At 41.8% G+C, this 267,928-nt stretch overlaps 5 protein-coding genes and 3 long non-coding RNA genes across 34 annotated transcripts; 5 read left to right on the plus strand and 3 right to left on the minus strand.

Moving 5' to 3' along the window:
- Positions 1–889: 889 nt before the first annotated feature.
- Positions 890–11,865, plus strand: LOC309372378. Of its 2 annotated transcripts, XR_014169479.1 has the most exons (4): positions 890–1,175; positions 7,529–7,601; positions 7,765–7,908; positions 9,785–11,865. It is a non-coding gene; the product is annotated as an uncharacterized lncRNA (long non-coding RNA). The 2 variants fall into 2 exon arrangements; XR_014169480.1 differs by lacking the exons at positions 890–1,175; positions 9,785–11,865 and adding an exon at positions 4,185–4,304 and having other exon boundaries at positions 7,765–8,401.
- KANK4 (KN motif and ankyrin repeat domains 4) lies at positions 11,617–78,933 on the minus strand. Of its 7 annotated transcripts, XM_081915700.1 has the most exons (11): positions 78,529–78,933; positions 70,173–70,240; positions 36,347–36,433; positions 31,675–33,678; positions 29,153–29,264; positions 25,874–26,098; positions 24,191–24,278; positions 22,741–22,960; positions 19,164–19,306; positions 17,713–17,913; positions 11,617–14,159 (listed from the first exon to the last, which is right to left on the minus strand). In XM_081915700.1, exons 3-11 carry the CDS (start codon positions 36,360–36,362, stop codon positions 14,058–14,060), a joined length of 3,111 nt encoding a protein of 1,036 aa, XP_081771826.1. In that variant the 5' UTR covers positions 36,363–36,433; positions 70,173–70,240; positions 78,529–78,933; the 3' UTR covers positions 11,617–14,057. The 7 variants fall into 7 exon arrangements, with proteins under 7 accessions (XP_081771826.1, XP_081771828.1, XP_081771824.1 ...); XM_081915702.1 differs by lacking the exons at positions 70,173–70,240; positions 78,529–78,933 and adding an exon at positions 53,356–53,497 and having other exon boundaries at positions 31,675–33,675; XM_081915698.1 differs by lacking the exons at positions 70,173–70,240; positions 78,529–78,933 and adding an exon at positions 53,356–53,497.
- Positions 78,934–79,400: 467 nt separating this feature from the next.
- Positions 79,401–93,727, plus strand: USP1 (ubiquitin specific peptidase 1). The gene is made up of 9 exons (XM_081915771.1): positions 79,401–80,251; positions 81,187–81,419; positions 82,956–83,085; positions 85,045–85,140; positions 85,947–86,107; positions 86,651–87,348; positions 88,517–88,687; positions 90,339–90,540; positions 92,669–93,727. Exons 2-9 carry the CDS (start codon positions 81,250–81,252, stop codon positions 93,387–93,389), a joined length of 2,349 nt encoding a protein of 782 aa, XP_081771897.1. The 5' UTR covers positions 79,401–80,251; positions 81,187–81,249; the 3' UTR covers positions 93,390–93,727.
- Positions 93,728–94,925: 1,198 nt separating this feature from the next.
- On the minus strand, positions 94,926–208,287 carry DOCK7 (dedicator of cytokinesis 7). 15 transcript variants are annotated; one of them, XM_081915680.1, is made up of 51 exons: positions 207,415–208,279; positions 199,108–199,213; positions 184,328–184,503; positions 183,563–183,631; positions 180,622–180,751; positions 180,297–180,509; positions 179,505–179,590; positions 176,121–176,187; positions 174,169–174,318; positions 171,250–171,330; positions 170,854–171,019; positions 169,252–169,394; positions 166,367–166,460; positions 164,539–164,701; positions 147,879–147,996; positions 146,845–146,915; positions 144,900–145,038; positions 143,847–143,948; positions 143,545–143,631; positions 143,142–143,373; positions 141,929–142,093; positions 141,127–141,296; positions 138,958–139,050; positions 137,294–137,383; positions 129,675–129,770; positions 128,327–128,467; positions 128,045–128,158; positions 127,234–127,404; positions 125,764–125,903; positions 124,113–124,282; positions 122,724–122,878; positions 121,542–121,724; positions 120,449–120,584; positions 119,064–119,160; positions 118,344–118,361; positions 115,531–115,627; positions 115,181–115,315; positions 114,765–114,917; positions 113,912–114,070; positions 113,041–113,141; positions 112,758–112,950; positions 112,038–112,181; positions 110,747–110,878; positions 108,970–108,984; positions 100,984–101,109; positions 99,447–99,536; positions 98,649–98,885; positions 97,945–98,088; positions 96,924–97,030; positions 95,758–95,925; positions 94,926–95,426 (listed from the first exon to the last, which is right to left on the minus strand). In XM_081915680.1, the coding sequence occupies exons 1-51, from the start codon at positions 207,450–207,452 to the stop codon at positions 95,384–95,386; spliced, it is 6,414 nt and encodes a 2,137-aa protein (XP_081771806.1). In that variant the 5' UTR covers positions 207,453–208,279; the 3' UTR covers positions 94,926–95,383. The 15 variants fall into 15 exon arrangements, with proteins under 15 accessions (XP_081771806.1, XP_081771799.1, XP_081771813.1 ...); XM_081915673.1 differs by having other exon boundaries at positions 100,984–101,118; XM_081915687.1 differs by lacking the exon at positions 137,294–137,383 and having other exon boundaries at positions 100,984–101,118.
- ANGPTL3 (angiopoietin like 3) lies at positions 150,195–160,635 on the plus strand. The gene is made up of 7 exons (XM_081915882.1): positions 150,195–150,753; positions 153,462–153,572; positions 154,172–154,283; positions 154,939–155,052; positions 155,604–155,699; positions 158,616–158,888; positions 160,401–160,635. The coding sequence occupies exons 1-7, from the start codon at positions 150,265–150,267 to the stop codon at positions 160,583–160,585; spliced, it is 1,380 nt and encodes a 459-aa protein (XP_081772008.1). The 5' UTR covers positions 150,195–150,264; the 3' UTR covers positions 160,586–160,635.
- LOC309372380 lies at positions 189,576–192,511 on the plus strand. The gene is made up of 3 exons (XR_014169482.1): positions 189,576–189,600; positions 191,474–191,524; positions 192,403–192,511. It is a non-coding gene; the product is annotated as an uncharacterized lncRNA (long non-coding RNA).
- A 15-nt stretch (positions 208,288–208,302) lies between the features above and the next one.
- Positions 208,303–218,069, minus strand: LOC309372376. Of its 3 annotated transcripts, none has more exons than XR_014169474.1 (3): positions 217,904–218,069; positions 217,498–217,570; positions 208,303–208,678 (listed from the first exon to the last, which is right to left on the minus strand). It is a non-coding gene; the product is annotated as an uncharacterized lncRNA (long non-coding RNA). The 3 variants fall into 3 exon arrangements; XR_014169475.1 differs by having other exon boundaries at positions 208,303–208,683; XR_014169476.1 differs by lacking the exon at positions 208,303–208,678 and adding an exon at positions 210,641–211,002.
- A 94-nt stretch (positions 218,070–218,163) lies between these two features.
- On the plus strand, positions 218,164–242,335 carry ATG4C (autophagy related 4C cysteine peptidase). Of its 4 annotated transcripts, XM_081915854.1 has the most exons (12): positions 218,164–218,376; positions 219,001–219,065; positions 221,920–222,050; positions 224,164–224,247; positions 225,427–225,660; positions 226,706–227,036; positions 229,374–229,444; positions 231,688–231,824; positions 233,511–233,589; positions 234,303–234,379; positions 237,488–237,607; positions 241,123–242,335. In XM_081915854.1, the coding sequence occupies exons 3-12, from the start codon at positions 221,975–221,977 to the stop codon at positions 241,291–241,293; spliced, it is 1,380 nt and encodes a 459-aa protein (XP_081771980.1). In that variant the 5' UTR covers positions 218,164–218,376; positions 219,001–219,065; positions 221,920–221,974; the 3' UTR covers positions 241,294–242,335. The 4 variants fall into 4 exon arrangements, with proteins under 4 accessions (XP_081771980.1, XP_081771979.1, XP_081771981.1 ...); XM_081915853.1 differs by lacking the exon at positions 219,001–219,065; XM_081915855.1 differs by lacking the exons at positions 219,001–219,065; positions 237,488–237,607; positions 241,123–242,335 and adding an exon at positions 236,358–237,468.
- Positions 242,336–267,928: the final 25,593 nt, after the last annotated feature.

The following is a 267,928-nucleotide window of genomic DNA, read 5'->3' on the forward strand; positions in this document are numbered from 1 at the left end:
CTGCATATAACTGTATAGATAGAAATCCATATCCTTTTAAGACTGCAATCCTAGAATGATTTTGTGGGAGTAAGTCTTTTTTAATCGAATGGGGCTCCTTTTTAGTAGACCAGCATAGGCTTGCACTGTAATAACCTTTTAGCCCTGCGTCTCATTCTTCAGAAATTTCAGTAGGTGGAGCAATTGACAACATTTTACACAACACTCACCATTTAGTACAGGCAACCCACACAAAACAATTGCATACAAAAAGCATCCACTGCCTGGTGAATTAAACAGATAAACTGAAATAGTTTTTCTTCTTCTTGGACTAGTGTTTGCTAGTCAAATTGTATGAAGACTGCACATGCTTACCAAAATAAAACAATGCCACCCTGGGGTTTTCTTCACCCTCTAATTTGATGAAGGGTTTTGGTGGACTTGAAAGCTTGCACACTTCTTTTGTGTGCAATTTGTTAGGCCTAATGCAGATTTTAGACTTTTTATTATTGGCCGACACAACTACCTTTGCTTTTTACAAAAGCAAGTTCAATAAAAATAAGCATTCACCCCTTTTGCCTGGCTCATTCTGTTGACAAAGACCAAAGCACCAAGTTTTAGCTTATTAAAGTGTCAATAACACTTTAGTTTAGTAACCAAATTGCTCATCTACTGTACATGACACTATTTGTGGAGATTGGATGTTCTTTTTCAGGATTATGAACTATGAAGATTAAGAACCCCTGGCCTACCTGGCAGCAAGTCCAACGTCCAAAGGTCCGGAAACACAGTCCAGGGTCAATCCAAGTAGCCAAGTCTGAAGCACAGCAGTCAGGATACAGCCCAGAGTTAAACCCAAAGCACAGTCCCAAGCCAATGTCTATCAACAGGGGCAGCAGAGCAAACACAGCACCTCAGCTCTGCTTCCCTCTTTGTATGCTGATTGCAGCATCTGTGTTTGATGAGGCTTGTGACCTTCACCTGTTCTGAGTCTACTCAAGCTGAGGAATCACATAGCGAGCCACACCTGGCCAGCTAGGCTGCCCCAGCCTCCTAGACAGTCTTTTCTCCTGCTCCATATGCTTCAGAGTCTGCCTTGTTTTTGGAGACAGGGGCCCCTCTGACTCTGGTGATGGGTCTTGCTGCTCTGGTTCTTGTGCATTGACTTCCAGCCCCTCACCATCGTCTGTCACCCTGTGAGTACTTCCTTCCCAAACCATCTGGAATAGCTCAGTCAGTAGAGCATAAGACTCTTAATCTCAGGCTTGTGGGTTCAAGTCCCATGTAGGGCAAAAGATTCCTGCATTGTAGGGCGTTGGACTAGAGGATCCTCATGCTCCCTTTCAATTCTACAATTCTATGATTTTCCTATCCTCTGCTTGTCCCAGTCCTGGCTACACCCCTCCCCAAAAAACAGCTACAGGGGATGGGATTTTGTTGTGAAAATTCTGTGTCAGTATTCACAACAGCACAATTCAGAAATAGCTAAGTGAATAGGTCCAAATGGTTTCAATGGATCTCAGTCTCATCTGATTTTTTCTCAATTGTCCTCATAGAGTATATCAGCCAACCTTGGGTGGTGCAGTGTCTCTACATTATATACGTAATGCTTGGGAACAATCAACTCATAACTCCTCAATGTGGTTAGGCTACTTCCGCAATAGTTATTGTTTTGCTCCGAATCAGTTTGTTAATGAAAAGGGGGGACCCTTTGGTAATGTGTTTTAGCTGCATGATGTGTTGTCAAAGTACATGTTCAGTTTTCACTTTTGAGGACTCCCCCTTCCCTCTTGCACAGTGGACAGCTTTATTCTTCTTCAACAATTTAGATGATGATGTCAGCTGCAGACTTAGATTTTTTAAAAACAAAACCCTGCTGACTAAATATATTTCTGCACTGTAAGCCAATAAACATTGATTTCTGCAGATGGGAGAAGCCAAGAGATATTAAATGATAACATTTTGTTCGTGATTCTGTGATAGAACCTGGAGAGATTTATAATTATTACCTCTCTGTCTCACTATTATCTTATTTAAGACCCCAGTGCGTGGTGTGGTTGCCAGGCAGTATCCACCATCCTGAGATATTTTCATCATTGCTATTGACCTCTTTAGATCTTGAAAAACATCAATAACCTCCTTTTTCCTGGATGGCGTCATGATCTTGGCATGTACCCTGACTTTGGTATGCACCTTATATTATATACATTCAGGTGCCGATTAGAGGCAGTCGTTGCTCCACTTTTTATTATAAGACGAGGCTTGCTTCCACATGCATGAAAATTATTTGATGTGTAAGTTCAGGAAGAGAACCCATAGCACAGTGCCAGAGCAAAGTACTTGGTTTCTTGCCAAGGTTCAATCCTTGGTGAGGATGGCAGGATCTGTCAATTTCGGTTCTCTCAGTTTCTCAATCTTAAATTCAGTTTTCCACATTTCTACTTCAGTTTCCAAAGCGTTTTGATAAAAAAAAAATCCTCAGCATTTTAGTGCTAATTTCTCCTGATAAACACATTTTTGAATGCAGTTTTGACTAATGTGCACATTTTTGCAAGCATCGTCTCCTAATGTATTGCATTGTTGTATGTTATTATCACCAATGTAAAAAAAAATTATGCACATGCATCCCTAGTACAATATATGCATTCCTGTAAACACCGTTTGGCTGCAAAACTGCATCAGAAAATTTGGATAAGTACAAATTTCAAAGGTTGGCTGTGCAAGTTTGACAGTTTTGGCTTTAAATGCAAACTGAATGGAATTATTCCCCCTTCGCTAGTATGTAGCTGAGCCACAGGATGGAAGACCTTGACGACCTGCTTAAAGGAAGTGGAGGCCTGGGGTGGGCAATCATTTTTTTCTCTTCTGTCAAGAGCCATGCATCCTTGGTGGTAATCTATCAGAGACTGCCTGTTAGTGGTGGGTGGAGCCAGACTTGAAAGTGGGTGTGTCCTCTCTCCCCCCCCTCTGTACCCAGCAAAATGCCAAGGGAGGGTCACTCTTGCTGAGGGTCTGAACTGATTCTTTGTAGAGGATTTTTGAAATTAGCCCAAGTCATATGAAATTAGGCTGAGGGCCACAACATGCCTACCTCTAGTGTAAGCCTTGCTGTGATGGATGAACCTATGGTATGCCTCAAGATAAGGGAGCTTTGTATGTCCATGTGATGTCATGTCACCTGGTCACTAAGCGCTTGATGTATGAATTGACTCCAGTTGAAGACACCGTGTTTGTGGTGATGTGATGTGATGCACAGGACCTGCTTGCGGTAGTATAGCTTTAGGAGGTTCACACACAGACACATGCCATCTGCCACTTGATATGGAAAGTGGAAAGAAGTTCACTTTATAATCTAGAATATCTGTGTGTTTTCTGTCTTTTTGTGGATGCCAAGACTCTCATTTATGTGATATGTCCCTACAAAAAGAGCTGGTTAAATTGTGAACTGAAGTAGAAAAAAATCCACCAGATGCTGTATCGTCCTATTCTGTCAATGGGCCTTGACGCACAAAGCCACTGGCAAGGATTGCGGCTTGAGCATTGTAGTTGCTTAGGTGGTGCTAGAAAGTTGTTTCTCCTCCCCTGTCATTTTTGCTGTTATTTCCTGAGTGGAAAGAATGCTGTTATGCTTTAAAATACACTGGGAAGAGAAGGGGCCAGTTTCTGTTGTTTATTTTTAAGTCAGAGGCCCTGCCATTCTTGCCTTTTCCGTGGAGTCTAAGACTCAGGGAGACCGCACAGTAAGCCGTGGATTGGACGTTTGCATTCTTGGCATATCTTTGAGTTTATATCATGACAGCTTGCTGGAGGAGAGCTCTTCCATTTCAGTCTGCCCCCAACCACCCTGCTTGCTTTTAAGGAGGGCGTCTGGTGCTTCCACCCCTAACCCCTTTCAGCAAAGCAGATAGGAGGACCTTCTGGACAATGTGGCTGAAATGTGTTCTGTTGATCTCAGGGCTGTTTCACATGAGACATTTTGTGCTCAGTTTTAGGATATCCAAGAATGCATACATGTTGTGTCAGCTATGAAGTGTGCATGTATAAATGAAAGGTTTTCTTTTCAAAATATTGGCAAGTGATAAGCTGCTTGTGGTGATTTTGAAGCGAAGTAGAGCAGCCCATAGCTATGACCTTGGCTGCCTACACACCATACACCCCATCCTGCAAGAATACTGGCAAATGTAGTTTCCCCCCTCACTGAGTTACAGTTCCCATCACCCTTGACAAACTACTTTCCCCATTGCAGTGGTAACTTGGGTTACCTACACTTCAGGTTACATATGCTTCAGGTTACAGGCTCCACTAACCCAGAAGAAGTACCTCAGGTTAAGCAAATTTACCTCAGGATGAGAACAGAAATCGTGCAGCGTCAGCGGGAGGCCCCATTAGCTAAAGTGGTACCTCAGGTTAAGAACAGTTTCAGCTTAAGAACGGACCTCCAGAACGAATTAAGTTCTTAACCCGGGGTACCTCTGTATTCTTTTGTGGGAGGGGGCAGTAAATATTCTTTAAATTTATGGTGTACACATCCTTATCAAAATGGATACGTATAACTTTCCTTCCTAAATGGAAAAGAAACACGCAAGACAGTACACTATCTCTCTGTGTAGTGTGTGTGTGTGTACAAACAACACACACACCATACAATTTTAAAGTCTAAGAAAAATTAATTACCAGACCATTGCAGATGATGAGAGGTACATTTTATTACCTTCTTTCTGTGCTTTTTCCAATAAACACTCCCATCCACAAAAGGAGGTATTGACAGGCTTTGGGTGAAGGAGCAGGGCTTTTTTTCAGCCGGAACTCAGTCCCGGCACCTCTCAGGCAGGTGCCATTGCCATTATAAGAGAACAAGGGAGCCATTCTTGGTGAGTTCCAGCACCTCTTTTTTCTAGAAAAATAGCACTGTGCAGGAGTACAAAGAGTATTTAGAAAAGCACCTTGAGGGAGGCATACATCCCCTCTCATGAAAGCAGACCAAGGGGCCCAGTTGCCACAAAATGCTGATTGGCTGTTGGAGGTAGAGGGGTGTGTTGTGTGTGTGTGTGTGCTGGGGGAGAGATGCAAAATCACAATGGGGGGGCAGGGGCGCCGACTTATAAAAAATATTGAGGGGGCGGGGGCCCATACCGACTTATAAAAAATATTGGGGGGGCCCAAGACCTCCAAACCACTGCTGGGGGAACGAAAGGGGCGAGCCCCGGGCTGCCCCGACCTTAAGTGAACCTGTGAGGGCCCGCCCTTTGCGGCAGCTGATTGGCTGCCGCCGTGGGCAGTGAATATTAATGAGCTAGGGGGAATCCCCGCTTCTCGCGGGGCTGACGCCAGCCGCGCGAGATTGTTGATGGGTCGAGAGCCCGCAACCCCAACCCCTCTCTAGATCGGGAGTGGCTTTGTTTTAACTCATTACTGAATGTATTTTAAAAAGTAACTATCCTCAAACAAGGAAAATAAAAAATAATTTTCTTAAATTATTGGGGGGGGTGGAGCCCCCCCAAACGAATTTTTGAGGGGGCTCGGGCCCCCTCAGGCCCCATGGAGTCGGCGCCTATGTGGGGGGGGGGATGGGACAGAGTACTTGGGAAAAGGGCAAGTTCCAGTTAACAAGCCGTAACAGGAACACTTCACAGTGCAACATTTTGTTGCAAGTACTACTTGTTTTGCGACCAGTGCAGCGCCAGAGATCTGCACATAAACAGAACTGAATGTTCCTATTTCAGTACTTACTATACAGATGTGCATCTGGGTGGATATAATATATATCCATTGCTTTGAATGGAAGGCTCTGTCAGCATCCTGTTTAAATGTGCCTACCTACTATCTACATTCTTGTGCAACTAGTCACCTATTTGTCTCCGTACATGTTTCTGTTATTGGATCAAGGTATTTGCTCTCTGTCACAGTTACGATTCTGTAACATTTAGATTTCATAGAATGGTAGAATTCCGAGGGTCATCTGGTCCAATCTCAACTAAGAGCATCCATGACAGAGGGCCACCCAACCTTTGCTTGAAAACCTCTATGGAAGGAGAGTCCACCACCTCCCAAGGACTCTCTCCCACTATCAAACAGCTCTGTCAGAAAGTTATTCCTGACGTCTAGTTGAAACCTCCTTTCTTGTAACTTGAATCCATTGGTTCGAATCCTACTCTCCGGAACAGGAGAAGACAAGCTTGCTCCATCTTTCATGTGACAACCCTTTAGATATTTGTAGCATGGAACAGATGTATAAATTAATGTGCAATTGTGACAGTGTGACTATTATTAATCCATGGTACGTAATGTTGTTGCTGAGCCATTTGAACTGGTGAAAGCTATGTAGTGAGCAAGTCATCATAAAGATACATTTAAAACTGATAAATTACCTCTGCTCCTCACTGCACAGAGAAGTTAATCTACAGGACTGATGGGCCTATAAATAACCTTCAATGAGCTCCTTCCCATTCAGTGTCTAAATTGTTGTTGCCATACAGCACAGTATTAAACTATATTTCTTTAGCAATCAACAGCCTTCTTTCTGAACTTGCCAAACTTGAGTGTTTACACTGTCTTAAGACAATAACTGGGATTTTAAGACAGTTCTTTTCAAACATTAAATCAAACTAAGTAAATGATGTGTAGAAAAATACTTTAGGTTAGCACTTCTGTAGACAACAAAAGGCTAAATAGTATCTCTGAAGTGCAAATAAAATCTGCAAATGTAAGATCAATATAAAGAATTCTAGCATCTCCAATTGACATCCGCAGAGTTCCCTTGTTCTCTTGGAATGGCACTGGCGCCCACCTGAGAGGTGCCAGAACTGAGATCCTGTGAGTTGCCCCTGAAAAAGCCCTGGTTACAATATTAGGTTGGGCGACAATATTAGGCTTACATAATGCAAAATTGAAGGAGGTCATTCAGATGTTGTTAATCATCATATTATAGACTGTATAATTTTATATGGATGCAAATGCTATAATCCTATTTGCTGCCCACAGGCATTTCAGAGTATAATAAATAACCAGGATGGCAAGAAGTATATTTTAAATGCTTTTATTAATTGCTTCCTGAAAATATCTGAAAACAAGCAAATGTTACATTTTTCACATGGGCACAACACGGAATTCACTTGTAATTTCAGGTTTTAGAACACTAAAGTAAAATTTGAAAGCTTGCATTAGATGTCCCTTAGCTTGTGAAATGCAAACATTAAGATATGATTTTAAAATTCTAGCACTCGAACAAGTACAGGCACATTCACAGAGGGGCCAGTAATGGATAACTTTCTATTGCAACATGAAGCTTGTTGTTTTTTACATTAAACATGTGTATAACCACAGGGTCTCGATGAGAGACTAGGTTTTAATGCTTTTGTTTTCGGGAATCAGTCCTGTAGGTGTTTTAAAAATAGAATTGTGCCTGGTGGGTACATTTTAGGTGCGTAGGCCTTTGCAGAATTAATATTTATTTAGAGATGGCAATCACACTATATTTAGCTATCATATATAGGGATGCAATCAGATGGATCCCTTATATTTAAATCTGAATTTATTTTTTTCCCTTTAGTGACTCCAGAGAAATTGCATCAGGAGTTCGCTATCAGCGGGTTTTGACAGAGGAATTTGGCTACTATTCACAAGTAAAGCATTTGTGGTTGTTGGACTGTAAACAGATTACCGTATATTCATCTGCAAGCAAGGAATTTATTTATCTGAATAAAGTGAACGATAGTGTATTTTGAATTGTCAGTCACTTTTACCAACAGCAAATTTGGCTTTCCTTTTTTTTTTTTACCATTCTAGGGAAAATGGAAGACATTGCTAGAACTTGAACTTCCATTCCTTGAATGGAGCAAGGCTTTTCTGCTTCCTCCTCCTATCTGCAGTGACCTTGGGCTCCCTGAAAATCTGCACTTGAGGGCTGGCAGGTGCATCTGGAACAGAATGGTAGGTTGCATAGGAGGGATTCAAAGCAGAGGGTGCAGGGAGATTACAAAAAACCTGGGGACCCATCCTTGCACGAACAGAAGCAACTTCCACTCATACATCTACATCTTTAGAATCGAGCCATTGGCCGCATTCATCCATCATAACCAGAACAAATAGATGTTGTTTTTCTAATTTCATGTTTCCAGTAAATAAGGGTGAACCAAAATGGACCAATGAACTGAATTTCTACCAGGATTTAACAGTCAGATATGCTGTGCAAATTCATAGACTCCTGATCAACCTGGAACCAGGTTGATGTTTCACTTTTGTGAAGTAAAGCCGCCATTGGTCCATCCAGTTGACTGGTGGCATCTGTCCAGGGTTTCCAGCAGGAGTGTCTCCTGGCCTTAGCTGGAGAGGGGAGGGAATAAATCTGGCACCTTCTGCTTTCAAAGCATGTGAGCTACTATTGAGCCGTGGCCTTTCCAAAAGTGGCATTTTCAGCACTTTTGTTTTTACATAGTGTCAGGGACTGCCGCTAGGTCCCAGCTCACAGAGGACCAACGCCCAGTGGATCTTATATACAAAAGTCTTTATTGAAGTTTAGTTTCCATTTCCAAGCTCTGGGCGCGCAGACCCCACGTCTTGACGCTAGATCGGCTAAGTCCCCTCTGACTCGCTGCTAAAGCCACACCACTTTAAGATTCTCGCTTTGCTCCACCTCCTACGCTGCTCCTTCCTACGCTGGGTCCTTCTGCCCTCAGGGGTTATCTCTTTCCTCGATTCCTCTGACGCTGACCCCCCCTGAGCTCCACCCTTCCTTCCGGCGGGCTTTAGGACCTGGCTCCCTGTCCGGACTCCCTGCTGTGCCGCTCGCCTGTACATTTGAACTTGGCGCGCGCGCCCAGCCGGTAACCTTCCTTCTGACCGTTTCCCCGCTTCCGGATGTGGGCGTGGCCAACCCTGCCTCCTCTCCTCCCGCCGGTGGCAAGAACACTGGTCCCGACTCCTGGGACTCCCCCTCCCCACTGCGCTCAGGTGGGGAAGCTGGTCCCGATTTCCAGCTGCTGCTCAGGGACTCCCCGCTGGCCCCTCCCTCCTGAGGTTTCTCCCCTGGAACCTCCCTCGCTCTGGCCATCGGTGCTCCCTTCTGTGAGTCCTCCGATTCGCTAGAGAGGCTTGAGTCACGACTCTGGTAACTGTCACTGCCTGCACCCGCTTCGTCCTCTTCCTCCTCACTCTCCATTTGCTCCCCCTCCTGTGTCTCTCCTTCTGAACCCCTGACACATAGCATACTTTTTCATTTATATAGTTTTATGAATTGTAGGTTTTAACCAACAAAGTTATGCTCAGAATGGATCCCAGTTAGTCATGCCCACTAATTTCAGTGGGTCTACTCAGAGTACAACTGAAGCTCGATAAAACCCTATGCCTTTAATCAGACTCCGAGTAGACCCATTCACAAATTTGCCATTTGTGAATTTGAGAGGATCTTTGATTCTCTCTCTCTAGTTTATTAATTATGAAATGGAGTATCACTTTAGCTGCCTCTCTGTCTCATTTCTTTTGCTTGACTGTGTTGGATCCTCATATGGTGTTTGTAGGCTATATCCAGCTTTGTGGGTCCCAGGTTTTGTGTGTGCCTCCTACAAGAAGCCCAGGCCTTGCTATTGATAATGGAATGTGAGGTGGAATGACCTCCTGTTGCTTTAATGATTACAACAGACTTGTGTGTCTGTGTGTGTTTTTCCTGGAGGACAGTAATGAAAGGAATGCTCAATCCGAGCCCTTAAAAAAAGGGCAAGGCATGAAGTCCTGTTTTCTTGAGGGTATTTGGGAGTTGTGCAACTGATGTCTTATGTGAAGAGTCCAATTTTTTGCCCCTGAGCAACAGAATAAACTGCAACTATTAGCTCCATACATGGTGCTGAAGCAAGTATTTTTTGTGGGATCACTTCCGACTAAAGGTGTGGAGGAAAGTGAAGAAAGAAGAGGTAAATAAGGGGTAGGGTGGTGCAGATGGAAAAGTCCATTCAGTTGTCAAGAGCATTTTAATTTTCTTTCAAGTTCTTTGTAGAGATTGTGTGACTAATGGAAGCCCGTTTTATTTTTAATGAGGGCTGTTTAATAAGAGTCTTAATTTTTTTAAAGCATCTCTTCACTCTGCTTTGGTCACCATTATTTTACCTCAGAATGCACCGCATATAAGTTTATTTCGACAGCTCAGCTGGATTCTCAAATTGATTTTGTGCTTGTTTCAGCCCTACAGAGCTGGACCATTAATTGATTACCTCTCAAAGCCCGTGACTCCTTTTATCAAACCTGGCATTACTTAACCATTTTATAAAGTTTCGCATCAATGCAATCAGGACAGACTTACACAGATTTAAAAAGAGGCTCTGTCAACTTGTTATATGACTAATTTTAATAGTAATGTACAACAAAGTTCACACAAGTCTCATTCTATTTTCCCTGGAAGGTTACTATAAAGGATAATGTCAGTTCATTTAAAGCATTGAAAGCCGGACGCAAAACAGTTTTTAAAAACCCCAAATTACTTTCAAGTTTTATTGCAGATGGGAGCTCCTTTGTCATGTGTGTGTGTGTGTGTGATCCACACTCAAACTGCTCAAATGTGATGTGTCTCACTTTGCAACATCCCCTCTCCATCCCATTGGTGCTAAAAATAAATTTCTGCCTATGTTCTTACAGAACCTGTGCCTTAACAAGTGCATGCATGCAGAATCGAACAAGTGTAGCTTTGTTGCATTTATGACTACCATGCCATGAGAGTTTATGTCATGACAGAGAAAAATAGAGACCCTATTGTGAAAGTATTCATTTTTAAAGGATCGGATAGAATTGCTAGGTACAGGTCAAATCCCAACATATGTAATACTGGTTGAGTTTGCAAGTAATGTCCTGCAATGAGAGTGAATGGTGGTAAGCCTTGGGGTTGCAAGTTTTCCCATCTCCCCTTTCACATGGCAGAGGAGCCGCCACTTAGACTTTTATCCTAACCATTGTTCGTTGTGATGTTCAAACCTGGGAAACTATGATTTGTCAAATTTCAGATCTGTTAATAAGGCAACCTATACAGGTTATGGATTTGTCGAAAATATAGTTTGAAAACAAGCCACTCTCTGAAAGTATAGCTTGATTCCGAATTGCTTTCACTAAACATAGTATTAAAAGCCTTTGCAGTTCTCTGGGTCTGAATGTCACAGGGAACAATGTTTACTTTAAAATAAGAAGTAGCTCCTCTTCTGGTATGTGAGAGATGAGGGACAAGCACACAAAGCCGAGGTTGTGATTGCTAAAACACATGCACATAATGGGAAACCACAATTTCCCATTATATCTGGACCCAGCCACTGAGTACCATAAATGGCTTTGTTATAGGGCCAAATTACTCATGATGCAAGAGATCAATTATCAGGACCACTGCATTTTGTTTAATCATTCAAAACAGCTAATTTGATCAGGGAAATAGTGCTGAGGGAAGCTCCTCGGTGCTGCCTTTTTCTCTTCAGAGAAGCCCTAATGCTTCCTGCACTTGCTATGACCACAACATGAGATTTTCTTTAGCTTTGCCCTAAAGAAATGTGTGCATGCACTGAGAGCTCTGTGACTTTCTTCTTTGCAGAAAATAACCCTATGCTTCATCCCACAGTTAACGTAACACACCTGATTTTCAAACGTAGTTCATCATGCAGCAAAGAAGACTGCTATTTTACAGTTCCATTTATTTGCTTAAAATGATAGGTCATTGAAAACATTGCTCATAGCAGAGACAGCCCAAATAGTTAAGCAAGAGTGACCTGACATGCACACACCCCAGTTTAACTAGTTTTCAGCATTTGCAGGATAAATTTGAGGCAGAGAAGCTAAGCAGATGCATATTACAGCAGTTTAATGAGGATGAACTTTAAATTATCACTTTGACAAAGCTGCTGTTCAAAAGAGGCTGCTCCACTGGAAATGAGGAACTGGTTGCACCGTTTCTGGATTATGGAAGGTATTTTTGTTATTCATTGTGGTTGAGCAATGGGAATTTGAGCGAGATCTTCCTATGTGTGCATTGTAGTGAGTTCTGGAAGGCTGCCAGAGCCCACAGAAGAACTCTGCCTACCCTGTGGGTGGAAGGTTACTCAATAAATGAAACAATATGGCAGATAAATTAGTACAACAGATTTCAATCTACCAAGTTTGGGATTTCCAGCATTTTAGCCTGATGAAACAGATGAGAACAGATGTTTGCCCAAAAGGCACCTTCCATATGAAGCCATAATCAGAAATAGCTCTACAGAACCTAATTATGAAAATATCTTAAACAATAATAATTCTCATGAGGAAGTTTATGATCAAGTCATTTTGTTCTACATACTTAGCTTGGTAAAAAAATGAAAAAGCACACTGTATCTTAATTGTGCCCAAACTTCCAGTGAGAAATATACTTCAAAGCTTTCTCTTGGCTGGTTAATTCAAATTCAATTTAAAAAACGTAAGAAAGCCATATATATGATAATTCCAAAGGGATAAAAAACAAGATGGTTGTGCTTTGTGAATATACAGGAAGTAATGTGTGTGTGTTTGGATCCAATACATTCAACTATTTCTGTAAATAATTAGCTATGACTTCTTGCATCAGAGCCATAGAAACCAAACACAACCAAGATATATATTGTACATAATCTAGCCAATCTATATTTGTAGCTGTATGCTGAGTAAATGTTGATTGCCGGTACTTATAGAAATCAATAGTAATAAATAGCACAGTACAACTTACAAGTTAACTGAGACGTGCGTTAAGATAGCTGGTTACAAACAACACTCATTATCTAAAGTTACTCCAAAAAAGTATTGCTTTACTGCTGTGCTTGTAGACAAACTGGAAACATCATGTGCTTTAAGAGATATATGCTGGACTTTCATTTGAAAAGCAGTATCTGTTTTCACAGCCCAACCCAAAGATGTGGTACCAATGGCAAATCAATGACTATAAACTATACTTTAACTCTGTGTCTTAGTTTCCTTTCTTCTCATGTCTAGTTTTAACCTATATGTGATGCTGTCGTGCTGTGTATTCTTCTTCTTTGTCTCAGAACATCTGCTATCCACAGTGGTGGGCGACAAGGAGAAACAGATAGGACGGCGATGCAAGGTCAAATACTGCATAAAATGAGACACTCCTGGAAAAGCATGGCATTATGGCAACAGCACGGTTGGATCCAAAGTTCTGTCGATGAAGTTCTGCTCATGCAATGGGGATCTCTCGAGTCTCAACTCTCAAGTTCTGCTGCGGTTGGATCCAAGCCCCTTTGACGAACACATCCAAACTAATGTCTCTTGTAATGACTGCTGAGGTCCTAAGAATTGGTACTAATTTGTGTCCTTGTACTGGGATCAGGCCCAAACCATAGCCGTAGCCCAACAGCAACCATCAGTGCTGCTGCACTCTTGATTTGTCCCTGATGTGATGCTCTGATACAGCAGGGAGAAAGGCTGGTACTTTCCTACAGAGCAGTCAATGGGCTGTACAGTAACAACAGGCTTAGAACAAAAATAAGTGATTTACTGGGCAGGAAGGAAGACTTCCTAGTGTTACCTTATTCACAAGGTACAGAGAATATATTTGAAGTTAATACAAGCTGACACAGCATCAGGCTATCAATAAATTTAAAGTATCTCAGAATTGCTCCATATTACTTGTACCTTCACTGAACCTGGGCAGCTTTGGTGTGGTGGTGATGTCATACCTGAAAGCACATTATCCTTTATGCCCTTGGTCTTCAAAAATGTAGAACTATGCCCAGGGCCAACCTAGTTGCTTCCCTGTAGTTATTCAAGCTTTGAGAAACAAAAAAAGATAAGCTCAAAGCTGAAGAAGAGACAAGACAACTTGACTTGTGGAAGTAATTACTATTAAGAAAAGGCAATGAAATAATCTAACCATTATTTGTGCCACTGGTCAGAGGTTAAGGCTATAAAAGCAGGTTTAAGGGAGTGACTCATTCATTAGAAATGTATGCAAATAGCTGACATAGTTCTGCCTTTCCGTAAGTAGAGAAATCAGCAGTTATCAGCTATGATCATGGGCATATAAATTGGTTACAGAGCTGGGTAAAATAATGAGTCTTTTGTTATCTGTTTCCCATTCCATCACTTTATGTATTCAGAGGCCGGCTGTGCTGTATGTGGCTCCGAAGGAACTCTGCAATTTCCGTGTGGGCAGATTTCAAAGCTATGGACAAAGCAGAATTACCAGCCTACATGAAGGAGAGAAAAAAAGGAGATTATTATGCCAGCACTCTACGTTTACACTTAACATATTTTTCTGTGTATTAGACGAAGTTTTTTGACTCAAAAATCATGTCAAAAAACTGGAGTTGTCTTATACATGGATAGTGGCATGGGGGGGTAAGCTGCAGGCTGCCAGTCATCTGGTTGGTGGGCGTGGAACTCCCCCCCCCCCCATGCATCAGTGGGAAGTGCGTGTTTCCCGCAATGGCGTGGAGGGGAAGCTGCCAGCCATCTCCCCTCATTTTCTTTAAATTTAGTCCCCCAAAATAGGGGGCGTCTTATACATGGGGGTGTTTTATACACAGAAAAATATGGTAAGTCTAAAGCTGTACATACTGTTAAATAAAGAAGAAAAGAAACCACCACCCACATTTATAACAACAGAGCACCTTCTCCAAAGGAGCAAGCACATTATTTTTTCTAAGCTATGCCTACACACTGCACAGGCTTATGCCCAGAGAGGTCACTTTGGTGCTGCTAATGCAGCAAAAACAATGTGGAAAGCAGCAATTAAGATTTATTGCTCTCTGCAGCCACAGCAGGCGCTGTGATTCTCCAGTGGTTTGACTTCACCTCTAGAGGTGCACTCCATTGTCTCCTGAGACAGATGGATGCCAACAATGGCAGACTTTGACATAAAGACTCCCAGCCCATTGGGTGAGATTTCGTAGCAATTACGAATCATCATCTTTCAATGGCAGCCTTCCGGATTAGGTATTTGAAGTATTGCAAACAATCACTTTTCACTTTATTGACCCCACTTTTTGGCAGACAGAACACAAGACAAGTCTCAGTTTGCAGAAAACAAAAACCAAATACGAAAACCCCCAGGTCTTCTAACAGTACAGCAGAGTGAATTGCTCATTAACAGAGCAGGTCCTTTATAATAGCAAATTAGCACTAAATTTTATGTGGAATCAACACGATGTTGATGGTCTCCAGTTGCATCTGTGTACATGCAGTTAAAAGCTTATTGTAAGTCACAGCCCTTCCTCAAGAGTTGTTTGGCTTGGAAATTCTGCTTAAATACCAGGCCGTAACACTGTGAGGCAAAGCTTGATGGGACACATCTGGATCCAATTAATTATAGCATTTTCTCTAGTTTCTGCCAGCATAAGTAAACCTTTCTTCCTGTGATGTAAACTAAACAATGGAAAGAGATAAACTGCTGCAGTTTAGTCTACCTGGGGTACTTTTCATATGATTTGAATTCATGCCACATTAGATCAACTCAGGATAAATTACCTAGAGATCAGCTTGGTAGGTTTTGACTGACACTTTCCAAGAAACTATTGGTCGGGTGAAGAACCTATGGCCAACTGGGCATGCTTGCTCAGGTCGATGGAAACTGCAGTCAACATCTGCAGGGACATAGGTTCCCCACCCCTGATCTAAACATTAAAAAGCCTAAATTCCCAGTTGGATTTTATTAACATGGCAGGGCAGCCACTCCCTATAATACAGAAGGAAGTGAAAGCCAGACTTATTCACATTGACCTAGACTTTGATTCAAATTCTTGCTAAGCCATAGAATTTCAGAGACAATGGATGTTCTGAAAGCCCTGTAGAAATACAGGAATAGAGAGCCTATCTGTTGCTGTTAGTATTTATCAAAAACTTCCTCAAATGACCAAAGTGTTCTTTTTTTAAGCCTACACTAATTTAAAGAAGTGGCTGCTAAGTAGTAGTAAGAACAGGAGAACTGTGGCCATCTTGCGGAAGTAGAAGGGAGACCAGTACACACAAAATAAATCTTAAACAGGCCACTTCTTTTGTTGAAAGGGCATACAAACCAAATGGGTCAGGGAGGTCAACCAAACCAACTTGCTGTATAACCGCAAGTTGGCCTGTGTAAATCATCCATAGGGCAAGCTGAAAACTAATGCAAATTGACTCTTCTCAAAACTGAGACCTCAATGTTCAGTATTTATTGAATAGTGGGTAAAAGGAGAATAATTTGAAACTCCCCGCTTGAGTCTTGAAGAATCCAAATAACCCCTAGAGCCATTTTAAGCCCATCTCACACCGCTTAGGTTGAAAATAATATGTTTATGGCATATTGCTACTCGCCTTAAGATTGATCTAAAATTGCTCTATCCAGTTTGGATACAATTTGCTGTATCCTCAGCTCTGTGCTCAAGAGTTGTGGCAAACAGAATACAGTGGTACCTCGGGTTAAGAACTTAATTCGTTCTGGAGGTCCGTTCTTAACCTGAAACTGTTCTTAACCTGAGGTTACAGACGCTTCAGGTTACAGACTCCGCTAACCCAGAAACAGTACCTCCAGTTAAGAACTTTGCTTCAGGATGAGAACAGAAATTGTGCTCTGGCGGCAGCAAAAGGCCCCATTAGCTAAGGTGGTACCTCAGGTTAAGAACAGTTTCAGGTTAAGAACGGACCTCCAGAACAAATTAAGTTTTTAACCCGAGGTACCACTGTACACGTATCTTGGCTAAAAATAGGCCAATCGTTGACAGAGGCATTTTCTTTCACAGCCCTGCAAGGAAGCAGCAGCTAGCAACCGCTCATGAGGTTAGGTTTTAAGAGTGAGTGGCAAAAACTGGAATGCCATTGGCAAGGGTAAGAGAAAAGGTGGACACAAGCTTATAAATCCCAAGAGATCCAGTCCCAATAGCAACTTAATTGGTTGACCTGTAGACAAGTGCACAGCTCGGCCAATCATAATAAATGGTATCATTCAAAACTAGATCCTCCCTCAGTAAACCTCTGCCTGTGTGTGAGGCAGCAGCCTGTTAACCTTTGCTCAATTTATAAGGAAAATGAGACAGGAATCTCATTTGCCTTTTAAGGAGCAGTAGATTTCACCTCAAAATTTGTTTTCCCAGACTGCAGCATGCGTCCCTGTACATCAGTCTTGTTGTATCATGAGTTTTGTAGTCAACAGTCACTACATACATTGTTCTCAAGCACTTTTTGCTCACTGTTGTACTGCACCATGGGATCCGTATTCTTATAGAAACGCATACAGTTGGCCTGTGCATGCACGCTACAGCTAAAAAAACTCACAATGCTGTGTGACAGTGAGCAGAAGTTAGCTTAGGAATCATAGAATCATAGAGTTGGAAGAGACCACAAGGGCCATCGAGTCCAACCCCCTGCCAAGCAGGAAACACCATCAGAGCACTCCTGACATATGGTTGTCAAGCCTCTGCTTAAAGACCTCCAAAGAAGGAGACTCCACCACACTCCTTGGTAGCAAATTCCACTGTCGAACAGCTCTTACTGTCAGGAAGTTCTTCCTAATGTTTAGGTGGAATCTTCTTTCTACACTGTTTAACAAGGACCTTTGTACAGATCCAAAAGTCAAGTCAAGAGCAGCTCTGCCAGAAGAAACCTTAATTTCTATAAGATTGCTAGCAATTTCAGGAAAAAACCTCATTATTGGTTCCCAAATTTTATGTTAAAACCCATTTGAGATAGTATTTAACAGCATGTTTAGTTTTAACATGGTTTGAAATTGCGAGTCCTTATAATTTGGCAAGCATTCATTTCTCTCACCTTGTCAATCAACGCAGCATCACAACTTGGATGGGTCAAGAGAAGCTTCACAATTTCGATGTTACCATACTGAGAAGCAACCATCAGTGGTGACAAACCAGCATCATCCTGAAGGTTTACATCAGCGCCACATGACAACAAGGCTTTCACCATATCTTCTCTATCATGGCTCACCCCCAGAATTAAGGCAGTCTGGCCTCCCTAGAAAAAATCAGAAGCAGGAGAGAGAAAATTAGTTTTTGTATACTATTTCTTATTCTCTCAGTGAAGAAAATCACCAACATTTGTAGCCTGTTCTTTAAGGAGGAAAATGGTCCAAGATGGCGAAGGATATATGGAAGACATGAAAACATGGTGCACTCCGATTCTTCAGTGAATGTTGTACTCCCATTTCTTCATTCTCTCAAAGCTATTTTTTTGTGTTGCCCAATCTCCGATGAAGCTTCAGAGTTGTGGTTGCCATTTTGTTGAATTATGGGAAGGAAAAAGATTAGAAAAAAAACTCATAATCTCCCTGCTGATAAATATATGTAGCTATTCTAAGACAGCAATGTAAGATAAGCTGATAAAATTTAGTTGGTCTGTAGATATGAGCAAAATAATTTAGCCACGTCTGATACAGGAGACCCTGTTTACAGCACCAACCCTTCTGAAGCAGATTTTGAGGGTAAGCAGAGGTCTGGAAAAGAGGATTAGATGAATTCATGGAGGACAGGGATACCAATGGCTACTGAGATCTTATGATGAAGAACTGTGTGTAAATCAAGAAGAAGAAGAAGAGTTTGGATTTGATATCCCGCCTTTCACTCCCCTTCAGGAGTCTCAAAGCGGCTAACATTCTCCTTTCCCTTCCTCCCCCACAACAAACACTCTGTGAGGTGAGTGGAGCTGACAGACTTCAGAGAAGTGTGACTGGCCCAAGGTCACCCAGCAGCTGCATGTGGAGGAGCGGAGACGCGAACCCGGTTCCCCAGATTAGGAGACTACCGCTCTTAACCACTACACCTTACCACTACACACTACACCACTACACACTACACCACTGGCTCTTAATCAAATACATGCATACTAGCCATGATGACTATGCTCGCCTCCATAATTGGAGGCAGCAATGCTTCTGATCAGATGCTGGAAACCACGGGAGGGGAACGTGCTGTTGTGCTCAAATCCTGCTTGCTGGTTTCCCACAGGCAAATGTTCAACCACTGTGAGATGAGGCTGCTGGACTGCATCAGCCACTGGTCTGATCCAGCAGGCTCTTCTCATGTTCTTATGCACTATTACAAATATTGTGGCATCTTGATCGTGTAAGCAAAGACTGACATTTCAGCACAATAGCATTAAATTAACGTTTTATGAGTCCCGATACCCATGATCGCCCTTTTTATATATAAAAAAGCCTTTTGGTGTCTGTAACTCAAAACAAAATGTAGTGACACATTTCAGCATACCTGACTTGCCCGTATATTAACATTGCCTTCTTTCAAGAGCTTTGTGACCACGTCCATTTCTTCATCGGTTTCTGCTGATGCAAGTGGTGTGATCATTACTGCTGTATACCCAGCTTTGTTTTGATGGTCCACATCACAGACACCTAAACAAGAGGCAACATTTTTCATCTATCTATATCTACCAGGAGTCAAAGAAGCGCAAGACACGTGAAGCAATATTCTTATTTAATTTACTTGTATCTCAGAGATCAGCCTTCACCAATGCGTAATCCTCCAGATTACAATTAGCTCCACAATGAATGGAAATTAGCTGGCTAGGGCTGATGAGAGCTGTCCTCCAAAACATGCCTTACAGTGCAATCTTATATGTGTCTACTTAGAAGTATGCCACATTGTTTTCACTGGTATTTACTCCCATGTAAATGCGTACAGGATTGCAGCCTTAAACACATAAATATTTATCACGAATCTGTTTTTTAAAAAGACAATCAGCAACAGATTGTACAGATAACTGCGAAGACCAAGACTTTGATTCATGTTCCTTAGGCTTTAACACACTGAATTTTAAATTCAGAGGGATGTATTTTCCAGAGCTAAGCAAGCTTCCTGTTAGAGCAAAGACTCTGGAAACAAAACATGAAGAAGTTATGGCGACAGAAGGGAACACACTCCTTGCATTTTCTAGAGCTTCTCAGAATATAGTCTGCCTTCTGTAAGCATGACCCCGTTTGCACAATTTGTTATGCTGGAATAATAATCATTCCACTCACTTCAGCTTTTGACTTGTTTGGACAGTTTAAGGGAAAAGACTCAAAAGCTCAAATGGGATAAACGGCAAAATCAGGGGCTCAATTCAGCTCATTGTCACACCAGAACAAGGTCCATTCTACATTCACTGACAACACTGGCAGGGGGGGCGAGGTCATTGGGCCCCCTCATGAAGCAATTTCACCAATACTTTACTGATACTGCATCAGAAAAAATCACCCATGCCAGTCTTGGAAGGTGCAACACTTTCCTCTCATCCCTAGAGAAATTTGGTGGCCTGTATATGACCCAAGACAGTTTATAAGGGGATAGGCATGAAATACCTTGGTTATGTAGAGTGATATTTTATTTAATATGCCTTGTACTAAATATGTACACTATGTGTTGGATTTGCTAGAAAGGCATATGGGAACAGGAGCTGGCTAGCCCTAGCCACAGATTGCTCACGTGGAGGGCATTAGCATGATTACTTGGAGTGGGGTTGTGCCCTTTGCTCTGCCATTGATGTTGCTTCCTCTTCCTCAAATAGCCATGTGGGTCACCCACACTTGTCTGAAGAGAAACCACAGTCTTCAAGCTCTTGCTCCTGTGTGGGGCCTCTGCATTATCAGGACTCCAGAACAAGCAGGTGTCCTCTGTTCATGCAGAGGCCCTACACACACGTAGGGCAAGGATTGGTTGCTTCTGGAAGAATTCCTCAGGGCAGGGCTAAAAGCATTCACCGCCCCTGGTTCTGTGGGTGATGCCCAGCATGAATTGTGTCTGGCTTATTGTGAGAGTTTTCCTCATACACCTTGGCATCAGACCTTAGCTGTCTTAACTTCAAAGGAAGATGTAGGTGTGCAAAAGGAAATAGGTGACTAAAGGATGGGAAAGAAACTGGAAGAAAGAGGTTCAATGGTAGAGCACATACTTCGCATGTATAAAGTCCCAGGTTCAGTGTCTTCTCCAAACAAAAGATCTGAAGCAGCAGGGTTGGCAAAGACCTCTGTTTGGAGAGTTGCGCCCAGGCAGAGCAGACAGTACCAAGGTTTTTCTTAAGGTTTGCATCATTGCTAGAACTCCAGGGCATGCTATTATTTTCCTTCTTTCATAGACTTGAAATGAGTTAGTATTTAAAACTCAGTGTGTAGCTTTGAATATAATTGCCCGGGGGCATCTACCAAGAGAACAAAACAACCTTGTTTCAATATTCTGGGGTGGCTTGGAAGTCTTAGTGCAACAATTGATTTATAGACACATATGATAATATGCCATTCTTCTAACATTTTACAGGTTGTCATGCCAACCAGGAAATCAAAGAGCTTCTTTCTTCTTGCTGGAAAATACATGCATGTTTACTGGATAAAAATCTTGTAGGACATTTTACTCTTTCACATCTGACCTGACAGGCCAACCGTTTAGAATGCAGTTTTTATTGCTGAACTCTAGCTTCCCATTTCAGTTTATAAGTAGCAATCCTCGATTATGAAGTACAGTAGTCATGCCTACTGTGAATGTTACAGCATAGAATATTTCAGTTTCCCCCCGAAATTGGGGTGAGGGGATGTGTAGAGGAGCCTGTGTTGGAGGCCTAACTCTGGTATGCTCTCACGCCTTAGAGGTCTGTAATTTTCTACCACAATTTTTGGGTTTCAGGTGTCAACTGAAAACACTTTTGTAACTCTTTTGCAATCTAATGAATAGAAGATTACTTCCTTAGCAGAAATGCATGCATCTGTGTTTGAATTACTTGCTATAGTAGGTGTTGTTTTTAGTTTGTACACGTTTTTAGCTATGTTTGGATGCATTTTGCCTAGATATTTTTTTTAATGTACATCACCCCGAGTTCTTTTTGAGGAAGGCTGCATCTATAAGTATCCTAAATAAATAAACAGAAGTCAGCCATATCTATATTTGAGGGCTGATTCACCCTTTATATAGTAAATATACCTACCGCATACATAATTTAGATCCTACTGCATAAATGGAGGGACGAGGGTGACACTGTGGGTTAAATCACAGACTTGCCAATCAGAAGGTCGGCAGTTCGAATCCCTGCGACGGGGTGAGCTCCCGTTGCTCGGTCCCTGCTCCTGCCAACCTAGCAGTTCGAAAGCACGTCAAAGTGCAAGTAGATATATAGGTACTACTCCAGCAGGAAGGTAAACGGCGTTTCCGTGCACTGCTCTGGTTCGCCAGAAGCGGCTTAGTCATGCTGGCCACATGACCCGGAAGCTGTACGCCGGCTCCCTCGGCCAATAAAGCACGATGAGCGCTGCAATCCCAGAGTCAGCCACGACTGGACAGGGGTCCCTTTACCTTTACGTAAATGGAAATACAGCGCATCTCAGCATAGTGTGACCTGTGTGCCTGCTGAGTGTGCTATCTAGGGGCTAACTGTTGACGGGTAATTTCAATTCCCCTGTTATCCCTTCCTCTAACGCTGTTTATCTTTCAACTCCATTTGGGTTGAACAGGCCTTCAAACAGAGGACTCCTTCAAGAATGCTTCTAAGCTTATGCTGGCCATTAAGAAGCTATCCTTCTGTAATCACCAAATTCTGATTTTACATTTTTATATGGTTTTATATATGATCGTTGTCAATCACTATGATATTTTAAAAGGAATAATGGTATATAAATATTTTTATACACCAAAGGAAAATAAGCAGAGAGCAGTAAATCAGGACGCAATTAAGGGGAAAGAAAACAAGTACCCAATTGGGCCCTAAGAACTGAGATTGAAAAAGCAGTTTCAGGGAGAGTGTTGAAAGCAGAACAAATGGACATAATTTCCAGCTCCGAAAAAGCAATTAAGGGATTCTTACCTGTCTCTAAAAGAAGCTTCACAATCCGAAAGTTGGAATGAGAAACACTGTAATGAAGTGCTGTGTTGCCATTCCCGTCAGCCAAGTTCACAATTATATTCTCTAACTGTGGATGAATTGCCTCAACCTCTTGGAGGTAAGCTGCCACAATTTCAGGGCTGGAGGATTTCCTGCTTGAGATTCGGAACCACTCCTGGCAGATGGTGCTTAAAACGTGCCTCTAAAAAAGAGACCGACAGCTGATTTAGTCCAACTATGAGGGTATTCCAAACTCTTTGTGCTTGAGACTCACAGCCAAACCATTAGTGCCTCCCATTCACCTCTGGGGACCAAGAAAGTTCTCAGATTCCAGTCCATATAGTAACGTACTGCTCTATGTACAAACTTCCTCCATGGAGCAGCACTGTGAGATGCCAAGATGAGATGATAGCTCTTGCCAGAGCACCTCTGCTAGAGCTGATGGGAGAGTTCAACAACATCTGGATGGCTGCATGCTCCCCAGCCTTGTTGAATCTTAATTCTATTATAGTTTAATGTGCTGTTCCTCTGCTTGGGCGGGCTGCAAAAAGCAATCTATAACTGAGACATAATAAATAAATCTATGCATATTTAAACTTGCCTTGTTATGAAATCCTGCTATGGTAGCAGACCAGCACAACATCTTTTCAGTAGCTACTGGACTGATTTGTGTTTTGAGAGATGCAGTGTTGTGGCCAGCTAAGTGTAGACCCATTGAAATTCATGAACTGAAGCTAGTCATATCCATTAATATAAATGGGCTTACTCTGAGAATAGTAAATGTTGAATACAACCCAGTTAGTAACACTGGATACAATCTAGCAAAGAGTATTAATCCACAATGCTGTACACTCCGAATGATTGGGAGCCAACCATGTAGTACAGAGAGGACTAAAATCTAGAAGCCCACAGGTCTCAGTCTCCTCAGATGGCCACAGATGTAACCTCCCCCCCCCCAAGTTCTATCCTGACATCTGCTTTGTGATGATGAATGCAATGGGTTTAAGATGTGAAAAGGTTTTATTATGGTTGATTGCTGCAAATGAATAAACTATATAAAACAAACTTTATTTGGGGAAATGTGTCTTTTACTTCCCTACACCATTTATCAAAACTAGCATTTCATTAATTTAGATTCTGAAAATAGGGAATTCGAAGTTAACCATAACACATCAGTGAAAAGCTGGCGCTAGTATGCCAGGGACAGCTCAGTCAGTAGAGCATGAGACTCTTAATCTCAGGGTTGTGGGTCTCAGCCCCACATTAGGCAAAAGATTCCTGCCTTGCAGGGGAATGGACCAGATGACCCTTCCAACTTTACAATTCTATTATTCTCTGAGTCGACCATTAACCAAAAATTATCACTGAGAAGGTTCTTAAATTAAGCTGAAACAGAGAGGTGCTCAAAATACAACATGAAAAATATTAGTACCAGTAATTTGTCCTTTGTGGTTCTTATTTCTGGCAGGTGTTTGCTCAAGATCTGGCATCCTTTCAGAAAATCTGTAGAGGGTTTAAATCTGCAAATGAAAAACATATTTGTAGATTCACTGTAATGTGCAAAAAACACAGTTTCTTCTCTTTTTTAAGAATAAGATTAGGAAAAATAAATGAATACTGAGGGGGGAAGGACCTTATAGCAAAACTGCTCCTCTGCCCCTTACTACTATTCAATAACCCGTTTTTTATATATATGCAACTATATAATTGAAAGGTTCAATGCAGGACATAAAGCACAAATGTAACACTTTGTAGAGCGGGGATAATGGGCTTCCTTATAAACCATGTGTTGAAAAGGTACTGGCCACAAGGCAATACAGTGGTACCTCGGGTTACATACGCTTCAGGTTACAGACTCCGCTAACCCAGAAATAGTACCTCAGGTTAAGAACTTTGCTTCAGGATGAGAACAGAAATCGTGCACCGGCGGTGCGGCGGCAGCAAGAGGCCCCATTAGCTAAAGTAGTGCTTCAGGTTAAGAACAGTTTCAGGTTAAGAACGGACCTCTGGAACGAATTAAGTACTTAACCTGAGGTACCACTGTACATAGTTAACTTAAGACATTGGATTTAAGAATGGTTCATGTTGTGGTCATTATTTCTGGTATGTAGTGTGGGCAGTATTAGCTTAGAACATTGGTAATTTCCAGCTCATCAAGGCCCCCCCCCCCGACAAAGTCTTTCCCCACAGAACGGCAGTCCCACCAGTGGGTGAGAATAAAATGAGGAGGGGGAGAGTTCCTTGAAGGAAAGGTGGGATATAAATGTAATAAATACAGGTTGCTTGAGAAACTACCCTGTTTCTTATATACCCAAAAGGTTACTGTGTTTTGCATTAAAGTTTCTCTTTCAAGTCTCCAAACTTCCAGAAACCCACTCCACTGCAACTCAGAGCAGGGCCTCCCCTATGCCTGCTCATTGTGTTCAACTGTGTCCCTGCTGACATACATCAGGGGTCCATTATTTGTACTTTCTGGAAACAATTGATGGCATTTTTGTTTCAACAAGCTCTTGCAGCTCTCTTAGGTGTACACCTTGTGTTGCTTTTAAACCTATCCTTTGTAGTGGTTGTTTTGGATTTAAAATTTATTTTTAGCTGCGTGGTTTGTTTTTTTTATGTTTGTAAATCACTTTGAAAAACAAGCAGAAAATGATTCATAAATGAATAATAATACCTTGTCTTCAGTGTTAATTCAAATGCCTTATAGCTCATAATAACTTGAATTTTATTAATGTTTCACTCAAATATATTATTACACCTGCTGAAAGCAGAATGGAACAGAAACTACTACTGATTGTCTGCAGGAATTGTACATGTTCACATAACATTCCAACAGCTTTGCTGAAACACCAGCTGCATCAGGCACCTCTTACCCCTAAACTGTGCCAGCTGGTTATTACAAAAGGAACTGTTTAGGAATTGGTGCCTGAGTTTGATTTTCCCTCTTCTCTCCCTGTTTTTGTGTGTGTGTGTGTGTGAGAGAGATTTTTTTTATTATTTAGATTTTAAGCTTGCAGGCAAGGGCTGTTAATTGATTCCATGTAAGCCACTCTGGGAGCTTTTAAAGCTAAAAAATGGGGTACAAATGCTCTAAATAAATAACAAGAACCGTTACCTGTCTGCCTTGTGCTGTGTGCTTGGTCGTGTGGTTCCCTCTTGCTCTTCGGGGTCTTCTTTCCTTGCGTAATGGGCAGTTCCAGAAGCTCTTTGTTCACTTTCATTGCCATCTTCACCCCATCTATGCTCATCATTGCCACACTTTCTCTCAGTCTCACTATCTGAATTCCCTTCTGAGGAGCTTTCTTCACAACTGGAATCTTCACTGGATGTGGTTTCGTAACTGGGTGAGGACAGCAGGCATTATTCAGAGTTCCTTCTGTCCGAGAACCAGAGAGCTATAAGCAAAATTGCTGGGCCCTAGGCCCAAAACCCTCTTAAATTTGAAATCCCAGGCTGTGAAAGCCATGGATTTTTATTTTTATTCACTGGGACATAAGTAATCTCAGAAGCATGCAGGTTTTTGCTAATTCAAAAGGAATTGGCCTCTTAGGAGTGGTGGTTTCAATAACAGTATCATTGCTTGCTTTCTAACTACCATGACGTGGCTCATTCATAATAATACTTTTATGTCTCGGTGCCATAAATGTGAGATTGAGGTGAGGTGACATTGCATAATTTCCAGAATGGGGATTATAGGCCCTGATGCCAAGGGAAAAACCTGGCAAACAATTCTACATGACAACTATGCACATGTCATTGACATCTTCCTCACTGCAAGACTAATATTTAGAACCAATACCAAAGCAATATTGGTGTCTTAACAACTCTTAGCTTTCCGATTTATGTCCCCAGCTATGACACAAATGTTTAATGCTTCCATTATAATTAGGAGCATATATCTGAATTCTACTTTACATTGTTTTGGAAAGCATTGTCCCTAATTCAGGGAATGATCCACAAACGTGAGCTCTACTGAGAGCTCCCCAACCTTTTCACTCTCTGCTAAGCGCCAACACATTTGAAGTCCTGCTTCCATATCGCCCAGCAGCTGTGAAATAACAGTTAAAGCAACCACAACAGCTCCTGGACAGAACTGGAAGCAGATAGCCACTGTACCTAGGGATGAGGGATATATGCAGTGTTGTTCACATTTTAATGCAAAAATATGTCATTTTCACCTCTATAAACAATACAGTACACAAATCAAAATGCAGCTATCCACCAAATTTGTGCTTCTTTGAATTTTGCTGTTCAGTTCTCCAACTATATGTGTACAAAAATGCATATATTTGGGAAAGCACATGAAAGTACTTATATTACTGAAAATAGCACACCAAAAATGCCTTATATTAGGGGAAATTGTATACCAAAATGTGTATGTTGGGAGAAATACACAATAAAATGCTGGTTTACTGTTGTTTTTAATTGCACACTGATGCAGAAATGTGGAGAACTGTCCCTTAAGGCTGAAAAAATGAGAAACTGAAAGAAATCAAAATTAAAGATTCATTCATCTCTATCGGTAGCTGGCTGGTGAGATTGTTATAAGTGGCCAAAGGTTGTGTTGGAGATTGTTGCATGGCTATTATGTCAAAAAACAAGCCAGTGGGTTTGCTAAGGTTCAGCTAGGTATTCTGTTAGTACTACAGATTGGGGGCCATCCCCTTAATGATGAATTACATTGCTTTCTTATTTTATTCAAATACATTTTCTCCTATCTAGAACTTAAAACATTTTACTAGCATTAGTGCATTTTCAAAGTAAAATGATAAAGTAACCACCTACGGTATATATCAAAGCACTTAGGAGCCAATGGTGACTGTTTGCTAAATCACTTCTAAGGGTTCTCCCTTTAAAACTACTACTGTATCAGATGCTTAAGGAAGAAAAGGTGTTAGTCCTCACTCTCAAGATTTTGACTTGAGATGGGGAGGATAGACTGAAATATACAGGGCCCAGACACCAATCAAGTATTGTAATGTTTGTAGTGAAGTTTGGGCAGGTACAGATGCCCATGTGCATGTGGACTGATAGCAACATGTAGACATGCTAATAATCTGTTTTAAGGATTTGTGATATATTTTGCATTTATTTTATGAATGCTGTATCATTGATATTGAGCTGTTCACCTTTTTTAAAAAAAAGGTAGTACAGAAGTTTTTGCAAGTAAATGAATGTATTTAAACACATGGCCACAAGCTACCTTTGATTCCAATATTCCACCTTTCAAGAAAGTTGCAAGCAATTCCAGAATTAATCTACAGCTACAAATGTCCAGCTTCCTACATGGTTTCTGTCATGTCTCTGTGAGTTTACAAGCAACTACTACACAGCAAACAGCCAGTCCACTTGGATTTGGAACTGGTGAGGAGAGATGCGCTAGGCAGATGGCAGAGGATCTGGTTTACAGGGAAGGTGGGCGAAGTTGACAAATCTTTCTTAAAACCAACTTGCCTTTTGCATCAGAAGCCAAGAGCTGTGGGGTTGCCTAGGCATATGGAAGCTTAAATTAGCACAGTGCCTTTACACCACAGCCAACCATGGCAGTAGTTCTTTAAGATTGTGTGGTAAAGAACATTCTAGTAACGGGAAGGTGCAGTCTTTTGAATAAAAGGTTCACTGGCATCCCCCCCCTTAAGTCTATTTGAAAAAGAGAGTGAAAAAATATCTAAGTTCATATTGTTTCGTTCTTTCTACAGAAATCGAGAGAAGTCCAAATTGCAGGCTAGTTCCAACGATATCCTGGCTTTTGGTGTCATTGCTTATAGTATGTCTGTTTCCTAGCCTACTCACTCAGTGCTAAGGTTGCCATCCCTTTTGTGAAGTTTGCAGTGATTTTCAGCTTTCATTTATATTACCATAGTACTATTCAATACTTCTGCTAATGACCTATGTCATGGGTAGGCAAACTAAGGCCTGGGGGCCAGATGCGGCCCAATCGCCTTCTCAATCCAGCCTGTGGACGGTCTGGGAATCAGCATTTTTTTACATGAGTAGAATGCGTCCTTTTATTTAAAATGCATCTCTGGCTTATTGGTGGGGCCTGCCTGGTATTTTTACATGAGTATAATGTGTCTTTTTTATTTAAAATGTATTTCTGGGTTATTGGTGGGGCATAGGAAATTCGCTCATATATTTTTTTTCAAAATAAAGTCTGGGCCCCCACATGGTCTGAGGGACGGTGGACGGTGGACCAGCCCCCTGCTGAAAAAGTTTGCTCACCCCTGATACGTCCCAATGCCTCCTCCAGCCTTTTGCAGCAATCTCGCCAACATCAGAATGGAGAATGAATGAAGTGAGTCTGTGTTTAATACATCAATCTTTTCTTTTGGCATACATTAAAAAGTAGCATTATAAATGACAAGGCAGTTTTGCTTCTTCCATTGATGCTTACCCACCATTTACCCCAACAAACTGAAGGTTCTTTTTGGTGCCGTTACCTCCTGCATGGAAACCAGTGTCCTTCTTTTTCATTATAGATTTAAGGCTTGTGCTTGGAGAAATTTCTAATACAAATATTGAAAACACAGAACATCAGAAATGTTGTAACAGAGTTGTCTTACTTAACTATATCACATACCTTTAACAAACTGAATATGGTAAATAAGTCCCCCTATCTATTGAAAGGCTGATCCCAACACCTCTCAACTCCTACACACACACACACACACACACACACACTGCTTGATTGTAAAAAGAAAAACTCAAAAGCGGTTCACAATGTGACTGTTTTTAAGAGACCTATCTTGTCTGGTAGTTCTTCTGTTTGATAGCTTCATAGACTTACCTAGCCTACCCTGGTTGGGGAAGGGGGGCGGACACCAGTGGTTGGTATGATGCAGCAGCCAGAGAAGGCTCCCCCAATCTTGGGCCCCTAGATGTTGTTGGATGCCAGTTTCCATCAGTATGGTCAATAGTCAGGCATTATGGGAGTTGCAGGCACAGATCCCTCAACCCAGCTTTAAGGCCCAACACTGAGCAATGTCACATGCATAACTGCAATAACATTTATTTATTCATCATTACAAAGACCCTTCCCAAGCTACAGCCATTTTGTTGGTGTAGCTTCTATTTTGTTGAGTGTGAAGATGGAATTTGCTGAGTGTGAAGATGGAGTTAAGGGAACATGATAGAATAATGTGAAGGATGGAGCAAAAGAATAGGGGTATGTCAGTTCTCCTTCGCTGTGCAAGAGGGCAACAGGAATTTGTAAAAGTGGATAGGACTTTTTCTCAACCACCTTGTTGGTGTTTGCCGAGGACATTCCCATTAGGTTTCCAACATTGCCTGGGCCCATTTATATGTCTGTGATGTTCAACTCATTATGGAATGTAGTGTTCAGAGGAAAACAAGACAAAGGGAAGATGAAGACAGTGTGGAGAACAGCAGATGGCTGTTGCCTCAAGAGACTTAAAATGGAGGCCAATGATGACCCTGCTCTGTTGATACTGCTGCTGTTTAAATATAAAGCTTATATATGTCAATCACCAACTATCATTGATTTGACTCAAGATGAGGCATTGGTATCAGTGTTTGCCCAGACACTGTTGTCATCAGTTTGTGGCTGCAGTATACGGAATGGCAACCCTTAGACACTTTGCAATATAAGTGTATGGTTGGCATACCTTCCGACTCCACCCTCTAACTAGACTTCCAGTCTGAGCTAGCTGAACTGGTCCAGCTTAAATGTCATCAACTTGGGTAGCTTGGGATTCAGTGAACATAGGACTCCATTGCTTCCATGACATAAAAAGAGAGGATTGAGGGTGGATTTAATGTTTTCCAATTGAATGGAAACAAGTGCTGTGCATTTTGAAGAAGGCACAACTGTAGTGGGTCGTTTCAAAATATTGATAGCTTGGATTAGTCTGTTAGGTTGATTTGGCCCTAGAAACTGAATGGATCTAAAAACATTCTGGTGGGCATACTTTGTGCTACTCTTCTGATCACATGTTAGAATCATAGAGCTGGAAGAGATATCAAGGGTTATCTGGTCCAACTCCCTGCAATGCAGGAATCTCAACATGGGTTTCCCATCCAATATGAAACCATACTGGACCCTTCTTAGCTTTGAAAAGAGTGTTAGCAGTTTTATAAATTGTGAAATGGCTCGAAATAGTTGTGTCCAAGAGCTCCCTATAACTAATGTGGGAATAGACATCTTCACGGAATGAGGAACTGAGGTTGTTGAAAGAGGAGAGGTGACATTAATGGCACTTACCTTATGACAGAGCTGACCAGTTGCAGCTGTGTCACAGCAACGGCAACTTTTTCCTCCACCACAGCAGATATCATATAAATGGCTGATAAATTCTACAAAGAGGTTCATCCATGGTTTTTCCCACCCTCAGGAAGTGGTGTGAGTGGCAGAGAAATGAAAAAAGGGAACTATGTTGATACAGCAACGTAAATATTTGCTGTTATGGGTTTGGGCTGAAAAAACTGGTTGACTATTCATAGAAGCCCTATGCACCTTCTTATGAGCAACATGGAACTAGATTGTAGGAGCGCTTTTCACAAACCTATTCCAGCCATCCCTGTTCATCAGTTGAGAGGATGTCATTCATGCCTGTCCATGCCCATTATCTCTTACTATCACTATGAAATTGGTTGTATTAATATGATGCCATGCATTTAAGTGATGTTGGACAATATTTTTTAAGACATAAAGAATGAATTTGGTTTCTAAACTTTCATATTTCCTGCCACATTAAGTTCTGTTTACATTAAAATAGTGCTTTTCAACAACATGGAAATGTCACAAGAATATTTCTTTTAGTTTCCCTTGTTTGAACATTTTTATTATTATTTTGAAGCAGCAAACATGTTTATTTCATTCAAAATATCTCAGGTGATATTCCTGACTAGCTGCAATGTAAGTGGAAAGGAAAGACTGGCTTTGCCAATATTATTTACCCAACTGTTGATACTGTGTGTTGGAATTCTCCTTGTCTGTCGGCGTTTGTGTTGAGTAGGCAGAGAGCAGCAAGTTCAAGGAATTAACAAGCTGGTTCTGGATGGAGCTGAGCTTTGAGGCGGGCTGCTTAATGGCGCTGGCAAGTTCTGGGTACCCGTGTTCTAGGCATGTCCACTGCTCTTGCAACAAATCCTGGATTTTTTTAACGTATTGGCCTACGATGGGATCTGCAGGCGAATTCTTTGGTTCTGGTTGGGTTTCCTCCTCATTCAGCTCCTGCTTAAAATCTTCTTCGAAAAGGCCTTCATTTCCTCCTGCCTTTGAGCCAACCACATGAACACCTGAGCAGCTTTCTTCACTAGCAGCAGAGAACTGTGTGTCATAGTTGCACACTCCCTTCTGGTAGTTGTCATTATCAATGTGTTCATCAATCTTCAGTTCATTGTAACTTAGCTCGAAAGGGGAACTATCATTTTCCTGTTTCATTTCTTTCTGTCTCTGGAAAGATGGACGGTCCTTTCCCCCAACATCAACACTTGTCATCTCATGGTGGACATGGAACAGCTTCCTATGCCCTTCCTTTATCTGCAGATTCTTATTATCAATTTCACAGGCATCACACCCTATTGATTCCATAGGCACAGTGATGCTTACATTAACCCCTTTGTCAGATGCCTCCTTAGCTGCCCGTTCGGTATTCACAGCAGCATCATGGTACTGGAGGGCAATTTTGTCCTGCTTGTACGGTGCAATTTCTTTGGTACTCTCCCCACAGAGTTTCTCTTCCAGTTGAGCTTTGGAAGTTGCCAACATTTCAATGCTTCTCTCCTTGGCCTTGATTTCCTTATCCTGCTGCTTCAAGACTACTCGAATCTGCTCAAGTTCTTCTGTCTTGTTGTTCAGCTGTTCCTCCAGAATAGCAATATGCTGCTTTAAGGCCGTTATCTTGCTAGGTTCTTCAGAGAGCAAAGGCTTGAGGTTTACGTTTCCTTTCATCTCTCCAGTGCCAGGACTTGTAACTTCATCTCCCTCCTGTAGTCCTGCTGTAAGTGTCTCAGTTATGTTGAGTTCTATGTCTTCCTGGGTCTGGCTCTCAGGGTTGTATTCTAAGGCTCTGAAAGTGGTCAATTCACTTTGGGTGGGTGGCCGACAAACATCTGTCTCCGTTGCATCACATTCCTCTTCTCCACTCTCAGCAACTGCAAGCAGTTCCTGAGATACTAAATGCTGGCTTTGCCATGAAGCACTGGGTTGTATTCTCTCCTTTGTAAGCTCTGGTTGTCCCTGGTCTAGCACAAGCTTAGCTTCTTTCTGTTGCCTCGTAAGCTTCTCAGTATCCTGGACGGCCTGACTGATTTGCTCCTTTACATTTTTCAGATTTTCAGGAGATCCCTTGGACCAATCTGAATCCAGTGTTCCCTTTACGGGACTAAAATCAAATTCCAAGCCTTTCCCATCAGAAGACGGAAGGAATGCCAACGGTGGAAAAGCTTCTGTCTGCGTTTCTACTTCTGAATCCTGGCTTGGTGGCAGCGTGGCAGGCATACTGGATGCCCTCAAAAGCTGAGGCCTCCCTCTACAGTTGCCAGTCTCCTCTTCAAGGTGCGCGGCATCTGGCTTGACGGTCTCTATTAAAAGGGCCTTTTTTCTGTAGCTTGGCTCATTTGAACGGGTGGCTAAGGGCAATGAGTCAGCTGATGTGACAACAGGGCTGCTTTCCTCTGCCCCTAAGGAGGCCTTCCTCTGTGTAAGGAAGCTCTTGTTTGGGGCTGAGGAGTAGGCCCTTGATCCATTTTCTGGAAGGCTGAAATTGCGAGGCAGTGTGCTGAATTTTGGGTGCTTTGCCTTCCTGTGAATAGGAATCCTCTTGATAGTATTTCCTTTCTCGATGTCATCTACGTACTTCAGGAAGTCAAGATCTAAGTGGAAGCCATAGGGTGTTTCAAGAGAATAGGGGCTTTGGGGTGGATCTTTATCCTCTGGTTTGGATGCCCATTCATCTGCTGACATAAAATAAAAAAATTAAAACAGTGTGATAATCTACAAACAGATATAATATCAAGAAAGCCTGATGTCTGAAACCTCTTATAACTCAAGTTCCTACCTCAAGCCCCTGACAGCAGTCTTTAGCCACTTAATTCTCATGATGGAAAAAGACAATCTGCTAAGGTCACTCTAACCTAACTAACTAGAAATTATGAGGGCATCATGTGACCTGCAGTGACGCAGCCATGTGCTTGAAAAAAGGAATCAACACAGTCTCATTAGAAGACTGTAGCTCAGTGGCACAGCACCAGGTGGGACTGGGAAAAGTCCCTGCATGACACTGGCAGGCCTCTGCCAGTCAGAGTAGACCAAACAGAGTAGCTAGATGGAATAATGGTCTGATTCAGTATAATGCAGCTTCCTCCTTTTCTGGCTGGCCATCTGGTCATAACACAGAGTCCTACAGACTCAGCCATTTTCTGACCTAGTGCCCAAGGAGCTCCACTCACAAGCATCTAGTTCTGCATGACATAATGTACATACCAAGGGAAGGCCAGGAAAGGAGGGAAGAGGGCTTCGTTTAGCCCTGTGCCCATCTCTTCCAGAGCACATCACGGTGACTATATGGAAATGCATAGTGCCATTCGCTGTGTTTCATCAGCATAACCCTCTATCATTAGGATGAGGAGTTGTGAATAAAGGATATGAAAGAAGCAGATGAATGCCAAATAAGGAGGGCCCAATATTCTATGGTGAGGTCCCTATGGACTTCCCCAAACCCTCTCCCAGCTGTCTCTAAGGCTGCAACAGCATAGAGCCACTGCAGTATTGCTGAAAATCAGCCTATATCAGCATGCATACTCCCCCCCCCCTTTTTATTGAAATGCTGGCTGTAGCTCCAGGCACCACTGCAAGGCAGTTTCACTAAATCACTGTGCAGTTAGCCTCTATCCAAAAGGCAAAAAGAGCGGGGAAACATGGCTGGCAATTTGTCATCTGAGACATCTCTGTACAGTCAGCTTAGATATATAGTCCTGAAGAGGCATGGGCAAATGTATAATCTTGCTTTCAAGGGCTGAATCATGTAATTGTACCACCGAAAGTCATCAAGAATTTGCTAAATAATCACTCAACTTGGTAATTATGTAAATGACAGCTTTTGCAATCTACACAACATATTTGCTTTAAAGTCTGCATGATCCTAATGTATAATAAAGCTTTACCATTACACTCAGCATCACTAATATATTCAGCACTAGCTTTCAAACCATGTCAAATGCTTTAAGACATGCATACAAGGTTGATCTGGAAAAGAGCAAACTGAACAGATTGGTTCCTGGGAGTCAGCCTTGATCTCCCTTAAATATATAAAAAACCCTCTGTGTGCACACAAGTTCTCAGGCTAAGAGCTTGGTGCTTTTGCACAAAACCAGACAGAAGGGAATCAGGAAAAGCAGCTATTTTCTTGAGTGGAGCTCGAAGCGCAACTCCTGCTCAACAGGATCACTTTACTTTTCATGCTTAGGTATGTATAAGACCCATGAGCAAAAAGTGAGGAGTGGCCCAAATACGTCTTGTCTCAGGCAACCATATACTGATTCAGGGGCAAACAAGATGTGACATAATTGACATTGTTTGGGCTTCCATGGTAGTCAGCAACGAGTCAGGACTGTGGTGTGTAAGGATGGCTTTTTCTCCTTTGACCCCACCACTGTCTGGGTCTGAATTGGGACTCCTTAAATTGCTGCTCACAGTTCAAGGAAAGTTGACCCTTGGCACCAAATGATTTGAATAACATGGCATGTGTTTTGGCCTTAAGAGTACAGGACCATGTAGGCCAGTTCTGCCTGTTCTGAAGTGCAACAGCTCTCCGATATCTGTGGTAGAGGTCTTTTTCAGCCCTGCTACCTCAGTCTTCATAAGCAGAAATGTCTGGGATTGCAGTTGGGAACTTATGCTTGCAAAACATGCACTCTCCCACTGAGCAAAGGCCTCTCTCCAACGGGGGAAATTATCCCTCAGCCCCAAAGTACTGAAATACTCCTCTTGCTTCCTCTTATTTTTAAGGGGTGGTGCGGTGGTCTAAACCACTGAGCCTCTTGGGCTTGCTGATCAGAAGGTCAGTAGTTTGAATCCGCATGATGGGGTTAGCTCCCGTTGCTCTGTCCCAGCTTCTGCCAGCCTAGCAGTTCAAAAGCATACCAGTGCAAGTAGATAAATAGGTACTGCTACTGCAGGAAGGTAAACAGCATTTCTGTGCGCTCTGGCACTCGTCATTGTCCTCCGTGTGCCAGTAGCGTTTTAGTCATGCTGGCCACATGACCTGGAAATTGTCTGTGGACAAACACCGACTTCCTTGGCCTGAAAAGCGAGATGAGCACCCCACCCCATAGTCGCCTGTGAACGGACTTAACCATCCAGGGGTCCTTTACCTTTAGGGGGAAAGGCCATCAGCTTCTCTCTGCAGGCATAAGGTCCAGAAGCAGACCCCTCCTGCAAGAACTGTTTTCCCTTTGCACTTACAGATTTTGAACAGAGATTGAGTGAGTATTCAAAACTGGGGCCTGAACATTTTTAAAAGTCTAATTCAAAAAGCATGAGTTCTTTAACCGTTTAGCAATTAAAAGGAAAATGAACAGTATAAAGTTTTTGCCTTTCAATTAAGGTTAAATTCTGTATCCATACCATCTGTATTCTCCATAATGACGACTGCTGTCCAGACGACAGATGTCAAGCCATTAGTGAAACATCATCTGAAGACATGTAGTCCACCTTTAAAAAAAGAGGAGGGGGTGGAAACTGTTAAACAATACAATTATAGTTATTTCAAGACCTAAGCATCACACTTCCTTTCGATTACTTCTTTATGTACAAACTGCTCACTTCACCAGAATAATCTATTTTTAAACACAGAGCTATTAAGTCAGTTTCCGTCTGCATGGAGTGAAATTATTATCCTTTGAGTCCTTATCCAGTAAGCACTTCCAGGCATCTTTTAAATCAATGTTTTCTCTTCTAACTGTAACAGTTCCTGCTCTGAAGACACGGGCGTATCAGTATCAGATCATTTTTCACTGCTAAGCAACAACACACAATACCAAAGGAAATTCAGAAAGAAATTGGGGAGGTAAAGGGAGGGGAAGATGGAGGAGAGGAAGAAACGCTGAGGAGATGCATGTTGAGTAGAAGTTGAGGTGATAAGTAATCACTCATCTTATTACTGTTGGAAGCATTGATTACTCTGGGACATGGCCTATAATTAATGTGCTGTGTCCTACAGCTTTCCTAGTTTAAAAAGCAAGTTGGGGGGGGGGGCTGGAAGAGAAACTAATTACTGTATAGACATGACAAGATATTGCCAGGGTCCTTCCCTAGGGTTCTACCTCAAGTAGCTGATTATAGACACCCCTAAAGGGCAGCAAACTGACAGATATTTCCAATTCCCATTTATAGATGAACACCCATGGATATGTATTAGCTAATATGAAAGCTGATGTAGGTAGTTTTGGAGAATAACTAGCCCCTTTTTTGTACATGTTAATAGATAGGTCTGGATTAAAAAAAACAGTTCACACATCACAGTAAATCATAATTCAGCCTTTGCTAACTTGATGCCTGCCCAATGTTTTGGATTACAATTCCCATCAGTCGTGCTGGCTGGCACTGATGGGAACTGTAGTCCAGAAGATCTGAAGGTTGGAGAAGGCTACAAGGTTAGGGGGAAATAAGCAAGCAAGCAAGCAACAACAACAACATATGAATCAGTCCTTAGACATGACCATTACTGCTTACATTATTGTTTTTCTGCTAACAAAGCACACATACCCATGTCAGTACAACACTGTGGCTACCTGACTTTTGCCATAAAACTACCCCCATGCTTGTCAACGATTATTCAAAAGATTTAGAAAAGCTTCTGTGGTGTTGTCTCTGCTTAGTAGCCATGTTTTCAGCAGTACTGCTAGGTTCCATAAATCATGTACATCTGAACAGTGTGTCAGTAGAACAGTATCAGGAAACCTTCAGTTTAAACTCTAGACAATCATTGTGTAAGCACAAGTTACATCTTTAATTTTAGTGGACGTATCCATTTGAAAATATGTTCTATAAAATAATTATATATACAGAAAATGATATAACAAAGATGTAGAATATGTGTATCAATTAGATGTGGAAATTGTCAACATCAAGCAAGCTTTCTTTATTTGCCTTTGTTTCTCATTCACAAGGACATGGTTTACAGAGACAGCTGTAGTTTGCTTTATATTTGCGTCAACTGAAGAACAACAGGTAAACTGAATCTAAAGATCCAAAACATTCAACACCATGTCAAACTACAGTGGAATCCTGTGCATGTTTACTCAGAAGTAAGCACTGTATTATTCATTGTTACTAACTCTCACCTATGCACATGTAGGATTAAGTTCCACTGAGCTGGCAGCAATGGTTTGCCACTTCCGAACTGACAAGGCACAGAGTCACTAAGATCAATGCCTGTGGCATTCACTGCAAGGAAGGACCCTTTGATCATTTAGAAGCATTTAAAAACAGTATTTTGAAACCAAGATCATTTCTCCCCAGTGGGATGACAAGTTAATGCATTCTTATTAAGAGCTATTGCAACAGCTTTCTGATACTGCCTATCATTTGCAACTGCATTGCAGCAATTTAACTCGGCATTTCATTATTGGAGTTCAAACTGGCAGTTAACAGAAGTATTTGGCCAGGTTACCTTCATATCCTCCCAGCTGCCAAATCAAAAGGAAGAAAAGAAACCCAGACGAGCCTTCTCTTTCTAGGAAGCGCTCCAAACACTCCTGAAAAGTCCAGAGTTACACTGGCAAAACATGTAGTCACTCCAGCTGCTAAAGAGTTGGTCAGCTGACTAATGACCTTGCTTGAAAAGCAAATACAACCTTTACTGTGATAACAAAGAAGGATGCAAATAGAAGTCGTGTTCAGGCATGGTAAAAACATGGCATTTGCAAGAATCTTCATATACTCTCCAAAGAAGGATTGTCTTATTTTTGAAGCTCCAAGAGAAACAAAACATCTGATTAACTCCCAAGAGGAAATGCCTGAACCAAGTTGTGAAAGAATTATCTTATTTTTTTGGAAAGGATTATTTAAAAGGCTGCCAATAATTAACAGTGGCAGAAACATAAAAATTATTTTGGGTAAGACAAGCAAAGCCTGGTTCTACCTCATATCACAAACCTTCCCAAACAGAAACATGATTATATTGTGCATTAATATTCCCTCAGAATTCAGACACTGTGGATTTCAGTAAGTTTTATATTCTAATAAAAAGTTATGGATTGCAGCCTTAATTAAATGTTCAACTTAATGTCTGATTTACTTGTAGTCTGCAAATACTGCTAAAAGGGCAAGTTTTATTTTCTGAATTAAGAACAATGATAGATGCCACATTGATCTGCCTTGTAGCTGTAGGTCTTAGGTAGGTAGAAAGGTTTGTTTTAACAGCTGCATGGCAGGCATTCAACAGGAGCTTTTCCCAGCATGGAACTGTTTCACCTGCTAGGCTTCTGCCTAATATTCTGCTGTCAAAAGGTACACGAGAGCAGGCAGGGAAAAATGCTAAGTAATGACATAGGAAAGTAAAAGCAGCCCTGCTGGAAAAGGCTATAGCTCAGTGGAAGAAGGACAATACAGTGGTACCTTGGTTGTCAAAATGATCCGTTCCGGGAGTCCGTTTGACTTCTGGAACTGTTCGAAAACCAAGGCGTGGCTTCCGATTGGCTGCAGGAGCTTCCTGCACTCAATTGGAAGCCGCATTGGATGTTTGGCTTCCAAAAAAGGTTTGCAAACTGGAACACTCACTTCCGGGTTTGCAGTGTTTGGGAGCCAAAATGTCTGAGTACCAAGGCACGACTGTAGATTATTGTTGCAAGATAGGTTGTGCACTCAGAAGGCCCCAGGTCCTATCCCCAGCATCTCCTGGTAAGGCAGGGAATGTCCCTTACTTGAAGCCTGGAAAGCTGCTGCCAGTTGGTGTAGACAGTACTGAGCTAGATGGGCCAATGGACTCACTACGTATAAGGCAGTTTCCTTCGTTCCTACGGATCAAGTCAAAGGTCCATCTAGTCCAGCATTCTGTTCTCACAGCAGTGAAGCAGATGGCTATGAGCTCTCTCTTGCTTGTGATCCCCAGAAACTAGTATTTAGAGGTAGTATATAGCCATCGTGGCTAGTAGCCATTGATGCCTTGGGAAAGCAATACAGTGTGTTCGCCACTGCTGGGACTGGGACCCTTCTCCTCTCACAGATGTTATTAGAAGACCTCGTGTGAGAGAAAGAAAACGCAACTTGTGAGGCAAATGATCATCACTGCCTTCTCCACCTGGTCCTGCTATACAGCTCCTCTCTTTGAAGGAACTAAATGCACCTTTCAAAAAAACAAACAAAACAAAACAAAACAAAAAACTGGGAGGGAAAGGGGTTCCAGTACAGTTTTCAGTCATGGCTGGTTGCTTTTAACCTTTTCAAAGGCACAGATAAATTGGTTTTCGTTTTTGTTTCTATCTGTTTCTCTCCCCCGCCCTCCAACCTTCAGTTTGGTTCTCCCCGTTTCCACCTTAGTTTGCAATCTTCTTTAAAATACTGTATGAAAATTCACGTGCATTTTCCTATGCATTTCACCTAGCATTACTCTGCAATTTTGCCTAAAATATACATTTTGTTTCCAATCAGCTTCCCCCCAATTTTGGGACATTATTTTCACTAAAATAAGCATTTTTGTGCGCCCTTTTCTTTAACATATGCCTTTTGGGGGGGATGCATGTTGGGTTGGACAACTGGACTGCAAAAAATCAGAAAACTAGAAATTTTGAAGGATAGGTGTGTTTCACTGTGTACAGTAAGCCCACCACTTACATGGGGGTTACGTTCTGGGGATCTTGCCTAAAGCCAAGACACATTGGGTTCAATGGTGGGTGGGATTGCCAAAGACCCCCCCCCCAGAGGCCACCCCCTTTCCACGCCCTTTTTATTTTTTACTTTTTACCAAGAGCATAAATTGAATGTGCACACGTTAAATGTGCATAAGTTGCGGACTTACTGTATTTTATTTGGGAATTGCAAACTGGGTAGGTTACCTGAACAAATTTCCCTGCTATCTCTACTAGCCAATGCTACAGACAAGACAGTTCTCTGGATTAGATGGGGACAAGTGATCTCAGCCTTTGTACAACGCAGAGGTTGGCTTTCAGCCCCAAATATCAAACCATGCATCTTAAGTGACAGCTTTCTGCTCCAACAAAAAACCAACCCATAGGAGGCAAATTGGAGATAAGACAGGCTCCAGAACCTGAGCACAAGGCAATGGGCGTGAGGGTGGGGCACTGATCCCCAATACACAAAGCCGCTTTCTGAAGCCACAAGTATCTGCTTGTTCAGAAAACCATTTCACAGGAAGCAAACTTGTGATGGCAAAAGACAACTTGCCCCAGAACCTGAGCACAAGGCAGAAAGGAACACGCAAAACTATCCCTTCAAAGCAACAGAAACCCATTTCACAGGAGGTAAAGTGGTGAAGCTAAAATAACTTGTCCCAGAACCCAAGTTCACTGGCAGAGATGGGCTCTGATCTCCAACACATGAATACAATCACAGTATCTATCTCTCTCATGATCACCCCCAAACTCTGTTTCTCACATACCCAACTGCCAAACTCCCTGATGCCAAACAAACAAAATCAAGTTTGTTCATGCTACTAAATAAAAGTAACAAGCACATTTGCATTTTAAAGTCACACTGACTACACTTTTGGGGGTTGTTTTTTTAAATAGGGTGAATGGAAAGCAAAGTGAAACAGCTTTGATTGTCTTATGCTACAACATCCTGGGCGATTCTGAGTGTTAACGGATGCCACAACAAAGATGGTTGTTTGTGTAGAAGTGAATTGGGAGCCCAAGAGTTTATTCAATGCACTGACCACCATACGTTGCTAGTTTCAGCTTTCAACAGCCCCAGCCAGCATGGCCAAGCACAGGGCTGGGGGAAGCTGTAGTCTATAACAGTACCTGGAAGGCACCATACCTAGTAGAGATGCTAAATAATAACAGCATTCGGAAGAGGTTATTTTGGCTGAGGCTTCATATCTTCCTTGTTATACCATCAGTCTACAGAGAACCAGTGAAGACATTGGATCTGTGCAGAAGGACCAGAAAAATCAGCAATGCATCTGTTGTCATTACTGAGCATTCAGCACAATTGATTTTATACCTCAGCTGCAGTTCAATGAGTAGCATCTGTAAGAGCAGGCAGAAGTGGGAGGAAAGCCCTTTCCAGAGTGATCCTGGGGTTTAAGGAGACCCACTTAAAACCCTGCTGACTAGTTGTTCATTAGCCACCCCTTGACTAGTTGTAAGCAATGAGGCAGGCAGGCAGGCAGGCAGGCAGGCAGGCAGGAGAGTTGGCTGAGGTTGGTGGGGCAGTGTCCCCATTCACTCTGCTGGACCATCCTCCAGTGATGGCAGCTGTAGCTTACAGCAGTGAGAGGTAGTAGGGAGAAAGAGGTACTGTACTGTGCCACACTGCTGCCCCTGAGCAAGAGTGGGCTCTGCCAAACCACAAAACAGGCTAGATTAACAAAATCAAGGAAAACATGAACATGTCTTATCTGAGACCCAAGTTGGACGAAAGACCTGACTATTGGCAATGGTGCTTTGTGTGAGGAAACTGAACAAACAACGTCAAAGTGTCACCACACTGCTTCCAAGCTGCAAAGCACACTCAAGTCAGTTTTTGAGGCTTATTGTTGGGGTCGGTGGGGGAGATCTCATTAAAAGGGGAAAGATTTCATAATAGCTAATAAAACTCGCCAAGGTCTAGATAATGCTTCGATTGTGACCTGAGAGAATATTGCAACAGGAGGCGTGCCAGAGTTCTGTCAAAAGGCTTTCGAGGTGAAACTGAACCCACAACGTTCCGATTTGGTTATCCAGTCATGTCCTACTTATTTTAAAAGTACACCTCTTTTGGATCACGAAAAGGTCGTGGGGGCAGGAAGAGGAGAAATAAGCACCTCCTCCTTTGGTGCCGCTGCTCCGATTAAAATTTGAGCCCTCAAAGTTGCTTTGTAGTAGTACAAACGAAAGCAACAAGGGGAATGGCTCCCTCTAGGCATATTGTCATTTTGGATTGAAATTCTAGATGTATTGAAATGTATTGTTGATTTAATGTAGTCCATCTGGCTACAGGAGCGGAGGTTCAGGGATCCTACAAGAGGAATGTTATAGCTGGACAGGCTCTAGAAAGAAATCTGAGGCGCCTGGAAACACAGCTACCTCAGCCCTTACCCACTTTAATCTGACCTCTCGCCTAGTCCATCCATGATTCCTTGATCTTCTTTCCCTACTGTGAATTCTGCAAGGAGATACACACACAGTACCAAGTGTGAGTGCACATTTGCCGATTGATCATTGTCTATTTTGCGAGATGAATTACTTAAGTAAAAAAACCCAAACCCACACAAACAAATAGAAAGCCAGCTGCCAAAACACTTGACGTTTAAAACTAAATTTAGCAATCCTAATCTGACCTAAATGGCCGACTAAGCTTTAGGCTGGGTCAGGTACACCCATCCCATGCAGGATTAAGATGCTGAATCAACAAATTCCCTTCAGGAACAGGATTGTGGCATCTCAACAGGAGCTAATTAAGAACTCCTTCCTTGTGGGCATCAACTAGTAAGCTGGCAGTGGAAGGACCCCATGGTCTCCTTTATGCTAACCATGCCTTCTGTCATGAAATAGCATTTACGCCCTCATCCTCCTTTGCCAGCTACCCATGTGTGATCTAGCATCTCCTGTTTAAAGGCTCTCCAAAGAGCTCGTCTGGGTAGGTGGTCCAGATGAGCACAGAGCAGTGAAGCAGAATCGTCAGCAAAAGCCACCAATCAAATGTAAATGCAGACTCTGGGGGAATATATGCGGTACATACTTTTGAAATCTGTTTGGATATACAGATGCGTACATAATGAGTTTTCAATCTGTCAAGTGAAGAACAGGGAGAAGAATTAGTTATGCAGGAAAGGACTCAAATGATACACGATGCATGAAAAATGCACACACTAAAGATGGGATTTCAGGCAAAGAAGCAAAGTGTTGAGAGCTAGTTTAGGCTTTACAGAAATCTAAAATTGCTGGCCCTGACATTCAGAAGACATCTTAAGGCAGCCCTGTTCAGGGAAGTTTTTAACGTGTGATATTTTAGTGTATTTTTGGTTTCTATGGAAGCCGCCCAGAGTGGCTGGGGAGGCCCAGCCAGATGGGTGGGGTATAAATAATAAATTATTATTATTATTATTATTATTATTATTATTATTATTATTAATTGACCTTAACATTTGGGGGGAATTAATGATTCCCTCCCTTACTCTCATCATGCTATATTTTGCTCAACTAAACTACTTATTATACAGCAAAGGGTTGAATATTAGAATATACCATTTTATGATTTACATATGGGCCTGGATAGAAAACTGAATGCTTTTTGGTTCCAGTACCTTAAAGGAATAGGTTCAACTGACTGCACTGGCCAACAATAACTAGTTTACTTGATAAACCTCTACAGATGCTGCATATTCACAGCTATAGAAAATTCACAGAATACCAGACTATTCACTGTAATGTGTACATGCACCTAGAATTTCGAGGGGGGGCAATGACAGCACAGCATTCAGATAGTAATTTCCCATGCCCTGTGGAAATAGCAAGTACTTTTTCCCAGGGACGCTGCTGTACACTACATGGGGAGACAGCTGTGTGAGATGCTTTCGTGTTTCCATTGGCTGAATGATGGAGGAGCAGCCCAGGCTGAAATTCTGCATTGGCATTTGATTAATCACCCTTTTGTGTGCTATCCAATAATATGTGCAGAAACACAACAAAATAAAAGATTTAAAACATTTAAATGAAAATATTTTCTCTCTGTATAATAAAAATGTAAGAATGTCATCATGAAGTCTCCATTGGATGATCTGTAGTGCCGCATCACAATCCTGGGTTTACATGAAGTCTGGGAACAAAAGTCTGGGAAATTACAGTAAAGCCACTCACACTCACCCATCAGGGTTGAGAACCTAGGCCAACATTCTCAGTAAATAACACAATGCAAGACCTAGATATCCCACTGCATCCAGAAACCATATGTTGTCAGTTAGCCCAACCACCCTCTCTCGTTTGAGCAGCTGTTGTTCAAACCAAGACCTGCAGTGAAGCATCATTTCCTCCCAAGCATGTGGGAGAGAGCTGGGCCACTCTGCACCATCTGCCATTTTAGAATCCTACATTTCAAGTCCTGCCCACCCCCTTCCATACAGCAGCATTTTACTGGTCAAATACTGTTCTGGTGCCAGGCAGAGAAAGGTTCTCCAAAGCCTTTAGGATACAGAACTGGAGGCTGGGGCTTTTTATTTATATACTGCTTCATTGCCATGGTGGTTTGTAAGCAGCTTACAAGACCAATGACAAAACACACATAACAGTCTCTCATCTCTGCTGTGCAAAACTGCTTGCCTGACTGATAGCTGTTGCAATCCTTTCAAAGAGGAAGGCTGTCAGCATTGGAGTGAGGGGATATCTCATCTTCTTAACAGTTGGAAGCCTTTACACACACACACACACACACACACACACACACACACACACACACACACCAATCCTATGCCTGCCAGGATCTGACTGTAAAAAGGAATATATCTACCAGCTGTAATGATAAACTCAAACCTCTCAGGTGTTTTGACAGAACTTTGCACATACTTTGCTTTTAAAATCAGATCTGTTTCAGTCAAATGGAACCGTGACACTGCTGGGAGGATCACTAATAATGTAAGAGCTGTTTTCTAAAGGCAGTATCAGGTATTCAGGAATATGAAGCAAATCCTTTGGTGCAGAACAACCTCCTCTGGGGCATTTGGATTCAACTTCACAGTGCTGGTCCTTTTTCTTAAACTTGTTATCCATGTAGGAAAGTTTTAATTAAATCCTGAGAGGTGAAGAAGTGTACAAACAATGTAGAGGTCAGTCAGCCCGCAACTGAAATTTGCAAAGAGATCATATTTTCCTTTTTCTGTTTAAATGACTTCTGATTTTGAATGCTGTGATAGCTACTATCTTGTCTCCCATCAAAAGAAAGTATTTACTAAGAGATATGAGCTGTTGCTTGGCATTTTCTCCACAGGAATTAATCTGTCTCTCTCGAGTTGAAAATTTGCAATCAGCGTTATGAAAGCTTTATTTGTCCATTTAAGCTAGGGATAGGGAACTTTTCCAGCTCGAGGTCTGCATTCCCTGATGGACAATCTTCTAGTGGTAGGTGTGGTCAAAAGCAGGGAAAGCAGTGCCTGTGGCATTATTACAGGTAAGATATATTCAAGCCTGGGGAAAAACAACAACCCCACAATTAAGGGCATGTATCAGGAGCAGTGAGGGATATGGCCTGGGGCAGAGGGACGGCTTGGGCAGAGTCAGGAGGGCTGGATTTTGCCCCCAGGCCTAGAGTTCCCCACCCCTACAATAAGCTAACATGAGAGATGGATTTGGTTTTTAAAAACTTATTTATAGATTTACTGAGTAATCTTATGTATACTTATCCAAAATTAAAACTCACCTGTTCAATGGGACATTGGGGGGTTGGGGGTTGGGAGGGGGTTATTTATCTATCTATTAGATGTATATACTGCACTTTAATTTTATGTATATACTGCACTTTAAACTAATCAAACTAACTAGTTTCATAAATATGAAAACACATAGGGTGTTATTCAGCTAGGGTTTACTCGCAGCAGACCCACTGAAATTAAATGAGCATGACTAAGCCAGGGGCATTAATTTTAACAGGTCTACTCTGTATAAAAGTTAGTTTGAATACCACTCAAATGATATTGTAAAACAAACACAGCATTTCAGAGACTTTAGGCACATTAGTTAAAGCTTCTGCCCATCATAATTTCACCAGTGTTTCAACTTGAGAGTATTTTTATACAGAGCATACACCACAAATTATTCCTTTCTTTTGCCACGTAAGGTTAAATACACCACCTCTAATGTTCCAGTTAAACTCTAGACTAACAAAACTCTTGGAGGCATGGAAGCGTTCCTGAATTTGAGACTCCTCCAGGAGACTCCATGCACTGCATGGACTTCGTGCTTTATTAACCCATGAAATAAATTTCCTTGGGCAAAGATGCCCTTTAGTTTCTGCCATTATAAGGAGATTAGACAAAATTAAATAAATCAGATAATCTGTGAGCAATTATTCCATACAAAGTTCTGTGTTAGAAGGCTCACTCTCCTTGACTAATACTGTTCTTAAGTTCCTTGGACTCAGCGCAACAGCTGAGCTGGACCCTAGAGCAAAGGTGACTTGAGAAATCTCCCTCCTATGGCCCCTACTGATATACCAGAGAAGTAAAGGTTTAGAAATAAACCTCCTTACAGTTACTAGACAGCTCCTGCAAGATGCTTTCACACGGCTATGAGAAGGCAAATCCTTTGCTGCGGGTACCGTTTTGAGTACTGAACTGTTTGGAAATTAGTCATGAAACATCTGTCACAGCCATGTGCAAGATGGGACACTGATAGTGAGAAGCACTGGGAAGCAAACAATGGAAGAGATTTCCAAGGAATGGAACTGGTGTTGCTGTGATTGGCTACTGCCTGTGTGCTTACTTCCATACTCCTATTCAACCCACACATTTGCAACATGTGCAACTTGCACCATGAGACTCCTCAGTTGCAACTAGCGACTACACTATTAAACATGACGAGCCAGTGATTTTAAAAAATCAGCCCCTGGTGGTAAGCTATATTTATCACAGGGCACTCCTTAAATTTCTAAATCATTGTTGTTGTTTGTCTATGGACCTTATGAGACTTGGATAAACAAAGCCGGCTGCTGTGTAATTAACTTGGAATACCTTAATGCGAACTCAATTACTTTCAAAATAATTGGCAAAACCTCTACTGAGTCCATAGGCAGTTAAATAGCCATTTAACAAGATGGCAGTAATGACTATACACAGCCATCCATTTTTGACTTAAAATGCCATTTTCTCCTTATATGTAGGGCTGCTTTGATTGAATGTCTTCTGAGCAGATTCTCAGGCATATAATGCCCCTCTCCAAAATTCTGAGGGGGAAGTGTGGCTAAATGTTTTGTACAAACAAACAAACAAACCCCTGACTTATCTCCCATTAGGATATAGTTTGCAGAATCATTTCTATATTTCATTATGTTGCATCCTTTAACAGGTTCTGGCAAAGAGAAAAAGCAAGGCATTTTCTAAAGAGTAAATCATTAACCCACTGAAGTCAACGACAAAGCTCCCATTGACTTCTCTGGGATAAGAACTTGGACGTCAGACAAAGGCAACCTTGCCTCTCCCCAACTAGCTTATTCTTTAGTCATATGTAGCCTTGAGTACAGGTCAACACTTCCCAACACACCAAATGCTGGGAGAAATATGTTTTTACAAAGCTAGACAAAAATGCTGTTTTGTTCACACCGTGAATTGATGGCACAATAGAAGTTATGTTATGCAGACAACTGGAGAACAATGTCTATACAGTGGTACCTCAGGTTACATACGTTTCAGGTTACATACGCTTCAGGTTACAGACTCTGCTAACCCAGAAATATTACCTCGGGTTAAGAACTTTGCTTCAGGATGAGAACAGAAATCATGCGGTGGCGGCATGGCGGCAGTGGGAGGCCCCATTAGCTAAAGTGGTGCTTCAGGTTAAGAACAGTTTCAGGTTAAGAACAGACCTCCAGAACAAATTAAGTACTTAACCTGAGGTTCCACTGTAATAAATATGCAATGTTGAGTGGTTTCCAATGAGCTTGTTTTGTGTGGTTGATACTTAAGATTCTGCTGTCCATCATGCACATTGTTCTATGTCCTACATATGACAATTCAGCAAAGTTAAGACCAACAGGTAGCACAGCCTTCTGTGACCTTGGGCTCCCCACCCCCTAATGTTTCTAGCTACAGCTTCCATAATCCTGGCTGCTGACTTGGGGTGAGGGGGACTGGAGTCCCAAATATCTGGTGGGCACCAAGTTGGGGAACACTTGTCTGGAATGACCCTCTGTCTGTGAGACAGTTTTCTGCCCCCATCAACCTCAGGTACAGTATGTGAACACCTTTTCAGAAGTGGGCTCCTGCTTTCTATGAAAATTAGTGGTTTGGTGGGTATGACTTCTCTTCATAATTTCCATATTGTGATCATGGAACAAGACAAAAGCAGAAAGGCATGTTCATCATGTGGAATAGTGGAGTTTGAGGGGGTGGGGAAACAGGCCTGCAAACCTTAACCGTGTTTGTTCATTTTTTAAGGAGTCGCGTGACCCAAAAAAGTCTCCACAGACAGTTCAGCCTGGACCTGCGAAGTTATTAAAAACTGAAATGAGTGTCTGATTTAACATGGGCATTTTTTATAACCTCTGCAAAGAGGTTTTGAGAATCTAACACCTGTTTCTGCTATCAGCATTTAAATGCTAAGGTGCCTCCATTTGAGCCGGTGCTATCACAGGTTTTAGACTACAGTAATTTGTGACCAGAATTAAGTGCCTAGTCTTTAGCTCGCCCTACATGTTTCATGATGATTAATGGCCCAATTGGTTTGGGATGGGAGCCACATATATCCTGCTCTGCCAAGTGGAGACTGCCACTTAAGGAGGCTGCGCTTTGCTTATTCTTTATCGGTATTCGACTCACCAGCCGACATTTCCTTGTCTTCTAACCAAAATGGTGTCGAACAGACATCACCAAGAGATAAAGGTTAAAAGACAAAACCCAGCCTGCACCAAGTATCAGCAAAGGTCACTTCCTAATGACAATCCTCACTGAACATTCGTTCTGATGTGTTTATAGTAATGTTATATGACACATGACAGAGCCTGTGTGGTGTAGTGGTTAAAGTGTCAGACAAGGCCTGGAAGACCAGGGTTCAAATCCCCACTCAGCCATGAAGCTCATTTGATGACCTTGGGCCATCATTGCCTCTCAACTGACCTCCCTCACAGGGTTGTTGTGGGGAGTTAATTGCAGAGGGGGAGAACCAGGTACGCCACCTTGAGTGCCTAGAATTGTATCAGGGGGAACACTGTACCAGGGAGAATATGAAAACAAGGCAGTGAAGAAGATGAAAATATTGATTTGCTAGCATACTCTTAATCTCTTAATTCTGAGAAATTTCTTAATTCCCCAGAATTACGTTGGTCCTACACAATGCTTTGAAGTAAATTGTTTATTTCCTCATTTGGCAGATAACCGCACCTAAATATTTTGGCTGAGCAGGCTCTCATAGGCCCAAGAGTGAGGGAGGTAAACCTTTCGTAGGAATCTGAATTTCTCAACTCTGAACTCTACAGAATGTAGTGACCCAATTCGGACTTCGTGTGCTTCAGTTCTGCTCTCCTCAGTTTGTTCACACCCACCCAGGCTCACTTGTACAAACAAGTCTCTATGCAATCTAACCAAACTACTTCTCTCACAAACAAGAGAAAGGAGGGGGGAATGGTACAGTCATTCCACTTCTAAACGCTGCAATATAGCAATGAACGGCAGCGAGACAAGTACTCTCTATTCATAAGCATGGATTTAGGTTTCAGACTACAGATTATTTGCCAACTATATTTTTATGAAGCCGTTTTGAGTCCTGTGCAGACTTCTTGACTTCAGAGAAGGAATGGGAAGAGTGGAACCTTATTCTGGGGAGGGACCCAGTAGTCTGGGAGGTGCTGACCCATATTGCGGAGAGGTATTTGTTCAGAGAAAGCACCCCCCCCCCCAAGCATTGAGGGAGAGCCGCCTAACTAGGCCTCAGCTCCACTTGCAGCCAGTGAAGCACTTCCCACCCCCAGGGGAGCACCTGAGCCTAGAGTGGATAGGCTGTCAACTGAGCTGTCAACTGCTCCCATCTCCAAGAATGCACCACTGGTTGCGCCAGCGCAAGTGGACCCAGCCTCCTGACAGAAGTGCCCACTTGCTGGCCCGATCCCATGCCTCAGTATGTAAAACACATAAATGGCTGTGCCTACCCCACTCTCCAAAAGCAGAGCTCAGGGGGCATGCCAAGTGCTGGGGTGGTGTCTTCGTAATTTATACCAATCTTTGTAACTTAGAACTCTGATTTTAGTGCCTGATTTGCACACCTTGTAATCAGTTTAAGAAACTGAGCTATGAAAGCTAAATGGCACCTTAAATCTAGGTTATGGGCGCAACAACAGAATATCTAGGCGCACTTTTTTTATATAACAAGAATACAAAGCTGAAAATCAATGGACTGCAACTAAAATACTATGTTCATTTTTCACATGGTCTAGTCCTTTCCCTGCCCACCCCCCTAATATTCTTAGGAGGGTCTCTTCTCCAGTCTTTGGAGAGTAGCTGGAAGCGGGGAGGCAGAAAAAGGCCCTCCTTTCCTTCCACTCTGCAGTTTTATTCTGAAATCTTAAGCACAGTACTGCGCCCAGAGCTCAGAAACTGCTCGCGTTAATGAAATTCCCTGTCGCAAAATGCTCCTAGAACAATGGGAGTTTCAAAACACTGCTGGTAACCTGATCTATGTTCGGACTGTGCAGCGCGGCCATCTTTGGAATAACACCCTTAGTAGTAACCAAGCCAAGAATCCCAAGTCCTGCGCCGACTAGTGGGTGCCTGGACAGTTTGGAACAACAGCACTCAATCAAGGGTGGGGAACCTCATGCCCAGAGGCCAATGTGGCCCACCAGACCTATCGCTGTAGCCCTCAGGAATCTTCCCAGGCCGTGTCTCCTGTCAGGCCTCATACAGTCTCCACAGGCCAGGTGCTTACCAGCCCTACAATAAACACTCTTCGAGTGCTTTTGCCTGGCTGGGATGCGTCCCTGAACTGCGCATATGCCTATTGCTTGGGAGAGATGTGTACGGGTGCGAGTATAGAAATACCTGAATTTCACATAGCTGGAATGCAGCCTATGGCAGAAAGATAAGAGTCACATCCAGTGTTCCATCTACTTTTATCTCGAAACAGGCCCTCAAGCTGGACAGAGCGGCTTGCAGGACCATATTCAGCCCTCAGGCCTGAGTTTAGCCACCCTTGCTTTAAAAGGTAAAAAATCTGGAAACTCAAGGAAGTTTTTCCTTCTCCTGCAGCAATAGCTAGCTATTTAAGAACATCTTTTTTTGTTTTCCTTCCGTATGTCATTCTTTAAAAGGAAACGTGTGCTTCCCTTGCCTCACCAGTGCAGGAGCGCACATCTCTTGTTTCAACAATAAATAAATTAGTAAAAGAGGAATCAGGCTTCCGCGAAACAGCCGTAATACTAAGAGGAAACTTGCCATCCCTCTGCACATCTGCAGAATACATTAGGCTGGGAAAAGAAACCCCTTGGTTTTGGACAAAGGAGTTAAAAAGAGAACCGGAAGGGAATTGTGAATCCCTTGGCACCTGTCTGTTCTTTGTATGAAGTATCAGGTATGTAAGTCGCTCTCTGCCCCTGGAACAGGTAATCTATACGTTCACATAAATAAATGCCAGGATGCTATCAGGAGGGATGAACTGAGGAGGCGTGTCTGACCATCAATAGTTGTAAGAGTTTGCTATCCACAAACGAGTCCAATCACACAATACCTGTGCTTTCAATTCAAATAAAACAACAATTACATCAAGGGAAGGGGATTGTGAGGTTGTTTCTGACATGTCTATGATTCTATGTCAAAAATTAGGACATGTGATGTAGCCCCGACTCTAGAAATTATTTAAATCAGATACTCTTCTGGAGCCTTCCCAGCACAAAATCACTGGTATTCTAAATACAACAGAACCTGCGCCTCTCCCCACAACCAGACACTTTAAAGATGCAGAAGTTAAATGGGTGGGGTGACTTGCTGTGGAGAAAGCACTCTGTGCTTGCTCAGGAGCACTCTTTCTATCTTTCTCCTTTCATGCATCTGAGGTCTGAGTCCCCACCCTGTTTAAACAGATCGGGAGGAGAACCCGAATCGCACCAGCAGACAAACGAGCTGAGCAAGGTAAAAAAGAAAGGCACCGAGAACGGGAGATCTGCTGAACTCAGCAAGTGACAAGGAGGACCCATCAGTGGCGCTGAGCTGCGCTTCTCTTAGAGCGCCGGGCTTTTCCTGTCCTTGGTATTCAACACGGCAGGGACAGATTACATTTCTTCCCTTTGAGCATGATCCTGTAGGGGGCAGCCGCTTCATGCCAGGAAGCGAGCACTTTGGGAAGCAGCAAACTGCCCAAGGAAAAAGAGTCCTTATCATCACCATTCATGATGATGATGATAATTATTATTATAATAATAATAATATAATATAATAGAGCCTCAGTTCGCATTTCCTCCGGCTAAACCGACTCGAAGCTGCGTTCTCGCGCTGCGCAGCTTCAGTCCCGCCACCATCGACTCTCCCCCAAATTTCTTCGCCGCACCCACACCCACTTTGAGCCTCTTGCTCTCTCTCCTCCATCCTTATTTCTGGCCAGCCTGTTCTAAGATCGGAAGATCCCGATCTCTTGGCGATCGAGCCCTGGGAGCAATTTTTTTTTTTTAAGTCCCATTGGTCCTTTGCAATGGGGAGGCAGCAGCGGCAGCGGCAGCCCAGACCTTGAGCTCTGCCGGCGCGGAAGCGAAGGCGCACAAAGAAGGAGGCAAGTTTCCTTTACCTGGGCCCCGTGGCTGGGACTGCAGCTGGCCGGAGTGAGCCCCCCGGCCGCGCCGAGGAGGTGTCCGCCCGGGGCTCCTTTGCCCTCCTGCGCCGGCCGGGGTTGGGGCGGCTGCTGCTCCTGCAGCTCCCCTCCCTGGGCCGGCTGCACAGCGCTCTCTGGAGTCCGGCGAGGTGCTGGAGAAGCAAGCGGGGCTTCTTTGCAGAGTTTATGAGCCTCCTTGCTCGCTGCAGGGGAAAATCTGCCCACAATGCTCTGGCGTTGCAAAAGAGAGAGAGAGAGAGACGCTGCCCCCTCCCCTGCGCTGCTTGGGCTGGCGCGCACAGAGAGCCACCTCTCGTGATCGCGTTAAAAGGAAGCATTCGAGTGTCCTATATGTGTGCACGCATCTCCTTCGCGGCCGTTGGGCTTACGTGTGCTTATTTCGAAGTGAGCCCCGCGAAAAGCCGAGAGAGCAAAGGTAGTTAGGGCAGAGTTATTGGGGCGGGGCGGGCTTCGCAGATCGTTCCCTCTGACCTTTCCTTTTCTCTCTAGCATTTCTAGCCCGCCCTTCTTCACCCCAAGGACTTCAGGGTCGCCTCTTCATTCCTCGCATTTTTAACCCTGTTCCAACAACAACCTTGTGATGTAGGGCAGGCTGAGAGACGGTGACCGAGCCAAGGTCATCCAGTGGTTTCTGCGCCTAAGGGGGTTTGAACCGCATTGCTGCCCTTTCTTCCTGCTCGTTTTCAAAGTGCATTCTGGAGATAATTTCTATCTAGAGGCTGTAATTTGCATGCAAAGGTTCGGAATACTTCAAACAGTGACCGTGACTGCAGACTTTAATTGCAGCAAACAGAGCTCTATTGTGATCCAGAAGTCAATTGTCTGGAATACAGTACAGTACTGGGGTTCATTCTTGGAAGGTGTAATAAATATGACAATGCTTTTGAGCATGAACAGTGCCCATATCTAGGTCCACCTCCTTTGGGATTTTCACACACCTTTTCATATAGTATGTGAACTGGCTTCTTGCCAGCAACAGTGGAAATTAAACCAGTTAATATCTTTTATGGGACAAACATCTTTTGATCTTTTGGCATCTAAGTATGCAAGTTTTGAAGTTACAGAAGACTTCAGCAAACAAGATTTTTCTCATGTTGTATATATATTCCATCTGAAACAATAGGCTCACGGATAAGCGCTTCTTAGAACAATAGTGCCTTAACCGTGTCACTACCAGCTTCAAAGCTCATAATCCGGCCAGAGCAGGGAAACTTGATATCTGTGTATGTAAATATTTGGAGAGGATAAAATATGTCTGAGAAAATTTCAAATCTCACCTTTATACATGTCCTATTGAATGTAGTAGGATTGGCTTCTGAGTAGACATGCACAGGACAGTGCTCTAAGTACATTGTTGTCAAGCTGAGGGTTTGCACATGCTAAAAGCGCATTCAAAGCACATTATTTCCCTCAAATAATTTTGGGCACTGTTGTTTGTTATGAGTTTCTGCTAATTGTAACCCTGACTGCGTTCAGTCCACACTTACTTCATTATCCTGAAATTATCCTTACCTGATAATTTCCAGGTTTAATGTAATCTTTCCAGGATCTAAATGCCACTTCTGGGAATCTAGTAGAAGTTTGACATTTTTTCTGTGTTATTTGTTTGATCTATTTGCAACCTTGTTAACTTGGAAAATCCTTGAAGTTTTGCAGTGCATGATGAAAGTTGGGGAGGTATTCTAACGTTGCATTCTTTCCTGCCATTTAAAACTTAGACTGACATGGTAAATCAGAAAACCACAGTTCCATAACTCAACAGGTACTGCAGTGTAAAAAGAACATGAGAAATCAAGACAGAAGCTCTAGCGCAGTGTTTCCCAACCTTGGATCTCCAGCTGTTTTTGGACTACAACTCCCATGATCCCTAGCTAGCAAGATCAATGGTCAGGGATGATGGGAATTGTAGTCTGAAAACAGCTGGAGACCAAAGGTTGGGAAACACTGCTCTAGCGTTATAGCCAATCTGAATGCAGCATTCCAGCAACCCTTAACAAACTACAATGCCCAGAATTCTTTGAGGGAGGAAGTGGGTTTTGAATGTGCTTTAAAGGTATAGTTTGCACACAGCCATTCACTGATGAATGCTGCAGAATAAAACTACAATGGATGCTGACCCTACACTAGGAATATGCTTCTACTGTGGTTATGACCAATTAAGTATATGACTATTCTTATTATATATATAATATATAAGCCTGTGAAACAACAAGCTTTGTTAATACATGGTAGGTGAAGTAGCACCATCCATTTCAAGGAAGCTTTCATAGAATTGCATGACCCATGTAAGGTCACAATGTTGTCATTTCATAAGTATTGTGCCACGTACCAGAAAAGTGGTTGGTGCAAAAGCTTAATGTCATGGTGTATTAGCCCAGCACATCTTTGGGCCCCAATACATGCATGCTATGACTAGGAAGCTTAGAGCCAGCACATGCAGCTGCCATTGTGGTGAGCAATGGGCCATCTGAACTCCCTTTCCATGTGCTGAACTAGAATTCCAGAAGTGGCAGGATTTAAGCTGAACAAGCTAAAAACTAAGGTTCTTGAGAAAAATTTAACACCGATTGAGAAAGAGAGGTTTCAGAAGGAGACAGGTTTAACATTGGTTAAGAAAGTTAAATACCTGGGGGTGAACATGACCGCAAAGAACTTAAACTTATTTAAAGATAACTATGAGAAATGTTGGTCAGAAGTGAAAAAGGATCTAGAAATATGGTCAAACCTGAAGCTTTCCTTGCTTGGTCGAATTGCTGTTATAAAGATGAATGTATTGCCAAGAATGTTATTTTTGTTTCAATCGTTGCAAATTCTGGACAAAATGGATTGTTTCAAGAAGTGGCAGGGAGATATTTCTAGATTTATCTGGCAGGGCAAGAAGCCCAGAATAAAATTTAAAATATTAACTGATGTAAAGGAAAGAGGTGGATTTGCCCTGCCAGATCTTAAACTCTATTATGAATCAGCAGCATTTTGCTGGCTGAAAGAATGGCTGCTTCTTGAGAACACAGACATTTTGGATTTAGAAGGTTTTAATAACGTCTTTGGGTATTTTTTGTACTCTAACGTATTTTTGTATTTTTTGTACTCTTCTTTTTTCTTCGTTTTTATTTTGTAACTTTCTTCTCTTTGTAAAACTTTAATAAATATCTTTTAAAAAAATATAATTCCAGAAGTCATTGCAAGACAATGACAATCCTCTCAATGTTGAGGAAATATCCAGATATTTGCCTAGCTATGTCCTTTCTCCATGAACAGAGGGGAGAAGAGAGCTACCACAGATCTTTTCAGTGGCCAGTACCAAACTGTGAGGGGGTGGGGTGGGGTCCTATAAAATGGCCCACGCATTTTCCAAGCATCTTTGGATGCCCTCTAGTCTGTCTACCCTTTCAAGTAGCCTCTAGGCTTTAACAGACTGGAACATGGACCCAAGCTATCATTGCCAAACATATGACAAGTGGGAAACATCTTGAGATAGTTGCCTCTTGCCATTTCTAAATTAGTGATTATTTCAGCTGCTGCTGCTTTTGGGTTGTCTTGTGATACGGCTCAAACACACAGAAAACACTTTTAAAAAATCTGTCCTATTATTAGGCAATAGTACACACTTAAATAAATTACAATATGAAAACAAGCACTGTTTGCACCCAACACAACACACGGTTCACACACTTACACTGAGAATCTGACAAGACATGGCCTTGCTTGGGCTTGTGTTGTTCCAGCAATGTAAATGAGACTGTTAGGTATGCACTCTGTTTTGCTCTTTGGCCTTCTGTCTGCTCCTGGACAGGAGACACTTGGCAGTCGTATAGCAGTGCTCTCATTAATGCAAGATCAGGTTCCCAGACACACCAAGTCCCACTCATCAATCTTTCTCCTTGTACTGAAACCAGCAATGCAATGCTACTCCGGTGCTAAGAGCAAGATGCCCTAGAAGGGGGAAATTCATCCTTCCCAACTTGTTTCTCAGCAATAAACTATTTATGGCTAAAAATACGTTTTCTTTTCTCTTCTGGAAATGTGCTCCTGAGTCAATCCACCCAATATAGTTTCACAAGATATACAGCATTAGTTGGCCCAGTTATGCAACAAAGGTACTATTTCCTAGACTTCGGTGTTGCTGGTGTTCTTGCAAATTGAACATGTGAGGTTAGATTGCTATGCAAGCTGCAGGAATCAAAGAGCAAAGCTTAATAAAACAGAAACCAAAGATAGTAGAACCTGAGGCTCTTGAACCTACAACCCTCAGATTGTCATGAACTGGCAGGACGATGGTGAGGAGGAGGAGGAGGAAGAATATCCTGGCGAGGGGTGAGGCTGGGACTGGGACAAACCAGAGCAAGCAGGGGATAGGGAAGGAAGGAGTGTACTCACAAGGTGATGTAGGACGGCAAGGGGATGGCTGTCAGTGCACAGGAAAGGGAGCAGCAGGACCCATCATGAACACAGTGGGCTCCAAGGCGTAGGGAGCAGCAGGAGTGGCGCTGTAAGAGGCTGAGGTAGGCAATAGCCCACAGCCCAGCTCCCTAGTTGGCCAGGTGGGGCTCGCTAACTCTGGGAGGAAGTGTGTAATAGGCTCAGAACAGGTGAGGGTCACCTGCCTCATCAAGCCCAGATGCTGCGATGCTGCAATCAGCATGCAAAGAGGGAAGCAGAGCTGAGGTGCTGTGTCTGCTCAGCTGCCCATCTTGAGGCACTTTGGCTTGGATGCTCCTGGATTTCTCTGGGATTCTGCTTTGGGTTTGACTCTGAATTGTATGCTGATTGTGGAACTTCACACATGGCTACTTGGACCTGGACTGTGTTTCCTGGACTTTGGACTTGGCTTGTGTGGCTGCATGACCCCCGGATTTCGGATGCAACATTTTGACTTGCTGCCAGGTAGGCCAGGGGTTCAAGACACAGATTAAGAGTCTGATGCTTTACCGACTGAGCTATCGTTACACTTTTTTTAAAATGCAAGAAAGTTAGAGTTTAGGATTGAGAATAAAGTAGCCATTTGCACTAGTTTGCAGAGGACAGGGTTGTTACTGAAGGATTGTCTGACCAAAGTCTGGTTTAAATATAATTCATCAGAAAAAAGGAGAGCAGGGTCATTGAAGTTGCCCATCAACAGCCGGCACCTAGACAACAAACTGAACAGGCAGGCAAGCAGTCTCTCTCTCTCTCTCTCTCTCTCTCTCTCTCTCTCTCTCTCTCTCTCTCTCTCTCTCGTGGTAGATGCTAATTGTATTCAAATCTGTGTCTTTTTTTCCTTAGACATAAATGACCACCCTAAGTATTATATTCAGAGAGAGAAGGAATATTGTCAGTTTGGGGGTAAATCATACAGGGGTTTACTTACAACAGAGAGTAACTTGGGATATTCATGTATTGTTGTTTTTTAAAAATAAAATTAAAAAGCTGTTTCCTTCATTTTTCAAGCTATGAGCAATACACTTGCAATGACCAATGGACATTTTTCAATTTTTTAAATATACAGCCAATTCCATATGCTTCAGAGGTAGTATGCCATATAATTTGTGTGGTTTATCTCCAGCTTTTGGCTATCTGAGATTTATATTTATTCAAGGATAAAAACAGAGGATTTGAGCCACAACCTCTGCTGCTTGGTGAATGTGCAAAAAAGGAAAAAGATTATAATCTGAAATGTTAATGGAGAAAACAAAAAGTGAACATTGCTTGAGAAGATATAGTGGATGTTTCATACATCTCAAGCTGGCTGGATTTAACGCTGATTTTCACTTCTAGTCTGGAGAAATAACAGCAACAGAGGTGTAAATTTGAACTGAAGCACTGACAAATATTTGACATCAATAACATTTTCTGACTACACCTACAGTTATTCAGGTTTAGCTGCTGTAAGGCTGTGCATGCAATACTGGCTAAAAATGCAGCTAGCCCTTTATTTCACAATTTGGTTGGGGGTAGAGAATGCATCCATACTCCCAACATTAGATTGTGAAGCTCTGTATACACAGTTAGCTGCAATCTACATCTGTCTTGTAGTTTCTTGGAAAATACTGTGTTCTGATGAATTTTGCCCAAACCAGCTTTGATCTGATGTGAAAACTTCAGCCATATACTGTAAGGACATCCATGCCCCCTCTCCACCCACTGGTGTGGGCAGTATTAAGTAGTGGGTGGACATAGCAGACAACACAGATATTTCTCCAAGTAGTTCTTTACAAGTAAACTGGGACTGAACTGAAAAGCAAACAGCTCAGCCGGCCTACTTTTATAGGCAGCCGCTGTCAACATTGTACCAACAGCAGCCCAGAGTTTCCTGCCTAAATTAACTTACCTGGACCTGAGTGAAAACTATATACACAATACCCCCTGGTGGCTAGGGTGAGAACTTCAATACATAACAGGCAAACATCAGGTGACTTAGAAATACAACCATACTGACTTCATTGTGTGTTTTAGCCAGTAATGTGTGCACACTCAGCATTTCAAAATAAACTATAGGGTAGATACAGGATAGCTATGGGTTGTGGTTAACATTGATTTTTAATTTTTTAAAAATATTTATTTATTTATTAAACTTCTATACCACCCCTCATCCAAAGATCACAAGAACACAAAAATGCACACCATAGTAACCAACAAAAACAAGATTCCCTCTCTCCCCGCTCCCAATTTAAAAGGCCCTAGATTGTTTAATTAACCAAAGGCCTGAGAGAAGAAGAATGTTTTTGCCTGGCGCTTAAAATTAGGGTTGCCATATGTCCTCTTTTTCATGGGTATGTAAAATGAGAGTCACCATAGCGATCCAGATTTAAAAGTAGAAGTCAGCAAAGGTGTCCCTCTTTTTTTACTCTTCAAAATATGGCAACCCTACCTAAATATACGTAACGAAGCTGCCAGGTGAGCCTCCCTTGGGAGAGTGTTCTACAAGTGGGGAGCCACCACAGCAAAGGCCCGTTCTTGTGTTTCCACCCTCCAGACTTCTTGTGGAAGAGGCACACAAAGAAGGGCTTCAGATGATGGCCACAGTTTCTGAGTCAATTCATATGAGGAGAGGCTACAAAGTAAATGGGTGTGTGTAGCACAGCCCAATTGTCCTTATTTTTCAACTTCCACATACGTCTTCAAGGGCAGATTCTCAGGCATCCGTTTCCAATATAGAATAAAGGTGGGAAGAATAACGCAAGTGATTATTTTCCTTCTGAAACATGCATTGAGAACTTGTCATGTTGAGCAGATGGGACAGAGAGCGGGAAGGGTGGTGGCAGTACAGTACACCTCACGAGGCCATCCTTACCTTATATTTTATGATAGTTCTGAGATGAGTATTAATCCATCAGTCAGATAAAGCAGTATTTAATCAAACAATGCTAGCAGGCAATGCAATGTGAATTGAAGGTTAAGGCCGAGTCCCATGCCTGCACTTAGGCAGTATTTCACCTTAATGAGATTAAGGTCTTCCAAGACCCCTGGGGCCTAAATAAATTAGTAGTATTTAGTGATCTTCTTCAGCAATAGCTCTGTCTTTTGAAAATTAAAATTGATTCTTATTGTCTTGACATGTGAAGATCCAGAATGTGCCCTTTGACCTTGTATGTCTAGGGGAGCTGTCAGCAGATGTGGAAGCAAAAGCCCTTATATCACCATGAGCAGATTGTGTGTCTCAGGGCCCCAAACGCAGAGGAGGGTGATAGAAAATGGGTGCGCTCTACCAAGTTCTAGGGGAGCACAGCTTAGGCTGCAAGCCCATTACTGTGAAGAGAAAAATCGAGGCTCAATGGTAAACCTTGCTTGAGAATATGTATGCAAATTCCCCCACCCCCCGTATTTCCAGCATCTTAGCTGGTGGAGAGGGGAGAAGGAAGTTTAAAAAAGAAAGGAAAGGAAGTGGGACGAGGCTGGATGTTTTGAATGTGGGAGGGAAAAGGGAAGGAAGTGGGTTGGTTAGGATAGATTGTGCATAAAAAGAAGTAGGGTCCATCTGTAAAAATGTGGGATGGCTTGCTGTTGTGCTTCAAGCATTGCCTGTGGGTGGCGCTGTGGGTTAAACCACAGAGCCTAGGACTAGGCGATCAGAAGGTCGGCGGTTCCCTTTACCTTTACCTTTTATATGGGGTGTCTAGCTCTTGTGAGATTGTCTGGAGCCAATTTGCTTGTACGATATGCAACCAATGCAGACATGGCCAGCTACGAATATAATATCAGGCAGTCAGAAATGCAAAGAGCACAAGTAATGGGAACTAAAATAGACTAATCAATCCTTCCGTTTTTCAAGTAGACAAGGATTGGAAGGGTGCCTTTGTCTGTTTAACTGCTGTTTTTGTTCCACACAATCATCTTCCTCTATGATGCATTGACATGAAGAATGTACTTTTCCCATCACAAATGCAGTTAGGAGCAAACCTGATATATTTTTGCTTTAAAAGTTGTGTTTGAGGGCCATTCAAATCAAAGTCGGGTAGGTTAAAAAAAGAAAGCAAGCCAAAATTGACGAGGGCCTGCTCGCCATAGGAAATAAATCAGTCTCACACCAATGATATATTGAATAGGCCTAGCCAGCAACAACTGAGCTGAACCGAGCTGATCAGGCCCTGAGCATGCTCAAACTGCTGCGGCCTAGCATTTTATTATTTCACAGAACATTGTATCAACTCAACAGTAACAGACAATACCATATATGGAAAATCACCCCACTATCAGGGTATGCTGTATAAACCAATCACAGGCTAGCATGAGGTGTCCACACGCTGATCATGCCTAACACAGCCTGCCCTGCCAAAAGGTCAGGCTGCAGTAAATTTCCACCCATGTGCCCATTTTCCCTATAGGTAAAACCAACCATATTCCCACATGCCCTCTTTTCTTACTTATTTTATGAAAAATAATTTTTTTCTTAACCAAACCTAAGCAAAGTCATTTGTCTCACAATGTCCACAGAGGGGTGATTAGCAGTCACGATGGTTTCCCAGGGGGGAGTAGAGCCAATGCGGTAGGGACGAAGATGGTCTTTCATCGTGCCAGGAAACACTGGAACAGCTGTGGAAGGTGACTCCATCCAGGGCACATCAATGTGGCGATGTCTCCATCTGTAGTGTGGGTTGAGATCAGGTGGAAGGTCATCACTGGCAGACAGCGTAGAATACAATTTCAGGGCGCTGGGGTTCCCTTGGATGAAGGCGAGGCAACAGAAGAGCGCCAAGGTCGAACACATCGAGCTGGAACCCATCGTATTTCTCCGTCCACCTCGATGGCAGCGAATCCGCGACGCCAGGAAACCAAGGAAGTTGGACCTTTCCACTGTGGATCTGGAAGCAACCTATAAGACACTAGAGGGCGCTGCAGTACTTCTTCCTTCCTGAAATGAAGTTCAGCAGGCGTAAAATTCTTATTGTGAGGGTACAACAGATGATTTAAGGTAAACAAAACTTGATGCACAATAATAGGTATTTCAGAAACAGTAGCCGAGCGGCCTCCCAATTGCTTATTGAGAAGAGTCTTAAAAGTCAGGTGGGCGCGCTCGACGATTGCCTGCCCTGTAGAGTTGAAGGGAATGCCATGAATCAACCTAACATCCCATAAAGAACAAAAAGCAGAAAAAGCCTGAGAAATATATGCAGGGCCATTATCTGTTTTTAAAGTGTGGGGTTTTCCCATAACAGCAAAACAACGCATCAAATGTTGAATAACATGACGAGTGGTCTCTCCTTTAAGCGGAGAGGCCCAAATAAAACCAGAGGCAGTGTCCACAGTGAGATGCAGCTTAGAAAATGGAGCCAAAGATGGCGTGTGGGTGACATCCATTTGCCAAATTGCCAGGGGATGCAAACCTCTAGGGTTGACTGCATCATAAGGGATGACTGTGGGAGATTTGGAACACACAGCACACTGTGACACAATGTCCCGAGCTTGAGAAATAGGTAGTGAAAAGGATTTAGCTAACACCTTAGCATTTTGATGAAATACAGAATGACTTTCAAATGGATCAGAAAACAATGAAAAAATACCATTCTTCAAAGCATGGTCTGCCCGGGCATTACCTTCAGTCAAATAGCCAGGGTGGCCAGTGTGAGATCTAAGATGGGCTACATAAAACTGACAAACTCTAGCTTGTACTAAGCTCTGCAAAGTGGAAAACAATGTAAACAAATTATCATCAATGGCAGGAGTAATATATGACAACGGTAGCACATTCAACAGATTATATACATACTGAGTATCCACAATGAGATTGAAAGGGATATCAGCAAACTGTTGGAATGCTAAAATTACAGCTGCCAATTCAGCACGTTGTGCTGAGGACTGCTCAGAGGTATACAAACTTCTCCATTCCCCCTCCTCTTCCCACACCACCACCCCCCTGGATTTGGTACCATCAGTGAAGACAGTGAGGGCGGAGGGTAAGGGTAGGGGGGACAAGGCAGTTCGCAAGACATAACGTAGTCCTGTAAGGAAAGACAAACGAGGGTCTCTAGGGGGATTGTGAATAATTTTTCCTAAGAAGTCAGCAAAGGCAATTTGAGTAGGAACGGCTGTCATCATTAAATGCATAAATTCTTCCTGGGAGAAGGGCAGGTACACTGACTGCAAGTCCATTCCAGAGAGCGCGAGGGCCCGATGTCGGCCTTTGACAACAAGGTCCATGACACTGTTGGGTGTAGCATACACATTACGCGGAGGAGTATGAGGCAGGTGAAGCCATTCCACAATAGATACAGTCCCAGGCTTCTGGCCTGTGGTGTACAATATAGCTGTTGGAAGAAGCGGGGTGGCAAATACTGCAAGGGACAACTGGGACATGGATAGGGATGGTATTCTATCCACCATACATCTGTGTAGGTGATCGTTCACAGTTTTTAAAGCCTCTTCCATCGCAGGGGTAATAGTGATCCTGTCTGCTGCGTCCTTGTGTCCTTTCAGGGCAGTAAACAAAGGAGACAGGGTAGAAGTGGGTAGGTCCAGATAATTCTTGATCCAATTCAACTGTCCCAAGAGCTGTTGCAAATCCACTAATTTAAGATGCTCCGGGAATTGCAATTGAGGCGTGACTGGAATAGCTGCAGATGCTGTCAACTTGTGTCCCAGATACACAATAGGTAAAGTCCGCTGAATTTTTTCTCTAGCCACAGTCAATCCTGCTTGCATCATAGTATGAGTTAAGTCCTCGAGAAGAGCATCAGAAATGTGCGATGAGGAAATCAAAATATCATCCATGTAATGGTAACAGAGGACCGCTAGGTGGCGCTCACGAAATGGTTGAAGTGCTTTATCTACAAAATACTGGCATAAAGTTGGAGAATTTCGCATTCCCTGTGGAAGAACCACCCATTGAAAGCGCTGGGTAGGTTGGGAGTTGTTCAGGACAGGCAGGGTAAAGGCAAAACGCTGTCTGTCTTGTGGTGCCAGAGGAATAGAGAAAAAGCAGTCCTTGAGATCGATGACTGCAAGTTGATGGTCTTGTGGCAGCATGTTGGGATTAGGAATGCCGGGTTGCAAGGTCCCCATTGGTTGCAATTGTTCATTAACCCTTCGAAGGTCTTGAAGAAGACGGAATTTCCCAGATGCCTTTTCCTGATGACAAAGATGGGTGTATTCCATGGGCTGGTGGAAGGTTCAATGTGCCCCAGTTCGAGTTGCTCCGAAATTAACTGGGCTGCCACTGCAAGCTTTCCTTTAGGCAAGGGCCATTGATCTACCCACACAGGGGTGTCTGTGGTCCAGCAGAGAGAAAGCGCAGTCCGGGGCATGGCAGGGGCAGCCCTCAGCATAAATTTGTAGAAATGGTGGTATCCGCTGCAGCAAGCAGATCTCGCCCCCAAAGGGAGACAGGGATGTCCAAGATCAAAGGTAGAATGGTCATCTCAAAACCTTGCGAACCCTGGATCAAAATAGGGTTCCTGCTGCGGCGGGCCGAGGCAGCGCCTCCAACGCCGACAACAGAAGAAGCTGGTTCAGTGGGCCAGGCAGGGGGCCAGTCCTTGGCGGCAATCACGGAGCAGTCAGCCCCTGTGTCGAAAATACCGTCAATCGTGCGGCCTCCAAGGGTCATCTGGATCTTTGGGCGCTCCTCCGTGACCGAAAAGGTGGCGGCAATGAGAGGGTCGTGATCCTGGGCTGACCCTGGGATGCATATGATTTTCGCTACAGGAGAGCCAGATTGCAGATGCGCCGGACGATCAGAGAAAACAGTCACATAGGGGTCATTTTGTTGCATCCCATGTAAAACATCTGGAACAAGGTGGACCCCATGTCGCAAGATTTCTGACAATGGAAAGACAAGGCATTGTGCTGAAGAAGAAAAACCAGCCCCTACTGACACTCGAACTTGTTGTGGCACATAGGGAACTGGCAGGCATAAGTCCTGAGTTAAGAAAAGACGAGGCAAGGCCGGGGGCGGGATGACCGGAGGAAGCGCTGGATCCCCTATTGTTGTGCCTGGGCCCGGGGTGGGCCCGACTGCCGGTTTCCCGTCGGCTGGTTTCGGTGGTCTAGCTGGTTTTGCTGAGTCAGCTGACCTTGCTGAGGCGTGGCGGAACGGCATTGGTTGGCCCAATGGAAACCCTTCTTGCAAATGGGGCACTTTGAGTTAGGGCGACGCTGCTGTGTGGTAGATCTGCACTGTGCACGAAAATGCCCTACTTTGCCGCATCCAAAGCAAGTTTTGTCTTTGGCAGAAATTTGGGGCGCGGCGGAGGACAGAGCCGCGGCTAAAAGGCGAGCTTTGTGCGTCTCTGTGCCCACTGACTGGCAGGCTTTGAGCATATCAGCAATGGCAATATTGGGCGTTGTCATCAAAGGGCGCAGCGCTTGCTTACAGTCCTCATTTGCATTATCAAACGCAAGCTGGCGAACAATCACTTCTTGGGCTGCTATGTCCTGAACTTGCCGCTTGAGGGTGTTATACAAGCGATCTACAAATTGTCCATAGGGCTCTGCAGGGCCTTGACGGACGCTTCCCCACCGACCCCCATGTTCTGTCTTATCATCAGGCACAGCAGACAGGGCCTCCTGAGCAGCAGCGGTAGTGGCTTCCCAATACATAGGATTAAGGGCTAACTGCTGGGCGATGGTAAAAAAGTTGCCCCCACCCGTCAACCCGTCAAAAACATCCGTATGGGTCAACATAACAGGGGCTGGGGGTGCAGCGCCAGCACCTGCGGCAGCAACCGCGGCTTGGTGAGCTGCCTGGGCAGCGTTGTTAAGATTGTCACGAATACCATCAACGCGACGTTGGCAAGCCCAGTGCCAAGCTTGCATAAACAAAATCATTTGATGAGGCTGCATTACAGTACGGGCCAACAATTTAATGTCCTCTGGTACCATATTCTGTTGGAAAAGGGTCCCAAAAAGTCCCAAGGTATAAGGGGAATGCAGGCCATTGTCCCTGACAGAGGAATATAGTTCTTTTATGATTCTCAAGTCAAACTGTCCGTGCCGGGCTGGGCCTCCCCCCGGGGCGGCAGGAACAATCACAGGAAAAAGATTAGGGGTGGCAGAATCAAAAGCCAACAAAGGAGCAGCGGCACGAAGAGACTCTTGGAAAACAGTGGTAGAGGGCTGGACAGAAGGCGAAAAAGGTGGTGGAGGCAGCGGTGGGATAGAAGGAGCCGAAGGGGAGAAATCCGGTGGTTTAGGAGGTACATAAACTGGAGGATTCGAAGAAGGCAACGTGGGGTGCAGAGGCGAAGGAGGAGCCAAAAGTATAGGTGAGACAGGCGTTGAGGTAGCCAGGAGGATATTTGCAGGAGTTAGGCTTGACATAGCCTTGTAAACTTTACACCAGGCATGTAAAACTTTAACATTAATCTGAGGATGATTCTGGAAAAATTGTCCTATTTTATCCCAGTCTTTTAAATCAAAAGTGCCATCCTGAGGAAACCAGGGGCAGTGGGTGTCCAAAGCTTGAATAAGGGCCTTGAGATCAGCATCAAGCACAACAAGGTTGTTACTGGCCAGAAGGAATTTAAGGTCATCAAAAAATTTCTTCTGTGGTGCAGAGAGAGATTGCCCCATGATAGTGAGAACAGCAGAAAAAAGAGAGTAGTCGCTGGGATCCACAAAGGATGAAAAGGAGCGACAAAAGGAAGGGAGCTCTAACCGGGATCCAAAGAGGATGAGTGGTACCTGGAACCCTGGCCGGGTGTGGTCAGTGCTGAGAGGGCCGCAGCGCACGAAGTCCGAGAGAGGCTGTCTCACAAAGGCAGAAGGAAAGGGAGCACACACCGGGATCCGAAGTGGATGAAAGACACGTGGTGAATGCTGGACAATGAGGAACGACGTGGAGTCCGAAGTTACTCACACGGGGCACCAAATGACGAGGGCCTGCTCGCCATAGGAAATAAATCAGTCTCACACCAATGATATATTGAATAGGCCTAGCCAGCAACAACTGAGCTGAACCGAGCTGATCAGGCCCTGAGCATGCTCAAACTGCTGCGGCCTAGCATTTTATTATTTCACAGAACATTGTATCAACTCAACAGTAACAGACAATACCATATATGGAAAATCACCCCACTATCAGGGTATGCTGTATAAACCAATCACAGGCTAGCATGAGGTGTCCACACGCTGATCATGCCTAACACAGCCTGCCCTGCCAAAAGGTCAGGCTGCAGTAAATTTCCACCCATGTGCCCATTTTCCCTATAGGTAAAACCAACCATATTCCCACACAAAATAATATACACTGAAATGAGAGCTTCTGACTATCATATTTAGAGCTAATACTTTTTCTTACTCCACGTCAAATTGGCAGGTAACCCTGAAGGATTTTCGGTTTGACTTGCTTATTTAAATATCTGGTAATATTTAATTTGTAGGATAATGCTTTCTTGGCACATGCGTGTTTTCTCTCTGACTCTGGAAGACTGTGGTCTGTATGTGTAAGTGGATTTAGGACGAACTAGTGCCCCAGTCTTGTTAGACAGATACTTCCAACAATCCAGTCTTGTGTGAAAACATTCACAAGCCAACTCTCAAAAGACCAGAAACTGTCTAACTTTATTTATTCTAGGTAAGCCTTGCAATCAATAATTTTATTTTTCCTTCCACTTGTGGACTTGGATAGCTTTTAAAGCATTGGGAAGTTCTTCATGTAAACTTACTGCCAAACCAATTTACCTGGAGTTGCCAAGCTTTAAAAACCATGCGAGCTGTTGTGTGTATGCACCAAATGTGTATACATCACACATTATATGTGCATACACCATATTTTTAAACATGTTACCCTGAAAAAGAATGCCAAGAACTGTAGTTTACCCCTCACAGAGTCATCAGCACCCTTAAACTACAGTTCCCAAGATTCTTGAGGTGCTTGCTTTAAATGTGTGTAATGTATGCAGCCATCAGCCATGTAAACAACATACAAATAGTGCTATGCACTTAGAAGAATGCAGTGTAACTCTGGAATGTGAGGGTTCTTTCCTATACAGTCGTACCTTGGATCCCAAACGCCTTCCGAGTCAAATGTTTTGGCTCCTGAACGTGGCAAACCCGGAAGTGAGTGTTCCAGTTTGCAAACGTTCTTTGGAACCCAAACGTCTGACACAGCTTCCGATTGGCTGCAGGACTTCCGAGGTACAACTGTATTTGCAACCCTCAGCCTCCAAACTTTTGCATTTACTTCAGTGGGATTAATTCAGAGCAAGTGTTTGAATGCTATGTTTTAAAATCCTTCTTTTAGGAAAAATGAGTTTATTTTTCTCCCAAAGTCATTTTCAATTGCCTTTGTTTTAGTTCCATTTTCCGGCTCGCAATTTATTTTCATCTGGTGCTCAGCGTGCAAAGGTTTAAGATTAAGGCTGTGCATATTTCCGTCTAAAAACAGAATGAAAAATTAAGCAATATTTTGCAGGCAGACGTAGCTATTGATAGATGTCTCACAGAAATTAGAAACCAGCATGCTGTACCTCAGCCAGACAGAGTGATATTTATAATTGTTATAAAAAGCTATTTCATGAGGAGCATGTATTAAACTGAGCACATGGCTGTACCGTTCAGAATTGGCTGAAGAATCTGAAGTGCATTTATTAATTTCAGTAGAACTTTCACCAGTTAAAATGCATTTAAGATGACACATTGTGAGCTGCAACCTTAAATGTACTTGTTAGAGAATAAAGCATGGCCGATAATTGGGGATAATGGCCACAGCTTTCCCATTCCTCCCCTAGTCTAAAAGTCATGGCTAGCTACCAATACTTTGGTCAATGCTTTCCTATCTTTGTGCTTTAGTTTATAAATACAAAGCCAACAGCTTATAAAATATATGGAGAATAACAGTAGCAAATGCAAAAAGATGTGTGACAAAAATAGCAGAAGGAAAAACTAGTGTTACTGTCTTCTCATGCTTCCTTGAGTGGTGAGAAGTTCCAGGGGCAGCACTATGGGATTCATTTTTCTTTTGACACGAGACCACTGCAGACAAATGGTGCCTTTGTAGTATTCCTTCCAATTATAAATATACAAGCAGAACACAGTGGAGGCAGACAGGTGCTCCTTTAGCGGGCAACACAGCTGCTAATTCTGCATGATTCCCAGAGAGCAGCTGCTGCTGCTGCTGTCCTCTCCTAGGCTGCAACACCTCTGTTTAGCTAACTCCAGCTGCCTCTTCTCAAAATATTAACTGCAAAATGCTTTATTTTACCTAGCACAGTCCTTGCACTGCACTGTCTCCGATTCCAGCCCTATTGGGGAATTTCCCATTCAGGGAACCATCCACTTGTACTGAGAACTGTTAAGGTTCTTAAGTCTCTGACAACTACTATGTGACAGTTCAGACAACTCATCGTGGCAAAACTCACCTAACGTCATTGCCCCTTCTAAACGAGCTTGGCTGTCATTACTGAAATGGATCACACTTGCAAGTTTCCTGAGGAAAAGAAAATTAGACAAGTTAACAAGAATCAAGAGCACACAGGATAATACATAGTTGACCAATTATATATTTAGAAATGCGTTTCTTTTCCTTCAGGTCAGATTCCCTTTAGTGAATGAAAGACAGCATGTACCCCTTACACAAAGCCGTTGCCCCAAACTCAGGTACATGCTTGCACAAGATCGATTTTTCTTCAGATAGCAAGCTTCTGTTCTGTCACTCACCAACATAAATTAGAATTTCTCTGACAATGGGCTCTCTTCATTATGTCATCAAATTTCTAAAATGGAGTTTCACTAATAAGTAAGGTTCTGAAAGTCCGTTCTTAACCTGAAACTGTTCTTAACCTGAGGTACCACTTTAGCTAATGGGGCCTTCCGCTGCGTCACCACACAATTTCTGTTCTCATCCTGAAGCAAAGTTCTTAACCCAGGGTACTATTTCTGGGTTAGCGGAGTCTGTAACCTGAAGCATCTGTAACCTGAAGCGTCTGTAACCCGAGGTACCACTGTACAGGCATTCAGCAATCAACTTGTTTTTCTTCCTCTCTGCTGATCTTGACTATACAAATGCTTGGCATTTAAAACCTGCAGGACATTTATTCCTAAGTACTGTAATGTAGCCTCAAGCCCAACCCTTCTGCAGTAGGGAGGTTATAAAAAATAATAACCCTTCTAAAAAAAACCACCACTGCAAAAATACATTTCCCCCTATTGGCCACAATAAGTTTTATTTGCCTGTGAATTCTGCTTAGACCTCCTTTCAAAATGCCAGTGTAGTTCCAGGTGTGTTTTTTTAGATGTCACTTTCCCAACAGCATCTTTTGTCATTGTTGACAGGTACGTTTATTTTTGTTCTAATAGAGGAATTCTCACCAGTCTCAAATATGAGGACTCAGAAAGATGATGATGATAACAATAATAATAATAATTTATTATTTACACCCCTCCCATCTGGCTGGGTTTCCCCAGCCACTCTGGGTGGCTTCCAACAAAGTATTAAAATACAGTAATCCAGTAATAAAATACAGTAATGATAGCGTATATTATTCAAATTATTAAAAATGTGTTTATGGTCAGCCAACACTATTTACTTGATGATTTGTTCTTCTGTCTGCAGAACAAATTTGTGTTAGTAGAGACTCCTGCTTAGGGTTGCCATATTTCCAAAAGTGAAATGGGGGGAATACTCCTGCTATTATTGTTTCCCATTAATTGTTTCCCATTAAGATGATTATTTGCTGGGGTCTTTCTATCCTAGGCCCAGAAATGGGAGAGAGAGAAATGTTCCTTATTACTGGCAATAAAGAGTCAAGGTGCACCAGGATTTCTTCACGTTGTGAACGCTCAGCTGTCGTGTGTAGGGAATCTCAGAAGCATCTCTATCACTCAGAAAGCAGAACCCTGACTGGCAGTGGGCCAAGATCCAAAACTAATTCCTTAAGCCAGAAATTGCCTTTTCAATTGCTTCTTTTGAAACAGCAGTCCCTAATACCACATGACAAACTACATTTAAAATTGAAGGGTCTTGCTGAAGCAGTTTCTGCTACTACATGAGGATAAGACTGAATCTCGGAACCAAACCATTGAATGCAGTTGCATTATCTGAAACATGGTGGTGCTCTATTTTATTTTATTTTATGTTATCTTTTCTGTTTAGTTCAAGCTATTCGATTGGGTTAGTTTGCTTGTATTATTTTATACTATGTTTAGTGTAAATTGTTAAATTACGTTAGTGTTGTGTTGTTTTTATACAAATCCAGGTTGGGTTTTTTGTATTTATTGATACTATGTTTACGTACTTCTGTTTCTAATACATTCTTGGAATCAATTTTATTGTTTATATGTTGTGAGCTGCTTTGGGCAGTTTTGTAGAAAAGTGGAATATAAACAAAGAGATGGTGATGATGATGATGATAAGTTGTTTAAGGGAAGAGGTGTCCACTGGCTTAGAATAATGCGCTAGCCCTTTAGATCCTGCTCACGGCTGCATACCCCCCAACATTTCTCCAATGAAAATGGGACGTCCCATTCCACAATGATAATTTTGCTATTTGTACCAGCACATCTTACTGTGTTGCCCCAGCCACTTTGGACAGCTTCCAGCTTATATAAAAACATAATAAAACACTTTAAAAACTTCCCTATACAGGATTGCCTTCAGATGGCTCAGGGCTCAGAAAACTCCATACCCTCCAACATTTATCCAATGAAAATAGGGACATCCCAAAGAAAAGTGGTCTGATTCTGGGATCAAATCAGAAACCGGGACAGCTTCTCTAAATCAGGGATGTCCCTGGAAAATAGGGAAACTTGAAGTGTTGGCGGCTGTTAGAGCAATCCTATACATGACTATTCAGAAGTTGAGTTCAATGGGACTTAGTATAATGCAGATCATTGGTCCATCTAGCTCAATATTGTAAACACAGACCAGCAGCAGCTCTTCAGGGTTTCAGATGGGGGACATTCCCAGTCCTCCCTAGAGATGTCAGGGATTGATTTTTTGCATGCTGGGCATGTGCTCTACCATTGACCTATGCTCTTTATTCCCAGGTTTGTAGTCTTAAGTGACATGTCATGGGGGGGGTGGGGAGAGAAATTCAGGTTGCTTCTAAGGGTGAACCTACCTGATCTGCACTTTCTGAAACAATATGCAAACTGAAACACAGTTATCTCTCAAAATTTGCATCACTCTGAATTTTGCAATACTGTACAGTCCTCCAGCAAAGTAATGCGTACAAAAATGAATATAACAGAGTAAGGGCTGAAACAATACAACATACAAGAGGAACATACAAAAATGCATTAAAAAAACTAGGGGAAACTGTATACTAAAATGTGCTAATAATAAAAAACAATATATTTATATTTAATATATTTATATATTTATATGCTGACCATCTGCCCCAGCCACTCTGGGCAGCTTTCAACAGATTATTTTTTAAAAAACCCCAACCATTGAAAACTTCCCTATATGGGGCTTCTAAGAGTCAGGTGTTTATTTTCTGGACATCTGGCAGGAGAAATTCAACACTATAATGCTGGTGGATTTTCACAAGGACTTTTTATCAAAACACTTTTCAAACTGATGTAGAAATGTGAAGAACTAAACTTTGCAAAGTGGGTAAAATGAAAAACTCAGAGAAACCAAACCTACATAACTATTTGCCCATTCCTGGCTATCATGCACTTGATTCGTTTGAGAGATTACTAAGAAAATGTGTGTATCTTTTATCGATGTAAGACTGAAGTGTGCCTCTAATTTACTTTAATGCGAGGACTATGCTGCAGTTAGGGACGCGGGTTGCACTGTGGGTTAAACCACAGAGCCTAAGACTTGGCGATTAGAAGGTCGGCGGTTCGAATCCCCGCGACGGGGTGAGCTCCCGTTGCTCAGTCCCTGCTCCTGCCAATCTAGCAGTTCGAAAGCACATCAAAGTGCAAGTAGATAAATAGGGACTGCTCCGGCGGGAAGGAAACGGCGTTTCCGTGCGCTGCTCTGGTTCGCCAGAAGCGGCTTAGTCATGCTGGCCACATGACCCGGAAGCGAGATGAGAGCCACAACCCCAGAGTCGGCCACGACTGGACCTACTGGTCAGGGGTCCCTTTACCTTTTTATTTTGCAGTTATCCAGTTTGAAAAATGCTGTTCTGTAGTATTAGTACAGTACTGCAAATTAGGCAAGTGCCCTTACTATTTTGTTTTACCACCATGCATACTATTTAACAGCTGGTTCTTTTCTTATAAATTGTAGACCATTACATGAAACAAAACTTCCCTCATTAGCAGAACTCTAGGAGCAAAACAATCTGAAGGCATTTGATCAGAAATTAGGCTACTCTGCCAAAGACAAATGGATTTTGTCACTCTGGCACTTCAGGAAAATCAGAGCATTTTGCAGTCTTTCCAGCTGTGCGGTCTCTACCTAGTGTTGAGGCCTCAGAAGGGAGGTTAATAAAGGAACATATGGTATGTGTACAATTTGCACAGTGTCCACAAAACTCGCACCATAATTTTGACAATGCAGGAAGCCTATTAGATTTATAGGTTTAATGTTGAAATACCCTGGGGCCAAAGTAGGATTTAAAATAGCCTGGAGTTTCCATGGTTTATGTGAAGCACAGAAACAACTAAAGGTTGCAGGAGACTCTCTTGCAGGGGTAATGCTTTGTAATGGAGACTCCTTTCAGCTCCTTAAAGATTCTGCCTCCCGGAAAGCTGTGCTTTTCAAGCGCTGTGTGTGGTTATTTTTGGCAAAGTATATGGGGAGCTTTTGGTTTTCCAAGTGCAGTTATTTTTGCAGACTGCAGTTATAAAGTTTATAGAATTAGAGCTGGTTTAATCTTATCCATCCAAACACTTTTCATTGCACATACCATAAGCAGGTTTGCTCCCTCCACCACCTGCTTTCTGATGCTGGGCAACATTTTCTGCTTGTGCAATGGGACTCCCCACACATGCATCACACCCTCCTCAGAGTGTTAGGGGAACTCCTAGAACAGATTGAGGGGATACACAAGCAAAAATCCTTGCACTGTTAGAATGAGTTACTTAGCACTACATGGGATTCCACCTTATATGTATATTTTATCAGGAATAATTTCATATCTGAAAATGCTGACATTTTCTTATATTTTAACTGAAACCTCCGTCCTGCAGCTTCTAGTGTGCTAGGCTTAGGAAAGCCAAATGATCTTTTTTACATAGGACAAGCCCTCTATTTGAAAGACTGCCTGGGGATAGTTTTCTATTTGAAAGGTTCTCTAGCCCAAATGTGGTTTAAAGATAGTTATAAAAAGGGAAGCCTTAGTGGTTAGCACCTGGGCAGCCAACAGAGCAGGTCTCCTTGTCAGTCATGGTGAGATGGACTCTGTTTCTATTACAGAAATTATTTCTGCATTTGCATCTCTCAATAAGTAAACTGGTATATGCAAATTGTATTCAAAACTACATCTTTTGGGGTGATGTGTAGTTGGCCACATATAAGTACTCTGTCTCCATTGATTCTGGAATAAGATATATGCATGCAATGAACACATGTGAAACTAACATAGACCAGAAATAGATTGATATGTCTACCTCTATTGCACACAATTGTATATATTACCATTGGAACTACCTTCTTAAGTATATCACCTTGAAGCAAGTTTTAGGGTTTACTTTGAACCTTTTTTCCTAACTAAACTGCAAATACAAGGTCAAGAAATCCCTGATATACATTTACATTTTTTTTGAGTATTTACCTTTTCTACAAACCGCACCCAAGGTAAGTGTTATGTACTGAGTTGACATTTTAGTTCTTGGCTTCTATATTTAAAAAATGAAATTGACATTCAGGATCAGTCTTACATTGTGTAGCATGATGGTATGTGAATCTGATGTATCTGTTTCATATTGAATATGAAATATTTACAAAGCTACATCCTCATCTTATGGGGGATTTCATTTTCCTTATATAAATCCTGTCAGTGAAAAGGAGTTGCAAAAAACAGAAGCCCTTATAAGAAACAATGTCTGCGTAATATGAAAGCCATCTTATGAGTAAAGTGGGGGGAGACATAACTCAGGGCTTCTGAAGATGTGTGTGTGTGTGTGTGTGTGTGTGTGTGTGTGTGTGTGTGTGTGGTCCATCTTAAATGCAACAAGGCTGTGTTCCCCAGATGTTCACTTTGTCTTGCCTTTGACAGGTTTACAATACTGTATTTAGTTCTTTTTTCTATTGTAAAATAAAGGTGCCATTTCATCACTCTGTTGTGCTGTGTAGAACTCTTTAAAAGCAGAAAATGTCAGAGAAGTCACTGAAGACCTTCAGCAAGCCATGTTCTGAAAGGAATAACTTATCTCTTCCAGAACTCCAGAGGGCCAATTCACTATTTACAGAGTGTTTTTCCCAGTTAACATTCTAGGGGTATCTAATGCACAGCCTGTGACTATCCAGTCCCAAAAGTTTTTTTTGTGACTCCTCAATTTGTCATTTTAAAAATGCAATAATAATAATAATAATAATAATAATAATAATAATAATAATAATAAATAAATAAATAAATAAATAATGCAACTGCTTCAGTGGGTTATATGCTGTGATGCCAAAGGCACTCCAAAAAAAGTCTGTGTTTTTGTTAATGTGCTGAATGCTCCTATATGTCCCATGCTGTGATGTCAAGTTTTTTTTGTGGCCCTCCAAGGCCCCCACTCTAACTTGTCTATTAAATTGATTCTTTCTGATTGCTCTCATGTGATTGTCCCATTGTGATGCCAAAATTACATTTACTGACCACTCCTGTGTCCCCTGCAATGATTCTGATACTATAACTTTTTAATGACTACCCTTTCTTCCTCCTCCTTCTTTGGTGATCGCTCATACCCGAGTAAGATTGTTCTCCAAGAACATGGTCTTAACAGTGAGTCCATAAGTGACTCTGGAGGCCAATTCTAGATCCACACGTCCTTCCAAAGTGGGGGCATAGGTTTCCAGGCAGGAGTTGAGGGTTTGCCAAACGTGCCTTCCTCTTAGCTCGTTTCTCATTTTTGCCCTGAGTTCATGCTTCTTCGAAGTCCATGACACCTCTGGTAAAAGCTGTTCTCCAATTGGAGGACTTGCAGGCCAGTGTTTCCCAGTTATCAGTGCTTATGTTACATTTTTTTAGATGTGCCTTGAGAGCGTCTTTAAACCTCTTTTGTTGTCCACCAGTATTTCACTTTCCATTCTTGAGTTGGGAATAGAGTAGATGCTTTGGAAGACAATAGCTTTGTTTGACTACCCCAATCCCCTCACAAGTGTATCATTTAAAAACAATGAATTCCTATGTTTCAACCATACAAGTGTTTATATGCCACTCCCAATCTATGCCGAATGGTAGCAAAATTCCAGAGGGTTTCAGGTGCTCATCCAGGGCTGTGATCTATGCTGTCAGTGTATGTTAGGTATGAATGAGAAAAAAGAAAATAAGTCCTGGGACGCAGGGTAGATACCCCCTTTCAACTTTCTCTGTTCCCCAACGTTTAGTTCCAGTAAAAAAATAATGCAGTCATACCTCGGGTTGAAGTAGCTTTGGGATGAATATTTTCGGGTTGCGCTCCGCGGCGACCCAGAAGTAATGGAGCACATTACTTCTGGGTTTCACCGCTCGCGCATGTGCAGACGCTCATAATTATGTCCCGCACATGCGCGGAAGTGGCGAAATGCAACCCGTGCAGATGCGTCTTATATTTACTTCAGGATGCGAACGGGGCTCCGGAACGGATCCTGTTTGTATCCAGAGGTACCACTGTAATAGTAAGCTGAGGAACATAGTGTGATAATTCTGGCTGCTGTGTTTTAAATACAGTACACACACAATATGAGCACCATCTAGTGGAGACAGGGAAGATCTGTTTAAACACACTCCCATATCTAGTTTCTACCTTTTTGTCTTTCATATACTGTACCATTCTTCCTATTCAAGGAACCCGCCACAAAGGATATACTATTTTCTTAATGCATGATATTGGAGTTTACACTTGTCAGAAATGACTGGGGCATAAAATACGCCCCCCCCCAAAGAAAACAACAACCCAAAGTAGGGGCCCATTAGATTCATGTATTGCTTAAAATGGAACAAAACAGGTTATGACTACACATCATGTGTTCTAACACTGAGCAGCTTTCCTCACCCTGGTGCCCTCCAGTTTGCTGAGGTTGATGCAACTTGTAGTCCAAGACATGTGGAGGGCACCAGGTTGGGGAAGGCTGCCCTAGACCAAAGGCTCCATTTATCAGATTCACCTCCCATCCCTTGATATGGCAAAATTCAAGCCCAAGTCAAAATTTTGAAAATACAGTGGTACCTCAGGTTACATACGCTTCAGGTTACAGACTCCGCTAACCCAGAAATAATACCTCGGGTTAAGAACTTTGTTTCAAGATGAGAACAGAAATCGTGTGGTGGCAGTGGGAGGCCCCATTAGCTAAAGTGGTGCTTCAGGTTAAGAACAGTTTCAGGTTAAGAACGGACCTCCGGAACAAATTAAGTACTTAACCTGAGGTACCACTGTAGTATAAGGCAGTGTTATCTGATAAGTTTCTATTTGCCTTTTGAAAAGGCTTTCCTATTGAATTCTGACATCAGTCCCCACCCGAACCTATATTGACCAAACTATTCTGTTGATCTTCCCCTATTATATCAACTGTTTGCCCCAGCAACGTTCCTCACTAAAGTTTCTATGGCACAGTCTACACGGCACAGAAATGACCAACTGGACATTCCCCACAAAAGGCTGTGAAAGGGAAATATTGGGACTTACTGTACATTCATTTTCTTTAGGGGATGAAGGGTATCCTTGGATAATATGGGATCCAATGCCATCCACCTGAGAGTTCTCAAATAACTCAAATGTGAAATTGCTGATCTTCTAAAAGGTGAGAAGGTTGTGGGTCTTCGATTCTAAACACTTATAATACATCCTGCCAATCCAACTGCAAATACAGGTCAGGACACTGTTATCTCCCTATTGCTGGGGCCTGAATGTGGAGATCTGTGAGGGAATGGCTAGTCACGAACAAAATCCGATTAATACTGCAGATTAATTGCTGAGACCGAAAGAGGAATTTACAACAATCCTGCAAAGTAGTACAGTGTTGAAGTCCCTCCGACTCCCTGGTGGTAGAATGGCAACGCTGGGTGAAGGGCTTGCAAAGCTGATCATAGCAGAAGCTGTCTGCATTGGAGGCAAGTTGTATAATCAAAGCAATCACCCTAATCCTGTTTTCCTCTTTCTTCCCTGACCCCAAAGCAGTTTTATGAGAGGGCATATTCCAGCCCACAGGGATCTTTCAGTCTTACTACTACCAATGTGTCGGCCTCCTTTCACAAGTTTTCGTTAAGGAAAGAGTGGTTTGATCTCTTTTTTTAATTGTTGCAAAGGAGCAATTTTAGCCTTAGGCCAGGTATTTGATCTCTTTTTTTAACTGTTGCGAAGGAGTAATTTTAGCCTTAGGCCAGGTATTTGGCGATGTTGACTGGGGCTGATAGGAGTTGCAACATTTGTAGGGCAGCAGATTGGCCAAGTTGGCTCCTCCTCCTCACTGCTGCTTATTTTCTGATCATTACTGGCTCGCCTGTAATTGCTGTAGTCAATTGCATTGCAATTGCTATAGTCAATTGCATTGCAATTGCTGTAGTCAATTGCATTGCAGATGTTCTTGTGTCAACATGATGCAGATACTTCTCGCCTTCACTTCCGAGAAGCCCAAAACGAGCATTAAATGTCAAAACGGAAATCGCCAGCGCGTGTGAGTCTACACTTTTTTAATAGATCTACGACACCACTAGTTTCCCCTTTCGCGCCTTTTTTTCTCCCCGACGTTTCTTCAGGCCTCTGCGTCCCAGCAACCGTTACACTGTCACTTTTAAAACAGCACTCTGCTTTTCTTCTGGCCTTGCGGGTAAAGCGATTGGCTAGTCAAAGCAGGCCGCGATTGGTCAAGCGACGGAGCGGGGGGGGGGGGCCGATTCGTATTTCCTTTTCTTCCATCCGTCTCCTGTTGGCGGCGGGCTTTAAGCTTTCTAGCCGGGCCTCTACCGTTGCACGCGCGCGTTTCCGCGAGGACCCTTCCGAGCTGTCCAAGCCACCCGCCTGAGCCCAAAAGAACGAGGGAGGCAGGGAGGCAGCGATTTCGCTTTCACCAGAAGCGGGGTCGAGCCTCAAACCATCTAGGGAGGCAGTTCGCCGAACTTTTCACCACCTCAGCGGGCGGTGACCGCGGGTATTATCAAACCGGCATCCGTTCAGGACAACCCCCGAGTCGCCCGGCGCGAGAAACGCGGTGGGGGAACGAGGGGTCCTGGCTGTGTGCAAAACGCGCCAAGTTTCCCGTCGTGGGCGGGTGGGTGTGTGACTGAGCTTGGAGGGACCCCAGATCCCCTCAGTCTATAGAGCAGCTGGGGAAGGGGCTATTCCGGGGCAGCGCCCTCCCGCGCCTCGCCCACGGGGACCTGGCCAGGACAGGAGGATGTAGCGGCGGCGGGTGAGGAGATGCGGCGGCCGCGCCACCATGAGCGGGCGGGCGGGGGCGCGCGTTTCTTTCCAGGCGACGGGTGGCCACCTCTGCCTGCCTTTACCGCCGCCTCGTTCCCCGGGGGGGGGGGTCCGAGGGAAGGACTGCGGGCCGCCGCTGGTTCTCTGGCACTTTGAGCCGCAGCCCTGCCTGCCTGCTTGAGGGGAGCTTCAGGGAATATTTCGCTCCCCCTCCTTTTCACCCTTGATGCGAAAATTAGTTGGAAGGCGCGCTACGGAACTCTCCGCTGCGGGTTTTTTTATTTGGTCTGTTACGGGCGGAGCCAGGCTTCGTGTTGAAACGGGGGGATGCGGAACCTCAGTTAAGTATTTTTTATTGATTTGGGGGGGCAGCTGCCCTCCCCCCTTCCCCTTGGCTCCGCCCGTGGTGTCTGTGCAGGGGGAGCGTGTCTGCTTCCCTCCTATGAAAGGTTTTCATCTTTGTCGCAGCAAGGAAAGTAACGGGCCGAGAGTATTTTTTTTGGGGGGGGGTCGTTTCTCGAGCTGCCCTCAAATCTTAGGGCGGGGCGGAGGGGGAGATGCCGCGGGTTTGTGTACCGGAAAAGTAACGACATCCCGACGTTCTTAAGTCTTAACCTGGGGCTTCAGTCTCCAGTAAATAGGATTTCCGCCCTGGCCGGTAGCGTCAGATTCCTGCACTGTTTCGCTTCTCCTTAACAACAACAAAAAAAGTTCAGAAGCCGCCGGCTTTTAATGTCTAGGTCAAAGGGAACTTTGTATTAAGCGGTCGCAGCTTTGAGTTACATCGCGCGCTAATCAAAGCGCAGTTGTGTTTCCCGGCCCACTTCGGCGTGTGCTCCGGTTGCTCTTGTGAAGCTGTGTCGTCACAATACACGCTGCCGCTTACAAAACATACAAACGTGGTGTTTTATATGCTTTTGACAGGCATGACTACAGGTTGCAGTTTTGTCGCGTTCGTCCCTCGGCGTTCTCTGGTGAGGGGGGAAAATGCCAGGCGTGCTGCCCAGTGACAGTAGCGGGCTTTCAAGAGGCACCCCCACGAAAAGAAGCAGACTTTCACTGAAGTTCTTTCAGAAAAGGGAAACAAAAAGAGCTCTGGATTTTGCAGAATCGGCAGAAAATGAGCAAAAGACTTCAGAATATGAATGTTCTGAAATGTATGTAAGCGTTTATTTTTCAGTAACTCATAACAATGTGCAGAGAACTTTTAAAGGCATTTTGGTGGATCTCCATTTCTATATTTGTGTTAGTGTATGCTTAAAGTTCTGTATCTTACTATATCAGTTATGCAAAATCTTACTGGCTGTGCTTAATTACTGTAACTACACATATTTGCATTGGCTTTTGTATACCCCAGCCTTCAGTTGGCATTCAATGTTTTCTAACAGAAGACTAATGGTAGGCTGTTAACATAATGGATTATGACTGAAATCAGTTTGATTACTGGTATTCTATCTTGGTGACAATTTGTTTTGTATATAGGTAGCATTACATACATTCTATGCTAATTGAGGGTAGAACAGGCATAATACAACCCAAGTTTAAGTTTTCAAAACTCCATTGAGCCCAGTGGAAGAGATTTAGGAATGTACTAGACCTTGAACTTCTTTCTGTCAAAGGTCTTAGCAGAGTTGGATAGAGAGTACCCTACAGAGCCTGCTTTGGGTGGAATAACAAAAAGTGAACTGTTTGTTTAAAACATTAAATTTGGTAGAAAGGTTTTAAAGGATACAGGCCTAAGAATATGTAATGGGAAGAACTACTGTATTCTGTGTGATTAACTTCTACACACAAGATTGTGCTGCACACCTTCATTCTTGATTGCAGGTTTCTTACACTTTAGCAGTTTGTTTCCATACGAGAAAATACTTTATTTTTTTAAAAAAAAATAGATTAAGGTGTCAAAATGAAAAACTAATTCAATAGGCTCCACTGGGAATAAACTTTAAATCCTGGTCTAATTATGGCCATACAGTATATTGTTGGCCTAATACTCCTGTGAAAACGGGAGCTTCCGTGGGATGATAATACTTTAGCCGCTGAAGAATTCTTGGCCAGAAAGAAATCTGTTATGTTGTCAAGGAAAACACAAGAGTTATCAATACAATATTTTTGTACTTATAATTGTTGTACTTTAATTATCTTATTGTACAGTTAGAGATGGCTAATTCATTATTTTTGGAGTGTGATTTTTATGTGGTACCTCAATAGTGGTACTACATAGAGCTCACCCCGTCGTGGGCATTCAAACTGCCAACCTACAGATCAGCAAGCCCAAGAGGCTCAGTGGTATAGACCTTGCTCTGTCCCAGCTCCTGCCAACTTAGCAGTTCGAAAGCATACCAGTGCGAGTAGATTAATAGGTACCTCTGCGGCAGGAAGGTAAACGGTGTTTCCGTGCGCTCTGGTTTCCATGTTCTGTTGTGCCAGAAGTGTTTTAGTCATGCTGGCCACATGACCCAGAAAGCTGTCTGTGGACAAACGCCGGCTCCCTCGGCCTGAAAGCGAGATAAGCACTGCAACCCCATAGTTGCCTTTAACTGGACTTAACTGTCATGGGGTCCTTTACCGTTTACCTTACTACATACAGCAGGGATTAAGAAACAGTATTTTAGTAATAGGTAAATTTCTAAATTTAGAAGACATCTTGCACATGTGTATTTTGGAATAAAATATCTTTTTTTGTATGACAGTGACCAGGTAGTTCCTGCAACACAGCCACTTTCACCGTCGCCTATCTGCTGTGAGAAGAAAGACAACATGCTACCTTTCGTGGGCTTGAACAATCTTGGTAACACGTGTTATCTTAACAGTATACTTCAGGTAAGTTCATAACAGGTTAAAAATATAGTGTTGTCTAAAGTAATTTTGTGTGAATTAAGGGAATTAAAAGCTTACTTGGTAGGTATTTATGTGTGCTGCATGAAGGAGGCAACAGAGGAAAGAGGCTGTAGAGAGCAAGATTTTTACCTTTCTCTTATTGGAGACCCATTGCACAATATTAAAATTTATTTCATTCCATATATATTCCATCTTTTGTCATGGAACCCACGGCAGCATACTGGTGGTTCCCAGGAGGTCTCCCGTGCAGGCACTGACCAGGTTTCAGCACATACTCATAAGTTGCGCAATTTGCTTTTTGTTATAATCATCCTTTTCCATCTTATGTCCTGATGGACATAAGTTGTGTAACAAATACATTGTACAAACATTGAAGGTATGTGGCAGGCTCTAGGATATTGTTTTCTTAGTATGGTTTGCAAAATATTAAAACGAGGCGTATTTGAAGAGGCTGTACTATGAGTATAATCCATCAAAAGTCACGCCATTCTCTTTTAACTTCACATTTTCAGACGAAGTGCTTTAAAAATACTTGCTTTACCTAGCTCAAAGGGAAAACAAGGAAAACTAAACATGAAAACAACAGTAAAACCATAGCACTGATAAAACCTGCAGTAGCTTGACCCACTATTCCTCCTTTGTCCAAACGTCTGCTAGATCAAAACAGTTTCACCTGCCTATTGATAACCAGGCCTTGTCAGGAGATTGGAGTTCCAAAATCAAAGCAGATTGAGAAAACTTGGATACACAAGCTATGTAGCATAGCTTTATTTCTGTTTGAGTTTGTTTTTTTGTAACGGATGAAACCTTAAAAAAATAATAATATGAGAACTTTGAAGTCAGTATATGGCATTTAGAAATAATACTCAAACAACATGAATGAAACAGTGGGGCAGAGGGAAAGTTCTTAAGAACCAATGTACTGTAAAACACTTTTTAAAAATAACAGTATACAGTGGTACCTCTAGATAAAAACGGGATCTGTTCTGAAGCCCCGTTCGCATCCTGAAGTAAACGTAAGGCGCGAGTGCGCAGGTCGCATTTCGCTGCTTCCGCGCATGCACGTGACGTCATTTTGAGCATTTGCGTGAGTGGCTAAACCCGGAAGTAATGCACTCCATTACTTCTGGGTCGCCGCAGAGTGCAACCCGAAAATATTCATCCCAAAGCTACTTCAGCCCGAGGTGTGACTAATCAGATTTCAGAATAATCGGATGTAGTTATGACCACCTGTCTTTTACTATTAACACCTTATATACTCAGCAATTTATTAAGGCCTGACACTTGTTCATCATAGAGACATAGGTTTAAGATTTATCTTGACAGTTTGGTCCTGTTTTATTTTGTAACAGATATATATTTAGACTTATTTATTCACTTCTGTTTATCTACAATTACATCTGTTGATGCCAACTTCTAAATTTGTATCCCATCCCTCCAAGGAACTCAAAAGTGGCATATGCACTGGGTCATCCTACAATTATCATCTTGCTACACAATCAAATAAATGGCTTAATAAGCTAGTTAATAATGAGTGGCATAACCCTTCCATGCCCTTTTGTTCTACCCACTCAGCAAATGGCTAAGCAGTTCAATATTCTGTTTATAAAAATAGATTTCTGTTATACATGAGCCTGGAAACCTATGGTTAATGACTTGTGAGATATTAAGCTATGGTTTGAAGTTAGCTTATTATCTTGGCTTGGTTGCAAAGGTGTTATATACACCCATAAGCCAGGATATGATTTTTGTGAATCAGGCCATCTAGCAGTTCGTCCAAGGTCAAATAGTGTCCTTCATGACTTAGCAGGGATTTGAAAGCAGGCCTCCCTGATCTAAGTGAAATACTCATTCTGCTACATCACACAAATATATAGCTAAATATGTGTTTCACAAATTCTGTTTTCCTTCATTGTACTGCATGTCTTGTTCCTATTTTAGGTGCTTTATTTTTGCCCTGGCTTTAAGACTGGAGTGAAACAACTATTTAATATAATTACAAACAAGAAGGAAAGCTTAAAAGGTGACACTGATAAGGTGAGACCATATTGTCTATTATTGGGCATATTGTACATAACAAAAGTTAGTATATCATGGGTTCAATATAAACAAATTACTTTTGCTCCTTCCTTTGGAAGAAAGTTTATTATGAAAGATGTCACTTCTGCAGCAGGGTAATTTAGACTCAGCATGCCTTTAGAGGTGCTTGCCCCATTAGCACAAACCAGTTTGCATTGAAACCACTTGCTATAAGGCTGGAAGGTGGGTGGGAAGTCACCTCCATCAGCATATTGATGCTAACAGGCAGCCCTGCTTGCAAAGGCGTTTTGGGGAACTCACTTTAAGATTCTGATTGTTCAATAGTAGCTGTCTATACCTGGTGTCTTATGTGATGTCAGATGTGCGGCAGGCGGACATGGTTTGCAGGAAATGACCTTGTGGGTCAAAGTAGGACATCTGCATGCTGGTTGTTCCTCACCCTTGTTTTAGAACTAGTCAAATGTCTTCCAGGATAGACAGATGATGCCTTATATGGTATCTTTTTATATGGTATGGCATAGAATTAGGACTGAAGCACAATAAAGATACGTTTGTTAGGGTAGTTCTATAGTCACTTTCAGACAGTAAAAGGGTCATTTAATTGACTTTAGTCTTTGGCATTAAGTAAATAACAACCTAATACCAGTACAATGATGATAACATTTATACATTTGAAAGTTTGTATCATCGAAAGTAAACACATTAATATTATGATAAAGGATTATAAAATTAAGTAACTAGCTAAAAAGAAGGCAAGAAAATTAACTTCCAAATCCAAACACTTATTTTCTCTGTCTTTACAGGGGGGAATTAAAGAAGATTCTCTTGCAAGCTATGAATTGGTCTGCAGTTTACACTCCTTGATTGTTTCAGTTGAACAGCTTCAGGCCAGCTTTCTCTTAAATTCTGATAAATACACAGATGAACTTGCAACTCAGCCAAGAAGACTACTAAATACGCTTAGGTACAAAAGATGTGTTTCTAACTATTTCTGAAGCAAATTATATGGAATCTTGTAATTTGCTACAGGAAGACAGCCTTTTAAGTTTATTGAATTATTCCTATTCACAAATATGTTATTCCAGCTCCTTCTTACAGTAGATGTGTTCATTTCTAGTCACTTGATAATGTGAGGTAGCTCAGCAACAATGCAGATTAGAGTTTGAACCTGTTCTGTGATCTCTCATATCAGTCAAATTTAAATGACTGATAGGCAAAAATATTAAATTATCTGTAATATACCAGTTTTTACAAAAGTATATCTCCATAATTCTAAATACATAATAGCCTGCAAAACTGAGCAACTTCATGAAGCTGAACATCTACCTCCTCATTTTAATTTTGGATCCCCCAAACATAGCGTAGTAACTTGAATTGTACTTAAAATGTGTTACCAAGAAGGGCACCTGCCAAATTTGGTTATGCTCATGAATCCCTGTCTAAATTGTGTCATTAAGCTATTTTTTGACTGTGTATATTAGGTAATGTGTTGCATTTTTATTTTAAGGGAACTGAACCCCATGTATGAGGGATACTTGCAACATGATGCCCAAGAAGTATTGCAGTGTATATTGGGACATATCCAAGAAACATGTCAGCTGTTGAAGGAACAACTGAAACCCAGATCACTAGAAGAGCCCACAGCTGAACTAAAGAAAACTACTAATGAGGATATTGGCAGTACTGGTATTGTTGAGGAAGATGTCAGTTTGATCTCTGACCAAGCTATTGAGGATGGTGAAGATAAAACTAACGGAAATGCAAAAAGAAAAAATGATACAGAGGATGGGAATGAAAAGAAAAAATCCAAAGTTTCCAAAGAAAAAAATGGAATAGAAGAGAATCAGAGACGGACCAGGTCAAAGAGAAAAGCCCTGGAGGAAAAACTAGAAAATCAATCTGAAGCAACCATTAAGCATTGCATTGAAAATGAAAATACAAAACCAACCCATAAAAAATCCAGACTTCGATTAAATTGGTTAAAATCTTCAAGCAAGCAACCTAGCATTCTGTCCAAATTTTGTAGTTTGGGCAAGCTGACAACAAACTTGGGGTTCAAAGAGCCTGTTAAAGAAATAGAAAACTCTGGATTCACAGACAGTTTCCGCAAGTGTGAAAATGGCAGCCAAGGAACGGAAGACTATTGTGATCCATCATCTATTGAAGGCACTGCCGAAAAAGAAATTGAAAAACAATGCCAGAGAGGTTAGCCTTATGAGTAACTTGTGTGTGTGCCCAGTTTGCTGAGATCACCTGGCCACATTTTTGTGTTTTCATAGTGGTAGAAGAGATGGAACAAGTCACATGAATTGCCTCCTTGGCTTGGCTCTTTTTCTTTTTTTCCCACAGTCAAAGCTATGAGGGCTGTACATGTTTTGTGGCTACAGTTGTGGCTACAGTTGTATGTTATATACTAGGAAATAAACATCATTTAACTCAATAGGCTTCTGAGTAAACATTTTAGGATAGCGCTGTAAGCCTAGGAGCAAGACTACTAACCCAATCATGTTTCGTGGCTGGGTTTTGTGTCTCACTTTCTCCTGACATTAACTATGCATGGTGGGACACAGGGTGGAAAGAGATTGAGATAGATGTTTAGTTCTAGCAGTGTAGCTTTCTTGTAGGGCAAAGCAAAGATGGCTGATACTTGCCCTAAGCAAGCAGAACAGTGGCATATTGCAGGGCTGGGTTAAGTAGATCTGAGTTGGCAAATATAACAAGCCAAAATGTAATACAAAGAAGGCCAGTGTTTTAACATTTCTAATACTTCTGGATTTAACTTAATGAAAATTAAATCAATAGTTTTAGTATTTTTTAAAACAAAAACTGAAAATACTGGGATTTCTTTGTAGGGGTAGATTGGTAAAGTTCTTCTTTAGATGTAAGAAGCGGCCTGGAATGGTTAAGCCTGTATGCTAAGGGATCTTTTATCTTGCCCTATGGAAAACTGTTTCCTACATAATGAATGTTTCTTCTTCTCATACTCCTTTTTGAGTAAACATGCTTAGGGGTGTGCTGGTTGCATCTAAAAGATAGGGCTGCAATGACATTAGCGGGTTCAATATCAAGAATGTACCCCCAGTGTAGTGCCTAATAATTGAAGTTCCTAATAAGAACTACATAGCTCATGTGGAGTGGGATCTAAAGAGATCCAAAGAGCTGTGGATGGAACTTCCTGCCTTGGCATACAGTTTTTGAACTATACTTTGGAACATTTCCTCTTGCTGTTTCAGCTGCTCAAAGATATGGGATTTGGGGGAGTAGTGTCATATGCAGTACGAGGAGCTGCAGTAAGATGATGAAATTCAGAGAACTCTGATAATATCTATTCAGGAAAAGAGTTTAACCTAATCTGGTATGTGCTTTACCTTAGGTTCAGAGATAGCTGTCTTCGATTTAGTGGAGAGACTCTTCCAGGGTCAGTTGGTGTTACGAACACGATGTTTAGAGTGTGAGAGTTTCACTGAGAGAAGAGAAGACTTTCAAGATATTAGTGTGCCAGTGCAAAAAGAAGAGCTGTCAAAAACGGAAGAGAATTCTGAAAGTAAGTATAAACCACAGTAAATTTTAAGTATGCCTGTGATTCACATGCCTGTGTTTTGTAGGAGTATGCATACTTTCCTTGCCAACTATAGTTAAATTCTGGGTGTACATTTCTATATATAGTTTTATTATTATTTTTTAAGTTGTATCTTGACAACTTGTCACCTGATGGGTGCTGACAGACATTACCTTTTAAAGTACATATGCAACCATTTTCTTGGAAACCGCTTTTTCCCAGCTTACACTTGATGCCAAGGGTGGGGCAGGTGGGCATGGTTTGGGGAAAACAGTACTGTGAGTGAAGTTAGGATCCCTGCTGGGCCTAATTGGGCCCATGTGCTGGAGTTCCCCTTCTGTGCTGTAGATCTGCTAGTGAACCCTCTGCTTGATGAAGGAAATTCAGAGTTACAGCTTTCCCCCAGCAGAGATTGCTATTCAGCTCCCAAGAGCAAGGGCCCCTTCCCAGTAATTTTGTTCCACTGTCAAACTTAATGTACAGTAACTCTTGTAACTTAAGGTCACTACTTTAGGAATCAAGTCTTTGCTCTCTTCTGTATGACAGCCCTACAAGTATCTGGTTGGTTTGTTACATTTTTCTTAGAATGTTTTCATCTGCTGATTTGGTTGCATTTCTGTGCTTTTTAATTTTTTTCATGGCATTAATAAAATATAAGCTACCTTGGAAGATGCAGATGCATTGGAAGGGTATGGCATAAGTTTTCTAAATAAATATGTCTTTTTTCCAGGTGAAACATACCAAGTTTCTCCAACTTTTTCTCATAGGCCTTGTTTTCCATATTTCATTATCCTCCACTGAACCAATTCCAATTTGTTTATATGCCCTTTAAAAGCACAACACCCAAAACTGGACATAGTACCTTGGATGTACAGAATAAGGTGACACTGTTATTTAGAAACTAAGATTCTTTGAATACAGCCCCAAAATTGCATTAGCCTTTTTGCAGTTGCACCACACTGATCAAACCTTCTGAGAGAAGAAATAGGTGTGTGCCAGAGGGGTGGTTGATGTGAATGTGCTCAGTATAGTATTTCAGTTGGTGAATATTGTTATCCTATAAAACAGGCATAGGCAAACTGCCCTCCAGATGTTTTGAGACTACATTTCCCATCATCCCTGACCACTGGTCCTGTTAGCTAGGGATGGTAGTTGTAGTCCCAAAACATCTGGAGGGCTGAGTTTGCCTATGCCTGCTATAAAATGTCCCCATTCTGGTTGCTTAGAAATGTGTGGTCATACCAGTCTGTAACGTGCTGAAATGAAGCATGGCAATCTACGCAAGACAGATACTTCCTATAATACAGGTCTTAGTTATATGGAAGGGTGCATGGCTCTAGGATTCTGCAGGTTTCTAGGATGGTGTTAAACCCATTCCCCACCTTAAAGAAACTGCCTTCTGTTTGGTTGTGCTGAAGTATGGAGATTAGGAATTGGCTTTGGAGAGTCATGAGATCACAGCAGAGCATAAGCTTTGGAACCCTGATGTGTAATTCGGTGTGTAATTCTCTAGGATTCTGGCACTTTTTAAAACATTTACTCACATGTCCTGCACTCATTATCGTGGTCAACAACCTGATTTGTATTTAACTGCTTACAGTATTGGGCAAACTAAATATAAGCAACTTTTTTGTAGTTTCTCCAGATCCCAAAACAGAAGTGAAGACTCTGAAGTGGGCAATTTCCCAGTTTGCTTCAATGGAGAGGATTGTGGGAGAAGATAAATATTTCTGTGAAAACTGTCGTCATTACACAGAAGCTGAACGCAGTCTTCTATTTGACAAAATGCCTGAAGTTATAACCATCCACTTGAAGTGCTTCGCGGCTAGAGGATTAGAGTGAGTATAGTGAATAAACCACATTGAACAACCTGACTACTGGAAGTAAAACTTTGCACAAATATAAAATAATAAAATGGAACCCACATCAAGTGAATTTAACTTCTGGAAAGAAGAGCATGAACTATATTGTTAGGTATCCCAAAATATACTGTTGAGATTGTGCTTCCCATGGAATTTGCACAGTAGCTCAGTTCCTCTAAGCATGAAGGGAGAGAGAGCAGTGGGACATATCCTGCAGCTTCTTACATCCTCAACAACAAAGATATACACTCATGGGGATCTTGTGTGATCAGTGTTTCTGAATGCAGGGAGGGCAGATACATATAGGTACACAAAGACTTCCAGAAATGGTGTGCCTAAAATTATTTGTTCTTGCTACTACTTTTGAAATAAAAAAATAATTAGACCATATGGAGTGTTAAAAGTTTACAGCTCATTCCAAATTGTATGCATGCAAATATCCCTCCTATGGCAAGATCTGCCAGGACAAGCAGCTCAGGATGCAGTGGATCTCCCAATCCTAGTTTAGCCAAATATATGAAGGTGTAAATTGCTTAACCCGCCTAAGCTGAAGCTGGTGTTAGTCCTCAAAACGGGGTGTAGTGGGGCAGGACTAAGGAAGGCTGGATTCTAAGCTCATCCAGCTCAGTCACATGACCTGGCAACCTAGTGTAGAACACTTATTTTTAAAAGGCTTGTTTTCCCTCAACCAGGTTTGGCAGTAGCAGCACTGCTGCTTAATGGAGTTTGCATCTGCTGTAATTTTACAGTGGCTTAATTTACATCAGCGTGCTTCCAGAGGATTGCTCCCTTAGTGTGCATGTACCTTTAAGCAAAATCCTCCTTCTAAAATAAAAGTCATGTGCTTCATTGTCATTACTTTGGTCACAGTCAAGTACTTTCTTGTAACTCGCGCTTTGTTGGGAAAGCAGCCAATATTAAATTCTACTCACCTGGTGATGAATATTTTCTTCAACAGGTAGACTGTGCTAAAGCAGACCTAAATACTACAAAGTGGACAGTTGTCTAGAGAAATAAAAATAAATTAGGCAATAGTACAATAATAGTATTTTATGCGAGTGTGCCTAAACTAGCAAGCACCCCATTAGCCAGGAAAGACTGCTGGGTAACTTCCTTGATTGCTTCTAGGCACGGTGAGAATCAATTGTCTTGGCTTATTTGCCATTATTTTTTTCACCAGTTGCAAACTCTCAAAAGACTTATATGATTAAGATCTATCTACTAATAAATGTGTGTTAGAATATGTATCCTATTCTTCCCACTGTTTCTTGTATCTTATGGAAGGTCTTAACAAATATTTTAAAACAAGTATCTCTTCCACTGTAGTCCCACATTATAATTATTTAGGTTATGTTCATAATGCATAAAATATATTGCCAAATAAACCCTGTTCTTAATTTTCCACTATTGTATGGCTTTTCTTGCTATTTAAACACCAATCAGCATATAATTATAGACTATCTTTTGTAAGCTTTCAAACATTAGATACCTCAGGCAAAAACCAGTGGATTGTAATAAAAACATTTCCTGCTGTTATTTTACTGGAAGTTTAAGTGTAAATTAAAGGCATATCTGAAATTGAATTATCTATTGAGTGGATTCTCTCAACTGTCCCCAATATGAATTTCACTGTTGCGAAACATGAAATTATTTTACAGTTTGTAAGTGCAAAGACATGGGGAGAAATTAGCTGGTGTCTTGTTGTAGTGCTTATTCAGAAATAGCTATGCAAATTGCTTACCTATTGGGCTGTCTTTTGAAATACCTAATTGTCAAAAAAAATTAATTTTTCTTTGTAATAGTTTAAAAAAATGAAAAAAGTTGCTGATGTTCAGTCACTTGATTTGTTACAGCAAGAAATTAAGTACAGTATCTTAATATGTTGGAGATCTAAAAGCTAAGCACTAGAGTACCTCATTTTGGCTCAATGTTTGCAGTATTACTTGGTGATAATGCAATTTTAAGAGAATCCAAGTTTAAGAGTGACTGATATCCTAGAGCAACAGGAAAGCAAACTAGCTGAATTTTAAAATTTAAAAGTTTTATTTTTTAAAGGAGCGGTGCAAAGTGACAACATAATCTATTTATTACATTTCTCCCCAAGGTTTGATTGTTACGGTGGGCTGTCCAAGATAAATACTCCTTTACAGACACCTCTCAAGCTGTCTTTGGATGACTGGAGCATAAACCCAGGCAACGAAATATATGGACTGTTTGCTGTAGTGATGCACAGTGGTATTACAATCAGCAGTGGGCACTACACAGCCTCTGTTAAAATTACAAATTTGGATAGCTTGGAATTGGACAAGGACAATTTAATAAGTGATCCATTTTGTAAAATTCACCCAGAGCCACTGAATGAACAAGAAGCAAGAGCTGTCACTGAGGACTATGACGACGGTGAGGTCTCCTTTAGAGTCAGTGGAAGTGCTCAGCCTAACAAAGGACTGAACAAAAAGAATATAGAAGCTGTGGGGCTTCTTGGAGGACAAAAAAGCAAGCTGAACTGTGATTTGCCAAGCAACAAAGCAACCCATTCTGAGATGATGGCTAACATAGTCACTGAAACTAAAAATGCAGAGCATAGCCATGCTAAAGGAGTTGCAGAGTTTGAACGCTGTGAGCAAACTGATCCTGCTATTGGACTAGAAAATAAAGCAATGCATATAATGCAGAGCTTGAAAGAGTATGAGGGGAAATGGCTACTTTTTGATGATTCCGAAGTGAAAGTTACAGAGGAAAAAGACTTTCTCAATCTTCTGTCCCCCATTTCCTCATCTACATCTACTCCTTACCTGCTGTTTTATAAGAAAATTGTAGAGTGAGGTTGTATTTTAACTATGTAAATATGTTTAGCATCTGATCAGCACTGAAGAGCACCTATGAAGCTACAGAATGATTCACCAGACTTAAGATTCTGTAAAAATGAGATGATTTTTTTAAAGTGGGTAATTATCTTTATAGATTATATACAGATCATAGCAATACAAACCTGTATATATAGTCCGTTGAATAAAATGCTTTAAGAGCACAGTAGCATTTAAAGGTGGTTCTAATTTTGTCACACTACTCATATTCGCTCTCTTTAAAAATAAAGTTATTTGTACTCATATTCTAGAGTGTATAGTTGATATAAATAAATCCAGTTGCTTTTGCAAACAAATTTTTTTTCTTTATTTATAAAGCCATAGGACCTGAAAAAGTAATTGCTTCTTTTGTGCCCTTACCCTTCTCCATTGTTCCTCATATAGTCAAAATATGTGGTGGGATGCTCATCTCAGTTTCAAGGTAGGAATGTATACATGACTTGGTGTTTCAGTTTTATTTCTGAGTTCAGGTTACGCTATTTTAGTATAAATATTTAAACTACTGCAATTTTTCTTTAAAAGATAAGCATAGCTAGGTACCAATACAGAGGGTTCCAGTTTCTAAGGACCACTTCACATTTTAGGCATGCAGTACTTTTGAAGGCAACTGTATCCATGGGTTGCATAAGGGAGGTTTGATTGGTTGGTACTTTCTTTTGAATGTACAAGTGATGCTAAAACTAGGTTTGGTTTTGGGTAATCTGTGAACTGAATTTGCAATGTACTCACTCCACTTACCTTAACACTATTCTAACAGTAGTGGCTTTTACAGATTTCATCCCTTTCAAATATGATTTCTAATTGAACACAAGGTGGACTAAAGGTATTTTTGGTTAAAGGCGGTTACCACATTTTCCAGTATGCTGGTATAGTTTTCGAAGAGAATCATAAAATTTTGCACTAGGCATATCTACTGAGAAGTTAATACTGAGAAAAAACTCTAAAGGAGTGACTAAGTGGTTTACAAATGTTTGTCAATCAACTGAATTGAAATGGGGCTTACTCTCAAATAAGGGGTTAGGATTGCAGCCTTGATGCTGAACTAGCAGTTTGCAAAAAACAGGCATCACTGAAGCGGCAATAGTGTTATGTAATGAATACATCATGTGAACACCCAGTCTACTTTATACAAGTCCTTCCTTCCTGTGCAGCATCCTTTGCTGAAGCCAGCTTAGCCTTGCAACAGGAATGAAAGAGACAAGCTACTTATCACCTCATGTCTGCTTGAAAGCCAAAAGTCCCTGCTTCACTTTCAGTGACCCAAAACAGTATTTGAAACTGGAAATTAGCGCTTTAGAAACAGGTTGGCTTTTGTGGACCCCCATATCCCCAAGGTCATCCCAGCATTTTGAGCCACAAGCCCAATGTAACACTAGCCACGTGACACAAAAGTTTAAAAATGAAAGCATCCTTAAAAAGCATTTTGTATACTTACCTTTCTCTAGGATCTTTTTTCACACAAAGATGAATTTTTAAAGCTGGCACACCAAGAAATAAAGTGTAAACATTCAAATATTTAATGGTACCATTAAAATAAACACTGCATTAAAAATGGTTTAAATGCATTTGCAAATGCTCCTAATATAAAATAAATATATGAACTAAAACAAAAACAAATTTAACATTAAAGAATGCTATAAATAATGGTTGATGCATTTGGAGTACCTCTGAATATTAAAAAATGCCTTAAAAAACAGTTGTGTTTACAGTCTCACCAGTAGTTTGTATACTGTTGCCATGGGGTTAAAAAAGGTTTGAAGTCTATATAATAATTCAGAAGGGAAATTTGGCCACTTAACACTTCCATGTAAATTGGTAAAATGTGTGCATGGTGTCCTGAACAAAGTCCAAAGTTTTATTTCCAAATAAAACTTATAAAAAATTCCCGGTGTTGATGACACTGCACTCGTTTGTTCAGTACCTTAAAATTCTTAAAGTGTATTTTAAGGTGCTCAGATGTCCATTTTGCGAAGGCTCATTCTGCTGAAGGAATCTCTGGGGAGGAAAAAACAATGAGATAAGTTTCTACTTCCCAAGCTGAACGCCAGAGTCTGGTGGTAATATTCTGCTACACAAAATGTTTGCGTGTGCAGCTATAAAATTAACTAGTTCTCCTATCTCAGGGGTGACTAGAAGCCTAAGGCTCTGGTCTTCTTAAGTGTGAGAAAGAGGGCTTGGGGCCACACATATAGGGGTGTTAGTAAAGTAATTGTAAGGATTTTATATCACTACAGATAGGAATTTTCAATTTGCCTTCCCATGTACTTTTCTATCCAGGAGACCTTTTAAAGAAACATTAACAGATGTTAACATATATAAGAATTACCTGTGGCAAGCAGCAGGAAGAACCGTCTTGTATAATTGGGGAATTTTTCTATTGATCAGAGGCTGAAGGGCTTCTTTGAGACGGTGGTAATTTCTTTCAAGCTCCCGCTGATACTCTTTTTGATCTGGACCAATCAGGCTCTTGTTCTTGCGCAGTGCATCTTCACACCTAGAAAAGAAAAAAAATCAGACAATAGGAAAGTGACCATAGTTACCCTCTTGGAGCCAGCCAGCAGCACTGTATCTGTTTCCGTTGCGTACATTCCTTGGGTCACAAAACTAATTGCACTTATTTGGAAACATCCGAAACTTCCAACGCAGTGTGACTGCAATGCCAAAATTGGCTTTCACACAATAAAACATCAGTCTTTCTGTTCTTTGGAGTAGATGTCTCCAAGTCATCCTAGAAATCTGATTTCTCTAAAGCTGTCTAACAGCATTTAAAAAGAAATGAAGCTACTGTTTCTGTACCAAAGCACCTGGCTACACATGATTCTCCAACATGTATATAAAAGGAAAATACAAAGCACTGTGAGGTTTTCTGTGTTTCCTTGTTTAACAGAAGGAAAATGCTCACCGTACATGTCCAGAATGCCCCTTGCTTAGACAAGAAAAAAGGGGACTGCTCCTGAAAGGATGCAGAAGTGCGTCAGCATTCATGGATCAAGGCCAACGTGCTGGAAGAGCATCAGTGCCACCTAATAATGCCAAATCTGTTGTACGCCTCAGTACTGCTTTTTTGAGGAATGTAGGATAAAGTTTCAGGGAATTTTCTAAATTACGCAGAAATGAATTAAGAAGCAATATACAGTATCTCGGAAGTTGAACGCCTTGCGACTCGGAATGTTTTGGCTCCTGAACGTCGCAAACCCGGAAGTGAGCGTTCCGGTTTGCGAACATTCATTTGGAACTGGAACATCCGACGCAGCTTTCGATTGGCTGCAGGAGCTTCCTGCAGCCAATCGAAAGCCACACCTTGGTCTCCGAAGTCGAACGGACTTCCGGAATGGATTCCGTTCGACTTCCGATGTACATCAGGGCTGGAAGGTGAGAAGGGACTAAAGTAAGTAATCAGACCCACCACAAGACAATTGATCAACATATCTATCATGATCTTTTTAAAGACAATTAAAATGAGGGAAAAAGATGTTCATTGAAACACAATACCTTTTTGTGAAGTCTTTGAAACAAAGCCGTAGTTTATTATGGTGACGGAAGAGCTTAGGATCGTTGGGTATCTCTGATAAGAAAACCTGTGCAACCTCTAGTGGTCCCTTTAAAGAAGAGGCAGGTAGTGAGATACTTCTGCAGGGCTGGCTACTGGAATCATTTCACATACATGGAAGACTCCACAGAATCTCTTTAGGCTGTCTCCCCACTAGGACCACACTCCACAACCTCCCTTCTCTTCCTCTCTACGTGGACACTTATGCAACTGTCAAGGAGAAGGCAGAGCCGCACAAGGATTGCTTTCAAATGTTGCCTATAGCAGCTCTAAGGGTGCATACAAACAGATCTCAAAATAGGACCCACCACACACTCTCATATGAAATATGTGTGGCTCCCTCCACACAATGCAGTTGACACTTGAACTTAGCAAAGATTCAAATACTGATTCGGTCTGACACCTACCCCTACTTGTTGGTGGGCACTGACCTCTAGTTTTTAGGTATCACATATACATGTTTACCTAGGAATAAGTCCCATTGAACTCAATAGGGCTTTCTTCAGAGCAAACATGTATTATGTACTGCTTTTCAGTGAAATGTCTGCCTTTAAAAAAAAGGTGAATCGTTTTTAGAGATATTCTGTCCTGGGAAGGGGAGATTATTACATCACATGTTCCATTCAATCAAAAGTGTCCACCTCTTGCTTCTGCTGTTAACTCACAGAGCCACTTTGCTTCAGAGAGTAAAACTCGGCAAATGTGCTTCTACACACTCAAATTACTTGCATTTGCACATACTCTGTTAGCCATTACTTCAATAATACCGTCCTCTTCAATACAAAATAAGTTATATACACACACACACACACACACACACACACTATTATTACTGTTTATATGCAATATATAGTCAGAACCCATTTTTGACAACATTTTTTAAAATAAGCAAGTCTTGATGGTTGTACTCATGGACCTTTCTGATCAAGACACTGAAAGGGCCTACAAGTTCTGTATCCTTACCTGATTTACCGTTGTGCCTACTGAACCTTGAAGCACCATCTGGAGCATTTTGGGATCTGCTGGATCTTGATGTGTTGCAAAAGCCAACTCTTGGGTTTTCTTTTGCATATCCTCAATGGCGACTTCAATTGGTGTCAAAATGATCTAAGGAAACGAACACAGGAAAATTTAAGAAGAACATCAGGGACTTCTCTTTTCACTGTGATTATAAGAAAATTTAATTTAGACTCATAAATAAGGAAAGGGAGAATCATAGAATTGTAGAGTTGGAAGGGACACTGAGGATCATCTAGAGTTCTAGACCAACCTCCTGCAATGCAGGAATGTGCAACTGTCCCATATCATGCAGGGATCAAACCTGCAACCTTTGTGTTATCAGCACCATAATGTAACCAACTGTGCTATACAGGTGTGTTGATTTTTCTTTTTCCCAGTTGCTAGATGCAAAGTACTACTGAAAAAATTAGAGCAGCTTTCCAGCAATAGTAATCATCAGTATCAAAACCTGGCACCTGAAATAAAAGCTCCTCCTCTCAGGCTTTTGCAGTAAAAGCAGCTTTGTAAATGCATCTAAAACATGCCAATCAATAATCAGCAAGCTGAAACTTTGCTGAGCGCATTATTTTTTATGTTAATCATTCCCCCTCTATTTCTGGCATTTCTCCCTCTTAAATTTACAGTTACCATCACTGTTCATGGCTCACCTCCTCCTTGTGAATGACATTAATCCGGGTTTTAATGTAAGGGAATGCATGTGATGTCGTGAGGATGGTCTTCCTCTTGAACTGTTCATGCAGCTCACCATGAGCTCTGCCATCCAACGTGAAGGGCGTACAGTACATGAATCGCCGCAAGTTGTAGTTTTTGTCAAAATAGGTTATCCGGTCCTTCATTTCGTATGTGTCAAAGTAAGGCTCCACGTAAGTGATCTGTATATAGGCCTGGGGCAGAAAAACAGACTAGTTGGAATACACTGCAGAATAGTCACCAGCCAACTAGCAACCGCGCATGGCCCTCATTCACTCGTGACACTGCTCCTGCTACAGAATTTTTATGTTTGTGAGTGAGCAGCAAGGGGCATTAACCAAGAGACAGAACGAGGCCCACACCAGTGGAAAGCACAAGCTTGCTGCCATTTTGTCCTCCGCACTGTGAACTTAACTCTCAGAGCCAGTTGCAAAGATACAAAAGTCGGCGAAAGCAGACAACTCTTGCCTCAGTCTCCCTGGTGAAAATATAGTATGAAGTGATACAATACATCAATTATATTCTAAACCAGAATTGTCTAAAAACTGCTACCTGATACCTGTATCTAGATTGAGAGAGGTGTGTGGATAAGGTCAGGGAGATCCTGAGATAAATGGCCCTGGTGCAGCATCATGTTATCCACTCAATTTATTTTCTGGAACCATAGTGTGTAGCCATGCACAAGCCAGGAACAAGGGCACTTCTCACACCAAATACAGGAATGTCCAACTTGATACTTATTTTTAGCTTCTTACCTTGTTGGCATCTAATTTACATTTGTCAACAGGGTTAGAGTCCTTAATTACTTCGACAACATCTTCACCAAACCTTTCTCCGTAAAAACCCTGAAAATTATCAACAAGATATTATAAAGTACAATCTGGAGCAAAGTTTTAAAGGAAGGGTTGGCACACAATGTTAGCAGAATCACATGAAAACTGTGGCTGTGGTGTGGGCTATGCCTGCATAACTTTGGGGAACAATTTTTTTTTGGGGGGGACAGGAAAAATAATAACGTGGGGGGGGGGAGTCTGCCTCAAAGTATTTTGTCAATGTGGAAAAATCCCATCATTTTATCATACATGCTGGACAGTGTGTGCAGCAAAACAAGTTTAAAAGACCACACATTACACACCAAAGCACACACTGCGCCAAGATATGAATGAGCTTTGTTCCCCGACTGCAGCTGTTTTGTTCTTTCATTCATGATTGTAACGATTTAGTCTTAATTAACTGCAGTTAATAAACTATATATATAACTCTCAGTTCAAGCTGGGAAACTATAGTCAATGACTCCTAAACATGCCAGGGTCCTAAGCCAATGTTAAACCAAGGCTTTCTATTCTGGCTTGTTTGGAAGCTCGAAACCATCAGTTCCCAGTTGGAATGTAAGGGGAAACTATAGCTAACTGAAACTTCCTGACTTGCACGAAGCAAAAGGTGAAGCAGCCGTCTGTGGGTGCATGAGGCTCATTCACATCTCAGCTTATTAAGCCAAGGTATGGTTGTCTGAATGCAACCCCATGGCTCAGAACTGGGCTAATCTTGGTACAAGATAAACCTGAGCCTACGTTTACCTTGTGGAGGTTTAAAAAGTAAAGTAAACAGGGCTCCTATCTTTGATTGCTCTTTGTGAACGATTGGAAATTACTTGGCCTGAAGGATCCTTTTCACTCATGCACTGAGCCACAATCCTATTCATGGCTGTCTTGCATATGTGAATGCTACAGCTTATGTGGACAGGACCACAGGTCAGGTGAACACAGGTTGTTGTTTTTTGTGTTTGTTTGTTTTTTTTGCAGTGGGAGGGAATAAAGTAATCCCTGAACTTGACTCTTTTTATAATTACAAATACAATTATTTATTACTTATACCCCACCAATCCAACTGGGTTGCCCCAGCCACTTTGGCCAGCCCTCCAACACATTAAGACATCAAACATAAAAAGCTTCCTGATACAGGGCTGCCTTCATAAAGTTGTGTAATTATTTGCTTATTTGACATCTGACGGGAAGGCATTCCACAGGGAATGGGCCACTACCAAGAAGGCCCTCTGCCTGGTTCCCTGTAACCTCAATTCTCACGATGAGGGAACCGCCAGAAGACCCTCGGAGCTAGACTTCAGGGTCTGGGCTGAACAATGGGGGTGGAGATGCTCCTTCAGGAATACAGGGCTGAGAGCTTTAAAGGTCAGCACCAACACTTTGAATTGCATTTGGAAACATACTGGGAGCTCCCTGAAAGCCCATGTAATGACAGGATTGTATTTTAGACTTGCTGAGACCACCTCACCTCTAACCGATGAGAAATTTCAGCCAATTTTGTTATGGCCGGTTCCTTGTAAACGAACTCTTGTTCATCGAGGTCTCCAAATTTAGTCCCATAAAAACCAACACGGAAGTATGTACCAAACATCCGCTTACCATCCTAGGTGCAGAAAGACGAATAGCATTTCAATACAAAAGCCCCTTCACATCTTTCCATTGCTTTTAACACTCCCTTTGAACACAATGCCATGCAGGAACAAACCAACCAACAAGTAGGACTAAAGAGAACTGTAAACCAGTTACAGCAAAAAAAGGAGGGGCACACTAAAATTTAAACCATACACTTACGAGATTTATGGGAAAGCTAGCCTCAATCATGCAATGGGATAAAAATCAGTAGCTTGGCAAAAGAATGGGACCACTTTAGCCAGCCTAACAGGTTTAGAAAGCAATGCTGGCAATAGTCAAGAAAGCAACCTTACAGAAGGGAACACTGTCGTGGCTATTTGCTTTCTTGACACTGGTGGAGCAGCACAGATTTACCACTGGTTAGGTTGGTGTCACTCTGAGTTTGGACTAAGCCAAATTTCCAACACCTTGCGGGTCTGGATCACTCAAGAATCATTAGGGATTCTTGCTGGACTTCACAGTTTACTTGCATGCTTCCGTTCTCTGGGACTGTGGCCTAAAATATGTCATCATCAGAGCAGAATGCTGCAATAATAAATGTGGGGAATAATTGGTGTTATCTAATTTGTTCTTTGCAGCTCATCATTTAAGAAAATTAGAATAAAATGGGTTTAAGGGGCGGAGATGGTGCCTTGGTTGGAATAACTTTCCCCCGCATTTGGTGTGTGGGCTGTGAGAGACTGCACAGTGGTATAGCATTATATTGTCACCACATCATGCCCTCTTGTGGTTTCTTCTATATGTGACGGCATCAGTGTGATTAGTGCTATGGAAACTAGACTGCCGTATGTTGTATTCTGTTCTCTAATAGAGATGAAAGCAGGATCAGGCGGCAACCACTAAACTTTCCTGTAGCCACAGTCCATGAGAACATATTGCGCATGCTGCCGTAAAATGTTAGTGCCACTGGGATCTCTTGTTTTTCCAGTGGTACAATTTGCAGAACAAACACTGGAAAGGAGACCTGGTATCGCATCTCCATGCAATTGTATGGATCACACTGACAATTCACAAATTTTCGAATGCCAATCCATCCTTTCTGCTAGGAAAGCCTCCCAGGTTCCTCTCCCACTTTTGTTTTGGGAGTCTTTGAGATGCAGAGTCGTGTGTCAACTCTTCACCTATTCACACCCCCTCTATAGTAGGGGAAGTGACTTCGCAGCAATTCAAAACAGACAAGTTGTTTTGAGCACATAATTTCTGGGGTGAACCATAGTGCTAAACTGCATTCTTCTGGCATATACAGATACTCCTGTATTAAGATTCCAAGCAGCTGCTTCCATTTGGCTCAGTGGTAAACTGAGCCGTCTTAACACACCCAACACTTGTAGCAATAAAACTGGGAGGTGGTGCACACTTATGTGGAAGGCAAAAATGTAAACTGAAAGATAAGAGAGCAGCAAATTGTTTGAAATGGAAGCCACCAAATCTGCAGTTTCTTTCCACCAAGTCACAACTGAAAGAATTCACACTGCATGCACATAGTCACAAATATAAGCTGAGAAAAGTACTCCAAATGTTCACCTTTACTCTCATGGCACAGTTATGCTGCAGCACTCAGAATTATATAAAAAAAGGAGCAATGTGATGCACTAGCTGTTGAACTTTGCATCCCACCCTATCCTTGGTGTCTCTGGGCCAGTAACACGTTTCAAAAGATGCTTAACAGGAAAAAAGAAGAGGATTAAAATAGATAAACAAAGCCTCCCTCACTAGCTTCCAATTCTAGCTTGAACAGAAAGGATGGACAGCGATTTGGGATAATACTCTGGGGCCTGGGGGAAACGTCATCCAGGGAGACCATGCAAGAAGAAATTGTCCACCTATGTTAAAGGTCAGGATGGGCACACAAAAGAGAAACGAAAGCTCTAAGAACATACAAGGATAAAACTCTTTAGGGCCTCGTAAGTCATAAGCTGCATCTCTAATTGTTACTGAAATATCAAAATGTTGGTGTAGGTCTGGGAGCAACAGCAGCCCATTCCTTTCAAGTGGTAGTAATCCTCAACTTCATCATTCCCAGGTGACGATGAATCCTCAGGTAGCGTGCATTATTACTACAGTCAAACTTGGAGAGCACAAAGACATTTCTTGTGGTTGTTAGTTTGTAACCTGGGAAAAAAGTGCACCTTCTCTAAATGGAGTTATCAAGCACAGTGGAAGCTTGGTTCCCGAACGGTTTAGTTGCCAAACAAATTGGCCTCCGAACACCGCAAACCAGGAAGTGTTCCAGTTTGTGAATGTTTTTCGGAAGCCAAACATCCGACGTGGCTTCTGCTTGAGTGCAGGAAGCTCCTGCAGCCAACTGGAACCTGCACCTTGGTTTTCAAATGGTTTCAGGAGTCAAACAGGCTCCTGGAACAGATTAAGTTCAAGAACCAAGGTACCACCGTACTCTTTGGGTCCACCAGTCCAGCAAAAGTCTGCAGACTTTATGTATTGCATTTATATGCCACTTTTCCCTCCAAGGAGCTCCAGGCTAAAAGGCAGAGAATGGCCCAGAGTCACCCAGTGAGCTTCATGGCTAAGCGGGGATTTAAACCTGGTCTTCCAGGTCCTAGTCTGACACTCTAACCACTACAGCTTACTGGCTTTAGGAAGCCAAAATGATTAATAAAAGATATTTTTGACCCTCCCAGATCATAGGGCCTACCAATCAACTCAGTCTTTTCTAGATTCAGCTTCAAACACCTTCTCCACATCCCTCCCTATATCCTGGACAGACACTGCCAAACCAGAATTTTAGGACCCAGGTTGATTAGAGAGAGAAATAAATAATGCCATCAGGACACTCCATTTTCATGATGTTGCCCCATACATCCAGCAGAATAGGATGACAGAGTAAAATGCTACTGGACCTTATAGAAAAGGTCCTGAGAAGATGAGAAGTCACCACCCCTTACCATTCTCTGACTGCCTAGCCTGGACTACTGAAGAGCAGTCCTGCGAACACCTGCCTACTTTTGCAATAACGCCAACCTCTCATGTGACATTGCTCTTCAATGACAGGTAATCCGCTGTGGCCATAAACAAAGATTCTGATAGTTAACTAGATTGGTCAATACCCAGGACAGAAACTGGAGCCGGCCCATGAACTGCCCAAGGGAGGTGGAAACAGCTAACGGACTACTTACACAACCCTAAGGAAAAAGTAGAAGTTGCAGAATGTGCAGGAAGTCAGTGTTGGGAAGACTACAGATTAATTTCCCCCGTCTTGGAATAGTAGCACAGACAACTTCAGTCTGTGATAATCCCAACTGGCCTATATAAAAACAAGGTTGACTCAAGTAAGCTACCAGAGTTGACATCCCTCAGCATATCCTCTGTACCAGTGGACGGTATCAAGTGTTCCATGAAAATTGAGAAAGACCCTCAAATACATTTCAGCCACTCTGATGTCATCTCTAAGTTAAGCGCCTGGGTTGCATTTAAGCTAATATTCATAATTATATGTGTATCCTACAACTGTGGAACACTCTTCTCTCTCTCTGAACACTTGTACCTTATGGCTTTCATCCACATAAATCCACTTACTGTTATTCCCAATGACAATCCAAAGCATTAGAAGTCACTCAGGGCCACTGTGTACATGATGTTTCTCGGACAGTGATATTGCTTCCATTTGCGGGGGAAAGGCATGTACACTGACCGCCATTGGCAGAAAACACACATACTTAGCTTGGCACATGCAGTGGGAATCACAGCTGCTTCTGAACACACACAAGATGTGGCAAAATAGACAACATGTGCATAATTCACTTATGAATTATGTGTATCATAAGAACCTTGTAGGAAAGTGTAAAGTATGCAATGTTCCATAAAAGCGACAATGAACTTGATAAAAAGGACTGAAGGACAACAGGTAATTTTATGGCTGACAGTGCTTGTCCACACATGAGCAGGCACCTTCTAAATCTCTGCAACTCTCTCTAGGCTTTTAGAGAACCCAACTTGCTCTCCTGGAGGCTCCCCCTCCACATACGCCACAAACTTTAGGGTTCTCCTTGATTTTTGTAGTAGGGAAGGTAAGCTGTTTGGCTTGGGCAGCATTGTCTGCTAATTGCTCTAACTTCCATTAATAATCTTGGCAACATCATGAGACACTTAAGGAAACTTATGTAATGAATCAATAGTACTATTATGACTGGAGTTTCAAATAAACAAGCATCATTCTAAGCTTTAACAATGGTCACCTAAGACAAATTAGGAGGTGGTGTTTATAACGAAGGTTCTTTCCATTTAGCTTCCATTAATTTGTGGGGAGGGGAATGGGGGGGTGTTGATGGATCAATGCCTAGGAAGATTTTGGGGAAATGTCAACCCAGAGCATGCTGGAATGTGTGCAACACAAGAACCAAAGCACAAAGTTCCATAAACAACAGGCAAAAGATGGGGACATCAATAACATCATATGTCATCATGTTATTGTTCCAAGTGTGTTCTGAATACATGAAGGCTCTATAATTTTGCCCAAAGGTTTTCACAGAAATCAAAACCCTTGCTTTCAAGCAAACAAAACAAATTAAAACTCCATGGTCTTTGTTTCTGAGAGGTGCTAAAATGCAGTTATGAGAAAGGAAGTTATTATAAAGCATTTAAATCTATTATTTTGAGAAAAAATAATAGCTCCTTGGTAGGCAAAGAGAATGAAGGTGAACACTGTAGAGTCATTACAGAACTGGCAGAGCAGGTATAACAGCCGTCATGACTTATGAAGGGTTCATAATATGTTGTTATGCATGGTAAATATCTGTTGGGTACAAAGTTTTAAGAGGCTCCTTCTGCACATGAACCAAAACCTTTGCCAACTGGATTTACTTAGCCAAAAACAACAAAAATTGTTGCCGAATTTGGCCCTGCTGTTATCCACAGGGAAGTGCAAATATGCCCAAGGCCGTCTGATCAGAGTCAATAATGCCACATTTTTCATTGCAGTGAAATGGCTAACCTGGCATTTGAATTTGTAACATCATAGTTGAAGAAGCCAAAAGGCCTACTTAAGTTCAACCCCCTTTCCATGAGGAAAAACCACTCCTCCACGAACATTTAACTTTAGGAGTTAGCTGGGAAGTTTTTTCCATATAAACCTAATTGGGATTGATTTCTGTGGCGTTTCATAAACCCCTGAGCTGGCATAAGTCATTGGTAAAATGAAATTATTGGGGGATGCCATGGGAGTTTAAAAAAAAAAATCACCAACAACTTAGTAGGAACTTACCACAACAGACAATAGTAAAAGTGGGGAGGAGGATCAGCAACCAGGGCAATAGAGGAGAAAACAGAAAGTATTTTCATTAGGGAAAATCCAAAACAAATAAGCAGCATTTGGCAGCAAATAAACAAAACAAAAAAAGTATTTTAAAAACTGGTACTGGGTAAATAACATGCAATGGGTATTAAAAGGCCACACAGAAGGAAAATGTCCAGCAAGAGGAAAGTTCAAGTGCAAAGCAGTGGACAAGAACATAAACCATGGGTGTGTTTTACCATGCAATAGAACATTACTGAATAATGTTAAAATTGTAACTGATGACAGGATATACTTCAGGGGTCGATTTAGCATCACACACATTGATGAGAAAAGATGCTCGCAGGCTGTCATCCCATTAATGGAACAGCCACAAACTGCCTTTTGCTGTGGTTTTGTGCCAATTTTAACACCACCAGGGAAACCCTTCGGGGGGAGGTGAATCATGGTGCAGTTGACGGAAGCAACCAAACTGTATGGTTGCCACTTCAAGCAAGCGCTTGAGCTAAATGGAGAGTCTCTGTGACATGAACTTTGCCTTTCAGTTAAAGTGGGCATTGTAAAAGGCTGCACGTGCTTGGGCCAGCTCCCAGGTGGTACAAAAAAGCACACCAGCTCCAAAACTGATTTTGGGTCCCCAAGCCTCTCGTTGCAGATGGCGGGTCATGGAATTAGCACTCTTGATATTACATGCCTTGATGATGCTTTGACTTGTCTGTAATTGCTCTTCTGAACCAAAGCTCTAAACAAGAGAGCCGGACTCTTATCTGATAGAGCAACATAGTCAGAGAAAATCAGAAGCAGAAATCAGAACTTGTACAGCTTTTGGGGCGGTGGAATCCAAAAACCATTCACATATTTACTAACAACAACAAGAGAATGCAAAACACACATATTTCAGCTACGTACCAAATTCTTAAAATTCCTTACAAAATTGGTCTGCGTTGGTGTATATAAAAGATATGTATTTGGAGACACTTCTATTGTTTTTAAATGAGGATGGAGGTTTGATTGGTACATTTTAGACACAACTGTAAGGAAATTAGAGGTACTCAAGTCCCACTGAAATCAGAAGGGCTTACATACTTAAGTGCCCTGTACCACCAATTATTTCAACAGGAATCTGATTTTGGATGAGTTCACACTGAGCTTTATGCCATGGTTAACATAAGCCGGGGTTTCTAAACAAAAATCACACCATGGCTTATTAGCATAATTTGCTTGTGGTTAATAAACCATGATTAAGCTGCTGGGCGGGGTTCAGGCGAGAAAATTAAACCATGATTTATTAAACCATGTCTTAGTGTTATGTGCAAAATATGCCACTCTCAAGAATGTGCCTGTCCTGCGACAAAAAATGAAGGTGTCCGCGTTCAAACTTATCTATTTATAGTCTTGGATATTTGTTGCAGTATTTTCCATTATAACTATTTCCCGACAGATAGCCATCTTAGGCCATTGCAGCAAAAAGAACCAAGAATCTTGAGATGTCTGAAAAATAAATGTGCAAGTCTTTAAGGGGCATGATCATCTAAAAGGCAGTTGGGCTGGAAATTTTCTCAGTATGATGGGCCATATTAGAACCATATCAGTAACTTCCAAACAGCTAATCAAATAACACAAAAGGGGTCTTTCTGCTTTTTGTCAAAGTCTGGGCACTAACCACAAATCTCAAAGGCAGAATTCTAAGGTTTCGGGAGGTAGGGCACTGTCCAGGAAGCAAGGGAACTGTACAACCTCTAAGCTTGCTTCATGAAGCTTAGGAAATCTTTTCAGCAAAACAAAAGCTGAGGCAGAGTCCCTATTTCATATAATTCTCTGTAAACCCTCCCCCAGTCCATGGGATGATGAAACTGGCATTCTTATACAAGCCAGGGCAAGGTTGATGGATTGTATCTCCCATAAGATCTTCAAGGATTATTTTCATGGTTTGGGTCCAGACATACATCAGAATCAGCTGTATTAGGTCACTGAACTGCTGCAGAGGAATTTGAATTTTGTACATCTCAGAATCAAAGCAAAGGACTCTATCTTGGCACCCAGTTGAAGCCCATGACCTAATTCTTAAGAGATTTGAGAGCTAGGACTAAACTCAAGTTCATTTCACTCTTGCTCAGAGCTTAATGTAGCAGAAGAGTATTAATACTACAGTTATACGTTAGGATACGAGTGAACGTCTTTCTAACGGGAAACAGTTTTTTGCATTCAAGGTCTTTGAGCATTAGAATTTAAATCGACCCCTGTGTTGGGGGGTGAAAATATGGTAGGAAGAAATGGTATTCTGTGTCAATATTGATGAGAAATGGAATACAAAAATAACAAACTAGTGATGGTAAAAAGTGGCTCATTCACCAAAGAACCTCATTAGTGTCATAATACAAATGCATTCATGCACTACCTAAATTGTCTAAAATGACCACAACAGTTTTACTGATGTTTCTTTGGTTAATTAATTCAGGTCAATAGCAGACAGCAACAGAAATACCCACAGCTAGCACATGTGGGCAAAGCATGGGCAGGAGTCATCATCAGACCAATCTATTAGTGTTCTTTACTAACTAAAACATTACCTACCTCCCAGCCAGTACTCTGTGTAATAAAAAGTAAAACAAAAAAAAAACAAAACAAAAAGGTATGTCACAGGAACAAGACCAGCTCCTTTTCAAAGGCCAAAACACAACCATCAACAATAAGGTGCTATGCACTTGAAATGGCCTAGCTGCCACACATTTAAGTTAGCCTTTCGTTTCATAGCCCAGAATATTAAGTATGAAGAAGCTCCATTATCGGGCGCTGGAAATCGAATGTAAATGCAAATCCTCTGGCAATCGGAAATTATTACATTGCATTCACCATTCCAGCCTGAAGTTCAGCTACTGAAACACAGGTTAGTCCTGCTGGAGGAATTCAGTTTTTGCGCGCTGAACGGCATGCTGTGGAATACAATTGCAGTTCCCAAGTAATGAATGGCAGTACTCATTTTGTGTCATTGTTGTTTATATCCGTAAAGCAAAATGCAAACCATTCTTCATTTGTGCTTGAGCTCCAGTTAAAAATAATCATATGGCACAACCAGCTGTCCAAACAGTATCTCCCTGCTAAATTCAGGAAGTAAAAATGTAACCAAAATGGAAAATAATAGCCTCAATCTAGCAGAGCCTCTGGAGGCCCTGCACAGATGCAAATGCCCTCATTTATCAGTATATGGACAACAGCTGGCTGCAATTTTGTGCCCAGGCACCCACTGTTCAGCTTCAAATTCTGGTTTCAAATGCTTAAGGGGGCATGCTTAACCTTAGCTTTCATGTTAATTAACCATGGTTAAATTCAGCTGCCGTTAGCCTGAAGTGCCTGGGAATGTGCCTTAAGTTTTGCTTAGAGTCTAATCTGATCCCAGCTGCTGTGGTGCCAACTTGCCCTTGTTTTGGCCCCCACATACCATAGAAAATTTAGCTGTTGCATTCATCAACATAGAAGAAGCAGGACCACATTGAGTCACATGCTCTTCTCTTGGTATCCACGTGTGCTGCATGAATGTCTGCAGAGAGGGGTCCTTCGTCTCTACAACTATACATGCGAGAACTCCATCCCACCCCAACATTCGTGCTGTAGATGCCGACAACATGGCAGGGCACAGACTGGAGTGTGTGAGATGGGAGAGGGCTGCTTGCAGCAGCCTCACTTCTTCTTCCCTTGCTGATGAACATGGGAGCTTTAATGCCTCCACTGGGCTCTTCCCTTGGGCCATGGAGCCATCTGTCAGTGACACTTCCAGCCCACTTCTCCACACCCAAAAGTAGAGTCATTCGTTACTACGCAGCCTCTACAATGCAGGTCACAGTTTGCCCAAGCAGAGAGATGTTGCAGCACCAAAAAAGAGATACCTGCCAAAAAGGTAGCTCAAAATGCAAAAGAGTAAAATTAAATCCCCGGGCTGTCCAGCTATGTATAGCTTTGGGCTGCAATATTATACCTGCTTACTTACAGCTAAGTAACTAATGGGAGTAAACAGGATTGCAGTATGAAAACACCTTAACTACACTTTCACATGTTGTGAAGTCAGTCTCTAGCCTGGAAAACACAAGCAGGGAATGAATTTGCAGTACACTACATTATAGTAACCTGACTTAGGTGAAAGGCTCTGGAAAAATTAGGACTGATCTGACTGATCTATTTGCCTAGTTTTGCTGATGTTTTACACTTTGCAATATTGTCCACAAGGTCTCCATATTTTGAATGCTTTGATGACCTGGAAAATAACTGCCATTGAGGTTTTAATGTAACTTGAAGGGGAAATGACACAAATACTTTTAAGGATCTCCGCACTGCAAGCAAGAGCCCAAGTCATTACCTGATGAACTATTTTGGTGAATGCTTCCTGGAGTTTACCGTGAATTGTGGCAAGCTTCTTGGCATCTCTGTTAGCTTCATGAATTGGAATGAGGATTTTGTAAACCTCGTTGACTGCTTCGTACATGCCAGCCTACAAAACAGTGTCAATGTCAGGTGGTTCTATCGATTCATCAAAAAACCAGACATGCAGCAGCCTGAATACAACATGTTATTAAAATGCTTATATTACGATAATGAAACTAAAACACTTGCTTTGGATTATTTGGTTACTGAGATGGAACAAGTAATGCATGGTATAAGTATCAGTCGTGTGTTAGACCTGTGCAAATGTACATTTTGCCAAAAGTTTGCAAGACTCCATGCATCAAAGGCCAATTTAAACTTGATGAACACTGATAAAAGACTCACAGCTCGTGTGCTGGTCCATGTATGAAGGAAGCAGCTAACAGCCTATGTAGCAGCTGTGTGGGATGCCAGCATGTTTGCTTCAGCCCATGGAATGAGAGCCTTTTTAAAGATTATATAAAACTGTGTTCCAATCCACAGACAGAAGCTTCCTAACACTACACGGTCAAGGCCAACCTTGATGACACAGAATTTTGAGGAAATGCAGTGCTGAACAAGGTTTCATAGCAACTTCTGAATGCACATTACAGTTGCATCCTGATTTAGCACAGCATGTTGGAGAACCAGCTTAGCCATGATCCCAACGGCACAAAGTATGTGGGCTGGTTCACAAGCAACTTGAGTCAGTGCTGCTGCCACTTAAATGACTGAATTCAGTGCAGCTAAGCAGCTGAAATGCAAATACTAAAGCTTCTATACTTTGCATTGTGCATTTGAGTTGCGCCCAGTGTTTACTTGCATGCAGAACAGGGGTGGGGAACTATTTTCTGGCCTGCATTAACACCTGGAAATTCCCCATTCCAGCTGTGAGTGTGGCCAGAGGCAAAAGTGGGTGAAACAACTGATGTGATTCTCACCTGTGTATGCTAGGCTGTATTCAAGCCAGAGGTTTCTATGTCCACATCCCTCCCTCTTTCTCCATTCAAAAAAACAAGAGGCTTTATCGCAGCTCAAGAACACTTGAGAAGAATGCAGAGCAGGTGAGAGGTGGGGTCCAGGGGGAGGGGCCATGTTATGAGAAGGGGTGTGGCCTGGGAATAATCCAGAGGCCTACATTTGGCCCTCAGGCCTGTGGTTCCCCACCCCAATGCAGGACACTGATTGTATATACTATGCAACCATAAGGGAGTACTGTACTAAATACATGTATTAAACTCTTCTACCATGGAGAAAGAGGCTGCAGCTTGCTCCAGCAATCCAACCAGACCTGCTTCAGTAAAATACTTTCCAGAGCATATTCCTTCTTCATCTGGCGATACGACATCATCAGAAACTGCAGATTCTTCCAGGACGTTCGAGGAGATGTTCTGAGGAAATATATAACATTTACTTTCAGCAGTTACAGTTCCAGAGAAACTGAAAAAACAACTATTTAAAATTCATTCATCACCAGGTTCAGGCAATGCTCTGCTGCAAAGTCTGAAACCAAAGTAGCTTCCATTCTGCCAAAGTCCTACTCTAATGGAACATAGTAACATGTAATTAAACTTTAGTTTTTTGTTTTTGCTCTGCAGAATGTTAATTTGAAATATAGGTTTACCCACAAGGTGTTCTTTTTCGGGGGGAAAGCCACTCTACCAAAGACCTATCCTCTTTGAGAAGAAACATGAAACCAAGCTACTTTAGGAATTATTGGGCAAGTAAATAAGTATGGTAAATTCCTTTGTGCATGGCCGAAATTAATAACAGAAAGAGCTTTTAGCTAATGTGCCTCCAATGTATTGTACCAGCAGCCAAAGTGGAGCAATGCAATTCTATCATATGAATTTTTGGAAAATGTTCTTTTAATATAAACAACACTATGTTTTCTGGGGGGCTTACATCATTGCTTTGTGGAAAGGCAAGAAGCCCAGCTGTGCAGTTTTGTAAACAAAGAGCATTACCTGAAATGTAACGCATCCTACGGGGAGATATTTCCGATCCTCAAGCATGCTCAAGTATTCAGCAACGAGTCCTGCAGAGTGGACCAAACATTGTGCAGATTCTGCGTGATTGCTTCTCTCTGAGTGTTTCCCAGCCATGTTCTGTAGCCAGGTGAGTCGTAGGTCTGGGGAATTCTGGTATCCCTTGGCAATTCTAGTTTTCAAAAACCCAGGAGAGTCACATCAGTGTACGTTTACTTACTCAAATTTTCTTAAGACAGCAGAATATCCAGTAAAACTGTACCTGTACATCAAGTCCACCAGCATCTCTGGGTCTTCTTGGTGCTCCTTCATCTTAACTGTATCAGACAGGATCATATGGAGGTTGAACACAAGATCTTGGACCTGAAATGGGAGGGAAAGTATCTGAAACAAATAGTCTGTGCGAAACAAGGATTTGTTGGTTACTTCGAATTTGTCTGACAGGAATTCAATTGCGAAAATCGCTTGCCATTGTTTATTTTTAAAAAACGAATCCTGCCAGGGAGACATCATGTTCCCCTCCAGTATTTCTAATTTTGCATTCATCGCCAGTCAATATTTGTTAATTCTATGTTCATTCATTCATTCATCCAGCAAAGTTGGACTGAATTATTTGAGTGGATGAGCAGTTTCTTAGAAATGTCAAGTCAGACTTCATTTTTTGTTGTTGTTCATTTCACCATTTAATCTGTCTGGTTTAGAACCTTAACACAATTTATCTATTGTTATTTTATTTTATGTGAGACATTTTTAGACCAACTTCCACCAGATTGGATTTCAGAGTGATGCAGAGCACAACACAAATACAAAAGAAACCCTCACCACACACACACAAAAACCATACTAGGGTTATCCAATCTGATGCCCCACAGATGTTGCTGGACTTCAACTCCCATCAGCCCCAGTCAGCAAATCCATTGGTCAAGGATTATGGGACCTGAAGCTCCCCCCCCCCCAAAAAAAATCTGATTACATTTTCATGTATCACTCCATGTTCACATTCAGGTTTTGCATCCTCAGAAATTCCAATATGGATCAACATCCTATTGAGTCTAAAAGCAAGGAAGCTGAAAATTGTGGGTCTTAAGGAAATAAAACAACCCATATCTACGTCAAGTACTATTCCTCCTAACCTGATCAGGGAACGTTGTTTCCCTTAGTTCCAGGTCCTCTTCAGCATAGGTCAAAATGGTTTTCAGAGAACGTCTCAGAAACTCCTCATTAAAATTCTGAGATGTTCCTACTAAAGATGAGAGTGACATGGTCACCTGCATTTTCACTCTGGCAAAGTTCTGAAACAAACAAACAAACAAACAAACTGTTACTGCGCCAATAACGTCAGGTGACAACACCAGCTTGATAGGCATCGCAGTCCCAAACCAAAAAGTACAGCAAACATGTTTGATTCTCCTGAAGGGGTCTGGTCAGAACTCCATGCACCCATATGATTAATTTATAGCTGAGCTGTTTAACTCCAGATTAAAGTGTTCTCCTTTAAAGATGACACAAGCCTTTTGGTCCATGTGTGACTATTCCCATTTAAAATATATGACCCTCAAAAAATCAGTGCTCCTCACTTGTCCTCTCTTGCACCAGTTTGGATAGGCATTGCACCTCATGCTTGCAGAAACACTATACCAGGGGTGGGTATCTTCAGGCCTGAGGCCTCAGTGCGGCCCTCCAGCCCTCTTTATTTGGTCCTCTATACTCCCCCCCCCACACACACACACACTGGCCCTGCATCACCCTCATTGTATTTAGGCTTGGATGGAATGTGTCCTTGTGTCTGGATGGAGGACACAAAGGGATGAGCAAGTGTGTGCAAAAGCTAGCCTACTGTACAAATCTAAAATTTAGATTTGTTGCTCCACCCACTTTTCCCTCTTGCCCTGCCCACCACTGGCATACGGCCCTCAAAACACTGCCCAGAAGAAAATGTGGCCCTTTGGCTGCAAAAGGGCTTTCCCACCCCAGTGCTATACTTACATTCCCAATCTCAAAGTTCTGCCTCATGAGGAGGTACAGGGAGGCGCTGGCATGCGAGCGTATGGTGCCGATGCTACTGCTACAGTGGCGCAGGAGTCGGAGGCATAAGTCTGCACACTGCTCCGTCTCCTCTTCAAAGAGCAGTTCTGGGAACTAGAAGGACAGCGCGAGAGACAAGCATTCAGCAGTCGTGGCTGCACCCCAAACACCAACACAATGTTAAATTAATCGCACCGCAATCATCGTGGGCTCAACATGACCCAGTTGCACGCCTGCTCCCAGTAAAGGAGGCCATCATCAGCCGCAGTTTGCCGGAAACCACTGTGGAGGTCCAACACTTTCCAAATCAGAAAACAAGTTGGATACTGAAGTGAAATTGTAACTCCCTGCTGCCTATCCATCCTCAGAACACTCACCTTTGACACCAAGGCCCTCTGCGTAGCAAAGCAATGCTGCAGGTAAAGAGCGCTCTGGTTGCAAGCCATGCTGTGTAAAAGAACCTTCAGCACTCCGCCAAGAATGCTTTCCTTGGACTCGGTCATGGAGACCGTCTGTAACCAAAGACAATGGAAAAAAGAGAGGCGGGGAAGTCAACTTTAGGGCTGTTGTAGACAGAGGTCACAGCAAAGGGAACATGTGCAATGGAGAGAGAATGGCCATTTCAGAATACACTTTCTACAGGAGGCATTGCTAGTCTTGCCTACTATCCGTTCTTCAGGCATTCAGAGCACCGGGAAGGTTGTAAAATGGCCTTTATCATCCTCACCTGGACTACTATCTCCAAAGTATCCAAAATGATCAGATTTGCTTCCGTTGCCAAGTTGCCATCGATAAGAGCCTCATGTTCTATCTCAGCCCGTGATCTAAAAAAGCATTAAAAATAAATTTTCTTTGGAGAAATGAGGAAAAGAATTTTTTTGTTGTAGCTGGAGAAATAAGATTGCTTATCAGATAATCACCATGCTCTAGCAGAACACTTTAGCAGCGGGAACCACCAAAAACAGGCTCAGTACAAAAGCAGGGATGGGGAACCTCTGGCCCTCCAGATGTTATCAGACCAGCTCCTATCAGGGCCCAGGTAGTATGGCCAATGGTCAAGGGCCTCTGCCTGTGATCCTAGAGATCCACAGCCAATCAAAGCAGATATTACTGGGCTGGATGGACCAATGGCTTACATGATATAAGAACTTTAAGATGAAATAAAGCTAATAATGCTTGCAACAAAATGAGGAGCAGAGTAATAAAAGATAAAGAGAAAAAGGAAATCACATTAGCATGTTAGTGATAGGCTTGGGAGTACAGTGAGAGAAAAACAGCAGTGGGGGACCCATGGCACTCCCAATGTTGTTGGACTACAACTCCCATCATCCCGAACTGTTGGCCATAGTGGCTGGATCCTATGGGAGTTGGGATCCACTGACATACAAAGGACCACAGGTTCCCCATCACTTGCTTAAGGAGATGTTACTTAACAGCTGAGATTGTGTGTGTGTTTGTATTTTATAGGAATCTGATGAGAAGCTTGAAGATAAATTGAAACCATGGCACTGTTAAAAATTTTCAGTGGGATTGTTGCACTTGCGAAGTTTGTAGGAAATTGTGGTCTCCCAAATCTTATCAAACCACTTCTATTCAGAAGGTTGCTTGGGTCCCTGCTGTGCTACCAGGCAAAAACCTACTAAAACAGAGGAGACTTTCAGCAGCATTTTGTGATGTGGAATGGGGCAGCTCTTCAAAGAAAAATAGCCTACTGGATGGACAAACTGAGACAAGGTCTCAGGAAGCCCTCTTCTCTCGAAAAACGAAGAGATTTTTCTTCCATGAAAAATATGTGCACTATCACTGATCTATGGCTCTTCCTGAAGTAGTTACTTGAATCCTAACTAACACGATTTGTATATATCTTCCCTTTCATAAAGTTATGGGGTCTTTCCCTGCTAATGGTGCCCACCGTTTCCTCATGAAAGCCAAAGGATTAAAATTACAAAGTGTGCTGCAGAAACACAGTTTGGTAAGGGAAACTAGGGCTACACTGAAGAAAATGAGTATCTTTTTATTCATCTTTACATCAGTGAAGACAGCATGGCACTTTATGATGTGAACACATGGTGGCGCTAAGAGAATAAATTTCGGGCGAACATTACTAGGTAGTAGGTACCAGTGGAAATGTCTATGTGATGTATGAAACGTCCTGCTGATGTCCTGCTTCCCACCATACATGCTTCCCAAAAGCCGGCAATGATCTGTCATAAATGGTAGCAGAACATGCTACTGTATGCACCAATCTGGAGCAGACAATATGCACTGCTAGCAACAGACCAACCAACATCATTTTTACTGGCACGGTGGGCAGGGGCACATTGTTGGAAAAGTGGAATTTAGTCCTAATTATTCCACTTGACTTCCATTGAAGTATGTGTTGGAAGCTGGCCAGAGTGGCTGGGGCAACCCAGCTAAATGGGCAGGGAATGATAATAAACTAATAATAATAATAATAATAATAATAATTCAATTGGTCAATACTAGCTGCCTGCTAAAAATCCTAGTAGGAGCATCAAGATCCTCCTTCCCTCTAGGGGTGTGTGCGTGCGCGCAAGGGCAACTTCTATTGCAGTCCTTACATGAAGAGAAAGCTTCTGTAGAGCCTGGAGATGGCAGGGCTTGTACCTGGGACCTTACTACATGCAAAGCATATGCACTACCACTGAGTCACGCCTTTCCCACATTTTGCCACATTTATTTCTGAGCCAGACAGAGCCTTCGGCAGAAAAGGAAAAAGCTGTCCAGGAGCCCAAAACACGATGATGCACCAGCAGGCTGGACTGAGATCTTGCACAAGGATGAGCATCTCCAGGGCTAAATCTGTTTTAAGAGCACTGTCCATACACTCACATTGTGCTAGGCAAAACTGAATTGTACAGAAGGCAGTGAATGCCCTGGTCTTGCAGGTGCTGCAAAGGCTTTGAAAAGGAGAGTGCTCTAGAATTCTTAAAAGGAGATCTACAGATCTCTAGTTTATTCCTGCCTCCAGATTATACGCCATGTGACCTTTTTGCATTTTGGCTGGTGGACCCTTTAACCAAACATCTCCAGAACTTTTACCGGGATCAAATTAAGACTACATCAAAAAGATGTAATGTTAATTGGACTGTCAGGGAACTGCAATTTTCACACCAAAGTTCAGACGTGCCCAGCGCTATGCGGGGGGAAAGGGACATCCTGTAGCAGCATACACACAAACACCCTCACACTTCACAGCCAGGTCATGTTGCAAAAAACAAACAAACCCACAGACCTTCTGCAAAGCACCTCAGTCAAACAAAACCTGCACTCAGAGCCTTATTAGAAGACAAAAAGCATGCCAAGCAAAGCTGCAACCGTAAGTCCTACACCTAACCAACACCCCACCCCAACCATTTCAAACCCCAGCAGGCACTCGTACAACAAAAGGAACCACTGAAGTCACAGGCAGGCATACAAAGCTGCTGCCAAGCGCCAAAAGCCAGAATTGCAATAGCAAAAGTACAAACGCACAACAGGGGAAAAATTAAACACAGCAGTACACCAGAGCTACAGTACCTGGCTGGTTTGTGGCTTCTAAAAACACAGCACATGTGGGAAAAATAATCAAAGTGATGGATTAGGGTAGGAGAGGAGTCAGCTTGGAGAACTCCAGAATGCTCTAATGGAGTAAGTGACCGATGGCACACATGCAATTACACCTAGTTACTCTTGGCTGCAACTTAAAGCATCCTATAGCCGTCTTATCAGTGCATTGGTCATCTTCCCTTACAGCACAATCCGATACAAGTCTAGTCAGGAGCAAGTCCCATTGAGTTTAATGACACTTACTACCAGGGAAGTGGGTGTAGGATTGCACCCTCCTTTTCTTTGAAATAAACAACGCACGTGTGTGATAGCACTATTCTTATGAGGTTAGTCCTATCTCAGTTCAGGTCCAGACCTGCTCATACTGTGAGGAGCAAGGCAGTCCCTATCTTGGCCAACTGGCCATTTCAGCGTTAAAATGTTTGGGTACCAGGCAGAGGGCCTTCTTGGTTGTGGCGCCAGCCCTGTAGAACGCCCTCCCACCAGATGTCAAAGAGAAAAATAACTACCAAACTTTTAGAAGACATCTGAAGGCAGCCCTGTTTAGGGAAGCTTTTAATGTTTAATAGGTTATTGTATTTTAGTGTTCTGTTGGAAGCCGCCCAGAGTGGCTGGGGAAACCCAGCCAGATGGGTGGGGTATAAATAATAAATTATTATTATATTATTATTTTGGGTAAGGTAGCATTACTTGTCAAGTTTTTCCGTGTTCTGTCGCCAGTGAGTCATATCCTTTCTCCATCTCAGGTTCTCTTGACTTCCAAAGGCACTCCCGGAAGGACTTCTTTCTGCCAAGCAAAGGTTTTAAAAAATTGCTTTTAACTTTTTTATCTTTGACTGCTGCGTTTGACGAATTAAATGAGGTATCATGACTACACCCTTCGCACACAATGAATGGTTAACCTCACATTAAATGATTATTGCACTTTAAAATTAATTATCATCAGTGTTAACTAATCCTTTCAATACAAAATGAACCAGCTTCCAAGCAAACGTGTGAGTAAATCAACACTATCTACCAAAACAAGAGAAGGAAACCTTTTTCAACTGAAGGGCCACATTCCTTCATAAACACCCTTCCAGGGGCCACACACCAGGGGTGGACCAGGGGCCTGAGAAAAAAGGGAGCTGGACAACAGATGTAACATTTCCCTTTGTACAGTAGGCTACATTTCAGTCACACGCACACAAAATGTGGAGGAGAGACACTGGTTTTACACATACACAATTCCATCCAAATACAGTGGTGCCTTAGGTTACATATGCTTCAGGTTACAGACTCCGCTAACCCAGAAATATTACCTCAGGTTAAGAACTTTGCTTTAGGATGAGAACAGAAATAGTGCTCCGGCAGCACGGCGGCAGCAGGAGGCCCTATTAGCTAAAGTGGTGCTTCAGGTTTCAGGTTAAGAACGGACCTCTGGAACGAATTAAGTACTTAACCCGAGGTACCACTGTAGTAAAAGGAACCATCAAAATGCAAGGACACGCAAAGAAGTGCGGAGTACGGTCAGTGAGAGCCAGGGTCCTGAATGGGGCATCACCTGGAGGGAGCCTTTAGGACCAAATGTACAGGTTTGAAGAGCTATATTTGGCCCTCGAGTCTGAGGTTCCCCACCTTTGTACTATAATATCTCATTAACACTATCAGGATAGTTTACTATTCATAAATTCAAGGCTAGCTCGGTATCAAGGAATGCCACATCGCTGACTCCAGAGGGCTCCACTGCAGAGGGCCCAGTACAACCAATGTTTCCCCTGCCCTGTCAGAGTAAAGGACTGCTGGCATGGGGCAGCTTTCATGAAAAGCGGACTGAATCACTGCTCCTATACAGGACTCAGTTGGAGGCCGACCGCTGCTGAAGCAACATCCAAGCTCTGCCTCTTTCTGGCATTCAGCCTGAGCCTGCACAAGGCAGATTTGCTTTGCTTGGCCTGCCTTCTCACTGCAGAGGTCAATGCTTGCAGGAGGACTGCGGCCGCTCTCCCTGTCCATCACACAGAGCTGCCTTAGCACAGTGCATGAAGGGGGCCTCCCATTTCAGCCCCTTCTGTCAGGGGAAAGCGTCAACTTACCCAGCTGTCCCCTGCTTCGCCGTACCATTTCTTGCCTCGCCCCGATGCTGCCAAGTATAGCTTCTTCAAGTTTGGCTCTCATGTCTTTTGATTTCTTAAATGTCAGGCTGTTCATTCTTTCAAACACTTTCTTACCCTGAACAGTTCACAAGAAAGAGAATAGAACATAAAACAAGTCAGCCCTTTTTAAAAACAAAGAAAGCCCATTATAATTTAATACAGAAATAAAGCAAATTATTTAGGCAGCTTCCTATATCTAACACAGAATTTGCAGTATCCACAAATTCTACTTCTAATCTTTCTTTTGGGGGAAGCTAAGACAGTTAAACTTGCTACAAAGTGGTATATATTTCTAGCATTCAGGGCTTCTTTTTCAGTTGGAACTTGCCGGAACTCAGTTCCGGCACTTCTCAGGTGGGACGCCACTGTCATTCTAAAAGAATGAGGGAAGCATTCATGGTAAGTTCCGGTACCTTGTTTTCCCAGGAAAAATAGCACTGGTAGTGTTGAATCATCCTACGTTTGCTTTCTTGTCTATCCTTGGCTAACTAGAGAATTGTGAATCATGGAGAAATGGGAATCAATCAGTTGTTCCTTCAGCAAAGCGGAGAAAGACCCTTCCCAGCAAACAGGGAGGAGATGGTACTAACTCAATGGCTCTCAAGAATGTTCAGTGGGTACAATCCCAACCAAGGACTGTATGCTGAGCAAAGCAGGGCAAAGACTCTAGAAGCTCAAAAACTGGAATTCAGTTTCCCTTTCTGATGGGAATTTGGTTTGGTGGAGACTTAAAGGGTGAGAAACACGAAGGAAACATTATTAGAAGATCCACTTTTAACTGAGTAATGGTTGTGTGGTTCTGAATTCAGCGGCAACCATTTTGTGTGAGGGTGCTGTTCCTGACCCCTGCGTATGTTGACAGAGCATGAATAAGCCAAACTTGCCCTGCCCCATGTTTCGGCCGCTTCTAGGCTGGCAGCGATGAGCATGTGCATGATCACGCATCAATCGGACACATGTAAACTGCTTTATGCCTGTACTGCTTCACTTCTCTGAAAAGCGTGTGAGCATAATTGTCTCGCTGCTACTATACCTTGTATTCGAAGCAAGAAACACAGAGGTAGAGCAAATCCAGTAAACGATTAAGCTGCAGCACAGAAAGGTCCGTGAACCATTTTTGTAGGACACTTTCATCAGCGTTCTTCAGGACCCACAAAAGGCAGATGAGAAGGTTCCGACTTGACTCGGCTGAAAATGTTGAATGTTGCCTATTTGTCTGAATACACAGGAATAACCAGTTAGAATCAGGACCACTTCTTCTGTTTGGAATATTACTCAACCAGCTACTCTTCTGTTCTTCTGGAAGGAGTTTGGTTGAATTTATTTTAATTATTAATTATTATTATTTGTATGTTTTATTGTGCTTTAAATATTCTATGGGACAGCCATGTTATAGAAATAATAACATTATTGTAATTATTACACTGGTTTTAAGTACATGGATCACTGTGAACTATATATCACTTCAATTCTATCTATCTACATCTATCTATCTATCATCTATCTATCTATCTATCTATCTATCTATCTATCTATCTATCTATCTATCTATCTATCTATCCATCCATCTATCATCTATCTATCATCTATCTATCATCTATCTATCTATCTATCTATCTATCTATCTATCTATCTATCTATCTATCTATCATTTGCTTTCTTGAGAAATATATTTAAAAATGGAATAGAAATCCATTTAAAATTAATTAATTAAATAGTTTAGGTAGTTTGCTACATTTTAACCATTGCTTCACACTGCTATCCTGAAGTGATTTGAAATAATGAAGTATAAAACACACATTTTTTAAAAAATAAAATGCTAAGCCATCTAAAGGAGCACACAATATCCACACAGGATAGACATCAGTAGGCACCAAAATACTCAAACTGATTGAACAGACCTAATGCAAGTCCTCTGAATTTTAACTAAAAATACATCCCCCCCAATGTGTTTCACAATGGAGAAGCAAGGTTTTAAATCTTGATGTGCAGCCAAAGAGTTTATTATTACACCACTATCTCCCAGGAACAGAGATAATTTTGCTGCAGCGCAATCTATCTGTCACCTCCTCCCACCCACCCTCTATGTTCCAAGAGAGAGTAGTGCCATCTGTTCTGTGATCAGGACTGCCACCCACTCTTGCTGCCTTACAAACACAGGACATGCACATTTGTCTGTTCACAGGCGTTCTAGAGGAAAAACACTTCTCTATACCGATGATGTTAGGAGAAAACTGCTGGGACGGGTGAGTTGCGGGACGGAGGTTCCTGCAATAGCCATGGCAACTGTCTGGCTTATCATGCTTCCACCCTCGCTCTCATAGTCCTCCACTGCTGTGCAGCTTGGCCGCCCACGCTGGTTGTGGTTTTCTGTAGAGAAACAAGCAATTCCCAATGAATCACCACTGCAACAAGGTTATCCCACTCAGCTACCACCCTCCCAAATGTTTCCCTTAAGTATTGTTGAACTTGGAGGCTAAGCAGTAATAACGCCTTTCACACTGGACTGCAAGTGAGCAAGTAAAGCTATGTTCAAGGTACACTCATAAGTTATCTGGATGAAAGTGTAGCATTGCCTCTTTCCCTGGGTTTAGAATACCAATCATGCAAACAGTTTGTCAATAGAAACATATGAACCTGCCTCCTTCTATGCAGTCCAGCACTGTAGGTTTGTTGTCAGGAGTTGGCATCGTAGGGCAGCTGCCATTCTAGCTGGTGCCCCACTGTGACCCCTAGAGATCCCTAGTTCTCCTCCTCTTCCTCGTTGTTGTTGCCTGTTCCCTGGCCTCCTCAGGCATGCCAACAGTAACAAGAACAAGGAGAAGGAAAACTATACTCCTGGACTATGGTACAAACTGGGCCCAGAGATCTAAGGTAAATGGACAGGGAATGGACACACTGGCAGGAAAGTGGACTTCTTGCTCAAGGGCCTTTCAAAATCTGGGACCAACACCAATTCCATACAGAAAATTTGTAAAGTTAGATGTGCTTAGCTTAAACAGCAGAACTGTATCTTGCATTTCAAGGCTGTTAAAATACTGGTGTACAGACAAACCCAACATTTCAGTCAGTGAGCCCACTCAATTATCATCTTGTATGAGGCCCACTATCCACTAAATTTCTTTTTCAGCAAGGCTTGGAGGGGATCTGATTAATTGGCCCAGATCTGACTGCATCTGCCATTAAAGCTCAATTGCTGTGGGTTTTATTTTTGTTGTGCTTTATTATTGATGTGACTGTATTCCAACTTGACATTACATTTAGATGAAAAGGGGTGTGTGTGTGTGTGTGTGTGTGTGTGTGTGTGTGTGTTAGAAATAAAATAAGTAAGAACTCAACATGAGATAGCAACAGGTCAGTGGAGAAGACATTGGCACACATTCTGCTCTGTGTAGCTTTGGGACTATGTGCAAAATTTAATCGCTGATGCAAATTTCCTGAAGATTTAAGCACTCATTTCCTGGATGTCACTGAGGAATCCCTTGGTTTGTTTTTAAGTTATTTGTTCAAGTGAAAGACAGAACTCAGGGAGCAGCACAACATGTCTGGCAGTTAATCTGCCATTTTTCTTAATGCAAAAGGGGGGAAAAAGCATATGAAATACCTGTGAAATCATACAGCTGGGGCACACTCTCCATGATCACACCAATCAGAGGCAGGTACAGTGTAGCCACCCGGGCCTTTACCTGTGGGTCAGAGTACCGTGGGTCGGAGTCATGGCTGGACAGCAAGTTGTGTACCATGTTGATGACTTTCTTATGCAATCCAAACAAACTGTTAAGATATGAGTAGGGTTGGAAGGATTAGTTAATAGTTTTAGAGCAGATAAGACTTGGTAAACACACACCTACACCAATACACTTACACCAACACGCTTACGCTTACTGATACTGCTTTTGTCTGTGTGTGCAGTGTGTCTTACAGTTGCACCCCTGTATTAAAAGATGCCAGTGTTTTGTCACCTGCAGTGAAGTGGTAAATGAATCATGGTCATGGAGCTGGCAATTTCATGGCCCCTGGTTTAACCACTGAAACAGGATTTGTTGATATGCAAACCCTTTAACATTAGCCAAGTGGCCCTCAAACATGGATTTAGCTCCCACCACCTTTGCAGGAGCTAAAGGTGTGAACCAGTTTTACAGATGCTTCTCTCCTGTCTCCACACAGATCAATGGAGCAAATGCTTTTCAGTCAACCAGCATAGTGAAAGTAATGGGTCAATAAGCAGAAGGACGACCAATGGTGGTTCTCCCAAAGCCCAGTCAATGGGAGCAGGGGTTGCTTATAGATGCCTCTACTTTTCCTTTTTCTCCTGCCGGCTATATACTTGGTTGCTATGGCTCCCTTACCACTTCCTGCCTCTTTGCTCCATTTTGTAAATTTCTTATCAGACTTCTGCATCTTTGCCTTAGTTGCTGCATCCAGAGTCCCTGGTGGCCACCATAACTTGTGATGATCCGGAAGTGTGGCTTGCAACCTAAATATCCACGTGCTGAAGACTACACACATGCAAAGAGGTGCTTTTATTTACAAGGCACTACAACAGGCTGCTTGGGGAATCAGAAACCACATTAAAAACACAGACCTTCTATTTGCCAGATGGGGTTATCTATAACATAAATGTAAGCCAATTACAGAGTTGCAAATCTGCCTGCAGATTTGAGGGCAGGGACCACACACCCCTTTGTAGCTGGGGTTAACGGAAACGGTCAGATTTTTAATAACCCGCATGAACACAATTAGTTTCAAAGAGGAAATTAGTGTCCAGGTCTATGGCAATCAAATCTTAATACTACTACGCTTTGGCTGTGATCCAGAGCTCCATGCACCAATAGGGTTCTCATTGACTCTATGGGTTGTAACCTGCTGAAATTAATAAACCTAAATTAGCCATGTCCATCAGCTTCAGTGGGTCTATGCTCAGTAGAACTAGCACTGAATTCAATCTTGTGGTAGATGGAACACCATGAAAGTGACTATGTTTATGGAGAAGCCTACACTCTCACCCTGTATATACATGGCTGCCCATAATACTGATATAAAAAGGCTGCTCTGGTAGGAAAGATCTTTGGATAGCAATCAAAGCAGAGGTGCTGAGCTGGAGAGCGGCTGGGACTTGAGGAAGAACCTGTTTCCTTTCTTTTCCCTCTAATATCACATTTGAACACAGCCCTGCCTAAGGCAGAATTCTGCTTGTGAAACATTAGATCTTCTTTGAATTATTCCATCCCGCCCAGAATAATTGTAAAACTCACCCTTCTGCATCAGGATCCAAAATGACAGTCAGCTCAGTAAGCACCAGGCCTGACAAGTAGTGCTGCTGGCGGAAAGGCACGGACAGTTCAAACATATTTGCAATCTTCTGGTCTTGGACATTCGTTGAGAAACCAGAACTCTGTTATGGAAACAAACACCAACCTTTGTTAAGTTTTATTGTATGTATTTCAGACTGCAACATATAGACTGCACTGTCCTCCGGACAGGTTACATTTTACTAACAGACCATTTGGGTAATCCTATAAATGTGGCTGGAGCAACTGTAAACAAGAGTCTTGTATAACAAACTTAAGACTTTTATTTACAGAACTCCGAAAGACTCCACATACACTCTGCTAAGCTCTCACAAACACTGCTCTCTATTTTTCTGTATTTCCAGTAAGTGAAGCCAGAATTTTCCCAATTCATGAGCTACACCTCTGAATATAGAATCACATCCCTATGATAAAGTTTTTTCCATCCTCCTCCTCCTCCTCCTCAAAACTTAAATACAAAGTCAAGGAGCATGAAATATACAAGCAGTACACACAGTTATGCACAACTTAAATTATCTTCATATACATATAGTATACCTGCTGTGAGTTATGTTTTACTGCTCCAATAATGTGCAATATTAAAATGTGCAATATAGATTTGCTTTCCATTCACCTTATTTAATTTGTATGCAACAGGTATGCTTGGTCATGAATTGCATGCGGTTCACATTCTTTCAAAAATTGGAATTATCTAAGCTCTACAGCATTTTGCATAGAGCATTTATGCTGTAACAACCACATGAGACAAATTCCCTCCATTTTGTGTAAAAAACAAACAAACAATAATTGTTTTTAAGTGCAAGCCTTATAATAAGAGTAAATCAGTCTTCTTATTCTTACCCAATAGTTGATCTCAACAGGACACAACAACCACAAGTGGAAAAAGGTTGAAAAAGGTTTTCTGAAAAGGCTCTTAATTATTGTGGTGGACAGTGACCTTAGGATGCTTGGTGAGTGCTATACCATCTAGTCCTCTGCCATTCAACTTGGCTGGCTTTATCCAGTAAAGCTAGAGGTGCTATGCTCAAAATGGTGCTTGCCTTTCCCTAGGAGATTCTCTGTTCTCCTGGTTGTCCAGCACCCATATAATTCAAAGCAGGCTTCCTCAAACTCGGCCCTCCAGATGTTTTTGGCCTACAACTCCCATGATCCCTAGCTAGCAGGACCAGTGGTCAGGGATGATGGGAATCGTTGTCTCAAAACATCTAGAGGGCCGAGTTTGAGGAAGCCTGATTTAAAGCACTTTCCTCAGCGAGTCTGCATGCTGATTATACAAATGAGCACCAAAGGACAACCTACATTCAAAGCAGAACAGTACTTGGAAAAGGTACCCCATTCTACAAGTGCTGCCACCACACACTGGGTTGTTCTTCCCACAAGGCAAGCAATGTCTTTTCTAGGCACCCTGCTCACCTGAGATGTTGCGGAAGACACGGAAGGTGACGGGGATGCTGGGGGTGTCAACAGGCTGCATGGTAAATTCAGAGTAACGTAGTGTTCATGGCTGCAGATGATGCGGAGGAAATCCAACCTCAAGGACACAAGGGTGCTCGGGTTGGGCAAGGAATAAAGCTTGGATGCCACCTTGTAAACACGGGGAAAGCACAGTTGAAGAGTTACAGGCCACAAGAAGCCACTGCCGCACAGAAATTAAAGCTACAATTAATCCTGCATGTGGCTGCTACACTGACTGACAGCAGCCGCCAGGACCACATAACATGTCCTAAAAGACCTACATTGGCTCCCAGTATGTTTCTGAGCACAATTCAAAGTGTTGGTGCTGACTTTTAAAGCCCTAAACGGCCTTGGCCCAGTATACCTGAAGGAGCATCTCCACCCGCATCGTTCAGCCCAGACACTGAGGTCCAGCTCCAAGGGCCTTTTGGTGGTTCCTTCACTGAGAGAAGTGAAACTACAGGGAACCAGACAGAAGGTATTTTGGTAGTTGCACCACCCACTCTGTGGAATGCCCTCCCATCAGATGTCAAACTGGCTCAGTGCCCTGGCTTCCCCTGAAACTGCCATGGAACCAGCCTCAAATTGACAACTGAAAGTGAAGCTCCTGTCACTCCACCAGTCATGCACTTACGAATTCTGCTTCACAGATGAACCTTCCTTCTGCTCCTATTCTCCTCCTTTCCCCTTCCCTGCTGCAGTTTCCAAAGATTCTCTGCTTTCACCTCACGCCAACCCATCCCCACCTGTTTTTATCCGGAGACTTTACCTGTTTGTAGTACACCTTAGTAAGGCTGAAGACAAATCCTCTGTCCATAACAGTGAGCAGATCGTTTAGGAAGAAGGCTAAGCTAGTGTTGAGCCTTTCAATCATTTCAGCATCCTACATTGGGGTGGGGCAGAAGGGAATGAAAGGAAAGGAACAGAGATAAACACTGAGGCTTCATGCTAAGACCCTCATCCAAGAATCTGTCTTGCATCATCTGGAAGTTATCGTTCAGTATCAGCGGTTAAAATTTTGACAAGAGCACTGCTGAACTTCTTCCATTACCTTCTGAAACCGGGAGACTATATCACTGGCAATTGTGCTGACCAGAGCAGCTATGTCATCCATGAAGCGCTCCGGAAAACGATTCTTCCTTGGAGCATCGAGTTTGTCAGCAAAATACAAATGATGCACCATACTTTTTACCTGGAGGGAACATATATTATAAGTTGCAGTCAGTTGCAAGGGGAGAGAGTGGAGAGAAAAAAAAAATCAGCCATGGATAGATAGCACTGTGATTTGATGCCTTTCTTTAACACAAACCAGTCACAACAATAGCTACAGATCCATCCTGTTTAGTGAGGGGCAGAATTTTCACCTCTAAACATTTCCTGGTGTTTCAAGTGGGGCAAAATACATCCGGTCCTCTCCTTTCAAATTTATTTTTTTTGTGTGTGCCTGCTCCCAGCCTAAGCTGCTGCTTCTTCTGAGCTATGCTTTCCCTTTTTATTTCTTCTTAAAATTACACAGTAAGTAGGGCCAAAGCTCAATGGTACAGCATCTGATTTGCATGCAGAAGGTCCCAGGTTCAATCCCCAGTATCCCCAGGTAGGGTTTGGTATGTACCAAGTCTGGAATCCTGGAGAACTGCTGCCAGTCAGTGTTTGCAGTACTGAGCTAGGTAGACCAAAGGTCTGACTAAGTATAAGATGAGCTTCCTACATGGTAAGGTCAAAGCCCCACAGAGCCAACCAGAAGATCTGTTCCCTGCCTTGCCACAATGCAAGAGTGAGCAATGAAACTGGTGCTGGATCCAAATTTTGCAGGGCCCTTGAATAAGAGGTTTTCAGTGGTATCTCCTTCCTGAGTGGTCTTTCTTCTCACCACCACCATCACTGCTCCCCATTCACCCCTTCTCTCACTCTGGGCCCACTGAACCACTGGCCAGAAGGAAGATGAAGGCTCATGGCACTGCCCACTCAGGGGGAAACAAGTGAACATAAGCAGATAGTAAATAACAGGGCTGGGCAATAGGCCCCCTCCTGAAATGGAGTCCTTGGCGGCACCCAACCATGCTGACCACCAGCACCTTGAACGAAATGACTGCAGCACAGAAGGCCAAGTAATGGAGCATTCTCACAGCTGCCTTCGCAATGGGGATGCCCCCACAAACATTTCTCTCCACTCTTCTGAGCCCCTTCTCATCACTGAGGAGACTCTGCAAAACTGTTTTTGAGAAGCCGTCTGCCACCCTCCCTCCTCCAAGCTCCTGTCTCATCTCTAATTCACACTACCTAGTGGAATTATTCAAGGGCATTTCAAGCGTTACACTAGCACAAGCACCTGGGAAATCAGTGGAATTAAGGTGAAACAGAAGAGAGAGAAAATGAAGCAGATTTCCTTGTTCTCTTACCATAAGCTCGAAGAAGAACCACGCTTGCTGGAGAGCTGCCTCCCGTACACTCCCACTGCAGACAACCCACTGTAAGGCCAGTTCTTCATGAAAAAGCTAGCCAGATTCAAATTCACATTCGGTATCAGTTGCATGATAATTTTCAAACACACAATCCATTAAAAAAAACCCCACAACAGTAACAATGGACACACAGGGTTGGTGTGGACATAATACTAAAACATTATTAGACTTAAGAGAATAAGTCCAGCTTCCCTTAGCTCATATGATCCCTCTCTTCTTCCCCAATGCAGATATCTAGAGGAATCTGGAAGCTTTTGATTCTGTTTTTTTATTATTATAATTAAGCAAAGCTTGTTGAGTCATTCAAACATGGATGAACTGTTGTGATGGGACGATGAGCTGCTTGTGCGTAAAATGCAAGTCCCTCAGAGTTTGATCAGGTTTTCAAACCTCTGCCTGTGACGGAGCCCCTCCAGCATGGCTGCGTCAATCACTAGTAGAGTCCGAAAGTGGCTGCTTTCGGAATCGTTTCCAACATAAAAGCTCTTTAACGGAAACACGTCGTCTGGCCTCTCGGCGTGACAGTTTCCGGCGAGGTGTGGGTGTCCCTATAGGAGGTCCTGAGACCTCCCCACTGTTTTCGCTGGAAGCGTCTCTGAGCCATCCCTCCGACTCACTTTCCCTTGGAGTTCTTGCTCGCCCTCTACTGGTTCCCTCTTCCGCTGCTACTCCTCTCTCAACCTCAGTGAGCCTTTGCGCCCCCGGCGCTTTAGATGGCAGTTCCCTGACATCCACCTCCCCTCCAGGGCCCCCTTCACCCCCTCCCGTCTCCTCCCCTACTGGCGGTGAGGAGGTAAAACCCCTGAAAGAACCTCCTTCGTCTTCCAACGTCGCGAACACTTCCCTCCACTTGTTGCTGTTCCTACTCTCTCGGTAATCTTCGTCATCGGAGTCCACTCCCTCTTCCAACTCCGACTCCGCGAACCCTTCCATTTCCTCTTCCTCATCGGTGGTGCCGAAATACTCCCTCCTAAACCTTGCTATCGGCTGAGGTTTCCTCGGGAACCTTTGGTGGAACGTTTCTGTTAAAACCTCGTCATTGACTTCCTCTGCATTCACCCAGGTGTTTTCTGACTCCGGTTCCCCTTCCCACGCCACCAAATACTCCACCTGATTTCCCTTCCACCTGGAATCGAGGATTTCCGCTACATGGTTGCGGCGTTCCCTCTCTTCCAAGGCTGGTCCCCTGACGTACTCCCCTTCACGTCCCCCCCTGTATGGTGACAGTAACAACCTGTGGAACACTGGGTGCAATTTCATGTGGTTGGGTAATCGGAGTTTGAAAGCTACCGGGTTGACCTGCTGAATGACCTCAAAGGGTCCCAATCTTCTGGGCCTCAATTTCTTACAACCCCCTTTGAACGGCAACCCTTGGGTTGACAACCACACTTGATCCCCCACCCTTATGGTTTCACCTTCCCTTCTGTTCTTGTCTGCCTGCTTCTTATATTGTGCCTTAGCCCTTTCTAAGTTGAGCTGGAGCTGATGATGGATCGCTTCCATCTCTTCTACAAAATGTTCAGCCGCTGGGACGCTCCATCTCTCCCCTCCTTCCCCTGGAAATGCCCTGGGGTGACACCCGTAATTAGCCAAAAAGGGACTCATCCCTGTGGACACATTCTCCGCATTATTGTAGGCAAATTCTGCCAACGCCAACTTTTCGACCCAATCGTTCTCTCTGTCATTGACATAACACCTCAGATATTGTTGAAGAATGCCATTTGCTCTTTCCGCCTGCCCGTTGGTTTCAGGGTGCCAGGCAGTTGAAAAATTGACTTCCACGTGCAGCAAGCTCATGAGCTTCCTCCAGAACCTGGAAGTAAATTGTTTGCCGCGATCTGAGATCACCCTCAAGGGAGCCCCGTGCAACCTAAAGATGTGTTCTACAAACAACTTCGCTGTTTCTTCCGCTGTGACTGCATGTGAGCATGCTACAAAGTGGCACATCTTAGTTAACAGGTCTACTACTACCATGATGGCTGTTTTCCCCTTGGACTTTGGCAGATCCGTCATAAAATCTATTGATATCGCTTCCCAAGGCCGTTCTGGTGTGGGTAATGGTTCTAATAACCCTGCCGGCGCCCTTCTTTCCCCTTTGGCTCGCTGACATTGGTCACACCCTCTTACATACTCCCTTACATCTTCCCTCACCTTAGGCCACCAAAATTCCCTGGTAACCAACCACATGGTCTTGTGTTGTCCAAAATGTCCCGCCGTGGGGCTATCATGCAACTGCTTGAGTACTCTCCCCCTCAATTCACCTTCGGGTATATACAGTGCCCCTTTGTAATACAATGCCCCATTTCTTTCCTCAAAACCTCCGGGGCTCTCGCCCTCCCCCCTGAGACCTCTGAGCTTATCCTGGGCGTATTCATCATTTTCCGTTTCCTCTACCAGTTCTCGTTGCCCCACCAGCGCCGCCCCACACACCCAGCGGTCCTCAGGGATGACATGTCTCTCTTCGATCACCCCTCCCCTTCCCAATACTCTGGTTTGCGTGAGAGCGCGTCCGCCCTGACGTTTTCTGGGCCTGGCACATAACAAATTTCAAAGTTGAATTTGGAGAATTCCTGTGCCCATCTCACTTGTCGTTGGTTGAGCACTCGAGCTGTTCTCCAATACTCTAAATTCTTGTGGTCGATGCACACTTGCACCTTGTGTTGTGCCCCAATTAATAAATGTCTCCACCTCCGGAATGCTTCGTGAATGGCAAGTAGTTCCCTGTCATACACCGTGTAATTCCTCTCGGATTTATTCAGCTTCCGCGAGAAGAAGGCACACGGTCTCCACTCCGACGCACTCCTCCCCGGTTGAAGAAGGACCGCCCCTACCGCCCGGTCGGATGCATCGGTTTCCACTCTCATGGGTCTTCGTAAATCCACATGCAGAAGTTGTTCTTCCGAGGTGAAAGCCCTTTTCAGTTCTTCAAAGGCTCGATCCGCCTCTACCGTCCAAACAAATTTCTTCTTGCTGCTGAGGCAGTCGGTGATGGGCGCCGTCAAGTGGGCAAAGTTCTTGATGAACTTCCGATAAAAGTTCCCAAACCCCAAGAATCTTTGCACGTCCTTCTTGGTCTTCGGTGTCTTCCATTCCAGTACCGCTTGGACCTTGCCTGGATCCATGGCCAATCCCTTGTCTGACAAGCGGTACCCCAGGAATTCCACCTCCTTGGTATGAAACTGGCACTTCTCCAGTTTCACCCACAGCTGGTTGGCTTGCAGCCTGCCCAACACTTCTCGAACGTCCCTCACATGCTGTTCCTCATCTTCCGAATACACCAACACGTCGTCTAAAAAGGCCACACAATTCTTGTAGAGCAAAGGTCCCAGAACGTGGTTTATAAAAGCTTGAAAACACGCGGAGCCCCCTTGTAGACCGAAGGGCATAACGAGGTATTCAAAGGCTCCCAAAGGGGTAAACATGGTGGTCTTCCATTCATCTCCCTTCCTTATGCGTATCAGATTGTACGCCCCCCGCAGGTCCAGCTTTGTAAAAATCTTTCCCTTCCTTACTCTGGTCAAAATGTCATCAATTCGGGGCATAGGGAAAGCCAGGGGCTCCGACACTGCATTGAGGGCCCTAAAGTCACACACCAGTCTCGGTTTGTCTGTGTTCTTTTTGTCCACAAAAAACACTGGGCTGCCCCCCACCGCTCGGGACTCTCTGATGAAACCTCGCTTCAGGTTTTTGTCAATGAACTCCCTCAGCTCCTGCATCTCCCTGTCTGACATGGCGTACAGCTTGCCTACTGGGAGTTGGGCCCCAGGGAGTAGGTTGATTTGACAGTCAAAGGGTCTATGCGGTGGCAGTTTGTCTGCTTCCCTTTCGCTGAATACGTTGCTCAGATCTGCGTATTGCGGGGGCACCTTCCCTTTGTCCATTACTTCCATCCCGGCTAGGGTGACTCTGTCTCCTCCCGAAACCTTCCCCTCCTTGCAGTGTTCTAGGCAATGCGCTGACCCAAAGGAGACCACCCTCTGATGCCAGCCCACTAGCGGATCGTGTAGCGCCAGCCAGCTCATCCCCAAAATGATGGGCGCTCCTCCCAGGATGGCCACATTAAACGCTATCTGTTCGGTGTGCCTTGCCACCCTCATTATCATCGGGACAGTCTGTTGGCTAACTTCTCCCCCCAACAGCTCTCTGCCGTCAATCGTAGTCACCTGCAAGGGGTTACTTAAAGGGATGGTCTGTATCTGGTGCTCAGCTGCAAACTCCTTACTCATGAAATTACAGGAGCTGCCTGAATCCAAAAGCGCCTTGATCTTTAGTGGGTGTCCGTTTGGCAGTTCTAGTAACACCTCTATCACTAAAGCGGGTCTGGGAGGTTCCGGCATGGGCACTTTCACTGCTCTTTGGCCTGGCTGCTGTGCCCCGACGGTGGCAGCCAGGCGTTGGCTTTTACTTGCTCCTTGCCTTCCTCTTCCTTTCCCCCAACAGCTCCTGCCATCCCTTGCCATTCCTTTCTTTGTCGGCAGACTCTGGCAAAGTGCCCTGGCTGTTGGCAGAGATAACATCTCTTGGCGCTCCTTCCCTCCTTCTTCCGCCCTTCACTGGGATTTGAAACTGCGCGCGCCCGCGCTGTTCCAACTTCCATCGGCTCTGCCGGCGGGAAAGGTGGCTCTGGAATGTCTGGAATGCGGAACTCCCTCCAACGGTCTCCTTTCCCTTCCCGCTTTTCCAAAGCCCTCGCCTCCTGGCGCGCTCCTATGCACAGCGCAGATTTGGTTAACTGATCCATAGACTCCGCCCTGGGCCCCCGGGAAAGCTCATCTTTGACGGTTGAAGAAAGCCCCTCTTCGAAAAGCATTTGGATGGGCTCCGCCGATAGGTCCCACCCCAATTTATGAATCAGCATAGTAAACTCAGTCCAGTACTCACGGACAGATCTGCTTCCTTGCTGGCAAGCCATTAACTGCCTTCGCACCACCCCCTGCTCAATATCGCTGGAAAACATCAGGTCCATGGCACGAAAAAACTTCCTCGTGTCCTTTAGGATCTCATTATTCGCTGCCATCAGGGGTCTAACCCAATCCTTCGCCCCGGATTCGAGATGGCCAATCACAAAAGCCACTCGCGATTCCTCGTCGGGGAAGTCATCAAACTGCAAGTTTAGAGCGTATTGCATCTCTGTTCTAAAGGCATGATAGTTCCTGGGATCCCCCCCGAATTTCTGCACCAATCCTGGCACCTTTCTGGCGAGCGGGGTGGTTTTCTCCTTTCCCTTTTCTGCATCCTGAGCCCTCCTCTCCTCAAGCCTCGCCGTTTGCAGCGCCAACTGGATCTCCAACGCCCTGTACCTTTCTTCCAGGCTTGGACCCCCTCCAGCTGCTCCTGCTCCTCCGGTTCCGGCTGGGTTGCTCATGATGCTTCTCCCTGCACAAGCTGGCTTTCGGTGACTTTCGGATTGCTGTGATGGGACGATGAGCTGCTTGTGCGTAAAATGCAAGTCCCTCAGAGTTTGATCAGGTTTTCAAACCTCTGCCTGTGACGGAGCCCCTCCAGCATGGCTGCGTCAATCACTAGTAGAATCCGAAAGTGGCCGCTTTCGGAATCGTTTCCAACATAAAAGCTCTTTAACGGAAACACGTCGTCTGGCCTCTCGGCGTGACAGTTTCCGGCGAGGTGTGGGTGTCCCTATAGGAGGTCCTGAGACCTCCCCACTGTTTTCGCTGGAAGCGTCTCTGAGCCATCCCTCCGACTCACTTTCCCTTGGAGTTCTTGCTCGCCCTCTACTGGTTCCCTCTTCCGCTGCTACTCCTCTCTCAACCTCAGTGAGCCTTTGCGCCCCCGGCGCTTTAGATGGCAGTTCCCTGACAACTGTGGTTAAGTCTTAACTATGGTGGATAGAAACAAATATGAAGTTGGCTTCTTTTCCCTAACCATAGTCAAGATTAACCAGTTTAAGGTTTGAATGATGTATTAAACTGTACTTAATCTAAAAAGTGGAAGCTTCTAGTCTCCTCTTCACAGGCATAGTGGAGAAGTGGCGAGTCCAGGGGGAGGCCAAGCTCATTCTCATAAAGCTAAATCATGGTTAAGCATTTATGTCCGAACACAGTCACAGTGAAGGATGAGAGTAAGCAAAACAACGAGTGTGAAGGGAACAGCAATGGTAAATGTGCTTTGATGAAATACTTGGGGAACAACATCAGACCACAGTGTGTACTGTGTGAGAGAAATATTTCACATCACCTTGGTCCAGAATTTTATTATCAGTGGGGTTTTTTAAAAAAAAAAATCACTCTCTTTCCCTCAAAATGCTTGCTTTAGTTTTAAACATTTTGCCTAGCCTTTTCGTAACAGAATCAAGAAAAGGAGAACCTCTAAGGTACACAGGATGATACTTTATCAAAGCAAATTATAATTTGCTCTGTGATTCTGGCAAAGATTATAAACATAAGGCATTAGGCTGAATAAATCATCATGAGCTTCTCTATTCTGGTTCGTGAATTGTTGCCTTCCCTCTTGTTTTTCTTATATTGGCACCACAAAGGGGCATAACTGACAGCTAATTATGTAGGGATGTTTTGTTGTTTTGTTTCATTTTTAAAAATCAGGCTTTCATAAGGAAGTAGTTCATTCCTAAGCCTGGGGGAGGTGAGAGGGACACTGCTAGAGTGAACATAATCATGCTATCACAGTTGCTTCTGACAACATGCTCCTCTCTCTCATTTTGATCTTACCGGAGGGGCATAAGACAGAACAGCAGAGGTTGACTGGCCACTTGACATGTATGATTTAGTTGAGATTCCTGCATTGCAGGGAGTTGGACTAGATGACCCTCAGGGTCCCCTTCCAATTCTACAATTCTGTTATTCTATGGAACCATGAGGCCCCTGCAATATTAGAACAAACACTTCCCTCAGCGGTGTTAAAAAATGCAATTTATGCTTTGGCATGTGGGTAGAGTGCTGCTGAAACTAAATGTAAGATACAGTTCTGAAGCACAAACAGCCTCCCGGAGGAAGATAGGAGGCAGAGGGAAACAGTTCATCCCTGGAAGGTACTTGACAGGAAGGAGCTCCTGTTTGTTCCTCCCCTACCTTCCGTTGCAGTAGGTGGAAAAGACCTGCTTGGGGAGGTTCCTAGCAGGATAAAAGTTTAGCAGTGCTATTATCTCTTCCCCCCACTTGGAAGAAGTAAAGAATGAATGGGAAGGATGATGGAAAAGATGGCAGGAGTTTTTTCTGGCTCTTATTTATTCGCTCCAAAACTTGTGAAAAACCAAGACAGAAAATGGCCAGTGGGAGCCACTGCAGAGACCACATTTCTTGTGCATCTGCTTAAATCTTTGTACAATTATTGATAAAATTGTTTAAAATTGGAGAGGGGAACTCTTTTGAAACCATAAGTAAAACTTCTGAAACATTTTATGACAGCCTGAAGCCCTGGTTTTTAACTGAGCAACCTTGGCTCTAAGCTGACTCAGCGCTCTCAAAATCAAGACACAAAGGCAGGGAACCCACTAAAGTGTGATGGCTTTAATGGTTTATAATGACTTAACACTTCCCTGCCTTCCATACAATGTTTAAATTGTCTTCACTAAAATCTACCTTTTTAGTTGGCAACCGTCCTGTTAATGTTTGTAAGAAACTTGACGTCTCTGTGTGCGAAGACATACGATTACAACTTCGGTCTGTAGCCTACAGAGTGGGAAATGAATGAATGAATGACAGCACATTAAAGTTGGTTGCGGGTGACATTTGCAGTTCGGGGGCTACGCACATCAACAAAGTAAACAGAAACATCCAGGTATCAAATTCTTTTGTGCATCTCGTCAAATAAAGGCCCAGTCCGGACAATCATTTGAGGAATCATAAGACAAGATTTATGAAGCTGGGAATGAGTGCAGGGGCCAAGCACCCTTCCCTTCCACCTCCATCCAATTTGGGCATGGAAACCATTCCACACTGTGGAATTCTGGCTTAATGTTCATTAACAAATCAGGAACTAAGTCAGGATGTGATCTAATCCCAGCTTATTTTCCTTGTTTGTTAACCGACATTAAGACACTGTTCCTCGGTTTTGATACAAAAACCAGGATCTTTACACCAAAGCTGTCATGCAGCATGAGAAGGAGAGGGGAGAGTAGAGGAGCTTGACCCTGACTTCATAAGCCATAGCTTACAAAGTCTCAAATGCAATTCGTTTAGCGAAACATCTGCAGGGTTTAGGGCTCAGGCTTCTTTAAAAGCAAGTGCAAAGTTTTTGCATAAAGATATGTATTGTTGCAAAGCATGAAACTGGTGTGTAGCAGCATTATATTCTGTTGACATGTATATTAAGAAAACAGTATACTTTAAGATATCAGCGCCATTCCTTCCAGCTTAAACAAATGTGGGGTTCTTACCTCTAAAGTATAATCCAATACCAATGGTTATTGCACTAAACGTGACTTTTTGATTCTTAAATCTGGTTTTAATTTTGATGGCTTTTTGACTAGAACAATGTTCATTTCTATCAGATTTGTTTGGGTTTGGAAAAAATGTTGTTTTGCTTTTGTAGATAAAGCTGAGAGGTATGTTCAACTGACTTCAACCCATTCATATGTTGCTACAAATAGCCAATAAATCAATAATCATGCAGTGTTAAGAAGCAAGCAGCTAAGGTTATAGTGTCAAGACCTATAAGGTTATAGTGTCAAGACTCCAAATATTTCATACTTTGCAACAAAGGTATCTCACCCCACAGTATCCAAATGTTATTAGCTGAGATTAAGATCTAACATATACAACAATGTGGTTTTAATTGCAGTCACCTATTCACATGACAAAAGGAGGAGGGATGGATGAGGAAGAAAAATGCATTATGAAAATGGTAAAAAGGAAAAGTGGCATGTTACCAAAACAACAACAACAACTTATATTTGGGCGAGGGGATACTTTGTACATGTTTCCATTAGGAATATGTGTCACCTAACATTGAGAACTTTTGTAGAGGTAGATTATAAAGAAAGGGGGAAGGAAATTAAATTATATAGCATCATCATTTCACAAACCCAGAAACAACTGAAACACAAAGCGAGGACAAACAGTGGTGGCAAGTGGGTGGTTTTTCATGCAGTGTGGCGGTGGTGGGGGTGAGGAATGAGGACATGGAACTCTTCAAAATAGATAAAAGGCAAGTCAAGGAGACCACAGTGTAAACTTGGGAGGATAAGATGTTCTATAAGGTAATATTAGCCAAGGCAAGAAGAAAGCTCTAATGTAGACACCACCTGTGTAGTCTCTGCACTTGGACTGGGGTTGGATCCCCATGGGGCAGCTTTTGGAGCACCAGTGTTTACCCAGGAATTGGAGCGGTCTAAGCCCTGGGCATATAACAGAAAGCAGCAGGGAAAGGAAAGAAATGTTACATGTCGCATGCCACACAGTACAGGAAAACACAGAGAAAATCAATTCCTTCAAAGAAACCCAGAGTGTATTCCATACAATTAGTACTGTTAAAACTAACTACGTTTTAGTCCAACGGGTTATTTCTCTCATTTCCTCATCACACACGCGCTCACATGCTTAAAAGATGGATGTCTTCAATAAAGGGCATCTTATCAAATTTCCCTATTTTTTATTAATTTTTAAAAATATATAAGAAAAACACTCTCATAAATATGTGTATGATGCTGTAACGATAGGCCCAGATCCAAATAAAGTCAGTCACACTGAAATTAGTGGAACTTATAAATGAGTTGCAGTTAAACTTGTCTTATAAATTTCAATGAGATTTAAGAGCAGCTAATTTTGCCTGAATTTGGGTCATTGATTACATCTTAAAGAAACCATTTTTGTGGGTTTTTAAACAAATACAAGAACCATTAAACATTTATCCAGCAGTACATCTAATGGTGTTTGTTCTAGCCATTGACTTTAGACATAAACTTACATATTCAATGTTCAAACATATTACTTTAACATAACCTCTCCACTGAGACTATTGAGCGGTTGGTGTAACAAGGATTTTATCTTATTACTTCAAAGAAAGTAGCCTCATCAGGCCTCTCTTCACCAGCTCAGACTAATGAAACCTGTCCACATACATTTCTGGGCACACAAAAATTGATATCTGCACACAGATGCACCCAAATTGCTGTTTCAAAAGTTTCCTAGTCTCCAGTAAATTGCTACAGCCATCCTGTTGGCATTTTATACTTGGAGCAAAGGTCCCTGAACCAAACATTGGCAGATAAATAATGAATAAACAATCCAGGTCTCAGAGTCAAAATTTATAAACCATGGAGCAATATGAAAGCACTCTTAGGAGTTTAGAAACTCGCAGTAAATAAAGTTCAACAAGCTGGGGCAAGAACAGTCCTGCAATCAAAATTTCTGTAAGAAGCAGTTTGTGGTTGGTTGGTGTTCCACCTGCCTTTTAAAAATCCATTGGCCAGTCTGAGTGCCAATCATGTCCTTGTATTGTATTCCTCCTTCCGCTCCCCCAGCTCCCACCTCACACTCCCTCACCCCCTGGGTGTAGGGCAGGAACTGGAATAATCCAATCCATAATTTGGACCCAATCTATATTTTTTTTCTAAAGCAAAACAGGATTTCAGAAGCATAGCAAAAAGCCCCAAATCAGGTTTTGGTCGGGGAAAGAAATCATGACACTTCCAAAGCAAAATTGAGGGTTTCCACTGATTTTGATGTGCCCAGAGTTTTACAATATCTCTGCCAGGCTGTCGCATTACTCCTTCCAGCTTATTAAAAAGCAGAATATGTTTCTGTAAGAAAGCTTCTATCCATTTTTATTGCCAAATTACTCAAGGCCAGGCAGCTCACATAAAACTTATCATATCCAAGGTAAATTCCATGTGCACATCACTCCCTCAGGCATTTCACAAAAAGGTCAAGGTGGTTTAATTAGCAAGACCATCAAATGGATACTTAAATATTCTGAGCTCTCCCAGTCAAAGCCTTTAATGTTTAATAAGAACAACACGTGTCACTTTTTGGGGTGAAATGGTTTTTTTTTAATCATTCAAAAATTATTAAATTCCTTGGTGCTTCCATTTCCATCTTGCCCTTTTATACAAACGGGGCGATGACTTAAAAAAATAAAGTGCCTTCGATTGATTTTTCATGTAACTGGGTGTAAAACGCTTTTAAAGTGGCTCATAAAATAATTTGGACCGAAAGGAAAAAGTAAAGGTCAGAACTTCACAATAAAAGAGTCTGCTCTTTCGTTGCCTTTGTCCTTGTACAGGTAGAGCACCTTGAAAAGTAACCTGCTAACGACTGCAAACACCCTTTGAGCGCTGCCTTCCTGAACAAGCAAGGACATTGGGGCACATTTTAAAGTACAAGCTGCATCCAATTTAGGGCGGATAACTACCTGAATAGGGTTTAGGAATTAAAAATATTGGGCTATCATCATCAGCTAAGTGCAATCCTACCTTACTCCCGATGATTGATCGGACTTCATCATCAGGCGAGGTTGGAGTGCCAGAGATATCTGGGTTGCTGTTGCTAAGGCTCCTGGAGCGATTCAAGTTTAGGCTTGCTGGTCTGACAGCAGAACGAGCCATGGTGGCGTAATGGACTGATCCTCCCAAGCCACCTGAACCTAAAACAATGAAGCACAATATAACTCAACAAGGTGGCATGAGGTGGAATATCGTATACCAAACCAACACTAGTTCCACTTCAAGTACCAGTCACTTCCACAGCTTCCTCAATGGCACTGTTGGCAGATCCTTTGGGTTCAAGTCATCCTTTGTGTTGCCTTCACTTCCCATCGGTCTCTGAAAATGATTGCCTTTGAAGCTTTCAAAGGAGGCACTGGAAGCCCCAGCTGGTCTGGAATTCATGCAGTGCCTTCATCAAGATGCCTGCACTTACTCAGTGGTGAGGAAAAGAGCCTGAACAGATGAGCCTTGATTCAACAAACCACAAGGGAAGGGAGATCTTTTGACACCCCCCATTCCAGCTGAAGCTGCTTGTATCCCATAGAAATATGTTCCTTGAGGTTGTGGGACCACTCAGCATGGGTGGACAGGAGATGGGGAGCAACCATGTGGAGGTAGAAACTGGGAAGCATTAGGGACTCTGGTGCATCGAAGCGATGGTTGTGTGTTAACTAACTCACATGTTCTCTTGCAAAAACTAGGCTCAGTCTCTGACAAACCCCAAGACAACTAACACCTGGAAAAGCATGTCCAGCAGTTCCAACCTTTACCTCCCAAAAAGAGAACCTACCTGAAGATGGGGAATTGGGAGAGGTGTTTGGCAAGCGAAAAACGTAATAAATATATGAGGTGAGGAGGTTGTTTCTGCCATGCTGGTCTTGGTTTCCTTCAAGGTTTTTGTGGAGTCTGTTTACAATAGAGGCCATGGCTTCAAAAGACGCTTGACCCAGATTTACTAAAAATAAATAAATCAAGCAGTTCAACATTTATCAATATAGGTAACCTCACTATCACAACAGCTTTTTTTTTTTTAAGCTAAGCCCACATTCATTTCTCATGAAAAACATTTCCAGAGGAGCTTAAGTATTTTGAAATTTAACCCTTAGTGGGGTTGAGCAAGCACTTGAATTATTAAGTCTTTCTAGGATGCTGAATAGTTTATACTGTATAGCATAAATTATAAGTTCCATCAAGGAATTGGGTAAGAAATGGTTCAGGCAGCATGCCAATCAGAAAGATTGGAATCCAAATTGGTGCACTGTGGTCACAAAAAGGTTTTAGATGCAGCAGAGGTGTTTGCTAACGGAATAGAAAGAGAGATTTTTTTTGCCATTTCTTCCTTCCCCCTACACTTCCCCCCATTCCACCTTCCACCCTGTTCTGGAAGATCTCTCAACTGCCTGAAGCTGAATTATTTTAAGGTGCTAGGAGTGGCAAAAGGAAAGAAATCGCCTCTCCTCCTCGTCCATTAATGGACACCCCCACTGATCAAAGGACACCAACTGGAAATCACTAACTGTCGCAGTCAAAATGTTTAGCTCCCTTCCATTTCAATCCTCTACCACAGCTAACAAGCATACATATGTGATACATATGAAAAGGTATTGAGATGGATGGGGAAGTGTTACATGTATCATAACTGGCCAAATATAATACACTGTTGTCCCTGGGATGACTTCATAGTAATTTCAATTATCCGCACTACAGTACAAAGGAAAAGGCACTGAACGTCAAGCCAGCTCTGGCGTACTCTATTGAGAGTAACACAGAAACACACACATGGTGAACTCCAAACATCTCCTAATTCCATTCATCGAGACTTCCAATCAATGATGGCCCCAAATGTTACAGGTGAACAATGAAAACATCCTTGAACATGTCCATGAAGAACAAAACGTCAACATGTAATTATGGCAGTTTAAAGTGTGGATGAATTAATACAGTAGGGTGGGTTCGCTCAAAGGTCTATCATGTCTTCAAAAACCCAAGCATAAATAAAATACCTATTTGGCCAGCAATGATAGGAGGTCGTACAACCAAGAGGATCAGTTTGTCAAGCAAGAGATGGAGAAATCGCACCACAGGCTCCAGCTGAGAGGAATTCAGTGCCGAAATGCTGCTCTTCAGTTCATTCTCCAAGTTGTTTTCCATAATTCTCATGTCGCCTATCCGCACAGGGAACATGTGTTCATCCAGGGCATGAACAAGGGCAAAGAACTTGTCAAGGTAAGGGTCCTGTATAGACAAAAGTCCCAACAAAATATACTAAGTCATGTTACTTCAAAAGCGAATTATATCCTTTGTCTAAACAAAAAATACATTTCTCTGTAAGTGAGAGAGATAGGAGAAATTATATCTAGATTGGATTCAAGCCTTTCTCAGGTAGGGACTGCTATGAATACATACCTGTGTATGAATAGATGACACAGCAACTATTTCTACATTAAAAACTCCCTTATGGTTATCTACCCACTTCATTCCAGGCAGCGGCACCTGAGGGTGGGGAGGAAGCAAATAATAAAAGCATTCAGGAGTCTGATTACAAAGCAGAAATATCAATTACAGATAGGTCTAGCAAAAGCAGGCACTCCATTCAATATTAGACATGGAAGATATGAACATCTTTTAAAGCTTGCTGTCTAAGTAAGGAGTCAGAATATTTCAGATGCCTACTGCTTAAATTGTCATTAGCGCAAGGAACTACTGACCTCTGGAGAGAGCACAGAGTATGCCTGAGGTGGTTTCTCTAGCGAAACAGGGAGAAGGAACTGACCGGTTTTCAAACGTCCATTCTGAAGCATTGGTATCCACTGTTAAGGGGGGGAAGAAGGCAAAATATCTCATTTGTACACAGGGTATGTCCAACTCACCCAACGTAATAATAATAAAACTTATCTGAAGGTACAGGACAAGAACAACAAACTATCAGAATCACAAGGATTTGGGTTCAAGAGTGCATGGACTTTGTGTTGAGTGGTATATGCTCCAATTCTTACTCCAAAACAGGGTTGCAGGCCACAATCCCAGAGGCCTCCAGGTTCTCCCCAGGCCACGCCCCCTTTCCCCAGGCAGTGCCCCTCACTGGCCCTGCCCTGCATCCTTCTTAAGTGCCTTTGCCTTGCTCATATTAGTCTCTGAATGGTGATAATGCCTGTGTGGTGCTCTGATTTTTGCTGGGCTGGAATGGAGTCTACTGGACAAAGGCAAGAAACATCTGTTGCTCCAGAAACATTTGGCCCTGGCCCCACCTGCCCCATGCATGCACCCCCCCAGAAGGCTGGCCATGAGGTAACGTGGCCCTTGGTTCGAAACAGGTTCCCTACCGCTGCTCTAAAAGGAAGAGGCAGAGGGAAATATAAGACTAAAAAATGGAAAGCATGAAAGGAACGCTTCAAACTAAAGTGGGAACACAAAGGTTCATTTTTATAGAACAAAACTCAGAATAAACCCAAATTGTATTATTTGCAGTCCACAAGAATATATCTTTCTGTCCACTGCCAGCTTGTCTCTGTTCTTGTTCCCAATTCTGAGTACCACAGTGGGTGGTCACTTTCAACCTAGCCACACAACACTGAGCTCTCAGTGACATCAAAGAGTCAGAAATTACTAGAATACAGAAATAACCTGAACCAAACAAAATAAAAAAAAATTATGTGGCTCTCCTCCTTCCTTCCTGCTCCCAGATGAAAAATGAAAGGAGTGGGGAGTAAAAGGGAGAGAGATTTGTGGGATAAATGGTTTGTTTCTCTGTGTGCTTTTACCGTGTATCCAACAGGCGTCTCCAGAGGAGTATTTTGTTTTTGTTGGCAACTGACATGATAAAAAGTGAAAAGCAGGTGGTGGTGGTCAGTTAAAGTAGCAGGGAGTTTAATCTTGATTTCTTCGTGAAAATCAGGAGATCTGTTTTGAGATAAAAAAATTCATCTGTAAGTATAAAGCTTTTGAAGCCTAGAATACATCCATGCTTAACTGCCTGCTGCTCTTCTGCATTTAAATAGAATCTTCTGATGTGAGAAGCATAAAGAAAAAAAGAAGAATTTATAATTTCCGCTTAGTTCCCTAATTCCAGAAAACCAAATTCTATAAGACCTTCAGGTGAATTTAGCATTTCTAAGGTAAGGGGCAAATTTGCATGATCAAATCTTGGTTTAATGATACAAGAATGCTATTCTTTTAATATTTAATGGCCTGTTTGTTCTCTCTTAGCAAGTTACAGACAGGGAGACAAGCCTGAGAAACGGTAAACCACTACGGTACTTTACAGGAAGATAAATGTACTCATGACTCAGCGAAGATCAGAAGTGCTTTGAGCACCTTCAAAACATATCACAGCACTCTGGAAAATTCCTTGCCCTGCTCCCCAACAGCATCAGCTACGAGCTCAAGGAAGAGAGCTGACCTTGTATGTGATGAACACCACTTTGGAGACAGTGTAAATGTTCAGAAATGCAGTGCAAAATAGATGAACCCAAACTCTTATTGGAGCCGAGCCAGTCTCACATTGTGCAGATGAGCACCTTTGAAGCCCTCCCCTCCTCCCAGTGGGGAGGGACAGGGTCCTGGGAGCCTCCAATTTTTGCTGGCTGCTCAAACCCTGGCTACCTAAACCAGCCAAAATTTATTGACCCTTTTTCTAAGTGTTTTGCTAGAATACTTGGCATGCCACCAGGATCAAGCTGCATGTGATTTAAAAGTCAAAAGAATGACAAATCCCTGAAAAAGCCAAATAACATATAAATGAGATTTGGACACTTTAACCTTAATAGGATTTGGGCACTTTGGCCTCAGTCCTAAACCACTTTTACCCTTCATTGGGCTCCATCCAATATATTCCACTATTAATAGCTTGAAGAGGAAGACAAAAATTCCAGACGTAATTACAAGAAAAAAATATTCCTCACAAACTAAATAAACTTTAAACCCAAATAAACTGAGTATTGGGTCAAGTTCCATTTATGAATGGAATGTCTACCAATTGCAGGATTTTATTTTTAGATGTACTGAATATCTGATTCAATAAATAAACAAACAAGCAAGCTCAGTGCCTTTTGAAAGACAGACCATATTGCAAGGTTATCTGTTGCCAGGACTTTTTGAATTTGGCATTCAAAAGCGTAAATTTCAATGAAACAAAAATGTCACATTCTTCATCCAAAATATATTGTGCATGATAGTACAGTACTAATATTTTTAAAGTTTATATATATACACCATCCTAATGGGTAGTGTTTCTGTATTTAGTCATAGCGTATGCTTACAAACAACACAGCGAAAGCATTAGTGCCATGGTGGTGGTTGGTTTCATGAAACGGAGAGCACCTGAGAAAAAAATCCTACATAAAGGCTGCTGCAGTGTTCATGTACTTGACATGCCATGCTCCCCATAGGATTCTTAAAGAAGTCTAAATGCCATGTTTTGCACCAGCTGCCGATCATAGGATCAATACACATAGTGATAAAACCATTATCAAAAAATGGCATCTCCATATGGCACGGGTCAAATATATGTACGTATCACACATTACATTGTCCAGAGACAAAGAGGACTGGAGAATCAACAAGGCCTTCGTCACTGTTTTGCTTTATACTTATAATCAAAAGCACCATACACCTAGCTATTGGTACACTGTTGTAACCACTACTGTCTTGCTTCCAATTTTAATTGCATTATGCACATAGTGCCATGTGACGTCTTTTGCATTTTACCTGTTATGATACACAACAGCTGTATATGCTTCTTTTGAAAATTCAGCACAGCTGGATTTTCCAAATATTACCTGCAAAAGGAAATAAAACAAGACAATTTAACATTGCTTTTGAGTTCTAGAAGTTAGGCTAAGAGCCAAGAGCCTTTACCAACATCAGTGAAATGTCGGTCAATTTTGCCAAGGCAAAATGAACACCAGAACCTCTACTGGTAAAATTACATTTTATATAATTATGATGCACATCAGTTTAAACAATGATTACAAATGGAAATCGGGCAGGAGGTGATTCGGCTGGAATGCTGGTTGCTACAATTTCATGAGAGAGGTGATTCCATTTCTCCGCTGCACATTAAGCAATGTTGGTTGTATGAGCATCGTAGAAAAGAAATGGCAAGAACTACATAAGCACAAGCCCAAATGCACCATGAAGTTTGAAAGGTTAGATTAGGCTTGCTTAGGGGCTCATGATTGTGGCTATCCATAAAGGAGTTTTCTCAGCAATGGCCACTCAATTGTGAGACTGTCCAGTTGAGGGTCCTTTACAATGTATAAAAGACCTTTGAAGACAGCTCTTTCCTCACCAGCTGTTAGTGGGTAACATTGTCTTGAGGATTTTGTGCTGTGGGTCCTTGGATTTTAATGCTGCTTTTCTCATTTGAAATGCATGGAGCACATGTTTCTCCAATTCTTATATTTTATTTGTATATTCTAATGTGTGTAAAACAATCTTAGATGCTGTGGAAGCCAGTTTGTAGAGAAGACTTCTAAAAAAGTGGGGTATAAATTTATTCAATTAGTAAATAAATTAGAGGAAACAACATGTCATAAAATAACATGTCATAAATATTTAAATTTAATATAAACTATGCTATATTTCTGTTGGGCTTGCAGAAAGGATAGGAAGCAACACTGAGTCCAAAGCAGACTACTCAGGCTAGATCCACAGAACACCACATGTAGCACACATCCAACACATGAAAAACAATTGAGGCACCAAAGTCAAAAGCAAACACACACACAGACACCGCATACCGGCATTGCGTTACTTGGATCCTCTCCAAACATAAATTGGACTTTTACAGTGATGTTCCGAGCAGATCCTTGACGGTTGGCAAAGTTAAGGCTTTGAGGATAGACATACAGAAGGTTTCTGTAAAAAAATAAATGAATATTACATAATGAATACTGCATCATACAATAATGAAGATATACCAAAGTGTCTTGGGCATCAGTTATAAACTATTGGAGCAATGTAGCAGTGTGTTGTGTGAGGCCAACGATGCACATTATTGCATCTTTTCTGCCTGCTTTCTTACACTTCTGAAACATAAAAAATGCAGAGAGAAATCATGTAAGAGAAGTAGCCTGCAAACAGCAAAGGAAAACAAGAGTCAGAATGCATTATTTCTCAATATATCTTTGCCCATTTTGACATGACGCATCTACGTTTTACCATTTGGCTTTTCACAAACTCCCAAACACAAAACATCACTGGGTCACTTGCTACAGATCCTCCACCAATGGTTTGGCATATACTATATTCAAGGCATAGGCAAACTTTGCCTTCCAGATGTTTTGGGACTACAACTTCCATCATCCCTAGCTAACAGGACCAGTGGTCAGGGATGTTGGGAGTTGTAGTCCCAAAACATCTGGAGGGCCAAGTTTGCCAACGCTTGCCATATTCCATATTCCACTGAGCCACGACTTCCCTGACTCACCACGACACTCCATTCTCAATGGGTTGCTTCCAATGGCTCATATTCTCCAGACAGAATCTCCCTCTGTCAGAGGAAGGAACCTTCTGTTGTCAGTAGCAGACATACCTTCAAATCAAACCCAATAGATTTCGCATTTTTCTTGTGCTACACAGAATGGTGGACTACAGAGCCACATTATCTTTCTGCATTCCATACACTGCAGCAAGCTGAAGTGAGCAGATAGGGCATTCTTTCTGTTTCAAAGGAAGACCTTCATGCTGAATTAAGCGCCGGAATTTCATCCCCATTGGTCATCTGGCTTAATCAATGTTCTCTTTATTATTTCTGCAGGCGGCTGCTGAAATACTTCTTTTTCCTCCTTTTTTGTGGCTCTCCTAAATTACCTCATTCTGGCATGAATACATTTGCTCCTCAACGTGCTTTTTCAAATAAAAATGGATATGAAAATTTACTTTAAAATGTACTTTTCTCATAAAACTTTCATTAAGTGTTATTAGTAGCTTAAGAGGGGGATTTAAATGTATTTGCGAAGCCAAGCTGTGTGATCCCTATATTAAGAACAGTGTTCTTCTGGGGACTCATATTGGTACTGGCCATTAAAAAAAAAAAGGACTTATGCCCTTTGCACTCTTCTTTGGTGGTATTTTCTCTTAAGTACGGGTGAGGAACATTTCAATCCAAAGCGAAACTGTTTTGGTTAGAAGGTTAAAAGTTTCTCCTTCTGTTCAACATGCATCTATTTGCTTTAAAAAGCTCAGCAAATAGAATCCTGCCCTAGAGTTGACAGTGTTGCAAGAGGGAGAGAAACAAAGAGTTAAAACCACACAACTTGCATCCAATAGGACAAATGTCATCATACTTTCTTGTGACGATCCTGGAAGTGATCCTCTTTCTTCCTTGTCTTTGCAATGAATTATCTCTTTAAAACCCTACACTCCTCATATAGCATTTTGCCAGTGCATGGTATATTTTGTCATAGGTATGACCTTCTTATAGTGTACTCCTACACATGAACTTTTCAGAGTCTTATAAATCCCTTACAGCTTTATATCCCCTTTGGGGTTCAATGGTGTCCTAAAGTATGGAGGAAATCACTTCTGCTTGAACAACATGGTGCCCCCCCCTTCCTAATATATCCTCCCTTTTCAACTTTTACTATGATCCACATGGATGCCAACCACCAAGAAGGAATGATGGGCCAAGCAAGGAAAGATCAGTAGTCCCAGGCTCCCCCGGCAGCCAGTGCAAAAGAAGGCTATGCACCGTTGAAGGAGATCAAGGTGGAGGTTCAGCACCATGCACAGTACTCCTGTAGCTGACGCCAAAACATACAAGTCGTCTCAGCAAGGTCCTTGAGCAACTGGTCAAATTTAATAGGAGGGCTAGGTAGTCATTGACTAGAAGCCTCACCACTTAAGTACTGCCTCCAGCTGATCTCTCCTCACAGCTGATCAAAAAAAAGTCCCTGTCATAAATGGCTAGTCAGGTTGCTCTGTCTGTTTCGATGTCCAAGAAGCCTAACGAGGACACAGGTTACACTCATTTAAGTTTAATGATCAACTACCTCAACTTGACTTTTCAGGTCTGAGCAGCACATATTTATAGGCAAACTAAGTTGCAAGGACTATCACATAGAAAGGCTAACAGCAGCTTGGAAAAGCTTTTCTTCTCCAAAGGCTATCATAAGCAGAAAGAAAATGAAAATAATACTAGTATTACTCTTCGTAATTTCTCTAGTTGCTGCAACTAGAATAGATGGAGATGAGTTTTCCTTTGTACCAGAATCTCCTGAGCCAAGGTTTGCTATGCTACATGATGTGCAATTACTAGCCAACGGGCTGCTCCAGCTTGGGCGTGGCCTTAAAGACTTTGCCATCAAGACCAAAGGCCAGATGGATGACATCTTTCAGAAACTTCACCTTTTTGACCAATCTTTTAATGAGATCTCGAAACAAGCCAATGAGATAAAAGAAGACGAGGAACAGCTAAAAAACACTACTTCCATGTTGCAAGTCAATAACGAAGAGATAAGGAACATCTCTGTGGAGCTGAATTCCAAGATAGAAATACTTTCACGGGAGAAGATTCAACTTCAGGATAAAGTAGGGAAGCTGGAAGAAAAAATAACCAAGTTGTTTCAGACCCAGATTGAAAATCAGGAGCCTGACGAAATTGCATCACTTAAAGTAAGTAGCAGGTATGGAATAGATTTAATATTGCCAAAGTTACCTGAAATGGTTTCCAGGCTACTGATGGAATCCAAAGCTCCAAAGTCAATTATGACCTTGTTGCACTAATATCAGTGATGTAAAATATACTTTATCTAGCAGCTGTTTCATACAGTTTCACTTTGTTTCTAGTGATAAGTAAAATTAAGATGCTAAAACGTTTTTAAAAATTAAGATGCTAAATTAGATCACTCTTTGGGGAAGGAATAGCCAAAACTTCCTTTGCAAATCAGGTCAATTTGTGTTCAGGTACAAATTGTACAGTACAGTATAGGAAAATGTTCTGATGCCTTAGAGCAGTACTCTCCAGATGTTGCTAGACATCACCTTGACTACTGGCTATGCTTGCTGGGGCTGATGGCAGTTAGGAGACCAACAATATCTGCAGACACCATGTTGGATACCCCTGCTATGATGATAACCATTTTATTATTTATACCCCGCCCATCTGGCTGGGTTTTACAGTGCAAACATTTTCCAGTGCAAACTGCCCTTGTTTATGCACAGGAATGTTTTCCACTTCAAACATTTCCAGGAAAGCCACATCACTGCATTTTGAGGAATGAAATGAACGTGGTTATCAAGAAAGTAACAACTGGTTCTTTACTGTAAATTTGTTCCTAATTTAATCCACGGAATATTTAGAGAACTAAACAATGGCTCACGTATGCTCTATGCTTTACCAAAAAGCAACCACAACGAGATGAATTATTTTAACAAAAGCCAGGGATGGTCAGTGTTCTAAACATGTAAGCCATATGCTTTTGCACCTAGAATTTTTTTTCTGGACAGTCCATAAAGGAGGATAATCAGAGTACCCTGGGTGGCTGGAACCGATTCCCTTTCATAACGTAAGACTATGACATAGGAAAGGCTCATTTATTTTAAAATATTTGTACTTTTCACAGCCTGTCCTTACAAAATTTAAAACAGACTGCTGCTTTAAAAATAATAATTCCACAATCAACACGAGTAACTTAGCTGCAATTGATAATGTATCAACCCAGTGCCAAAAGCAACATCAGCAAAGCGGCAAAAGATCATGAAATAATCTAATCAAAAAGCCTAGAAAAATGAAATGGTGTTCAGCTGCTGCCCAAACAACAAAAGCACAAGCACAAAGCATACATTTTTGGGGCAGGATGTCTCCAAGATATGGCAAAACTACTAAGAGCAGATGGAGCAGGGCCTCTCTGATGACAGTTCACTGAGTAACTTTGTACAAGATGGTCAGTTTGTATGAGTTGTTGCTGAAGTAGAAGGAAGTGGCTTATGAATTCAGCCAGCCAGCCAGGGGAAAGGAAATAGAAGACAATCAGGACTCAAAGGGTAGGAATGAATTAAGAGTTTCTCCATGATGGCCAGCAGTGGTGTACACACCAGTACGAGAAGGGTGCATCAGGTGTATTTGTACTGGGATTCTCAAAGACTGAAATCCTTAAACTTCCCTTTGGATATCAAAGGTCCTTTCCAGCTAAATGACTGCTTTTTTAGGGGGTGAGATGGGGTGGGATGCCAAAACAGATAATAAAAGCAAGTCCAGGGGGTGAGATGGGGTGGGATGCCAAAACAGATAATAAAAGCAAGTCCCAGTCACCAGACAGCAGCTTTGCTTCAGTTCCAAGAAACCAGCTCTTAATCCATTGCTTTTTTAGGGCAGAGTACAGGATCCATAGATTATGAAGCAAAACAGGATTGTTGCATGATTTGACTATACAAAACCATCCCTCCAAATAAGATTGAGGATATACCTTCTACTTCTGTTTAGCATGGTAAGACAACAGCCTTTGGTGAAATTGGCTTGCCCTGAGAGGTGCCCTTCTCCTAGCAGAAAGCCTCCTGCAAGGACCCTAAATCCAAAGAAGCTCTTCTATCAGTAATATTTTACACAAAATCTCTTCTTGTAGCCTACTAGAGCACATATGGGATGTGGGTGATACTGTGGTCTAAACCACAGAGCCTAGGACTTGCCGAGCAAAAGGTGAGCGGTTCGAATCCCCGCAACAGGGTGAGCTCCCATTGCTCGGTCCCAGCTCCTGCCCCCTAGCACTTCGAAAGCATGTCAAGTGCAAGTAGATAAATAGGTACTGCTCCAGCGGGAAGGTAAACGGCGTTTCCATGTGCTGCTCTGGTTCGCCAGAAGCGGCTTAGTCATGCTGTCCACATGACCCGGAAGCTGTCTGCGAACAAACGCCAGCTCCCTAGGCCTACAGAGCGAGATGAGAGCGCAACCCCAGAGTCGTCTGCGATGGACCTAACGGTCAGGGGTACCTTTACCTTTAGAGCACATATACTACAAATCCAAATCAGGGGTGGAAAACCTGCGACCCTTCAGATGTTGGTGAACTTACTCACCAACCGCTTTGAGGGGTTTTTCTACAATAAAGCAGTATATACATTTTATGAAATAAACTCCAACATCCCCCAGCCACAGCCAGCATGGCTGATGCAAGTTGTAGTCCACCAAAATCTGGAAGGCCACAAATTCCCTATCCCTGGCCTGGATCCTCTGTTCTCTGCATATTTCTCATGCTGTAAACACTGACTCCACATTGAAATACATCAGCCAGAGCTTGATCAAGAGTTCATGGACCTGCACTATTAAATTTTCTCCTTCTGCTTCATGGTCCTTTGAAACCAAGCCACTGTTTATGCTCTCCATGCAGAACTTCGTCGAGCAGCAGGACAACCACCTCAGATCCCTTCTCAAAAGAGTTCAAGCGCAGCATGTTCAAATTGGCAAACAACAAGAACAAATAGAAGACCTGGAAGAGAAGGTAACATTGTTGCTTTACCAATGTCCTCCTTCAAATCAGGGCAGTCTTTTCAGGGGCATTAGGTGATTTTTGAGACAGCTGGGAACTGAGAAAGAGGTAAAGAGTGCAGAAATTGGGAGAAATAAAGAAGTACAAACTAATGACTAAATAGCAAAGTGGACAGGGAATAACTCATCTTACACGATGATTTAATAATTTCAATACATTTCCATCATGCTCTAAGATAATTTGTGGACACTATGTGTCTTCGCTGTGTATTCCCAATGTAGCTCCAGGATTAGAATGGAAAAATAACATTTCCTTGTTGTATTTCAACTTGAAAAATTCCAAAAACACCTCCTTCAGCTAACGATCTTTACCACTCTTGTGGTAAAAGAAATTGGGCACGCCCCAGACATGACTGTAGAAAGGTACTGGGGAGGGGGAATGCTTCATTCTCAGGAATTCTCTTGTAAAGATAAGAGGTCTCTACCATCAGTAAACCACTTCTCCCCATTTCGTTATCTCAATATACCTGAGCTCCAAAATATCAGTAGATGAATGATGAACTTTATTAACAAAAAACAGACTAATAATAATAATAATTCTCTGCCCCCCAGCTAAGCAGCCCTGGTTTTCAAGACAACACAGAGACTTTATTCCCCTCGAGAGAAGAAAATGAAACAAGGCAAACTAAACTTAATACAACAGCTAAAGTTCAAGATTACAAAGGTAACTGCCCCTGTGGAAGAAGAAGGAAACAAGTAATCCTTGTGTACACTGGCATCTGTGAACACTGTTCTAGTATACATTTTTCTATGGGTATACATCTTTGAATGCCACACTGTTAAATTCTCTTTATTACTGCTGTTGGAAAAACAAGTGTGGCCTTCCACAACATGTTGCAGTGTATCCTCCCTCCGAAAAAGGAAAGCTCCTATTCAAGCTTCCAGTCATCCATTTCCTACAAGTAGGACATTCTACACTTTCTCCTCCCCACTCAATTATTTTTTCAACTGTCGCTGTTCATTCTGTTGTTAACGAACATGCTCATTTGGCTGCTTTGATGGCATTTGTCCATTTAGGTTTGTTTTATTTTTAAAAGCTTATTTCTGCAAGCAACAAGTTTTCCCCAAGCATGCCAATGCTTCCTTCTTGTTTCTCAGCAGCCAGTTTGTTTACCATTTTGTCAGCGCTCACCAACTGGATGGGATAATGTGTCATATTAAAAATAATAACAATCAAAGGAATGATTCACAGCATTCTTTAATACAATATCATCACCCAAGTCCCTGCCACAATACTGAGTGCATTTCAGTGTGCCTTAAACTCACCCCGAACAACTTTAGTCATGCATTTGTAACTTTTAAAATCTTGTTGTTCTTAGGAAATGCTACTGATTGCATGTGGATATACAGCAGAGGTGAAAGATCTAGTGGCATTTATTCTATTAAGCCCAGAGGATCTGAGGCTTTTAATGTCTACTGTGAAATCAAAGCAGGTAAGTCCAGCTACACCAGGGACCATCTAATTCTCCTGCTAAAAATCATTATGGACTTCATTTTCTGCCCTGAATGATGTTAAGTGTTCCATTAGTGAAACATAGGAAGTTACCTTATACTGAGTCAGACTATTGGCCCATCTAGCTCAGTATCAGTTTAACTATAGTTGGTCAATAGTTAACTAGGATTACCAAATTAAAAAATGGTGCAGTCAGTAGGATCAATTATTTATGTTCCAACTGGGTCAGATGAGGATGCCACGACTAAACAATCATCACAACTAAACCTCTTCCAGCAGTGGACAAATGGCTTGGACAATTTTCACACCCATGCATGAAAATTCCCATGGGAGTAAATTCAATGAATACTTTACAAATATTGTGTGTGCGCGCATGCACACACCTGTTTTTTTCCTATATTTAACTGCATTAAGAAGCATTCATGGGAGGCACAATATGAACTGGGCCTATGTTTGCTGCAGTCCAAAACTGGGGGGGGGGGCAATAAAACAGGTAGTATTTATAGTTTATTTATCTTTTTTCATACACAGAAAGTGCATGGACAGTTATTCAAAACAGATCGGATGGATCACTAGATTTCAACCAAACCTGGGAGAACTATATGAATGGATTCGGCAACCTGGATGGTAAATACATTCTCTTACATTTCCCTAAATAAGTATTTTTATGTGCTAAAATAGTAGTTGTGGTTTATGCAAACATCAACACATTAAAGTAAGTGAAAAATACCTATTGGGAGAATAAGGGATGATTCACATTTGCTATTTTGGGTGTGTTTTAAACAGGTTAGCTTTCTTCACCCCCATTGTTTTGGTATGAATTGGTGCACAGTGAAGGAGAAGGAGGCACTTTTTAGGTGTCTAAAATACTGTAATTAAAGTACTAAAGATCTGTAAACATAGCAATGCAGACAAAAAGATATTTCTATATCTCAATTTTTTTGCGGAAAATATTGGACCAAATGAGGCCAGAAAATACTCAAGAACCCTTACAGCATATTAGAATTAAACTTCATAATATACAGTAAAAAAGTTGCCATGTAGTGACTGATACAACAGGCAGTTTTCATGCATATCACACAATGAATAGCACTGGGTCAACATAAAGCTCAATGAGTTTCCGCTGAAACAAAATCCTGGTTTCTAAACTTAACCAGCCAATCATCCCATCAGAGGACCAGGCAGAAAGAAACCACCCTTATTTGCACTGGTTAATCATCCACTTGGGACACCAAGGTGCAGGCTAACAGACACATCATCCAGCACACTTTGCTAAAGGTATGTTCCAAGCTGCTTCTACAGAGGTGCTAAAGGAGGGCAAGAATTGAAGTGGCAACCCTGTTTGGCCACCAGAACAGGGAGCAACATATATTAGCAATTATCCTGAAATCACATAGTGAAGTCCTGAAATATTTTGGACCATAAGTAGTTTAATTGGCTTCATTATCATTACTTGCAAAACCATAATTTCAAGACTGCAAAGTCAATTTTATACACCTGGAGCCTAATCTGGTGCACTAGTGGAAGCCAGTGAAAGAACTCATGGTGCAATGGGCCTCCTCCTCCTCAATCTCCGGGGGGGGGGGCAGGAGAAGTCCCAGAACAGTGTCCAAGCAGAGGAGAGGGGAGATTCTGCCTGGAATGCAGATACGTTTGTGCTTACAGAACAGTTGTAATAGCATGGTCTTCAATTCCACCCCTAGCATCTAGGGATGTCTCAAAACGTCTATTCTTCTATTACTTACATGAAGCTGAATAATACAGAGTCAAATCACTGGCCCATCCAGCAATGGCTCTCCAAGATCTCAGGCAAAGAGCCATTTCCTACTATTGCCATCCAAGATCCTTGTAACTAAAATCTCCTGAGGACTGAACTCAGGATGTTAGAGATGCTAAGGAAATGCTGTTATCAGTAAATTATGGGGTTTTCTAGCTGTTATTTGATATGTAAAGCAGACATGTCTAACATCAAAGACTCTCTTCTTAAACCAGAGTGCTATTGGATTCCGACCAAATGTTACTGGATTCCAACTCCCATCAGTCCCACACATCATCCAGCAACATCTGGAGGATCAGGGGTTTCCCACCCCTGCCCTAAAATTCATTACATAGAAAATATTTCCACAAAATGTGGCCCACCATGAGTTTGATGGTTTGCAGTTCACTTGAACTCATGGACAGTTTGTTCCAAAGAGAGGTAGGGGAAATCCAAATAAATTTAGCATGTGCGACTCTGCAAAAATGTCTGAACGATCACAAGGTCTTCTTAAGGAAAAACTGCACATGTAGATTAGCTCAAAAAGTTGTTAAGTGCCATCTCCCCATTTCCTCCCAGCTGGGACCTGTGTTATATAATTTGCATTGAAGAGACAAACAATCTCTGTGCAATTTCATTTCCTCCTAATAGCTACAAATTGTTTTGGCATTCCCATAGCTTGTTACGGGTATTTTCAGTCCTTATATTAATTGGAAACTATGGTAGCTCCATTTATGACATGAGATTGGATTGTCTATGGTGTATGAAAGTCCCCACAAGAATATTGTTCTCAATATATTTTGCGTTTTTTGTTTTTACAATAATGGTCTTCATTAAAAAAATACTGCCCCCTACATAAAGCTCAAGCAACTGGTTCACATGACACAGGAAGCCAAGCTGTGGTTCAAGAGTGAATCTTCCTTAAAAAAAAAAGAGTTCATAAGGTGAAGTTTTCAATACTTTTGAAATCAGAGCTTTAAGAAACGCTGACTTGGGGAGAAAGTTGATAATACTTTCCCACAGCAGCAAAGTCAAAGTTGAAACTGAAATTTCATCATTACATTGTATAAAGTTTGCCTGGTGGTGAAATCTGAAACATAAATGCAAAATCACATGTTTGTTTTAAAAGGGTACATTTTATCTTTTCCACTATTTCTTGCTCAAATGTCCTCTCATTTACCTTTGCCAATTTGGAATGACTCCATTGGCCCAACTTTAGAGAAAAAATGCCTTAATGTAGTTATTCTGGAAAAAAGGTAGAAGAAAATAAAACTATTTTTTTAAAGTAGAATCCAACGTGCACTTACTTCTAAGAAAACATGCTTAGTTTTGCACTCCATGTAATTCACTTAGAATGTTCAATTTAAATGTGCTGTGGTAAATGACACTACCTGAATGCCTATTAAGAGTGCATTCCTTTCTCATGGCTGACACTCCATTTCCACTGCAATTAAATTTTATATATGCCACTCGCTTCACTTATCAGAGAGATTCATTCACACACTTTTGTTAAGTATGCCTTGCATTATCCCTGGCCGACTCTGGCAAGCTGCAAAGTTCCATTCCGTTCATATTTAGTTTTAGTTTCCTGTTTTAATTGATCATTAGTGCATAATCTAAAAGTTGTAAACAAAAAAGAGATATCTCCAAGAGAGATTATCTGAAAAGTTCAAGGGTTCCCAAGACTCAGGTTGTCTGCTTAATTAACCGAATTAGTAACTCAAACTTGCTTATGTCTTGCCATCAGCCTACCCTAATAGTTCGGTCTGTGCAACTTGTATTTTCAGGAGAGTTTTGGCTGGGCCTACAAAAGATCTATTCCATTGTAAACCAAGGTGACCACATCCTGCGTATTGAGCTGGAAGACTCAAGAGCTAACCAACGTTATATTGAATACACATTCACAATGGGAGGTTCAGAAACAGACTACACTGCTCTTCTCTCCAGGATTACTGGGAATATCCCTAATGTTCTCCCTGAACAGAAAGAAGTGAAGTTCTCTACAAAAGATCACAACAGCAACACTGAAAGAAAAGTCAACTGTCCAGAAAACAATTCAGGTAGTCTTTTTTGTACAAGCTGCTGCTTTAGTTTTTCTCATAAATCGGGGGGGGGGGGGGATACATTGTGGAAGATATAGCTGAAACTTTGTCTACAAAACTTATATATTCCCTGTTCTGAAAAATGAAACATTAGGAACCAGAACCAAATTCTGAAGAACAACTGGGTATGTTGGGTGAGGGACTGCACATCTGAGTAATCAATCATGTTTAGAAACAAACTTATCTGCACTCAGAAAGCTAGCATGTCATAGACACTATAACTTTTTTGCCCCAATATGGTATTTTATAAATGTCTATTTAATTTGGAGGAGTATCAAGTTGTGTAATTTTCCACATGCATTCTGTACTATCTTGGAAGGCTACATCTCATCAATCTCTGAACATGTGAATCACCCTCTAGAACAAGGATGGATAAGCTGTGGCCCTCCAGATGTTGGTGTAACTCCCATCCTCTCTAATGGTCATGCTGGCTGGGGCTGCTGGGTGTTGGAGACCAACAACATCTGCAGTGGCACAGGTTGCCCCATCCTTGCTCTAGAGTTTCTCTCCCATATATTTCTAGTCCCTAACTGAACATCAGGCAGAACTTTAGGAAACAGAAATAGAACTAAAAAGTGAAGTGATCTGGCAAAGATCTAAAAAGAGAGCGCGTAGCACACAGGAATAATAAACTGGTGACATGATTTCCTGTAGAGCACCTTTAAGTAAATCCCCAAGAAGTGCTGGTATTCTATGCACTTTCTCCATAAACTGGGCAAAAATGTTATTCTGAAATACCCTTTTCTGCCCCCTCCAATGTGGAAAATTCAAATTTGCAGCATGAATCAGTAAATTATTTTAATTCATTTGCAGTTCAATCCTATTTATTTTACTTCCTCTAATAAATGTAGCTAACTATGAAACTGTATAAAGTTCACTTCTGAGTGTCAGTTTTACAGAGAATATAAGTGTTTGAGATAGATAGGAGTGCTGTGGGGGGTTTTAAATCTGACACTGGGTAATTAAGTTAAAATAGAATGACTTCTTTTTTTAAAAAGGGAGGTGGGGGCAGAGGCCATTGTATGCAGAAGATACCAGGTTCAATCCCTGGCATCTCCAGGTAGAGCTGAGAATATCTCCTACTGAAACGCTGGAGAGGCAATGCCAATGTAGACAACTCAGCATAGGGCAGCTTCCTATGTTTCTAGAGAGAGGGGTGGTGGACATTGAGGATTTGTGACCCAATCTGAAGGATGGTACGACAAGCTTCATAGAGGTACAGTTCTTCCAAGTTCCCTTCCTCCCGATAAGCAACTCCTCATACCAGGCAGCTAGCTACTGTTGATGCTACCAAGGATTTTGAGAAGTGACATCAAACACGGCATGAGAAGAAATGTGAGAAATCCTCCTCCACACATGGAAGCCCCTTCTGGTGCCTAAAGGGGGTCTATGAACCACACCCTTAGTCCATATGATTGTACTACAGTGTTGTTGCTATCAATTAAATGGTGCTTATAATTTCATCTTCAGGTGGCTGGTGGCATACGGCATGTGAAGAAACAAACTTGAATGGAAAATATATCAAATCAAGTTCAAGAGGAAAACTGGAAAGGAAAAAGAGAGTGCTCTATTGGAAGCCTCAGAAAGGAAGGCCCTATTTTATCAAATCAACCAAACTGATGATACATTCTACAGATTTTGAAAATTTTGACTGAGCATCACCATTTGGAGTCTATCTAATAAAGCACATTATACCTTTGTCAGAGCCAAGTGAAGGCACTTTTCAGTACTCAGGCGAAAGAATTCTATTGTACCTTAATGATATATTTTGTTTCTGTGGCCACCATATACAAAAACACAGTATGGTCAAACGATGGGCTGAGTAATGGAAACGGACAAATGCAGCCAGTTTTTTTGGATTGTTGCTGGTTCTAGAAACCCACGGCTAGCAAGCTTTCCTTAGCTTTCCTAAGGATAGCTATTTCTGAAGACGTTTACCATACCAACGGGAAGGAAGAAGGGAAGGGAAAAGCTTGCCCCAGGTAGGGCTTGAGCTTCCCTACCTTCGCTCCTTTCTCTCAGCAGCAGAACTTGTACTACAAGGGAGTCAGGAGAAGCCAACATTGCAGGGAAGAAGCATGGCAAGGAGAAATCTTGGGGCAGAAAGGAAATATGATGCACAGGACAGCAGCTCACCAGCCCACCTGGTTTTCATAGCCTGGCCCAGCCTGTATCACCATAGAAGAGAATTCAGCCATTTCATTTTGATGGCAGAAAATAAGCTACTGCTTTCAGGAAACATTTAGGGGATCATAACCTACTACCATGGATCTCAATGTCACCATAGGCATGGGGGAAGGCTTTGCCCTTTAGAAGAAAATGTCACTGTTCTCTGTTCAAATCAACAGCTTTCATGGATCTCTATGGAATGAAATAAACAGGGTGCAATGCAGTTCACAGCTTAGGGGGAGCAAGGCCTGTCTCTTTGAATGAAGGCTGAAGTCGTTTGTATGAGCGAGAACAGACATGCTTTTTACTACACAACACCTGTGACCTACTATAGCTGGTACACACCTCTACCTATATAAGAGATTCCACTGAACTGGATGGCACAAAATAAATCTGCTCCATTCTGTGGAGTGTAAAATTTGATTCCTGCCTAGTAGCTGCTTCTACCCTAGTGACATAGAAAAGTGCACCCCCTTAGCTTCTTCTCTATAGAATAATGTCTGCCATTCACCCCTCCAGAATTTAGGACACCACTGTGGTGATTGTAGCCTCCCACAATTCCTTGCACTAGCCTCTGCTGAGAGAAGGGAAAGGAAATGACACCACTTGCACATCAAGCTAAGCCATGTGGACAAGAATAAATGAGCTCGAGCGAAGTATTAGGGTAGTGTTCTCCCCTTTCCTCCTACCATGTAGTTGGGAGGACTTCTGTCAAGTTTGGTTTCTCTTTTACATGTTACACTTAATGCATGGCATGTAGCTGTGTCTGTTTCTTCTTCTTCTTTTGAAATCTAGTATTTAACCCTTTGAATTTCATTGCTGAAGACACAGTAAAGTATCTCTCACAGCTGCTGTGGAGTACCTTAAATGAAGTGTCATATTGCAAATTCATATTAGATCTGCTGCAGGCCTCAAAGCTTTGAAAATCTTTACACTGATCCTCTGCTTGGCTCAATGACATTTGCTGAATAAACAAATCTGATATCATTTACATTAGCAAACTCATGACCCATTTCTAATAATAAGGATTTTTTCACTTTTTAGTAATATAATGTAAATAAGGATCCAGATCCATCACTTTTAGAAATAGATTTCCCTCTTCAGTGGCCCGCCACCTCTCCAAGAAAAAGCAAAGTATATTTCATCCCAGTTATATAACAAGGCCCTCTGTAAAGATTACATGACTGTATTATACATATATTATTTGGTAGCACTGTGTCCTTGGGAAGACTTTTACCTGCCTTGATTTATTACACACTCCCTGATGGTTGGCTGACCACAATTATTATCCCTCTGCCCTAATCCCTAAAAATATACTTAGTTGAAAAGAGACATGGAATTGCCTTCCAAATTCTCTTCCTGATTTGGCATTGAAGTTAATTAAATTTCTCCTTGAGAAACAAGAAATTTGGCCTGTTCCCAGAAGAACAGTCAGGTTTTAGAGAAAGCTGTTTCTGCAATAAAAGAATTTTCAGTTATTCATACGTGATGGCTAAATACAGTTTTCAGAACTCTTTCCAGCCTTCATCTATTAAAAAAAATTAAGACTCTCCACATAAAACCAAATTTGGGAGAAATCACTTTTCAGCTCAGTTAAGCTGTTGAGGGTTGTTGCTTGTTTGTTTTTTGGCCTAGAGTATTGTGCTGCAGTAAATCAGATTTGGAGAACCTCTTCAATTCCAACTTCCAATATTGTTAGACTCCCAATTTCCATTGGGCCAGTCAGCATGACCAACGGTCAGGAATAATGTTATGTATTTATATTGGTTCTTATATTGTAAACCACCCTGTGATCTTTGGATGAAGGGTGGTATAGAATTATTTATTTTTATTTTTATTATCAATGGAAGCTGAAATTCAACCACATCTAGAGGGCTTCCCCATCCCTGCTGTAAATTATGCAGCAAAGCTTTTGGAAGCACGTCAGCTCTGGAGTGGCTTAATAACCTTGGTTACAAAAGGACATCATCCCAATGTAATGAGACAATTTAGATCGTGTAACTTCACAGTGCCTAACAAACTGAAGTTCAGTCTTGATTTTTTATAGCATTAATAACCAAAATGGATGATGGCATGCCATGAAACCATGTGTTTTACCCTGCTCTTATGATATACCTCCATCCAGGTATTCCATCCAGGTATTCTTGCAAATGGCAAGACAAGACCATGGAGACATCTCCTATGTGCAAGTGACTAAATGTGCAAGTGGTTAAATGTGAATCAGGCCTCAGTTTTCTTATTACAAGCAGTTCCCCAAATGAAAAAAGTTGCTTCAGACTACCCTAGCACTAGATTAGCTAAACAGAAGACAGAAGGACTTCCAAGGAAGGAGTCAGATAATTGCGGAGTGTATCGATTCTGAAAGTTTGGTGGGGAGCAACTGTGAAAGGAAAGAAGCGCTATCCAAGATGGAATCAGATACTTGTCTAGAGAGCTAATATATTGGGAAGGAAATGTCCATATTACACAGCATTATAGCTACTACTTGAAGGAAAGAGTTTGATGTCCATATTTTCATATAAACTATCAAGTGGAATACAGTAGTCTTATGCCAAACAATCCAACATCTATTCCACCACTGCAAGGGCGGACCCCTGAAAGGGACTCTCAGGATCTATTTATGGACTCTTCTATAATGCAATCCTATGCACATATATATGGCCGCTAAGGTATGTATTCAATGCAACATTAAGTAACCTCCCATGAGTGTAAGTAATTCCACTTGTGTAATGGGACTGTCCTCCCCTTTCTTTCCCCCCTGCATGGCCCCTCAAACTGTTTTGGGGATTTCTCCAACCTTCTGGGGCAGATTTAGGGAGAGTGGTGGCAGCACACATGGGGGAGAAGGAGAGACAAGTGTAAATCCTTATGCTGATGAGACAATTACTTAGCTGTGCACTAGGTACAAACCTGTGTCCTTATAGATTCAACAGGGCTTATTTCCAGATAAGAGCATAAGATTGTAGCCACCATCAGATAAATTAGGAATCTGGATGAATTGTTAAAATATAAAATTCTAAACAGCAATTATGAGAACATGACAGATAAAATTTAGAATTAAACAAAGCAAAGATGAATACAACACTAGGAGAACATTCCTAGCAATAGGAATTGAAAGACTTAGGGCATCTACATTTATTTCATTTTTTACCGGATCCTCTGAATATGCACTAAACTAAGAACTGGTGACTCTAATCAGCTTCCAGAAATATGAAAACAAAATCCAGAGGATACAGGCTATTGTGGATTTACTAAATGAGAAATTAAAAAGCTTCCCCTGAAGACTCTTTGTTCTCTGAGCAATTACCTGATTACTGAAAGTGTGATTATCCTGAACAGACTCATCAATCTCTGTGTGATCTGCCTCAATCACTACATCTGGATGAAAGAGAGTACCATGCAGTGTGTGAACTAATTAAAATCTAAATTGCACTCTTACCTGTATGTTGTATTTGGAATATAAACATCCCTTGCAGGAAACTCCAGGATCTCTCTTGTTGGCCGTACTCTGCTATCAGGGTAAAGTTTGACTTGCAGCAACTCCGGCGTTAGACAGTAATGTGGGTTTTCTGGGGCTGGAGAAATGTCTATCTTCAATTGAGCTATGAAGAAAAAATAGCAGTATAACCAATCTGGTAAGCAACCATTTGCCTGGCTGCCCATGATGAGTAACAATCATCACCAGGTGGTGAATCAGGAAAACTTTACAAAATATGGTCGTTTTTTCCTTTTAGCCACCAAGTTCTAATGTTGCTTTGCATAGGTAGGCAGGCATCATGATATAGTGACAGTGTTGGGATAATATAGTGCTATTGTTTGTGTGTGTAGTGTTAACATAACAATGTTGCTGCTTAATCACATTAAAAATATGCAACTTCTAGTTACAAAGTAGAGCTACTGCTTTGGAAAACAAGAAAATAATGTTAACACTCTTCTATTTATTTATTTATTTTAAAAGCGTGCCTTTAAATATTTTCTTGTTCTGCATTAAAAAAGTAAGTTTCGCTCTTTCTGAAAGACCACTTGCTCGTGTATGTTTTAATAGGAAAATAGGTAGCTGCCTTATGACGAGTCTGATCACCGGTCCATTAGCAGCCTGTCTGATCACTGGTCTATCTAGCAGACTGCCACAGCCAGGTGCCAAGTCAGGAAGAAGAGCAGAAATAACTTTCCAAGATCAACACCCAGCCTTGTGTCAAAAGGTTAGTAAAATTGTTTTAAGATCTGATCAGTTTGGGGGCTTTACTTGTAATACCTATTTGAGTTTAATAGTCAAAAGGCAAGAAAGTAAATATTCACAATTCTTTTCCAAAAGAAGGAATTTGAGGCGTGATAGCAAACAATATACTGGAAGGTTAGGATTGTCAATCCCCAGAAGGGGTTTTACTAGCTAAAGGCACTGTTGGAAAAATAACTGCTGCTATCAAGAATGACTCATAAGGCCTCTCAGACTTTGTTCCTCCTGGGGGCCGAAATCTGAGTCGTTCAGATAAAACAAAAAAACAAGGGAGCCAGCCACATAAACAACAGTTTCAGAGGAATAGTGGGGAAAAACGAGATTAATTTGTAATATTACTTTTCTAGTTCAGCACTGATTAGCTATTGTCAGGGAACTGCCATCAGTTCAGGAGGGAGAGAGCAAAAGCCAAATGGATTATAGAGAGCCTCCAGGGATCATGGGAAGTAGCTCCTCTTCAACAGAGGAGAGTAAACATGCCTCCAGTGGAGAGGAGGTGCAGGGGTCGGAAGTGGCGAGGCGGTCCCAGGACTCCTTGCCTGGGAGAAGCGGGGAGGAAAGGGGTCCTCCGCTGCCCACGCCCTCTTTGCGCAGAAAGCATTCGCGCAGAGAGGGGAGGCGCAGACTGGGCGCCAAGAAGCTGCTTTGCTGGGGAAAGTTTAGGAACCGCGCACTCACAGATTCTGCCAGCAATTGAGTTAGCCACGGGAGAGTGGCACTCCGAACAGATAAAGTTTATTTTGGCAGGAAAGCCAAGGCTTCATGGCCAAGTAGGGAGATATTTGCCTGCTTGCTCTTGAGCAACCCCTTGGAAACATAACAGCTATGGAAAAATAAGGAATTAGCTCTCTGTCCAATGTTTGAATCTCATGGAAGCTACTCATGTGTTATAAAATGGTTTACTGGACCCACATACAGTACTGTTACCTAAAAACAAAATACTTAAGCAGATACAGAAACAAAATTGAAGGTGTCAGTCGCTACTAAACTAAAAAAGGCCTCAGCCTTCTCAGAAAGATCACCAAAATACCTGTGATAGGCCTCAACCTCCGTAGAACAGAAGATGGCCTTCTCATATCCGCAAGAAACTTATACAGGTCTTCATCACTCAGGCGGTCACCTTCCTATTGTTAATTAAAAATAAAAGCATACAATAACTTTCAACTGTGTTCTTAGGTAGAAAAAACCTTTCCTTTTGCATTCTTTATTGCCTTTCATTATATTCCAAGGTTTCAAAGAACTGTCTTTATAATCAAATAACCACTAAAGTGTTATGTTTGTGATGAATTGTTTAAATAGCTCTTCTCTATTATAACATATTCATAGCTAGATGAGATTCTCTTTTTAATTGCGATCAGGAGTAATTACAGTAAGCCTCCAATATATAAAAAAAGGCCATAATGATTTCAGGATGGAGGGAACCACTAATGCTCATTTATTCTCATTTTATAAGTTAAGCAAGGCATATAGCTCTGACTTCTCTGTTCAACTGATCAGAGCAACTTCCTTTGACTTAGTAGTTATACTCCAGTCTGACCAGGAAGAGAATCAGAACCAGAGCCTACAAATGCACTGCAGAGACTCTAGCAGCAAAACTAAATTACAGTATTTCTTCCTTTACAGTGCAATAATCAGACCACAATACAGAAAGATTTCACTGGGTGTTCACTGAGACTGCACTGGAGTAAGTGGCCTTAAAAGCTGCAGTATGATATCCATCTTGATTGAAGGTAAGAACATAAACAGTTTTGCTACAGGCGTTTCGTACCCCCTTTGCACGTGAATCATAGGGGAAGGGCCACAGCTCTCTGCTTTGCATGCAGTAGGTCCCAGTTTCAAGCCCCAGTATCTCCAGGTAAGCCTGGTAATGCCCTTTGGAGAACAGCTGCCAGCCAGTGTAGACCATATGGAGGTAGATGGACCACTAGTATGAAGGCAGCTTCCTATGTGTTCTACACGTAGAAAGGATTTATGCTACTAAAGTCCACCTCAAGGTTGTGCAGCTTCCCCTGGTCCCATCCTATGTTAATTGTTGATGTCTGTAGGCAACAGCTTACATGGGTAGACCTCTACGCAAGCTGTGGCCATGCGCAACTGGGCTTCCGTTGCAGACATCCACACCTAACACATGAATGTTATGGTAGGGCCAAGGACCAAGACGAACTCATGGCTGGGCCGTGGAGCCCTTTCTATGCATGAAATCTGTTTTCTAGAGACCAGTGCATCCAATCTGTTTTATAGAGACCGGCGCAAAGTGGCAAACTTAAGTGATAATAATGAAAGGCTGCGGTTCCTAGGTTGCTGGGCAGAAATATCTACTCTACCCTTCTCATCAGAAATGAGCTTGTATCACACTGCCCTGAACCACTGCAGCTTATGCTAGTCAAGTTGCTAATTAGTTTGCTATTGCTAGTAACGGGAAAATTGCCCACAGTGTGAACAATTTCATTCCCTGCAACCTATTAGACAGTGCACATTATTAAAGCGGATTTCCAGTATAATGCACTCTTTAGGGATGGTGGGAATTAGAATATAATGCTGAGAATATAGAATTTAGGTCAAATGTAGTTACTTCAGCAGCTAGTGAGAGTGCTAGTTAAGTAAAAGAATAAAAATAAAAACCTTGGTTGATATATGCTTTATTTAACAGTTGCCAACATAACCTTGCTTTTAAAATACGGTATTCTCAGTTAATATAGAAACAGTCTTGAAAACTGCACCTGAACTTTCAACTAGAAACACACACAAATATTCTAGATTTATCTTTCTTAATCCTAGCATGCTGCTTATGGGAATCCTGACCTGACCCAGAATCTCCAAGTCCTTGTTTTATAAATCTCTTAATCTGTCTCCTTGCAAAACCCAAGGTGTAGTGGGAGTATTAATCTGGGTTTTTTCAGATCAGTAGACCAAGGTGCTGACCACTTTTGCTGGTATTGTGGTGTTGACATAAAGAAGCACCAATTTTGCATAATCTATGCAGAGCCTACCTAAAATGTCCTGAATTTTTGAGAAGTGAGCTGGGATATCATCTTCCGATACCCTTTACTTGTTGCCCATAACACGTGGTTCGAATTTACCTGTAAATGTAATTTACCTGTAACATGTAATGTAATTTACCTGTAACATGTGGTTCGAATTTATCTGTAACACTGGTTGCACCAGTGTTAGAAACTGAGTTATGAAAGGTAGGAGCTAAAGGGCACCTTAAACCTAGGTTCTGGGTGCAACAACAGAATGTCTAGGTGATTTTTTATAACCAAAATACAAAGCTGAAAATGAATGAACTGCAGCTAAAATATTATGTTCATTTTTCACATGGTCTAGTCCTTCCCCTGCTCACTCCCCTAATATTCTTAAGAGGGTTTCTTCTTCAGTCTTCAGAGAGTAGTTAGAAGTGGGGAGGCAGAAAAATGTCCTTCTTTCCTTCCACTCTGCAGTTTAAATCTGAAATCTTAGGCACAGTACTGCACCCAGAGATCAGAAACTGCTCGCACTAATGAAATTCCCTGTCGCAAAACGCACCTAGAACAATGGGAGTTTCAAACACTGCTTTGCACCAACCCAAGAACCCGACTAAGTGATTCACTGGTCATAAACTACTTATTTATTTTGGATTTTTAGCTTGCCCATTCTGAAAGCTCAGTGTTACTAAACGTGTTGCTTTTAAATAGCTGAATTGTAATACAATGTGAGATGCAATAAAATTGCAATTTAAAAGCATACTGCATCTAGCACAGAGCATTACAACTTCTACAACCAAGAGAAAAACAACCACAACCATCAGCAATTTTCAAGTGGTTCACAAAGGGAAAAGTTTGGGAACCACTGGTCTAGGGCTAAAAACTCCCGTGCCAATTCCTAAAGTGTGAAGACAGTGGTGTAACGTTACCGTGAAAATGAATCATGTAATACCTGTTTAAAGAAGTTTGTCACCGTGAGGGTGGCTGGTCTAAAGTTAGTCAGGTTGCAGGCCTCATCCCCACTCGTTGTCCTTTCCAAGGAACGCCTGCCGACAATACTAGAATTCCTCCTCTCTGACCACGACCCTTTGCGTTCTTTAAGAAAGAAAGCAGGGAAAAACCAGAGCCAAAATAAAGTCAAATAACTACATTTGTTTTAGGAGCCAGCATGTGAAGAGAATGGCAGTTGCTTGAAATCATGAGAAAAGAAAGACGGAATGGGTGGTTAATGCTAAGACAATCGCACTCCTGAGGCATTAGGAAACAATGAAGCACAGCTGAATACCTCTGCTCCTCTCACATCAACCATACCCCAGTGCCTTGTGCCTATTATGAAAGTCTTTATCTTGTGGAGAATTATGTTTTTCTCCTACTGCAAAAAATGATGAAGTTGGCAGTTTTGGGAGGGTGGAGGGGATGAGGAAGATGCTGAACAGTGGTTTCAGATGAGCTGAGCGGCTCACAACGATTAATCCACTCCTTTGGAAAATGCTCATCAGCCTGAAACACTCTCTCAGACTTAGTTCTAGAGAGCATAACAGATGGTTTACGAGGAAAATCCTTGAAAGATAAACCTATTTGTTATTACAGGCTTGTCCTTTTTCCTTTCACCCCATTACCGAGGCTTGGGCAAGGGAAAAAATAGGCAAAGCAAGCTGATAAACACATATTGTGCACCAGGCCCAAATACAAACCCTGAGGCGTTAAAAAAACACAAAACCAAAGTACTGTATTTTTCGCTCTATAAGACGCAACAGACCACAAGACGCACCTAGTTTTTGGAGGAGGAAAACAAGAAAAAAACATTCTGAATCTCAGAAGCCAGAACAGCAAGAGGGATGGCTGCGCAGTGAAAGCAGCGATCTCTCTTGCTGTTCTGGCTTCTGGGATAGCTGTGCAGCCTGCATTTTCTCCATAAGACGCACACACATTTCCCCTTACTTTTTAGGAGGGAAAAGGTGAGTCTTATAGAGCAAAAAATACGGTAACTATTTTGTTGGATCAGAGTAGTGATCCATCGAAAATGTGGCATCCTTTCTCCAAGGCCTGAGTGAAATTCAAGGTGCCACAAAGATGGGGCAAAATAGGGGAGGCGAATGGCAATCCAGGGAAAGCTTTTACTGAAGCAGCAGCTTTAAACAAAACTTTAAAAGAGAAAGCAAGAAAGCATGATGGATAAATAAGAGAAGGCTGTAGAAGATACTTAGAGCAGCATGGCAGAAGAATGGGACAAGGAAGGAGAGGCGCTGAAAGCAGCAGAGAACATTAGCCCCTGACATTCAATTAGAGAAGACTAAAAAGTTAGGAATGGCACAATTACTACCATCTTCTATAGAACTGTACCACCCCCTGGAACGGGCCACTTTTATTTCAAAGGAAAAGCTGCTAGAAAGCCCCAGCCCAAAACAGAAAGATGTTCTGGATAAAGGCCCTGCAGCTGGTTTTTCTTCAAAATAGAAGTAGCCATTTTAAGCACGCTGTTTCAAATGCATAAATGACATGATACAGTTTGTGTTAAGATTAAGAATCACTTTGTAATTATCCAGATACCTACCTCCTGCAGCAATTTCCACTTCTGTAGAGTCCCTCTCCAAACTTCCAGCACTGCTGACTATGTTCATTAAATGAATGGCCGTCCATGCAAAAGGCATGCGATATCTGCCAAGCCTTTGGCAAAATTGTTCTGATTGACTTTTCAGTTTTTCTAGCTTTTCCTTGTTCTGCAGAGGTAAAATCCCAAAACTTACAAACTTGAAACATTTCTGAATTTTTTCATACTGCCTCTGCTATAAATAAATGCTGGGTTTACAATTGAAGGAAGTACTGTTTCAATAATGTATGATTTTTTAAAAATATGAGAAACTTGCAAATGTTTTAAGGGCTAGCTACAGAACTATTTTAAAAAAGACACCACCTGCATTTAGGTCCAAACCCATTGAAAACTGCTTACCTTTGCCGCATCTGCTTCTTTTAAAATCATATATGGCTCTGCACACTCCCCAATATCTCCCTGTTGTAGTACCTTTTCCAGCTGTGGGGATGGGAAGTGGGATGGGATTGAAGAAGGAAAGGAAGAGGCAAGCATGATGTTGGAGATACGTACACCACACATATACACAATGAACTGACTAGCCAGCACAGTTTAAGCTACCCACCCACCCACCCACCCACCCAATCAGGTAGACTGTCCTTTCTCTTTTGAACCAGCAATATAAACTGCAACTATAAAAGGTAAAGAGAGGCTTCAGCTATGTATGTGCAAGCAATTTCAATTGCATAGTCAATGCCCCTGCAAAAGTCACAGAGGAGCCTCTACCTAAAGTTTTGGCTTTGGGACTTGAGAGCCAAACCAAGGCATTGTTGTTGGATGTGTCATGCTCTGGATCATCTAATTACAAGTGAGACCAGACAAGGGAAGAAGAAGAAGAAAAATGCAGTGTGGTGTCTTCCTGTTCGGGTTTCCTGCCACTCCATTCCATTCTCCCCACCGAGCTGTTGGCCAGCACTCCGCATCCACTGAGCATGCTCAATTCTCATTGGTCCACCCCCCCCCCCGTTTTTGTACTTCTGCAAACCTTGATATTTCCCCAAAGCCTGCTGATACCTCCACCTACATCTTCTGTGTGGATGCTGCCACTGTGGCTACATATAGCTCTAACTAATTTACTGTTAAATATATGTGGGAATTTAAAAAGGAGACACAGCTAAGCAAGACTTTCTGAAAGCATTATTACTTTCTTCAAGGAGAATTTTGGGAAAAACGTGTAGGGGAGCTGTACATTCTCCATAAATGTTTTATTTAGCTGTCTCTCTCTTAGAGAAAGAATCAAGCCTTGAAGCAAGGCAGAGAGTTTATGATGGACAGTTTTACCCAGATTGTTTCTTATCTTTTGGCATTTATATTTCTAAAGATCCTTTTGCACAGCTCAATTCAAATGTCACCGAGAGAGGTTAATAACATGGCATTCATTTAGAGAGGTTTTCTTATCGCATTGCTGGTGGGGAAACCCAGGCTCTGCTATAAACAAGAAAAGTTCACTCCCTCATAGATATCCTATGTGGACGAAGCAGGCAAACAAGCTGAAGGAGGAGGCAGAAAGGCGGGGGACAACATTTAGGAAACACGCTTGTTCCCAGCAACTAACCATATCCATATATTCATTCACCCTAATCTGATACAATGATATGGCCACGGAAACAGGTTTTTGCATGTGCTCCTCTTGCTGGATCTGGAAATACTTATGCAAAAGGCTGCTGCATGAGCAATTTATAATACTGGATGTCTCCACTTAGCACACAGGCACGTTTCTGTGACTCCAAAAAGCATCAAAACAGATGGTCAGCACCATCAGTTTGGACAATACTGATAATCTGTGAGGAGGTGGAAGGTGCTAAATTCAGCCCAAGTTCTACATCTTCTCAATTGGGATGGGTGGGGGTTAAGGTTGGCTTGGAACCAAAGTCCCTCCTCCCACTCTTTCAAAAGCACAAATGGCACTGCCAAGGCTGACAGTTCCAAACATTTGCTGGGCAGCTAAGTACAGTGGTGCCTTGTGTTACAAATGCTTCGGGTTACAAACACTTCGGGTTACAAACTCTGCTAACCCAGAAGTAGTACCTCAGGTTGAGAACTTTGCCCCAGGATGAGAACAGAAATTGCAGGCCGGCGGCAGTGGGAAGCCCCATTAGTGAAAGCACGCCTCAGGTTAAGAACGGTTTCAGGTTAAGAACGGACCTCCGGAACGAATTAAGTTCATAACCTGAGGTACCACTGTATGCAGATCAACTAACCTCAACCTGGTATCCTTCAGATGTTCTGGACTGCAATTCCCATTATCCCTAGGAACCAGGGAAATGGGTTGAGGAAGGTTGCATAGGATGTCATAGCTAGTGTGGTTAGGTTTTGGAAGCAGGAAATTTTCTATAAAATAATTCTTCTCACACTGTCCAAATCTCATTTGGGCCCAGATTACATTGCAAACAGCCATTTCACAAACTAACTGGCAGGGGAATGATCTAAAAAGGAGCACAATATATGACGGCACCTGGCCTGTGACATATAAGCTATTTTTCTGGCTTATTTATCTTGCTCATGTCCTTTTCCTTCTCACAGACCAAAACTTAGCACTATTTTCAACAAATGACTGCTAGCTAGGCTCATCTCATTGAGTTTACAAGCATTAATGTGCAAGTGCAAGCTCTTTGAGGTAGATTGCATGGTGTTAATCTTTTTCTCTTTTCTTGTAAAAATCAACTACTGTGAATATATGCAGATTCTGGCTTCAGAAGGTATGCAATGAGACGTGTGCAAAATTTGAGAACAGAATCTCCTCTTAACGCTGCTGCTGTCAATGAGGCTTCCCTCTTGCTTCGGCAATTTGGGAAAACGCAACGTGAATCTCAATCTTAACATATTTCCCATGGCATTAGGAAGCTTTTTTCTTCTTCAAAAATTCTATTGCATAGTGACTATCTTAAGTGCCTCCCCCAGGCTAAGGCATTGTTCGATATTGCCCTATCTGCTTTCAGAGTTCAGTAATGTTACAAGTCTAAGGCAAGAAAGGTCAAAGCAAGAATTGTCTTTGAACAGACTCTATATCTTAGTATCAAAAACCAAACTTCTGGAGATTGAACTCTTCAATTTGAGAATGACTGAATTCAGTCAGCAAAAGGAAATGGCAACACTAAGCAGGGTTATTCTGTAATCTGATTTTCACAAGATTTGTAGTTTTCCTTTCAGTTTTCCCTATTGAGGAAGGCTAAAATAAACACACACAGTACCAGCAAAATGCAACCAGGTTACTCGTGCCAGGAGATAATACACTTTTCCGAGATAAAGATTCATAAAGGGGGGGAAAATATTTCTTACCTTTATTACCAGAAAGACATCCTGAGAGGGATATGTAATAGAAAAAATGGCTGACCGGGCCAGAGTGGTTATGGCAGCAGGTGGAACATGAGGACGCAGCATCCCTTTCATTTGTTCAGAGTTTAAATCAAAGTAGAAGTTCTCTGAAATCTAAAAGAAAAATAATAGCTAATTACACTGAAATATATCCAAAGGCTTCACCAAATTAAAAAATGGAAAAAAAAATGTTAACGGACATATGTTAATTTCACTTTCATGCCAACTGTGGTTAGCTTTTAACAGCAAACAAAAAAACCTGTTAGCTAGCTGAATTGTTCATTTCTTAACAGGCAATATAGCTATTTGACCCAATATGATTTGGGCTTATTTAAAAATAAACCACCACCAAAAAAACAACAACTCTGCAGCCCTCCAATGATACCGTAGAGAAGTATAACCTTTCAAACAAATAAGCAAAGCAATGGCTTTGAAACCAATATACTCAAAACAGCATGCACAGCCAGGGATCCACTTCTCCACTCATCACCCTCTCCTTGGTACATGCTTCATTGCCCTCCACCAAGAATGACAAGAGAGCCCCAGCCTTCCTCCCTAAGTTGGACCTGGATACAGAGTGGAAAGCATTCCAGTATAGCTTTGCTAATTTGTGATAGCTCAATGCATGGGGAACATCACCATCCCCCTCTAGAGGCAACCTAGAGAGGAAGATAGGGATAAAGTTTGGTAACGGGCAGCTGAAGTGTTTTGATAGCAGAGGTTTTAGTTATCATGGGGCTTGCCAATTTCCCCTCTCCTTCAGATGATAATTTCCAACTGATCAGAGACCTGATAATCTGAAAATATACTTTAGGGGATTTGGATTTTCTAGATAGTAGATAAGAAAGACAGACGATAGATAGATTAGATAGATAGATAGATAGATAGATAGATAGATAGATAGATAGATAGATCCTCTTTTTTGGCAAGGATGAATGGTCCTGCTCCAACACCCTTCTCACCTCAGGCCCAAAATAACAGATACTAGTACCCAACAGCTGTCAGGCATGTCAATGAAGCCCTCTCATAAGGAAATATAATTTGGATTGAAGTGGGAACTTTCCATCCATAAATCTAGCTTCTTAAAATAATATTGTGTAGTTCCTCTGCACGTGACTGAGGCAGGAGCGAAGAATTGTGGGAGGCAGGCTGAATCTCCTCAGATTTTCCCTCCTGCCTTGACAGAGCAGTTCGCTCTCCCCCCCCCCACGTCTCACTGTTTCCCTTATATTCAGTTAAGTTTTCTTTCATTATTTCTCTTTGTACTCTTCCTTCTTTGTATTGTGTTGTCTTCATTTGGTTTCACTCTCTTCATGTTTTCTTTTCCTCCGCTGAGGCATTGAAAAAAACAAAAACAAAAGTCCTCCCTCTCCGCTGGCTGCTTCTCATTATTTCTTCATTTCTTTGCTGTTTTACATTGCTTCCTAAACTTTATTTGGTTTTATTTCATTTATTTTTCTATTGCAAAAATAAATAAATATAGAAGTGGAACAAACACAGGGGCCCATCAAGTTTCACTCTCCCTGCTGGAATAAGATGTTTTTAGTTATGTTCACTGCATTTTGCCTATTTGGGCTGATGTACACCACCCTGAGCTCTTTTCAAAGAAGGGCATTCTAGAAATATTCTAAATACTGTAAATAAATAAACAAAATAATCAGGCAACCTGTAAAATAGTTTATTGTATCCAGCAACCTCCACCACTCTTTACAGGGTTTGCTTTTTATAGTACTTTCAGTTCCTTCTGTTCTACTTTCTATTTCTCAATGTAATTTTGAATAGCAGGGATGAAAAACGCAGTATTCCAGTGAAGACTTCAAGTGCTCTTAAGCAGAGAGCTGCTGTTACTACCTACGTCTTACTGCATGCTGTTCAAACGCCATGCAAAGGAAGCAAGCATCAAGCAGATAACTCACCTTTTTCTTTTCCTTAACGTCGTACAATGCCAAACTTGCAAAAATCGGCTCTATTTCAATTTCAAATCTTAAAGGAGAAAAAAAGTTTAGCTCTATTTCTTAGATTTTTTTCAGTTTTATACACAACCAAACAGCAACAAGGTTATTTCCCAACTGAAACTGCACTACTGCAGCTGTGTAGCTCCCTAGAAATAACTTTAGGATGCCATAGCTCAGGGGTAAAATACCGTATTTTTCGCTCTATAAGACACACCAGACCACAAGACGCACCTAGTTTTTGGAGGAGGAAAACAAGAAAAAAAATATTCTGAATCTCAGAAGCCAGAACAGCAAGAGGGATCGCTGTGCAGTGAAAGAAGCAATCCCTCTTGTTGTTCTGGCTTCTTTGATAGTTGCGCAGCCTGCATTCACTCCATAAGACGCACACACATTTCCCCTTACTTTTTAGGAGGGAAAAAGTGAGTCTTATAGAGCAAAAAATACAGTACATGTTCTGCATACCAAAAGGACACAGGTTCAATCCCTGCTGTCTCCAAGGTATGACTCAGAAAGATTCCTGTCTGAAGCCCTGGAGAGTCACTATCTGTCACTTTTCAGCAATACTGCACTAGACAAACCAATTGTCAGATGATGATGATTTTTTGAATTTGTATACCACCCTTCCATCTGAAGATCACAGGGCAGTTCACAACTTCTGGGAAACACATACTGCTGACTCTGCTTAACAGTTGTGCCATCTAGAGGCAGTCCTGCAAAACCCAAACCCGCAACAAGTTCCCCTGATCTGATCCTGCATGGGGCCTAATCAGCAGCACCAGCTGACGTGCCTCATCCGAAATATGCTGGTGTTTAAAACAGGTTGTCAGCCAGTTTGATTGCACAGCAGCAGCTTATGCACTTTTGTATATTGCTATTCATAAACCTTTTAAAATCTGCTGTGTATTACGAGATCTCAGGTCATAATCTTAAACAGACTTCTAATCAAATCAGTGGGAGAAGTTGTTTAGCACTTAGGCGTGAATGGGAATGGACAGCAAACTGGGTCAAAGCCCTACCCTAAGCCCATTATTTGCAACTGTTGAGCTAAACTCAACAGTCCTTCTGCATAAAGTGTTTAGGAGCAGGGTGTTAATCACATATAGCTTTATCTCGTTTAAATGCAGTTCTCCAAAGCTGCCAATACCAGAATTAATTAATTTACTCCACGGAGGTCAATGAGATTATGTCTTTTGTATCAATCAGCTGTTCACCATGGCTTCTATCTTTCTATCACTGGCAGCAGAGAACAAAGAACTGTAAGTCTCAAAACTGTCCCTCTCTTGCCACTAATGGTACCTATTGCCAGTTAAATAATGGCTATTAGCTAATAAAGACTGCCTTCAAAACACTTCTGCTCAAAAGCAAGTCCCATTCATTTCAATAATTGCTCACCACAATTTTTTGAACAGGTGGCAGAACACCCTTGCATTTATGACAACTTTTAGACATTGTGATATACTCTGACCTTGTCTGGGATATTTTTCTGTAACACCTGGAAGAATCTGCTGGTGTATATGACTCTTCACTGTCTTGTTACTGCTAGTTTGTTGATCAATACCTGTAATGTTCTTTGTTCTTTTACAAATGCTATTATTATAGCTAATTATTGTATTTTTATATTACTTCATTTATAATGGACTTTGTTGAATGATGCAGGACTAAAATCTCAGAAGCAAATAAAACATCAGAATTCAGTTTTGAGTATGTGGGCTTAAAGTTCCTAAAACTATATACATATTTGTCCTTCCAGGCACTAAACACAATTCTCATTCTTTTTTTAAAAAAGAGCACAAGATAAACATGAACTCTGTAGAATAAAGACAAACATCATTTCCTCAGATCTAATATGAAGAGATTTCTGTAAAAGGAAATTCTTAATTAACTGCTGTAATTTGTTTTTTATATAGCCATTCACTGTACAAGAGTTCTCCTGGGAACTGCATTCTGGTACAACACCCTGTAAAAGGCTATGCCATGGAATCATCCGGATTAGTGTCAGGACTTAAAAGCAGCTCTCCTCTAGGAGGCAATTCCAACATATATCTCAGTTACGAGATGCACTCTAGTCTAACTGGAGCTCCCTAACAAGAAGGGTTGACCTAAGTGAGGACACACAAGATGAATACAGCCATGTGGAAAATCAGTTTTGTGCTTTATTTCTCTAAGGGAATACCAGTAAAATTTTACCTCGTGTTATTAGAGAAGAGTTATAGGCAATGAACCAGCTGCAGGTAACCCTACATTCAGGAGCTCCACTTCATTAAACTTGTTTAACAGGTTTCTCTTCTCCCCAGTGAAAGCTTTGCTAACTGCCTCAAGTCTCAAGTCTTAAAGAGGCAGCCATGGATTTAAAGACTCAACTTTGTCTTACTGAATCAGTTGTCTGACTGCTGGTGTAAAATCTCATCTCAAAAAAAAGGCTACATCAATCACGTTGTTTTTAGTCAACTGTCCTTTGTTTGTGCGATAAAAGCCAGATGTAAACAGGATGAGGGAAGGAATTGTGTCTCTGCTATGAAGTGAGACATTACGTCTTTATTATACCAGTTGCATTGGCTGCCTGTGTGTTTCTGGATCAATTGAAAGTGCTAGTGTTGACTTTTAAAGCCCTAAACAGTTTAGGGACAGGTTACATGAAAGACGACCTGAACTCATACGAACTTACCCAGGCCTTAAATGTCACCCTCAAAGGTGCTGCCTGCGGTCTACCATCAAGTTCAATTTGTGGGCCTCCCATCAAAATTGGTGAGCACTAGCAATAGGACCTTTCAAGTGGTGACGATCCCATTAAATTTTCTCCCAGGGAAAATACATCTGGCCCAATCTTTCTTTATTTATTTTAATGTACCTCAGAATCCCACATCCCTTCATTAAATTAGCACTTCACTTTCTTGAACTCAATACCACTTTAATGTATGTGTTTGTTGCCTTGTAGCTCAGTCGGTAGACCATGAGACTCTTAAAGCTCAGGGCTGTGGGTCTGACCCCCACATTGGGCAAAAGTTCCCTGCTTTGCAGGGGATTGGACTAAATTACCCTCATGGCCCCTTCCAACTCTACAATTCTATGATTCTATAGTACATACCATTTTACAAAAGCATGACTAGGTTTGAATATTGTGGCAAGCTTATTTTATCATTATTTCCAGCGTTTTTAATGTACGATGGGAATATTTAATTGACTTACTGCCCTCTTTGCACATTAAGGTGCTCAAGGTAGAATTTGAAAAATTAATTGTGTCTTGGTAGTTCTATCAGTCCCAATTACCATACAAGGTGCATTGATTTGACAGGTCAAATGTAAGCATGCATATTTTTTAAAAAAATTAGCAACCTTATTACTTACTTTAAAGACAAACACTTCACAAGAAGCCTCTGACCAAAGTGTTCCTTGGGGATTTCAGGGATGCCCAGTCTTTCTATTGGTTCTTCCTGCAATCGGGCACAAATCCAGCAAGTAATGCATGCACTCCTTCCACAAACAAAGTGCATTGTTAAATGGCTAAAGAAGGCAAAGTAGATTTCCTCCCCTCCTATTCAATACAATTTAATCTTCAAGCTTAACAGAGTGTGGCTTTTGCTGCAACTATAAATAACACTGAAGGGGTTTAATTTAGGAGAGCTACTGAATAACGGATTGGAGTTCTGTAAGAAAATTCCTTGGAAAGAGATGATCCAAAAGTCCAGATTTGTGCTTTAATCACATGCTGCTTTGGCAGCAGTCGCATGGAAACAAAAGCAAATACAATCTTAGGGTCAATCCCTTTAAAATATTTGGCTCCTCCACTCCCCTGTACACTTTCTACAAAAGCTGGCAAACACCGCTGTCAAAAGTCTAGGACTGGTATTCAACATTAGTCATAAATAAAGTAGACTCATCAAATTCATCCCACTTAAGACGGCTGTGGCCCTACAGGCCTACAAACCCAACAAATTATGGCAGAACATCATGCTATTTTGCCTCTATCTTCACCTTCCCCATCTCATTTTAATGACTTCTGAAATTCAAGTCGAGATATATATATATATATATTCCTACTATAATACACCAGCACTCACTCTCTGGCTACAGAGGTGGACCTGGCACTTATGTGTGCTTTGTGCTAGTATTAACAGGTCTCAGTTAAGCTCACAATACCTCATCTGGAGCTGGATGCAATGCAAAAAGTTCCTTGTGTCTGTTGGACTTTCTCTGTTCATCATTTTGATGGTCGATTTCTTCATTTGGGGTCCGATCCAGAAGATTTGGAAGCAAAGCATCCGGGAGGGAGTTTTTCAAGTCAAAAATACTGCAAGCCCAACTGCCCCGTGGCGTGTCATCGATTGACATGGACCGTCTTTTAAGATCATCCTAAGATTGAAGAAATTAAATGAAGCATGTAAAGTGAAATATGGAAAATGTCACATGTATTTTTAACACAGTGATATTTTTTTTAAAAGATGCAGGCTTCATAAGCACCTACTTGTTCATCCTGGTAATTGTTGCCATCCGGAGCTTCATCAGACTCAAATATCTGTTTGGGTAGGCCTTTTTGCCTCTCCTTCTGTTTGTCTAATGTGTTGGGGTTAAATCCTGTTCCCAGTTTGTGATATCTATTCAAAAACAGATTGTATTAAGCAATGTCTCTCCTCTACAAAACCAAGAAGAAATGGTGAGCAACATCTGAAAGCTTAATGCCCTCCCCAGAAAATATTTTTTGCTACTCTTGACGGCATCATGCTGTCTATCAAAGTTCTGTAACAGGAATTTTTGAAAACAGCATTTTCTCTTCTTTGACTGCAGGTGTTGATTCCAGTGTAGGATATTTAGACTTGCAGCCTTAAAAATCAACTCATACTTGTTACTTTTCCTGGCTGCAATAAGAAATGACTCCTGCTGTGACCATATAATCCTATAAGCATAAGCACCCGTTGATCAGCAATGGAATACTTGAAGTGTACCATGATGTAGCTAAATGCAAACAATTTGTTCTAGTAGACTGTATCCTTCACCTCATTAAATCACAAAATATTTCTATAAGCAATCCAAGGATGACAGCATTTATTTGTTTATTTGCTTGTTTTAGCATGGCTGCTTTCAGGGCCTCCTTGACCAGCGGTTCCCAATTATCTAACTACTGCGGACCCCCTGATTTTCAAAAGCCAAGCCATGGACCCTCTACTTTTGAAATTTGTGATACCTCTATGGTAGTTTTTGTTACATGAATGATGCCATGGACCCTCTGGGTTCCATGGACCACCAATTGATAACCACTGTCTTTGACTATTATGAATCTATTATGTATCAATTTGATGTTTAGTCCATTTACCATATTCTATTGTTGCAACTCAGTGGCTTTTAATCAGAATACAGGAAGAGCCCTGGTGGGTGGAGACCAAAGGCCCACATAATTCTTTTTCTAATGAGATCGACTCACTTTCTCCACACCATAAAAAATGTCTAATCTGTCTACGCAGGCATTGTGCATGACCTGGCTCTCAGTAATAGTGGTACATATCATCTGACAAAGGTTGTTGATACTTTAGAGCAGGCGAGGTTAATCTCTGGCCCTCCAGCTGTTGCTGAACTACAACTCCCATCATCCATGGCTGTGCTTGCTAGGGATGATGGGAGCTGTAGCCCAGCAACATCTGGAACCCCAAAGGTTTCCATGCCTACTATGTATGTTGCTGAATTACAACTCCCATCTCTCCTGACTATTGGCCATGCTTGATGGGGCTTAATGGAGTTGAAGTCCAATAACATCTGGAGGAACACAAATTCTCAAATCCTGCTCTACTATACAAATCAGAAAGCTCCAAAGGTAAATGTCTAGGAGCCACCATTATTATAGCAGACAATAGTGTCTGTCAGCAGTGCTGGCTATATTGGGATAAACCCATATGTCTTCTGACAATCAAGGCAGTTGCAATATTGTGATCATTCTAGCCTATTATTCTCAGAGTTGCCCATCCCCAAGGTGTTACCATTTTCCCGGAAGCCAAATTAAAATTATTCTTTCTGTATGTGATCTTGATGGGTATGTGACAACTCTCTGCCCTTCCTCCTCTATTTCACCTGCACATCTAAAGAGTGTATCACTGTGACTACTAATGACAACTCTTGGGAAATATGTACATTTATTCTGGCCTCCTGAGAAGCTGACAGCACTCTCCTGTCTCACTGCAGTCTCCATTCTGACTGCAAAGAAGGGTGGGTGACAAAAGGCTTATGGGTGGAACCAGACATGACACGGAGCACAAGGGGTTGCCAAATGGAATAGATTGCCCATAATAGGGCTGTCTGGCTAGGATTGCCTGATATGCCAGAGAAGGCCCAATAACATTAACATATTTAACATTGCTACTGGATAATTTTACTTTTAAAACATTCCATATTTTATCAGCGTCGCTCTATGCCAGCCTTAACCTTCCTGGTGCCCTTCAGATGTACTGGAGTACAGATTCCCCTCAGCCCCAGCCAGCATGGAGGGCAAAATTTCTCTAGGCAGTGTACAAATATTCTGCTCTACTATAAAGGCAGAACCAGATGAGAAACAGCAGCAGCCAAAACTGGCAAACACCATCTTGTCTACCTCCTTCTGAACCTGACCTGTTAGCCTGGTTTGTTAACTGACGTTCAGCCAGAATTACCTCAGTTCACATATAAAGGGAATTGTGGCTTAACACAAAGCCAGGAATGAAGTGTCAAAGTTGTCACACAGAGGGGAGGACTCATAAACCACAGTTCATAAAGTTGTGAATAATAATCTGAACCTGCACACAGAGAAAATGACACTCCTGCACCATCGAAAGAGGGTTATTTCCTACTGCCTTCCATATCTTGTTATCAACCTTTTCCACTATTATTATTTTCTTCTTTTTATTCCTCATCTTGGCATTTTCTTTTCTACCTAATTATATAAATCGTTTGAGTAGTTAATAGTGGCTTTACCAAGTGATTACAAAAGCGCTGGGAGGACAGTGAGCTTGGTGTATACTCTAGTCTCACGCAAAAAGGCTCTATTCTGACACAATTTATGAGTCATTCCACTGACTGCTGAACTGCTCCATTGCAAACAATCTCTCGACTTCATACGGCAAGCCCTTTCATCTAACTTGCTTCCTATAAGGATCCACAGCAAAAAGGTGGGGGGAAAGAATATGAATTGGTGACCCATACTTTCTCCATTATTCCCTCCAACACATTCAGAAAAGTTGTCTCCCCCTTTTCAGGAAGTTATCCTTAAGGGCACCTGCCTAAAAGTGATAACTGTAAAATAGCGGTACGATCTTATATCGGCTCTGAATAGTTACTGATAGCTACAGTAACCGCATTCTGAAAATCAGGCCCCCCGCCCCCCGCCCAACACATACAGTTGAAGGGCATCTCTTCAAATATATAACTTTAAATACACAACTTACTTTCTGTTCACAATGGCCCAGTCTTCTGTGTAACTTCTTACGCAATCTCTCACGTGAGGGTCCATTTCACTATAGAGAGGGAACATAGCTCTAAATGGTCTCTTCAAATCACAAACATCTTATTTCATTTTAGACTGACAGGCTGAACTACCATTTAATACCCCAGTATAGTGGAACCTTGGTTCCTGAACAGCTTAGTTGCCGAACAAATTGGCTCCCAAACACCAGCCAATCAGAAGCCACACCTTGGTTTTTGAATGGTTTCAAGAGTCTAACAGACTCCCGGAATGGATTAAGTTTGGGAACCAAGATACCACTGTAATAAACACAGCTTGCATTCTGTAAACATCTACTACGTTTCCAATCATCACACGTGCATACAGGTTGCCCCACTTTCCTTCATTCAATGTTTGTTAATGTGCTTCCTCCACCTTTACGCCATAAGTTACATGTGACACAGGGCCTCTGCTTTTTAGACTCACAGTCAATTCACTGTCTTTCCCTTTGTTTCTCAGCTAAACCAAGAATTTCAAGGGGTACAGTTCCCTTCTCCAAGGCCCCACACTCTGATTCTGCCACCACTGCCATCTCTCTGTACCTGTATAACTTGTGCTTTCTTTGCTCTCAAAGCTATCCTGGCTCCAGTGTATAGTTTTGAGTGGTGAAGGAAGAGAAGAATATGGAGATTAATGGCTTCAGCCAGGCCATCTCCCATACCTGCTCAGCTGCAAGTATGGGCCAAGGTCTCTGTTGCCTAGCCCTTACCTCTCTTCGGGTACTGCTGACACAAGCGTTCTGCATTCTCGAGGACTGTAGATAACTTCAATATCGTCAGAAGGAAATTCAAGCAAGTCTCTCAAAGGGCCGCAATCCACTGCAAGTGGATGTGTAAGGAGGTATTCTTCCAAATCCACTGGATCCACAGGCTCAGTAAGAGGCACCTATGAAGATAAAGAAAAAGTTATACTAAAGTGTCAACATTTGGCTATTTTAAAATACATATATCTGTACTTAATTTCCCCGCTCTGCATATTTTGTTTTCCTCTGCAGCTGAAAAATATCAATATCTAAGCCTGCCCAGAAATACACAGTACTGCCAATTTCATTAGATGTTAAGGTTTCCAGGCCAAAATCACAAGTACAGACACATCCAGATGGTAACTGCTTTGTTCCCTCACTGGGAAAAACATTTATCTCCTGTAGTAATAGCCCTCAGTCACCACTCCCACAGAAAACAGCCAGACAGCCATGTAGACCATCAAGTCCTTGCTAGGCTCAACAGTCATTCCCATAAAAGCACATGGACTAGATGATGGGATATCAACAACAGCAAATCAAAATCTCAGAGCCTGTTCTGAAGACGCATCATGAAGGTGTGGCTCTTGTCAGTGCCTTAATGGAAGAATCCTATGTAAACTGCAATAATATCAATCATGGAAGAAAGGCAGGATATAAATGTAGTAACTAAAGCAAGAACAAACAGTTCTGCACATATATCCTGCAGAAATTAATCATGCTATTTAGCTCCTGTGTGGCAAAGGCTCAGGTTTTATGCCCTTCAAGATGGTATGTAAGTTGCTTTCCTGTGTTTTCTTGTGTCTCAAAAGACAATGGAGTGTACCTCTGGGGGTGAAGTCAAACTGCTGCATTAGCAGCACTGAAGTGCCTTCCCAGGGCACTAGCCTGGGAGGTGTGTATGGAGGTCCTGAGCTGCCCAGAAAACAAGACACACACACCATTTGGCCTTGCTGATGTGGCCCAAAGACAAGCAGAGAAATACGTTTGGCACCAGCTTGGCTGCAGAAGTTGCTGGAAGGAGGTGTACAAGGCACTCCCCTCTGGATTTTTGTAGTAGGGTTTACTCCTCAGCCTTTTCTGCTTTGGGAGATATCTCACAAGGCAGCAGAGGTTTAGGATCAGAGTCTTCCTTCTCCTAGATGGGCTACCTTCCCAGGTTGATGAGCCCCACCTTCCCGCTTTCTTGTGAATTTAAGAGATTTTTTAAGTAGTCTACCAGCAGGAGCAGTGCAATGTCAGAGCATTGGATTCAGCAAACAGTGGATCAACCTCACCAAATAAAGGGTTTCCAGTGTCAGAGTTTACTCTTCTTATAGAGGGTAATGTGTCTAGTTCCAGGAGTTCTGTCCTCTCCTCCCAAATGTGGTGTGATGTAGCACAGTGGCTAAGAGGAGTGAGATATGAGCTGGGGAGTAGTTGGTTCAGGTCTCAGATCAGCCATGAATTTGCTAGGTGACCTTTCACAGACCATTATCCTCTCAGCCACAGTCCCACCCCTGTCTGCAATCTGGGGGTAATAATACACATATACAGAACTCTTTGAATATTCTCAAGTCTTATTATTATGCCTGGCTCATGATGGATAACGGACCCTGTGAAAGCCAGCACCTAATTTTATTGAAGCTCGCGCCCATCATCATCATAACTTAATGGCTCATTCTGGGGACGGAGGAAACGCGAGCTACAATTATGCAAGGAATCTGGAGATCCTGGTCCAACACTTGGTGTGCACTATAATATCATCTTCTGCCTGGTGAAAGGAAACAGATGGTCCAAGCTTCACAGGGGACATGCCAATTGGAACATAATATTCACAAGACAGCTACAGGGAGATTACCCTGTGGCCCAGGAATTGGGTCTAGGTATCTGAAGGAATGCCTACTTCCACACCAATCTCCCTGAAAATCATTATCGGAGACCCTCATCCAGGTGATATGACTGGGATGGGAACTTGCATCACCTCCTCAATGGAATAGTCTTCCTAGGGAGATTTGACTGCCACATACTCATAAATCTAAACAGTGATGGTTGGTTTTTGGTTTTTACTATTGCTTGTTTTATTCACTGCCTTAACCTTTTTAGCTTTGTTGTTGCTTTAATCCTTCACTTTTGTGAAGTGTGTGAGGCTCCCTGAGAACATTTCTATTGAAGGGTTTCACAGAAGTAAATTAAACAAATTCTGTTCACAGGAAAGGCTGTGGTTCAGTGGCAGAGCACATGCTTTTTGAATGCACAAGGTCCCAGGTTCAATCCCTATCTGGGAAAGACCTCAGCTTGAAATGCTAGAGTGCAGCTGCCAGTCAGAGTAGACATTACTAAGTTTGATGGCATCTTCTTATGTTGCACATGCCCAGGTTTTGCTGAGCCAAACTCTACATTCTCTTCCAAAACAAACTCTATAGTACAGTATTACAGAAGTAGGTCAAAAATAATTGCCTTCTTATTCTGAGTCTTTCATTTTCTTAAAACAAAACAATGCTACACTCAGTCCAATTCTAGCAAATGAGTGCTACAAATGCACTGGTTTTATACTTTTATTTCTGGGGCTGTGTCGCTTTCCATTATACTACAAGCCTAAGCAAAAATCCTCAAGGTGACTCAGGAGAGAGACATTTCCACCCTTAGGCATCACCAAGTCATGAAAACCTGAGTACTGCCTTAGCTGCTATGTCAGCGTTTAGCGAAGCCTCCAAGGCAACACCTCCATTACTTTCAAAATCAGTTCCAAATGCAAAGCAAAGCCTTTGATCTGACCTTCCTTCTCATACAGGGCTGCAAAGTTAAGACTGAATTAGTAAACTAGCTTTTTGCAAGAGAAAGGGGAAAAGGTGCTCAAGCAAAATGGTTCAGATTGATGAGCTGGTTACTGAGTGGCTGGAGACTTCAAAATAAACCCTATAAAGCCTAATAGACACATAAACAAACAGTATAAACAATATAGACCTCCCAGTCACAGTCAAGCAGTGAATATGGGAAACAGCAATACTCTTTATATGAAGCTGGAATTCTGAAGAGAATCACATTAAGCTAAGAAGGGATGGCTGACCAAACAATGCATAAAGCTTGGTTGCTCCTTAGAAAGTCAGGATTTGGTCCTAGGTAAAGAGGGTTTGATATCCCAATCTGCAACTGTGTTTGAATGTCATGCTAAACCATATTGCTCTGGCACGGCTGCAAGGAGCAGCTTAGAAGCTTCCTTTTTTTTTTGCTCCAAACAGACAATTCAAGTTGGCTTGTTTCACACAAACCATACCACACAAACCAGTAGGCACAGTTTGTCAATGGGAATGGGATGGCAGGGAGCACTAACTCAACACCTGCCTAGCTCCATTCACATTCTGTCAAGCTATAGTTCAGCATGATGTCAAAACGTGGCCTCTGCATTTGCTTACATGAATCAAGATTTTGTGTGACCATATTCTCAAATAAGCAGAGCACTGGTCTCTAAGAGGTTTTAGACAGACAAACACTTTATAGGTGCAGCTTCAGTGCAACACTTTAAAGAGAGAAGAATAGAGGCAATAGTTGCACTCCCATAAGGAGAGAGGCCAGAAGGTCAGGAGTTCTGCAAATACAGTATCTCCGGTTCAATCATGCCAAAGATTAAAATGCTAAAAATACTTTTAGGTACCAATTCTTGGTCATTTGAAACTAGAGTAAGCTGCTGATGTGTTCAAAGTGAAACACATTTGCCCTGCCTCCCAGAAACACTGAATGGATATATTCATTCTGAACTGGTGATACGGTGACATACATTTCCTGTGGGATAGATTCTGCTGCCTTTGCCCAAATTCACCATGTGATTTCAACATCTGAAATGGTCCCCCTCTCTTTTCCCATGCAAAAACATTGTTCCCAACAGGAACACCCTCCCTCTCTCTCCACAACATGTGATCACCATAATCAGTAGCATCCCAGGCCTGTAAATTGCTAGGTTCTGCTGTTGAAGGAAGCTGGAGGGAAAGCACAAATTTGGTGTGCCACTGTGGTGCTGCAAAGCAAAACAGTGCCCTACAACCCTACAAAGACCTAAGTGTTAAACTGTATGTGAAAGAAACACAGAGATAATCAGCTACACAGACAGGGAAGAAAATAAATGGGACAAACTTTTAAACTGAGTACAAACTGATGTGGGCAGGGAATGTGCTGTATTTGGTTGTTGTTTTTCAAATCCTCATCTTCACTAAAAGAGGAAAAGATATTTCTAATTATAGACTGGCTGCCCCTCCCAGCACACTGTCATCCTTCACAAAATAAAGTATAAATTATCATCATGCATCATGATGATCATTGGGCAACCGTATTTATTATTTCTCCATCAATTTGAATCAATTCCTGCCAAGAAAACTACCATATATAGGGTGCCTTATTTTACAACAAAATATGGTAGGTGAAGAATGATAGGCAGAGAGCAGTAGAGGCTTGCTCAGCTTCTTACCCAACCTCCCAAAACATTCATTCCTGCAGCTTACTGGGAAGACAAGGGTAAGGGGTGAGGAGGCAGCAAGGCTGGTGGAGTGCAAACGCACCAGCAGAGCCAATCCAGAGCTCCTGCTAGTGTATTTGCATCATGCCAAGCTCTCCCTTTCATGCTCCTGATATGCCAGACCAATGGCAGTGACAGGAGGTCATGTAAGCAATGCAGCCCCTCCCACCACTGCTGGCTGAGAGATTCTCCAAGGGCACTCAATACTTTATACACTACAATGCACATGTTCTCATGACATTGTACAGACTTCCCTGATCTGATCTGGTACCCTCCAGATGTTTTCAACTACAACGTCCATTACCCCACCCTCACCAGCCAGTATGGCATTGGCCACTGGTGGAAATTATAGGTCAAAACATCTGGAGAGGACACAGTATATAAAATAGTTCAGCACAGGCCCCTGGGTGATACATGACTAAATATGGGCCAGCCACATTCCAAGGCAAATGCACACATTAAATTTTTGATTTGCTTATAGGGAAAGAGAGTATGACTTAAAAAGGCTAGAACAGTCTGTAGAAAGAAAGTACTGGGAGCCAATGTAGACATGATTAGAGCAATAATGTTAGAACAATAAGAGTTAAAACAACAATGTTTCTATTTTAGGTGCAGGGTGTTCACAAACGTCCTTATTCAAGTAATGTCTTTCCTTTTATGAAATGGAAGTAAAACTGCCAACACATTCCAGGAACTTCATAATGAGAACTGATGTCAACAACGGCTACAGGAGCTCATCAGCATCCAGAATCAGGTAAGGCATTCACATTTTTGTCCCTACACCTCTTCAGTAGACCATTATAGCATGAAGATGTAAACAAACATAAATGTCAAACCCAGAAGCCAACATTAGCCTCGCCATCTGTGCAGTCAGAAATACTGCCTAACACCTGAGTAAACAGGCAAAACATAAATTCTTGGTTATGAAGAGGAACTAGTTTGTGTCAGCTTATTGGCAGATGAAAGACAAACGCATTATTTTAAACTCTGGCTTTTTATGGTGGAGAGGCGGAGAAAGCAAGCTTTGGAAGGTCACCCTATCTCCTTTCTGGCTATAAGGGATTTGTTGGCACCGCCCTCCTGATGAACAGGTTGCCAGCTCCTATTAAGAAAACAATGTTATGACCTTTCCTCAACAAGCCATATCAGGACATGGGATATTGTGCCAGTCAAGCTTTCAAGTGCTTTTTCAAAGGAACATTGGCGAAGGTATCATTATTTTCACTGTAAAAATTGAAAGCCCATATAAAAGCAGAGAAACAGGACTAACGTGTAACAGGCAACAATGCTCCCAGGCAAGCTATATAAGAAGAAGAAGAAAGTGAAATTGATTCTTTTGAGTTAGATTCTTCTTGTTTCAGTTGCAGGGCCTATTCATACCAACATTTCCTGCTACAAGAAAATCTGGCAGACGCTCACCTATGTCATTTTACAATCAACAGTGCATCCGCTGTCATACATCAGAAAATCCAGCTCTTAGGATGCCACCGAAAATATGCATTTATGAAGGTATGCCAAAAGTTGGCTTTTGAACATCGCAGCAGATGCATACAACCCTACCAGCCTCACCAAGAGACAGAATACCTCTATTTTAAAATATTTTCTTTTGTAGCTACTACACACCCAAAGGTCACATGAACATGACCTCAGATAATGAGTTTTGGTCAACAATTTCTTCCTCTTAAGTATTTTTTCTTCTGTTTTGATCTTTGACATTAGTCATTCTCTTGTTATGTGATTCCAACCACACCCTATTTTTGTGAACATTCTGTCAATGGATCATGGAGAATAGTTATAGCATCAATAACGTCTAACCACTTCTGGTGTTTATTATTATCAGTGAGCACAGCGAATATACCGTATTTTTCGCACCATAGGACGCACTTTTCCCCCTCCAAAAATGAAGGGGAAATGTGTGTGCGTCCTATGGTGCGAATGCAGGCTTTCGCTGAAGCCTGGAGAGTGAGAGGGGTCGGTGCGCACCAACCCCTCATGCTCTCCAGGCTTCGCACACCTCTCCGCAAGCAGTGGGAGCCCAGCGCTGGGCTCCCGCTGCTTGCGGAGAGGTGCCTGCATGCCGAAGCCTGGGCGCGCTGAGCTCAGCGCGTCCAGGCTTCGCGGACCTCTCCGCAAGCAGCGGGAGCGTTCCCGCTGCTTGCGGAGAGGTGCCTGCATGCCGAAGCCTGGGCGCGCTGAGCTCAGCGCGTCCAGGCTTCGCGGACCTCTCCGCAAGCAGCGGGAGCGCTCCCGCTGCTTGCGGAGAGCTGCCTGTTTGAGGGCTGGGGTCGGGGGAAGCTCTAGCTGGGGGGGAAATAATTTTTTCCCCTTTATTTCCCCCCAAAAAAACTGGGTGCGCCCTATGGTCCGGTGCGCCCTATGGTGCGAAAAATACAGTAATTTATCCCTACCAAATATTGTTTCAGATAGGATGTAGGTTTTGACAACTTTATGATTCTTGCTATGGAAAATAGTTTGTTATTTCTGCAAGTAACATTTTATTTTATACATGTTGCTCTTTATAGGGATATTTCAAACAATTGTTATTTGTTTGGTGCATTTACTTCCTGGAATACTATTAAGTATGCTTTGTGTTTCTGGCTAAACATCTAACTTAACAAAACTTTCAGAAACTACAGGAGACAAGGTGCCACCCTGCCAGCATTCAATTTGGAAAACCGGTAAGGCACAACTTTAATCACTCTGTAAGAATACATATACCATAAAGCCTTCTGCAACTCTATCCGTTTGAATCTCGATACACACTCTGTACAGTGGTATCTTGGTTGTCAAACGGCTTGGCTCCTGAACGCCGCAAACCCGGAAGTAAGTGTCTGCGAATTTTTTTGGAAGCTGAACATCCGACACAGCTTCCAATTGAGTGCAGGAAGCTCCTGCAGCCAATAGGAAGCTGCGCCTTGGTTTTTGAACAGTGCCAGGAGTCGAACGGACTCCCGGAACAGATTAAATTTGACAACCAAGGTACCACTGTACTGCACAGAGCAGGGCAAAAATGTATTTAAATTGTAACACAATTTAGCCTAGACATGAGAACAAGCTGCCTTGAAAGCTTAGTTCTCCTTTCTTGAAAAGCCTGTTTTAAATGTCAAAGTATTTCTATATAGCATCCCTAGGGAGAAATGTCAAAGTATTTCTATATAGCATCCCTAGGGAGAAACTGGAGTAGTTGGAACTCCATCAAGTTGTCCTCGTTGTACTGTTGCATTTATGAATGCAACAGTAAAATCAACTAGTCAAGGTACAGTCACCACAAGGTAAACAAGCTGTGCAAGAATTACAAAATAGAGAAGCGATGGCCATTAAGTTTGGAAATCTGCTAAGCTCCTAAGGCTGAAATCCTACACTTGCTTACCTGAAGGCAAGTCTTAACACACTAAATAGGACTTATTTCAGAGGAGACATGCATAGGGTTGAAAAGGGACACCTATCAGGTATAACTGTGCAGTAGCCTAACACTGGAGGCCATGTTGACAGCTAAGATAATGCTGAACTTTAACTGACAACTGATTCCAACTTATTTTCCCTACACATGTATTAGGCAATGGTCACCAGCGGATGGTGTGGTGTGGCAGAGCTGTGGAGCCACCCCACCAACACCAGTCACTAAAGCTTATGTGGATGTGGACAGGGGAGCAACGACATCAGGGCTGTGCAGGCACACCAGATTGGCTGTGTGCGTTTTTCTACAGCTGTATTAAAATAACTGGGAAAGAGCTCCATCTGCAGCACCAGAACAAAGAGCCACTCATCATGACTACCTTTGGCATATTCCAGTAATTGCAATAAACATTCTGCCTTCTTCAGCGGTTCACACCTCTTATGAGGGAACTGCCATCCTAAAGATATACATATATTATATCTATATAAATGTGCACCCAGCCCTTAACTAAAGTAAGATACCAGCTTGATAGATTGAGTTTATATAAACTATTATCCTTCACCCGGCTCCGTTGGGAAGCGTGCACAGGTAGAGTTAAGGTTGTCAGTGCTTGCATTATAAAACCCTGTCTCAAATGTTTATAACTGGACTGTTACAAGGACGCTCAAGCGTTTTGTCTTTAAGGCTCTGTTATTCTTCACTGTTATGTCCCCTTACCAGCTCGAAAATAAAACTCTGCTTCCTATCGACTTTGTCCTTCCCTGGATGTCAAACACAGTATTTTGCAGTATTTTAGTGCTTCCTTCAGCCAGCCAACACTTGTTTCCATTTGCTCTCCTACCTGCATCTCTGCCATATCATCTGCTACAACATGAGCAATGTGTTAGCTAAGCATGTCTATCTGTTATTCCATCCATACAACACTGTTGTATTTCCTAGTGCCGTTTCATTTTTAAAGTGTCTTGGGATTTGATGCACAAGCTATTTTGTCAAGGCGGAACCAAATGTGCTGCAAGTGAATCAAAAGAACAGGTCTAAGAGCCTTTTGTTCTGTGAGCATCTCAAATGCTCCAACCTGCATTCTATTTTCAGTGGCTTTTATTCTATGTGATCGTTACTAACGCATTGTAGCAAAAAGGGGCATTCACAAAATACTGGAATCTGTGTCAAAAAATTTCGAGGGGAAAAATTTTTCATTCTAAACCAAGCTTTTTTAAAAAAATAAAATATTTATTTTTTAAAAAAAACAATTTGTCTTTACTTTTTTAATTTATACCTTATGCACAACTGAGATTTAAATCAAACTGAGTGTTTTCTTAAAGTATGTTTTAACTGCCCTGCAGCTTTCCAAGTTTCCAAAATACTATTACAAAAGTCCTATATGGTGACACCTATGGTGAGTTATCTTTGATGGAATTTGCACATATCACAAAATCTCCAATATCTAATAATAGATTCTTACTGAAAATGCAAGTATTGTCAAACAGTATGTATGAACATAAGGAACTACCCTATATGGCAGGGGTCAGCAACCTTTTTCAGCCGTGGGCCGGTCCACTGTCCCTCAGACCATGTGGTGGGCCGGACTATATTGGGTGTGTGTGTGAACGAATTCCTATGCCCCACAAATAACCCAGAGGTGCATTTTAAATAAAAGCACACATTCTACTCATGTAAAAACACGCTGATTCCTGGACCGTCAGCGGGCCAAATTGAGAAGGCGATCTGGCCCACCAACTTTAGGTTGCCTACCCCTGCTATACGGAGTTGGGTCATGCAACTATCTATTCTATTCTAATCCTATGCTGATTGGCAACAGCTCTCTAAAGGTGCCAGGAAAAAGTATTTTTGAAATGTATTTTGAAATGCCAAGGATTAAACAGCTAAGTGTGTTTTACCCATACAAGGGACCTGTGCTGACAAAGAAAAAGAACAAAATCTGGGAGTGGAAATCTTTCTATTTACCAGTGGCTTTCAAACCCCTGAAATCATGTTTCGTTCTCTATTAAAGAACAATAGCAAACATGCCAGTCAAAGAGAAATAACAACAATGGGTGCTTGACCTACTTGGCTCAATCAGCAAGACAGCATTTGTACTACCAAGCAAAGGGAGGGAGGGGGGAAATCTAAGGCATTAGATGAAGTAGATCAAAGTGTGCTCTACTATATTCAAAGACAGATAAAGTTCTTAAACAGGGAAGACAGACGGTAAATTTAACCCTACAGCTGCTGGCTACTCATACATTTACAGGAAGGCAAATCAAATTTCAGGTGTTTACTTAAGTGGCCATGTAGCCAAGGCTTGAAAGAGACTTGTGTCTATATTATCTGCATAACATTGATAAATGTAAGATATTCAGCTGCTTCCAAATGGGAAAGGTGTAGCCTTTGAAGCTCTCCCTGGTAAACTCATAGGAGTTACTGTGAAGAAAGGAAACTGGTAACTTATAAGAACCACACCACAGTGGGGCTGTGGGAAGAAGAAGAAGAAGAAGAAGAAGAAGAAGAAGAAGAAGAAGAAGAAGAAGAAGAAGAAGAGTTTGGATTTGATATCCTGCTTTATCACTACCCGAAGGAGTCTCAAAGCGACTAACAATCTCCTTTTCCTTCCTCCCCCACAACAAACACTCTGTGAGGTGATTGGGGCTGAGAGACTTCAGAGAAGTGTGACTAGCCCAAGGTCACCCAGCAGCTGCATGTGGAGGAGCGGGGACGCGAACCCGGTTCCCCAGATTACGAGACTACCGCTCTTAACCACTACACCACACTGGCTCTCAGATTAACACACAGGAAAAACTGTTAATAACTGCTTTTAATATACAGGAGAATGTTCCTGGGTGTGGTGGGATTTCCTGATGCTTTGGTAAATGATGCTAAGAACACCTTTTACTGCAGGCTTTTTCTAAGAAAACAAAATGACAGCGGGGAATATGGTAAATTTAAGTAGATGAACATCCATTTTCCCTGCCAGAATTCCTCTAGAATTCTCGCTTTTTAACTGGATTTGTTTTTCTTAAAGGCATAGATTCTCATGTACTAAATTCCATTTTCCCCAGAGAAATAAGGGCATCTGAGTTTTTCTACTGAGACTCTGACCTTGCCTGCACTAAAACAGTAGGGTTGAGAAACAGGACAAGTGTAATTTGTAACTTTATTTAGTAATTGCTTCATTAAAAAATTACTTTAGGCAACATACAGATCAAAATACAGGCACCAATCATTTTAGGCATGTCCAATTGATGTGTGACTGCTAACACACAGGTCCTTTTGGACATGAAAGAGAGGTTAATGAAGGTGCTTAGACATGCTCCACCAACATGCATGAGGACAGGAACAGAACCCATGCACGAAATGGTCACCACCTGTTCAGTAAATTCAGCATTATAATCTTAAACAAACCAAGCAATGCAACATAAGAAAAAACAAAACATATAAATGAGCCAAAGACCATCACAAAACTAAAAACCGCACAGCCACTATTAACCACAAAGGCAATAATGCTAGTAACTTTTCCCTTGGGGACTGTTGAAACTCCGCCTCCAGGTCTCCATAAGTATTTCTGGAAGGATGACAGCAATGGACCTAGGCATGTGACAGATTAGGCTTCTCCAACCTCATGCCCTCCTCATTGTTAAAAAACTGCAATTCCCATCTCCCCTGGCTGCTTGCCATAATGGATGGGGTTCAGCTGAATTAAAGTACAGGTTGGGAAGGTCAACATACAGTGTTGAACTTCAGTGGAGATGAAGCCCAGGGTTGCATTTCTGCATATCCATGACACACACTAGTTGACTCTGAGTCAGTCACTATCTCACATGATTGAGCCCTTTGGAAGGCAGCATGGAAGAAAAATGTAACCAGTCATCATTGTCTCTGGACTGCACATTTAGCAGGAGTTTGCCAACCAAACAAGCCATGGAAGTATGGAATGAGGTCTAGAAGACTCCAATTCAGTGTGTTATCAAAGCACTTTAATTTTTAGTCTGAGCAGCCAACTCATAATTTCGTGCCTTTAGGTTTAACAGCACTAGTTTCTTGGCAATTTAAAATGGTTGAAGAACTCAGCTGATGAGAAAAGGCTGTCACAATTCAAAAATTCTGAGGCTTTTTTCTTTTTCTGAAAATAAAATGTCAAGCAAGGCACAGAGGGAGACAGCCTCGGAGGGAAAAACCTGTTCTAGGAGCTGGAAGGAAACTTAGTATGAAGAAGAAAAGAAAATATGCCTCCTATTTTTCTCTAGTAGCTCAGGAATGATGAGGATGCTTGCCTAAAGGTGAAATTAACCGACCTGCTTTTATGCAATGCACACACACATTGAATATATAACTAACCAGCAAAGATTAAATATGCAGATTGGCTGTATCCTATCTTTCAGTAGTATTCTGAATGGCAATTTTACAGAGATGGCCACCAAGAGTGTGTTCATAAGAAGCCTATTTGCTTTTAGTGATGCATTTAAACTGGAACTATCTTATACAGATGTGTCTAAGCTGAGTGCAAAAAATATTCTACATCAGTGCTGAAAGATCTAGTCCTGATAAGGGCCTTTGTTATTTAATTAATTCATGACCAATCAGCAAGGCTTGGATCTCCACAGGTTGTGCTTGATGCAGAAATGCTAGGGATGCGATTGCTATCTTTCTTGCAGACTTAACTGGGTCTCAAAGTCTCTTTCATCCAGTCAACTGATTTTTTCTCTATCAGTATAGGCTGGCAGAGGTGTATGGAAAGGAGAGAGCGGATACTTTTTCTAGACAGTGCCACAAGATGGCAGAATGAATTCTCACCAGCCCTCTTGATAAATCTTGCTCTAATTCTAGTGCCCCATTGGGCAATGGCAAACGTTCAAAGAAATGTCTCAGAAATGAAAGGAAAGAGTAAGAGTCGTTGACCTTTTCATATTTAAATGAAACAAGATTTAACAAATGCACTACCTTTTATTTAATTTCAACATGACTTTTACATTACCTGTCAGGTGATTTGCAGTCTAGCGTATCACTGCATAGTCAGATAATTCATTAGAGTTACTGCCCTGTCATAGATTGCACGAACTGAGCGTGAATACACAACACAATTGCCAATAATTAAAGGTACTCAGCGTGGGGAGGCAATGGGCTGCAATGCATAACCCTTATGCTGCATTGCTGCCACCACGTTCACTGGGAATTCTTGTAAGTGGGAGTATTCAAGATGTGAACTACAACCTATAACAGCTTGGGATGAGTTTAACAACACTGTTTTCCATTTTCCTAAATCCCCCTTGGCTCTACCTTAATATTTATTGCTGAATATCTCAACAAGAAATGTCAGGGGTACATTAGCTATCTCCTTCTGTTAATTTTCTAAGGAAGTGAGGCAGCAAACCAGCAGTCCTGCCATTCTGGAAACTAGCAACACTCTCTTGAATATGCATCTATTTTTAATTTTTAAAATACATCTCCAACTCTTCCTCACAGCCAATCCTGTTTAATCTAAAGTTAGTTCAGAGCATCTTGAAGAATCAGCTGCTTGTTTTTAATCTTTTTAGATTAATAATATCCAAGAAACATGTACCTATTGTGAAATTTGTGTAGGGATAATTACACAATCAAAAGTTGTTTCCAATATATTAAAAATCAGTAATCTTTCATGGCTTTAGTAGAGACTGATGTCATGCATGGGGATTGATAAGGGATTCAGTGTTGTCGCTCACATACTTCCAATTGTGCAAAGCAGCTTTCCCCTTCTTTCCTCTGCAGCTCCCAGTGCATCCTCAAGATTTGCTATAGAGGGCCAGGAAACCCTCTAGAACAGATTTCGGTGCACACTGGGAAAGCTTATGAAAGAGAAGTCTCATTGTGCAAGCAGAACTCCGCTCATGTGAAGCTGGATACATCCCTAAGTTTGTATCCCTAAGCAGAACTCCGCTCATGTGAAGCTGGATACATCCCTAAGTTTGTATCCACAAAAATATAGCAAAAACACTTAACAATGGAAGGGAAGCACCCAGAATTAACAGAGAGGAAGTCCAACAGGATTTTACCTGCTACTTCTTCCCACTGCAGTCCCTGCAGCTCTCCAAAATTCCGTTGCAGCAGAATTTTGGCTGCAGCAGCAGGAGGAGGGGAATGCCAGAATACAGGGGAGATGCCTTAGAATCTTAGACTTTGCAGAGTTGGAAGGGACCACGAGGGTCAAGTCCAATGCAGAAATATTTTGCCCAGCCTGGGCCTCGAGCCAATGACCCGGAGATTAAAGACTCGTGCTTTACTGACTGAGCTACCCCAGCTGTCTTGAATATGCAGAAGGAACTCTTGAATGCAACCCTTTATATGTATCTCTTAAAAGAGAGCTTTACCTGGCCAGTTCTGTATTCTGGACGGTATCCAAGTCTGCAGCCGAGCAAATCCCACAGCCTACTGCAAGTAGCTGCATCTGGGCAAAAATCCATATTGCTCACCCTAGTTATGCTGCTGTTCCCAGGGACACTACATACACGAAATCTGGCACAAGAACTCACACATCCCAGTCTCCTTTGTGTAATTAATAATACATCCAGGCACATTCATTTCCTAGACATGCCCACCACCTTTGAAGACCAAATTTAGAAACCGGGTACAGATATGCTCCTTTATGGCACTCAGAAAAGGGCCAAACCTCCTTGCCAATTCCAAGTATTGCAAAGGGGTATGCCCTCGGGTTTTCTTGGACATGCACTTCGCACTTGAAGACAGATTTGGGTATCCACACAGTCAGCAACCATAGCTAAGAGTGCAATCTAGAAACCAGCAAGCATGCTTGCTCTTACGTATAGGAAAGCCAGATTAAAGCAGTTTGTGTTCTGCACCAGTTCAGCTTTCTTATGAATATAAAAAATTACTTACAGTTGTATGATGGGAAATGCTGCCTCCAATATTAAGGTTCTTGAGAAGCTGCGGTGATCCACCATATTGTCCTGAAATCTGCTTCCGGACTTCAGCTGCCACAGTTCTAGAATGAAAAGGTAATTTTACTCAAATATGATAGGACACTGCTTTTAGTGACAGCATTTTAAAAAATGCCAATATTTACAGAGCATCAGGGCTCCATCCATGATACATTGCTGTGTAGCCTATGCATGTATTAGATTGTATGTATGCAAGTCAAATTCCATTATTTATTTATTTTGTTAATTTATTCTTTAAAAGTTTTAGATTATCACCTGAACTACATGAACCTGTATCAACCCCCAAAAACTCAGTTTATACCAAGAAGTTAATATGGAAGAAATTAGAGAGGGAAAACAGATGGGGAACAGAAATGTTCTGCTATATTTATTTAAATTTATCAGGGTCTTGCTTCATATTAAATGACAGTGCAGCCAGTTTTTCTTTGGTTTAGTTTCTGTTTGTTTTAAAACAATCAGAGTAGCAACTGGAGAGCCCAGCCCGTTCTTGTCCTATTGACCTTCCCACTTCTGAAGCTTCCAAGGAGTAGCAAGGAATATCCTAACTCCCTTTTCCTGATGGTAGGGCTTTGAAAAGAGTTGGAACCACTGTCACATCTGTTCATGGTGGTTGGAAGGCAGGATGAGCCCTGATCCCCAATGCTATTAACAATGGTAGCAAGATTGGCTTAACTCTACCGCGTCTTTCAAAATGTCCCATTTTCAGGGCTTTCCATTGGCTCCCACACTCACATTTAGTGGACAACAGAAGGCCAGCTAAGAGAGCTGGGATGAGGGACACCTCTGCCTAATCCAAACCTCCTCCCAAACTGACGTGACGGAGGTGGAGTAGATTGTTCGTTACAAATTTTCACTTTACCTCATGATTCAGAAAGTAATTTACTTCTGAATGCTAAAGTATTACCTTTCATTAATATCAAGAAGGCAAGGATTACCCTCTTGTTCATGAAATAAATATATGCACTGCAAACTTGCCCTTCTTCTATAATTTGACCCAAAGCCCTCACTCAGAAAATGTCTGACTACGCAAAGCCCTATGCAGAAAAAAGACCAGGCATAAGACCTACGAAGGATTAGTCACCAAGTGACACGGGTCCATAAATTCTTGCACTGCCTCTCCAAACCATTGCTGCTTTAAATCTTAATAATCAGCATACAGACTGCCAGAGTTTGATAGCCTCTTCAGAGTCCATCAGATGTTTGAGAGGAGGCTTTAAAAGCCTTTAAAGCATGAAATTGACAACACCTTCATCACGGGGATCATCAAAGAACCCAGCAATGTAACAGAAATGCTAGGCCAGCAATGGAGGTAATTGTTTACCAGAAAGAGAATAGACATGAGTGAGTACAGGAGATAAACTGTTAAGAGTAAGAAGTGTGTTCATAACACAAGAACTCAGGGTTATCCATTGAAATTGGCAGGAGATGCAGGACTGACAAACAGGAGCAATATTTCATTAAAAGCATATTTAAATGTGTAAAATTCATTGTTACAGGATGTCCCTAAAGCTCTTAAACTCAGATGGGTTTAAAATAGGATTTGACAAATCCCTGACTGTGCAGATGGTGGCTGACTGGAGTTAGAGTTCAACATCTGGAGGGCCATAGGTCCCCCATCACTGGTTATTGTGTGGATAATGACTGCATGTTTGAGAAGCACTCTGAACACTTGAAAGAGCTATACAGGAGTTCATGGTTGTTATTATTATGGACCTATCAGTGGCTATTTCCCCACAGTAACCAAGGAGAACTTCCAAGTTTCAAAGATGGGGTACAGACACAAGAGCAGGGAAGACTGTTGTCTTCACACCCTATATGCGAGCTTCCTGGAGACATCTGATCTGTGGGAAAACAGGATGATGACTAAGATGGGACACAAGGGATCTTCTTGTGTTCTTTATTGCTGTGTCCTCATAGGGAGGGCAGATGTTTCCTTCGCCCCCTGAATAGAACTGTCTGCAACAGCATCGTATTTAGTAACTATAAGGAGTAGATTTTGGTTCATCCAACTCTCACTATCATATGTTAGATCTTGTTCACAGGCAGACCTCCTTTTCTTTAATAAATCCTGGCTGTAAACCGTGTAAACTGAAATTCCATGTATTTCAGCAGTGAAGAAAGGTGGTGGCAAATTCTTCTGTATTATTCCTTTAGGTAAGATGGAGAAACTGCAGCCTCCAGGTGTTGAACTACAATGCCCAACAGCCCCAGCCAGCATCACCAAGGGTCAGAGGTAATGGAAGTTGTGGTCCAACAACATCTGGAGGGCTGTTGGTTCCCCATTCCTGCTCATATACTAAACTAGGCTTCAGACCCACCAACGAAAAGAGAGCTCACTAGCTATGAGACCTCCTCTCATTTTTGCAGTTCAAGGAAGTCAGCAAAGTAAGTGGCTTCTTCTCTCATTTTGTGTTATGTCATGCCCCTCACAGCAGCTGTTTCATGTTGGGCTACAACCACCCCGCATCCCAGCAGCAGCTATTTTGTGACTGGTACCCTTAGCACTCTCTCAAAATTCAAAATGTGCCCACTGCCCCAAAAAGGTGGGCAACCCCTGAATGAGTTAACTTTACAGCCATAAGAAGAGATGATTTGCCTTAAAAGCACTTTGAGTCTATTAATGGAACATGTGTAACCTTTTCTTGTGGGGTGCATATATTCATTTCTAGGAATTCACTGGCAGCAGGAAAAAAAATAAAGCCTCTGGAATTTGTCTACAAATTGTTACCAGGATGCAACCACAATCCTCCACCAAGAGAAAACGTAGCTTCTAATATTATCAAAGGATGGAACTGTTTATGTTACCAAAGGATATGGAATTAGTTTTCAAAGACTGTCACAAAGGAGAAAAATAATTAACCAAATATTCTACAACATTTGTGATTCAATGAGATCATTATATGCAGAGAGGGTTTTTTTCTGAAACAAAGGCTCATTGACAGTACATGAAAAGTCCAGACCAGAAAAGACCAAATGTAAATTTTGGAAACTGCTTTTGTAAGTCTGCAGGTGCAGACTTTCAGTGTTTTTAAAAATGAAAGGTGTTTTTTAAAAAAGACACCCCTATTGTCCTTATATGCACAATTCAAGTATGTGCACTATGTTTGGAATTATGATTACAGTGGTACCTTGGTTCTCAAACGCCTTGGTACTCAAACAACTTGGAACCCAAACACTGCAAACCCAGAAGTATGCATTCCTGTTCGTAAACATTTTTCAGAAGCTGAATGTGCTCAGTTTTGAATGTTATGCTGAGGTCTGTTTGTTTTTGCTATTTATTTTGTGCTTTTGAGGGGGGCTTTTTCCATTGCGGGTTGTTTTGTTTTGTGACTGTGTGGAACCCAGTTCAGCTACTGATTGATTGTGTGACTGTAGTATATTTTTGTTTTCATTTTATGGATCAGTCGTCTCATTAGATAGTAAAATTCATGTTAAATTGCTGTTTTAGGGGTTGTTTTTAAAAGTCTGGAACGGATTAATCCATTTTGCATTACTTTCTATGGGAAAGCGCAGCTTGGTTTTGGAACACTTCAGTTTTGGAATGGACTTCTGGAACGGATTAAGTTTGGGAACCAAGGTACCACTGTATCTCGTTTTTCAGGGCAGCCAACAGTGCCCTCCACATATTACAGACTACATTCCTTATCATTCCTATTCTATAGCACCGAGCTATAAGCTGTTTCTTGTGAAAAGCTCTGACAATGTTGGCCCAATCTGCACCAGCAATATTTTTGCCAAAATACCTTCCACCATTCCTCAGTTTTGCTCAAAGTCACCCCAAAGAGCCAACAGTAGAGTCTGTAACCTCTGAGCAACTGAGCCAAAGACACCCGTAAGACGTTTGGATTTCTGACCTAGTGTTTTCCAAATTACATTTTCCATATATCCGCAGGCACAGATGTGGCTTTCACACGTATGACCAAATTTTTAAAAAGTTATGTGAAAAGTAGCTCTTAAGAAGTAAAAAAGAAATGTAATAAAGCACTCTTTTTGATAACATCAGCTGAGCAAGCGGCCCAAAAGAAAAGCAATTCAGGCTTTGCACCGAGCCAACATATAACCAGTTGCAGACTGCAGTGAAACCTTACCACCGCTAAAGATCATTGTGAATTTTGCTACTTTCCATAAGAACCAAGAAAGACAACGTGACAGAAAGGCTTTGCATTTTGAACTGTTGTTCAAACCCATTAAAACTGGATTCTGGTAAGAATCTAATTTTACTACCGAGAATATCTAAGTATTTTGTGGAATGGTTTAATTGTACAACATGAGCAGCTGTTCACAGCGTGAAGAAAACCAGAGGCTATAAATGGCTTGCATGGGGCCTAAGACTTAAAATTTCAACTTCTGAGATATCAATATTTCAAGAACAATGAAAACTTTTCATGGCTTCTAAATGATTTTTTTTAAAACAAAAAAAAAACTTGAATAAACAGTTTTCACCAGGAGTCTCAAAGATGTTTTAAGGCACCATATTTAAGAGGGGGATTCAGTGTTGGGACAGAAATCCGTACGTTGTAGGAATCAGACTTTTAGCGCAGCACCCTCCTATTAGGACCTACTGAAAACCTTTCTTTTTCAGCAAGCCGTCTATAAAGTTCTTATCCCAGTCTGCATCTGAATTGGATTTGAAATTGCTTTATACAGTATATATCTTTACTACGTATTGATGTATTTTAATTATTAAACACTTCAGGGTGTTTTCATGGGAAGCAATTCATAAATTAAAAAAATGCATGAAAATAAATTCCAAAATTGGTTGTAAAGCCTTCTCCCTGCGGATGCATACCACTTCTTATGGATATACCTGAATACAGTGGTACCTCGGGTTAAGTACTTAATTCGTTCCGGAGGTCTGTACTTAACCTGAAACTGTTCTTAACCTGAAGCACCACTTTAGCTAATGGGGCTTCCTGCTGCTGCCGCGCCGCGGGAGCACAATTTCTGTTCTCATCCTGAGGCAAAGTTCTTAACCTGAAGCACTATTTCTGGGTTAGTGGAGTCTGTAACCTGAAGCGTATGTAACCTGAGGTACCACTGTATATTTCTCTTATTGCTGCTGTTGCAAAGAAAATAAGGAATACACAGGGATCAAATACAGACAGTTCATCACTTCTGGTCTCTTCCAGCATTTTCCATTTCCCTATAAACAAAGTCAAGGACGAGAAAGGTTGACACTCTTCTTCTCCCCACCCCGCCCCCATTTTTCCTTTGGAGTGGTCCTCTGCCATGAATAGATTCAGTCACTGCTGCCAGAGCTTGCCATTCACAAGGGGTGAAAGTAACATTCTTCTGGCTCCTGCCTTCTGAATAGCTACAATTGAGCCGGCCAATGTCAATCTGATGCAGCCACTACTTAAGAGAAGTAGTCAAGAGCTTTAGCAAGAGCACTTGATCAATCACTCAGTGTTCTAATAAGCAAAACAGATTCTTTTCGTTCCCCTGGTGAGGGGTGAAAGAAAGTTGCATCACTGCAAACATATTAATTGATTTCAATGGGACTTTCTCTTCGGTATGCATGCTTAGAATTGCAAGCTGTGATCCCCAGATTCTCAGACACAGTCATTTCTAGTTGTTGGGGAAGGTGAGGAAGAGAGACTAATAATAATAAGTTGCTTGGGAGCCTAAGTGGAAATCTATTTGATTTCAAATGGAACTCACTTGCTCCCATGGCACAATCAGCTCCCATGGCAAAATGCACCAGGAAGGAAGGTTTTCTTAATTGCATCCTGCCCCCAATCTTTTACCACTATCTGTCTCTCTAATAGGGAACCCATCTGGGGAGTGTTGTAGCCCAAACAAAGACCATGAGAAACAAGAGATAGATTTAAAAAAAATGCTTGGGAGAACCTAACAGTCTGCAGGAATAAGAAAGTAAGTCTAGGGGGGAAATTGGGACAACATTCCCCCCCCCCAAAGCAGCCTAAAGAGAAATGAGCAAGCTCAGTAGCCACAGAAAATATGAGGAAGGGGTGGAATAGATGTTTTAGAAGAGGGCATGGTGAACTGGAAGAAGTAGAATTTACTTTGCAACATTTTGTTATTGGTCCTAAATGTAACAGGCATCCCCAAACTCGGCCCTCCAGCTGTTCTGTGACTACAAATCCCACCATCCCTGACCACTGGCCCTGTTAGCTAGGGATGGTGGGAGTTGTAGTCCCAAAACAGCTGGAGGGCCGAGTTTGGGGGTGCCTGAATAATATCTAGCAGGGTGGGGAAAGCTAAGGGAGCAGTGAACAATATCATAACTCTTTAATCTGGAATTATTACTACTTCCTTGGTCATGAACTGAAAGCCAGTAATGTAGATTAGCATCACCTACCCAAAGATACATGCATGTAGGGAGGACTATTATCCTTAAAATCTCCCCATTACTCAATTTACAGCTGTAATCTAGGCCACATGCACTCTATTCATTTAACACAGGGAACTCTGAGAATTGTACCTCTGTAAAAGGATGAAGGGTCTCTGCTAAGGGTTCTGAGAATTGTTCAAAGTACAATTCCCAGGAGAGGCCAGGACTGTTAAAGTGGTATGATGCCGCTTTTAAATGTGGTCTAAAACACACTTAGTAGAGAGAAAGGGATTCACCTCTGAGTAAACATGCAAAGGAATGCACTGTAAATGTGTGTCAGTAGTTCAAAGAAGCACAGATGGAACAGCTCTAAAGTTACTGAGGCAGCACTGTGTATAGATGGAGTAGTGAACTTCAGTATACAGAATATGGCAGTGGCTCCTCTACTCCATATACAGCGGTACCTCGGGTTAAGTACTAAATTTGTTCCGGAGGTAACCTGAAACTGTTCTTAACCTGAAGCACCACTTTAGCTAATGGGGCCTCCTGCTGCCGCCGCACCGCCAGAGCCCGATTTCTGTTCTTATCCTGAAGCAAAGTTCTTAACCTGAAGCACTATTTCTAGGTTAGCGGAGTGTGTAACCTGAAGCGTATGTAACCCGAGGTATCACTGTAAATCCCCACCCGAATATACTGCTCATTGCAACACTTTCCTTGGACTAATATTCTAACTTGCAAACTGGACTTCACTAAGTATAACTAAGATGGTACCAAGAGACACCTCAGATATATAGAAAGTATTTTCTCATAAAAGAGAAAGTGAAGAATATACAAACTCTTAACCATCTTGCAGGGAAGCTAGCAGGAAATCAGGACCTTGACACATTTATAGTCCTTCCAGTTGCTGTGAAGAAAGAACTTAAGGAAAGGGACACTACAATTCCGGGGCAGGTTGACAGTTGAAAGACAGCAAAGAATTTCAGAGGGTTTTGCATCCCCTGAACATGAGACCTGTGTTCTGGTCTCCACCTTATTCCGTGGAATGAGAGATGCTTGCCATGCTGTATAGCAGACAAGAAAACATCATTGTGTGTTCTGCACATGACCAAGAACCCATCCCAGATTCCCCTTTGTGTATAATGCACGCATCACCAGCCCCCTCAGGCACATGCATCACAACCTTGAAGGCAAAGCCATGGCGCACCTCACCAGATCACAGCACACTAGGCAGCTTAGAACCACACTCTGAGAAACACAATTCACAGGCATAAGGACTGCTACACGAATCCGGAGAACAATGCATGACAAAAGGGGCCTGCACACGATTCACCGAATGCAAAGATAAAGAGGGGGGAAAGGACAATGCATGCACGGCAATTTTAAGCCAGCGCATAAACGAACGGCATGCTTGGGGTTTGCTCCCGTGCACTTGCAAGCAGCTCACAAAGCACGGCGCAACCACACAATGCAGCCACCTCCCTCCGACGCAGACGCCAGAGTACGGCAAAGCCCTGGGACGACCCTCGCTCGCTTTTTCTGCCAGATCGAGGAGAAACCCCACCAGGCGCCCCGCCCACCCGCCGGGTGCTCGGCAGACAGAAGGTGCCTGCAGATCGGGGTCACGCAGAGAGCGCAACGCCCTTTGCGATAACAGGCGAGCGCACAATGCTCCCCGCCCCCGGCTACGCGGGGCACCCGAGGACCGAGAGGGTGTGACTCCTGGCAGGACCAGGGCCAGCCCGGAACGCGCAGCAGCAGCAGCAGCACCCGCCGGGCGAGCCCTTCCCCGCCCCAAGCGCAACCCGGCCACCCGCAGGCTGCCTCGGGGAGAGGCGCGCGGAGCCAGGCGGCATCTTAGGCCCCTGGCGCTTCGCCGGCAGAACCCAAGTTGCAGCTCCTCCGGCAGCAAAGCCCGCGGGGCCCACAGCTTGGTCGCAGCGCCCGCCTTACCTGCTGATCTTCTGCGCGAAGGCGCGGCGCTCGGCCATGGCTGCTCAGGATCGACAAAAGCAAAAGCGCTTCCAGCTTCCCTCGCCGCCGCCGCCGCCGCCGCCGCCGCTGGAGAACAAGTCAAAGGAGCCAGGAATGGGCGCCGTAATACTCAGGAGCGCCGCGCAGCCACACGGCGTTGCGCGTCCCCGCCCGACGGCGCAAGGCCTCCCTTTCCAAGGGAAAAGGGAAAGTGCGCCTCTCGTCGCGTATATATGGCCCGGCCAAGGCAAACGGGAGGAGGAGAGGCTGAGGAGGGGTGGTCCCGCTCGCCCCCAAATCTCTCGCGGGCGGGGGAGGGGCTGGGATCCGGGCTCATCCCGCCTCGCGGAGGGGACGAGTCATCGAGGGGAAGGGAGGGCGCGCCCAGCTCCACGGAAAGAGATGGGGCAAAGGGCGGGGGCAGAGCCGTGATTCCACTTCCCAAAGCTGGGAGCCTCCCTCTTGAATTCCTGGCCGGGCTTTCGGGCTCCTGCTCCGCCCACGAGGAAGACGGAGGGAGGAAGAGATCCAGGTTTGTGGGGTTGTGGGAACCCGCGTCCAAAAAGAACCTGCGGAGGCGTGGAAGGAGGATTGAGAGGGGATCCCATCATCTTCCCCCCGTCGCCCCCGCCCGTCATTAAAACTGAAATGGTTGGTGCCTGGCGAGTCTGGTGTTATTTTTACTAGTTGCAAGCTATCTCAGGTTTGGGGGTTTTAAGGCTGGAAACTTTAAAACAAGCAGGAATACTGAAGTTTCGTTGGTTGCTTTTTCGCCACGTTCTAAGCTGCGCCCCTTTTCGGAAGCGGCTTTGGTTTTGTGTCATAAGGGTGAGTGCTGCATAATCATAATATAGAGGGGGGAAATACCCTTCCCAGTTCCCTCTGCCACTTCCCCTTTCTCCGTAGCTTTGCTGTTGACCCCACATGATAAACTTCTACTCGTTATTCCTGACTTTTCCCAAACCACCCACCGCCTCTTCCTTACATGGAATCGTAGAGTTGGAAGGGACCACTAGGGTCATCTAGTCCAACCCGGCCTAGTTCCCTTTCCTCGCCAGACTTTTCATGCTTTTCAAGCTTAGCCTACCATCGCTGAGGACCACGTGAAGTGTTTGGTTATCATTACCCCTTTGCAGCCTCCCTTCAGTAATTGAAGTCTTTTACTGTAGAACAGAAAGTGAAAGGGCTCTCTTCATTCCACCGTGGTATTAACTGTCTTCACATCCTTGCTGTCTCCAGAAAGCTGCCCTAGATAACAGAGAAGTTATTATTATTAGGGTTATATATTTATATTCCACCTTTTTTCCATTATGAAGCTCAAGGAGGTGTACATTGGGTTCCCAGGCAATTTCTGGTGCAGGCACTGATCAGACCCAGACCTGATTGGGGTCATTTTATTTTAGAATTATGTGATTTGAAGGGGGGGGGAACAGCCTTTATCTTCCACCATAAATATGACAAACAAATACACGCTCTTCTTCATCACTATAAGGGAGAAAAAGGAAAATGGTAGGGGTTGTTCTGTCCCCAAAATCAATGCAAAGGAATTATCACATTTACTGCCCATAAATCAGTGGTACAGTTAGGGAATTTGGCCTTAATGTTCTTTATGGGTCCTTCTCTGGTAACACTTTACAGTGTGGTAAGCCAGCCATTTGGGAACCCCTTGCTTCCAGCTGTGCAGAAGGGGAGACAGGCGAGTACACTTGCACTGGACCTTGGAGGGCTAAGCCAGCTGGGGGCCTTGCCAAGGACTGGATGCTTTTTTGAGTTTATCACTTGATTCCAACAAGACTCCCACCCTCGGCATCAGACAAGCTCTGTACAGGCCTCCCCTGCTCATTCTGCTATGTTGGGGCCCTGTACATGCGTCCCAAAGTTCTGCCCTGGCTGGCAGCATCACTGGCATTAACTGAAATGTCAGAGAGCCCACTCCACTGAAACCACAGAAATTCAGTAGCTGCCAGCATGGGCATAGCCAAGGGGAGAGCCTTCTGCCAACCTAGCAGTTGGAAAGCATGCCAGTGCAAGTAGATAAATAGGTAAAACAATAGAAATACTTAAGTGACCTATCATGTCGGTTCTGCCCCCCCCCAACAAAAGTCCTGCCCACCTCCCATGGCTGCCACGTACAAGGCTCTGGACATCCCTGGAAGTTTAGAATGGTCCTACAGTTTAAAAGGATGGCAAGTAGCTTCACAGAACAGCAGAAGTGCCTTGTGTTGAATTTTGAGGAGTATCTGGAATTTGTCACCGCAAGAGAGAGGGTTATCGCCTGATCTTACATTATCTGGACAAACAACTGCAAAACTGGTATTCCTATATGTGACTTGTATGATTTGTTCTGCTTGTATAAGGTAGCTAGAGGTGCTTCTGATTGTAAAACAGAAGGTTACAATCTGCAGAAAACAACAGATGTTTATTCCATAATGTTATTCCTATATGAAGTCCATATAATAAACGCTAGGTCTCTGCAGTGTTACTTAGTTTATATATTTGATCCGGTAACAAATTTAAACTTTTTTTCATTAATTGTTTATTATTATTTTATATTCACATTGAAATATCTTACATTTAAAATGTCAGTGCTCAGTTTTCATTAATAAATTGCTTTGAAATGTTGCTTATCTCATTCCCTCTGCTTTGTCATATCCTGTCTTGATTGCTGGGTTTCAGTACTGCTTTGATTTGACTTGGTATTAACAGCACACACTGAATAATCCCTTTAAAGCACGCAGTATTTCACATGGGGATAAATCTCTGAAAAATAAAATTGCTAAAATATATGGAGTTAGGGACAGGGCTGCCTTCGTTATTTGCTAGTATGAAGCACATATTATTTCAGTACTGTAATGCTGCCAACAATAAAACAAAAAACAGCTATTTCATGCAACACTGTAGTGACTCATTAATGTTGTGCTTACCAAGTATTTTGTCATATTTTGCTGTCCCCACTCTGGGATCTTTTAAATAACCAATACTTTGGCCCATGTGGCCCACGTTAAAACTTAAAAGGCTAACCTTTTTTTCCCCCTTAGGAAAGTGAAACAAAATTATGCTGTCAGCAGAAAAATGCATCTTGTTTGTGTAAGTGATAATAGGGTAGAAAAATTAATAATCCACAGTCCTCATTTCTAACAAGCTCTTCTGAGTTCTGGTCTGCAACAGCCCTGCTTTCAGTCTATTGACTGCCAGATGATTTAGACTACAGTGCAGAATTTGAGGCCCAATGTAACATCCAACTAAGGTGTTATGTTAGTGACAAATTCCAGAAGCTAGCACTCTCAGCATGAATTTAGCACAACAGATTCACGCAAAGCCAATTCCAGTAAATTTGAACCAAATAGGTATGTTGGCCAAAGTCTTGTTATAATATATTTTAAGGTGTTCAGGTCATAACTCACCATATCTGAGAGCTAACATTTTAAAATAAATGTTATATCTTGGAAAAGCAGACTAAACAAAGATGTAGTGGGCAAGATGTAAACTTCTATGCTCACACTGAAACATTCCCTGTTTTCTTTTCTGTCCTTGTTTTCCTCCCATCTTTAAAAACAATCCCTTTATCTGAAACATATGAATAGGAATAAGATATATGCAACTCAGGCCCAGTTTGCTTTATACACTGTCTAGTGAAGAGCTCAGAAGCGCTCTAGTGAAGAGCTCAGAAGCCTGCGTTGCAGGGTTTTTAGTGTGGCTGCCGCTATTTTGTGGAACGGTATTCCTGTCAAGATATGATAGGCACTCAATATCTGCACTTTCCTGAAACAATTGAAGACATTTTTGTTTCAACCAGATTTCCCAGCTGGATAAATAGGCATTTTGCAAGGGTCTACTTTGTACAGTTTAGGCTTGTTTAAATGTATTTATTCTTTATGTAGTTTTAACAGCTTTTAATTACCTTCAGTGTAAATTGCCTTGAGATGGTTGTTTAGAAGGTGACCAATAAATTGTTGTTGCTAAGGGCACATTTACCTGGGAGTTGGTCTCACTGAACCCAGTGGGACTTACTTCTGAGTAGACCTGCATGTAATTGCACTGTAGCTGTGAAATCAACACTCACTCAGGTGAGTTGTGTTTTAAAATTGCAGCCTTATCTTGCAACTTGTATGTAAATGTAGCTGGTATCATATTCATATGTTTGCAGTATATAACAATAACAGTAGTTAAGGAAGAAGAAATTGGTAAATTATTTTTTCTGCTTTTAAAATCAAATTACAAAATGTATCAGGCATAATATAATTTTAATACTGCATGCTGAGCACATGGTGAACAATTACATTTCTAGAAGGAAACTATTAATAGTAATACGGGAAGTGTCCAGAATAGGCACTATTAATTAACCTGACTCTTTCTGCTTTTTTAAAAAACCATCTTATTTCTATTTCTAGCCTTCTGAGACTGTAATCTAAATGTATTCATTTTCTCCCTCTGTGGAGAAGACAGTTTAATGGAATTGTACATTATTACTTTACTTACAAGCAGATTGCCTTGGCTTCCTTTTCTAGTCATCTAACTATTCTGGCCTTCCTAATAGCCACACAGTCGGTTTTCAGTGCTTTGACTCAGCCCTGAGAATGTGAAGAGTAACTTTGAGCATGTCCCAAAAATCCTGTATCTTAACCTGCGTAACCTCAAGCAATGCCTACATCTGGGATTGTGACAGCACTTGGAGTCACAAGAGGTTATTTACACAGGAGTGCTACCTTTGATGCCCCTCACTGGATAAATTATGCAGTGCCTAACACTTTCCCTGTTGCATTTGTCCCTCATCTTGCTTTAAAATCTGTGATCTTGGTTTCTAAGGATGAAGATAGATATTGTAAAGTCTGGTGGAAGTGGCTTGAACACCCATGTGCTGCATGCTGAGGCATTTGTTTCCAGGGCAGGGAATGTTCATTCCTTATTCATTGCATTTATGGTATGTCTGTCTTCACTCTGTCCTGACTTCCTGGACAGGCTAATTGCTTGTTTCACAAATTTAAAACTACAGAATGACCTACCAGACCTGATGCATGTCTTGGTCTTCAATTTGCACTTGCTTACCTGCTAGACTTCTGATAGTTTGCTCAACCTGTTATGTGGGTGAGTGACATTGAAACATTGCCTTCGTTCTTGGCCTGGAACCCCCAGACAAGCAAAATCAAGTGTGTATATCAGTTTTAAATGCAACACGTCTCAATAAATCCTGAGGTTGGTGAGTAACATTCATGAGTTGAGGATCTAATAACAGTATGACCCTGGCACATGCTGCATTGGAAAAATGCACAGAGAAGTCTCAGGATAAAGCTACCTTTTATTGTTATTTTACAAAAAAAAATTTGTTACGAGCACTAAAAATCATTTTTGCAAATTACGATGTAGAGAAATGCTGAGAATCATGGGCAGGAACAAATAGTCTCAGCATTCTTATCCGATACATGGTGAAAACAGCATAAATAAGTGTATGTCAGCCTCTAAAGTACAGAATTTGAATACCTTTTAAATTCTAACTCGAGTTATACTGCTGCTGCTGCTGATAATACTACTACTACTACTACTTGTTTACGCAGTGTTCCACAATGTAGATTGAAGGACCTTCTCTATACAACTACTGTAAAAAGCTAAATAAAATCTTTCACCTCACTGAATCTCAACAAGCAAATGGGGAGGGGGGAGTGTTTCAGGTTACATTTTCCAATATAGCTGCAGCTCAGTAACAAGCTACTACATCTGTGCCAATGAACTTAAATCATAACAGATGGATGAGGCTAGTAGAAATGTATACATGACCTTGTAAGGAAGACCAACAGATATCACAGACTGTCTGACTCAATTTTTTTCAGTGCATGGAACATTAACCAAAGGAAGTGAAGGAAAAACTGAATTAGTATATGAAAAGGGCTAGAGTTGCCTTCCTGCTCCTCATACGCTTCAAATAACACTATCCACTAAAATCCGCATGAACAACAAATCTTGTCTCTCCAGTGCTGACAGGCAGCATTTCTGAGAGCCATAAAGTCCCACATACTTGCCCCACTGTGATTCCCCAGCTACATTCAACCTGCTTTCTAACCATACTCTCTTCGTTATAAAACTTGCTTATCTGCATGTTTAATTATTTACAGAATTCTTATCTACTATAGCATCAAGTTAATTAGTCCTAAATAATTATTGTTCTGCATTGCTCAGAAAAGGCTGCTACTAGAGCATTTGTCATGTAGGCCCTGTATCACTCAGTCTCCTCTTTTTACTTTATCGCTGCATCACTCAGGTACTCTCTTGCATTTCCTCTTAAAGACAATATTTACATAATGGGGGCATATGACAATGAACCTACCGTATTTTTCCATGTATTGCACAAGGTTTTTTTTACTCAAAAATCACATTAAAAAACTGGGGTTGTCCAATACACAGATAGTGGCATGGGGGCGGGGGAGAAGCGGGGCGCTGCCAGGGTGTTCCCTGCCCACAGCTGCATGGGAGGGAGAAGCTGCACGCCGCCAGCCATCCGGTGGGCAGGAACGCAACTTCCCCCGATGCCACTGTGCACGGCGGGCACTCCCTGGGTCATTTCCCATATGCGGCGGCATCAGGGGAGGTTGCACTCCTGCCCATGGGATGGCTGGCAGAAGCACAAATTCCCCCAATGCTGCTGCATGCAGGAAACGATCTAGGGAGTGTTTCCTGCCCACAGCTGCCTGGGGTGAGAGGCTCAACAACTCTGGGCCACCTCCCCTCATTTTCTTAAAATTTAATCCCCCAAAATGGGGGGGGGTCTTATACATGGGGACATCCTATAGATGGAAAAATATTATATATTATGTGGTGTCTCTGGCAGGAAACCTGTGGGCCTTCAGATGTTGCTGGACTCCAGTTCCCATTATTCATGAGCACTGGCCATACAGACTGAGGCTGATGGGAGATGGGAGTCTAAAGTCGCACAAATAGGGTGGATTAGAAAACTACGTATCTCAGTTGGCAAAGCCCAGGAGAAAATGCATATTCTCCATTTGATGGAAAACTGTATAATGAAGAAGATGCCAGGCACCCCTCTGGGTGGGTGGGAGCATTCATCCTACTCAATGGAGAGGGAGAGAGGATCAAGGGAAAGCACATGTATACACGAATGCTATTTATTCATTTCTTTTAATACTGCTTTATAGAACTTTTGGCTCCACAGAATTCTAGACAAAACTGTGCCTTAGTATTGCTCCTTTTGTTTTCCCATTTCCTCATGTACAGGAAGCTTCTAAACAATTGACTTCTGGCCATTAGCTTCCTATGAGGTTAGTTGTTAATATGAACGTTTATTATATCTGTCACTATCTGGAAATTGAGGAAATGGCTTGCAGCTAATGATCTACGCTTTGGGAGAGACAGAATTAAATATCAAGGTGTGTGTATTTCTTTGTGCATGTGTATGCAGGTGCATGCATGTAGATGCTTATTAAATACAGGGAGCACTGCTAGGACATCTAGTTATAGGACCAGCCCAAGACATCTTGGCACCTGAGGCGAACCACAAAAATGGTGCCTCCACACCAAGGAAGAAAATCTATATTGGGAACAAGGGAGAGAGGAGACCAGCAGCTCCTCCTATTTGCCAAGAGGGTGCTGCAGAGATGCCTTTGCAAGGAGCTGCTGAGATGGCAGATCCAGCCTCCAAGGAGCGCACAACAGCTCTTGCCACCACCACAGCAGCAGGTGATGCATTCCTTGGAAGCCGGATCTGCTGCCCCTGTGGTTCCTGCTGCCTGAGGTGGCAGCCCCACCTTGCCTCATGAATGGGCCGGCTCTGCCAAATTATAAAACTGTGAATACTGTAGGGGAGAAATGGGAGACTTTTGTCGGTCCAGAAGTTATTAGACTCAAACTCACATCAGCCCCAGCCAGTATGGTTAATGGTCAGGGTGAATGAGAGTTGCAGTCCAACAGATGGAGAACCCATGTTTCCCACCCTGCTTTGTAGTGAAGACTGAGTTTCAAATTAAAAGGGAGAATTAGACTGCAGATAGATGTGAAACATTACGCAAGTATTTATTCAGCTGATGAAAACGACCTGAAAGCAAGTAGTAGCTGTATACTGATATGGCAAAATATCTATCTGAATTCTTAAAATGTTTGCATAATCAGACACTCATCAAAAAGTTCTGTTGTAAAGCTGTTGTAAAAGGAAGGCGAAAATGACTGCATTTAGATGCAGATAGCACTAAGTGCAGCACTGTGAATAGAAATGAATATATGTCAACAAGGAACATTAAATTAGTGCAATCACTGAATGGGCCACTGACCCTATTTCAGTGGAAGAATTTATCCTTTTTAATAGAGTTCCAAATAACACAATTACATACGTGAATTTGTTCTTTTTGCATTTTAAATGTTTACTGCATTAGTTTATATGTACTATATGTCTTAACCTGGGGTGAAGAACCCTTTTCGGTCTCACACTTCATCATCGATAATCATTTGGGGGCCACATGACAAACTTACCTGAGAATGAAGGTCACAAGCACGCTGACTTTAAAGACTTTGACTCTTCACAGTAAGAATATAGCTCTTTAAAAACTTGCAAGTTAACACTTTCCTTAATCATTCACTTTCCTTATAATTCAGTTACTTCTTTTATCACAAATCTTGGTCTGATGATGAGCTACTCCAGCATTTATTTGGCCTTGGTATTTCAGTAGTGGACCAATTACGGTTATCGTTACATTTCTATCCTGCAATTTGAAGGTCTTCAGTCAAGGTGGGTTTTTTTTGGCTATTTCATTGTCATGGGTGATGTTATTTTTGGAAAGGAGGAATTGTTACAAAGTATATAGTTATTTATGTTAACTTTTAAACCAATGGTTACATAGTAAATGACTGTGCAGTGACTGTAATTGGCCACAAAACAACCTGACTTTGCATTTGCAGGATATTTACCTCTTTCCAAAATTGTGAGTTTCAGTTTCAAAACACAAAAGTGTTCTATAATCAAAACAAAGAAAAAGCCAGTTCTGCAATAGAAGTCTCCCTATGTTAAGTGGAAATGAGAAAGAAATTCCAAAGGTAGCTATTTTAGCTTAAAAACAGTGAGCAAGCACAAGTGCATCTTTAGATAAGATACACATAGTGCAAAGGTATAATAAAATTTTGGATGATGATACCATTAGAAGAATTATAGTTAAAATACAGTGCATACTGTAGTAAGGCATTCATATTATTGTAAAGTGTGAAACCTGGCCAAATTGAAATTATAATTATGTGGGTGCCATGCCTGACTTAGGTTTTTAAAATAATACAGGCAAATGTGGCTTTTATTTGGTTTTATCTTTCAATTAGTACATTGGTTTTCAACTTTTTCTGACCCACAAGATCTGGAAGCCCATTTCTTAACCCCCACCCCTTTACCATACATTTGTATGGTGGTAGTGCTGCTTGAGATCCACCTTACATCATGGCCTGGCAGTGGCTTCCGACTCAGATGAAGACCCATGAACTACTAGTATACACACGCCTGTTTTGCTTTCGGTAACTTACCTTTCTCTCTCAGAAACTTTAAATAAAACAGGCTTTCCATTGCTTGGGAGGATCTACATTATGCAAATTATCCACCTAGGACCTTACATTAAGAGGGCCATCTGCTGGCGACTAGTTATATCTGCTAAATAGTATCAAGTCCAAATTGTGCCTGTGTCCAAGGCTACTTGGGTCAGTGTAGATGTAGGACAGCTATAAGAAAAGCAAACCTTTCTGTGTGGGTCTCAGGGCCAGTGTTACCATTAGGCCAGCTAGGCAGCCATCTAGGGCACAGACTTCAGAGGGTGCAGTACTGACCTTTGAGGGGCAGTTTTAGACAGTTAATTTTTGTTATACAGTATCTTACAAATTTCTGATAATATTTTACTTTTATTTTATTATTTTAAAAGTAATTTATACATTATAATGGTTTTTAATGTATGTGTGTGTATGAAATACACCTTAGAGTTGATTAGAGGTTATGTTTTATCTATTTCTACATACTGTACATACGGTACATATTTATACATACATTCGTACAGAGCTATTTTTTCTAGAAAAAGAGGTGCTGGAACTCACCGTGAATGCCTCCCTCATTCTCTTAGAATGGCAATGGTGCCCACCTGAGAGGTGCCGGAACTGAAAAAAAGCCCTGCATACATAAAATATGAAAATGCACTTAATTTTAATACTTAACAGTCACAATGTATTCCTATTTAGAAAATGGATATATGTTAAGCTGGTAGTTGTTTGCACACAGAGATAGGCCTACACAACGTTTGCCTGGCTACAACTTAATCCTCATATAACTGACGGGCTGAAGCAAGCACTCTACGGCTAGCTGCAAAATATTTTTAGGGTTGTCATCTGCTTTATTAGGAAAATACGCGGTCAAGTTAGAAGGAGCAGAATTTATTTTGTACAGTATTCAGAGGGTACAGAGTGGCTGGGGAACCCAGCCAGATGGGCGGGGTATAAATATTACCATTATCATTATTCATTATCCTTATTATTGGGCAAAGAAGAAAATTCTAGGAAACTGAGGTGTCCAACGGTCTCGTTTTCTCTGGGTCTGAACTCCCGAAGTTCTTCAAACTTCGGAGACTACATCTCCCAGAGCGCACTTCTTTCTCAGCGCAGGGGCACGATCTTACGCCACTGGAGCAGTGCATTCTGGGACTTGTAGTGTCTAAGGCAGCTAGCAATGAGAAGAGTCGCAGTTTTGAATTCCCGCCCGCGGACCCTCTGCTGTGTAGGCAGATTTGGTTTCCTCCTCAGTCCCGGAAGCGGCGCCACTGGGGGATTCGTAACGGCGCCGACTGGCGCTTATGGTAGCCGGAGTGGGTCAAAAGAGTCGGTGGTGAAGATCGGAAATTTAAAAAAAAAAGAAAAGGAGTTTTAAAACAGGAGGGCCTTCCCCCTCCCCTTTCTCGCCTCCTTGTGACTCCGGCGTCCTCGGTGAGCGCGAACTTTTGGGGTCGGGTTGGGGGAATGAGGACTTCGGGTTCCTCGGGGCCGCTTTCAGTGGGCGGACAAGCATTTCAAGGCAGGGGGACCCTGATGTGTCTTGGGGGTTCCTCTGGAAATCCTTTGGGGCTTGGGAACGGACGGGGAGCAGCCTTGTCTTGTTGAAGAAGGAGGGGATTTCTTTAATGGGACGTTGAGAGACATACACAGCCATCTCTTCCTATATTACCCAGTGATTTTGGGAAATAACGGCCTCTGCTTTTTGTGCAGAGGTTTTGCAATAAGGGCGCATCTTGGGTCGTGGCAAAAAAGGCACGTCCCTGAATTAGGTTTCCGCTCGCAGATTTATTTTGTGCCACCTGCAAGCCAAGGACCTCCCTCAGTTCCTCCATCTGGGTGCTGAGATGCCACAGATGACCATTTTGGTCTGACATCTGTCGAAACGAGGCGTTTCAGGCTACAGCTGTGTAGAGAACTTAGCATTTCAGGGTTTGTTCGTTCGTTTTTACTTATTTACTCTAAGCCACCCAAGCAATTTTACGTTATGTATGACATTTGTATGCCACCCTATAAGTAATAAAATTCCATTCAGTTTGGTTGCTTATTGATACTTAGGCTGCAGCCCTGTGCATGTTGGCACATGAGGAAGTCGCATGGAGTTCAGTGGGTGTTACCTCCAGGTATGTGGGTGCAGGATTGTGAACTTAGTGGTTTTTTAAACAGCTGTCTAAAAGAAACAGTGCGAATGTGTGCCAACCCCATTTAGGACAGTCTGCTCTTTTTCATCTGCTGCTAAAGGCATCAATTTATTTATTTACTAATGGCTCAGGGCAGTATGAGGTGAGAATAACCTCTTGTCTTCAGAAAAATCTAAATTGGTTAAAGCTACCTCAGGAGAAATTTGTCCTGCTTAATATAGGCATCCCCATCAGACCAGCATTGCACACCCTTTTGTACTTTTTTTTCTCATGATCTGTAGAAATATAGATAAAAACAATACCAAACACACTTACTTATTTCTCTGGCATTTATCCTGAGTCTTTCCCTTCTACATCTAGCCCCAATATTTCTCCTTAACACACACATTCATTCCCCAAGGGAAGCCCCCGTCCTCTAAGCTTTCTCCTTATTCTCCATGATCTTAGCCTGCAAATGATCCAGTGCTTTCAAACAGTCTTGGAAGCAGCTTTGGGTTTTCTGGTATCTAAATAAAAATAAGTTTACAATTTTTGGCTAGCCCTAGTAGCCAAGCCAAAATTGTGGTTTGAAGGACCCTTCCCCTTTCCTTGTCACTTACTTCACCCTGCGCCCCTGCACATAGTCAAGGACTGTCTTTTTGTGCCCTCCCTAGCTTCAAATCTGGAGCTCAAAAGAGCTGCAAGGAGTTGCGGGTTTGGCTGCTGTATCATACATGATGCCCAGGCACTAAGGAAACTCTTGCTTCACTTTCTTGCTGAAAAGAGAGAAGCGTTCCATCGTTAGCCACTACAGGCTTGTTTCCAATTCTCCAAAACATTGTTTGAAGAGTTGGAAACATTATGCACAAAACCACCCAAATGAATTTAGAATCTTGCTGATTGTCATTAGTATGGCAATTGAATAAGCTCTAGTACAGTTTCCTATGTTGTCTCAATAATTTATATTTTGTATGTTCCATATGGGAAGTTTTCAAAGAATGCTTTGGATTGATAGCTTCTTGTTGCATAAGAAATAAAAATAGTGTTCTTTGAGATTCAACTAGGGCAGGGCTAGTTAATGTAATGCCCTCTAGATGTTGTTGGATTCAAAATCCCATCATTCCTGACCATCGGACATGCTTGGGGCTGACAACAGGGGTATAAATAATAAAATTGTTGTTGTTATTGTTCTTAACATCTGGAGGGCACCATATTGGTGACCCTTGATAGGTGCTTGGGCTTATTTTATCCCTGAAATAGTCAGAGAAAATTTTCAGAGCTGCAGACTTGCAGATAAATTTTAGCTTTACGAATGCCCTTGATCTTAAAAAGGCAATGAAAGAAATCAGCCCCCCAGAAGCTGCTATTCTTCAGCCATTTACACTGACATAAAATCTGATGGAGCATATGCAAACATATCCCTTCTTTCTGAAGCTACACTGCTGATACACTTATCTCCATGCAGCATTGTTTATGTAATGAGATGTCTGTTCAAAATTAAGTACTCATATTGTGAAGAAATTCTTGCTTTGCTAACCTTGCTTTGTTTGCTTAGCTGTTTTCCAATGCAAATATTTACAGAAGTAGAAAGGAAGGTTAACACTCAACAATAGTTCCTCCATCCATATCCATCCAAAATCCATATCACAGCAATACCATTAGTAGCAGCAAAAAGACAAAGTCAAAGGAATAAATGAATATAGTCTGTGAACAAGCAAATAGAAACCTGACGTATCATGGTCATTATATAATAACAAACAATGTGAACCATATACAAGCCATTGAAATTATTTAAACAGCACACTACAGACAATTCCCCAATAAATTTGGAGTAAGATTTCCATAATTAAAACTCATTTCATGCTTTTTCAACTAACAGAAAGCATGTATGAATGGAGGCTCTCACTCCCTCCATTCTTTGGTGTTTTTCTTCCTTTCTCATTTAATGTCAATACAGTACACCCAGAAAACATATTATTAAAAATATATTTTTAAATCACCCACTATGATATAGAATGTATAATGTAAGGCCACTATACATAATGTAATTGAAATACCTGTTTAGTTCTGTTAAATGTTTTCATGGTAATCTTACATCAAAATCCAATAACATATGGCTTGACTTGGCACAGTATTTGGTGACATTTTGGTTAGCCTGTTAAAGGTATTGCCTTAATACAGATTTTGATTTTTTTTTTTAATGAGCCAACACACCTGACCTTTACTTGTATTCTTCATTTTATAATTGAAAGCCATGCAACGTATAAATTTTCTAGTGAATTTTTAAAGTAGCTCTTTTGCAAGAATAATCTAACATATTACAGGAGACTTGGTTTTGGTAATTTATTTTTAAGCATACTCCTCTTTTTGTTTGCAACCCAGATTTCTTCCCTTTTAATACATTTTGGACTGGGATAGAAACCAACTCTCTTAAATAGAGCATTAATATTCATGAGCCCAGAGTCCTGCTTCTGAACAGAATAGACATAATATAAAACTGTGTCCCTTTTGCAGCAATTCAAATATTTTTCTCTGTCTTCCAATTAGTGTTTAGGTGTTCTCAGATGTACACCAATGTAGTCTATGTACACAGGACAGTTTACTGTGAAATAGAGAGCATTTGGAGGACATTATGTTTTATTTAGCGTTGGATGATAATTTTACTGTTGTATATTTGGAATAAAATGTTTTTATTATTTATTCATAGAAGTTACAATTGCTTTTCTCTCTGCAAGTAGAGGTTTCTGAGATTTTATTGCTCTTCCTAGTCACAATATGTTCAACCACCTAATAACACAAGCATGCTTAGCTATGCCCTGAGTGTTCATGGATGTGTTTATTCCTTTTCCTTTTGCAGTAGCACAGATTAGTGTCTTTTGAGACAGTGATGGCTTTTCCTCTTGAATCTGAACATGGAGGCCACAGGGACAGATGAAGTAGAGAAAATAAAATCAAAGTTTATGTCTGCATGGCATAATATGAAATACAGTAAGTGAAATGCGATAAATTGCATTGCTTAAAACAATTAATGGAAGAATGCAACCTCATCTTTGAAAATGGATTGTGCATTGTCTCAAATGACTGAAGCTGGTTTGCTGTTCCCAGTTAATGTTAATTGTTGTTAGTGCTGGTGCAGATGTAAAGCTAATACTACAAGGGAAGGAAGTGGGAATTTGCACAAGAGAGAGCATGAGTCGTTTTTTGAACTCTGAGGCCCAGTCGACTCATTCGGATGTAATGCTAAGCCATTTCGTATTATGTGAATGAGACTTGGGTTTGTCAACTTCCTCCCCATCTCTCCTCTCTCAGTGCAACTGCAAAAAGGAGATCAGAAGCATTCATTTCTATTTTTAGCTAATCTTTGTTTAGCATTATGTCCAAAGCAAACTATTTTACCTATGGTTTATGGAAACAAGCCAGCTTTAATACTAATAATAATAATAATAATAATTATTATTATTATTTATACCCCGCCCTCCCCAGCCAAGGCCGGGCTCATGGTTAAGCCATGGTTTATGAAGTTGGCTTGTTTTCATAAACCATAGATAAAGTTTAACCACAGTTTGGCTAGACTGCCATTGATTGAAAAGAGAGCTTTTGATCTCCTTGTGGGAGTGTCAGAGGAGGAAATGCATGAACCACAGTTTAGTACTGTGTCTGAAACAAGCCAGTGAGATAGCAATTAGGGTATGTTTATTGCTAATGAAATATTGTTGCTTTGTCCTTAATTAAATTCTCAACTATATGGTTAAAACATAGTTTAGCTGAGTAGTCTTCAACCTTTTCAGACCCAGTACCCACTTTCAACCCAAATATGTACATGGGAAAAAAATTCTTAGGTTTTTTTTTACCATATATTTGTATGGTGGTAGTATGACCTGTCTTAAATCAGGCCATGACCTGGTGATGGGTCCCAGCTGAAGACTGATGATTTAGCTTGTGAAACCCAGCCTTTCCCTTGGAGGGCATCTGTAGATAGACCTACTTGTCATCTTGCAGGTTGGGAGGTTGATAACGTATGAAACTGCTATAGCCATGATTAAGAAAGTGGCTGTGTTACTTCTCCATTAGTTGACAATTTTTTCCTTCCAGAAATTTCTGCACCTCTTTGGACACCTACTCCTATATCACTTTTAAAAGAACCACTTGCACTTACATAGTCAGCAATAGCTGGGGATAAATCGGTGTATTTCCCCATTCTGTGAATTCCATGTAATCAGATATCCATGACAGATACAAATCTATTCTGGTATCATAGTCCACGAGGAAGATGCTAAAAAAGGGGAAGAAGAGGATAGCTTGAGAAAAGAAAATATTTACGAAACTTTCTGCAGAAATAACCAAAAGAGCAACTGTTGTTTTGTAGTTCCTAACAATTAAAGCTTAAAGAAAGCTTGAAAGATTCTACTAGGTTTTTGTCAGGTTTCTGCTCTCAGTAAAGAGAAACTCAAAAGACATAACTATTTGAAGACTTTAAAAAACACAAACTAGTCTTTAATTTTGTTGCTGTTTAATTTTTATTGTTTGCCCTGGATTTCTGGTCCCTATTTTTAATGTGCTTTTAGCCTTCAATCTAGCTGTTTTTCAACCTCGTTTAGTCTTTCCTTCCTCTATGTGAGGAGCGGATCAGGGCTGAGTCAGGGTGAGCACTCCCTGCCCACAAGTTCCCACGACCATGTTGAGGACTGAATATGTTTTTGTATTTGATTGCTTTGAGTGTTGCCTTTCAGAGGGATGATATGGGCTGGATAGAAATTTTGTGTAAATGCTTGTTTATTTATTTGAAACATTTATATAGTACCTGTTTCAAACAAGATTGGATTTATTTCTCAATACTGTGTTTCCACTAGTTGTTACTGCGGCTTGGAAAGTGAAACTTTCTATGTGTGCTTTTTTTTAAAGTGCAGACATCAACATAAACTATTTAACAAATTTAACATAGGAATAACCTAAACCCTATTTGTGTTGTACAAAGCAGAGGGACTTGTTTTTAATAAAAGCTGAGACTGCTCATTTTCTTCCTTGCTTTTTGTGAACTTCATTAAAGTTGGCCTGGAGATCATTTCTAAATGTCTTACTTTGCTTTTCTTCTTCTTTATAGGCTGGGTGTTGAAAACAAAAACTTACTTTAGCAGAAATTCTCCTGTCTTTTTGCTGGGAAAATGCTACCATTTCAAGACTGAGGGTATGTGCTGCAAGCATGTAACTTGCTCTTCAGTCCAAACGGACATTGATGCATATATATTACTGTTTCCCGCTTGCAATAAGTGGCTGCTGGAAAAGTCTTACATTCCATATGTGAAGGATCTTCATAGGACATATTAAAGCTCTGTTCCCTTACTTCCAATACACCCAAAGTTGTACAGACAGCTACTAATACAATCTAGTCTGTCTGAAGCCAGCATATACCTCTCAGATCCTCTCTACTTTGTTAAGGACCTTGATGAGTGCAGTTGGAGGGTTGGGTGAGGCATGCATAGGCCTCAAATTCTTTATAGTGGCTTGTGAGCATGTGCATACTGGGCAAACAGGGCTTTGTAAAATCCTGTGCCAATTCATTTGTGTCTAGGCAACAATTGTGTTTATATGTCAGTTACAGCCCTGGCTTAATGTCAGTTACTGTATTTTCTTCGGTTTTCCTTTCTGCAAAAGTTGTATGCAGGATAATTGTTTCTGTAATATGGAAGAAAGATATAACAAAAACCAATCCAAACTGTCAACTGTTTCTGCTTGCCTTCTGATTTTTATATAATTTTTTTCTCCCACATTTCCTTTAAATATTCTGACCTGAAGACACTGGATTTACCTTTACTCTTTATGTAGTGAAGCCTCTAGCTCAGGGGTAGGTAACCTAAGGGCCATGGGCCACAAGTGGCCCACAGGGGTCATTTAACTGACCCACGAACCGCCCCCGAACCGAGCCGCCCACTCAGTGAGTCCCCGTGCACTGCGCTAAACCGGCACAGTGTGGTGCAGGGACTCACTTGTGTGGTGCCGGAAATCATGTCTGCACATGCTCAGACGCTGAAAATCGCGTTTGTGCAGGTGCAGACACCGGAATTTGCGGCCACGCGCATGTGATCCAGCCCATGGAGGGATCTCCGCTGGAGTGAACTGGCCCAGTTGAGGTAAACTTTGCCGACCCCTGCTCTAGCTGTATATTCATTCCCTATGGCAAGTACCTGTAAGCTCAAGTTACTATTTTTGTTTTATTATTTTGTAGAGATTTCTCACAGTGGGCTTTGTACTGTTCACAGTTCTGATAAATTGTACAAGATTTTGCAGTTGGTCACTTATTTAAAACAAGTACGTACTAGTAAACTTTTTTTTAAAAAAAGAAGCTTGTTATGTCTCTCTCTTATAGAGTCAAGTGACACGTCACCAAATGGGTCAAATTATGATATAACAGATGAAGGTATTTCAAGAAATGTGGAAGAGTTCCGTAAAGATTTTATTTCCAGAATATGGCTGACATACAGAGAAGAATTTCCTCAAATCAAGGGCTCAGCTTTAACAACAGACTGTGGCTGGGGCTGTACCCTGAGGACTGGCCAGATGCTTCTAGCACAAGGACTTATTCTTCACTTTCTTGGTAGAGGCAAGTTCCCCAGATTTTTGACCTATTCAGTTAACTTTTAGATTTTGATTTGAGGGAATAGGTAACCAAAGGAATTGGGCCATGTGTGCTTATGAGAATGAAGTGTGTTAGAACTGTAGAGTTTGAAGGGACCACGAGGGTTCTCTAGCCCAAACTCCTGCAATGCTGGAATTTATTGCCCAACGTGGGGCTCAAACCCACAGCCCTGAGATTAATATTCTCATGTTCTACCAACTGAGCTATCCTGAGTGTTAGCCTTTCAAATTCAGTAGTTACATGCAATGCTTATTTGGTTTTTATTCTGAATGATTTTTAAAGAATAGTGTGGGGGATGTATTGGTGGGTGTTGTGAAACTCTGTAAAAAACCATAATTATGCAATCCTTTTCCAAAATGGATTCAACTTTCTAATGCCTGTGTTTGGCAATCATGAATGCATATGTTTTCTTCCCCCAAAATATGTTGCTCTTCTAATGTTTTTTACCCCAAAGATACCTTGACTTTTGTTTCTTATTTAGCAGTTGAGAGGATGTAGCCTGTTCCTAAATCTTGCTAAGGCAATATCTTGTGGCAATGAGTTTCACAACCTAGTTATAAAATCATTTTGAGGAAATTGCGTGAGAACATTTAATAATTTTAAATATAAATTAAAACAATTCAGTTTAACTAAAATTTATTCTAACTTCTTGGAAACCATGTTTAATTCTTGGAAATTATGAATTATGAATGAAAAACAATTCAATTGAAAAAGTTAGCAGTTAAGTTTTGTGTAATACAATGACATTTCTTAATTCATCAATGCCGCTTAATCCTGTTCTTTGTGAAAAGATTTCTGTGTTGTGATGGAACTGTTAAAAAATCAGTGTTGTACTTTTATTCGGAAACTCTGGGATCGTCTGGCTGATGTTAAATCTCTGTTGTTTAGTGTAGAGAACAGACAACTTTAAGCATCTTTAAATTTTCACCAGATACTTTAAAACGAATAAAAATTATTTAGATTGTTTACTAGCAGGCAAACCATTAAATATATGCTGTGCCTGTCACAGACTGGACGTGGCCAGATGCATTTGTCATTGAAAATTCAGACTCTGAATCATGGACAAGTCACACAGTAAAAAAGCTCACTGCATCCCTCGAAGCATCACGTACAGGAGAGAAAGAATTCAGGAACCAGTCAAGCCACCACAAGCAAGCCCCAGGGGGGAACTGGGGGAACAGAGAAAGGAGGGATGAACACTTTCATCGAAAAATAATATCGTGGTTTGGCGATTCTCCACTTGCAAATTTTGGCTTGCATCGCCTAACAGAATATGGAAACAAGTCTGGGAAAATAGCTGGAGATTGGTATGGGCCAGCTGTTGTAGCACACCTTTTGAGGTAAAAACAAACTAAATTGTCTTTCACTAATGTATCCAATGGAGGGAGAGCTCATTTTAGCACTGTCTTGAGATTGTCAGCTAATTAGAAAGTAACAATTAAAGCTTTAGCTATATATCCTTGTCATTAGTGATTCAAATTCATAGGATGTGTTCCAGAAAGAAGAAAAGGAAGGAGTAGTGAATATTTTAAGACTGGTCTCTGTTCAAAGTTTCTTTTATTTCTGAAACATTTCCGTTGGACTATTCTAGACTACAAAGATTTGTTCCAAACCTAGACTTTTGGTAGGGTATCTTGAATGAAATGTTCTAAAAACCAACAACTCTTTTAACCTTGGAACATGCATAACATTATAGACTACTACTTCTTTTTTTTAATACTGTAACCTGGGGGCTGTAATGTACTGATAGTGTAATGAACTGTCAGAGTTTAAAATTGATGTTTTCAGCATTTCTTTGCACACATCAAGTTCTTTTGAAATTGTAAGTGTATGGGACTATTAATATTATAATTACATAATAGTAAAAGTAAAGGGTCTGTGACATTCAGCCTAGATTGAAAAAAAGAAAAAAGCTGAAAGTCAGATTTCTCAGTACAGGGTGCCTTTATGTGCCATTTTTTTGGACACCATTGATTTTGTATTTTTATAGTCTTATGTTCTAGGTGGGTCCCAATATGGTCATAAATTGAATCATTAAACCTTCTAAGCACAAGAGGCCAAAGTGCAGATGTAAATTTTTACATTTATATAGATGCAGGAGTCACGTGCTGCTTGTATAGCAAGAATATTCACCTTGAATGAGACTACTGGGAAATAATGCGGTGTCTTGAGAGGTGAAGGTTATTTATGTATCCAGTTGAATTTGCAGAGATAAATAATTGGAATTGACACGTTACACTTTTCAAAAAGGAAGCTTCTAAGGTTTTCATGTTCAACTTCAATATTTTCTGTAAACCAATAGCACCAGAAATTTATCCATTGCGTAGCCACCTTATCTATTCATAGTACACCCCTTCCACGCCCACTTGGATCCCTCATACAAATTGGAGCTGATTGTTCTTCAGAATGCTCTGAGGCCATGAGTAACTAACCTTTGGGGGCAATAACAGTATGCATACTTGCACGGGAGTATTTCCCACTGAAACTGGTGGGCCTTACTTCTGAGTAAACAGGTTTTGCATTTAACTTTGGAGCTAAGGTCATACAATGATTATATATACAGATTGGGTTGGATCCAGACTAGTAATGATGTACAGTCCTTGTGCTCCTGAAAAAGCTTTTGCAGAGGGTGGATGGACCCTCCAGAACAGTATGGGATGTGATGGTGGAAGATTCAGGGACAAGGGGGAAAATCAGGATGAAGGGTGAAGAAAAGCCCTTGCCCCCTTTTGCCAGCAGAAACCCTCGGCCAGATCCTGTGGAGGGACAACCCATTATATCTTTGTGTCCTATAACATGCTCCCAAATCTATTTTACCACATGTATATGTGGTTGGTTTTGACTGATGGCAGATTTACACTGTCTGTACTCTTTATCATAACAGGTTTGTAACATGTTGGCACATTATAGTGGGCAATTGGCTTTCTTCATGCATTTCAACAAAGATGTGTGCAGTTTCCCTAACTCAGATTTTTCAGCATTTCTTCTTTAGTAAAGCAAGCTACAGTGGTACCTCGGGTTACATACACTTCAGGTTACAGACTCCGCTAAGCCAGAAATAGTGCTTCAGGTTAAGAACTTTGCTTCAGGATGAGAACAGAAATTGTGCTCTGGCGGCACGGCAGCAGCAGGAGGCCCCATTAGCTAAAGTGGTGCCTCAGGTTAAGAACAGTTTCAGGTTAAGAACGGACCTCCGGAACGAATTAAGTACTTAACCTGAGGTACCACTGTATACTAAAACAGTTTCAACTTGGTGAATTATCTATCTGCTAATTAGAAGTAAGCATCCAGTAATGAAAAACAGACTGGCATTTACTTATGATGCTTGTTTTTAAATTGCTTTTGTTTTCCTTGCTTGCCACATTTTGCAGTTTGCGAATTACACTTGTAGTTCATCTTTGTGGCAGATTAAGGCTGTGTTTTTCAGCGCTCCTGCCTAGTCTATTTCTCCAGAGTAGGTGATTTGAGGATTGTGTCCTAATAAAACTGTTGGCACATTTGCAAAGCTAAGCAGGGTCCGGTGGGGTTTCAAATTGGATGAGGGACTGTGTGTTGCGATTATTTCACTGAAGGGGGTTGGACTAGATGATCCTTGGGATTGCTTCCAACTCTATGGTTATGATTCTGCACCTTAATTCTGTGCATTGTGAACCTAAAGTAAGCCTGTTTGTATTTAGAAAAGCTGTTGAAGAGTCAAGAGACCCTGAGTTACAAGGAATAACTGTCTACGTTGCTCAAGATTGTACAGGTAAGGGGGGTATATTGTGCAGTATTCTTGACCAATGCTAGCGTTAAATCTTACATTTCTTTGTGATGCTAAAAACATAAGAGTTTGATCCAAACAGAGAGTTGGATCCATTTTGCAAATGGATAGGAACATTTCAATTTGTACTGCTCATGATAGCTTCCTGTCTCAACATTCCAGAGACCCTACTTATTCTTAACCAGATTTTTTTTTCTTGGGTGGGGAGGTCCCACAATGCAAACAAAACCCCACTGACATTCTTCTGGATCAAAAGCTTTACAAATAAAGTTACACATTGCAAAACTTCATATATAAATAAGGTTAATATTAAGCATTGGGGTTAGATTGTAAGCTCCATGGGGCAAAAAGCTTCTTGTTGTTTCACTCTACGGTGTTGTTGTATATTGTTGGTGCAGGGTACATCACAAATGATAATTACTGAATTCCTGGGGATCAATGTTGCTGCACTGACTCTTAAATGTTTGTTTGAGTAACATTTTCTAATGCTGAAATATGGAAGCCTTTTCTTTTCTAATACGACCAGAGGATTGTGGACTTCTGTAGCATCTGCTGTGAGCAGGTCCTCTGAACTTACTGACTCAGTGTTTCGGACTCATTCTTCTTTCCCAACATGCACAAACCATTTTAAGTGATATATTAATTCTTTTTCTCTACGGAAAAAAAAATTCAGAGTAATTAAAAGTATAGTTTAAGAAAGCCATCTTCTCTCTCCTGTGCTATTAGATCAATGCAAAAAATTAATTTCCTTCTGCCCTGGAGTAATAATGAATGTTTTCACTTTGCATTGAATTCTCAAATATATCAGGCAGGCAATAAAGCAAACACAATCGTGGTTTCCTTACTGGACGAAAGCAGCATAAATGCTCTGATTATGTATGTGCTGCTTCCAGGCGAGGTTGGATACTAACGCTTTTGCTGGAGTACCAGAGGGAGATGCCTAACACTAGGCTTCTGGTAGAGATGCTGCTGTGAGTGATCGCCCCAAAGCTGTGATATACCCAGGCTGTAAGAGCATGAGAATAGCCTTCTGGATCAGGCCAGAGGCCCATCTGGTCCAGCATCCTGTTCTCACAGTGGCCAACTAGATGCCTGTGAGAAGCCAGGGCGTGGAACGGAGCACAAGGGCAACACTCTTTCCTCCCATGGTTTCCAGCAACTGGTATTCAGAAGCGTTGCTACCTCCAGTGGCGTAGCGTGGGGGGGCAGGGGGGGCCGGCCGCACCGGGCGCAACATCTGGGGGTTAGGGTTAGGGGGCGCAAATCCACGGGTTAGGGGGCGCAAATCCACAGGTTAGGGGGCGCAAATCCACGGGTTAGGGGGCACAAATTACTTGCCTTGCCCCGGGTGCTGACAACCCACGCTACGCCACTGGATACCTCCAGCTCTGGAGGCAAGAGCATAGTCATCCTGGCTAGTAGCCTTGAATAGCCCTCTCTTCCTGCACCTTCCACCCCCTGGAACAGGGCAATGTTAGCAGCAGCTAGAAGGTCTGTGGGGACATGTCCAAACCAGGTATGCCTATGGTTTGCCTAGGCTCAACTACTTTCTTTCTTAGCAAAAGACCTTGCAGATTTAATTACGGCATCAGGTTTCATGACTATGCCATAATACGGTGTGGTTGTCTTGAAGCTGCCACAAGACAAATTGCTGTTTATGCTCCAGCAGACTAGCAGAGCCCTCTGGAAATCCTTTGCATTGACATATCTGCATTGGTGTGGCTTAGGAGGGAGAGATGGCGAGCCTAACCCTATTTGCCTGGGAGTGAATCCCGCTGAATTCAGTGCAACACACGACTGAATAGATATGCTGCAAATCAGCAAAGTGCTGTTTTCGGTTGGACTCCAAGATGCTCTTGCTGCAGCACGTGGGTGGACTTCATGCTATATTGACATTCATGACTAGTGAGCCAAGAAGCACCAGTCCCATCAGTTCATGTTACAGCAGTTGGGCTTCGTGCAGCGCAGGGCTTGTGGCATCTCCGGTTTCTGCCCTTAGGCATGCACACTCACACACTTGTGTTTGTGGCCCTCACTGGGAGGACACAAGAATCCATGAGGAGGGCCAAACAGTGCCAGTTCCCTCTTATCCCCCTTAGCATCAACAGATACCTTGTTTTTTGGCTGGTTTATTCAGTGTGTATTTGCTTTTGTTTGGTTTATTCAGCACGTGTTTGAAAATGTGTTTTTAAAAATCTCCCTTTACATTTCGTGTTGCCTCATTCAAGTTTACAAGTCCGATGTTATCGATACGCAGTGCTCTTTAGCGGATTCTGAAAAATCAGATGCCAAATCTGTCATCATATTAATTCCCGTGAGGCTGGGAGGAGAAAGAACCAACATGGAATACCTAGAGTTTGTGAAGGTATGAAACGAGTTTCAGTGTCACTTTTCAGAAAGTAACACTAGATGGTATAAAAAGACAGTTAAGGATGGAAATCTTCAATCTATTAAAAGTATTTATGATTTTTACGGTAGTAGATCATAAAGTTTGACTTCAGAAATTTGAAATTTCAGTATGCAGACATAATTGCAGGGCTAGGATATTCAATGTTAAACCAGTTATAACTATTCCAGTCCCTAAATGGCTGTCTTGCTGATGCAGTAATTCAGGATAAAGACTGATCTGATTTCACCTGTATTGGTGGTTCATTCAGTGAGCACCCCCATGCATCCTTGATTTTAAAATGTTACCTAGGATCTTCATCTGTTCCCCACACTTAAGCAGCTGATTAGTGGCATTTACATTAACAGTATCTGCTTTCTGTCTCAGTGGTGCTAATAATCAATTTAAGACTGTCATGGAAGCCCTAAAGATGACTATCTCAAATATCAGCAATAGTGTGCCATCCCTTCAGTCTATGCTCTTGTGACCCTCCTTTTCCGTAAAACACTCAGATATCAAAATTAATAAGCATGTTCAGACACTGGGTGGTATAACATCTGCTGCTGCACCCTGTTGTACCCATATTGGCTGTTGTACTATAGACGGTTCATTGTAATCTCTCCGTTTGGAAATTGTCCTATCCTCTTGCCTATTTTACACACTTCTAGTCCTCCCTCCGTGGAAATGTTTTACCTGGGCCTGTAAAAATACTCTTATGAATTAATGGAAGCTGTGCCTAAAGGGAAGAAAAGGGGACCAGCCCTGCTTCTATTTTCGCCAAGTAGTGTTAAGAAGCAAAGTCTACTTGATTAGTCAGGGGTTCAGAGGCTGTGCTAAATGAAGTAAAATGACAATATGGCAGCTATTTGTTTAGCCTGCTCCAAGTGTGAAGGTTTTAAAGTTAGGATTTCCTTCTCATTTGCTTTCTTGTCAATGTCTGGAAGGACAAGTGTCATGCTCCATATGTACATGGACACACAATGAATAGCATCAGTTGAATGAAAAAGAGGATGGGTTTAATTTTGCTTGTCAAAGTAGTTGTAGACGTCAGGGAACCTGCACAGGTTTTGTCAGGCACATTAGCATGCAGTCCTTTGAAATGTGAACCTTTAGATTCTTTATCCCACGGCAGGCTTAACATCGCTCTCTCAAATGCTCCTTAGTCTCAAACTCACCCCGAGTGCCAGGCTTGTTTGCTCCTTCCCTCCCCATTGTGGCTCAGTGCCTAGGTGTTTTCGCCATTGCTGCTACTATTCTGGAATGGCTTATCCATGCTTCCTGCAGCCCCAAAGTGCTTTCTCTGTGCCAAGGTAGGGAGGAGGCCACTTCCTCCCTGGGGCGGTGAGGATGCCTTTGGAAAGTGCAGTCCAAGCAGATCAACCCTTTTGTAGCCTTCTGCTTCCCAGCAGAACACTCTGAGATGGAAGGGGCGGAGCGACCAGAGATGCCAGGGACTGCCAGGCCAAGGGATTCAGGCAGCCCACAGGTTGCTCAGTTCACCTCTGCCTCACACTTTCTCTGAATGCCTTTCTTAGGTAAATGATACAGCTCGGCTTTCCTCTTGTAAGCAGCTTGTACTGAACAAAATTAGCCAGCATGGAATTAAGTCTACTGTGTGGTAATCCTGCCTCTCTCCCCCGCCCCATTTATTTATTGTGATGACAGGGGATTTTGAGTCTTGAATACTGCATTGGTATTATTGGTGGCAAACCTAAGCAGTCATATTACTTTGCTGGATTTCAAGGTTAGTATTTTAATAAGGTATGTCTTTTTCAGTGTGGTATACCTCTTCTCTTCTCTTCTCTTCTCTCCTCCCCACCCCCTCCCACCCGCCAAGCTTTGGAGTTAATAGAAACCCCCTGGGAAGTGGAATGATTAAAATAGCAAAATGAGTACTTTATTAATCAGACTCACCAAAGTCCAGTCATTTGTCATTTGCCCTATATGGTAATTGGATTGTGTAAAATGTACATTTAATTTTCTTTGTTGCACAAACAAGGCATAATTTATTTGTTTCATCAAACTCTCTGAGCCTTTCACTGCTTACTACCTGGCAGATCTTGGTTATATATTTACCCTTTAGTAGTTTAAATGGTACAGGTTGATGACCAAATGACAAGCAAATATGTTCTTCCTGTCATGATGAGGGAGTACAATGCATTTTTCATATGCAAACTCCTGGAATATAATTGTGTGTTTGTAAAAGTAATTTTATCTCCAAAAATTAAATGACAGTCTCATCACTTTATCAAAATTCTGCTTCTACAAGCATATTTGATTATGCAAAAGTTAATCTGTCCTGCAAAAACCTACGCTTCAGTCAATGAATATCAGCCTGGCAGGCAGTTACTTGCTGGGGGTGTCTTTCCCCCCATGGTTCTGCATAGAAATTGGATTGTAAGCAGTGTAATAATAAGGTGTTTTTTGAATTACTTGTCTTTTGTTTTGTCCTTGTAGATGACAGTTTGATTTACATGGATCCTCATTACTGCCAGTCTTTTGTAGATGTCAGCGTAAAGGATTTCCCCCTCGAGGTAGGATGGATAAAGAGCCAGCACTGTTTGCTTCATATATGAACCAAACACTAATTACTTAGATCGTTTCTCTTTCTTTCTTTCTTTCTTTCTTTCTTTCTTTCTTTCTTTCTTTCTTTCTTTCTTTCAACATAGAATCGCAAAAAGGAATAAACTAAAAAACGAACCAAGCCAAATTCATTGCTGATGTTTTGTATACAGTGGAATACATAACCTCTGAATTTGTTTGCGTGTCAGATTTTTGCTATGAGACAACCAAAGTCTAGTTTTGGCGCTTTTGCAACGGGAGTAGCATAACCTCACTCCTTGTTACTCCCCTCCCACTTACAGGAATTTCAAGTGCTGAGTGTCCAGCTTCACTGCTTTGGGAAGGAGAGTTCTCTCAGTTGTGTGTGTGTGGTTCATACATGAACAGCTCTATGCTCAGACTAGATGCTGCACATGTGTGTGGGGGGCGGTCCCATGACTTTCCCAGGCTTGGAACTAGGGGAAGGGCTGTATCTCTGTGGCAAGGAATCTGCTTGGCATGCAGAAGGGCCCAAATTCAACCATTGGGATCTCCAGGTAGGGCTGGGAATGTTCCCTGCCTGGAATCTTGACGAGTCTCTGCCAGTCAGTGCAGACAATACTGAAATGTATGGACCAGTGGCCCGACAGTTTCCTAAGTTCCTATGATTTAGATTGCAGCCACACACAAAACATTGGGGAGTGCAGTGCCTCTGCTATGCCCCTGGGACTGTTTACGGAGCTGAAAGCATGTAGAAGGAAATAGTTCTGAGATTATGAATGCCTTTACTTGACCCAAGTTGACTTGCAATGCAAACCTATGATACTGGAATGCAACGGAAGGCAGCATCCCACAATAAAGGTTTGTAGCGCTCCACTGTGCTATCTGCTTTTTCTCCAGACTTTTACCTTTTCCCATGACAAAGGCTGAACATGGACCGTGATGCACAAAGAAAGAAGCACCCCCCCAAAAAAAAATTGTTTCACTACTTGCTACCAGCTAGTCTGCTGGCCCAACAGCTAGTCTGCATCCCAGGAACCCAGGTCTCAAGAGCACAGGAGTGTTGAACCTGTGGCCATCCAGATACTGAACTCCACTGTTTCCATCAGGCAGCTTGGTTAGAGTTGATGGGAACTGTAGCCCAACAACATCTGGCGGGCAGTAGGTTCTCCTCTTCATATTTTTTTAAAGCAAGTTTCCAGACCTCTGTCAAGGGGGTAAACTGGAAATCTGCTTGAGCAACTCACAAACAGGCAGGGCACAACAGCCCCACCCATTTTGTGTTTAAAAAAATACTGGCTGCAGTGTGAATCAGAGCTTTTGAGCTAGCACTGATGAAGATCCTAGTCACTCCTCGAGTCTGCACATCTCATCTACTCAAAAGGGCCTTTTCTCTCATCCCACTTGAACAGTTTACATTAATTCTGCCCAGTTTAGCTGCTGCCACTCAGGCTCAGGCATTTTTTCATCTGGATTAAATTGTGCAAATACTTTTTAGCTTGTGTGCAATCCTCAGATTTACTAGTGAATAAAATAGATTTGCACATATATATCCATTGTAGTATTGTTAAAAGGCTTTTAACAGGTATCAGTCCTAGATGAGAAGTTAAGGAATGAGAAGTTAGGTTACAGCAGGTCGAGAGAGAAAGGAATAGAGAGATGTCTGAGAATTATAGTTGTCTATAGTTTATGGAAATGATTTCTTATTAAAGTAATATCTGTTTGCTCAAGTCTTCAATAATCATTTTCTTATAACAACAGTGTCTGATTCTTCCTGATGTCTGAGGTAAAATGGCTACCTGAACATATGTGGCATAACAAGAACATGCCGATTTGGGTGGTCTCACCTTGCAAGAAGCACTCGTTTAACAACTGAATTGTGGATCAAACCTTAATGTTGAGTGCATGTAATAATAATCTGTCCTTGTCTAGGGGTGTCAAAAACTAACAGAAATTGCTTTCTTATTGTAGGTAACAGTTCTGCTAGATTTCTCCATATCATATGTTTTCAGAATTGATAAACTGTCCAGGCTAAGTTGAAAATCAATCCAGTCTGCAGTCAACCTACAGAATCTATTTGTTTGGAAGAGCCTGACCGCTGTTCTATGCATGTAGAGTGTATTTTCTAAGCATTGAGATAAAACTCTGGATGTGCTGCACTGCTTTTCAAATGCTGCTGAGCCATCCCCTTTGGTGTGTGTGTCTGTTGGGAAACTTCAGGTTAATGTATTATATCACTGAATTTCAAAAATAAGAATTATTTTTCTAAAGTGGATAAAATGTTCTACTAGGTTACTTTTCTCTGTGTTGAAGAAAAGTAGATCTATTATATCGGAATCTCACTAATAAAAAGTGCATTGCAATGGAAAAGATACATCAGTGGAAAGGAGGTATAATGAAAAATGATTTCATCCAGTTCTTCTAAGCCCTTGCAAATTTCTGTAAAACAATAGGGAGACAAGAGCAGCTACCAGGGAATTGTTATTGCTAGTAGATGCTGGCAGTAGGTTTCCAGGTTTTCAGTAAGTTTTCTTTCCCAGTCTTCCTTGGCAATGCAAGAGACTGATCCTGTGGTTATTTGCAGGCAAAGCCCGTGTGCTTGCCTGAAAAAGTCAGTTGGGTCATGAAATGGTCAACTTCTCTTTTTATAAAGTTCCTCCGCTGGAAACAGTCACTTAATATCCTTCATGATTTGCACTTTGCAGATTCAAATGTGCAGAGAAAAGCATGCTTCTTACTTTAGAAGTGCCAAAAATAAGGAAGAAACAACACTGTCTTAAAATACCTGCAAATTACGCCTAATTCCTTTTCTTGCAACACCCATGTTTTTCCACATTGCAGTTGGAGATGATAAGTTTATTAATTTACTTGAAAAAAATAGGAATTTTTGGATTTTTTTGAACATTTAGTTGACTTTAGCAGCTTTCATTTTTACCATTTAAAAGTTCTTTTTGTTAACTGAACTGGTAAAACTCAGTCAGTTTCATGGAAATGTTTTATGAATCATTCGGAAACAGGACAAGTAATTGTATCTTATATCAATCATTTTCTCTTGTGCTTTTAAAGCATTTTAAAAATCTTTCCCCCACTTATAATTACAGTCATTCCACTGCCCTTCTCCAAAGAAGATGTCTTTTAAAAAAATGGATCCTAGCTGCACTATAGGGTTATATTGTCCAAATGTGCAAGCCTTTGAAAGGGCTTCTGAAGAAATAACTAAGGTAAGCATCCACATGATTAAACTGATACTTCACCTTGTCGTCCTTTATTTTTATATTATTTAATTTTGGAACATCTTAAATATAACTCTTCAATATATATTATTAAGGCTTGAGCCACTGATATGTACTAGCAAAGGCAAATATATAAGCCCACCAGCAATCTTTTGTGATCCCATTACATCAGCACAATTGAATTGTAAAGTCTAGATAATGAAATATCTTAAGTAGATGATTCAGTAACTACTTACACAAGAGTATTTTCAGCAGATATGCCTATCACCAGGGAAAATGGCCTTTCTTAAAAATAATCTGCATCTTAAAAGGCAGTTTTTTTGGGGGGAAGGAATCACTGACTAAGTTTAACTGAATTACATGGGGTAAATGATCTTGCAACGCATGCATATGTGTATTGTAGAAGTTAAATTAACTCAGATAATTTCCCCCTTCTCAGTTATATCAAGACCAAGTATAGGGTTGTCCCACTAGGTGGCAGCATTTAAACGAAAATATTTATGCGGAAAGCTTCAGACACTGAATGATCTTCTACACAAAAAGAATCTTTTAAAAGGCAATCAATTCCTTGGGGATGACTTTAAATGGAAATATTAAATCAAACTAAATTGTGCATTATTATTTGTTAGTGTAAGTATGTTTGTTACATTTACAGATAAAATATTATTACTATGTGTTAGCACCATTTTAAATTTACTGTGAAAGTAAGCAGATCTTAGATACAAGCAAACACAGGGTTATTTATTACATCTGGTATAAACTAAGAAAAAGGAAATAAAATAGTTACATTTAACACATATAAAGGGAACAGCCACTATATTTGCACAGTAACACACACCACTTTCTCTTAATTGTTCGTGCTCACTCCCATCTACTCATCTGTTTGTTTTCATCAAGCTGACATAAATAGTTGCCTTGCTCAAAAGTACGATAGACATTTAAAACTATGGTGGTTTAACAAATTCTTGTCTGAAAGGTGGTATAGGAGAAGGCTTTCCTAGTACCATTCTTACAGCACTTAGGGTACAGCCCTATGCATACTGTGCAAGTTCCATTGAACTTTGCACTGTTAAAGCTGCTACGTATTGTGAAGTGGAAGTGTGAAAGTGAAAAAATAAAAAGGAAGGATCTAGGAAGAACCCATGTCATATTGACTCGTTGGCTTTGTTTGCATCTAGCAGTGAGCTATGGTCAGAAATAAACCATGGCTTGTCATGAATGAATGACATGCTGCTGCAGACTGCTCAGTTTGCATGTAATGCTAAGCCAAGCTTTGTGGTTTGTTTCTCCTGGAGATCCTAGCAGGATGGAGCAGGCACGATTGACCAGCAGGCAGCAGCACACTGCTCATTCATAGAAAGCCATAGTTTGCTTCTGGCCATTTTTGTTTCTTTATTTTGCTTGATAATTGAATCTACCTTCTGAACAATTCATAGATGTTGGAGGCCCAAGCTTTGCTCACATCCTTCATGAAGAGAGAGAGAAAATAGGCTGCAGATTTAATAATCCTAGAAAGTAAAGACGCATTCTGGAGAGGGGAAGTCTTAGAGAGTGGCTCGTCCCAAGGCTATAGGGTTCATGACAGAAACTGCATTTGAAGTAGACTTCTTGGCTCATAGTTCACATTTGTAGCCACTAAATACATTGCACTGCTTCTTACGAATTCTGGAGATTAGAATTCTCTGTACAGAAGACTGCCTCAATCAAAATTACTTTTCTTGGGAATCAACATCATTTTGATTCTGATTACATTGCATCATTTTTCATATGTATGCTTCTACAGGAATAATTCCCAAATCATTCTTTTGAAAAGAAAGCACTGCATACCTTAGAAGCCAGCCCCTGTATCAGCAGGGAAGTATACTAGTTCTGTGTGATTGTCTTCCTAAGTGGGGAATTGTTCAAGCAGTGGTACAGAACCAGATATTTTAAAAGTCTTTCATCTCCTTTGAAATGGTCATGGCTGTATTTTTTTCATGTACATGCGTACACCATTTCATTTTGTGAGTATCTGATAATTTGGTGTGAAATTTGATAACAATCTTTTTTTCTATCTCAAGCAAGTTTCTAGCTCATGGCTTAATGTGAATTCAGAAATATATAGGCAATTTCTGAAGATAGCTGAAAAAGCAGACCAAGGGGGGCTTTCATTTGGTAAATGGGTTTCAGCCTATCAATGCCCTTCACAGCTCCTGTATCACATTTCGATTTTGTAGGTCTTGAGTGTCAAAGATTAAGAAGGGTAAAAAATTAGTGCAATCATTTCCACAGTTCTGTGGTCTGAGTTTCCTTACATTCCCTTAACAGTCAGTATTTAGGGAATCGTGGTTTATTATATCTAGTGTCCTCCATTACAAATTTAGCATGAAGCCACTTGACTAATGCATATCGTCCTTGCAAAATTGTGTGTGTGTGTGTGTGTGTGTGTGTGTGTGTGTGTGTGTGTGAACACATATATTTTCATCTATAATGGGAAGAAACTCATCAGACACTGTGTAAGTGGGGAGCCGCTTTTACTTAGTTGTGGTGGTGGCTGTCATGTTGCAAGACACCTGTCAATTAGGAGGGAAAGGCCTGCCAGCTAATTTCACAGGCTACCAAACAGCCATCAGAATACCGTGAACTTCTGTTACTGATGTGGGCTGAATTGATCCAATAGCCAAATGATAAAAGGTTGTATCCAATTATCTTGTCCCTTGAGATCTGTTGCCCTATACCACCTCCCTAAAATGTTCCCCTTTCACATGAGTCTCCTTTTTCCGTCTCTCCTCTGCTCACCACTGATCATGTCTTGGTTCTCCTTGCCCTTCTCTTTCACAAAACTATCAGAAGGATGTAATTAAACTGGGATAGAACAGTTTAATGTAATTAAACTGGGATAAAACAGCAGAACACAGTAAAAAAATGTGGAATTTGATTTTACTGCAAGCATGATTTTCCCGCTTCTGACTGTTGTTGTTTAATACCTCATTCTGCTTAAAGATTTTTTAAAATTGTTTTGGATTAAATGTGCAATTAGGACTATTTTTGAATTTCTGATTTGACCAGTCCCTCATGTAGATCAATCTGTAGACTAATGTGGCTTTTTAATATGGTGCTGTAACCATATATGTAATTTAGCTGATTAAAATTATAGCAGTTCAAAGAGCTGGTGTGAAGCTTGACTTTGAACTTGCTAGGTTTTAGATGTTATACGAGAGAGCTGACTGGGTATGATTTGTTTAACATTTGTTTCGCTTTGGGTGTAATTCTAAATAAATGGGTGTTCTAGGTACAGATCTAGTGCGCACACATCTCTGGTGGGGAGATGTGGCATTGGGAGGTGTGCCACAGACATGAAAAAGATTTATTTGGGATGATTTGCATGCCCTTTGTGCAGTGTTTTCTGCTTGGTGTTAAAAATGAATGCTCAGTTGACAATGTACACATAGTTGGAATAAGAGCAGTGCAATGTTTTTTGTCTTCTAATCAATGTTTTCCTCTGATCCTGTGTTTAATTGTAGATCCTGAAATCCTCATCTAAGGAGAACTACCCTTTGTTTACCTTTGTAAATGGGCATTCTAGAGACTATGATTTTCTGATGAGTCCAGTCCTGGAAGAGAGAACCCTTTTCTCTGAGGATGAAAACAAAAAGTTGAAATGTTTTAGTACTGAGGACTTTGTCTTGCTGTGAGGACATTTTATTGTATTTATTCATTTGAAATAGTTATGCCCCATCTTTCCACCTGTCAGGATCAATAATGTGGCTTAACATTTAATATTAAAAACAACAGATAAAACAGTTAGTCAGCTTAACCGAAAACATCAATTCACAGAAAGATAGAAATAAAGCAATACAATTATCCAGGTCTGCTACTGATGATCAGTTCCACCAATGCGTTTTCTAAATCCCAAAAATTTGGGGAGGTGGGGGAAGAACAAAAAAAAACCCTCTTGGAAGGGAATCCCACACTCTAGGCACCACAACAAAGAAGACCCTGCTTTGCATAGTTAGTCTCAACATTTCTCAGGGCAGGGAAGTCAGAGCCGAGTTTCTAGCTGTGGCTCAAGTGAAGCCATTGCACCTCCTAGCAGTGAATTCTAGGTGCTGAAGATTCACACATGGGCTAATATGTACTGTACTTTACCTGTCTGAATTGCATGAGGGAGAAGCAGAAAGGTGAAGCAAGTCCCGCCCCTCCCCTCCAAATCCTATCTCATGTATGAAGTGGCATTGAGTTGGGATATTTTAACTATCGTTTGGACAGCCCTTCTTCTCATAGTGAACCCACAGTGGTGCAAGAGGTGGCCGTACCTGAAGCAGATATATGCTCCTAGGTGTACATCTAGGTGTGGTTTATCAGTTTGCTTTGTGCTTGATGGGAAGCAGTAGTCTTGGTGCGTGTGAAGTCTTGGCATACCTTCTTGCCCTGAAAGCAACACCAAGATCTGTAAAGGCGTTGTTGGCCTGGCCTCAGCAGCTGACCTATTCTCTAGATGTTTGGCTTTGTCCACCAAGCTTGCCATCCCATAGTCTTACCTGCTGTGGCAGTTCCAGAGAACAGTAAGATAGCAATTTCCCTTTGCAAATACATGTGTTGCGTTCTTCAGGTTTCAGATTTTGCCAACGTGTTGTTGTTTTTAAAGACACTCTTTGTAAATTTATTATTTTCTTAGATAGTTGATGAATAATGAAATGATGTGCTGGTAAAGGAATAAATGATTGTTTCAGTTCATGGTAGAAATTGAAGATTATGTGCCAGAGTTACGGCACATGGTTTGCAGTGTAATCTAAACATTCCCTATTCAAATCAGTTTTTTGACGACACCACATTAAGGTTTGGTTTTTGTTCCATATTTTTTGGGATCCCTGATTCAGAGTATCTGTGGTGAACTTCATTCAACCCACTAAAAGGCAGCCGGACATGTGAGGTAACTTATATGGCGAGTTTGCAGTATGGATTCAAATCCATTGAGAACAAGTATATAGGATGTTGTCTTAATTTAAGATTAATGTGGATAAAGAGCCAGCAAATAAAAATATTAGTGTTACTCTGTCTGAACTCCCATAATGTTTAATAACATAATCATGAAGTGCCACTTCCAGTGTGCATCTTGCTCAAATGTGCATCTACTTTAAAAAAAAAACCAGTAATATGGATGCAATTGTGAAAGCTGAGCTATGTAACTGCATTAAGTTGCTGCTTAGCAATATTACCTTATAATGGCTAGTCATTAAGATCATAGTGGAACCTTAATACGAAGAGCTAATACAGTATTGGCTTCTCTCACAATTTGAAAAGGTACGTTACCAATAATAATCTGCAACCAATCACAGTAGACACAAACAGTTATTACACGGGTGCTGTGTGTTTTGTTTCCTGTCTCCAAATACAATTTGGATGCTTATAATATTAACACTGTAGCTTGTAAATCAAAGTATATAACTGCAAGGTGAGAAGTTAACAGCAGACACACAAGGGGGTGATGATCTGGTTTGTGATACCTCTAGCCACTGATGTACATTTAGAAGTACCAGTCACTTAGCATGTAAATCTCTAACAGCAGGCTTAATTTCAGCGCAGCATATTTTAAGTGCACACAAATAATATGGGGAAGAAAACTGTTGCTTTATTAAATGTGAAAATATTAAATGCTCATGCCTTCATTTTAAAAATGTATCGTTATTCCTGGGATGTTTCCCCCCCTGCTTTCTAAAGAAATAAGCTATGTAAAATGGCCTGGCTATTGGTTCTGTTTGTTGTAACCCAACATTCTGCTATAGTTCTCTTGTCTGAATAAAAAGCTCCCTGTACCTCCTTTTTACAAGAATGACAAAAAGGACAATTTATAGACAAAGCACAAAACTTGTTTGAACTGTGCCCAGTGCAGCTAAATGGGAAACTTGCAAGTCGAATGATGGCTCATTCAATGGCAAAATGTTTGGGAAGTCATGCAGTGCAATCTTTTGTGGAAGTAAGTTCCAATGTGTTAAGTGTGGCTTACTCTCTAGTAAGTGGTAAGCAAATCTAATGCACAAACTTTTTATTGGTACATGACAATAATGGTAGTGTATTAATTGTAGTATATCTGTATATACAGTTGTATATTTTTCACTAAACAGTATAAAGACCATTTGTGCATTTCTGCCTTCTTCTGTGCTTCTAAACTACTAATGTTATTCTATATCTTTAGTTGCTTTTTTTTTTTTAAGAATGAACCTACCTTTTGCCTAGCTCCCAAAAGGAATAAAACTTAACTAGATTGTAGTTTATGAAGGAACAAAGTTCTCTATGGGAGATCATTAAGACTTTTAACTCACCGTATATACTTGAGTATAAGCCGAATTTTTCAGCACATTTTTTATGCTGAAAAAGCCCCCCTTGGCTTATACTCGAGTGAGGCAGAGGGACGAGCGGCCTGAAAGGAGCAGCAGAGGGACGAGCGGCCTGAAAGGAGCCCTTTTTCGCCACTGGTCCCGCCACCGCCGTCCGCCTCTCGCAAGGGCATGCTTATCCCAACCGTGGCTCCTATGCCTGCTCTTGCGAGTGGCAGAGGCAGCGGAGAAGGAACGAGCAGCCCGAAAGCAGCCCTTTCAGGCTGCTTGTTCTTCCTCTGCCGCTGCTGCCACCACCAGGTTTGTGGTGTGGTGAACCAGCTAATACTCAAGTCAATAAGTTTTCCCAGTTTTTTTGTGCTAAAATTAGGTGCCTCGGCTTCTATTTGGGTCGGCTTATACACTCTGTCAAGAAAACACAACACTCTAAAATATAATTACTTTTTAGAACCATCAAAAGACATTTTATACTCTGTCATGTAGAGCACTTGAACTAGGCATTGTTCTGTCAGCTAGTAGCCAAAACAAGGTGTTCCATAATTCTGTCTCTTCATAACAAGTGACTAAAGGCCTTGAAATTTTACAAATAATCAGATCACCAAGCTTAATAGCACATCTATTGGGGTGCGGTTGGTATTAATCTTTTCCATTCTGCTTAATGTTCAAGTTGACTAAACTACTGAAATATTTCTCTGGGTTAGCATACTCCAATGCATTCCCATGTAACTTGGAATGTCAGTTTTGCATCGTGTCACTGCCTGCTCTGGCCCCCATCCTAGCTTTGGGACATTCACAGATTGTCCTAAAAGTTTGTGTTACAGTACTGACAAGTTAAATTACTAAGTTACTATAAATTAATGTTTTTCAGTAACTACAGGGGACTTTAATTTGAAACCACGTTAATTACATGGTGATTCTCGTTACCTCTGCTGCATTATCTCCTTGAAATCTCTGCAATTAATTTGTGTCGTTACTGTTGTTGCTGCTGCTGCTTTCAAACACAAACCATCCTAGCATTCATTATCACATACCCAGCAGTTTGCCTGGTGTTTTTCTTTTTTTCTTTTTAAAAGGCATCTTATAAATCAATACCCTAGTTTCATGCCATGATATGTTGAATGAAGATGTGGACACACACTAGGATTAAAATGACCAGAACCTTACTGAGAGGCATAGGCAACATAGCTAAACTCTGTAAGAATAGTGCAAAGAGGAACTCTTAATATTAGGAGGCCTGACCAGTTTGGGGCAGGCATGGGCGTTCCCAGTGAAAACACTTCTTGCCCATTAAATATAGGGCATAAAGCTGTTCCTTCCAAGGGAGAGAACCAAATTTTTCAACAGGGATCACAACCCTCATTGAAAAGGTTAACTCGGTCTTTGCAGAAAAAGTAGTGCTTCCCGTACAAAGCCACAGGGTTGACAGTAGCCTCGGAAAGATCCTTCCCATATTCATCTTTGCATTTGTTGTCCGCAGATCCTGTGCAGAAGCCCACCTCTTTAATTTAATGTAAACTCCTGGGGGAGTTTTAAAATCCCCGTTATATCCTGAAAACCTTGCCAATCAGTTCCAGCCCTCCCCTTTTGCTTAAGTTATGATTGTCAAGATAAATCATCATGTTGGAACACTGTTCCTCCACCCCCTGCCAGGCTTTTCCATACAGCCAAGGAAGCATTGCTTCACTGCATGCCCTGAATGCTGAGCCAATGTGTCTGTGGCCCTCAGCTGCCTTTTGGAGGGGACTCTGAATACTACCTTATCTTTTCATATTGTGGACATAGGGAGGAGAATGTAGCACATTGACATCTGATGCAGGAAATCTGTAAGCTGGGTTTGTATATATAATACCAGCAAGTGCCCACAAGCACCACTTTGATGTAATCCCACCCCCCATCCAAAGCTGCTTGTGACGGCTACTCCAGCAGTTTTTGCATTACTGTAACTTCTTGGAACAGGCCAGTCGCTGCAAGTGTCCTTAATGACGCCCTCCTGACTTGAAATTTGAGACACTGAACATGGTCTGTTCTACACCCAAAGCTGCAGACGGCCTGATAACCTGACCAGCAGATGAGAGCACTTCGCCTCCACAGTGATGGCTGGTTTGCAAAAACCAAGTAGACAGCTTGCTAATTCTGGAATTCACTGGTGGGTTGGGGGTCCAGAAGAAAAACAACAAATCCCTGTAAGGAGGCCTATGCAAAACGTGAGCTCTCCAGATGTTTTAGACTACAACAGCCCCAGCCAGCCAATCCAATGTGATAAGAGATTATGGGAGTTGTAATCCAAAACTTCTGGAAGGCATTAGGTTGGCAAAGGTTGCTTTTGGTCTATCTTTGCAGCAGGACAGTAATAGTACTCTCAGAAAGTTCTATTAAAGCTGTTAAAATGCCCCTTTTCCATCAAGGATAAGTCAAGCAGTTTTCTACCTAGAGGCATACCCCATCTGAGTAATGGACCTTTGCTTATAGCCTTTCATGGCCATGACTCGTTATAAGCAGATCCCAAATTTTCTGATTTAGGCAGTTGGTTGAGTAGATCTCAGAGTAATTGTGCCAACAGTTCAGATGCAGGGTGGATTTTTTAAAATCTCCCTGTGTGGAAAGCCTAGATAGGACTCGAGTGTTTGTACCCAGTCTCTCAACTCGACAGGCAAACAAACCTTGAAATGGATCAGTGGACGTGAAGCAAAAGGTAGGATTTGCAAATGGTAGCAATCTGAACCTCTTTGCACAGAGCTTTCTGAGCTCCACAGCTTAAACAGTGGGATGTTATTTTTTCGTGCGAATGCGAATGCTTGTTTTAATAGGAGCGTGGCCTGGATTTCTCCATCCAGTTTTGGGGGGCGGGGCAGGTGGAGTTACTTGCCTAGTAAACAAAGAACAGTAGAATTGATTCTGTCTTCCCTTTTCCCCCCCTAAAAAAGAAAGATGGTATGAAGCAATAGCAGAGTAATGTTAATTTGTAACTTATTGGTTAGATTACTTGGATTCTCTTTTTAGGGATTGGGGTACATAGCGCACCAGGAATGCACAGCATGACCCCTTGTTCTCAGGATTTTTTTGTCAGCCCTACATGAAAGAGGTTTTGTGCTGGGATGCTCCACTCTGAAGCTGTTCTCTGTTTCGCATGTATTTACAGAGATGTATGAATATTTGATTAATGAGTCATGGTCTCTGGAGAAATTTAATAACTCTACTGCTGTACAAAGCCAGCTCCTTTACTGGTAACACAGCTGCCAAGGGTGTCTGTGACACTGAAGCCCTTTCGGGATCTAATGTATGCTGGGAAGTAAATTCTTTCATTACAAGGCGAGACATTATTCACTCCCCAATTTTGAACTTTTGCAAGCTCACTTTGCTGGCTCTGATTTGTAAAGATTTTCCCTGTGGAAACTAATCTGCGGCATGTGAGCTTTCTTGTTTTGGCAAAAGTTGATGGGGAGGCCAGGTTGCAAAGAGACACATGCTGTCCTCCAGCATGTCAGAGGAAAAGACGTTTCCCTTGTATTCTTGCAACACTTTTACTCTAATCTGAAAGATCACTATCAAATGATGTATGTTAAAAACAAAACAAAAAACAACGCACTTGTCCTAGGTTGGCATGCATAAGAGTTCAAAATGAATTTCATAAGCTGCAGCAGGGGAGCTGCTAGCTGGGTCCCTTAGTCTGCATTCCTATACAGTGGTACCTTGAGTTACAGACGCTTCAGGTTACAGACGCTTCAGGTTACAGACTCCGCTAACCCAGAAATATTACCTTGGGTTAAGAAGTTTGCTTCAGGATGAGAACAGAAATCACGTGGCGGCAGTGGGAGACCCCATTAGCTAAAGTGGTACCTCAGGTTAAGAACAGTTTCAGGTTAAGAACGGACCTCCAGAACGAATTAAGTTCTTAACCTGAGGTACCACTGTACATCTTTATCTCCGAGTAAGTCCCATTGAACTCAGTTGGGCTTACCTCTGGGCAAACCTGTATAGAATTGTGGGGTTATACATGTGTACTAGAATGTCATTTTCCCCATGCTCCCAGCATAACCCTCTGTGTGTTTACTGAAATCTTCAATGGGTAGCTAGGTGTAGGACTGCAGCTTTTAAGATAACATGCGGGCGGGAAAACTGAAGCACAATTGCTGTGGTTTGGTGCACATTTGACTGACCCTGGTAAGACAGAGACAAATGGAGCTCATGATATCTGAATAAGGTAGCAATCGGAAAATTCTGTTGTTAATATCGGCCAGGAATGGTGTCAAGGGTTTTAAAAACTATGGGGATCCAGTGTGTTGTAATGGTTAGAGAGTTGGGCTAAGGAACTGAGAGAGAGGGTTCAAATCTCCAGTAAGCCATGAAGCTTACTGGGTGACCTTGGGCCAGTTGCCATCTCTTAGCCTAACCTACCTCACAAGGTTGTTGTGAGGATGAAATGGGGTGGGGGGACCATGTACACTACCTTGAGACCCTTGGAAGACAAAGGTGGTATATAAGTGTAATAAATAAATAATAAAACTAAACAGAAAAAGACAGTGTCATCTAGCCTAGCAATTCCATTAAGAGCCTGGTTGGCAACTGTGCTGCATTTATTTCTCCTACCTACCTCCCAGGCAAATCAAACCCACAACCTTGTTAAGATACTTTACTGGGGGAGGGGGGGAGTGTGTGTGTGTTTTGGGGTGGGAGGAACAGCTATTTCGGATTGTTCAGCATAAAATGTGGTAAAGATATGGAAACAAAAAAGAAATCAATTTAATGACAACTCAGACTTAAGAAATCTGAGAGAAAATTTCATCCGTATCACTTCTCTGTCCTAGGAACCTATGCTTTATTGCTTGTCTTAGCATAAATCTTAGGTTTTTCTCTCTCCTCCCCCCTCCCAGTTTTGTAGTTTCTGTATGGAGAAGTTAACTGCATTATAATAAAGTTTTATGTCACTGAATTTGTGCGTTTTGGAGGCTAGTTTAAGTTTGCGTGCGCGCCCTCTCTCTCTCTCACACACACACACAAACACACACACAGAGTGTTTGTACATTTGGACTAAGCTATCATCTAGGGAATGAAAACAATGCAATGTAATCTATTACATGGATCCACTTGACCCGCATGCACATCGTGTCTGTATTTGTCATGTAAATTAATCTTCTCTTAATGAAGGAGTTTGGACTCTGTGGTCTTCCAGCTGCTGCTAGACTCCACCTTCCATTAGACCCAGGTCAGGGATGATGGTGGATGCAGTTCAGCATTACTCAGGTTGCCTCAGGTTCCTCATCCATGTTTCAACAGTAGCAAACAGCACACCAAGTCAGACCATTGGTCCAGGTAGCTCAGTAGGCCTGCACTGACCAGAAGTGAGGATTTCAGTCAGGCTCTTTTCCAGCCTTACCTAGAAATGCTTGGGATTGGTTGAACATGGAACCTGTATGGAGATTTCCACAGGAAATTATTCACTGCCCATTTTCTCATTCTCCAATTTTATTTCTAATATCTCGGAAAAGGGATCAATTCTCACTTAGAAAGTTAGGTAGGGATTTTAGTGGTGTTACTTCAGCTAAACTACTTGAAATAATGGGAAGGAACACTAAAGGAAAGGAAAAGGAAAAGATAAATTTAGTGCAGAGGCTTTCACGGGGAGTTTTAACTGCAGCTTAGAATTATACATGCTATGCAGAATTTCCTGCAACTCCTTCTCCTTAGGGCCACAATGCATTACAGCAGACGTATAATGAAGCTGCTATAAAATCTCTGGTAATTAAGGGGGATTTGACAGTAATTGCAACAGTGAATCAACTTAATTATTACCTGCTTCAAAGAGAGCTAAACTGATGTTATAATCTAACCTTTCCTACTTTTAAAATGAGAGATTAAACAAGTATGTGTAGCATTTAAGAATTAAATCTGTTGAGATAGAATTCTATTAATATGCTTTTACACACACACACACACACACACTGGATATACACAGCTGATGTGAGCAGCAGAGCTATTATCCAACACCCACTGAAACAGCGAACATTTCTTCCTATGTTTAAATAGTTAGGTGTTGTCCAACATCTGTGCTGCAAGCCGTCTCCTTGGCTATTAACAGAGGGACCCATATAAAGCCCTCTGCTATAAAACTGTACCACACAAACCATACTGAGCCCTCTAGCAGCCTTGTAGAAGAAGTCCAGTGTGATTTCTGGACAGTTTTAAGCACATTGTGCTGAATATGTATTTAAAACAGTGGTGCCAACTCAAATAAATTACTGGGGGGGGCAGGTAAGCCCTACCCCACAGAATCAATAACATGATGTTGTGCACACACACCATTTGAATGACCATCAACTGGGGGGGCTGCCCCTCACATATTTTATTTGGGGGGCAAAGACCCTTTAGCCCTTAGGACTTGGCTCTTATGATTTAAAATATAATGCAAAGCTATATAATCACTGAAGATGCAATAGACCTGAGAGTTGCTTTGTAGGTCTTATTAGAATAGATATTTTATCAGGTTTTTCTTTTAATGCAACAGGCCTTATAGACTAAATATATGCCTTGTTCACAAGTGTAGAAAGTTATAGCCATGTTGCTCCAAAGAGGGCATGAGGCATGAAATAGGGGAGAACCTTTCCCAACCTCGTTCCATTTAAATTTCTATTTTGTTGTTGTAAGCATTATACATTTGGGTGTTTTTTTTAAAAAAAGCTTTTGGCAAATCCTCCCCACCCAACAAGCTCCTGAGTAGAAAGTAGCAATCAAACCATCACACAAATGCACACATCCTTTTTACTACTCCCCTCATTTTCATTTTCATTTTGGAAGTTTCCTGTTTCGAAGTCAAATGTGACTACATGGGACTCCCTTGGCAATTGTCCACTTGCATATACATTTAATTTTATAACACTGTGGTCCCTGTTTTTAGTTGGTTGTCTCTCAGCACTTACGGCAGGTCTCACATTGGGTCCTGGTGCCATTTCAATTTAAGTCCAATGTCACCTCCTTTCTGGTTGGTTCCATGACCAACTCTTTGAGGGGACAGTCATTTAGAAAATCTAAAACATTTATCCATGTTCTTATGACTGGAACATACATTTTCTGAGTCTACGTGAGGGCAATTGAAGTCACCTAGTATTGCAATTTTTTCTCCTTTAGTTCATTCTCCATCATCCTTAGCAAAAGTGATAAGTTACTTTGGGGGGGTCTAGTATTGACACCCATAGTGAAACTATGGAATAATCTGCCCCAGTTAAGATATTTCAAGGTTGTTTGGCTCTGTGCTTTCTTTGGCATTAATTAATTTCTGCAGAGGGTATTTCTATTTATATCATCACCTATGCTGTGCACAAGAACTTTTTTTCCTTTACCCAACCCTGGAACACTTAACTGCTTTTCTGACCACCACAGAAATGGCTGTTCTTTGAATTCTCAGTAATTTCACACATTGTAAGGGATTGAAAATGGGCCTTATATGATGTACATAGAAAGATTCATAATAATGGTTTTCATCCTGGACAGTATCTTTGAAGTCTTAACAGAATTAACAGAAGTGTGATGGCCGAGACTATGGGTTATTGCCTAAGTAGTTCTAAAAAACATTTTACTGAACTAAACTCAAAATAAAGCAATTAGCTCCTTGAGTAGAGCATCAAGGTCAAACTTCTGTCAAGGTCAACTCTCCTTTTATGTTTGTGTGGTAAATGTAGCTCCCATGAGATTTAGCGTTCATGTCTTACAAAATGGAAGTTTTCTCTGCCCTAGAGAAGAAATAGATTTCCAATGGGTATTGACCAACACATTCTGTCAGAATTCTCCCTTGAACATGTTCAGTAGAAATTACTATGGAGGCATTTCTTTTCAACACTGCCAATATTCAAAGCCATGTTTCTGATTTTTGTCAACTAGCGAGCCATAATCTAAAGGGAACTAAAGTTTTGAATCTGTGGCTTGTTAAGAGATGGAGTAAGGACCTAAATATATGTTATGACAGAATTAGTAATCATATTGTTAGTTTTTTAAATGTTGCACTAGGCATGGGGGAATTGTGATTGGTACTTGCAGCACATGAGATAGGGAGATTTAACTTCCCTCTTCAGCTGCAGTGTTGGTAAAAATTGCCCCCAGTGTGCGTTAATGGGTTTCCCCCCAATCCCACTTATTTCCATATGAGGTGGAGGAGATCACAGTCAGGGAGGGCAGGCTTAAACCTCCTCTCCCCTCAAGCTGCAGTGCTGATCACAATCCCCACACACAAGGCATTTACCATATTTTTCGCTCTATAAGACACACCAGACCATAAGACGCACCTAGTTTTTTGAGGAAAACAAGAAAAGAAATATTCTGAATCCCATAAGCCAGGACAGCAAGCGGGATCGCAGCTCAGCGATCCCCCTTGCTGTCCTGGCTTATGGGATAGCCGTGTGCAGCCTATCCTGGGCAGCGGCATGAATTCCCCCTCCGGCCGGGAGAGGCTGCATGCGGCTAAGGCTCCCCCAAGAGCCGCACTCCCTTTAAAGAGGCCCTTCTCCCTCCTCAGGAAAAAGCCCCCATGCTCCATGTGGCTCTTTAAAGGGAGCGCTAAGCAGAGCCTCCCGCCTGCATTCGCTCCATAAGATGCATACACATTTCCCCTTACTTTTTAGGAGGGGAAAAGTGCGTCATATAGAGCGAAAAATACGGTAATTTTGAGAAATGAATGAGATGATTGCCAGTAAGGTAATCAGCACAATGTGTAACTTCCTGTGAAGAATATTAGAATCACAGAATCATAGAGTTGGAAGGGACCCCAAGAGTCAGTCATCTGGTCTAACCCCCTGAAATGCAGAAATCCTGCCCACAGCCATCCCAGAGTGGGCTCGAGCCACCTTCTAGTTAACATCCAGACATACTGATCTCTCAAAACAAGAAATAGTAGTTTGGCTTAGGTTGTGAAATCCTAAGGCATATAGTCTGTATGGAGCAATATCATACCTTTCCTTCGCTATCTTATCTTTGCCTTCCTACACAAGGTTCCCTGTTTAGAGTAGACTTCACTGTAGCACCCATATTTCTTGTTATGGTGAGGTGCAAAAAAGATAGTAAAAGCAAATGCTATTTAAAAACACAGTGTTTTGGGTCTTTTTGTTGTTTTGCAGTTTAATCCTGAATATATCAATATATATATCCCATTGACGTGGTGTAAATCCCTATTTAACCCAATGGGACTCCCCCACCCTGCTCTGCCCCAAGCAGCCATGTATAAATTACACTGTAAGTCTTGCTGTGAATCTGCCAGCACCTTATTTTTGTTTTTCCCACTGAAAACTGAAATGGCACCATGTTTGGTGATTACTTTTGGGTTGTGAAAACAAGGGCGAAAGTGCTTCCTGCAGAGTAGTAGTTTCCTGATGCCCATTCAGAATGAGGGCAGGAAGACTTGCCCTAATTACTTTGTTAACAGCATTCTTAACAAGAGTCTAATAATTTAAAACATATCAGAAAATAATAAGGTCTTGACCTGTTTACAGTAATTGGTATCATAGTGTAATCACATGGGCAACGTAGCCCCTGACTGTTTGGGATAATATTGCCAGCAGGAAAATTGCAACATTTGGAAAAATCAAAATGGCACTGAAGATGCCGTCAGATGCAAAAAATCAGATAATAAAAACATGAAAACGACCAGTTCTTAGGAGTTTGTGGGATGGGTAGTGGGCACTTCAGCACCCCAAAGCTGTTCTTTTGCTTTACTTTGTAAATATTTACTTTATGAGCATTGTTTGGAGCTTTGGTACAGTTAACTGCTAGCAGAATATGTGAATAGCTGTGGAAAGCCAGTTCCATCAGTGGTGGTGGTGGGGCTACCATTTAGGGCTAGCTGTGATAATGGAGGCATTCAGAGAAGTAGATACTTATAGCTTCAAAATTTATGGACTATATAAATCCCCCCTCCTTTTTTTTTTTTGCACAGACCAGGCAAATACCTGATACCAGGCAAATAAAATATAAATACCAGGCAAAGAAATATAAAATATTTCTTTAAAAATTGTTTTTTTAAACACAAGATTTTTGGACTAGGAATAGAAGTCTTTTCTAAAGGAACCGATGCTCATATGTATAAGTGGGGGGGAAATAGGCAAACTTTTAACAAATTTTCATGGGTGCCTTTTGCTATTTTTACAGCACATTTTAAAATAAATGAGAGATTAACGTAGGAAGAAGTACTTAAGATGCATGCTCAGTGACTATTTTTTCATAACGTTTTAATGGGCTCAGGGCTGAGCTCCACTAAAATCTAGATTTATTAGAAACGTTTCATGCATTTCAATGGAGTTTTTCATCATGAATCTGGATATTTTACATTATTTCCATAGAGTTGACCCTTTGGTTCATTAGAAATGCTCCAGTATAATCAATGGACCATTTCTAATGATCCTGGTTTTACAGCAAAGCCAAGGGTCAGTTGTACTGAAAACAATGGTGCTAACCTCTCGGTTTATTAGGAAAATGCTTCCATGTCTCAATGGAGCACCTCTAATAAATCATATAAATAAGTGCCCTGTACTAAAAATTAAAAGAAAAGTGAAGATCTGCTGGTTGTGATCCTTCAGAATCACAGCAAGTTAGAAATTAAGTACCCTACCTCTCCCCTCTAAGGATTTAGCCTGGTGCTGCTTTTGCCCCGAAAGCCCTGTGGCCTGGGAGGCAGATTGGCTCGCAGCTCTGCCTACAGACTTTGCTCTCCACCCAGCAGAAAGAGTCTCTCTTGGGACAGAAGCTTCCTAAAGTTTCCCATCCTCCCCCCCCCCATCAATCACACACACGTCTGTGCTGGGCCACATAGACCACTCCCAGTGATCTAGGAATGGGACAGTTATGTGATGTTCTTCCCAGATAGCTGAGGAGCCCAAATCTAGCTTTTTCCAATGGCCATTTCCCCAAATATCACAATGTCCTGGAGTGTTGAATTTCCTTTCCAAATCTCCTTCCCTAATTGTGCATGTTCCCACAACAATCTTCATCCCATATTCTCTAGAGCCCAGTTTCCCATTTCTTTTCTCAATAAAAGTGGTAGGTGGTACTGCCTATAAGTGGATCTAATCTGTAAACATCACTCAACTAATGCTAAACTGTTTGTTCTTATTGCTTCACTTATTGCTTCACTTACAATGCATGCAGATTTACATCTCAGTCGCTAAGAGCGGAATTCAACATTGCACTATTATAAATGTTGGCATAGTGGTTAGAGAAATAAGTTAAAGGGATAGTAAGTGGACTAGAACCTGAGACCAGTGTTTAAGTCCCCACTTGGCCATGACACTCACTGAGTGACCTGGGGCCAGTCACTTCCTCTCAGCCTAACCTACAGGGTTGTTGTGGGGGTTGAATGAGGAAGAAAACCATATACACTACACCTTGAGCTCCTTGGAGAAAAAGCTGGAATATAAATACAGTAAATAAACATTCCATCTGTGTCTGCATATCAGTTTGCCCAGTGGAATGATTCCCCTCTCTCCCCAGTGCTATTCCGGGGGTTCTCCTGACTTCCCCTGAGCCAATTTCAGGCAGTGTGGAGGGCATATGGAGGGAGGAAGACAGCCTCTTTGCACAAGTGGAAGCAATTGCACAGGGCTTCTGCTGACACGGTTAGTTCAGTGAATCTTGCCTTAAGCATGTTGGCTAGTAGGGGCTGGGAAAGACCCCTGCCTATGCCTGAGACCTTGGAGACCTGCTGGACTACATGGACCCATAGTTTGGGTTCAGTATTAGACAGTCCCATGTGTTTCATGTTTGTTTTGTTTAGACCAGTGGTTCCCAACCATTTTTTGGCCATGCCCCACCTAAGCATCTCTAATATCCTCATGCCCCTACTTCCTGTGACATATAATTCTTATTATTCAAAAAGTGAACTCCTATTCACGTGGAGGAAGACTAAAGGCCATTAACTATTAATACGTCATTCTCAAATTGCCCTCCTTAAAAATCAAATTGCCCCCCTGTTGGGGCATATTGTGCTCCATATTGGGAACCACAGGTCTAGACCTACCTATGTTGTAAAAATTAAAAGACCAGCATTAATGAAAAGTGTGAGTTGCACCAAGTCCACTTTTTCCCTTTGAAGAACAGTAGAATTTTGTTTCAAAAGAATCTCACTCTGGCCATACAAAAAATCTTCTGGTATCATAGCAGACCTGTCTAGACATCCATCACTTGGCTGTAGAAATGCATAAATTGATGGGGATTGGAAAGAAAGAGGCAGTCCTCACCAGTTTTGGATGACAATTTAGCAAAAACTTTTGCTTAACTGTTGCCATCAAGAAATAATTTATCCAAGATTAACAGGGAGGGAGGGAGAAGAAGCTTCCTTCCTTCCTTCCTTCCTTCCTTCCTTCCTTCCTTCCTTCCTTCCTTCCTTCCTTCCTTCCTTCCTTCCTTCCTTCCTCTCTCCCTTTTCCTTAGGTCCTGGCATGGCTATCAATGCTGCTCTACCTCTGGGGTTATCTGTTAACTCTCAAGACTTCTGCCTGTGGAAAAGCCTTGTACATGGACATACAATTAAGCTGACACCAGACTTTCCAGTAGCTATTGAAAATGTGCTTGGTGGTTCCTATCCCACCCCTTGTCCTCTAACAGAGTGTGCAGGGAGAGGTGAATAACTTTGTCCTCTGTATAATCTCCCCACCCCTTTCTATATCCATGAGAAGGGGTCAGCTTCATTTGTCCACTGAAGATCACTCTGGTCTCCCACAATATGCAAAAGTGTGTTACTTGGAAAATTCTGCAGAAGGATTATGAATGCAGAAGCCCAACTAGATTTCATTGATGAAGAATATCTCTGCTCTTCAAATGGAAATTGATCCCGCCCATTCCTTTGTCCTCTAACTGGCAATGCTGTGTGGAAAGGATACAGGCTGTGTGGGGAAATCTACTTGTCCTGGGTGATTATGATAAAGACCACAGTGTGATTTTAAGCCCTTTCCTTCTCTAGAGGCTCCAGAAAATGCACCAAGAGGCAGACAATTTCCTTACCCACTCCCATGAGCTACTGCAGTTAATCATGTCAGCCCATGCTGCAGAGTGCTATGTTTAGGGCCTCTGGCTGACAAAGGCAGGAGTTCATCTTATGGTCCCTAGGGCCATCAAGAAGCCCTAAAATGTTCATTTGTGTTGCCTATTGTCTGACCACATCTGTGTGTGCTTTGCAAGTTTTCAGGGTTCACCTTCAAAGAGGCGAAGAGATGCATACAAATCCCCAACACACCGAGTTAATTTAAGGGAGTGGTGGTGGTGTTTTTTGCTTTTGAAGTGGTGGCTTGCGCAGAGTTTCCTGTGTTAATTTAGTGATCTAATCTGGACTCAGATTTGCACTTCAGCAACCCAGTGGGTTAGGAGGTAAAGAAAAATCAGTGATAAAGACCACACAATCTAGATGGTAACTTGCGTTCATCATTTGGCTTACTGATACACAGACCCTGTTGTTTCCAGCTGAATGAAAATGTCGGAATCTGTATGTGTAAATGGGTGCGTGAATAATTCAGATTCTTAATATCTACTTACAGTTATCAGGATCTTTTATTCGGCCAGACTTCTCCAAAAGGTAAAGGGACCCCTGACCATTAGGTCCAGTCGTGGCCGACTCTGGGGTTGCGGCACTCATCTCGCTTTATTGGCCGAGGGAGCCGGCGTACAGCTTCTGGGTCATGTGGCCAGCATGACAAAGCCGCTTCTGGCAAACCAGAGCAGCGTACGGAAACGCCGTTTACCTTCCCGCCAGAACGGTACCTATTTATCTACTTGCACTTTGACGTGCTTTCGAACTGCTAGACTTCTCCATATTTCATGCCAATTTTATCACCTATGTGATAAAATCACCTAGAGAGTAGCTCATATGCTTTTTGTCAGTCCGTTACTCAGGTGACAGTGACACATTTCAACATATTTGTCAAAATGATCAAATAATGTTGTGATTCCATGGGGGACCGTGGTCCCGGTTGCAAATTTCGGAGGGGGCGCAACCAGCCTCCCCCCTCCCCAAGACAGGCTCTCTCATTGAGGCTGGAGCCACAGGGAGGCAAGCCAGACCAAGACCAGGTCTTGGGGGCTGGGGTGCCACTTCCTTTTCCTTCTCATGGCTGGTGAAGGGCCAGCTGAGAGGGACCCTGCCCTGGACCGACTGAGAGGGAGGCGGGATGAGGGCCATGCTGCCCACTGTGGAGGGATGGAGAAAGAGGAAGGCAGGAAACCACTTCCGCTTCCATGCCCCAAAAGGGACTTTAGAGTGCTCTTACACCAACTGTCAACCACTCACCCACTGCAATCCACCTCTGAACCTAGCTGGAGTTTCAAAAACAGCCACTAACATGGCACAGGCTCAACTATACAAGAAATCCATTTGGCATGCCTAGAGAAGCTCTTTGAATCACAGCTATTAGCGTTATTGTTATCCTATGGATTCAGGTAGATGTTACATTTATTTTTGCATATGTGCATATGAGCATACATGCATACTACCCATTTTATTTTTGTAGGCGCTGGAGGAAATAAGAAAGGTTAAAAAAAATGCCACGGGTTCATTAGTGTGTTGCATGCAATGTGCATTGGAGCATGAGTGTGTCCCGTCCCCCATCCCCCCCGGTTTTAGACATCATGATAATATATTTCCTAGAAGAATCATTTCACTTCATCATCACACATGGGCTCCTTTTCTAACCATGTTAATTGTTTCTGCATCAAAATCACCGATGATAACTCTTTCCTGTATTGTCATGTTGTCTATAAATATTTAGCAACTGGCTTGCCTTTTCCTGCGCGGCTCCCGCATTCGAGATGCAAAGGTAGCATCTGCTGAAATTGAAAGCGGCCACATTTTTGCGATTGCTTAATTAAATGCCAAAATTTATCTACATTAACAACAAAGTGGTAAAATTTATTGATCAATTCACATGATATAAGTTGACAAATGGCCCGGGCAATTTCCATAATTTTCTACATGTGTTAAAATTTGTAATGGGGGAAAAGAAGAGAGCGGGCGAGAGAGAGCACTATATTAACATTCAATGGGGAATGAAAGTGATGTTTTGTAATAGAAGCTAATGCCCTGCAGCAGTATACTTTGTTTTCCGTGCCCTGTCCAGGCAGAGGCTGTTTGAGTAGTGTACAGATGGGTCTCTGACAGTCCTACAGCTGTTCTCCTAATTGTCCATTAAGTGTTCTATTGATTCCCTGATTCAAAGTACATGTCTTTCAGCTCAACCTATCGTGTGAAGTGGCAGGCACATTCCTTGTAGGATGACAGAGCTGCCTGAAACCTAAAAACGTGGGCTGCCACTTTCAATTGAGCATCCTGCTTTCAAAGGGAAAGGCTTGGTTAAAGGAGCTTTGTAATAGCAGGATGGGATTTTAGTTTCCAAACTTTGAGCATCAATCAATTAAAGCAGCCTTAAGCAAGAGGAGCTTTAATTCCTCGTAAAGGATGTGTCGCTACTGAGGCCTGCCTGATGAAAACATTGGGCAAGCATATTGGCATCCTATTGATAACAAGTTACTAGATTTATTTAACCATATGCAGATCTTCCTCAAATTGTTCTGACGTGAGCCGTCAAGGGTATTCTTATTTAACTTGGCGCTCTCTCTCTCTCTCTTTAATAGCAAAGCCTAGATCATTGCTGATTCCAGATTATGCCACTCAGAAGCCTGTTTAAAATCATCTTTCTTTAATCTGAAAAAGTGAGACATAGGATGCCTATCAGTGGGAAGAACCATAAATCTTCAAAGAAACGAATAGCCCCAGATAAAACTGTAAAAGTTATTTAGTTCTCCACAGAAAGAGGTTTATTAATCTAAAATTTCCAGTCCATTGTGCCATGATTTGGTTTTCACACAATATCTCATTTCTGGCAATGTATAAGGCTTGTATCTCAAGCAAAGAGATGATCACCTCAAATCTGAAATAGAGGTGTCATCGAAGCAAATTTCTCCTAAACAAAAGTGAGGCGGGGATTCTTTAAAAGGTTTTGTTCACCAATATTAGTTTTTAAATAGCCTTTACTGTTAGGACTGGCTTAATTTCAACATACGCACTTTTGAATGTAAATCTATGTACGGTACGTAAGAATTACTTTGTTGTGCCAATGTTTAAAAGATCTTGTTTATGATTTAACAGTTAATACTTATTGGTGTTGAATGTATATTGCTAGAGGACATTTTTGTTTCATAGAACATAAAAGTTTGAGATGTCAAAGTTTTACAGATTAAGGGTTTAAGAGAAATTATTCTTATTCTGCCAAATTATTTCCCGTAAACATTAACATCTTATTATTTCTTGCCACTTTGTTTTATTGTACATTTTAGCTTTTTCCATATGGGATGCCTAGGTTTGTGGCATTATATCCACCATTATATCTCCCCGCTCCAGATGTTAAGTGGTACTATGAACCAGAATTTAAATTTGAACTTTAAACAAACTTAACTGTCCAATTTGTTGCCTGATAACCAGACCTACTGGTTCTTTCAACTCAGTATTATCAACACTGACTGTCAGTGGATTTCAGATGAGAGCTTCTCTCATCTCTACCTGGAGATGCTGGGAAATTGAACCTTGGACCTTCTGCACAGAAAGCAGGTGCTCTCTCATTGAGCTAAGCCCTTTTAAAAAGTCCCACATCTTCACCTTGTTTTAGAACTTTATATTTCTAAAGCCCTTGTGAGGCTTTCCAAAAGGAAAACTAAACATGTGAAGGATGGCAATGGCAAGGAGCAATGTAGGTCAAAACACACAGGCTTTGTCGCCATTTCTGTCACCTTTCAGCTCATGGGAATAGATGTTTTATTTCATGCCTGGAAATAAGGTCTTGGGTTATTCCAGGGCTGGTGGGACATGCACAGCCATGCCTACCATATGGGACATGCAAGCGGCCTTCCCTTTCCCCTTTGGCTCTTCTCCACATTTGCAGCAACTAAGAAGTAGCAATAGCAGCAGAAGTGAAGGTGAGCATTTTATGCATTGTGAGGAGTCAAGGAGAGATAATACTATCGTTAAAAAAACCAAAACCTAATGTGAATTGTATATACTGGGGTTACAGCATCCATAAAAATGCACATATCAGTGAAAATAACACTGAGCTTCCTTTTAGGAGAAATTGTTTTTCAAAATGTATATATTAGTCAAAATTGCATACTAACTATTAGGAGAAATTTGCATTAAATGCTGATTAATTTTCATGAGGACATTTCCCCCCCCAAAAGTTCGCAGGCTGGTGTGAAAATGTGGAGAACTGAATTTAAGACTTGAAAAATGCAAAATTGAGAGAAAATGAAATCGACAGATTGGCCCATCCCTAATGAGGGCTCCCCGAAGAGGGTTATGTTCCCAGTCTATGGTTATATTTAGTATGCATTCCTCATCTATTTAGATCTTGTTCTATTTACATGGTAGGTTTTTGTGTCTCCCAATATGTGATGGTTTTGCATACATTTACACACATTGAGCATATTCCTATTCTCAATTCAGGATTGTATTTTGGCCATCGTGCATGGATTCAAGATATATCCAAAGGGATATATTATTATTTATTAAATTTGCACACCGCCCTTCATCCTTAGATCTCAGGGTTCTTCACAACACAAAATTACATTTAAAAAAATGAAAAACATATAATAAAAATAAGACCAAAACCAAAACAATAATGCCCTTCCCACAACACATTCAAAAGCGCATCAAATGTCAAAGAGATAGGAAAATAATGTTTCTGGTCATAAGTATAAAAATGTGATGTTCTTTCAAAGTCTATCTAAGATGGTGACAGGATATATGCTCTAATACCAGTAAAAACGTTTTGTGAATCTGCTCAAAGAATCAGCACTTTCAAATACACTGTTAGGAGGGTTTTCACACAAGATTTTCAGAAGCTTTCAGGTGTAGACTTTTGTCTTGTTGAATGAACTTCAGCTACACTAAATTTTAAGTAAATTTGTGATGACTGAGCAATATACATTGGCTGAGCTGAAATCCAATAACCCACAGGACAAATTAATTTTCAACAAAAAGGGCAGAAACCTCAAGTGCCACAAGACTATGGAATCTCCGAGTCTCTCTCTGGAGCCATTTTTGCAAATCACTACTGCTATTCATAATCTAAATCAGTCTCCTTTAGCAGCAGAAAGATCTTTTTTCATGACAAAACAGAAGATGACATTCATTAGTGCCTAACATGCATAAGCTACCTGAAATTTATTGGTGCTTTTCTACTTATGTGGCTATGGCTTCCTTTGCCTACTGAAATGGGCAAATTCCAGGTGTAAAACTTAAAACATATAAATTTTCACTTTTCCCAACAACTTCTGGCACTTTCTTCTATTTTAGAAGCTAGTGGTTAGGAGGAGCACTCCAATATTTTCCACTTTTGTGTCTCAGTGATGGGTTGGAAGTAATGAATGGTCTCAATGCTGACCCCCCCCCCCCAACAAATTATAACCCCTGGTATTGCTTGACCAAACTTTACCTAACACACCTTTATTATAATAATAACTGGAATGAAAATGCTCTTCCTCTTCTCATTAACTCCCCCCCCCCCCGTTTAATGTTCTGGGAGTGGCTTATGGATTCACTATGAGCGCGCTCAATAGACATGGCTGTTTCTAGTTTAAAACAAGACACTCACAACATTTATGAGCGCTGGAGAAAGAATTTGACTCCTCCTTATTTATGACCAAGAACCAAGAACAATTCAGACGGGTGAAATGACAGTATTTCGCTACTCATTCCCTTGAAGTACATCTACTTCTCTGAATGTGAGCAGTGCAGACAAACCTCAGTACTCTGCTTAGTGTATATCATGTATATCAATTGGCTGCCTTAAAAAAAACACCAAACCAATTTACAGTTAATTTCTATTAGTTAACTACAAGTGGAATCTGGATTTTCAACACTTACTCATGAATATACTGAATGTTCAAGTTACCCACCACACATTCTTTGGTTTCAAATAGAAATGTAGGCCAGTCCTTCAGACAGACAGAAATAAGTTTAGATTTCATATCCTCTCTAAAAATGGGAGGTTCTTGTTTGGACTACCTGTAGTGGATTGGCTTATATAACTGAGCCACTTGCTCTTTTTTTTTTAAAAAAAAAGTGTACATCCCATGCTTCTCAGGGTGGTGTATATGGTGCCATCTCACATATCCTAATTCTACTGAAAAAGACGGTACGCCCGAACCCTGCATTTGAAGTGCATGGCCTCCTGAAAAGAATCCTGGGAACTGTTGTTTACTCTTCACAGAACTATAATTTCCAGAACCCTCAACAAACTACAATTCCCAGAATTCTTTAAGGGAAGCCATGTGCTTTAAATGTGTGGTGTGGGTGCAACCCTAGTGTGTTGCAACTGCCAACCAGTGAGTTTCATGGCTGTGCAGAGATTGGAACCTAAATCTTGTGGATCCAAATCAAGAATTCCGTTCACCATATCACAATGTTCTTGTTACAGCAGAACCTCGGTTTTTGAACGTACCGGTAATCTGTTCCAGAAGACCGTTTGACTTCTGAAACGTTTGAAAACCGAAAATCAATGGGCTGTTGGCAATTTCATCAGGGAGAAAAAGAAAAACGTGCCTTGGAAGCCATTTGAGTTCTGAAAAACTTTCGAAAACTGGAACACTTACGTTTGGGAGTCAAAACGTTCGGCAATGGAGCCGTTTGAGAACCAAGGTTTGACTGTGTCTGTTTTAGATCAATATGGCAAAATATGATCCATCACTTGATTGGGCTGAGGATGTATGGCATATTTTTATGCCCAACAGCTGTTCCCAGAATCAGATTCATCCAAGGCCAAAATATCACGTGAAGAGAGAAATCATTCTACCTCTGCATTGATGCTAGGGGAGATACTGGCATGAAATGTCTATCTGACCTGACTGAGGTCATTTTTTCTCTCTTCCCTATTTAAAATCCTTCTGATCTTTCCCTCACCGTCAGGAACAAGGACACCATTTTGTAACCAAAGTCTGAAATTGATGAAGACTGTTGGGCAAAGGCTTCCTCTAGCTCTTAATCTCTTTAATGTTAGATGTTCAGTTCTTTGTGAAATATATTTATGAAATATAAAAGTGTGTGCCCTAGTGCCTGACGATAGATCGGCTATGCTTTGTGGTTTGTTCACCCTATAAATGTGGGCAACACTCTTGGCCAATCAAGTGAAGCCCATCCGCTGATATATAGTGCTAGGCTGTAGCGCTTAAAAAAGTTGTTAGATGAACAGGTTCAGGGTTTGGCCACACAGCAATAACAAGGACTTGGCCGAAGGGTCAGTGTTATGCCTGCAAGTCATATAGGATCAAACCAAACTGTAATATTTGCTTATTATTCACACTTTCAAAGTTTGCAGTAGACTGTGTCACGCCATGGCTTGCCCTTCATCTGAATCTGAACAAAATGGTTCCCTGATAAAGTGTCCCTCACCAGTAAATGAATATACAGTGTCATTTTCAAACAGGAAAGGAGATATTCACAAGTGTAATTTGATCTTTCTCAGGCTGGTCCTTAAGGAACCAAGTCCTTGGGAAGGGTTTAGGGGAGGGGGGGCTTTCTGTATCCAGTTCAAACTGTAAGAATACCGGCAGGCCTGGAGCAGCCAATTTAGCAGAAAGAGAAGTCACAAAGCCTGGCGATATGCGTACATCCCCTGCCCCACCCTGGTAAAAGTGCCATGACAAAGTCCATAGTGAGCACACTCATTCCCCTCATCCCCCCCCCCCCGTTTTGCCATGATATCTGTCGGATTTTGTATCATTTTCATAACATATACAGGAAATAATGGGAACCCAAATGCATACCCTCCAACATTTCTCCGATGAAAATAGGGACATCCCATTCATAATGATAAGTTTACTATTTATACCCCACACATATTAATGGGTTGCCACAACCATTCTGGGCAGCTTCCAACGTATATAAAACATAATAAAACATTAAACATTAAAAAAAAAACACTTCCCTATACAGGATTGACTTCAGGCAGCTCAGGGGTCATATAACTCCATACCCTCCAACATTTATACAATAAAAATAGGAACATCCTAAGGAAAAGTGGGACATTCTGGGATCAAATCAGAAACCAGGGCGGCTTCTCTAAATCAGGGACGTCCCTAGAAAATAGGGACACTTGGAGGGTCTGCAAACAGCATATGAGCTATGGAAATTTGTGACTAGCTAATACTAAGAAAAATGAATAAATTAATGCCATTATCCGGATAGTAGGCAAATGAGATTGCTTGCTCAGTCCTTGTGCCTCTGTAAGCCTGGGGGTATAAGGTGAATATTGAGCCATCCCATAACGCAAAGTTCCTGGTTCTGATGGACAATCTCCCTTCCCTAGCGAATAAGAAGCACTGGAGTTTGTGTGTGTGTTTACACAGAAATGCTGCTGGACAGAGTATGTGAGTTTCATTACTAAGGGAGCGTGGGCACAGTTTGATGTTTTCTGTGATACAAACGGCAGTTGCCACACCTGTTCTGTTGAAGCTGGTGGTTCTCTGCATTTTGGATGGCAATATGATAGCATCCGCCTGTGAAATTATCTCTCTCTCTTCCATTTGTTTTGTTGGCTGCATAGTAGCTGATCTGTCTTGCAGCTGTATTGTCATGAGACACCCCCCATCATATCATTCAGTCTTAGTTTAGTCAGCAGCCTGGGTACCCAAGCTGGTCAAAATACTCGAGTAACCAAAGACACTAACATTTTAGACTTTTGAAAAATAAAACTGATGAGTAAGGAACAACCCCACATATGGACATAACACGAAAGAGTAAAAACCCAATCCTAGTGTGATTTCATTGGGTTCAGTGCAGTTACACAAGGAACCACATTCCTTCATAAGTTACCTGGGTCTTGTCAGCTTAGACAATAGAAGCCATTGCAGTAACAGGCATATGGTACAGGGTATATCTTTAGCACTTGGGAAATGTAATGGAAAATGGAGAGAAACAGCAAAAACTAAATACTTCCTATCTATCTATGTAAGTATGTAATTGACAGGGACTGTTTAAAAGTGTTGAAGCACGGCTTTGCTTAGAAAAAAAATCCTCACAGAAATTCACTTGCAGTGAAACAGATTACACCAACCTTTTAAAATGCAGGTGACTGTCTGCAACATATACCTTTCCTTACACTTTGGAAGTGGTTGAGTGAGAGGTCTGATTAAACATGATACAGAAAGAACTTGCAAGTAGCACTGTTTACTAACATTTCAATTTCTATGCCTCATTTATTAGACTTAGAATAAAAAGGTTAGAGGGGTGTTTTGGATTGTCTTTAACCTTGATGATATTTCCACTGAAGCAGCATAATGGCTCTTAATTGCTTAAGTGAAGAGAACATGTTGACATGTCCTTCTTTGTGCTTAAAGCTCTGTGCCTAAACCATTATGCTAATTCAAGCATTATATACACCGAAGTATTTATGGGACTGACACAAGTGATGTTGCAGGTAAAGGGCTGTGAAATGGTCTGTAAACAGAGAGAATTGATTCCAGGCCCAAAGCAATGCTGTTAAAGTCACAGACATTGAACGGCCAACCCTACAATTTCTATCCAGATTGTCAAACTGGGTCAGACAGTGTCAGCAAGGCTGCCATTATAGATCAGATGGGTGGTTTAATAATATGTAAACCAACCACACAAATGGAAATTAAACACAGAAGCAACTGATAGCTATCTGATAATGCCTTGCAGTGTGGGCAATGAGAAGCAGGGAACAGGTTAAGTTATAGCAATGAACAATACTTACAGCATAGCAGCAAGAAAGCTATTACAATATTTACTATTTGGCATGTAATGCCTGAACCAAACTAGGCACGGCACAGATATAAAAAGCAGAGCTGTATGTGCAGGCTTACAGTCCAGTCAACTCTGTATTACATTTTGTATTTTTAATTTCTCAGTTGAGATAATAGCCACATTGAAATTTGAAGTGGAGGAGGTTGCAGGTCTCAGATTGTGTCAGTTAGGGTCATCAGTAGATATAGGTGAAATATCTGGTGTGTTTTTTTAAAAGTTATACACACACATACATACAGCATTGAAAGTAAGTTTTATAGTATCTTCGCAAGTCTGTGTACAAGCATAATGACACATTTATTTTGTGATATTGAGCTTTCATGCATCCTAAAAACTGTGTCTAGGTGTATATAGCTAATTGATTTCAATGTAGCTTATGGATATGTATTGCCTGAAAGAGCGTTATCAGACTGTGTACAATTCATTCCCTCCACTTCCAGGGTAGGACAGGGCTTGGGTTGGATACATGCTGTGCTCTGGGAAACACAGAATTCTGAAGTTGCTGCAGCAGGGAACAAGCTGAAACCGAACCGTCATCTCGTAATGGCAGCAGGTGCAGTCTGAACAGCACTGCCTGTTCCACAAGATACTGCTTGACCTTTCCCAGTCATCTCCTACTGTGACAGAATGGGAGAGGCCCAGGTCCTCCAAGATCTTGCATAGTGGAGTCCTCAGAATCAGAGGGTGGCAGTGCCAAGTCTTCAAGCCTGTATAGGTTTCTCCAGCAGCAGTTCCTCTGAGGCTGATCCTGCAGGCCCTTCACCAGAATCTGAGTCTTGGCCTCTATCACATGATAAAGAGGAATCTGACTTCTGGTTCCTCACTCACACTGCCTCTGATTTTGGAAGTAACCAGGTACCAGTCATGATGATTTGTCAAATCTCCTTTTCAAACCAACTGAGGATATCACCACATCTTGTGGTAGCTACATTCCATACCTTAGCTATGCCCTATGTGAAGATGGACCTCTGTTTGTCAGTCCTGCTTCTTCTGTCATCATGTTACTTCCTTAAATGACATTGTGTTCTATATTATGCGAGAGAAAGAGAGAATTTGGATATGCCTGTATCACATTACCTATGATGTGCCTTTCCCCCAAACTTAACACTCCCAGTTACAACCTTTCCTCACAGGGGAATCATACAGGTGCCTGGTTATTTTGTTTGCCCTTGTTTGTACCTTTTCTGGCTCTTCAATATTCTATTTGAGTTGTGA

Source organism: Podarcis melisellensis (genome assembly GCF_964234715.1).
Source record: "Podarcis melisellensis genome assembly, chromosome: 6".
Taxonomy (NCBI): Eukaryota; Metazoa; Chordata; class Lepidosauria; order Squamata; family Lacertidae; genus Podarcis; species Podarcis melisellensis.

Coding starts and splice junctions, on each gene's coding strand:
- DOCK7 (XM_081915673.1), bottom strand. CDS start 207,452: ATGGCCGAGCGCCGCGCCTTCGCGCAGAAGATCAGCAG. Junction 180,510..180,621: donor ACAATTACCAGGATGAACAA/GTAGGTGCTTAT, acceptor CTTCAATCTTAG/GATGATCTTAAAAGACGGTC. Junction 99,537..100,983: donor AAATTTCTCATCGGTTAGAG/GTGAGGTGGTCT, acceptor GATAATTTTCAG/GGTTTTTACGGAGAAAGGTT.
- ATG4C (XM_081915854.1), top strand. CDS start 221,975: ATGGAGGCCACAGGGACAGATGAAGTAGAGAAAATAAAATCAAAGTTT. Junction 224,248..225,426: donor CTACCATTTCAAGACTGAGG/GTATGTGCTGCA, acceptor TCTCTCTTATAG/AGTCAAGTGACACGTCACCA. Junction 229,445..231,687: donor CGTTGCTCAAGATTGTACAG/GTAAGGGGGGTA, acceptor GCCTCATTCAAG/TTTACAAGTCCGATGTTATC.
- USP1 (XM_081915771.1), top strand. CDS start 81,250: ATGCCAGGCGTGCTGCCCAGTGACAGTAGCGGGCTTTCAAGAGGCACC. Junction 86,108..86,650: donor AGACTACTAAATACGCTTAG/GTACAAAAGATG, acceptor TTTTATTTTAAG/GGAACTGAACCCCATGTATG. Junction 88,688..90,338: donor AACGGAAGAGAATTCTGAAA/GTAAGTATAAAC, acceptor ACTTTTTTGTAG/TTTCTCCAGATCCCAAAACA.
- ANGPTL3 (XM_081915882.1), top strand. CDS start 150,265: ATGAAAATAATACTAGTATTACTCTTCGTAATTTCTCTAGTTGCTGCA. Junction 154,284..154,938: donor TAAAGTTCAAGATTACAAAG/GTAACTGCCCCT, acceptor TGTTGTTCTTAG/GAAATGCTACTGATTGCATG. Junction 155,053..155,603: donor CTACTGTGAAATCAAAGCAG/GTAAGTCCAGCT, acceptor TTTCATACACAG/AAAGTGCATGGACAGTTATT.
- KANK4 (XM_081915700.1), bottom strand. Junction 29,265..31,674: donor CACACAGTATCAACAGTTGG/GTAAATAATATT, acceptor TATTTGTATTAG/AAATTTCTCCAAGCACAAGC. Junction 26,099..29,152: donor TTTGTTGGGGTAAATGGTGG/GTAAGCATCAAT, acceptor GTCCTCACCCAG/TTACGAAACCACATCCAGTG.